The 288,358-nt window shown below is 39.9% G+C and overlaps 3 protein-coding genes and 1 long non-coding RNA gene across 9 annotated transcripts; 2 read left to right on the top strand and 2 right to left on the bottom strand.

Annotated features, from left to right (window-relative positions):
- The first annotated feature begins 21,076 nt into the window (after positions 1 to 21,076).
- On the top strand, positions 21,077 to 22,194 carry LOC131922493 (small ubiquitin-related modifier 1-like). The gene has a single exon (XM_059277301.1). It carries the CDS (start codon positions 21,104 to 21,106, stop codon positions 21,407 to 21,409), a length of 306 nt encoding a protein of 101 aa, XP_059133284.1. The 5' UTR covers positions 21,077 to 21,103; the 3' UTR covers positions 21,410 to 22,194.
- Positions 22,195 to 22,451: 257 nt separating this feature from the next.
- On the bottom strand, positions 22,452 to 40,243 carry LOC131922494 (uncharacterized). Of its 2 annotated transcripts, none has more exons than XR_009382294.1 (3): positions 39,489 to 40,243; positions 27,433 to 27,479; positions 22,452 to 22,767 (listed from the first exon to the last, which is right to left on the bottom strand). It is a non-coding gene; the product is annotated as an uncharacterized LOC131922494 (long non-coding RNA). The 2 variants fall into 2 exon arrangements; XR_009382293.1 differs by lacking the exon at positions 39,489 to 40,243 and adding an exon at positions 28,767 to 28,956.
- A 15,598-nt stretch (positions 40,244 to 55,841) lies between these two features.
- Positions 55,842 to 259,965, top strand: Abi3bp (ABI family member 3 binding protein). 2 transcript variants are annotated; one of them, XM_059277441.1, is made up of 46 exons: positions 55,842 to 56,006; positions 109,702 to 109,881; positions 128,603 to 128,671; positions 133,265 to 133,397; positions 145,045 to 145,226; positions 145,771 to 145,826; positions 154,828 to 154,876; positions 156,001 to 156,072; positions 156,496 to 156,588; positions 160,887 to 160,964; positions 162,730 to 162,804; positions 163,516 to 163,590; positions 164,508 to 164,579; positions 165,052 to 165,126; positions 171,533 to 171,595; positions 172,715 to 172,789; positions 173,339 to 173,413; positions 174,275 to 174,352; positions 179,199 to 179,240; positions 180,868 to 180,951; positions 181,407 to 181,445; positions 182,698 to 182,760; positions 182,877 to 182,945; positions 183,596 to 183,646; positions 185,454 to 185,513; positions 186,367 to 186,456; positions 187,766 to 187,801; positions 188,565 to 188,648; positions 211,025 to 211,102; positions 213,980 to 214,054; positions 217,226 to 217,285; positions 218,661 to 218,741; positions 220,288 to 220,368; positions 224,869 to 224,934; positions 227,587 to 227,649; positions 234,369 to 234,443; positions 235,886 to 235,990; positions 238,767 to 238,895; positions 239,445 to 239,513; positions 242,513 to 242,722; positions 245,411 to 245,519; positions 254,352 to 254,431; positions 255,093 to 255,122; positions 255,568 to 255,729; positions 256,751 to 256,873; positions 257,648 to 259,965. In XM_059277441.1, exons 1-46 carry the CDS (start codon positions 55,928 to 55,930, stop codon positions 257,761 to 257,763), a joined length of 3,909 nt encoding a protein of 1,302 aa, XP_059133424.1. In that variant the 5' UTR covers positions 55,842 to 55,927; the 3' UTR covers positions 257,764 to 259,965. The 2 variants fall into 2 exon arrangements, with proteins under 2 accessions (XP_059133424.1, XP_059133425.1); XM_059277442.1 differs by lacking the exons at positions 179,199 to 179,240; positions 180,868 to 180,951; positions 181,407 to 181,445; ... (5 more) ...; positions 187,766 to 187,801; positions 188,565 to 188,648 and adding an exon at positions 217,837 to 217,884 and having other exon boundaries at positions 257,648 to 259,963.
- On the bottom strand, positions 259,141 to 287,238 carry Tfg (trafficking from ER to golgi regulator). Of its 4 annotated transcripts, none has more exons than XM_059277437.1 (8): positions 287,103 to 287,238; positions 282,410 to 282,638; positions 279,414 to 279,497; positions 275,028 to 275,174; positions 270,662 to 270,829; positions 266,783 to 266,923; positions 263,519 to 263,605; positions 259,141 to 259,953 (listed from the first exon to the last, which is right to left on the bottom strand). In XM_059277437.1, exons 2-8 carry the CDS (start codon positions 282,591 to 282,593, stop codon positions 259,571 to 259,573), a joined length of 1,194 nt encoding a protein of 397 aa, XP_059133420.1. In that variant the 5' UTR covers positions 282,594 to 282,638; positions 287,103 to 287,238; the 3' UTR covers positions 259,141 to 259,570. The 4 variants fall into 4 exon arrangements, with proteins under 4 accessions (XP_059133420.1, XP_059133423.1, XP_059133422.1 ...); XM_059277440.1 differs by having other exon boundaries at positions 266,795 to 266,923; XM_059277439.1 differs by lacking the exon at positions 287,103 to 287,238 and adding an exon at positions 286,444 to 286,827 and having other exon boundaries at positions 282,410 to 282,625.
- Between the last annotated feature and the right edge of the window lie 1,120 nt (positions 287,239 to 288,358).

The raw sequence follows: 288,358 nt of genomic DNA, 5'->3' as shown, positions 1-288,358 counted from the left end.
CTTGTATTCTGTTGGTTATGCTTGCATCTGTAGTTCCTGTTCGTTTACTCAGATTTTCCACTTCCAGCCTTCCCTCAGTTTGTGTCTTCTTTATTGCTTCTATTTCAGTTTTCAAGTCTTGAACTGTTTCCTTCACCTGCTTGATTGTTTTTTTCTTGGCTTTCTTTAAGGGATTTATTGATTTCTCCTAATTTTTTTGTTTGTCTTTTCCACCACTTCTTTAAAAGAATTTTTCATTTCCTCTTTAAGGACCTCTATCATCTTCATAAAATTATTTTTCAGGTCATTTTCTTCTGCTTCTTCTACATTGGGGTGTTCAGGTCTTGCTGTTATAGAACCACTTGTTTCTGGGGGAGCCATATTGCTCTTCACATTGTTGAATATATTCTTGTACTGTTGTCCACTCATGTCTGTTGCTGGAGAATTTCTCTCCAGCTCCCGCCACCAAGTCCCGCCAGTCTCAGAGCCCACTTATAAAATAAACACACAGACTCTTACATTATTTAAACTGCTTGGCCATTAGCTCAGGCCTGTTATTGTCTAGCTCTTACTCTTATATTTAGCCCATTTCTATTAATCTTTACTTTGCCACATGGCTCATGGCTTACTGGTACCTTACATCTTCCTTGTCCTGATGGCGGCTGGCAGTGTCTCTCTCTCAGCCTTCCACTTCCCAGAATTCTTTTCCTTGTCCCGCCTATACTTCCTGCCTAGCCAATGGCCAATCAGTGATTTATTTACTGACCAATCAGCAACACACTTGACATACAGACCATCCCACAGCACTTCCCCTTTTCTTTTCTTAAAAAGGAAGGTTTTAACTTTAACATAGTAAAATTACATATAACAAAACAATTATCAAGCAAGAATTACAGTTACAATATTAAAGAAGAGATCCTATCTATCTTATATTTGTAAGTTTAAGGTTTTATATCTAACTTATCTTTTATTATAACTAAGGAAAATTGTAAGTATCTAGTCTTTAACCACATCAAAGACCTCAGAAGGATATACTACTACCTGAGAAATGGAGAAGGATATAAGCAACTTTTAGGAGTCTTGTAGGGTAGACAGAGACAGCTGAGCCTGGACAGTCATCCAAAGTTTTCTTGTAAAGTTGGGGCATCTGTCTTCAGCCCACAGGCCTAGAGTCTCTTATTCACTTTTCTCTGTGTCCTGTAGAATGTCTGGCAGTTTTCTCTGCAAAGCAGGAACCTGAAGGACCATTTTGTCAAGCAAAGTTCAGTGGTCACCTTTGTATGGGTCCTGCATGTCCAGTTGATCAAGCAGTCCAGGCAAGAACAGTTTCTTGCCCAAATGGCTATTTTTGTCAAGGTGAAGATAAACTCCATATGGAGTGTCTTCGATGCCCATCCTCCTCTCTGAAGTAAATCGGTGCTGTCAGGAGCAGACACGTCTCACTGTCCAAAAAGTCTAAATTTTTAAAACATTTTAAATGCCATATTCTGTAGGTCTTTGAAGTGTTTGAAGACTACCTATCTATCTGAAATATATCTATGTATACCTAGAAGACTTAACTAACATGGCTACAAATATTATCATAGATGAATAATTATTAATCTATTTTTTAATTATCCATTACAATTTTAAATGAGTTACATAAACATAATACCTCAAACAAGAATAGAAATATATATACAGTATAACAAAATTAAGTTTAAATTTGTATCAATAAACTAAAATCTATAGCAATGTAAAACATTTTAAACAAGTTGTTATTCTTTAAAAGTAGGTTCATTAATCTACCCTTTCATCCTATCATATCTAAACTATCCCCCCTTTTTTTTTTTTAGAAAGAGATTGTATTTATAATCAACCTGCTTTAAATAAAAATATTGGTTTTTCTCTGTCTCACACCAGAGGGCTCTTCTGATTTGGGACACAAGAATCTCTTAACCATTATTTTTTTTTGAGCAATATGTCTGGGTTTAGAGGGGGAGTGAGCCAATTTCATCTCTAAAGCCAGCTTGGTATATTTGGGAATTTGGGCGTAGCTTCTCTTACTACTTCCTGCTGGAGGGGGGCGCTGTATCTTATGGGGACACAAAGAAAATTTTAGGATCATGGAGTAGTCCATGAGGCTGTATCATCTGAGCCAGTTGCCTTGAAACCATTCTGGATGTTGAATCATCTGGGCCATGGTGTCACTGGAGACCTTTCAGGGGGTCTTGGCTGGTCAAACTGGATGTATCTTAATCTGGAACAAATCCATAGCCTCTGGCTTTCTGTGGAAACAAAAGAGACTCTTTTCCAAAGCAACATATCCTTATATCCAAATTTTGAAGTCAAGGTACCTTTAAAATATACATTTTGGCATAACTCAACAGCTTTTACAATCAAATGTTTTTCTGTAGTTACGAATATCAAAGAGAACATAATCCAGATTCTCTGTGTGGTAGCCATCTTTACGTGGCTTATTTTTTTATATTAGCTTGAGCCTATTGCTTTAAACTGCAGCCTTTTAAGCCTGAAACGGCGCCGGCGCTATGGCTGCTGGTTCCGCCCACTTCAGTTTCCCAACATGGCGGTAGTCCGCTTTCCGCCAGCTCTGGGAGCCGTAACTCTCAGAAATAGTGGGTCTACACTTTTACCAAAGTAGCGTGTAGCCCAGAAACCTCTTTTTTTGTTTTGTACTAGCAAAGGCTAAATCCACCACACAGTTTAATGTGCTACTTGTAGAGGCCTCATTCCCACCATACTGCAGGTCGAGAGTGCACGCTAGGAACCCGCCAGCAGTAGCTCAAACACGCAGGCTGCCACTAACTTGAAAGAGACAACTAGGAACTGTTTTCAGCTTCGTTTTAGAATCTTTTTACTCAGGTTTTAGGTGGAAACTCTTGCCCCACGTTGGGCGCCATTTGTTGCTGGAGAATTTCTCTCCAGCTCCCGCCACCAAGTCCCGCCAGTCTCAGAGCCCACTTATAAAATAAACACACAGACTCTTACATTATTTAAACTGCTTGGCCATTAGCTCAGGCCTGTTATTGTCTAGCTCTTACTCTTATATTTAGCCCATTTCTATTAATCTTTACTTTGCCACATGGCTCATGGCTTACTGGTACCTTACATCTTCCTTGTCCTGATGGCGGCTGGCAGTGTCTCTCTCTCAGCCTTCCACTTCCCAGAATTCTTTTCCTTGTCCCGCCTATACTTCCTGCCTAGCCAATGGCCAATCAGTGATTTATTTACTGACCAATCAGCAACACACTTGACATACAGACCATCCCACAGCACATGTCTTCCTTCACTTGGTGCAGGTAATGCTGTGTCTCTGGTGATCGCTGATGCGTTGGGGGACGTTTGTGGGTATGTAGAGGCTGCTACCAGGTCTCTGAGACTTTGGGTGGGGGAGAGGCAGGAGATGTGCCCCTGGGGCTAGGGTCTAGTGAGCAGGGCTGTCCAGTCACGAGCCCAGACACTCACCTCCTCCTGTAGGTGCGGGCTGGGCCCTGGTGGTTGCTGATGCAGTGAGGGATGGTTGGAGGCATGGGGGGCTGCTGACAGATCTTTGGGGCTTCGATGGGTGGGGGTGAGGCATGGGCCGTGCCCCTGGGGCTGTCTAGCCAGGAGCCCAGACACCCATGTCCTCCAGCAATGGCTTTCTAAACATAACTCATCATATTATTATTTGTTAGCAATAAAGGGACTAATAATTGATTTAATACATGGGCAAGTTAGATGATAGAAGTGAAAGAGAAAAGATAAAAGAAGCTACCCTTTTAGAAATGACAAACTACAGGTTGTGTTAGGGCAATTGCCTATCATGTGTGAGACCCTAGGTTTAAACATCTGTTTTACACACACACACACACACACACACACACACACAGAGAGAGAGAGAGAGAGAGAGAGAGAGAGAGAGAGAGAGAGAATAAGCAAACTGTAGACAGACTTTCTTTTCTGCCACCAACATGGAGACTTCTTATTAATTAAGAAAGCTTGGCTGTTAGCTTATATTTGTTCTTAAGTAATTCTTATAACTTAAATTAACCCATTTCTATTAATCTACATTCTGTCACTTACCACCCATCCTGCTTCCTCCATGTCTCCTGGTGTCTCTGTTGCATGCCTAGATTCTTCCTCCTCTTCCTTTCTCTTCCCAGAAATCCTGCCTATACCTCCTGCCTAGCTATTGGCCATTCAGCTTTTTATTACACCAATCACAACAATACACCATCACACAGCATACGAATAGCAAACTGTTACACTTTCCTAGGGTAAGATGTGGATGAGCTAGTGAAGACCCTTTTCTTTGGTTGCTCATGGATTCTGCAGTAGACTATGGCTGCCTTCCGATGACACGTTGCCCATCTTGTTACTGTCCTTTATTGGCATCTCCATTTTAATATTCTAGGAATATCCTGTTTCTCTTATCACATGTTTCACAACCAATTATTTAATTTTTTGTGATTATAGTATAACTACATCATTTCCTCCCTTCAACCCTTCCCATTTACCCCTTGCTCTCATTCATATTCATGGCCTCTTTTTCTTCACTTGTTATATTTTTTATATAGACCCTGATCAGCCTATCTAATGTTAATTGTATGTTTGTTTTCAGAGAGGACTATTTGGTATTGGGTAATCAATTGATGTGTTGTTTCCATAGCAAACTATTTCTCCTGCTCTCAGAATTCTTTAGTTGCTGTAGTTCTTTGTGTAGGGTTGAGGCTTCCTGATCCTTCTCCCTTCCACATTAGCATATATATTGGTATCATCCTTGTTCAGGTCATGCTTAGGCAGCCATGTTGGTGAGACTTTGTGTCTCAGTCTTTCCAATGTACATAAGACAGCAACATCCTGTGATACCACTTCTCTGCTTAACTCAGACTTTATTTCCATGTTAGTAGCAGACTATACACAGGAAACCACAAGTCTTCACTCAGTCCCTGGAAAAGAAAACATGGCCGGTTGTAAAGAACTGAGAGTTAAATTGGTATTTTAACGATGTAGATTTTCAACTTCAAGTGGCATTATGGGTGACGGGATATAATTTTGTGTGGTAACTGAGGGGTTCCATGAAGAGTATACTCCCCCGCAAAGATTCTGAAGTGATAATGCTCCTTATTAACTGCTTCTCTTTCAACGTGAAGTTACTTATGTCTTCTCTTACTTGCTTTATAGTCTTGCCTTCTATGGCAGGTCCTGCCTTTTCATATTGCATGGAAAACTCTGGTCCTGACATGGTATCTGGCCATGAGTCGTTGCTGTAGGATTTGTTCAATCAGTGTCCATGGTTCTGCAGTTTCTTAAGGGTTGGAAACAAACAGGTAAAATTAACCCTTAAAGAATGACGCATCTTTGGCAGCTTCTGCTTTGCAGAGAGAGACTCCTTCACTACTGCAAACTCGCCCCTTATGGTTTGATTTCTGAGCCATAATATAGAATACGGGAGGGTTTTCTTAGCATGTACTTGTGAATTCAACTGCAAGATCCTCTGCTGTGGGAAAACTGAAAGCAGGACCTTGCTTTGTTGAGAGATAGATAGATAGATAGATAGATAGATAGATAGATAGAGAGAGAGAGAGAGAGAGAGAGAGAGATGCATGTGAGTACTATAATTGGAATTCAATTTACTTGGAACAAGATGGCTAGCCTTTGGCTCTGGAGGTTAGCTGACCAACTTCTAAATGTCAGAGCCCAAGATATTCTCATAATCAAAGAGGAAAATAACTGAGGAAAACTTTGGCAAATCCAGGTCTCTGTGTTCTTTCCTTTGCCTGTCACAATGCTTGGGGAGGTTGCCTGACTTCTAAGTCTTGTCCATGGCCATGTGTGGTGTCCTGTGAATACTGTAACATGAAAATAAGTCCAGAAGATCAGTTCAGCATTTTGCTTTAGGCAGTCTGGTGATTTGAAGGAGATTTCCCATATGGTCTCCAGCATTTGAATACTCGGTCCTTAGTTGGTGTAATTTGGGCAGGTTTGGGAGGTGCGGCCTTGCTGGAGAAAAGTGTGTCACTGGGGGAAGGCTTGGAGATTTCACAGGCCATTCCCACTTTTCTCTCTCCCTGCTTCTTGCTTGTGGTTCAAGATGCGGGCCCTCAGCCCCCCAGCTTCCGGCTCCAGCCATCATGTATGCTGCCTGCTACCACGCTGTCCTTACCACTATGAACCCTAACTTTCTGAAATGAGGAAGCCCAGATAAACTCTTCTGTAAGTTGCCTCAGCCACCACAGAACTAGAAAAGTAACCAATATTGGTAGGTGTATCACCCTACAGTTGTGAGTAAGGGGTAACTTTCACTAATGCCACGCTTAGATACATGTGATCATTTAACTTCACATAGAATTATATTGAAGTCTGAATCATGGATAAAATTATATTGAAGTTTGAAGCATAGAAGCATAGATGAAATAAATATTAAAAACAGCTTCCTTTTTCCTTGAGGTTCTCTGAAATGGCCAGATTCATAGTCTGGTTATTTAACTCAGAATTTGTATTCTTCCTTGAGATTTGTACTTGGCCATAAACACGGATATTTCCTGTAACTGAGAAGGGACATGAATGAGAAGATCATTAGATATTAAATGCGATGTAACATAGATTTAAAATTTAATATGAAATTAAGGTATACAACGTTCCCCACATGAGCAGCTCCCAGCCAGGGCTACACACAGGAAAGAGCCACAGGAGATCACATGCCCTTTCAGTTATAAAGAACTTGCGGCTTTGGAAGGGAAGATGGACACACACTACCCTATCTGCCAATGAAGCTGAGTTTTTGTTTTTAAGAATAAGGACTACACTTGATCTTAGCCAAAAGGCTGAGAAGCAATCAGAGGCAGGGAGATCTCTGTGAGTTCGAGGCCAGCCTGATATACAGAGTGAGTTCTAGAAAAGGCACAAAGCTACACAGAGAAACCCTGTCTCAAAAAACCAAAAACCAACCAAACAAACAAACAAAAAAAAACAAAAAACAAAAAAAACCAGAACTAAACTGTGTGCAGCCTCTTGTTGACTGGTGGCTATGTTTGACATTAAAAAAACATCTAGCCGGGCGGTGGTGGCGCACGCCTTTAATCCCAGCACTCGGGAGGCAGAGGCAGGTGGATCTCTGTGAGTTCGAGGCCAGCCTGGGCTACCAAGTGAGTTCCAGGAAAGGCACAAAGCTACACAGAGAAACCCTGTCTCAAAAAAAAAAACCAAAAAAAAAAAAAAGAAAAAAAAAATCTGGGTAAGGTCAATAAATCCAAATAAATTTCAGTATGTCAATTACTTGAATCAACTTTGGAATATCTCATTTAGTACACACTTATAATGAACAAGTTGGATTCCAGTGTGGGAGTAAGTTTTTCAGGGACTTCTGGGGGTTATTGTCTACCATGTACTCCAAAGGCTTTCTGCAGCGTTCACAATAGTCTCAGCCTCTAAATAATAAAGATTAAGAGAAATCATATGAAAGACATACAGGTCATAAGCACCCACTGAAAAGCATCAGATTAATGTACTGTCATGTTAAAATTTCTTCCAGGGATTTAAATTGTCTTCACTTCTGTTTGGTTCAATGTCCTAATGCTCCATCAACTAAACTTCCTGCCTTAGTTGCTTTCTATTTTTATCCCTGAATACCACATTTGTAAACAACAGAGGACTGCTTTCTGCTAAAAAGGCAAAATTCCAACAAACTTGGTTTTGCAGATTTTAATGGGCTTTGTTTGAAATTCTGTAGTCATGCAGTAGCCTGAACCAAAAATGGTTGAGAATACTCTTTCCCCCATAGTCAGAGAGAAGGAAGTGATGACCAGAGAATGGGAGAAAGAGGCGGAGTCAGCCTGACTGGCTATCTTACTCTAATGTGGCTTCATCAGTTGGTCATGTATGCTTGGCTGAAACTCTCCTTCCTATTAATAGTAGGTTATAGTCTGTCTATACATTAAATGAGGTTAGAGTTTGATATGCATAAAAGAATCTCTAGGCTAAACTTATAGTCTATATAGAGACAGCTTTAGGTTAAACTTCATTCAATTTAAGTTTCTAGTTTAAAGTCATGGTTCTGGCGGTTGTGAAGACCAGTGTCAAGATGCTGGTACCTGGTGAGGGTCCTGATGCTTCAGTGTAACAGGGTGGAGGGCATCATGCTGAGGTAGGCAAATGTGTTCTCTAAGGGCTCCTGTCCGTTCTTGTAGAGATACTGGTGTGGCTTTAAGAGCTCTGCCCTCCTGAACTCATCTAATCCCAATTTCCTTGAAAAAAAAAATCTTACTTCTAATACCATTTGCATGAAAATGTGGAGATTAAGTTTTCATCCCTTAGGTTTTGAGGACACAGCTAGATCACAGCACCCCCTCTTAAGAAAGTGATTAACTATCAATCTTTTCCCATAGTTCGGTATCCTGTAAGAATAGAAACTCCAGGAAGCCAGAAGCTTGGCTTCATTCATTACTGTACTCTTTATGCTTCTAGAAGAAAGGTCTCAAATATTTGTGAAAAGAATAACTGTTTTGTGCTTTTTAAACTACGTTCTAAGGTGAGCTAGGGATCCTTGGATAGGCTTCAGTGTTGGGAGATGTTTGAGAGAGGAAATGGAGAGTGATGTACAAGGGAGAGAGACTAGGCCATTAGCATGAACTCCGTCCCGTGTTCACTTCAACTACAGTACTATTTTCATTGGGGTGCCCGCGCGCGCGCGCGCGCGCGCGCGTGTGTGTGTGTGTGTGTGTGTGTGTGTGTGTGATGGGGGAACATGTGCAGGTGTGTACAAATGAGTGTACAAGTAGAAGCCAAAGGTTGAGTATTTTCTCTATCACTTTTTATTGTATTTTTTCAAGATACCTACTATCTATAATCATTAAAAATACTTTCATTCAGCAACAATGATACATTTTAGAATTATAACACATGGTGGGAAAAAGCAAGTTTCTCGGTATTTTCAAATTCCTGGCTTGTTACTCTTTGATAATCAAGCACAATAAATCAGTATTCCCAGAAATTTCAAGATTTCACAATAGTGATTATTTTAAATATACTTCCAACACTATTCACACTATTACTTAATTAGCAAAATGTCATGTCTAAAAAATAATATCCACCAAATTTAGTCACACTTACAAAGAAATACAGCCTACAGCAATATTCACACAAGAAAACTGTAATTAAAGATTCAGACTTTCATTTTTAAGACTTGATAATGATCTCCCACCCCTCCTGTGTGTGTGTGTGTGTGTGTGTGTGTGTGTATGTGTATGTGTGTATGTGTGTGTATGCGTGTGTATTGTGTAAATAGTTCAGAGGGTCTGTGTTGGGTGTCTCTTTTGTTCTCCACCTTACTCTTTGAGACAAGGGTGTGAGATAAAGAGAACTCTTTTTAAAAATTATAGCAGTAGGAAATAGATTAAGACAGACACTTTAGATTTGGGGGATGGTCACTTCAGCAAAACCTAGTAGTTCTGACTGTTTATCCAGTTTTGACTGTGTTAGTCTCTCTGAACCTACAATTCATTGATTGGCAGACAGGCTGGCCAGGAAGCTTCAGGGATCCCCCTGTCTTCCCCTCACCTCCAGCGCTAGGACTGGAGGGCATGCCACCATACCAGGCTGTACATAGGTCCTGGGCGTCTGAACTCCAGTTCTCATGCTTGCATGAGATGCTCTCTACTTACTGAGCCATAGTCTCTGCCCCTTGTTGGAGTCACTAGGTTTCCTAGTGGCTGTACCCAGCAGGGCTGCATAAGAGGTTGATTGGACCACGGGCCTGGGTACCAGGTGACTGTAACTAGCAAGGGGGAGGTCTTTTGCTCCACCCCTTGGCATTGTTATAAGTAGACCTTAGGAATAAAGTTCTGGGCCAGTGGATAAGGATCCAGGTCCACCCAAGTCTATCCTGTGTTTTCTCTCTGTTTCTTTACTCTCTAGTTCTAACTAAGTCTCTTATCCCTCATTCCTCAAGAGTTCCTGGAGTAAATAAGTGTGGGACCTGGTCTCCCACACCCCCTATTGCTTTTCTTCAAACTCTTAGTCTACATGAATAAGCTTAGAAATGACAAATGTGTCCATTTCCTCCTGCCAGTTACACTATGCGTCTTGGGTCTGTGTCCTTCCACCTAGTAAAGTCTTCCCACTCCTTCCTTAACAGTGGTGGTTCAAATCCCCCTCAGGGGAAGATCCGGTTGTTAGTGTTCATCTTTGAGTATGCCTCTTCTCTGGAGTCTTTGCCTCTCACTCCCTGATTGTCTTCATTGCTCTCCAATTCCTCCACTGAAGCCTTCACACACCTTTTCTTTGTTTTTATTCAGCTTTAATAATTGTTTTTGGCAAGCATATTGGAAATAGCTAGAGCACAAGATTTTTGCCTTAATTTTACACAGCTTTTTTGGCATCACTCAATTTTAGAGCTTTTTTGATGTTATTCTATTTATTACAGTTTAAATTCAGCACATTTTAGCCTTTATTCTATTTATCACATTTTAAATTCAGCTTGTGTTTCAAACAAGCTCTTTTCTATTAAAAAAGGCAACGTTGATAATTTCTAAAACAAAAATCCTGTCCTTTTTTTTTTGCTGTAAATGATTTTATGTGCATATCTGGTACTTTTAAGGTAGTGCTTCATGTTACTTAATACTGTTTTATTCATCAAAAAAAAAAAAGGAAAGAAATTTGCTGAGGTTTTGTGTTAAGAATTAAGAGAGAAATCCTGTGTTCGCTATATTCTTCAAATAGGGCGTGGAGCAAATCTCTCATCTTTCACACTGGAGGGGGTTGTTTTGGTTGGCCATCTCCTAGCTGGGCTTCAAAGGTCAATGAATCACTGGTTTATAATGGCCCTGCTGGTGTCCTCTTGTCTTCGAGTTGAATCCACTGACTCAGAGGGGGTGTATCCCTGAAAACTTTGAGAACAATTTTAGTTCTCCTTTACCAGAGACAGCCTGGCAGAGCCACAGTCCGAAATCCATCCATTTCTTTGCTTCTTCCTTTCTTGCATTACCTGTGTTTTACAGAGTCTGTAGCCACTTAGATGTTTTTTTTTTTTTATAAGTCCCAACAACTTGAAATTATGGAGGGTTATAGTCAATGGTGTGGCAGGATAGTGGGTCCCAAGGGTGGGATAAGGGAAGAGCTGGTGGTCCTGGGCTTTAACACAGGTGACTGTTTTCAAGCTACTCAAGCCTGGAGGAATGATTGAAACCTTTCTCCTCAAAGATACTGGTATGCCAGTAGTACTGTCCTTAAAGAATTATTGTAAGAAGTCTATTGGCCAGGCTTCTTGGGGCAATCTATGTATCTTATGCATTAAGCAAAATGTTATAAGGTATGGGATTGGATAAAATGGAAAGAATATTGCAAGGAAGAAACAGAAAGGTTGTGTTGCAAAGACTAGCTTTAGACCCTTCTTATCATCAACCTAGGCTGCTGTTGAGTGGGCCATGAACTTCTGTATAGAGTGGGCAAAGCTCCATTACAACCAGCTCTGTAATTCGTCTTCCTTAACTGCAATTGGTATTTTAATTCTGTGATTAAGAGTATAATAAGAGAAACAGAATTGGATTAGGAAACGTGTGTTCTCTTCCTGGGTTGATTATTAGCAAGCTGTGTCATCCTGGGCGCATCATGTCTTCCCTTAGTATGTTGTTTATTCTACCTATAAAAAGATGTTGGAATAGCTGCCCTCGTAGAGTTCAGCAGCTGTATATTGCCTTGTGTAGATTTGTTAGTGACACTATTTTATGGTGGGTTATAAACCAGTTTCCCCTTTCCCACCTTTTACTGTAAGCACCAACCCGATTTAGTGAACATGGTTTCAGAATGAGATCTAATCAGTTCACAGTGTTATAATTTAGACATGTGATCTTGGAAACACGGGTCATCACTATGTACAATGCATGAAAAAGCCTTTAATTAAACACATGAAATGAATTAATCACATGCTCTTGAGAAAACTATGAAAGGACCCATTCCAGGCCCAGATGTGTGCTTGGAAAGAATTAGGCCAGAAAGAGAAGAAGGAATGGAAGTTTCATCCATGATTACTCCCATCTGTTGTCCTAAAAAAAAAAAAAAAAAAAAAAAAGAAAGAAAAAAAAAAAGGAAAACTAACCAAACATAATTTCTGAAATGGACATTAGATGCGGGGGGGGGGGGAATCTAAGAAGTTAGATGAAATACATTGAATTAATATAGGCCATTGGCCTGAATTTTGAAATGGGATTTTAGATTTCGTTTTTTTTTTAGAAGTCTAGACTCCTTATTGCTGTTCTTCTTTGACTTCATTCCTTGACTTTGATGCTTCTAACATGAACCTGGAACCCATCACATATTACAGCAGATAAATCTACTCCATGAAGCTGAAACGAGACTCTTTCCACACACACTTCTGGACACATTTGGTGCACAGTGGTATTGATTTTCTGCGTCATGTAAAGGGCAGAAACCACCCCAGTTTATATGTAGGTAGAACTTAGGAGAGGCTATGCTAACAAACCCGAGTTTAATATTCTGAATCTAACAAAGGTAGTTGCCAGAGGGACTATATGTCGTTAGCTCCTGTACTGCTGTCTTTAGATAGTATTAATTCGTAGTCCAATGAGTCAACTCAGAGTTGGTTAATGAACTATGTAGGCACTCATATCTATAGCTTGTAGAGGTGCTAAAGTGATTTTCATTGTTTGATTTTAATTTCTTCTTTATTGCTGCCCAGCATAACTTGAGATCCTACTGTAACTTTATGTAAGAGGGTGTTTTTATGACTGTGCTTGACCTTTCTGAAGTATTTTCATTTAAGGCAGTTAATGAAAAGTTTCATTTTTTCTACAAAGTTGGAACAAATCATGAAGCTTAAGAGCAAACAATTCTGCTGAGTTGTTCGAGTCCTTCTTAAATGCTGCATCTTTGAATCACTTATCAACATGGCTTTAGATATTTTAAAATTAGCTACTAAGTTTTTTTTTTTTCTTTCTTCATGTGATCACATGAAAAGTGAAGGACCAGAGCACAGAAGGAGTTTCCTCTTCTGGCATTCCCATGAGCAGGCGAATTTGGAGGCTCCCATGGCTCCAGCTGCAGAGAGTCACACTGGAAATCCTGTTGCATCGAGTCACGGGGCACATGAACTATTCCAAGTGCACTGGGGAGTTCTTCCCAAAGCCAGATGGTAGGAAAAGGCAGGACCAGGATTTCACCGCAGAAACGGGTTTACTCTCGTTTCTTTTCTGTTGCTGTTTATAAATCTGATTTAAGTGTTGTACGTCTTCTCTCATGCAAAACTTGTATTTTTATATATATATATATATATATATATATATATATATATATATATATATATATTTAACAGATGAGAAAGTATCTCCCCAGCTCATAATCATAAAATATTTGAGAAAATTGAAATCAATGCTTATTTTACATGAAGACCAAATCAATGTAAATAAATAAATAAATAGAAATCTCCTGAGAGCACACTAAAAGAAAAACAACTTCAAGTGAGAGAAAAGAATAACGTGAAAACCAAATGGCCCCTGGGTGTGCACAGATGAGATGACCCACAAGTCTGGGGTTTCCCGTGGGAGCTGGAGGGATGCTTATGTCCACAGATACTGCGATGGGGGAACTAGAATTGTTCTTCCAGTTTAAAATCAGACTATCTTCCTCCAAATCCTGGTCTTAGAGGAACATGTTCAGGGGATCAGGACATGGGTAACTGCTGTGGCAGCCAGGGAATGTGAAACCGAGCTGTGGCTGGGAGCCCACCACAGTACAGGGACTGTGGTGGTTAATTTGATGGGTCCACTTGACTGGGATGTGGAGGGAATGGATAGTTGTATTTAGTGAAACGTTATTCTGGGTGTGGCTGAATGGTTAACATCTTATTTTGTATGCTGAATAAAACGGATTGTCCTTCCAAAGGTGCACAGGCTTTGTCCAGTGTGTTAACAGCATGGCTATAAAAAAATGGCTAAGAGGGGGTTCATTCTCTTTCCCTTCTCCCCTCTTTCCGTTCACTCTCCCCTTTCTCCTTGCTTCCTTCTCTCCCTGTCTTTGAGCTGGAACAAGACCTCTTCTTGCCTTTCAGCTGTGGCTCTCTAAGTCTGTGTCTTCAGCTTGCCAAGTACAGAGATTGAGACAATCAGGGCCTCTCTACTCATCATATAAGTCAGTTCCTTGTAGTAAACTCTATTATCCTATTGATTAGGATGGACACACACACACACACACACACACACACACACACACACACACACCAGCCTGATGATTTAGTCTATCTGTGGAACTCAGACTAATTCATGAAAGACATGGTCCTCAACTCCATTCTTCTTTCTTCTTTAGAAGGAATCAAAATTTGAATACTTGCAAATGTTACTAGCAGCATGCTTTTAAAGTTGTGGAGAAAAGATTTCTATTCTGGAATTTTAGACTCATTCATCTGTGCAGTGTGAGGCTAAAATGAAATTCGTGGCAGAAAGCTGTCAAATATTATCTCCATCATTGTCTTTCTCATGAAATTACAAGAGAATGAGAAGTCAAAGAATCTCCAGGGGACTCCCTGGAAAAATAAAAGAAATAGACAGGTCTACCCAGGGAGCAAACAGCTTGGCTTTAGAGTGAGGGACATGCAGGTCCTGCCTGAGTTCTCCTGATGAAGATAAATGCAGTGGTAGATGGTTAAATGTGCTAATGGGGTTGCATGGCTCTGGTGAAACTAAGGCATAAAATAATCAGTTGTTGACTCAGGTAGCATCTCTGAAAAAATAATTGTCCCAAAAGGTGAGTTTAAAGATGTTTCTGTGCATCAACGGACATAATCAACAACACCAATGGATCTATTGAACGGTGTAAGTATTTACAGACCATGTATCTGATAGGATGCTAATATCTAAAATGTAGGGAAAACACATTGGCAAAACATAGATAAAATATGACTTGAATGGATATTTTCTCCAAATATTTTATAAATTCCTAACAGATATCTGCAAAGTGCCCATATCACTGGTCATTAGGGAAATGCAAATCAAAATTACAGTAGGATACCACCTCCCACTCACCAGAGGGTCTTGATAAGAATACAGAGAAGGGGAACCTTCATACACTGTGTGTGTGTGTGTGTGTGTGTGTGTGTGTGTGTGTGTGTGTGTGTGTGTGATATTTTTCAGCCATACTAAATAAGGAAAATCAACCATTTCTGATACCATGGATGAACCTGGAGCACACTACTATAAGTGATGTAATCCAGGTTCAGAAAGACAAATGCTAAATGATCTTACTAGTATGTAGACTCTAAAGAAATTGAATTCACAGAAATGATGGTTGTCAGAGTCTAGGGATGGCATTGTATTATTGCTAGTTTTATTATACCTTTAAGAAACAGATACTTTTAGGTTACACTACTTGTATCAGAAAAGATAAAGAAAAAACTTTCTTTTAAGAGTTAGTTTTCTTGTATCCTTGTTCCCTGTGATAGGCAGAGTAATGTCCTCCCAGATACTCTGAATAATTACTGAAACCAATGGTTGTGTTACATGGTGAGAACCTTACAGAGGTAGACAGAATTAAGATTGACAATCCAATTCTCTTTAAGGAAGGAGATAATCTGGGTTGTTCAAGTGGACCCAATGAATCCCAATGTCCTCTAAAAGTGGATGAAGATGGCATCAGAGTGAGGGACATTGTGTAATATGAGCCCTATCAGATAATGTTGACTTTGAAAATGGTCTAGAATTGAGCTAGTAGAGAATGGGTAGCCTCTAGGGGATGGGAAAAGCAAGAAAGTGACTCTCCCCTAGAGACTCTAGAAAGGAATTCAACCTGAAGATGGATTTGTTTATCCACTTCTCCATTCTGGACTCTTGACCCCAGAATCCTCGAAGATAATCAATTTATATTGCTGTAAGCCACTGAATTTGTGATTATCTGTTATAATGACAAAAGGAAACCAATATAATGCTCCAAATGGAGAAAGGGAGGGAGATGGAGGGAGAGAGAGAGACAGACAGAGACACAAACAGAGACAGAGAGAGGGAAAGGATTTAGTATATAAGCATACTAAACCAATACTAGCATAACATACACCTATTGATACCTACTAAGGCTCCACCCAGAAGGTAGAGGTAGCTCTATTTTAGTTTTTACTTATATAAGCACCAAAATAATAGATTTAAGGAAATCTGTAAAATACAATAAAAACTAAAGATACAAAGTTATATGCATATAAAGTGTATAAAGATAAAGTAAGCTATTTCATATCAATAGTATGTTTACAATGCATTATTACTTGCCTATAACATAAAATCTTAGAAAACTAAAAATAATGGGGAGTGTATTTTGCTGCTGGAAGGACCAGCCTTCAGCAGCTCAGGAATTGAAGGGGAGCCATTGAGTCAGTGAACTAATCACACAAATAACCTTTCTATCTGAGGGAGTAAAACTTAATTCTCTGGGGCTAGTGAAAAAGGAAACACACACACACACACACACACACACACACACACACCTACCTTCAGGCTCTCCCTATCATCTCCTTTATTTTTTAAACACCTTTTTAATATTCCCCACACCAAGTTCATTACAAGGAAGATTTTTTTCCCATAACCAAAAATTACATAGTTACTATATAATCACTGTAAAAACATATATTTTTCTGGAACAGGTCAACCCCGTTATATTTCTTAACCGCATCCTTACACATTTTCTTAGAAACCCACACTCATTTAAATATTTATCTTTTAGATTTCTCACAGATCAGGAGCTTTTCAGCCACAACCATTTACATAGTAGTAGTTTTCATAATTGTCAGAAAAATAGGTTACTAGTTTCACTTTTCATATCTTAAAGTCCTGTCCAATTATCTTAACTACTATCCAATTCTTTGTTTTTTTAGTTACATGAAGTCATTATTGAAAGCTTTGTTTTAGCTCTGACGCAGACCAAAACCCACAAACACATTTCCCAACATCACAAAGAACTCGAGCTGACTCCTGGGACTCTATTGTTTTCCTTAATCATTAACCTAAACCACAGTCTATATGGCTTCTCAAGAGAAACTCCTGTAAATCCTAGCAGTGTGACACTGCCTTGTTCCTATTTTCTACCTTTTGCAGCCCCTGATTTATCAGGGGTGGGACCAACACTATATCCTACTTTTACCTATATTAATTTTCCACTAATTCTAACCTCTACAATAATCCCTTACTAAATTTGTTAAAAACCCTCAATCATCAAAATTGTATTTAAACTAACACTATTACTGTATAAAATCATTACTTCAGATAAACAGTACAGCTTAAGAGGAAATCATCTTCATAATAATCCACAGGTAAAAATGCCCAGTAGAAATGGATATTTCCATGAGATAATCACACTACATTAAGGGAAGTGGGGATATCCCCACACCCATTCACACCTTGCCAGATACCAGAGAAAAATGGCAGTGCCAAACATGTAAAGGCACAGTAGTGCCAAGAGAGATTCTGGAACCAAAACCCTCAAGGCCTTGCATTCTGATAGGCTGAACTTCTGAAGCTCAATTGCCACCTGTCGCTCCTCTGACATGGCTACTGGCAATATTTATTCCTGCAATGATCCTTAAAAATGTCATTATATGAACATACATGGACATAAATGGAATGCTTATAAATATGCCTATTAATATGAAAAAGATAAGGATACTCAATTACTCCTTCTAATCAGATGAGTGTATCAAAATATGTAAGGGTTGTAAAGGAGCACACCTTTTGGTATTTGTAAGATGAGTATATATGTGTATATAAATGCAATCTAAAACTTTTTTATAAAAGTGGCTAGAATAACAACTATTGAGATTTCTACATAGCAGCAATAAGTAATTTGAAAAAGAAAACCAACACAAATGAACCTGGGGGACACTAAGTAGTAGAAGCCAGGAGGGTAAGGACAAGCACCACAAGCTCTCAGTGCTATATAGACTCTAAAGAAGTTGAGTTCACAACAATAGTGGTTGTCAGGGCCTAGGCAGGGGATTTCATCAGTGCTTCAATATATCTTAAAGGTGCAAGTTTATTAAATAACTAGCATTAGAAGTATCAAACATTGAGAAATGAATGATGGTGAATAATTTTTTTTTTTCATGAGACAGTTAGTAAAACTCTAGTGTGAAATGAAGTAGCTAAAACCAAGGGACACTCTGCCTATAAAGACTCTGATCTTTCCAATATGTGCATATAAAAGTGTTAAAAAACAAAAACTTGAGTATCTTTGTGAACCCTGGATAGAGAAGTCCTTAAATGAGACATAAAAGCCATAAACCACAAAACAAACTAAGTTTGAATTAAATACCACTTATAAAAGACATCACAAACTTAAAAGTCAAGAGCACTTTGGAAGAAGAGGCTTATAACTGAAGTCAAAGGTTAGGATCCAGATTGTGGTAGGTAACAATACAGGGGGATATGTTTTCCCAACATGGATGAAAGAGGACCCATTTAGAGGCTTTCCTATCTGTGGGGTGCCCTGACTACCTACATCTGCTGTCACCACTGCTTTTGACATTAGTAGAAGACAAGGGTTGGAATTAAACAACCAAAAGGATCCAAAGAGAGTTAATATAGATTATTTGTTCCTGGGGTATGTCCTCAAGTTGCAAGGGTTGGATGCTGTAGCAAACAGCCTTCTAAGGACTTAAGACTGTCAGAATCTGTCAGATTCCCAATGGGAAACTATTGGAACATTCCTATATTCATTGTATAACACAGTCACTAGCAGCCACAGGTAACAATTTAAGCTCAATTCAAGGAAGACTTATCAATCAAAAGTTTGACTATAAAGACGTGATTGGGTTGTTGAGGAATTGTAAGATATTGTGCAGGAAGCCAAGACTTTGAACTATGACCATCGTTCAGTCTGCAAGGGAAAGGAAGCAGAGAAGTTTCTAACATGGTGGAAGAAAAGAACAGAGTGAGGACGTTAAAAATAATCATGACCTTCATGATGGGGCAAGCCTGGGGTGACCTTGAATAGTAGGAACCAGAGGAGTACATACCCAGTTTCACTCTCCTCCATCCCTCTCATCTCCCATCAGGGCTCTGGTGGCTGACCCTAGTAGGAAGCCAGACCCAAGGAGTCCTGGTGATAGGTCTCACACAGGGCAGAATGTAGGGTGGAAAATAGAGAGAAGTGAGTACCATGGGATCCTATTATAAATATTATGTATAGTGAACGGTACTAGGTAGCTTAAAACAAAGCATGAGAGTGTGTGTGTGTGTGTGTGTGTGTGTGTGGTGATACTTTGTACTCTAACAAATAAAGCTTTCCTGGAGATCAGAGTGTGGAGCTAGCTACTAGTTAACCATAGAAGCCAGGCAGTGGTGGCACACACCTTTAATCCCAACACTTGGAATCTCACGCGTTTGATCCCAGTACTTGGGAGGCACATGCCTTTAGTCCTAGCCCTAGGGAGGTGGAGACAGGAAGTGATGTGGCTGGGCAGAGAGAGGAATATAAGGTGGGTGGAGACAGGAGCTCAGACCCTTTTCAGGCTGAGGAGTTGGTGAGGTAAGAGGTGGCTGTGGCTTGCTCTTTTGTCTCTCTGACCTTTCAGCACTTATCCTGATATCTGGCTCCAGGTTTTTATTAAGACCAATTAGAATTTGCACTGTGTGTGTATGTATGTGTGTGTGTGTGTGTGTGTGTGTGTGTGTGTGTGTGTGTGTGGCTGATGAGCGCTGGCTAGAATTTATTTGGATTGCAAATATCAAAAGGTGGGAAAGTATTTTCAAAGGTAGAAAAATGACCTAGTACATGCTAAGAGTGTCAAAGCTCCCCCACCAAGTCTTTTGAGCCTTGCTGATGACAGTGAGGAAGACATTGTCACCCTCATTCAGATAGATTTGGGTTGATCTGGATCTTCTTGCTCCTATACATGGAAAGATGGCTAAAACATGTTTATTGCTGTACTTTTTATTTTACTTTTATTGATTCTTTGTGGATTTCATATCATGCATTCCGATCCCACTTATCTCCCTGTCCCCTCTCATCTTCCCTCTGCCCTTGCAACCTCCCCCTCAAACAAAACCAAATTTAAAAGAAAAAAAAAACAAATCAAATAGAAATAGAACAAAAATAAAACAAAAAAGAAGAATCATCTTATTGTGGAAGCTGTAGTGTGGCATGTTGAGACATACAGTTTACCCTTTAATCCGTTCATCTTACTTGCAAATGTTCATTGCCACGAGTTATTGGTCTGGCTCGAGGCTTCTGGTTTCTGCTACACCACTTCACCAATAATGGGCTCTCACTGGGGCTCCTCTTGGATATTCTGTTGTTGTCCTGTGTCATGGAGATCCTGCTGTTTTGGATCTGTAGTTTGGTCCCCTTCACATGCTCCAGCAGTTCATAGATGAGGTGGATGTTGGGTTGGGCCAACTCATAGCCCTGGTTCTGGGCCTGGATGGTAGCTGGGCTGGTCAGCTCGCTAGCTTTCCCTCATCCTCACTACTTGGATGAGCTCTCAAGCACTGCCTTGGCTAGTTTACACAATGCAGCTACGGCAAAGAGCGAGGCGAGTGCTCCTGAGCAGGGCCCTCAGATCTGCGTCCCCTTCACTCACATTGCCAAGGCCAGCTCTACTGTTTTGCCCAGGCAAGGTACAGGGCCCTCTCTCCTGCTTGCTTTAGGGGACATATGGGGGGTGGCTGTCTGTTGCAGTATTTTTTTATGTAGTAAAAGTTCAAGTAAATAAATATGGAAATGATATGACATGTTTCATTTAGATGCTGGAAAAATCATACACATGTACTCATGTATGTATTTAGAGATATAGCTATCTGTATATGGAGAAATCTCATCAGGAAGGGTGGAAGAGAAAAACTTCAGAATGATTAATGCTACAAGAGCATCATTTTCATAAACTAACCCTGAAGCTATGTAAATTGTTTTTGTACTTATAAATGTAGTAAAAGTATAAAAGCCTGGCTGGAAGGCACAGGGCAGATGCCTTCAGTCTGCCTCTGGCTGGAAAAGGAAGGGCAGGGCATATGCATGAGTAGCATCAAGAATACAATGTCTTGGGGGGAAAGAGACAGATTTGTAAACCTCAGAGTGTGGTTCTGCCTGCCGGAGGCCGCTGTGGTGCGGAGACACCCCCCCCCCCCCCCCCCCGCCCCCGGGTGAAGCCACCGTCACCATGTCTGACCAGGAGGCAAAACCTTCAACTGAGGACTTAGGGGATAAGAAGGAAGGAGAATACATTAAACTCAAAGTTATTGGACAGGATAGCAGTGAGATACATTTCAAAGTGAAAATGACAACACATCTCAAGAAACTCAAAGAGTCGTACTGTCAAAGACAGGGAGTTCCAATGAATTCACTCAGGTTTCTCTTTGAAGGTCAGAGAATTGCTGATAATCATACTCCAAAAGAACTTGGAATGGAGGGAGAAGATGTGATTGAAGTTTATCAGGAACAAATGGGGGCTCATTCGAGGGTTTAGATAATTCTTTTTATTTTTTTTCCTTTTCCCTCAATCTTTTTTTATTTTTGAAAATAGTTCTTTTGTAATGTGGTGTTCAAAATGAAAATTGAATACTGGCACTCCATCTCTTTAGAACATCTGGTAATCTGAATTCTAGTGTTCAATATTCATTATTGGTTGTTTTTGTTGTGCTGATTTTTGGTAATCAGACCTCAGATCCCTTAATATTGCCCTTCTTATTTTAAAAGAATTCATGTGTGCACAGAGAGGCCACTCTTTTCAGGACTGTGCATTTTCAGGTTTGTGACAATAAAAAGAACGACCAGTGGGAGCTTTCCTGTGACCTTCCAATTGGCCCTGAAGTTCTAGCATGCGGTTGCTTCACTCCTGGACTGTGATTTTCAGTGGGAGATGGAAGTCTTTCAGAGAACTGAACTGTGGGAAAATGACCTTTCCTCGGCTTGAAGCTACTTTTAAAATCTGAGGGTCTGGACCAAAAGAAGAATATCCCGTTTGTAGTCAAGATAACAGATACAGTGAGAGTAACAACCACCTCCAAAGATGGCTTCACTGGAGAGAAAGAAAGCGTCCTAAGAGTAAGACAGGCGTCTGAAGAGCCCGAGAAAGCTGCCGTTTCCATCAGCAGTTAGTGATAAAGTTACTCATGCAGAAGTGTATGCAACAGACACTGCTCCTTTTGATTCTGTTTGTACTTTCTGGCCTGGGACATGGGTTTTCAAGGGACATCGTCTGTAGCAGCTTCATTAAAATAAACAATATTTGTAAAAAACAAAAAACAAAAACAACAACAACAAAAAAAGAATACAATGTCTTGGGTTGAAGCTGTTGAATGTCCATTTGTTTATGTTCTTAGTAGGTTTAGACAGGTTCCTTTTACATCCTGAAGCAGTATGAACGTCTTTCCAAGAAATCCAGTGACAGCTGACACTATTGCTTACTATCTGGAGGGTAAGTGGGGATTGTATTCTCAGTGTTATCACTCTGTATCCAGGGCAAGTCAGAGAGTTGCTGATTGGAGTAGCCAGGGCCACCCCTGTAGTCCAGTGGGAAGACTGTGTGTTTTGTTTTGTTGTGGTTGTCTGAGTCTTTGAGAGAGCCTTGCATAGCCTGGCTTGAACTTCCTCTGTAACTAATGATTACCTTCAACTTCTGATCCTCTTGCCTCTACTTCTCCTTCCGGGGCTATAGGCATGTACTCTCATGCCAGGCAGAGCCGAGAACATAGGCAAGTGGAAGAATTTAATCCCCTGCTGATGGAGTATGGAGAAGACGAGTGCGGAAATGAATATAGATAACCGAGAGCAGATTATTTAAAACCGATGAGACTTCTTTTCAACTTTGAAGGTGACAGGCTTCTGCAAAAAGAATAATAGTTGGGAAGATAATTAAACATCTCAAAACCTTACAGTTTGTATTGTTAATTGTGCCGTCATTTGTGTTAACTATATATATATATATATATATATATATATATATATATATATATATCTCATCAAACATAATTATTGCCCCAAAGTAGAAGCCAGACAAATTAACTACAAATGTCCATCACTACTAACTTTCTGTCATCGGCCCTTGTCTCAGTTCTTTATCTGTTTCTCCGTGACAGCCCTGAGCTACATGGTTCTCTTCTAGTTCTGTTGAGTTCTGAGACCTCAGCTTCTAATGAGTCCCTTCCAATCTTTTCTGTTCTGCTCCAGGTGCGCTGAGCACCCGCTGTGTGTGGCTCTGAAGCTTTGTGCGCTGTCTCTTTAGATTGAACTGTCTTATGAAAGTGTTTGACACATTTACCCCACCAGTGTCTCCTCACATGAAAACTTCCTAACCTCCTCCTACTTAAATGATTATCGTCCTTACTACATCCAGGGGCTCAACCACCTGCACACACCTTGCCTGAAGTAATGAACGTTTACCTCAGTTTTCCAAGATCTTCTCTTATGGGGACAGAAGTAGAAAGTCTCTTAACTAAAGACCACGCAACTTGTGCCTTTCCTATAAGCTCGCTGCTCAGCAGACCAGGCATCTTGCAGTATCGCAAGTTCATGTTGAAGTCTACATAGATGAACATCGTTCTCCCAAATGCCTCCTCTTTTCATGTTCATCTTCGTCTACCATGATGCCCAGTTAGACTGTCACCTTGAAACTGGATTCTTTGTTTGTATTTCTCATAACCTCCCCCCGCCAGGGTTTATCAATTTTGATTTTTGAATAACCCACAGTTACTCTAGATTTGAGTCAAATGCCAGCATTGTTCACCTGGACCATTTAAGTAGAGAATTTACTAATCTCGTCGTGTTGACTCAGCATCATTCAGAGTGTATTATACCCTGTGATAAGGGCAGCTTTTCAAAATCAAATTCAATGACCTCATACATCCCTAAATCTTTAATCTCTGTTAGTTTAGAATGCTGTCTCTAGGCTAAACACCCAAATCCCTTTCATGGCTTGGAATGCTTTGTAAGTCTGGTTCATTTCCCCTCACACCCTCTGGGTCAGCCACATTCTTATCTAATACTATTTACCCTTTGTTGATGACCGGATTACCTTCTGCATATAGCTGATCCCTGCTCTCCTTTTGGTTTTCTTTGTCTTTGGCGTTTCCTTAGAGAAAAATCTCTCGACTTTCCAGAATCGCTCAAATCCTCCTACTTTAGCTCCGAGAGCACTAGGCACCTGATGCCCATCCTAGTGCACATCACGACTGTAATAGTGTATTTATTTGATTCAAGTGTCTCTCCCTCTAAGATCTGCACTATCTAATACAGTAACCACTAGCCAGATACAGCAATTGAAACTAAACAAAATGAATTCAGTTTCCTAGACACTAGACATTCAAGTGTTCAGGAGCCACATGTGGGTAGCACCTACTGTGTTGGGCAGCATAGAACAATGGGTGTTTCTATTGCTGTACAGAGTGGTATCAGCGTGCCCAGGCTCTGAGCAGAAATGGCCATTTTCTGTTGTCTTTCTTTTTGTCTTTCCTATTGTGTCCTGAGTGCCAAGAGACATATCTGATGACGATTCAAAGCATTCATTAAACAAATGGACAAAATGAGTTGATGAATGAGCTCCTGAGAGGGTTGTAATGACAATGTAGTGCTGTCAAGAATGTTCTAGACTGTGGAAGCTTTGCAGGTCAGCCTTTGTAGGCACTGGTCAGCTCTATGTCTTCCTCAATTATTTTTATGCCTGCATAATACTTTGTTTGCTGATTCAAACTTGCCTTTGGCAAGATACAATCTGGAGACCCTTCATAAACCTTCTACAAGAGGATGCATTATGGGAATAAAAATTAGCTGAGTCCGCACTGCATGGGATTTGGTAGTGAATCCTTGTGCCTGAGATCTGTTCTTATGTCTGCAATTTTTAAATTTTACTTCACTCTATTGTAGTTTAATTTTAGAGAAGTACTGAATTGGCAGAAGTACAGTCTACAAAGCAATTAAGAGGGACTCTGGTCTCATGAAACTCATGCTGACCATAATAATGTTTCTCCTGTTTTGATTAGGCAGCTGGTCAAGTATGGCCATGGGTTGAATCTAGCCTAGTGCCTTGTTGTGTAATTACTTTTATGAGGAAAAGGCACACTCATTTATTTACTGATGTACAGCTGTTTTTCCCTCAAAAAGCAAGGTTGAGCTGTCAGAACATAGACCATGTAGCACATGAAGACTAAAATATTTACTTCCTGGTTTAATTTAGAAAAAAAAAGTGCCATTCCCTGGCTTTAATCCACAAAGGATCAAATATTTATTATGCTGTTCAAACTTAGTTATCAATTAGTGGATAGCACTGACAAAAATAATCATTTGTTTTCTTAACTGCCCATCCTCCTGTCCTCCTCTGCCTCCAAATACTTATATTTTCTAAAGTTGAAAATTACAAAGAAAAATTAGAAACCTGGCCTATCTTTTTGTGAGAACCCAACAAGTGTTCAGTCATGCCAGGGATGTCACAGATGGCACAGGATGAGGCAAGATGCTCTTTCCACGCTGTGTATGTGTGTTGAGAACCTTCAGATTGTGGTGCCCGAGCATGGTGGTGGGTCTGAGACCCATGTCTAAGAGCAGTGGACCTAGAGAAGGAGGCAGAGGACAAGAGAGTCAAGGAGGCATGACTGATGTACAGCGGGGAAAGGGATTAGTGGGTAGGACTGTGAAGGGGAAAACCGTCAATGGAGTAGGGTGAAGGTGAGAACCGGTTCTGACAGATGCCTAGAGAAAGAGAAACTAAGTCAGGAAAACCATGGAAATTTCCCAAGGAAGTCCAGGCCAGAGTCACAGCGCAGTACAGACACTGGGCTTTAAGGAGAACATGTGTAAAACAATATGGAAAAAGGGGAGAGTGGTGGGATGGCCGGGGAAGGGAGGGGGTGGAGGACAGGATGGTAGGAGGGCAGGGGCAGAGGGCAGGAGAGTGGGAGGTAGGGGGCAGGAGGGTGGGAGGCAGGGGACAGGAGGGCAGGGGGCAGGGGGCTGAGTACTTGGCTTAAGCTTCCCATTTAGAGTAGATTTTTACCTCCAAATGAAGTTTTTATCTGGACAGTCACTAGTGAAACTGTCCGGTTGGAAAGAAGACAATGGAGTTTAAACTTTCCATAAGTATACGTGACCCTGATGACATGTGAGCCCGGCTGACCTTGTTTGGGTTTTGCCTCTGCTGTGTGACCGCGGACAGGTTCGCTCATCTGTAAAATGAGGTTAGTCATCCCAGCGCTCTGTAGGGCTGTTGTGAGCAATAAGTCAGCTGCAGCTGAGACATGTACTCCATGTAGAGTGTCACTGCTGTTCATTAAACTGCAGCGCGCGCTCTCACTCTTGCTCCCTCTCCCTTCCTCTCTGCCTATCTTCCCCCCTCCTCCCTCCCTCTTCTCTCTGTTCTTAGATGCCCAGGCTGGATAATTAGAAGAGAAAGCGGAATAAAACTGGATTTGATCATTAAAGGTAAAGTCGTATAGGAATGTGTCTTCTATTAAAGAATCTGTGTTCTTTAAATAGGTGACCACGTACAGTGAGGTATGTCCTTGCTTTTAGGATATTTTTCTCTTTAAATAGGTCATAAAATAGAGACTCATGTTTCTGGCTAGAATCTTCATCTCATTAGTAACAATTCCTGCTTTTTAGAAGAGCAAATATTAATACTGAGCACAAAGGGAATTGATAGGAGAAGTCAAAGGAAAGAACTCAGGCAGGTTATTAGTTTTGTCTTTAAAGGTGTATGTATATGCATAACTTAAAATAATTGTCCTAATTATTATAAGTGTGTGGTTCAGCAGTATTAAGTATTTTCATACTGGGCACAATTCAAGCTCCAGATCCCCTTTCATCCTGCAGAACTGGAACCCAGTACCATTAGGCAATAACTTCCCATCCATCCCTCCCTGAAGCCCCGGGTACCACTAATTTTGTGCTCCAATAATTTTTTAAAAATATGTTGTAATAGTAATAATAAATAATGTAATTATAAATAAATGAACATACACACACATGCCATGGCACCCATGTGGAGGACAGAGGACCACTTGCAGGAGTTGGTTCTAGGTCTCTAGCATGTGGGTTCCAGGAATCAAACTCAGGTTGGCTAGGCTTGGCAGCAGGGCCTTTCCCTACGGCTGGGCCGTCTCACCAGCCCGTGTTTTTACAACGTGAATGACTCTGGGGACCGTGTAGAAGAAGAGCGATTATACGTGGCTGCCTCCTTTTCCTTGGCATACTATCCTCAAGTTTCATTCCTGTTGTAACACAGGCCAGACTTTTCTTCCTTCCCAAGGTAGAATGATAATCCCTGCATGTAGAGACCACACTTGGTCTGTCAACAGATGCTGAGGTCACTTCTACCTTTTGGCTTTTGTAAGCAGAGCTGCTTGTGACCCTACGTGTGTAATGTGTATAATGTGCATTTGTGGGTTTTTCCTACAACGTGAATCTCTTCCTCCCCAGGAGAGTACCATAAGGTTTGGCTCTGAACCAGAAGACTCAGGGTCCCAACCCGATTTCTCCTCTTATTAAGTGCACACTCACAGGCAAGTTCCTGATGTTCTCTGAGCTGAAATTTCTTGTTTCATTCTCTGTAACAAAGAAAAAGGAGATTGGTATGAGTGATCTGGGGAGTTAAATGAGACTTCATTTTCAAGTGTTAGTGTAATGTAAACATAATGTAAATATAATAAATTTGTCGCGATCATCCCCTGCGACATGCCACTTTTTATACTCTGGTCACTTATGCACATTCTCATCCCTTATTCTTGATTTCTTATAAGGAGAGCCACACATGTCTATGAGGCCTGGGAGTGGCTTGCTCCAATTACCACTTATAAAACCAATTCCTCAGGGTCCCAGTAGAGCTGGTCCAATGTTGCTTAACTAAATAACACTGACTAAGAGATTTAGGACTCTTTTGAAAGAACTTTGACATATCCAATGATCTGTACTTTAAACTGCCTTTCTTAAAGGCAGAGGATAGTATTTATTTTTCCATGTCATTGTCAACTATTTGAATTCTGTTCAACACAAACTTTGAGCGGTGCCAGCTTTGACCAACATAAATTCCCTAGGGCCTTGGTTGGGGCAGTTTCTTGATCTTGAGCACATGGAGGAAATGGGCTTTGCACACGCTTGTGCTGGCAGCAAGCATTTGGTTTCACTTCTGGGGGAGGGTCACTGAAATCAATGCCTCTTTGTGGTATAGTCTGCACCCTAAAGAACACTATAGTTTAATGACTATTCCAGTAATGATACGTTTATTTAAATTCAATTTAGTAATATGAGTGCCTAAAAATATCAGTAAAATATAATTTTAAATATTTAGAAGAATGCATAGCAAATATGTAATTTTAGATCTTGGCAAATTATTTTTTTAAAAAAAATGCCAGCTATACCTTGCTTGAAGAATTAACTTTAATGGTTATTTGTTTTGTAGAGAGAAAAATACTTTAAAGAGAATGGCCTGAACTGGCAAGAAAAATAATCCCAAAACAGTATGGTTTAGTAAAACGTTCATGAAAAATCAACAAGCCAATACAAATGACATTTGTTCTTAAGATTTTGCTTATGAAAGAGTATACAACCTAATTTTTTTTACACTGCAGTTCAACAAGATAGTAGCTCTCACCAGAATTAATAAACTAGAGGCCTTATTTATTTTTTTTATTTTTAAAGAAAAACAAATGACCTCACATAGGTGTGGATCACTGTCACTCTCAGGAATCCCATCTCATTGTACATAATGGTTCAGAGAATGCTTGAACTTTTGGATCAGTAACTGACAGATTAGTCGACACTTCCAGAGAAACTATAGCCCATTTACAATGAGTTGTCACAGCTGTGAGCAACAGTACACATGGAAATAGGCTTACTGTGCAGTGGAAGAAGAGAGAACAATTGTAGTGTCATGCCAGCTAGCTTCAGATGGAGACGACCAGAGTTGCCAGGATACATGTGGGTCTACAACAGTAGCAATGTCCAGCAACCAAAACAAAAAATAATTTATTTTGATACTAATTATAAAATTATAAAAGCATACATATTTATAAAAATACTTGGTTAAATGTTTTAAGGTATGTAGGGAACATAAACACTAAATTAAGAATTGATGATATATTTGGGAAGTTAAAGAAGGCTTAGGGAAGGAATATGTACTGTTTTATTTAAAATTATCTACATGAAAGAAACTGCACAGAAGAATCTTATTTTGACAAACAAGTGATACCAATACTTTAGCCATACTTAAAGTAGTATGAAAAAGGAGAATGGGAATCAATAGTATAATCTGGAGTTGAATAGTAAAAATAGAAACATGTTTTCAGAAAGGTTAGGATCAGATCAAACTCAATGCCTTATGCAATTATGGGTGGGTACACAAACAAGTTTGGGTTTTGGCTGGTTCACAAAGACCTGCCTTGGCTCTCTCTGCCATCACAGGAAGTGTTGAAAACTGTTTACTCTGACTTCCTGGATATGCCCTACTTCAACAGTGCCATCCAATCAGCCTCACTGGCATTTCCACGGGCAGCTGTAACACACGTAGCATGAAATGTAGTGCTAATGCTCCTTTCTGATATTTCTTTCGCCCAATCTTTCAATGCTTTAGTGAGCCTTAATTCGATTCTGTAACTACCTATATTTTATCCCTACACAATTGTCCCTGTCTCCATATTTAAAACTCAAATCCAGATATTTCCTCTGAGCTTCAGACATCAAATAGCCAACTGCTCACCTAAAATTGCCACTGGACCACTGATGGGCAAAGCAAAGTCTCGTATTGAGTTAAAGCCCTTTCCATCGCCTACTTCAAAGAGTTCCTGCTGTGAATAGATTCTTACAGGATGCAGGAACCAATGATATCATCTCTCCATATGTACCTACCTACAGCATGAGCATCTCCCCCCTTATGTTCTATAGTCAACATTAGGATAACCTCTTATCTCACCTTGAAATCATATTCAAATTTTAAAAAATTCATTGCTACTTTTAGATTTCTTTTTTCTTTTTTTTTTAAAATACTGGTCCTTGTATTCTATTACCTTCCTTTCCTCAGCACCACTCCTTCTACTCTATCTGTCATCATTGGACACCTACAGTTCCTCCTCTGTCTAACTAAAATAATAAACACAGCACAATTAGAATTAAAACAACTCCTTCAAGGATTGTGACCATTGTACAAAAGCTCCTTAGGGAAGGGGTAGTTAGATGCACTGTTTCACCTTCATTTCCTGACTTGAGTTTCTTGGTCCTCATAGTGTAAAAGCTGTGGTATCTGGCATAGTAAAACATACACATTTGGTCTCAGCTTCTGGTTCCCATTCTTTATACTATGTCCAATGTGATCCTTCAGAGTGAAAAATCTTAATGTTGTACCCCTCCCTAAAGTATCTTCTTCCCAGTGTTTTTTGTGTCTGTCCCATAATCCTTTACTAGATCTATAGGATCTGGCCTCTTTCTATTTGGAAGCCTTTTGTCATGGCAATTTTGTTAAATTTTTTTTTCTATTTTCCTTTCTTTTTGCTTTTATTTATTTAATATATTTTCATTGAAATAGATTCTCATTGTTTCTTCTTCTCTTTCCTCCCTCCAGTCTCACACCAGATACTCTACCTCCAACCCTTCCCATAAATCCTCACTTTTTCTTTGATTATTAAGAAAAGGGCGATGGATCAGATTCTATTTCCTGAAGCTACAAAGACACCATACAGCATTTGAAAGTAGCTGCTGCTGCTGCTGCTTCTTCTTCTTCTTCTTCTTCTTCTTCTTCTTCTTCTTCTTCTTCTTCTTCTTCTTCTGATATGGGAAAATAGTCTTAAGTGGATATTAAGCTTATCAGAACTAAATATGCAGGTATGTTTTTGTTTTTTCCCACATTTTCCTAATTTGGAAAAGCATTCCCTTTGAAAAATAACCAAATCCCTATTCATGCCAGATATCAGGGTCAAATGTAACAACAACAAGGAGATGGGTGGGTGGTTGTGCATGTATACATTGCAAATATATACATACATACATGGTCTCATGAAAAAGCTTCTGCAAAAGAGGTTGGAATATTGAGATGTTGAGATCAGTGAGCCTGGAGTCCCTTGAGGGACTGTGTTTCTGAACAGAGGTGACAGCAAGCATGAAGATCTCATGCAGCTTGGCGTATCTGAGGAATAGATTGCAAAGGAGCTGGTAAGAGGAGGCGAGGCCAGAGATGTGGCAGGGATCAATAGACAAGTGGAGTGCCATGTATGAGATTTTGGTTTTGAACGTGAGAGATCTGGGAAGCCATGAGAAAGTTTTGGACTTTTTGTTTGTTTGTTTTATTTTATTTTTACCTTTAACAGGATCACCCTGGTTGCCGGGGGCCAATTTTTGGAAGTATGAACAAGGGAAATTGGTTAAGAGGTTATCCCCAGAGTTGAGGTTATAGCTCAGTTGGTAGGATGGTTGCCTTGTAAGTATGTAGACCTGAGTTTCATTCCCAGAACCTGCCTTTAAAAAGCCAGCCATGGTGGCATAGGCTTGTAAACCCAGCACTGGGGGCAGACACAGACAAATCCCTAGGGTAGCTGGCCAGTCTTTAGCTTAGCCTCCTTGGTAAGTTCCCAGTCAAAGAGAGACCTTGCTTCAAAAACTAGGTGGATAAGTCTTGTGGAACCACAATCAAGGTTTGTTCCTGGCCTCCACATAAATCTACACACACGCACACGCACACACACACACACACACACACACACACACACACACACACACAGTGCACATATGTGCCAGTGCATGTTTGCTCCCCATTTTTAGATAAGTGTCTCCCCTCTGAACTATCTGATAATAAAATACACCTTCACATAGCTTCCTTTTTCAAAAGACAAATTCTTTCCACGGTTTACTGTCTACCTCATGAAACACAACCCATTTCTCTTTGCTTATGTGTGTATTTTCCTATATGCATTGTCCCCTAAATGTAAAGGTTTATGATAGGATAGTAATATTAGGAGTGGTGGATGATACTTGCATTCTAGATACATTTTAAGATGAAATGTCTGGGATTTGCTGTTGGACTAGAGTTATGAAAGAAAGAGCAGCTGAGGACAGTACACCCCGGCCTGAGCCACTGGAGAGTTGGAAGCAAAGGCTGAAGGAGATGCAGATGGTGAGGCAGGCATTCAGTGAGGCTGTTCCATCCGCTTAGGTTCTTCCATTCTCCCAGTTTCTGGAAAGAATCCTACCATAGACTCATCAGCCGTCTTCATGTTTGGATGAGTACTAGAAGCTGGCTCTCGGGGGTGGAAGGGAATTTCCTAGCATCAAGGGTATTTGGAAAGAGGGATGAGAAGGGGCACTAAATCCAAAACACATCTATTTGGCCGCTTAGACAAGGGCTAGCCCTGTTTGTTAGGAAACATGACTGGCTCTCTAGAGGCCCAACAGCTGTAGGTGATTCCTGACTTGGCAGAAGCTACAGTGGACCTTAGGACTTAAAACTGAATCACAACTTTTGCTTGGTGAAGGCATAGTGCTCCGTGAAATAATGACTCGAATAAGGTCGGAACTGGAAGCATCTTCGGCTAGAGTCTAAAGCTCAGAGTTGGGAGATTGGAGAAGTGCTGTCGTTTCTACATGGGATATAAAGAGCAGCAAAGACAGGATGAGCATCAGGGCCTCTGGTTCCCAGTCCAGTCTCTTCTTGCTGTACCAGTCTGTGAGCAAATGAAAGTCCCAAGTGTGCCCCAATTTGGAGCAAATTACCTGTTCTCAATCAGTAAGTTCACAAAGCTTTTTACCACATCTAACTTTCATTTCATATTCATGGATCCTGCAGCTTTACCCTGAGAATTAAACAGGTCTTTTGGCTGAATCTAAGCAAACAGGAACTATGATAATAGTCCTTGTTTTCCTGTGGATATGGAATATCACTGTCATATTCAGGAAATGATGGATATTAGTAAAGTGATTGGAACAGGGCTGTAGTTAAGGTGTAGAACAGTTAGCACCATGAATATAGGGATGTTAGTCTACAGATGAAGGCTATAGGAATAGTTCTCTGGAGAAATTGCTTCGTCCTTGTCCTGTCAAACTTGCAGTGGAAGAGAAAAAGGCTTAGCTTCAATTTCAGCAACCGTTAGAGGCTTCTGAAAGAGGCACTAAGGTGTAGTGGAGGAAGCCAACTTCTGGGAAAGAAAGAAAAGCATTGTGCCCACCCTGACAAGTAGAGATTTGTTTGTTCACATTGCACTGTTGTAAACACCCAGGGAGAAGTTTTGGAATAGCCCCATACTGGGTATAGGGTCATTTCTGATCACTGGAGTTATTACATCTGTATATTATTGAGAGTTGTTTTCCTCAACTGGACTCTTGCGTCTCTCTCTTCCTCACTTCCTCTCCCCCCTCCTCTTTTTCTCTCACCTTTGAGCTGTCTGTAAAATCAAGTAGAAAGGGACATTCCAGAGTGTGGGCAAACGTACATTTTGTCTTATATATTATCTATAACATCCAACCATAGTTTTCAATTTGATTCTCAACATCATTGAATCTTGAACTTACTAAGATGCAGAGGCTTGCTTAATTATGTGCCAGTTGGCCAGTAGCTGGTGCTTCTTTATTTTTAAAAGGGAAGTATTCTATATCCCTGTGGATTTCTTACCTCAGTGCAGTACTCAGTGACCTCCAAGGAAATAGAATGCATGTGTGTGATCTGGATCCCGAGGAACTAGGAAAGCCCATGATGTAATTCAGGTAGAGTCTGAAGGCTCTAGAGCCAGTGATGTCCATGGCAGGTCAGGTTGGATGTGCCAGCTCAAATAAACAAGAGTGAACCTGCCCTGCCTTGACCTTTTTAGTATATTTGGGTTCTCACAGGAGTGGGTGATACCCACATGGATAGAAGCAGGCCTTATTTCACAAAACATCCTTACAGACACAGCCGGTGTGAACAATTTACCTGGTATCTGAGTATCCCTTAGCCACATCAAACCGACACATAAGATTAAGTTTCATAAATCTCTCTCTGTTAACTTCTTTAACCACACTTGATGTCCAAAACAAGACAAAGCAAAGTCATAATTCTGCTTGACACACTGTAAGTATCCTGTAACTACCAAAATATACTAATTCCCATCCTCAAAGAAGAGATACTATTGTTAAATGTTTATTTTCTCCCTTGGTATCCTATAACTTGAACAATATAATGTAAAGTTAGTAATACTTAAATATTGATATAAAGTCAATATATCTTATGGTGAAAAAATCAGAAAAGAAAGAAAATAGTTCCATGGAGAAAGTTGCCCCAGCCTTAGCAGGCATGACTCCCTTGCTGGGGCTGTGACTTCCTTCAAGATCTAGTCCGCCATTCCATCAAGCTATCTGTCCCAACGTGGTAGGGAGCATGGGGAGATCTTTGCATTTCATGAGAGAAGGTCCACTGACACACTTCTTTGGTGTGTCAGGGTGGAATATTTCCTTCATTTTACCCAGGCTCGTTGCCCTGAGGTCTACGCATTTGTTTCTATGACATAGATCCCCAAGGACTTAGGAAGTGTTGATCCTTTTTCCTTGGAAGCTCCGTGATAAACCTCTGATAAATGAAGGCATTGAGCTAATTTTCTAGGAAATGGTGTGACTTGTTTCTCTTGTTGATGTGGCAGAATCTATGGGGAGAGTATGGCAAGCCATATAAAAGAGCTCACAGGTTAGGCTCTCAGTCCTCTTCTTGGTTGCCTTCAGCTGGATTCTTTTTCATATAATCTGTTGTGTAATTTGATTTAGCTCCTACCCTTTGCGCAGGAACAGGCAGAGCTCTGGATATGTATGGCGTATTTCCCCCAACGCTCTGGTCTCATTCAAAAGGCATGGTATGTGACTGTGTTGTGATGTGTTGGGGAGAAGTATTGGGTTTTTATGTTCTTAAGGGAGGGTATGTTATCCACATGCAGAAGCAAATACATATTTTGATTTCTTCTTAGTACATTCTATGTAAATTGGGGTTTTTCAGTTAAACTTGGAAGATACTACAAGCGTGCAGTGGGTATTCTAGCTGTGTCCAGGCTTTGATCATGATGCTAGGTCCTTGGGGTGCTTGGGAGAAACAGTTTCAAGACAGCTCTTCCCAGGTTTGCTCACTTGCAGCAGCTTGGATAAGAGAGACAATGGTGCTTAATTTTGTCTGAGGTTTTTTTTTTGTTGTTGTTGTTTGTTTGCTTTTTTTTTTGTTTTCTTTGCATGCCATCTGTTTGCCCATCTGGCCTTGATCTAGCCATTTTTTTGTTCTTCCTTTATGAATAACTAATTACAAAGGGTTTTCCACAGGTTAAATGGACCCTAAGCAGCAGCATGATGGTCCTAAGGCAAGCAACGATGGCATAGACAGAGAATATAAAACCTGATGGGATTCGGAGGGAAGCTGATAGCCAAAGCCACACTCTGTCTCTTAGGTTATTCCATATTAAGTCTCTGTTTCCCAGAGGAGACAGAGGGAAGAGGTTTCCTCATCTCTACTTCTGTACTCTAGTCTATAAGAGCCTCATTACCCATGAGATGGAGATGCTTATGCAGGTGGCAGCTTCTTGGGATCTTTCTTCTGCATCCATTCGGTTTTTTGTTTGTTTGTTTTTGTATCTCCTTTTTTGTACTTGGTTATGAGAAAGGTTTAAATGGCATTGGCATAGACTGGTCCTTCAGTTGTGTGGCAGGATGTGCTATTGTGATGGCCTGTCTTCTTAGTTAGAGACTAGAGTCTAGAGATACTTGATTCATATTCAACCAGGACTGGCTTTTGTTGTGCGTGCATGTGCGTGCATATGTGTGTGTGCATGTGTATGTGTGTGTGTGTGTGTGTGTGTGTGTGTGTGTGTGACACACACATGAGAGACCAACTTTACCTCACAATTCTATCATTTACTTAAGAGATCAAGGTAGGGAAAATTACATTGAGAAAGAAGAAAATCGTATTTCCATCAGAATACTTGTTTGGTCAACAAGATGCTGAGTGAACGGGAGGTTTCAGATTCTTATTCTGTACTGACTTGATGACATACCTGCCCTAACCTGGAGTGTTCCCCTCCCCATGCACACATACATATACACATTCACACACAGAAAGGACTGAATCTGTCTTCCCATCAGGGCACACTGACCTGAGATAGTAATTCTCAATTCTTGTTTTCTCCATTTTGACTGTGAAAGGGTTTCTAGAATGTTTATCAGTTGACACTCAGCCTTTTCTCATTCTCACAAGACTGTCATTTATTTTAGACACATTATACTAACAATTTGTATGCCTAAGGAAGCGACTCATCTTGTCAGAACGTCTTTCATATTTACGCTTTCTATTTACGCTTTCAGTCATTATTTGATATGGTTGTGTAAAATTGTATTCTTTCCCCATAGCAATGATTCCCTTTTCGGATCCTTGGACTACCATAGGAATCCCAGGTTTGGCTTCTCAGCCTTGTTGCTTGTCTAGACTTTTAGCTCCTATTGTGAGCTCTATAGCATCCAGGAAAAAGAACTTCTCTGAAGCACCGTGGAAGGCTGCAGGGTCCTTACTGGTATTACTTCTGATGATTTTGGTATTTGCTTTCTGAACTATGAGGTTATTTTACAATTCTTAGCTCACTGCTTTACACACCCATGTGCATACACATGCATGCGTGCACACATGCACACACAGCTGTCTGGGAAGAACTGGCTTTGTTTTACTTGGTTTGTGAATTTCTCAGTTATAGGAACAGCACCCTCTCTGGTCTATTCCCAAGGGGAAAATATTGTATTTAGGTAGTCATGGAAAGTTTCCCTTCTTCCTGTATCCTGAGATGCTCATCCTGAAATGTGACTACTGACAGTATGAGCAGTACTGAGGCATGTAGACACCCCATGGTTATAGGCATTCATTTTCTTTCTTTTTCTTTCTTTCTTTCTTTCTTTCTTTCTTTCTTTCTTTCTTTCTTTCTTTCTTTCTCTCTCTCTCTCTCTCTCTCTCTCTCTCTCTCTCTTCTCTTTCTTTTTCTTTCTTTCTTGGTTTTTCGAGACAGGGTTTCTCTGTGTAGTTTTGGAGTCTGTCCTGAAACTCACTCTGTAGCCCAGGCTGGCCTCAAACTCACAGAGATCCACCTGCCTCTGCCTCCCGAGTGCTGGGATTAAAGGTGTGTGCCACCACCATCCGGCAGCATTCATTTTCTTTAGTACAATATGCACACACAAAACCTTGATGCTTATTATTTTTTTTCAAAGAACTTATATACTGAATTGGTGTTTTGTGCATCCAACTGGATCTATGTTACTTAGTTGCTGGATTTATCAACAATAGCCATCTAGGGAAATCCTAGCCAGCATTTCCAAAGTCATGGGTCTCTCCAGCCTCTGCATACTTTTATTTTTATAAACAATTTAATGTTAGAAGAAGATTCAACAACAAAGCAACTTCATTTTTTAAGGAATTAGAACAAAATGGCCAAGATTGATTGATTAACTATTTTCCTCACAACAACCACATGCCTTACTGTCCCTAACCATTTCTCATTGCAAATTTTAGCAAGCGCTCAACACTGAAGAGTGATGGGGTCTGTCTCTGCAACTGACAGATTGCATTCAGAGGCTGCTGAATGGGAAGGTTTGTACAGAGGAACAAGAAAGATGTGATTGCCTGCCTTTTCTTACCCCATTCCACCCCAGGCACTCCTCTGAGCCCAGTCTCCAGTCTTTATGCTATCTTGCCAGCAAAATTCATCATCTGTTCCCAGGAAATGCTTTTCCCTGAAGGCTAAATGGACACCCAGAAAACAAGGTCTGAATTATCCCATAATGGAGTTTCTTTTCTGTATTTGAAATAATAGACTAGTAGGAAGCATTTTGTTTGCTGTGGAAGTTTATAATTGTATACATTTTCTGCAGTGTTAGGATTAGGTGAGTAGCCAGGGATTTGAGAGCAGTTTGGAAGCACTTTCTGTAAACAACTAGACAAATATTTGGGGGTTCATGGACTATATGATCTCTCTGTAACTATTTATCTTTTCTGTCAAGCAACCATAGATAAAATGACAATACTTTGATAAACATGCATGGTTATAGTCCAATACAATTTTATAGAATTTGCAAAAGCAGACACTGAATCAGATTTGGCCCTGGTTCAGTTTTTCAGCTTCTCTTTAGAGGCCCTGTTTAGGTTGTCATCATTTTTAATTAGATTATATTAAATTGCATAATCTACGAAGTTTCATTATATTCCCATACATGCGTACAATGTACTTTAATCACATTTACCCTGCCATTGTTCCTTCTTAGCGTCTTTCCCCGTTTCTTTTTCCATACCCCTAATAATCCTCATTTTCCTTTCATGCTCTTTTATTTTTCTTCAGATTCCACACATGAGAGAAAATTGATGTTTGTCTTAGTGAGACTAGCATATCTCACTTAGCACGATGACCTGCAAGCCCATTTTGTGTTCCTATAGACAAGGTAATTCCAATCTTTATGGCTGGATTAGATTCACAATGGATATAGACTGCACATTTCTCACCTGTAGCACTATTGATAACTGGTCTGCTTACTCACTTGTTATGGCCAAGATCAGCCTGTGCCTGGCTCCAGTGACCTTTAGGCTCTACCTTAACCTGAGAAACGCCATTTCACAAGCAGCATTTGACTTCATTTTGGGTGCAAACATAGGATGATTCCATACTTAACTAAGCATATAGATGCCACAATCTGTATGGCTCTACCCAGGAGACAGAGACCAATAAATAACACATTCTTTTTTTTTTTTTGGTTTTTCGAGTCAAGGTTTCTCTGTGTAGCTTTGCGCCTCTCCTGGAACTCACTTGGTAGCCCAGGCTGGCCTCGAACTCACAGAGATCCGCCTGGCTCTGCCTCCCGAGTGCTGGGATTAAAGGCGTGCGCCACCACCGCCCGGCAAATAACACATTCTTAAAACTTAAAAGGACGCCACCTTTCAAACATGCTAAAGTAGATTGAGATGATATAAACACATAGTGATACTAAAAATCTGTCAGAAAAACCAATCCTAAGAACTTATGGAGCCCATCACACCAAAGAAAGGTGAAACACCCTCACCTGGACTCCATGAAGAGAACAGAACATATTGTGGTTGTTGGTTATTATTAAATCCTCATAGGATTCATGTAATGTTGACCAAATCTGCCAGTGGATGATTAGTGCCACAGAGTGAGTCTAAAATGATTAAAGATGAACCTGGGCTTAAAATCCAGTTTGGTTATCTTAAGACTTGGATTTTAGAACCCTTGTTAGGAAAATCACCCGAGGGAATTGTTAGTAAATTGCACGTTTTGCAACTCTGTGGGTTTTGTGTCCCAGGGTTCGGGACCAAAACGTTAGTAAATTGATGGTTAAAACTGCAAGGAGACAGTTCAGCCCTGGAGGGTGAAGTATCCCAGACACCTTGAGCTGCTCAGAACAACAGCTCTACCCTGAAGGTGTCCCAGACACCTGGAGCTGTGTAGCACAGCTCTGACAGCTGGGACTGCAAAGAAACAGCCCAACCATGGAAAGGAAATTTTTCTGACTTCTCAGGAGAGTCATGCTTGGAACTGCTTCAGCAAGGAAGGGTATCCTGACTCTTCCCGAAAGTTGGGGTATACCTGGTGTGATGGAGGATGGTCTCCCTGTAGGATATAGCAATCCTGCTACTCTCCTTCAGAGTCTCTACAGCTGAGCATAAGGGGACTTCTTAGCAGAGCTCTGCTTCCTAAGATGTTGCTTCTTTTGCTTCACTCTGTGAAAGGGGAAACCCCTGCAGAAATGTAGCAATCTCCTCCTGCTCCAGAGAAAAGTGTTACTTATAGTTCTCTCTGTCCACTGAGCGATGTCTTAGCAAAGAACTTCTGTTCAGCTCCTCCTTGCCCTGCTCTTTCAGCTTTCTCTCATCCATCTGGGGACATCTCAGCAAGGATCTTCTCTAAGCCAATGAATGAAGATCTTCACACCCAAAAAGCTCTTTTGAGGAAGAAGTTTATTTGGGAAGGAGGAGTCCAGGAGAGTAGCTGCCTCTACCAGGGGGAGAGAACAGGCTCCCTTTTTAACTGACTAGGCAGGGCGGTTTTTCACAGGAAGTCTAGGGGGTGGAGTCAACCATGGGCCCAGGGTTCTACTATGCTGCTCCGTGATTGGTTGGTTTCACAAGTCAGTTGGACAGGAACAGAGATGGCTCTGATCTGAGCTAAACTGTGTTTCTCTCACTGACTTTACTTAGCTTTTTGACACTACCTCTAAGGCCAGGCCACACTGACTCTGATTCTAGGGGCCAAGAGTGTTCCTTTGGTACAGGTTTCAGAGTCAGGGCATGTTTCCTTGGTTCATCTCTCTGGCTCAGGTCCCAAACACAGGCTGTGTTTCTTTCCCTGGTCCTGGGCCCTAGGGCCAGGATTCTGCTGTCCTGCTCTGTGATTGGTTGGTTTCACAAGTCAGTTGGACAGGGGCAGAGATGGCTCTGATTTGAGCCAAACTGTTTCTCTCACTGGCCTGATCTGAGCCATCTTTTTCTAGCTCTGGCCTCCAGGGTCAGGGTGGGTTTCTTTAGCCAGCCCCTTTTCCCTGCAGGAATGGAAGCATGAGGGTCTACTCAGCTATGACTGCAGAGCCAGAGCAAGGATGCTGCCTGCTATCCAGAGTTGATGTGTTCAACAAGCTATTGTACATAGGAAAATGAATAGGTTGGGTGTGTTGGAGTGATCAAGGATGGACTCTTGAATCAGGAGGAACCTGAAGTTCCAGTATTCATCTAACACACTTACAGTGCCATTTTCAATGAGATTATCACCCCCACTTAAAAAATTATGATTTTGGTTTGCCATCCAAGTACATTCATAACATTTTGTAGACTGCGATTATTAAATATCTCCTTTGTTTCATTATTCTTCTGTATGATGTCAAACATTTGATGTCCTTTCTGAAGACCTGAAATAGGTTCAGTGAAAGAGTTCTCTCTTTCTGGATGGTTTTAGGAATGTGAACAAACTCTCATAATCAAAGTTTCTTTTCTGACACTTTGTCCTTATTTCCTATAAATCCTCATGATTGTTGTATCCAGGTATTTTTATTGTCACCCTGTACTCTTCAGGTACCACAATAGGTAGTAGAGACTCAAGATGAAAGATGCTTTCTGTTCACAAGGTGAAGGAAGGAAGGGATTCAGACACTACCATAACTACTGTGATTGTAATTTACATAATGCAACACCTTCTTTACCAGTACAGAGGGAAGAGGGTGATAATTTCTTACCTAGAGACTGTGTCAAATAGAGCTTTTCCTTGAAGCAAATTGTCCAAGGATACATTTTTTTTTTTTTTTGGTTTTTCGAGACAGGGTTTCTCTGTGTAGCTTTGCGCCTTTCCTGGGACTCACTTGGTAGCCTAGGCTGGCCTCGAACTCACAGAGATCCGCCTGGCTCTGCCTCCCGAGTGCTGGGATTAAAGGTGTGCACCACCACCGCCCGGCCAAGGATACATTTTAAAAAATATCCTTAAACCTTCCTTACCTTTTGTGGCTGGAAGTTGATTACCAACCCACTTCCTTTATGAGTTTCGAGTTGAGTCTGGCTCCATTTCCTCCATTTTGTTTGAGTTCATTTTCTATTGATCTGAGTGTGAACATCACAAGATGGACAAGCCATAGGGAGTCTCAAGGGGTTCACCCAGGAGAACTTGCCCCTTGATCCTTCAACTACCACCAGAAACATGAAAACTGAAGATGCTAGAAAATATGGTCCTGACTTATTATGGAAGAGTTTAATTATTTTTGTTCCTTTTGTAAGTGCTTGACATCACTCACATACTGGTAGTCCAATGGAGTAACCCTGAAGCACATTGTTATACAGCTTCCAGTAAAAGCAATATGCCATACTATAAACTAGGGAGCAGAATTCTGAGTTTGGTTAGTGCTCTCTCTGTTTTGTCAATGTTTCCTCTTTGGCTATCTGTCACAAACTTTATTGACAATAAACTATTTGAACAAAATTTAATAAATTTGCCAAACTTAAGAGAAACTAAGGTGAACATTATGTTAGCCGTTGTATTCTTCACTGCAGGACTATACCATGGCTAGACGCAGGTGAGCATTATGTTAGCCGTTGTATTCTTTACTGCAGGAGTATCCCATGGCTAGATGCAGGTGAGCATTATGTTGCAGCTGTATTCTTTACTGCAGGAACATCCCATGGCTACATGCAGGTCCTCGAAGGCTACAGCAATATCATAACAATTATGCTATAGCTTCAGCACTTCTAGATTTTGTTTTATCTAAGTCTGAAAGCAGGCATTCATCTGCTAGAAGGCAACTGTGTGTCCTCCATAGCAAAGGAGCATGAACTGGAAACATCATTGGTCTTTGTTGTTTCTTCATCTCTAAACAGAAAGCAGTGAGTGCTTGTTGCACCAGGAAAAAGAGTTAATTTTCTTTTCTAGTAGAGAATTCCAGGAAAAGAAAAGAAAAGAAAAGAAAAAAAACTTGTTAAAACACTTAATCCTTCTTTTCTGTGTGACTCATACTTTCCTTTTTGCTGCTGACAAACATAAGTATCTTTGTATTGGGACATCAGGCTGCCTAAGGTCTCATCTTCTCTGTCTCCCAAAGACAGAGCCGTAGGGACATTCTCAAGAGTCAGCTCAGGAGAATGCACGTTCACAGCCCACACCTGCTGACCCCATCCTTACTCACTTATAGACTAAGAACCTTTGTAAAGGAGCCCAGCATAGTTTAACATTTCCTGCTTCATTTGCAAGTCCGAGCCAAAAGTGTAGCTCCAGTTTCTTCCAAGATGTTGTATGAGCAAAGAATCATGTGTTCTGGAATCACTCTAGTATGATGCTTCAGGTTTCACACTTTGGAGATGGAAAAGAGAAGTAAATTTTCTCCCCTGGCTTTAGTTCAGGTAACATACATTCTGAAATGTGTGCTTTCTCAGTGGGATTGCAGTTAACTAAATACCAAGTGGGAGGGAGGCCCCACAAAACACACATATCTTAATTTGGCAAATGACACAATTGTGGGTGTAAGTATGTCTAAAACTAGAGAATTATGAGAAAGATGGTGCCTTCAGTCATGTGACCCACCCTTGCCTCTTGCCCAACACACCCATCATTTTTCTCCCATGCAGATCTGCAGGCTTCCAAGATGTCTTCTTGTATATTTTTGTTTTTTCCTCCTCTTAGAAGTGGGCTATGAACAAAGTGTCAGTGATTCCCTTACGCTGTCTTAAAATAGCTCATAATTTCTCCTTTCCAAAGAACTTCACATTTAAATGGGCCTTACCCCAAAGGTCTGTGTTTCCCAGTAGATCCCATAGATGGAAGACAAGGTCAGAAACCTCCCATTGCAAAACAGGCTATTCTGATCCTAATTATACCTTTTATGGTCATCACTATACTGAGTCCACATGATACATTTTATTTCTTGGATTCTAGCCTTCTTTTCATGAAGTAGAAGGAGACAAAAATCTAAGGAAAAATTCTCCTCATTACTCCAAAAGTGATCGTTATATAAATGTTTATATAGTTATTATGGAAAAGTAATTATGTATAAATGAATAAGGAGGACTTAGAGAGAAAAACTAAACTGGAAGAAGCAGTGGATTCAGAGATCTTTAGCCAGCAAGAGCTAGATCAGGAGAGCAAAGCACAGTCAAAGGCTCTGGGATCCAGCTAAGTGTTACTGAACTGGAGGTGCCAGAGAACAGATAATTGGAAACAAATTAGGAGCCAGCTCAGTGATCCAATAGCAAAAGATGCAGATAGAAGGACACATTCCAGAAATGCCCACACTAAAGCATTTCCTCCTTCTCTCTGTCTCATGGCCACTGGTAACTACTTGCTCCTATTTCCCTACAGTTGGTGTGATGCCCCATAACAACAACAACAGCAACAACGACGATGACGATGAAGTAGTTCAAGGGCCATAACATAGATTACATTTGACTATCTAGATGGACCCAATGTACACACACACACACACACACACACACACACACACACACAGAGAGAGAGAGAGAGAGAGAGAGAGAGAGAGAGAGAGAGAGAGAGATTGAGATGGAAGTAATACCAGAGAGAAGCTCTAAATTTGAAGGTGAGTTGAAAGCAAGAACTCAGGCTATCAAAACTGACAAATCCAGGGAATCAGATGATCTCTAAGAACTTCAGAAAAAGATAGAGTGCTGCTTGCTGTTATGCTGAATTTAGTCTGCTGACACTTTTGTTTCACGTCTGAACTACAGCAACATAAGATATTAACCTAGAAGCTTATGAACCACAATAACAGCCAGCATTGGAATGACAGCCATGGTACACACAGTGGCACACACACCTCGGCAGTAACCACCAGCTCTCTAGTTGGACTTAAGACATGATGAACTGTGGCGATATATTGTGTACCCTAAAAAAGTTTGCCTGAAGATCAGAGGACAGAACAAGCCACTAGATTAAACACAGAAGTCAGGCAGTGGTAGCACACACCTCTAATCCTAGCACTCAGGAGGCAGAGATCCATTTGGATCTCTCTGAGTTCAAAGCCACCCTGGACTACATGAGATTGACTCAGTCTAGGAGAGAAAACAGAGCCAGGCAGTGGTGGCACACACCTTTAATCCCAGCACTGGGAAGCACACACGCCTGCCTTTAATCCCAGGAAGTGGTGGCTGGGCAGAGATAAAGGCGTGAGGACACAGGAACTAAAGGCTGTTCAGCAGAGCATCCCTTTCAGACAGAGGCTTTTTCAGCTGGAGCCTTTCGAATGAGGACTCAGAGGATTTCAGTCAGAGGATTTGTGGAATTGTTAAGGTGAGACGTGGCAGTGGCTTGTTCCTTTCTCTCTCTGATCTTTCAGCATTTACCCTAATATCTGGTACCAGTTTTTTTTTTATTAATAAGACTGTTTAGCATTCAAACAACACTGAACAATAGTGAAACCATGCCTGCTACTGGAAACCTTGTCAACTATCCAGAGCTAATGATGTCACAGATCTTGGAGGAGAATCTATAACTTCCACTTCACTAAACTAGCACAATCCCTAATTGATTTATAAATATTTGTCCTTGTACCAACAGATGAGTGTAACCCTGACCCCTCATCGAAAAACAAATTCTTTAAAACAGACAATGATCATTGAAGAAAACCACAACCCATAAAAATGAAGAGTGTAAAGCCTAGTCCCAACTAATACATCTGCAACACAATCCCTGTAGGTAATGCCTAAGGCTCAGGTATTATCACCAAAGAGGGGACAGAAAGATGGCAAGATCCAGAGGAACTTGGGGTTTGTTGTGAGGCTGTGTCTCCCAGAAATGTCAAAAGTTACACCTGTTAAAGTCCCACCAACATTGCTGCTTAAACGCAGCATAAACAGGGACAAAAACAAGGGACCTGATACTTTGAATGCAGGAAAGCTCACAAGGCCTCAGCCCCACAAAAAGAACTGCAGAACTGCAGGCAACAAAGGAATGTTGAGAGAGAGAAATAGTCTCCTCCAAGGAAGAGTACACCGATTAGTATATAATACCAAATGGTAGGTTCTGGAAAAAATATATGCATACAAGTAACATTATATAGACTGAACAGGTTGGCAGGTTGTATCTATGTATTTAGGAATATGTATACACACACACACATACACACATGTATACTTTGAAACAGAGCATGGGAGTAGTACTTGGGAGGGTTTGAAGGGAGAAAATAGAAGAGGAAAATGACGTAATTATAATCTCAAAAAATCTTTAAAAAAGGTATTTAGCTTGTGTTGTAGTAAGTCACTAGTTTTGTGGCAACTTTTATAGCATAGGAAACAATACACTCTGTCAGGAATTAAACTATATTTCTTTATCACTGTGGTTTCCATTCTTACCAATTTAATTTTATTTTTCATATGTTAATTAGTCAAATTTCAGTTCTTATTTTGTTAAAAACCTCTCTTAGGCCATGTTGTGTTTGAAAGGACCAAACAGACACCATAGTAGACTGCTCAGTCTTCTCTCAGAGATCAGGCCTCAATTTCAGTTTCCTGAGACTGAGAAAGCAGTTCATGGAGGGCCATGAACAAAAGACAGTTAATCACTGATGCCCCTGCCAGAAGGGACAGGGAGATAGGACACACCAAGACTGGGCCACTGAGCCAGCCCCCACGGTCAGTATGTGCTAGACCAGCCCGCGTCCACATCAGCTCAAGAACAAAGTCTGGGACTTGTCCAGGCCTGCCCCAAAATGGATAGCTGTAACTCCCAACTAACCCTACCCAATTAAAAGTTACTAACATGATTGCCACTCGCATAACCCAATCCTGAGTCTGTTCTTACATAGTCTGTAGACCCCCAAACCTCCACCATTGCTTTATCCCTTATAAAAACCCTACCCCATTGCTACTGCGGGTCTTTCCTGCTCTGCTGCAGCATCAGACAGGTGGAGAGGCCTGAGTTAACTCCCAACAATAAAAAGACTCTTTGCTTTTGCATCAGATTTGGTCTCTTAGTGGTCTTTGGGGGACTCTGAGTACAACATTGTTGCCATCACAAAATACCTGAGTATAAAGACAAGAGTTTTATTTGACTTGCTTTTCCACTTGCTGAAAAGTCCAAACAGCAGAATTCTGTCATCTGTCAAAGGCTCCATTTCAACATGGTGGGTGGATCACATGATGAGAACACAGGCAAGAGAGGTCACTTGGTAAGTGAGGAAACAAAAAAGTGGGTAGATGTTGGCTTTAAACTCTCATAACAACCCAACCCTACAGGACCTAAATCATTCTTGGAGTTCTAGCTCCCATGAGATGGCCATTAATCTCTTCTACTGGTCATACCCCCAGTGCCTCATTACCACCTGTATAGATCCCTTTGTCCAATACCTGAATCAAATGATTTCTTTTATTTTTTAAATAATTTATTTAACTTTATTTTATGTGAGTTGGTGTGAGGGTGTCAGATGCCCTAGAACTGGAGTTACAGACAGTTGCAAGCTGCCATGTGGGTGCTGGGAATTGAACCCAGGTCCTCTGGAAGAGCAGCCAGTGCTCTTAAGTGCTGAGCCATCTCTCCAGCCCCTCAAATGATTTCTTAATCAAGTACTTTAGTCTAATGTGACTTTTGATGGAGACAAACCATAGTCAAACATTGAAGGAGAATTAAGTATTTCCAGTATTTCTAATTCTTTCATTGTGTAATCCCAGAAACCAGCATCTTCAGAAAGGTTTTCCATTACTCCACTCTTTCCCAAACTAGGAGGAGCTAAAGACTCTTGAGTTTCTATGTATTCCATGTGGTCTTTATGGATATTAGGCAAATAAATGGAACATGTCAGTCCACCTAGTCTACTAATAGGGAGAATTTTTTTTTTTTTCTGCACAGGAATGAAAAACCGAGTGAGAGGGCTGGGTGATTCTTACTTATCATGTCAGGGAGCTTCAGATTGGGTTAAAGAATTTTATTAATGTTGTGTAAGTTTGCTCTAACATTGAAACATACCATCCTACTGTGAAGCTTCTTAAGTAGGAAGGTAAACAACTCAAAATAGCTTCAGGAAGTCCCTGAAACTGAGCAGATTCACTAGGCCCCTCCTTCCAGAAGTAAGCAATAAAGACTGCTGAAAACTACTCTCAGACAAGCCAAGTTGCTAAGCGACTCTGAGACCAGACCAGCTGCCTGGAAGAGGAAGAAACCAGCTGAGCAGCATGGAAGAGGTTTAGACCAACCAAGTCACTTGGAAGGAACACTCTCCACTTGTTGAGCTGCCTAGCTTCCCAACTTTTTGTGAGCTGTTGCCCATGCTGGAGTGGGTTTTGGTGATACAACGTATCTGAGTCATTTCTGCTCCTGTAAGTGACTCTTCACTAATATTCCAGTAAATAACCCCAATAAAGCCCATGGCTCACCAAGTTGGACTTTGGTGGTCTCTGTCCTTTGGTCTGTCATGGGCTTCTTATCTGTGGTGAGCAGACATGTGGGTTGTGTCTCCCTAGGAAAAGTTTTGTCACACAACAATGAATACAGTGGATACTGTGCTGATAGGTACTTGGGATATTTACTGTAAGAAACACTAGTGCTCTGGGAAGATTTCCGGACCCTACTGATGTCATCTTATGTGATGACCCAAGTGAGCATTATTGCTAGGAAAAGGGCATTTTGTAAGTTAAAGGGTACCAGTTTTTAGTTCAGACAGTGACAGCTGATGATACACCCAGCTACAGAGTTGCCACATCTCATCCCCTGGACTCTCTATCAGACCCTCCCTGTTGCTTTCTACACATTTTTATATTTCAAGCCTTCTTCCTGAAATTAACATCAGATGTTTTGGGTGAATCATGTAATTTCAAGGAAGGCCATGCCCTTTTATTTTAACATGGAAAAGTGGGGGATGGGGGTGAGGGAAGGATTTTCCTGGGATAGTAATTGAGAAGAAATTCTCTAGAGAGGCAACCCTTTCTTCTACCAGGATTCTGTTTGATTGTGGGTAGTTGGCCTATGGCCTGAGTAGAATCATTTTGCCTTGTAGCGTGGAACCAAAGAAAGCTAAAAACAAACAATCAAACCATAAAATTTATGTACATGAATCGGCAATAACTCAGGCTGTTTCTTGTTCTTTAAATTATTGTGTTTTTTTGGGGTGGTACTAGACAAAGAATAAGGAACTAAAAGCGAGGTAAAAAGGGGGATGGACACAAGACTGAGTGGTTAAGAGCACTGACTGCTTGTCTGGGTTTGATTCCCAGCATCCACATGGCGGCTAAAAACCAACCACCTTTAACTCCAGTTCCAGGGAATCCAATGCCTTCTTCCAGCTTCTGTGGGACCAGGCATGCATATGGTATCCAGACATGTGCGGGCAAAACACCCATACAAATATAATAAAGAAAATAAACAAATCTGAAAAAAGAAATAAAAGCAAGCTACAAAGAAGGGATTGTTGGACTTGAAAAGACAAAGACACAAGAAAGTAAGGTCTTCTACAGAATGTCCCCCAGGATGAGTCTAAAGCTGGGTCTCCGTGAAGTCCTCAGGGTGTTCCTGGTTGTAACTTCCTGCATTCTGTTTTCCTCAAACTCCGATCTTTGTCCCAATCTCCAGTCTGTCCTGAGCATCTTCATGGAGTCTAAGGCAGACTTACTGGTGATATCTACCTCTCAGCCTTAAAATAAAGGCCTCTAAATGACTTTTACATTTTATTTATCTGCCAAAAGAATTCTCTAAAATACAGTTTTGGCTATGAAATAGCAAATCAGGAATGCATTTGGTACTGTAGGTCCCAGGAGATTGTGAAACACAAAGCTTGTGAACTATACTGTGCTCACTGGGCAAGTCTCTTAGATTGTTTAAGCCATCACTTCTCCATCAAAAAAACTTTCACGAGGTTGTTAATGAAGATCAGACAATATAATATGAAAGTGTATGAGTTTGGAAACAAAAATAAGCTTGAGTGCTCTGAGGGAAAGGCTAGAGGAATAAGAAGTCATTATTATTATTATTATTTTTTGTCTCTTAGTGGGTTTTACACATGTTGAAGAGAAAGACAAATCCTTCTGGAGAAAAATGAGAGGAAAGATTTTGGAAAACAAGAACAGATGAAAGAGATTTGGAAGCAACTGTGAGGCAGTGGACTCTGTATTTTCTTTAAAGGGTGAATACTTAGGATTGCCTGCTAGGTAATTAGCTTCTTCTCTGTCTCAATAAGAAAACTTCAATAAAATTTACTTATTGGCATGTTTGTGTTCTAGACTGAGAATGGGGGACATCATTTTGAGACCTCACTATTTGACCTTGAGAAACATTGTATGGGCTCCAGTCTCCCCTGTCTCCTCCGCTAAAGTAATGGGGACTTAGGTGATTTGTGGCTTGGGTGAGATAGTCCTATCTGGCTTTGGTGTATTGTTGAGAGACTGTGTAAACAGTGGCTGCTATTCAAAAAGTCACTGTCACCCTCAGATAATTATGACACACAGTGTGATTCTTGACTTTGCAATAGTCCTAAAACAGTCACTGTAGATATCACTATTCTTTTCTTTAACTTCAAGTTGTATTTAAAAATTTGAACCCAGACCCCAGAGCATGATGCATGCTAAGCATGTTCTGTCAAAATAATACTCCACCTCCCACACCCAGACACAATTATTTTTAGGTAGAAAAAAAGAGGAGAAAATTTTGCCTTATAAATTAAAAATACAGAACACCACTAATTAAAGATTCATACCTTTTCTTTCCTTGTTGGTACTAATTACTTTAAATCCTGCATTAATTAACCATCACTTTCTAAGAATAATCTCTTTTTTTTTTCAGTTTAGATTATTCATACTTCCTCTCCTTGGCATCAGGACACACTTTTCAGTTGAATTCAGAGTCTTTTCCTTTGAAATACGGTCCCGTTTTTTCATTGCAGTGTCTTTTTTACTATAGACCACAAGTGCCTATCTTCACAGTTGTGTGAAAATCCTTCCATGGCTAGAACCCTGTTTGCAATCTTCTTAGTTTCACCTAAGAAAGACATATCAGAGTTGGGAAGTTTACAGAGAAAATCATTCAAAAGAATTGGGCGTTGGAGGTGGTGAGGCCGTGGTCATGATTGACTCCATCTTATCCTGGGAAGTAGAGTAGGCCCTCCTACACCTCACAGGTGGTGGTGTTAAAATCAGCTTGAGTAGGAGATGCTCCTATCAAGGCTGGGTCTCCAGAGTCACCACACAACTTTCTGTCCTCTTCTGCCTGCATTCCCTCGGCCTCACATCCCTATGCTGCAGTCTGGCTCTCGAGACCCAGTTTTGATGTACCTACCTGTTCAGATCCCTTCTCTGGTATTATTAGCCTTTATTTCTTACTGGACTCTTGACTCAACCCATTTTACATCCTTTGAAGCTCATAGGAGATAATCTTTTTACCTATATAAGATTAGGTAGGTACTTAGCACCTCGAAGAAAGCAGAATTTGGATACAAAGGAAAATCTATTGCTTGAACGTGTACCTAAAAGTTGATGGGTTGGAAACTTAGTCTTCAATGAGAAATTGTTGAGGGTAGGCCTAATAAGAGATTGAGTATATGGTGTCGATCTGCCATCAGAATGGGTTAATGTCATTGTCAGAGAGTGAAATAATAAGATAACGGAAGTATTATAAACCTGAGTCTATTCCTTTTTCTCACATGATACTGCTCACTATACCAGGATTTGGTTCAAGGGGACTTGCCACATGTAAGCACCAATGGCTTTGGTCATCACCACTTTTATCCGCAGGAAAAATGTCTGTTGTTTACAGATTACCTACTCTCTGGTATTCTGTTGTGTCTATAGACACTAAGCTGGGCCAGAGGCCAACTTCACAACCTAGAGATGGAACATTTAATGGCTGTTTGGTCTTTCCATACCAAAGCAAGAATTCTTCTCATTCTTTTATAAAAGTTGTTAATTACCTCAAGATAGTTAAACCTGAAGCTAGAGGTCAAGATACCTTCAGATAGATTGAAGAAAGACCTGTAAATGTAACTCAAACACTTAAGTACTTTTCTGTGCTCTGTAAAGCATGTGACAGAAAGTTCTATGCTCTGGCCAAGTGTACCCTCACTGGAGCAGGATGCTTGTCCAGTTGGATCATAAGTCTCGTTCAACACAGTAATTATAGACATGAGGTTTGGGCTGAAAGGCAGAATGCTGGGTTTCCCATTTAGACTGAGTCACATTAAAAGTATTTTTATTAGCATCCCTAAAAACCACAGCATACCTTCAGATGGTATTAATTGCAAATGTATATAAGCTTTTAAAAACCCTCTACCACGGTTTCTAACATACTGGAGACTAAAAATAGTGGACTAATAGGTTAAATTGCTGCTAGGAGTTCACTTCCAAGATTTGAAAGATTTATGTAAGTTTCATTTGAAGCCCAGGATCTGGAGCAATTAAAAGACCAGCAGGGAAAGACTGAAGAGCATGACATCTATTTAGACCTGTGTTCTAGATGTCCTCTAGACGCATGCATTTCCTTCCCATCTCCCAAGAGACTTATGTGTGTGTGCTGTTGAGGTGATGTGGCTATTGTAATAAACACCATTAGTGTCTACTGTTTGTAGAAAGGGAAAACAGAACAGGTCCCCAGGTTTCGACTTCACACATGTGTAACACATTCTTCACACAGCTCCTGTGCGTGGGGATAGTTGGCTGTACTTCACCTTGGTCCAGAAGAAATTAAAACAACTTTGAAAGTCACATAAATTAGGACTCTTAGTAAAATAAGCAAGAAATGAGTGTGTGGGTGAAAAATAGAGGCAGGAATGATGTTTTAAAAATGCACATCATAGACCTATACACTCAGTGTGGGTGGAGATAAACTTGGCACTGGTTTTCTAGGAATCTGAACAGAAAGGGAAACATGGTTACAGTGCAGCAGAGAGAAACACAGTTGCTAAAATAACCAGTCAGAACAGTTTTAGAAAGAAAAGCAGTCAGAGACTTTCTGTAGTGTTACAATAAAGAGACTATATCTGGTTTAATAAGCAACATCTAGCAACACAGTGATCACTGAGGGCCGCAGCTAATTCTTACAGTGGACTTCAATGTAGTCATTATAATGGAGTACTCTGCTAAAGCAACGTCTAATCAAATGTTTGAAAGTGGTCCAATTATTGTCAGATCTGCAGAAGTCTAAGATTTTTACCATAAGCACAAGAAAGCACACATTTGCTCACGGATGCTGGCGTGAGGCACAAGATTCCTGGGTCAAAGGCAAAGGCCAGTGTGTTACTCATAGCAACAACAGTAGCTTGAATAGTGTTTTCATCACATCTTGGATTTCCACTCTCTACAGAGCAACACAAATAAATATAGGTGATCGCTGTATGTGGCGTGGATAATATTACAGAACAGGAACAAATCGGGAGACGACCATGTATTCTGTTTGCTCTAGATGGATGTTACATTTATGATAACATAGTTCTGTCTTCCAAGGCTGTTGCAGTGCCCTCTTTTGAGGAGACAGCCTAAAACATCGGGAATGAGCCATAAGAGCTGTAGAAACAGGAGGGGCCTCGGAGAACTGGCTTAGCAGCTGCATTCCAGGTTGTATTCAAGTGTTCTCTGCAGTAATCCAGGACTAACTCTTAGAGAATTCTCGGGAATCTGTGAGTTGTGTTTCCTTTGACACGTGCTTCCCATGTCCCTATTGCATTCTTCTAGACAGCGAAGACAGTGATAATCAAGAAACAGGTGATCTAGATTTTCTTAAAAACAACCGTAATCAGGACATTTGTGTGCTTTTCAAATAGTTCTTCCTAAAGATTCTTTTGTCTTTTCCTAAAGATTCATAATCTTTCACAAATATTAGTGACAACGAATTCAGTAGTCTATCATCCCACAAGAGCTTGGAGTTTGGCATTTCTACATTTTCAAGAAAGACACTGGGCCTTAAAAAGTCATCCAAATAGTGGAGATGGAGAAACCTATTGGAGTCGCACAAATAATCCCAAAGCCATGTCCACTGTGCCCAAGGTCAGGTTCAATTTTTCCTTGTGAATAGCCTAAAACCTTCCTATGATTATGTGACCAAAGCCCTAAGGCTTATTCATGTGAGGAAGGATGTGTTCATCCTGTTTGTGTTGGGACTCTGAAGACAGAATATTTTCTAGTCACTGGGAGCTGAAACGTCCTGTGTGTGAGGTCCATTTCTTCAAGCCACGCCCTGTCCCTGGCCTGAGCTCTCACACTGTCCGTATGTCTGTTGAATGCCTGTTTGTCCTACTGGCTATGGCGGTGCAACCATCTTTTCCTGACAAAATCTTAGAGGCCGGTCTCCATTTCTCCGGTGTCCATTTGGTTCCAAACTGCAAACAATGACTTCTAATGTGGACTGGGCTTCGTCTGCTGGCCAAGCTGAGTCTGATCCCTGAATTCCATTACCTAAGTCAGCATCACACATACTGTTTGGAAGAACGAGTCCCCTTTACAGTATTTCTGCTAGGTTTGTTTCCTTAGGAATCTCTCGTTTCCTTTGACGCTGGCCTCCCTGGCGTAGCCTGGCGGTTATGGGCTATAGACCGCAGAGCCCGCGGGGACCGCTGGGTGAGCGTGAATTTCAGGTTTGAGGGAGCTGCCTGTTCAAGCAGAAAATCAGAGCCGAGAAACATGTTAAATACCCCAGCCCCTTCTGAAGCCGGTGCCAGGACATTGCTATGGTGAGGGCTCAGGCTGTCAGCCACAAATGACCTCAACCTGTGCCTCCTGTCACTGTGTTTGGAGGATGCCACTGTCTCTTTAGGCTTCCTTCTTTCTCTTGGAAAGCCACCCCACCGCACTTCCTTTGATTGATGCCATCCTACATCCCTCAGGCTGATTTTGGTTTAGTCATAGCAACTCCTGAGATAAGCTATTTTCAAAGAATTGGAATGAACATATACACACTCAAAGCATTGAGTGAACCCGGCCGTCCCAGCTTGTGACTGAGGCGACGTGGTGTAGCAGAACAGGACACACCCAAGGACTTTCCAGATAAACACAGCCATTGTGACTCTTCTTCATTAAGGACTTGGCTGCTGTCATTTATGACTGTTCGGCAACCGCTATTGTATATATGCTTTCTGTGTGCCAGACACTACGGTACATACAAAGATGCTGCTAGCGAGTTGATAAAACTGGTACTGCGTGCCCGTCTATGTGTTCGTGTGTATGTGCACTTGTGCATGGATAGGTTTGTGTCTCTCCGGTTACTCTCACCCTTATTTTTTGAGACAAGATTTCACTGACTCTAGAACTCACCCATTCAGTGAGACTGACTGCCCCGTAAGCTCCAGGGCTCCTCCTGTCTGTCTCCCCGTTGCTGGGATTACAGTTGCGTGCTGTGGTATTCGGCTTTTGCTGTGGGTGGTAGGATCTGAACCGAGGGCCTTATGCTTGAGTAGCAGACACTCTACTGATGGAGCCATGTCCCAGCCCTCATCTGTATTTTAGAATTTAAAGCTTAAGAAGGTAGACTAGAAGGCTCTGGCTACATGGTCTGCTTAAATGCCAGCATAACTTACTTGTTCCGTGACACTGAGTCTTTTCCTTCACCTCTATCAAAAATGAGAGTGGTCTCAATGCCTTCATCATACATGCGTCTGAAGAATGAATGCCTTAGCAATGTGTAAACTGATTAGATCAAGGTCAATCATGGAGCAAGCCCTGGAATATAAATAGTGTTGACAACATAGCAAAGAAGTTTGTTCAAAGCGATTAAGGGGGAATCTTCCAAAGCTTGTATGAATTACTATTTAGTAGACTCTGTTTGGTTAGAACACCTTTTCTTTCCATACCTCAGCTTTTCTTACTGTGAATATGGAGATTGATAACACCATAGCTCCTGCCTTGCCACCATGCCAGAGGTTGTTGTGGAGGCTAGCTCAGTGTGGGGATAAGGTAGTGTACTACCTCTCTGTCTCCACATCCACACCTATGGAATATGTGCGTATACCTATATGCACACACAATGTGTGTGTTTCTATGTGTGTATGCTTGTGTACACAGTGTACAACTGTATAGCTTAGGACTCTCTTTTGAAGCTTCTCATGTTAGACCTGCAGAATAGTTCAAAGTATATTTTCATGAATTTACTCCCATTCAGAAGGGAAAAATTGGATTGGTTTCCTGGCTAATTAAAAAGTTTCCTCCTTAATAAAATTCCATTTTATATTTCAATGTTTTGATGGGTTTAAGTATGCCTTTTTATTCTTTAAACTAGTTCATCAAATGTTTCAAAGTGGCCTGGGTAGAAGTTCTTTCCTGAGCAGAGTGGTCATAACTGGTCATAATTTCAATTCTTGTATCAGAGGGAACAGAGGAGGCCGACAGTTACAACGCTGCAGAGGGAAATGTGATGATATGTTTTTGCTGTTGTGCCTACTTTGTTTTTTTTTTTTTGAGTGTGTGGGAAAGGGTGTGATGTCATCCTGTCTCCACCCCCTGTGAGTAAGCCCACAGCGGAGCTCAGTGCAGCCGCCCGCCCGCCTGCCTCTGTCAGTGGAGGACGGTCCACTTAAATGCAGTTCCAGGCTTGCAAGGCACCCAGGAGCTTCACTCCCCGTGTGAGCAGGCAAATGCAACATGCTCTCCAGCCTGGGGTGTCTGCTTCTCTGTGGAAGTATTGCCCTTGCCCTGGGAAATGCACAGAAATTGCCCAAAGGCAAGTAGCTGGCATCTTTTGTCTTTTAAAAGTACGATTGAGAGTTGCTTGTTTTTAACTGTTGATATGAAATATGATCTGCTTTACAATATGGGGGAACTGAATTATTCTGCAGAAAGCCAAAGGCCAGGTGCGTAAAGGGGGTGATTTCAATGCTGTTTTCTCTTGGACCCCTGTTATTAACTTTGTTGGCAGCTCCTCCTGACTCTAATGGAGCATGGTCACACGAGCTGGAGTTCAATCTACAGTGTTTGTCTATCAAATCGGCTTATAAAAACGACTGTTGTAATTTGTTAGAGTTATTGAGTGCTTTCAGCCTCGTCCGCAGAGACGGTTAGCTAAAGCTTTGGGAAAAGCTTGTTCTGAGAGATGGACTCTTTTGCGTAAGTCTCAAGCATACCTGTGGTGTAGGGGCTGAAGGAGTGTCAGACCCAAGTAAAATCCTGAGCTAGCAGGAGTCAGGGCTCTCCAGTGGCCTTTGGAAGAAGGTTTGATTTGCTGGACAGGACACTCCCCCTTCTCCTGCCTAAACTGCTTATTTTAGTGTTGGTATTTTGTTTACAAAAGGCATCAAAAGAGAAGTAATTTTTCTAAATTTAGACCCCACAAGCAATCTTTGAAACCAATGAACAGTAAATCAGGAGGCTCTCGCCTCGTCCCGTCTGTGAACATAAACGCTGAGTACACTTTTGCTTCTTTGCTGAGACACTTCAGGTCTGTGGAGGCTTTTTACGGCTGCAGACTGCTGTAGTCAGCAGGATTATGAAAACCAGGCTGGAATTTACCGTTTAGTTCTGGTGGGTAGAACTAGAGGTGACACACGGGCACAGACTCAATCAAAGTCGAGTCCAAAAGAAAAGCTGGGGGTCAGAGTGGCCGAAAGGCCGAAAGGCCACGTCTGTGTCCTCTCCCTGGAGCTTCAGCTTAGGATCACCTTGTCTCAAATGCAGGGTCCTTTCTTTTGGTTGGTAAAGTGAAACTTGAATCTAGAATGTGAAGGCGGAAGCATTTGGCTAGTTAGAGTCTCACATGAGGATGAGAGCTGCAATTAATGGTGAAGAAAACCTCTGTTTTGAGCAAATGATTATGCAAAGAAAAAGAAATCAAGCACTGCTCGATTTTTCTTCTACCATGAGTTTGGTTCCTTGATCATAATAAAGTGTGACTTAATCCATAATTAATTGTTTACATTGATGTAACTTTTAACAGCATTGCCATTTTAGAGGAGCCTGTGGGTTTTGTTTTGTTTTGTTTTTTTGTTACTGTTTTTAGTAACAAAAACTGTACTTAAGAAGAGCATGGAATTTAAGAGCTAGACATTAATGACCACTGAACACAGTCCATCCCAGATCTTTGCATTTAAAGGCCATAAAACACTTACAGGTGTTTTTATGTTACTCCATATTTACTGTGTAGGGGTGATAAACAAGTTTGGACACTACATAGTTACTTCCAAGTGCCTTAGTTTTCTGGTCACAGCACTTGCTAGAGACCTCTAGGTACAAGTCGCCTCTGCTTGTAATGATAAAGCGTACATATTTGTCAGTAACTGGGACAAAACTTTTGTCAAGTGTATTGCCCATCAGTGCGTTTGCATCCAGGTTTCTTTGGTAATGTTTTAACAATCTGTAGTTTTGGTTACTATCAATGAAACATTAAATTATAATGATTATAAAATAAAATGATAAATTCCTTTGTTTTAATTTTCTTAAAAGGTTTTGAGGCCATTTCTTTAAGCTGGTCACCTTTGTTAAAATGTGTTCTGGAATGTCCTACGATAGTTGTGTGGGGGGGGGCAGATGTTTTCCTTCAATAACTTTGGGAGCTTTTCATGCTTGTTTTTTCTTGTGTGTGTGGGGTGGTCCCCACAATTGTTGTTACCATCCTGGATGATCTAAACATTTCTCAAGAAAAAAAAAAAGTCTAGCCTTTTAACCCATTGTTTACCAAACGCATTTGAATGATAGTCCCCTTTCTAGTCAAAGAGCTATCTGTGACAGATCCCTTTTGAAAAGGTGCTGGGATAACTTATTTCTTACTGCCTTAGAGTTTAAGACCATCTGTACTTAAGAAGAGCATGGAATTTAAGAGCTAGACATTAATGACCACTGAACACAGTCCATCCCAGATCTTTGCATTTAAAGGCCAGCAAAAATGCATGCAGGTTTGACTAGCAGGGTTATATTAATAGGGGTCATACTTCACTTTTGCTTTGTGAGGGTGCTCAAGCAGGGGGAAAAATCTTTCTGTTCAGAAAAGCAAGGCATTTTCATAAGTTTAAAAAATAGATGTGTTTAACTAGACAAACTAGTCCATCTTTTTTTCTCATTTTATTGAAGACTGATTAAAAACTCCATCACAGGTCAATATTTGGAAAATACTGGCTTAATATAAATGAACATACCCACAACAGGGGAGAATTAGTAACTCCACATTAATGGTGGAGCCAGGACCAAATATTAACGTTGCTTCCTGCCAGGTAAACAGGACCTCTGACTTATTTTAGGAATCAGGTCTGCAGCGTACATGGGAATGCTACCTCTCCCTTGAATCATACCCTTCCTCATAAGATAGAGGAAAATAGACTACAACACCCTTAAAATTACCTTGCAGCATATCCCAAGAGCATAACATCATTTTATATATGTACTATAAATAAACATATACGTTTACTTGGTTATTTGTAAGAACTCACTTGTTATATGTCATATGACTGTTTACATATCTAGACACATATCTTATTCTAAAAATAAGTTGTTAGAAAAATTTGTTTTAAAAGTTTAAACTTAAAGACTATTAATAATGTATCCTTCCTTATCTTTATACGTTGATGACTATATGCTTTGGCAATTTGTTGATTTGGATCTCGCATCCAAACTCTAAGAGTTGTGTGCAATAGCAAGTGAGATGGAATGTTCCTGATGGAGAGGTGATAAGATTGGCAAGTGCTGTTCCATATGGTAACATTGGGGATGGCATCCACTGCCTTGTGTCCTGACCATCCTTGGCCCACAGGACAGACCCAAAATATGAATGTAATCACGTGACTGTGGGATGTGGAGTCCTGGGCACATGGCAGAGGTAGTGAGCAACTGGCTCTTTGCCTTGAGTTCTTACTCAAAAGAGTAGGAATCCTTGGCAAGATAGATGTACACAGATGGCTGGAGAGATGTTTCAGCAATTAAGAACACATCCTACTTTTGCAGAGGGACCTGAGTTCAGTTCCCAGCACCTATAGGGAGCTGTTCACAACTGCTATATAAAAGCCCATGGCCCCAGCTTTAGAGGATTCAAAGCCTTCTTTTGGCCCCCATGGGTACCGGCACACATACTCATATCCATAAATAGATTTTCTCTCTCTCTTTGTCAATTAAAAATAAAATCATCTTTTAAAAAGAGTGGACAGATGACTCACAATCATGAGAACTATTAACTGCTACCTATTATTCTTATAGGTAGTATTTTGTGAGTGAGTAATGTGGTAATTTAGTGTTGCATATTTTGGTGCAGGAACTCTAAGCCCTTGTATGAAGCAGGTATCTTATTACTTTCATTGTATAGAGTATGAGATTATGCCTCCGGGTGTTTAAGTCATTTGCTTCAAGTCATTTATCCAGAGAAGTGAAAGTCCCTAGCCTTAACTTCAGCATAGTATTAGCTCCCTGATCCCTCTAAAGATACACTGATTTGTTCTAGTGAAAAGCTGTGTGCCGTGTGCAGACCATGGAGACTGGGGAGACAAAGCATGGCGCTTGTCTTCAGGTAGCTGACTGGTTAGTGGTGGTGATTGGATGGAAGAGGTAATTCCAGTGCAGTGAGATCTTCCTCCTTTTGCACAAAGCCCCTGAGCTTTGAGGACAGCTCAAAGGACTCAAATCAGACCAGAGAACTCAAGCATTCTAAGGACACCAAGGATGGGGCTGAGAGATAGGAGTATTTGGGGCAAGGAAGAGTTTGGCTGGGAGGTGATGGTACCTTCTTTCATAGTCTCCTGTGAACTTGCCAGCTACTCAGCTTGGGGCTAGCTCTTACTTTCCACAAAGCCCTTCTGAATAAAAGAATGTGTCACTCAAAAACCTTGGTCCATCTCTCTAAAGGACAGGTGATATTTGTGAGGAAGTGGGAAGATGAGAAGGTTAACACCCACTGGGTAGAGGGCTTGTTTTGTTTTATTTTTTATTTTTATTTTTTGTTTTCTAGACAGAAGTCTCTCTGTGTAGCCCTAGCTCTCCTGGAACTTGCTTTGTAGACTAGGCTGGCCTACTCGGAGATCCTTCTGCCTCAGCCTCCAGAGTGCTGGGATTAAAGGTGTGCTGCCTCCGCTGGCAAAGGGCTGATTTAACTAGAATAATGTATTTGTGCATTTCTGGGACAGTAATAAAGAGTACATAGGAAGAAATGATTCAACTGAAAAAAGGCTGTAGAAGCACAGGAAATTTATGTTAGTAGTTTTTATAGTTTTAAATATTTATAGTTCTAGTTCTAATGATTTCTTGATGTGTTTGTTTATTCAAGTACTAATCATTGAAATCTAGGTAAGACTGAATGAGACCAACTGTGCTTTAAAAACTGTATATTAGGAAGGATCAAATAATCAAATATAGTTCAGTTGAGGCTAAGTTTAGAAACCAATGTTTTAAATGAAAATTTGTTGATGTTGAGTATATGTTCATTAGTTATACATTCAATAGACTGCTTTGTTGAGCTATGAGATACAAAATATTAAGGAATTTTGGCTGTTTTTCTTCAAGTTAATGAGCCACAAGCAAATGTTTGATAATACAGTTCATCAATGCTATAGCAAAGAAGATGAAATGTTTCTATAGGTTAGTGGTTGACAAAAGGTTTGTCTAGGGTAGTGGTTCCCAACCTTCCTAATGCTGTGACCCTTTAATACAGTTCTTCATGCTGTGGTGACCCAAAATTATTTCTGTACTTCATAACTGTAGTTTTGCTACTATTATGAATCACAATGTAAATATCTGATATGCAGGATATCTGATATGTGACCCCTGTGAAAGAGTCGTTTGACCCCCAAAGGGGTTGTGACCCCAGGTTGAGAACCGCTGGTCTAAGGCAAATGTGGGCCAGCTAATGACGGGAAAGCCACTGAGGTCACATGACCTACCCAGTTGGTTCTAGATGGGTCGCCAGCCTCCAAAAGAATTGTTTTTGTTTGTTCTCTGATTGGCACTGATGAATGCAGGTGCAAAAGAAAGAGATGAACTTGATAAATCTTAAAATAAAGGAAAAATTAAGAAGTAAGATAATTTGAGAGATTACTAGCATAGTAAAAACAAAATCTTGTCTTTTAACAAGCATAATAAACTAAAATAAGTAGCTTCAGCTACAAAAGGAAAGTGCTAAGTATAAAACGGAAAACAATGGTTTAAGTACATAGATTTTATTAAAATAACATTAAATATATAACTAATTTTTTATGTTACCTAGCATGATGATTAATGCCGTGTTTATATAATTGATCCTCTCACCTATGAAATATTTTATTACCTTCAGTAGTATATTATCTGCTGCTGTGTAAAAGTTTCCATGAAATAGGCAGCTCAGAAAAATGGTTTTATTGTTGCAAAGTTTCTGGCTTGCTGGGAATTCTCATTCAAGGTCTTACATGAGGCTGCAGTGAAGGTTCTAGAACGGGGTTTTCCCCAAAAGCTCGGCTGGGAAGGATCTAGTCTAAGATCATATGGTAGAAAAAACTCGGCCCACGGAGGGCCACTGGTGTGAGGGTCTCACTGGCTTTTGGACAGAATCACCTCAGCCCCTGGCTGTATTGGCCTTTCTTCTGTGGCCATGTACCTAGAACGGTCTGCAGTCAGAATGTAAATCACAACCTTACGTAGCATAATTACAGAGGTAAACGCCTGAAATGTTTGCCGTGTGCTTTTGGTTAGAAGCAGCTCAGAGGTTGGAAGTAGTTACATTCCCCCAGGTTAACTTAAAATGAACTCACCATAAACGCACAAAAGGCTGTTTGGTGTCCCGACATCATACAGTGAAACTGTGAACACAAAGAACTTGACTCCAGGGAACACTCTGGGTTGAGCATGAACACTCCAGCAGCTTCCCACAGAATTCAGCCACTAGTGACAGATGCGTCACAGGCCAGGTGCCAGTTAGTGTCCCTCTATGGCTGGAGGGAATTTGGAGCAATCCTGGAGAACTCACGGAAGTGTCTTAGAAAAGCCAATGTCTCCAACGTGAACCTTACTTCCTGTTTGAAAGAGTCCAGTCGATGCCTGGATTCCCTGGTCTACGTGGAGAGACACAGGAAGCATATTTTCCCCAAGGAAAGGCCTCTTTGTGGATGCCACGTTTCTCAAAGGGGAGAACATAAGAAACCATGACCTTCTTCTTTAAAGATGAACAAATATTAAGCAGTCTACATTTACAGACTTGCTACACAGTCCCTGTAACAGGTTTCTGAGGTGTTTGTGGAGTGGCTTGGAGAGGAAACATAGGAATTACCATAAGATTAAGTTACATTTGTGTCTGGCAGAAGAATATGGACCGTATTGCTGGATGTCATGAAGAGAACTTGGATAAACTAAAGGACCTTTGTTCAGAGCCCTTTTATGTTAATAAAACAATTAATAAAAGTTAATAAAACATGCTCTTGGCACACAAAGCAAAATCTAGATTGCACAAAGAAAACATTTTTAGCAAGATACTGGAGCACTTAATATCAGAAAGTATGATGTTTAATAGTAAGAGGTCTGTGGACAGTTGAATGCTAACACACTGTGTGTGACTTTTCTCACCCTTTGTGTTTCTTGTGCTGGAGTGATTCATAGAAGGGACATGGCAGGTAAGGGTGGCCCCTGTGTCCCAGACTAAAGAGTCCCATGGACAGAAAGAGAGTCAGGAATCGTTCCCTAGCTCTTCATGGTTGCTTGCGTTTCCCACCCAAACCCTTCCATTGTTAGACTGCTGACATGTTCTCCACGGTTTTCCCGTCTTATAAAACCCTGGCATGCATTCCTAGTGGTTGGTATGGCACTTTCATATGCTTGGCACTAAGCTCAGATTTGAGGTCCTCTCAGCACATAAACAATGAAGTCCACTAATGTTTGTCCTGTGGAATTCTAAAAATGGAGGTAAAAGACGAGACACATTCATAACAGCTTGTTATCATTTTCCTGTCAAGGAATATACATCTGAGGCCCACCCAGTAAAAAACCAGGGCAAACACACTTATTCCAAGCATCTTCTAGTTGGATTAGAAATTAATTGTAGGGGACTGAAGGGATGGCTCAGAGGTTAAGAGCACTGACTGTTCTTCCAGAGGTCCTGAGTTCAATTCCCAGCAACCACATGGTGGCTCACAACCATCTGTAATGAGATCCAGTGCCCTCTTCTGGCATGTAGGCAAACACGCAGGCAAAATACTGTATATAATAAATAAACTAATCTTAAAAAAAAGAAATTAATTGTAGAGAGAACTGAGACTTAATTCATGCTTTTGCTGTGCAACAGCAACCCCGGCTATCCATGAGAAAAACTGAACATTTTCAACTATATAGGTAAGACTGTGCCGTCTACCCAGTTACTGTTTAATTAGTGTGGCTTGAGAGGTTTTACAAATAATTCTCGGGTGCTTTGGACATGACCGAGGACTACTGACCTCTAGCTTTTGCAAGACTGCCCGTGTAAGAGATTGTTAAGTTAAAAGTTTCAGGTAAATTATTTTATTGGTTAAGTGTTAATTTCTATAGATTTAAAAGAGATTTTTCTTTGCTGTTTTATTTCAGGGTTTTATAACATTGTTTGGGAAAAAAAAGTTCCTACATCCTTATTAGCCATATAAGAAAACTTGAGGCAAACTGTTTTTTTTTCCTTAGTGTGAACACCTAGGTGTGACTCTACATTCATAAATCTCATGTGGTGCCTCGTCAACCTTATGGATAAAACACATGATTCTGTCAGAAAAATCTCAGAAGTCAGGGCAGCGAAGCTGTGATCGTGTTCTTTCTGATTGAACGAATAAATTTGTTTTTATCACCTAGTTAATACTCTACAAATCATATTAGGATTAAAAGTATGAGTAATACATTTCCTGTTTCAGGGACTTTGACACTGGTTCTGTTTAAAACCGTTCTGCTGGAGCAGCAGAGATGCTCGGCAGTGAAGAGTTTTCACTGATCTCGCAGCATGCTTCTTTTCTTTTCCTGCACCTACATGGTGCTTCTCAACTCCCAGAAACTCTTGCTTGAGGAGATCTGACACCCTCCTTTGGCCTCCACAGGCTCCTGTACACCATGTGGAATACTAAATTCACTCAGGTGCACGCACATACACACATGTGCACACGTGCGCACGCGCACACACACACACACACACATACGCAACTAAATTAGTAAATACATCTTTAAAAAACTTGGTCACAAAACTCATATATTCTTATAGGAAGCTGTTGCTAATCCTAATTTGTGGGTCCTCGTGTGTGCTCAAATGTGTGTGTGTGTGTGTGTGTGTGTGTGTGTGTGTGACTGGATTATGTGTGTGGTATCTGCACGTGTGTGCAGGGGCATGCAGAGCCCAGGGGAAGGTGTTGGGTGTCCCTTGAGACAGGTCTCTCATTGACCCTGGGATTAGAGTTCTGGCCAGCAGATCTCAGTCATCCTCCTGTCCCCGTTTCAACTGGGGTGACAGGTGCTTGTACTCCATAATTGTTTTATTTTCATTAAGTAATTGACATTTCTATGGTTAATCCATCCTTAGCTCTGACATGTAGGTGAAAATGACTTCTTGTAGTGTGTTAAGAAATGCAAAGTACCCCACGGACCCAATCAATGTAAAATATGGAGTGAAGCCAGTGTGCAGTGCACCTCCCCGAGTGTGCAGTGCACCTCCCCGAGTGGGCAGTGTACCTCCCCAGTGTGCAGTGCACTTCCCCAGTGTGCAGTGTACCTCCCCTGAGTGTGCAACGTACCTCCCTGAGTGTGCAGCGTACCTCCCCAGTGTGCAGCGCACTTCCCCGAGTGTGCAGCGCACCTCCCTGAGTGTGCAGCATACCTCCCCAAGTGTGCAGTGTGCCTCCCCAGTGTACAGCGCACCTCCCTGAGTGTGCAGTGTACTTCCCTTCTCATCAGGCCAGGTTACATGAGTTAGCTTGTCTTTTAGATTGAGGATGAATTCTCTACCCATAGAATGCCTTATGATCTCAGACATCTTGCACATGCATGTGTCTGGGTCCCACACACAGTGGCAGATCTCCCCTCACCAGGGGAAGGAATCCTGCTAGGACCCCAGAGCTTTGCTTCCAAAGAGCTGCCAGGGTGGTTTCCAATATCCTTTCCCCTTAAATATCAACCTTTGATTTTCCCGTTTTGTTAGCTGATAAGAGATTTTCCCGGTACTCCAGGCTCCTGCTGAGCCTCCACTGTACACGCAGCATGTGGGGCTGGGCGAGGCTTCACAGCCCTCCCTTCTCTGAGAGCGGCGGAGCCTGCCCTTTAAGGAGGGGTTTGGAATGGCTGCCAAAGTCTCGCTGGCAGAAACTCTGGAATTCAGTCCTGTTCCAAATAGGCTGTCAGTGGTGTAGGACGGTCTCCTTCCAGTTTCCTGGATGGAGTCAAGCCATTCCTAGCCAGATTGTTCAGGAGAAAGCATCAGATGGCCTGAACATCAACCCCTGCATTCCTCTCCCGGTTTGTCTTCCCCAGACAGGCTGGTGACTGTGTTGTCACTAAAGTCTTCCCTAAACACTCATATTTCCACTGGCCTTACAATACTGTGCGTGCTGCTCCACTGAGGTTTAATCTGTAGTCCATTATGAACTGGAAGGATAAATGTTGAAAAGTAACAATATAGGTTTGTGGGTAAACAAACAGAAGTAAATAGGAGCCTATGCAAGTTAATCAATCCTCTTTGAATGTCAGATTTTCTCCCCACCTCTGAAAAGAGAGCATAAAAATGTCAGTTACTTTGCTTTTGCAAGTAAATTACATTAGGTGACGTTAATGAAAGGTTTGATAGTTGCTTTCTGTATATGGTCTGCATGTGTGGAGGTGTTTATGGAGGGAGTGCTAGAAGCTGGTATCAGGTGGCTTCCCCATGTTTTTCCGCCTTATTTATTTGAGACAGGGTCTCTCAGTGAACCTGATCTCACTGATTAGCAAAGCTGGCTGGCCAGTGAGCCCCGGGGATCCATCTATTTCTACTTTCCCGCACTGGTATTACACACATGTGCCATCATGCCAGGCCTTTACATGGGTGCTGAGGATCTGAACTCAGGTTCTCATGCTTGTCCACAGCAAGCACTTTACCAACCGAGTCCTCTCCTCAGCCCCTGATAGTTACATTCCTTTCCCCCCTTTGAGACAGGGACTTACTATGTAGCCTTGGATGGTCTGGAACTCATTATGTAGACCAACCATGGAGCTCTGCCTGCCTCAGCCTCCTGAGTGCTGGCTGGGATTAAAGGTGTGTAAACTCCACCATGTAGGAGTTTGATAGTTTCATTCTTAAGTTCAGTATGAAAGTTTTTTTTTCATAGCTGTGACTGAAATCTTTAAGAAAACAACTTTAGAGGGTTTCAGAGGGTTTATTCCATGGTTGCTCTGCCCCATGCGCTTGAATAGAACATCGTGGTGGTAGAAGTATGCATATGATGTCAGTTCTTCACCTGATTGCCAAGAGGAAGCCCAGAGAGGGATACAAGGAAAGAGCCAGAGACAAGATGCCCCCTGGAGTCTACCTCCAGTAACTACAACCTCCAGCTAGTTCCCACCTTCTCAAATTTCTGGAACCTCTCAAAAATACCATTCCCGGCCAGGGACCAAGGCCTGAACACACGGGCCTGCCAGCCAGGGACATTTCATATTCAAAGTAGGTAAGAGCCTTGTATTCAAAGTAGGTAAGAGCCTTGAAACCAGGTACCTTTTGGAAAACTTCACTCCCACCTTGGCAGAGGGAGAGTAACACAAAGGCCATGGCTTAGATCCTTCTTGAAAAGATGCTGATAGAAAAAAAAATCACTGGGCCTGTGGTATAGCAGCCCCGGAGCCAAGATCTGGGGAGTGGACCCAAGGCTCTGCAGAGGCTTTGAACCTAACTTTAGCCATCAGCTTCCCACTGTTTCCCTCATCCATGGTCCTTGGTTAGTTTTTATTTGCTCGTTTGTTTTCTCTCCTGCACATATGCATGGGATATAAGCCAGCATGTTGCCTGGCTTTCCCCTGGGATGCCTGCTACAGCTTATCTGTCTGAGGTACATGGTTGACTTGGCCAGAGCCTGATGAGTTACCTCATGGAATTTCTTTTCTGCCCACCCCTTTTTTTTTTTTTCCTGTTCCTTTTTCCCCTAAACCTTTGGCCTCCATCCTGGCCTGGCCTCTTTCTTTTCCCTCCTTTCCCTCCTCATCCATTGCTACAAGAGTCCTCAGCGCCTTGTCCGGGGCCTCCACTCCAGCCAGGGTCTCTCCTCACAGCTGATTTTCCACCCGTGTGCAATGCACCAAAAGCCATTTCTTTGGAAGACAATGCACACTCTGTCTTGTTGGGGGGGGGAGGCTGTTTCTGTGTCACGCTAAGAGCCCCAATAGGTTGAAAATCCTGTTTCTTGCTCATTCATCTTAGCCTCAGTGAGCTTGCAAAAACAACACATTGACATTCTCTGTGTCTGTCAGACAGCGTAAACCATAACTGTATCTTTACTTCATAGTACATTCTTAAGTGATAGTGAATCTAGATTAAGACATGATGCTCTGTGAAGAAGGAACAGTATATAGACATTATTAGTGCCGATTTGTAAAGTTTTTACAAGGTTTTCTGCTTGTTCTGCTGTAGTTGTTGTAGTTTAATGTTTTGAAAAACTTACAGAGGACTGTTAACGTTTTCTAGTTGCTCGATGGATTACACCTCAAGTTCAAATATCATGTTTCTCTTTATTTGACTTGCAACACATTTCACAAAATGGTGTTTCTCTGTAGAGTGTCCCCAGGAAATGTGATCCTCGCATTGGCAGCCAGACCACAGTTGTAGGTATTTGATTGCATTTCAACATACCAGCTTCCCTTTGTGATCTCCATCTCTGGCTCACAGTTTTCTTGGCCTGCACTCAACAGGTACTCTCCAAATTTTCCTCTTCCTTTGATTACAATGCCGGGTCCTTCTCTTCCTTCCCACTTTTGCAACTTTGAGTGCTTGTCTCTGGAGGATTGCCCATCACGTCTGCCATAGTACCTTCATAGAGTTCATTGGCTGGAAGCTTTGTATTAGTTACTTTTCTTGTTGTTGAGACAAAGATACCTGATGGAAGTACTTAACTGAGGAAGGGCTGATTTTGTCTCCTGGTCCCAGAAGGTACAGTCCATCTTCAAGGAGAAAGTATGGGAGTGTTCCCTGACAATCTAGGATGTGGCTGAGTCTTCATGAATCTCAGTGGATCAGGCAACAGAGAGCTTGGACCTGAAATGGTGAAGGATATAGCCCTGAAGTCCAGCCCTCTAGTGAATCACCTCCTTCAGCCAGACCCTACTTTCCAAAGTTTGCACAGCCTTTTCAGTTAGGGCGATCAGATGGGGACTAAGTGTTCAGACACATGAGCCTGTGCAAGACATTTTATATTTGAACCACTTTTTTTTTCAATCCTTAACCCATATTAAGAACAAATACATTAAAAAAAACCCATATAGTCATCCCTTCATGTTCTACTTCTAAACCATCAACTAATGGTAAATCTGATATATTTGAAAGACAAAGTACATTTGTACTAGTTTCAGCTTTTTTATTGCCACTATTCCCTAGAGCATGCAGTATAATCACTATATGGCAACAGTTGCATGCCATTAGGTATTATAAGTAATACAGGGATGTTTTAAAGTTTACAGAATGATATGAATAGATGATATATAAATGCTACACTATTTTATATTAGGATTTGTGTGTCCATGAATTTTGACATCTGTAAAAGGTCCTAGAACCAGTCCCCTGTGGATACAAAGAGATAACTATGTAAATTGGTTTTCTTGATCCAGATGAGTGTGCAATTGCACATGTCAATCTCATGCTAGGCTAGTCTGGTTTTCCTTATGATAAAAATAAGAAAGTCCAACAAACATTAAAATTTTGACCAACATATTGAGTGTGCTTTAGAATTTTTCCTTTAGTCTTTCACTGAAGAGAGTGATTTAAAAACAAAACATTGTTTAAAGAATAGCAACATCAATTTAAGTATTGACACTGGTACTGAATTATCAGAATGACTAATGCATTAGTTACTTTTTCAGTGACAACATATTTGGCAAAATCAAAATAAGGAAGGAAAGGTTTGTTTTGGCTTATGGCTTGAAACACATTCCATCATGGCAAGGAAGAAATGGTGGCAAGGATAGGTTGAACTGTGGCAACAGGAACATGGGTTGCTGGTCCCATGGTGTCCATAGTCAGGAAGCAGAAAGAGCCAAATGCTGGTGCTCTGCTGGCTTCCACATTTCTCTTCAGTCTGGGACTCTAGTCCATGGAGCGATGCTAACCATCCTCAGGATGGGTCTTCACCTCTTACAGCTCCCTGGAAATGCCCTCACAGACATGCTTGCTAGGTGATTTTAAATTCTGTCAACTTGACAATAAAAATTAACCATCATAGATAATAAAAAGATCATGAGTCACTTAGAGAAGTAATACTATGTCATACTACAAGTTAGCCAACCCTTTTTTTTCACATATTTTGGGCAAGAAATCCATTTTTATAGCTTGTCACCATGTCAGTGCTTTTCTGAATGTTTTCAGGCGCCCCTCTTAACTATTTATGAAAAACATGCATTTAGTTGTATAATCCCCTAGCCTTGTCAGCTGAATTATATTATATAACATTTCTCAGTCAGGCACTCCGTGTCCACATCTGTTTTCACATATGTCAGAAAACCAAGACAAGTATTTACTGTGGTGTTTACCAAAGTCATCACACTCCATGGCTCAAGTGTCCTGTGCAAGGGCTTTGTGGTGTCCCAGAAACATTCGTTTTAAACATTCCTTTTCATAGCCACAAAAGAAACCACAGACATGAGCACTAAATAAACTTCCTGTAAATTATGAAATGATTTAGAAGGCATTAAAAGATAAACATGGGCAGAGCAGAGACATGTTAGGGATGTTCTCTCCAGGGACCTTCCTGTTTTGTGAGTGTCTCATTAAAAACAGAAACCAAACTTCCACCAAAACCAGCAAAAAATATTGACCTCAGTGTGAGCCTACTCTCCAGTTTTTCTCTTACCTACTTTTCATTAATAATATTTGTATCCTACAAGCCCTCAAGGCTTGCTTGTGGAAGATGATTAGATGCAGTAAAAGAACATTATAAGGGGCTAAAGGGGGAGCTTAGTGGTTAAGAGTATGTAGTAGTTTTGCAGAAGACTTGAGCTCACTTCCCAAGCCATATCAAATGGCTCACATTCACCCATAACTCTAGCCCCAGAGGACTCTGACACCTTTAGTCCTAGGCATCTGCACACATATGCATAGCCTACACATATAATTAAAAATAAAATAAATCTTTTTAATTAAAAAAACCTCTATGATTTGTATTATATGCAAATGCAACTGTTTAACCTGTTTCACCCAGTCAGGTCAAATATCCCTAACCCCAAATCCAAAATCCAAAATGCTCCCAAACCTAACGGTTTTATTCTACCAATATGGATGCCATAAGTGAAAAATTCTGCACCTAATTTCAAGTGATAGGTCCCAGTTAAAATGCAGGTGTACTAGAAGTATGGCATAAATGTCACCTGAAGCTTCAGTTTATAAGGTATATATGAAATGTATATGAAATTTATGTTAGACTTTGGTTCCCTCCTCAAGATGTCTCATTAAGTGTGTATAAATATTCCTCCAACCAAAAACAAATTCAATAAATTGAAAACACATTTTTGTCCCTAACATTTCAGATAAAGCATGCTCACAGTATGTTGAGGATAATTAACTCAATCCCATGTGCACAATAAAGCCTAAGGCATGACTACATCCAAACTCTTTGTAACGTGTAGCTAGAAGTTTCTTCAGTCCTGCCTGGGCTCTGTGACCCTGCAGTTCTGAAGCTGCTCAGACCAAAGTAAACACACAGAGGCTTGTATTAATTAAAACTGCTTGGTCATTAGCTTAGGCCTACCACTGACTAGCTCTTACACTTAAACCCATTTTTGTTAATCTATATGTTGCCACATGTTCTGTGGCTTTATCTATGTGCCATTACATGCTGCTCCGTGGACAGCAGGCTGGTGTCTACTGACTCAGTCGTCTTCTTCCCAGAATTCTTCTTGTCTGCTTATCGCGCCTATACTTCCTGCCTGGCTACTGGCCAATCAGCATTTTATTTATCAACCAATCAGAGCAACGCATTCACAGCAAACAGAACATCACACAGCAATGAAGTACATGTAACTGCTTCCATAAAGATGGGGTCTATAGATTAACTACATGTGACATCTTAAAGGTCTCAAGGAGGATCTGGTGTGGTCTCAGTTATACAGATAGTGCAAAGGTCACTAGGCTATTATTAACCACCTCCTCTCCAAGTCCTCTGGATGGAAAACAGGTTATACATCTCTCCTTTTGAAGAGGTAACCCTGTGTGTTTAACATTCCGGATTCTCCTTGTGTTTATCTGTGAGCTCATGTACTTCTGTTCTTCCTATACTAAGTGCCTATGGGTAGCTGGAATTAGCCATGTGCTGAGGGATAACACCAACCTTTAGCTATAATCAGGGTTAAACACTGGGGTACAAATTTGAAAGACAGTGGTTTCTGTGAACTTAGCTAACTTCATGTAGCTCTCTGGATTTGGAGAACCTGTACATCCTGCTGTTTTGTGATACCCTTCTATAGGAGTTCAGCTTGAGACATTGAGAATTCCTGGATCTTATATAAAAATTGCTGGCTGCATTTTTATTTGTAACAATTTTGCCACTGTTATCTGGAGTCCTAGGCAACTATTACTTAATGTAACTTTTACTTAATATAACCTTGTTTGGTGGTGAATAATGTTTCAAACTTGAACTAAAAGGTTCTGGTGACATCACGAACTATTACTGGAAGCCACTGTACTTGTGTATAGATGTTAGAGTTACTCTCTAATATTAGCAAATGTGTGTCAACTGCAGCCCAAACCCAAGGACACCCATTATAAAACATGGACCAGTTACTTCACTAGGTCAACAAAGAGAAATGAAGTTGTCAAATTAAAGATGAATTTAATACTTACATGTTTTCTGTCATTTTGACCTTCATAGATTGTTAGCTAATATTGGAATTTGCCTATTACATTTGTGTTTGAGAGTGAGCTGAAAGCATGGCATGTAGCTTAAAGTTTCTTTCCTTTGCTGAGGAGATCCATAAAATTCTTGAAACTGTGTGTACAGTGGTGAACTTGGGGCTCTGTACATTTTGTTATTGCTTCTCAAAAAGTCTAAAAAACCAATGCAAACTAAGAACTGATTTTTATGTGGAGTATTAGGATGGGTCCCTGACCTTAAAGAGTTCCACATTCAACAGTCAAGCATGGGTGGAGGAGGAGATTGTGGGTCTCACCCCTTGCTGTTAGCTATTTGCTACTGATAGATTCAGGGAGAGGGAGAGTCATTGCCTTCAGTTGTATAGTCAGTGGTGACCCCACTGGACATCAAAGGGTAGTTGCAATCCATTGCTCATACAGATGGCCCTGGTTAAGCTAAATAGATTACAAAACCAAACTGAAAGTCATTAATTTGGGTAGGGACTAGTGGGGAGGAGGTGGGTTGATAGGGATGAGAGTAATCAGAATGCATTATATTCATATATATATAAACATGTATATGAACATTCACACATATATCCTTACCTATGGGTAAAAGATATGTAGAAATAAATTTGGAGGAGAATATTTAGAACAATTACCTTTTCCAAGACGACAAAATACTAAGCATAACTGCTACTCAAGGAGTGAGTTGGAAAAATACACAAGTATCCCTCTTTTAAAATCCATAGAAAAAATATGATAGTTTAGAGAGGCTTAAAGACTGTATCTTCTGATGCTTTCATAAATGGTCTGTCCTGTATCCCAGAGGCCACATCAGGATGGGCCTGAGGCCAAGGGTGTGAATCTGCATTGGTTCTGCTAACATTTGAGAGAGTCAACCTGTGCCCAAGATAGCTTACAGAGAGCCAGATCTAGGATCCACCCTTTAGTTGATCTGTACCCCCTAATACCCTTTGAGGAACAAATATGTCTCCAAAGGATAGATGTGATTCAGGCCCATCTCTCATTTCCTTGACCTTAGCTTTGACTCCATGGTCAAGTTCATTCTCCATGTAATTTTATTTCCAGGATAGGTGCTGAAAATTTCTTAGCTCTTATAAAAGTCACTTTATAAACATAATACGAAGACTACAGATACAATAAAGAAAACCGAGGAGTTCAGGGGATAGCTCATTCAGTAATGTTCTTGCCTTCCAAGCATGAAGACTTGAGCTCAATCTTCATGACCCATGTAAAACAGATGACAATCAGGGTATGTGTTTGTAATCTTAGTGCTGGCGCAGTAGAGATAGGTGGATTCCTGGGTCTTCCTGACCAGTCAGCCTCGCCTACTTAATGAGCTCTAGGCCAGTGAGAAACCCTTCAAGCAAACCAAACCAGCTGAACAACCAGCAACGACAACAATAAAACACAAGGTGGATGGCTCCTGAGGAATGAGATTCTGACCTTTATATATGTGCGTGCTTACCCTTCCTCTCCACACGTGTATCCATACACACATAAACATGCACACACACTCATACACACACAGATGAAAATTAGACACTGTCTCAGTGCAGTTTATATCCTAGTAGAAGGCTGACAAAATATATAGGCTAATGCAATGCTATCAAACTACATCTGAAGAATAAATAAACTAAACTGGGTGCGAAGAAAAAAGGGGCATACTTTGTGTGGGAGAGTTGAAAAGCTTTGCCATTCTGTAATTTTTTAATGACATTTCCACAAAGACTTTGTTTTTAAAAAAGCTTCACCGAGAATATATATGAGCTAGTGAACAAAGTTTTCTGACTCTAAACTAGACTACATAGTAACTATGAATAGGATTTGGAAGACATAGGAAGCATGTCTGTCAATCAGGGCTCTCTCAGAACAGTGCATATGTCCTAATCCTCTACCCACAGCAGGCTTTGTTAATGAATGTCGTTATTGCTTAAGACATCTACAACTGATTCTTTCAAAAAGACTACTTCATAAAATGGTTACAAAGAAGTATCACATTCTTGGCAGTTAATAAGACCTTAACAAAGCAAAGACCTAGTTAATAAAGTTGAGTAGGCAGTTTCTATGCAAAACAAAATCTTAGTCTGGAGCCCAGGGTGTCTTTTACACAAATGTGTGTAGCATCCAGGGAATTTGAAGGCCTCATGTGGCCTTTGGCTTTTGCTCTGATTCAGGGTGTCTTGGATTTGACCTTCCCCAAGGGTCTTATCAGAGTTGCCAAGGAAGGGCTGTGTTAGTAGTGAAAACAGCTCATTTCCTATCGCTCCTTTATCCACTTTCAATAAACAGACTTAATTAAGCAAGCAAAATAGTCAGGCTTTGAAACAGACTCTGTGAAGAATGCCCTGGACAAAGAAAACAGTTGGATAGAGCAAAGGCTTTGAGTCCTATCTCAAAGCTCCGTCCCCCTAGGCAGGTACCACTAGAAAAATTGTAACTGTGATGAGGCCAACTGTTGTATAATCCTTTTCTGTCCCCTTCATTCCAGCAGGCTTATCTTTTTGAAGGCTGCTAGATCCTCCTCTGTCTCCAACCCTTCCCCTGTAATGTCTCCTAAATCTTGGAGCTTTAACTTTGATTGTGTTATCTAAAGTCGAATTTCCTATAACAAAATAGGAAAGGCCTTCAAATGATAGAAACTTTGTATTTACATTTATATGTAAACACTTCAGCTTTTTCAATATCCTTATTTTTTCCAAGACAAGGTAAGTATAACAGCGTTTTAAATGAAATTTCTACATAGTGATACTATTACATGGAATTCTTAAGTAATCTTCAGATTAGAAGATTAAAAATGACTAACATCTTACGTAACAGGTGAATGTCTTTGCCTAGCCTGTGTCTAAATGACTTACCTGTGGTGTTCTAGCAAGCCAAGCTCCCCAAGAGCACCTTGGTCAGATTGGGCTATTCAAACTAGGGCTGTCATCCCATGCTGCACTCTGCAGCTAAACATTCTTCAGTTGGGTGTTTCTCTCAGGGAAGTAGTGAATGCTCAGGTTGCTCATTATTGTGAAAAATAAATGAAAAATGTGACTTACTTCTTCCAAACATTACACAAATGGTTAAAGGTGTCTTGTTTCCTATTTGTCTGCCTGACTGCTTCTTCCAATCTGAACACATTCTTAGCTTGTCGCAGTTAATCAAGATGTAAAACACTTGTATGCCCCCAGAGTATTCCATTGTGTGCTGTGGTCAGTAATTATTCTACACCAAGCCCCTTAGGAAGCACTGCTCTTCCAGAAATATGTAGTAAGTAGCCCTTTTAATCTATATTTTCCTTCTTAGTAGAACTTTTTTTTTTTTCTTAGTAGAACTTTTAATATGCTCATGTAGTCATAGGCTTTTTTAGTTGAGTAGAGTTTCCTTACATATCTGTAGCACAGTGTGCTTACCTCACCCATGATGGATAGATATTTGGGATGTTTCTTGCTTTAAGCAAAAATCAATAAAAGGTCTCTAAATATTTGCTTGTGAGTGTGTGTGCCAAGAAATATTTTCATTTTTCTTGGCTAAATAACAATGGTAGGGAGTGTTTTTTTTGTCATGTATTAAGTAAATGTTCAACCTTAAAGGACATGCCATACTTCCCCCAAGTGGCTGTAGCAGTTTTTAAATAGAAAAAGAAGAAATCTCAATTGAGAAAATGCCTCTAAGAAACCTGGCCGTAGAGCATTTTCTTAATTAGTGACTGATGGGGGAGGGCCCAGCCCATTATGGGTGGGACCATCCCTGGGCTGGCTTGTGGTCCCGGGTTCTATACAAAACGCAGGCTGAGCAAGCCAGGAGAAGAAAGCCAGTAAACAGTACTCCTCTGTGGCCGTTCCTGGCTCCATATTCCTGCCATGTTTGAGTTCCTGCCCTGACTTCCCTCAGCAATGGACTGTTACCTGGAAGTGTAAGCTGAAATAAACCCTTTCCTGTTGTATGATATTTTGTTTGTGTTCTGACAAAGCTTGCCTGGAGATCAGAGGGCAGAGCTAGTCACTAGTTAACCACAGAGGACAGGCAGTGATGGCTCATGGCTTTAATTCCAGCCTTTGGGAGGAGGAAGCAGGAAGATCAGGAGTTCAAGGCCACCCTGGACTACAGAGATTGAACCAGTCTAAAAGAGAAACAGCTGGGTGGTGGTGGCTCACACCTTTGATCCCCGCACTTGGGATCTTATGCCTTTGATCCTGGCACTAGGGAGGTGGAGACAGGAATATAAGGCAGGTAGAGACAGTATCTGCCCAATTTGACAGAGTTAAGTCTCTAATGGCTTGCTGCTCTGCTTCTCTGATCTTTCAACTTTCACCCTAATATCTGACTCTAGGTTTTTATTGTTAAGACTAATTAGGATCTCTATTCACTTTCCTTTCCTCCCATCAAAACAACAACAACAAAACAAAAAACAAAAAAGAAGGGAATCCGTGGCTGTTATGTAGAACTGAATTGTATTGCAAAATAAAATAAAAAAAAGAAGAAAAGTATAAAGAGTCTAGTTGTTCTAGACATTTTCCAGAAATTTATAGTGTCAACATTTTCATTTTTATTCTTTTATTTGTTTTTTTAATCTTGTAATAGGAAAGAATCACATTAGTTTTTAATCTATACCTCTGTTGCTTAGAGAGTTGCTACCCATTTATTAAGCATCTTTTTTTAAACATAAAGACACTTGGTTTAGAAGGTAAATGTCAAGTTAAGTTGCTGAAACCCACATTGATTTCTTATCAGATGAGATGAAATATGGAGACTGACTGTATTTGCTGGCAGGAGGCAACTTCAGTGAAGTTATGTCTTATCTCTTTTGCTTGTAGCTTGTATTCATGCATCATCATGACCCAGACTTCCACAACATGAATGCAGTGGTCTTATAGCTTTTTCTTTTTTGGTTTCAAGATTCAATTTACGCCTGTATTATTTTCTTTTTTAAAAATTCATTCATTTATTTATTTATTTATTTATTTACTTTACATCCTGGCCTCAGTTTCCCCTTTCTCCTCTCCTCCCAGCCCTTCCCTCCATCCTCCCTTCTGTTCCCACCCTCCAATCCACTCCTCTGTTTCCGTTTAGGAAAGGGCCGGTCTCCCATGAATATTAACAAAACACGGCATAACAAGTTGCAGAAAGACTAAGCATCTCCCCCAGTATTGAGGCTGGGCAAGGTGACCAGTATGAGGAGTAGGGTCCTAAAGGCCTGTAAAAGAGTTGGAGACAGACCCAGTTCCCCTTGTTAGGAGCCCCAAAAGAGGACCAAGCTACACAACTGTAACATATGTGCAGAGTGCCTAGGTCAGTCCCATGCAGGTTGATTGTGAACCCAGGTTAGTTGACTTTGTGGGTTTTCTTGTGGTGTCCTTGACCCCTCTGGCTCCTACAATCCTTTCTCCCCCTCTTCTGCAGGATTCCCCAAGCTCTGCCTAGTGTTTGGCTGTGGGTCTGCATCTATTTCCATCAGTTTCTGGATGATGCGTCTGTGATAATAATTGGGCTAGGCACCAATCTGGTCACAGGAGATGTAGGCCTGCCTGCTTTAAACACTTTGAAAGATAATGCTTAATTAATGACAATAATGTTAGTTAAATACAGACAACCTATATTATACAGAAAAGTGAGCCTTCTCCATGTCCATAGTGTGACTGGAAAAGGAGGCAGGAGGCAAAGTGATCACTGGACTTGGGAAAGGACACCTCTGTGGTGGTATTCTCCCCCCTCCCCCCTAGCTGGGTGTGTGACCCTATAGCAATTTATGTATGCATCTTGGTCTTGTGAATTGTGGAACATAATTCTGTTGGTCCTCATTTTAGGGAGTAGTTATGGTCTACAAAGTTGCTGTAAAACCAACTTGTTGAATATTGAACCCTTCTTTCTAGGTGAAACAGCTTCCTATCAGCCTCTGGTAGTATTTTCATCAGTAGACTAGTGTACAATCCAGCTTTATAAGTATTTCTCTTCAAAGACACCTTACTGAGTATACGTTGTTGCTTCATTAATGTTATATTTTTGGCTGATAGATTGTTGCTCGTGCCCAAAGTTTATCTAACTTCACTTTGTTTTATCAGTGGAGATAGTAGACAGCCCAACAGTACTATACTCATCGATCATTTAAAACCACAACAAAGGCAAACAAATTGAGGCAGTATGGCCCTAAGCTCATAATAAAGATACTTGCTTACAGTATAAGGGTTGAAGCAAAGAGGCAGAGCCTTGCCTCATTCAGCATCAGCTGGGGAGAGGAGCACTGAATGGCTCCAATCTTTCACTGATTTGTCCCTTCCACAGAGAACTGTGAAAGTACATTCAGTACATATTTGGATGTTACACATTCATTTTAGAAAGTAGAAACCTTCACAAACATTTAATCTGCTAGTAGTGAGGATTCACTCTATCTGCCACATCTGTCTACAGGGTGGGTCATGCATGTTAGCAATGCCAAATTTACGAGATGATTCTGGTATTATATAGCATGAACACCTTTTTCTATTTAAGAGCTGAGACATCTGACCACTCATTAAGAGAGAAAGAAATTTCAGTATTTAATATTGAACCTCTAGGACCCTAAGCATATGAGGGAAAAGAGAAAGCCTAATAGAAGTGTTTGTTTTTTTTTAAATGTGCGTTAACATAATGATAGCATCAAGATAAAGAACCTTGACTTGGGAAAAGAATAACTCTTTGTTTGATTCTTTAATGTGGTTCAGGGCTTGTTAGAACACAGTTGTTTTGTGCACATTTGTAGATTACTGTAGGGCCATTTGTAACCAGGTGGTTATCTATCATTTCTCTTCTTGACTTAGAGAGTACTTTTAGATCTTAAAAGTGCTTGATAAATATTTGCAGTCACTGGCTTATTTGTAGACTTCTTTCAGCCAAGATAGAGTTTGTTTATATATAAACATATATATTTGTTTATATATAAATATAGTATTTGTATATATATATATATATATATATATATATATATATATATATATATATATATATATATATTTGCTTCTGCTTCTCAGTTTCAAGGAACTTTCACCTCCTTATCACTTTACTTTTCATAGCGCAAGTTTTATTTTTCAGCTACAATGTGGGTGTTTTAATGACAATGGCCTTAGACTTAGGGAAATTCTCCATACATCAGCTCATTGTGCTATGAGATAAAGTTATCAGGAGATAGAAATGTTCTTGTGGGACTCAGGCTAAGGAGGGAGGGATGGCATTCCATTCCTAGTTGCCCTCCTTCCTACCTCTTTTTGGGAGGCACACCCTTCTCAGCCCACATTTCTGTGATATTTTCTGCTGAGAAAGTGCATGTTGATTTAACTGACAAGGACTCTCACCTCTCCTTTCTGTTTAAATTTCCATTCCCAGTTTTAGTTTTGATGACCTTGTTTCTAATCTTTTTTTTTAAACCACGTGGTTTTGTTAGGACAAAGAGAAATGGATAGCTTGATAAGCAAACGAGACATCCATCAACACTTACTCAATTCCAAAGACTGAACTGTACTTGCCAGTTTCTGTCTTATCTGAGGCATAGAGAGAGAAGAACCGGAGTGGATGATGGGTAGAAAATTGGAAGCATATTTTGCTTTCTGGAGGACCTGTACCTCAGTGTCCTTCCCTTGTAGAGCCGAGGCCCCGAGTACCCGAATACTCCTGCTGCCCCTCAGCACTGCCTTTTGCCACAGTACTGTGGCAGCTCCAGACTGTCCATTGCCACACTCCATCCGAATGCCCCAGGTCACTAACCCCCCCCCCCCCCCCCCGTGGCCTGTTCACATATACCAACTGTGCACAATAATGGGGTCCATGTGATAGCCCAATATATTCTCAGCCATAATATGGGTTAATACATGTTAAAAGCTTATGCCTCATTCCCTGGAACAAGTGTCTTCCCTCTGAAGAATCTTTGTGTGGATAAAACATTAACCCCAGTGAACCCGATTTGTCTTCTCTAAGGGGTGATGTCAAACAGCAGGGACACCCAAGAGGGCAGGTTTGCTAACACACAAGAACCGTCTTTATGCCTCTTAAGTCACATCAAGTAAGCGGACACTCTACACATCAGTTGGGTGCTGGGAAAGACATTCAACAACATCTTCACTACAGAAAGTCCCGAAAGACATAAATGTTTGCTTACATGTGGGAGGGAGGTTGTTGTGTGTTGAATCTAGAAAATGGTATTAGCAATCGCCCAAGCTGCCCGAAACCATTATTATTACCAAGAAAGCAGCTTAAAGTTCTCTTTGCTATAGCACGTTTTAAATTAGGATTTAAATAGAAAACTCTTGGCGTGGAATATGTGACCAGAACCCCGTGAGTGGCATCTCCCAATCTTCTCACTGAGATACTGAGATGAGGTAACAGGTACCTACCGACAGGGGGGGCTCGCAGCTCTCCCCATCTCCTCTCTTTAACCCTTGAGGTTTCCATTCCCCCCCCCCCACTCTCTAGGAGAGGGAGAACAAGTCCTGACTATCCAGCAGAAACTTGCAGCTCAAAAGCAAGCGCCTTTCCTCACTACCTGTGCTGAAGAGAGTTAACAAGCCTGAGGCTGTGGCTCCCAGATGTAGGGAGAGTCTGGGAACTTCCCTGAGTAGGTGAGAAGAAGATGTATATTTAAGAGAAGTCACCAGTTTTGAAGTTCTTTGGTTCTGAATAACTGAAAATGGTTCAATCCCAAATGTGGGTTCATACATTTCTACATGTCATTTGCTGTGTCTATTTTATGAACTTCATCAGGCTTTTTTTTTTTTTTTTTTTTTTGTGTGTGTGTGTGTGTGTGTGTTTTGGAAGGGAGAATGGCTTTTCCCCCAGGTGTCCAACCTGGCCTCAAATTCTCATAGGCGCAAAACCCAAGACATTTTGAAGGCAAAGTGATACTCCTGATTTTATCAGTGAGCACTGTTACAGGTCAGAAGCGTAATCCCTGCCTCAAACAAAAGGTCAGTGGTGCATTCATAAATACTTGTGCCTTAGGTAGTCCAGACCCCACAGGAGAGTGGGGATGGATAATGTCCTGTCCTTATCATTGTACAGATATAGCTGCTCATGCATACAGTTGGTCGTCTAATCATGTAGAATGGAATTTGGGCTACAGCCAGACTTTAAAGGCATGGCCAGGATTAGTTTGATCTGTACATATGAAAATACCCCCACAGGAGAATTCTCTTGGAAGCAACATTGTAAATCCTTGTGTAACATAAAAGTGTGCAAACAAGGGCCACTTAATAATGGTTTCCTTTGAGAAAGCTTACAGGGCAGGGTTTTGTTTTGTTTTGTTTTGTTTCTTAGGTTAACTTCACATGAGTGGGAATGAGGTAGAGAAATACACACTCATCCTCAACTAAATCTTAACACCCCACCCCAGCCTTCTCTTTGCTGAGTTTCCTGGGGATTTCCTCTCCTCCAAATCTTGAAAGATGATTTACAAGAATGGGTTAACACCCTCAGATGTGGGCTCTTCCTACTCCACCCTGACTAGTTTCCAGAAAAGTCCATTTCTTCTCACAAAAAAAAGGCATGGTTTTATTTTCTGTTGGTAACACAGGTCTGCCTTTCCATCTGCTCTGAGCTTTGCTCTGAGATTTGGAGGTCCTGGGGGGTTTCCTTCTCTGTCTTTCAAATGCACACTTTTGGAACAAGATGCTGTTCTGAGCAGAGAAGCTAATATTTATGATTAATGGGGGATATTTTCAAGTTTATAATGAAATCCAGAGTCAAGCACTTGCTGCAGGCCATGTGTATCCTGCAAACCTATCTCTCCAGCACTTGGTTCTTGCTTTCTCTGCATGGGGCGGTGGGGTGACTTGTATGGGGTTGGGTCCATGGACAGGATCCCAGGGCTCTGATTTTGGTAATGCCGCTGTTTAGTTACAGAGCCCCACATAAGTCACCTCACCTCATTTGGCTTCAGTTTTCTCAGCTTAAACGCAGATCTTGTGCTGGACTCTTTGAACTCTATCTCTAAAATGCAGGGTGGCGAACTGGATCACTTCGGGCATAGCTTTGGCTCGTTGGAGGCTGTGTGTGTGTGGACGTCTTGGCTTTGGTTCAGGTCTGTGACATTTTTCCCTTCATGACTTGTATCACTTACATCATGCTGTGCCTCCCTGCCCTTTGTATCATGCAACCCAGTCAGTGAGGCACTCCTGACCCCGCTGGAACTAGACCTTTGAAGAAAGTCATCAAGTCCCACAGGATCCATGTTTGTAGGACACACTTGTTTTTTCAAGGCAGTCTGAACTGTTTGGGTTCAACAGGATCTCTGAAGTGGATATATAGGATTCATTTGTTCTTATCATATGATGACTCCAGGCTCCAAAGCTATATATTATACTAATAGAAGGTTGGAAGGCTAGGTCACATTATGACCATATTATTTTGTCTTTTTGAACTTTTCAAGCTGCTTATGGTAGTCTAGCCCTAAAGTTAGAAACTTCTAGATCTCATTCATTTTAGTGATTATTTTTTATTTCGTTTGTTTGGGGCAAAGTCTCACTTTGTAGTGTAGGCTAGACTTGAATTCATTATTTAGCCTACTGGGGCTGGCCTTGAACTTAAAAAACCTTCTACCTCCATCTTCTAAATTCTGTGACTCTTGGTGTGTACCACCATGCTTAGCCTTCATTTTGGCCAATTTTTTAAAAAAAACTGTATGGTTACCAACTTAAATAGATTCTCATATGAATACATATTTTTATGAAGACTAGCGTGAATTTAGTAAAACTATGAGCCAATTGTAGAAAAAAAATTTCCCTCTTGTATAATATTATTAAGAGACTTCTATTCCTAGATTAACTGAGTAAAATTTGAATGGCAAGTGAGTTATAAACATACTTACTGAACTCAGAGGGTCAAGAGACATTAATAAATCACTATAAAATTGGAATTGTTTTTACAGCCTATTCATATATAGATCTTTCTTCACAATGCTGGTTCTTAAAAAGGCTGAGAGGCCAAACATATTCAAGAAGGACCATTAATCTAAAATATTTTATTTAGCAACACCTTACTACAACAGAAACTGGACTGAACCCTTAGAGCTGATGGGATCCAAATGGTATTTACCTTTACTTGTCGAAGTTCAGAGCCCAGAGCTGGAGAGAGCATTTGGTTCCAGCTGGTCCTTTCCAGAATGAGAAAGATGAAGAGAAAGAACATGAAGCTAGTTCTCTATGGTCACATTACTAACCAAGAACAATACTGGGGACAGGGTTGGGGACATGGCTTAGTAGTTAAGAGCACTGGCTGCTCTTCCAGAAGACCTGGGTTTGAGTTCCAGCACCCATACTGGCAGCTCATAACTATCTGGAACTCCAGTCCCGAGTGATATGAAGCCCTCCTCTGGCTTCTGTGGATACCAGGCATGCACATGATGAACAGACATGCATGCAGGCAAAATACCCATACATATAAAGTAAGATAAAAATAATTTTAAAAAATTAAAGCAAACAACACCTCTATCTGACTATTGTTATTTTATAAAAAGCCTCATAGAGTCTTAAAATCCATGAAACATGGGAGTTCTTTAATGTAAAATCCTTTGCTCATCATGGTGGAAGGTGGAGAGATACAGAATACTTTCTCAGACCCAGAGACATTATATAAATACAAAGCCACTACCTACGCATTACTTCTAAAATACTGCCTCATGCCTTAAAAATATAAGAAACATTTTCAGATCACTCTTTTTCATGGGAGATGATGGAGGTACATAAAATCTCATAAAATCCCATCTGTGATATGGTTTCAAAGGTTTAAGTTAGGAAGCTGAGTTTTACTAATCTTCGCAGCTTCTCAATGTGACATCCCCGTATGATGTTGTCTATTTGGCTTTTAAATATCTGGTAGCAAGATTTTTCTGTGAAAGACCTGTCTGTAAACAACAGAGTTGGCTTTTAGAGAGCAGATGGTATGTGTCGTTCTCAACTCGGCCATTTTTTCACTTAAGCAGGTGGTGGACTGGATTTGGCCACTGGCCATAGTTTGCCCTTTATAGCATGAAGCTAAGAGATAATATTGCTTCACCGGCTTCGCTTCAGCAGAGAGAAACTGGCAGTGCTAAGCTGGTGGATAAAGGTCTTACCTAGTCTTCTAACTAATCAAATTCAAGAGAGACTGGGCTTATTGATAACAGATCTCTTGTCTGCACTCATACTCCACACATGAAGTCATGGTCCTCTATTTTCAACACAACAGCTATGCACTATGGAAACAATGTTGTGAATCCAATGTTGGGTACCAGCAACATTTTTAAGAGTAGGATGTCCATCTTGCTTTCATGGGTCTCTCCTGGGATTAAATTAGAAGAAAAACTAAGCTAGTCACAGAACTGGACCTGATCCCCAGACTTTGCTTAGGCCCATTTTTGTCCTATTGTGAAATCTTCCCTTAATCTAGGGATGTGGTAGGTGCATGCATTCCTGCATTTTAGATGCCTCTACAATAATGGTAACTCTTGATGTTTGTAAAAAAATATATATATTAAATTGAATATGCTGAGGACAAATACGTTTTTTAATTCTAGCTATGTTGGCAAAAACATGACATGTTGGCAAAAACATGGAATAATCTAGGCCTCTGTTGAGCTCGTCAGTTATGATTCTCAAGGCATTTCCACTCCTAACACTCCTCCAGAGCACCCGTAGTAATGCCTGGGACACAGGAGTTTCTCAAAAGACTTTAAAAATAATTGCTGTATAAACCCAATCTTTTCCCCACTCAAACCCCATCTTCTGATAGAAAATGAAATGCTTCCTCTGTTGAGAATGAAGGCATTCCAGGTGCTCACTGTATGAATGCTTTGCTTTGGCTCAGCAATAACTAGCCATTTTGACGAGCAATCACTCAAATTGTGGCACTGAGTGTTTATTTCAGCAAATCTTGTTGAAAGATATTAGTGGTGATGATTTGTAGAGCTCAGAGTTTTGAGACAACCATAGGATTTCTAATTTTTCTTTGGCCTTGAAGTAGATAGAATTGAGGGCAAAAGAGATTGGAGATGACTTAGAGTCATAGGCCTCTAAGGCAGATTTAACTTGCACCCACGACTAGGCTAGTTTAGGTGTTTATAGGTTGGCTTTATACTTTTACTTAGGGGTTGGCTTGTGGAAGGAGAGTTAGACATGGTAAGGAAATTGCAAATAATACCCCCAAATTATCTCTGATTTCTGACCTTGAACTTCTAAGAGCTTAGATAATATGAGTGATTTCCTTTACTGACATGAAAAACTTAGCACGAGATTAAAACTTGATTATTTATCAGTCCTTATTTTTTTTTAATTTTTATTTTGCAATACAATTCAATTCTACATATCAGCCACGGATTCCCTTGTTCTCCCCCCTCCCGCCCCCCTCACCTTCCCCCCCACCCAGCCCGCCCCCCATTCCCATCTCCTCCAGGGCAAAGCCTTCCCCACAGACTGAGATCAACCTGGTAGACTCAATCCAGGTAGGTCCAGTCCCCTCCTCCCAGGCCGAGCCAAGCGACTCTGCATAGGCCCCAGGTTTCAAACAGCCAACTCATGCAATGAGCACAGGACCCGGTCCCACTGCCTGGATGCCTCCCAAACAGATCAGGCCAATCAACTGTCTCACCCACTCAGAGGGCCTGATCCAGTTGGTGACCCCTCAGCCATTGGTTCATAGTTCATATGTTTCTGTTGGTTTGGCTATTTGTCCCTGTGCTTTATCCAACCTTGGTCTCAACAATTCTCACTCATATAAACCCTCCTCATTCTCGCTAATTGGACTCCCAGAGATCCACCTGGGGCCTAGTCATGGATCTCTGCATCCAGATCCCTCAGTAGTTGGATGAGGTTTCTAGCACGACAATTAGGGTGTTTGGCCATCCCATCACCAGAGTAGGTCAGTTCGGGCTGTCTCTCGACCATTGCCAGCAGTCTGTTGTGGGGGTATCTTTGTGGATTTCTGTGGGCCTCTCTAGCACTTTGCTTCTTCCTATTCTCATGTGGTTTTCATTTACCATGGTTTCCTATTCCTTGCCTTATCACTGAGTTCTAGAACTAATTAATCTTATCAGTCCTTATTTCTTAAGATTAGTTAGTTCTAGAACTCAGTGATAAGGTCCAGATAATAATTACAAATTTTGTAGTCAGCAATATGTAAGTGGTAGTTGTGTCTATTAGAAATGAATACAACCACAATGAATAGGTTTCAGAATGAGCCCCAAAGACCTCCAATGTTTAATGACCAAGTATCTGAGTTTGAAGTTTGTCTGTGTTTGCTTTCTATTGCTCTGATAAAATACCATGACCAAGCCAGACAGTGGTGGCACATGCCTTTAATCCTAGCACTTGGGAGGGAAAGGCAGGTGGATCTCTGTGAGTTTGAGGACAGCCTGGTCTACAGAGAGAGTTCCAGGACAGCCAAAGCTGTCTGTCTCCAAACAAACAAACAAACAAAAATACTTTGATCAAAAGCAACTCAGGGAAGAAAGGGTTTATTTTAGCTTACAACTCTCAAGTCACATTCTTATTACTGAGGAAAGTCAGGGCAGAAATTCAGGGCAGGAACCTGGAAATGGGAATAAAAGCAGACTGAGTGAGCCACGAGGAACAAGCCAGTAAGCAGTGTTCCTCAATCGCTTCTGCTTCCCTTCCTGCCTCCACGGGCGTCTCTACAAGGCAATCTCATGGAGGAGGCATTTTCTTAATGTAGGTTCCTCTTCTCAGATGACTCTAGCTTGTATCAAGTTGAAAAAATAAAAAGCCAACCAGGACAAGGTGACAGAGTTGAAAAGGACCAACCAGAGAAGCAGGTCTCTGAAGGTGAATATGGCCAACAGGGTCTAGTGCTGTCTAAAGTTCAAGTGAGAAGAATCTTCCAAACCCAGGGCAACGCAGCTCCCACTGACCTTACAGAGCAGATTTGTTTATATAACTAACACAGAAGCAATTTCCTAGTGGGTCACAGACTGAGGACCGAGTGAATCAGAAACAGTGAGGAGACACAGGAGAATTTGGTTGGAGATGGAGAAGAGGCAGGCACGGAACATCAGAGGTCGGTTAAGGATGGTGTTTTATAGCTTTTGTAAGAGGAAGGAAATTTGACTATGAAGGACAGAGAAAAGTAGAACAAAACCGAACAGAGTCATTTTCCTGGAAAAGAGAGAATGAATAAGATGTAGACTGTAGCCAAAGGAAGTCTGTGTATGAACAAAGATAATTCCTGTTATCCAGAGGAAGGGAGGAAGGACACCCATACAGAAAGGCTTACAGTTTGAGAAGTGAGAATCGGAGGGAGTTCTTGTCCAGTGGCTTCAGTTTTCCCATGAGTGGGGGAACAGAAGGTAGATGAGAGGGCTGAAAATTTGACATGGTTGCAAGAAGAAGGGGTAGACAACCTGTCCAGAGTGATGGGGACCCACTCTACATTAGTGGCCGTAAATCTGTGGTGATGTCATCAGTGCTATGCAAACGTTAACAGCTATTGGAGGCAGGTTCAAGGAAGGCTTTATTCAAGATACTGGGCTCATTCAGGGATTCTGGGTGAGACATGGCCAGAAGGTTGTGATGAGGGAATGGGTGGAAAGAATATAATTTTAATGATCAACCATGGGATCAAAGGATATCACTGAATGAGTTATCTGCTGGTTGGTGGGGAAGTGAAGGGGTCATTGAGGCTGTTTTTCCCAGTGATGTTCAAAAGTGACTCCAGTGGGAGATTTAACAAGTGAGGAGACGTCAGTAGAGACAGATTGTTGAACTGGTAATTTTGGACATAGGACAGATTTACTGATGGAAATTTTAAGGCTGATTTGCATGAGAATGTCTCAAATAGAAGGTTATGTTTTTTGGAAGCACTGACATTCTGGGTTTATTCTTTGGTGTCACAATAGTGGTAATAATATCTGGATCTGGGTTTGTCAGTTGTTGTGTTCTAATATTTAGTTAGTTCCCCTTTCCTGTGCTACTAGGTCCACCCTGGTATCCCATCAACTCTTGGTTCCCAGCATCCCTCTTATGCTGTTGTTACTCCTTTCTCAATCCCTTGGATGGTATCTGTTGCTGTCTGTCAACCTCACCCCATGCTACAGTGAAATATCACTTCCTATCACATCTGTGGTTTGCACCTGAGCCCTTATCTTATCCCATGCTCAACTTCTCTCTGGCTTTCTTTTTCTTTTTTAATTAAAAGTTAGCATCCAAAGTGCTATTTCCTTATAGCATCTTCACACACACACACACACACACACACACACACACACACACACACACACACACGTTGTTTACTCATGTACCTGGGTAACTAACACAGGTAACTTCTACCTCTAAGATCACCTCTGACTCACAATGGGGAATCCAGCTGTGATTTTGGTTAATTGGGGGGGGGGGGTGTATTTGGTTGGATATATACTTTCAGTGTCTGAAATCAGACTCTAGATAATTATGTATTTCACGTGTAAGCTGTATGTAACGTGTGTGGGAGCACCACTGTTTTTGAAGCGTGTCTTCAAGTAGCCAAACATAAAGACACTGCAGTAGTTTCCACTGCTGCCCCAACAAGTGACTACGAACTCAGCAGTTTGAAGAGGACCCACGTGTTATCTCACAGTCTGAAGGTCAAGATCGGGGTGGGACTGACTGGTTTTTTCGGCTCCAGCTCTTAGAAAACTGAAACAAGGGTGTCAACAAGTGCGGGAAAGTTCCAGAAGCTCAGAAGGAGACTCAGTTCTGAGCTCATTCATATTTTTCAGAGAATCACACTCCACGCGGTGATAGGAGTGAACACACTATTTTCTCATTGGCCACTGACTGGGTGTCTCTCTGAGCACCTTGAGGCCACCTGCATTTATTGTCATGTGACCCTGTGCTGGTTAACTTTTTGTCAACCTGGCACAAAGCTAGAGTCATTTGGGGAAAAGGAGCCTCAGTTCAGAAAATGTCTCCATAAACAGGCCTATAGGCAACTCTTCACAGTGAGGCTGGTCCAGCGCATGGTGGGCAGTGCTAGCCCCAGACAGGTAGGTGGTCCTGGGTTGTGTAAGAAAGTACACTTGGCAAGCCATGAAAAGCAAGCTAGTAATGAGCATCCCTCAGTGGTCTCTGCTTCAGTTCCTGCCTCCATGTTCAAGATTTGAGATCCTGGCCCCACCCCAATTCATAGCATTTATTATAAGCAAAACTTATTTTAAATTGCTTGAGTGATATTTCCAAACATCTGTGTAATATCAATGTCTGGCTCTATTGTTTGCTTCGATTCTTAGTGGTGTCGGTGTCTTATCTTGCTCCTTTGTGGTATCATTATCTATAAATAGTCTGTGTGTATATGCCTGTGTGTATGCGTGTGTGTGTGTGTGTGTGTGTGTGTGTGTGTGTTTGTGTGTGTGTGTGTGTGTGTATGGGGGTACTTCTGCCACTGTGTGGAGGATAACTTTGTGGAATTTGTTCTTTGCTTCTACCTTTGTGTGGGTTCCAGAGTCCAACCTAGGTCAACAGGCTTGTGGCCAAGTGCCCTCTCACTAGCCCATTTTTTAAAAAGATTTTTTTTTAGCTGGCATCTTATACAGAACTGTACAGGCCAAGGAGAACAGTGCATACTTTCTCTTGTTAGGCTGTGTTGTGGGATGTGTTGAGACAACTAGATTGTCTAGACAACTAGGTTAGTAGTTTGTTGAACTGGGTTTGTAGTTCCTTATTTCCGTGGTTACCCCAGTACATTATTGGCCTCAGTTTCCTTCAGCATTACCTTTAAGGTCAGGGCTGACTTACTGGAGGGTATTTATTTTGTTTTCGTTATTGTTTTTTGAAGCAGAGTTGAAGTTCATTAAGAAAGGCTTTGCGGTGGTGGCGCAAGCCTTTAATCCCAGCACTCGGGAGGCAGAGGCAGGCGGATCTCTGTGAGTTCGAGGCCAGCCTGGGTTACCAAGTGAGTTCCAGGAAAGGCACAAAGCTACACAGAGAAACCCTGTCTCGAAAAACAAACAAAAAAAAAAAAAAAAAAAAAAAAAAAAAAAAAAAAAAAAAAGAAAGAAAAAAGAAAGGCTTTTAATAGAGATATAAGTACAGGCTTTAACAGAAAGAGAGATAGCCAGAGAGACCGAAAGGAAGGAGAGCTGTATCTCTCTGTCTCTCTGTCTCTCTCTGTCTCTGTTTCTGTCTCTGTCTCTGTGTGTGTGTGTATGTGTGTGCACGCGCGCGGTTCCCCACTCTTTCAATTCCTTGATTTTTTGGGAGGGGGTTGGGTTTTGTTCTCAGACTGCGTCTTACCATGTGGCCCAGAGTGGCTTTGAATTCCTATATAGTCAATGATGAACTTAAACTCACAATATTACTGTGAGCCCTGTGTCGGGCCTCTTGTCTATCTTTTCTTCTGAAAACTCCCCCCCCCTCCTTCTCCCGCCCCCTTTGTGTGCGTGTACATGTGTGTGTCTGTGCTTGCCATGTCCACATGCCCATGTAAGTGCTTACAGAGGCCAGAGGAAGAAGCTAAGTGTCTTTCTCTATTGCTGTCTGCCTTATTCTCCTGAGATAGGGACCCTCAGTGAACTGAAGCACGCAGTTTCCTTTCCTGGAATCTGCCTGTCTCTGCCGCCCAGCGTTGGGGTTACAGACAAATGCTGCCATGACTGACTCTCCTTGTATTTTTTTTTCTCTTGGCATTTGCCCTTTCTTTTGACTCTACTTCTCCAGTAAGTTTTCTCTGTGTTCTCCTAATACCAATGGTGGTTACTTGTTAGTCAGTGCTTATTAGTCTGTGGGTGGGGGATGTGCAGGGTCCCTTTGCCTTGTTCTAATTCAGTCTCAGTCTTAAGCAAACGTTGTGTTAAGAAAATGTGGTAAGCGAAGTGATCTCGTCCCTCCTAGATCTCTAGTGGTGTGGGTCCAGAGGGTATTTTTGTCTCTCTCTGAGGGGTAGAGTTTATGTCCCTGTTCCTTTCTCCCAGATGCGGTCCTTGTTCTCCTGTGTTCTGAGGCAAGATTGTCCCTCTGCTGTGGATTAGGGTTGTGTCTGCAGAAAAGGTGGGCAAGAGGCTCTGGGCAGTTGCTTTCTGACTTTGCCTCTCTTAGTCTTGCCCCCCGAAGGAGACTTTCCAGAACTGCTGACCCTTCCAACTGTTCCTGTAACTGTGAGGTTCATGGATGAGTCATGGAAGGTCAAGCCCAAGTCAGCCATGCACCCTTGACTCTTGAGAGGGTTCTTTTAGGAGTTCATTAAAATTATTAACCAAATTCTTTTTATGAGCATTCTCCTGGTATGTTCTTCCCTTTTCTTAGATTTCAGGTCTTTCTATAGCCTCAACTTTTATCAGTTTTAGATATGGTAAGCATTTAGGATTATCTTATGGCCTTTTCTTTTCATTGTTATAGATTTGGAATGATGTTCTCTCCAGCTTGCTAGATACGTGGAAATGAGAAGCTCAGTGTTTTTGAGATGGTTTAGAACTACAGAGACCTTTATTTGATGGTTAAAGTACTCGGGGTGAAAATGATGTATGCAGCTTGTCTCTCCGGTTAAGAACATCCTCAGAGAACATTCTTCCTGATGAAGCGAGGCTACAAGGAACATGTTTGTTTTTCTGGCTGTCATGCTTGCTCACTCTCCTGCTCTTTCCCAGTCTCTCTTTTGTTCTCTGTTTTCTTAGTTGATTTATCCTTGCAGTACAAGCCACATGTTTCCAATTTGGACTAATTTGATGATAAATCCCACCAAAACTACTTTGCATGTATGCTGAGCTCCTGCACAATTTCCCTGCCTCATGAGTCGAACTTCAAGCCATTAGTCCAGGATCAGAGTCCCACTTGAGTCCCCTTGGCAGATGGCTTCACATCTATGGGCTTTTCCTCATTTATCTGCTGTTGCTCCTTGTTCATGGGTTGCTCTTCTATCTTCTTTGCTGATTCACTCTCATCTAAGGAGTTTCTTCAACTGGAGTGTCTCAGGACTGGGACATTGGATCTCTTCTCTCATTTCCTTGTTCTCGTGGTGATCTCATCTAGTCTTATGATTTAAAAAGGTCTAAACACTACAAGCTGAAACTTTCTATTGCCAGCCTACATCAGATCCATTTAACTAAATCCCTACTTAGTTCCTCTGCTTGATTTTCTAACGGACACCTAAGTTTCAGCATTTCTCAAATGAGGCTCCTGTAAGCATTGTACCCCAAACTTTTTTAGGCTATAGTCTTTCCTAACTTCATTAACGACGATGCCACTTTTCTCTTGATCCGGTTAAAAACCTTTGAAGACATCTGTGGCTCCTTTAGTCCTTCTTTCATGTATCACACTGATTCAGCTACAAGACTTTGAAGCTTTCTTTTCAGATTTTAAAAGATTTTGGGGGGTATGTTTTTTCTCAGTCACGTTCTCTGCTATCTCGATTCAAAGTATACACCCGCCTATTACCTAATTGCGGTCACTAAGACAGCCTGCTTTTACCTTTCAGAATAGCCCAACTTAGTACCCAGACTGATTAATAAATGATCGCTGGGACCTAACCATTCTTCATGAGCTCACAGAGTCAAGTCTGTGACCCAGTCTGCCCAGTGGTCTATGAATTGGGTTCAGTTACAACTGATTTTACCTCTTATGATTTCTTCCCACTTGTCTTCTCCAGCCATATTATCCAGGCACATTACTCTCTCTGGACTTCACACCTCATGTTCCTTCAGCCTAAGATGTTCTTCCTCTACCTACCCAAATGATCAGCTTCTTAACTTTGTGTCTTCATCCTAGAGTGAGTTTGTCTCCTTTCTCTAGCAAAGGCTGTGTGTCCACCGGCACTCATCCTTCCTAAGGGTCTTCTGGCTCCACTTCCTTCCTCCATGGCATTTTCCAACATCTGCCGTTGTCAGATTGCTTAGATTATGCCTCGGTAACTATCTCAAACTCCTGGTGGCTTCAAAACAAGAAAAACATACTTATTGCTCAATCACATGTTTATTAATATGACTAACTGTCTGTTCTTTGTAATAACTCAGAACCAAGACTCCCTCTGGTCAGTGTACTCTGGCCAGTGCTGGAGGGAAAGATAGTAAAAGTTCTTAATACTCGCAGTTCTGTGTGCCAACCTAAAAGTTGCTATCTTCCTTTTGTGTATGGCCTGGTACTTTAGTTACATGACCACAACTAATCTCGGGGAGATAAAGACATACTCCTGTTATGTGACAGAGTAAGGAAAGTATCATTTGCTGGGGGGAAGTATTGCATGATGAATGTGTTGCAAGGCAAAAAAGTGGATCAGCACAGTCATTGATCCCATTACTTTAATAGTCTGCCCTATGTAAGGAAGGATAGCTTCTAGGGCTAGCCCACGCCCTTTCCTAATGATGCTGTTATGATATTTCCTTGCTGTGCAGTGGGTCAAGAATTCAAGACTGTGTCAGGGACAGGCCTGTGTTTCCTTGCTTAGCCAAATCTACTGTTTTACTCAGCAAACAACATGCCCTTCATGCTAGAAAGATGCAGTTTGGAGTCTCAGTATATGCACACCACCCTTTCCTTCCTACCAATATACGTGCTGATTGCTCTCTGTGTGGTTATGGAGACAGTCTGTTGACTTGAGGAGAGGAGGCATGTCTTGGTTTCCCTGTTTAACCCTCACCGGCTGAGTTTTATGATTCTCTCAAAACTAAAAGTTAAGAAGTGAAAGGAATGATAAGCATAATACTTTTGCCTGAGCATGGTGGGAACATGCGGTCTCTGACATCAGTGAACCACTAACAGGTATTTCCTGTATGTGCTCCCATGCCTGGTAGAGTCTACAGCTGGCTGGGACTCAGAGTTGTGAGGGGATGTTTTATGTTTCACCTGAAATACTGCAGACACACCTTAGCACCCAAACAACACAACCTTTGAACCAAGATTACCCACCAGGATCTGATAGCAAGATTTCAGGACTGTTTGTTTCACGGCGCATGCTCATTGGAAGCGGGTGGCTGAAATGGGCTGTGACGCACCTATCATGCCTTAGTCGTCCTCAGTTTATTGCGGCTTCCCTTACTTCATTGGATTGCAGTAACAAAGAAGAGAGGAAGGGATTAAACAATGAAGGAGAGGCTGCCAAGGAGCCACCATCCTAACAATAAATGTAGTGACAGGAATTTAGGAAAAGCACAGAAAAGAAAATCATCCTTCCATTGATTTTAAGTGATTCCATGACCAATGGCTGGCCAGCAAAATTCTGTCCAAAGGGCAATTCCAGGACTTTATGATTTCCAGCCCTCTTAATCCTCTTTTATAATTTTGCCCCAAATCCTCCAGAGTTGTTGTTGCCTTTTTGTCTGAAGTTAGCGCTTCCTGTTTGTGTTGCTGATTCCAAGTTTGAGGTTATTATGCCACATTAGCAAATAGCTGTGCGCCTTTCAGATGACCATTGACTTATTTCTAAAGACAAGCCTCTCCTGCCCCTTGCCAGATGCCATGTCTGCAAGGGGAATGTTCTGATGAACACCAGAAATGCTGTGTCTGTGATCAGTGTATCCTGGCCTCTGCTAATCAAACTTGAGTTTAGGATGGAGAATCGTGGTTCACTGTAAAAACTAATCCACAGTCTGGCCTCAGTGTATCTGTCCATTGTCATCACAAGAAAAACAGAGGAGAACACACAAAATTGTTCTCAAGATTCTTCCAACTCCTCAGCTTCCAGTGTTTATGAATACGATCCTTGCATCTCAACCAGACTGGACTATTTGCTTTTTGCAACTGTGTTCAGGGTATTGTTGTTCCACGTGGCCTGTGCCTTGACCATTTTTTAACTGATTGTTCTTCCAAATCCTGGCTTTGATTTGGCACTTATTCTCAAAGCTAAGCCAGAGTTGATTTTCCTGATGAGCATTTCTCTGTAAGATAGTCTCTGCTCTCTCTAAATTCAATAAATCTCAATCATCCCATGGTATTATAATAGTCTCTCGGCTGTCTGGTAATGTCCTCCAGGACGAGAATAGTATTGCTGACTCTAAGAAATGTCTGGAACAGAACTGTCCTGCATGCCTAAGGAAAAAAAAATCCGTTCTTCCGTTGCTAACTTACTGTTCATAGCTGTTATTGTGTATACCAATAAATTTTTAATTTTTTTTTTTAGATTTATGTTATGTGTTTGAAAGTTTGCCTGCATGTATGTATGTGTACTATGTGTGTGTCTGGTCCACAGAGGTCAGAAGTGGGTGTCAGGTCCCCTGAAACTAGAATGAATCATGTTTGTGAGCTCCTATGTGAGTGCTAAGGACTAAACCAGGGTCTTCTGCAGGAGCAACAAGTGCTCTTAACTGATGAGCCGTCTCTCCATCCCTCCAAAGAACTCTGGAAAAGGTTTCCTCTCTTCCTTCCTTTGCCCTGTGCACCCAGCATGGTGCACATCTGGAAGGCAAAGAACACTTTTCAGGAGCCAGTTCTCCTATCTCGTGGGAACTAGGAATTAAATCCAGGTCACCAGACTTGATGGCAAGCACATTTACCTGAGGCACCATTGTGCTGGCCCTCAAATTAACTCGGAAGAGATCAGCATCTCTCTGTACTGGGGTGTGAGGGTACACCATGTTGAAAAGTCACATGCACACTATTTAGCCTATGCCTGCATCCTTATGTTTCCAAAACTAATTTTTTCCTATTTGTAAGCATAGCTTTCTAAGATATCTTTATTCTGTGAGCATTAGGGACTCAGCTACTGGTTTTGTCCCGCCTCAAGGAAGAAAACAATGCTTTGGACTGTTTTGTACTTGACTCACCTGGACTAGACGAGGATGGATGGGAAAGATGTTGAGTACAAAAATGTGTAAGACTAGATAGTCTTTTCAGGCCTTCTGATATTGTGTCAGAGTCTGGGACCTGGAATAGTTCACCCTCCTAAAGAGGAACAGGTGCTCTATATAGGGGCATGATAGTCTATGCAGTATAAGAGAAGTCGAAGATGATATCCAGGGAATACTGGATGAGGATTTGAAGTTTGAAAGGAAAGACAGTGGGGAGAGAAAACAGAATAATTAAGCAAATCAAGGAGCTGAGGAGTTTGCAGATGTAAAATTAAAGTCAGCACGGAAAATGTATCTATACTTTGTAGTGGAGAAACTGGCTATTCAAGCATGAGATGTTTTTATATTCCCAAGGTCTTACATAGGAGCTTGCCTAGGGGCCTCTTCCTAAAAGATATTCAATGATAAAAATAACCATTCCTCTTAATTAAAAAAAAGTCAATCCACCAAATTATAAATTCCATACTATCATTCAAAATTATAATTAGGATGTTTATTTTTTTAATACAAATAATACAGTAAATATATTCATAAAAACAGCCTTTTCTGTTTAATATCTTTTGATTGATAGTTGTTTATGTTTGTGGCATACAATATGATGTTTTGAAACATGTATTATTATAGAATGACTAAATCAAGCTAATTAAAAAGTTAATCACACCTATACATTTTTGTGTGTATGGTCAGAAAATAGTCTATATTTGTCATTTAAAAGTATATAATACACTGTTAAACATTGTAGTCTAAAGCTATAGTTAAAACTGTTCTGTATAATAAATCCCTGGAACTTACAAAATAAAGTTTTTATGTTAATTGAAGTGGAAGGGAGGCAGTTTTGACCAAAACGTAAGAGATTATCCGTGGATTAGAGCTGAAATGTCGTTCTCTATCATCAGGGAGAGGCGAGCGTTCATGAATAGTAACAAGTACAATGGAATAGACTGGAGACCGTAAGCACCGGCTTATCGGGAGGACTAGCAATGAGGGCGAGTGGAAGTCCCAGGTAACACTGGGCCATTTCAACTCAGACAGTACACTGAAGTGATTTGGGGGACGGAGTAGAGTGAGTTTTAAGGAGCAAAGTCTTGGGTTCATGTCAACAGCGACAACTAAATGCCAATGGCTTTATTTTTTCATTTAGCTTTTGGCTAAAAATAGAATTGAGACTAGCCAATTTAAATAGCATATTGGATTCCAGGAGGGACCTGGACTGATGGAGCTTCATTAGGTTGTTGCCTATAAAGTCTTCAGTGCCTTTCATCTGAAGAGTTTTTAAAATATGGCTCTGAACACTTGAACTGCTTATACTAAGGAATCAGGAGACAGTGTTTTTTTTTACCATATGGCTATCTGTAATTACCTAATATTTATATTTTGTTTTATTCATTTCTCAGAAATGTGGTGTGTGCATGTGAGTGCACACACACACACATATGAATTTAGGTCAGGAAAATACTTTTGGTTGACTTCTGTCACAGTGATTGAACTTTTATGTGGCCCACAGGGGCCACACGATCTGACTCTGCTGTTCAGTTCTACACCCCTTGACCCTCTACAGCATGACCTTTCAATACACTGACCACTCTTCCTCAACACCTCTGCTCAGGGGTGTCTTATGGCCAAGAACACTGCTCCTGCCTTTCTTCCCTTTATGCCCTTGGGGTTCAGCTGCCGAGTTGCTAATCATTCACTGATGCACTGTCCCCTCAGGTCACAGCAATTGCTAATTGGTGGGAGACAGGAGCACCTTGGTGGTACAGTCTTGGGTTTTTATCCTGGAATTCACATGTGTCTATTTCCCACTACCAATAAATTGCTTTGTTGGAATCTGTCAGTCTCTCAGCATCATGGTTTCTGATGCCACTAGTCTTCATGATCTCAACTTCAACCTCCTCAGTCTACTGTATCTCCCAGCTTCTCTCCCTGACGATTTTAAAATCAGTTTATGCCATGCTGGGAACTTCCATGATGTGTTCAAAGAACAATCTCTCATGAGTGATTCTTGTAACACCTAAAGGGTAACCTCATTTCTTTATTTCAAATGTAGAATTTTTACTAGAAAGGGGGAAATTTGTTTCAGAACCTGTGTTCTGAGAAAAAGAAAAACACAAACTTCTTCACACTAAAAACCTGAGTCCTAAGGTAACATCCAACTTATTTCTGCAATTTAAGTCAGGAAGATGTTTGCTTTTTCCAACGGGTTCATTGAGTTAGATTTTTGCTAACATTTAAAGAAATGTTATAAAATTCTATTTTAACCAAAGCTTGAGTCATTTCCACCCTGCAAAACTGAGAAATTTCAATAATATGAGACCGGTAGGAAATGATGCCAAGTCTTAGACTTTCTATTTCTTACCTACAAAAATACTAATGCCACATTCACCAAAATTACAGCAGCTGTTAGTAATAAGATATTCACATACCACATTTGTGTGTGACCTGAAATTCTACACTTTATTAATATTTTAAAAATATTTCAGACATTTAAAGTATTTTAATTTTTACTATGAAAAAGAAACAAGAGCAGATGTCAAAATAGCAATAACCCAAATAGGAATTTACTACCATAAGCACAAGAAACTCAACTGTAACATTTGGATACTGAGGGCAAAGTGTAGCTCAAATGCCACTTTAATTGTAATTATACACAACACTAAAATGAATCTTTCTAGATCTGATTAATTAGGGGATGAATAAATACATAATTAATATGGATTAAAATATAGTCTTAAAACTGAAATAACTAGAGAGTACAAAAACAAATCAGTGCTTTAGCTTACACTGACTATAGTTACTGCTAAGAATGCCTTTGCTTAGACTGGTTTTGCAAAAACTCCTATATCCTAAACAAATTGGGGTTATTACATGTTAAGGTAATTATTGAAATAATCTTAGTCAAAAGAAAGTGGTCCCAAATCTTTGTTTTGTGTGCTGTAACAGAATACCACAGACTAAATAAGTTTAGCCCAGAATTCATTATGTTTCTTTCACACCAGTAAGATGGGGCTCCTCTACTGTAGAGTTAATGGACAATGGATTTTCTGAAACTCCCTTAAGTCTCATGGCCCATTAGGCCTTAATATATGAAGTCACTGGTTTATGCCCTTGTGACGTTTTAGACACTTCTACTAGCCCATGGAGGACTTTTTAATGCTGTGAAATGTCAAGATATATGCATCAACGCCGGGTATTTATGAACTAACTATAAATAATTCATGAAGATATGCATGAATGGCTGAAAACCAATGGCACAGGAATCCATTTGTTCTCACTCCACCTCATGTTTTTATTTGATACTTAAAAAAAAAAAGAAACGGTCAGGTTTATTTAAAGCAGTTTTGTGGCTCACTGATGATGGTTTTTGCGTGAATGATGGCAATGTTTCATTGTTATTGAGTATTTCCCATTTACTCCGTACAGCAGTGTTTTCACATTGGTGGTGTTTAGTCTTGCACATGCAGGGTTTCTTGTAATATCAGGGGTGTGTTTTCTGTGCTCTGAGAGCAGGACTTCGATTGTTTCAACTTCTACTTGGTGGAGGGGACTTATTTTATAGCTAAATTGGAGTGACTTGTATATAAAAGAGGAAGGAGCAGCCTACCCTTTGGACAGGTAACCGAATAGAGTGTGTGCACAAAAGGAAGAGAGATGAGTGTTGATAATGTCTGCAGCCTGGTGACATCTTCCTTTAAAAACCAACCAACCAAACCACGGTGTGTTTTTTAGAATTACAATGATCTACAAGTTTTCTAAAGGGTTTTCAACTTTCCTATGTGCTTGGAACTTTGCTAAATGCTGGAAAGAACTCATCTGTGCTTCTAAATCTCTGATTGATTAGTTAGAAGACATTTAACTTAGAAGCTTATTTGATATTCCCAAATTATTGAATATATTAACTTTATTTGTTTCCCAAAATTATAGTTCTAGGAAACCATAATTCTGAGAATTTCAACAAAAGGCCTAGGGGGTAATTATATGTATACACATATGAAATTTTTAAGTATATGTATATATTCCATGATAGGAAATAAAGGGGAGTCGTGGGTAAGGTCTTTTTTTCCCCATATTGCATAAATTATCTACAAATGTTTTTAAAAATGATTTTGGGCTCATCAGCTTTATTTTTTATGCATTCAATTTGTAGAGAATAACAGTTCTCAAGCTTGTGTATGTGTCATAATCGTCCAAACAGTTTCTGATTCAGCTGGTCTAGCATTTCTTACAAGTTCCTAGGTGATGCTGATTCTCTATTTAGAGACTACACTTTCAGAACCCTGGTGTGGAACCCACGCCAGCTAAGAGCAGAACCCACTGCCAGCTTTTGTACTTAAGTAGCAACAGGAGGTAAACAAACCTACACAGGCTTTCATGAAAAGTAAACAAATCTGTTGGGCCCTGGGCGCGAGACCCCCAAAGAGACCACCAGAGACACGAACTCACCAAAATGCAAAAGCAAGGTTTATTGAAGCAGTTCAAGCTGTGGCAGAGACCTCGTCAAGCCATCCAACATAGTAGAGGCTGGAGGAGGTGCCCGTTCCTCTGCAAGCTCAGTTTTTAAAGGCAAAAACCACAAGGTTACATCATTTAGGGGTACTAGTATGGGTACAATTCTGTTTGGCTCAAGTTTTAGGGGCTTTTCAGAATTTCTGTATTATCTTACTTTGTAGTTTTAATCGGTTATTTGTCAAACTTTATAAACTACCTCTGGCATTGGGGCATTCTGTGATTAATCAATTGTTACCAGACAGTCCTTCAAACAATCCTGACTTTGTACTTTGACCATCTCTGGCATTGGGGCATTCTATGGTTAATCAGTTGCTACCCGATGGCTCTTCAAACATCCTGACTTGGTCCTGAGAATTTTGAAACTCAGTCCTGTTTCAAGCTAGGGTGAGGGGCTTGCTTGAAATGGGGGTGCTTTGGTTCTTCAAAATCTACATAGGTTTTCATGAAAAGTAAACAAATCTACATAGGTTTTTATGAAAACCAAGCCGATAAAGGATGAAAGGAAGGTGAATGGATTTTGTTAATTTCTGTTGCCTATTGATGTCTTCCTAAACAGTAACAACAAAACATATATTTTGGAAACTATAAAAGAATCCACAAGTTTTTTAAATGGTACAAAAATGTATCACAAAACTGGCTTTGACATTCTGTCTTTCAGTTTCTCACCTGTGTTTGGTAATTCAATCGATCAAGAAATGTTTTTTTTTTTGTGATTTGCTTACTGAAGGGACTTTTTTGTATATCTTTTCTTTTTGCTGCATTTTAAAAGTCCATCTACTGTGGCTATACTTTTATTGACTGTATTAGTCATGGCACACTCAAATAATTTACCTAGTTCTTGGCACAATATTCTGGAGTCCAGTCATTGCATTCAAAGAAGTCACTAATACCAAGTATCTTGTAGTTAGAGAAAGGGGAAATTGAAAATTGGATCAGAAAATCTACATGTGCCATGCACTTCTTTAACAGAATACTGGAGACTTGGTAAGTAGCAATAATCAGAAATACATCAGCTCCCAGTTCTCAGGTTGGGAAGTTCTGCCTCAAGGCACTGCTGTGTAGACAGGCCTTATTACATTCAATCCACGTGAGTCTATTAAATGGGTACAGAATTTATTAAGATATAAATTGAGGAAATATACTCACAAATACAAAATGGAGTAGACAGCTGAAGTCATCCTCTGATCTGACCATGAGCGAATCCACCTCGCAGGCAGGAGCCAGGAGAAGGGGCATGTGACCCTTCTCCAACTTCTTATAAGAGGTCCAGTACAGAGCTGGGCGGTGGTGGCACACACCTTTAATCCCAGCACTCGGGAGGCAGAGGCAGGTGGATCTCTGTGAGTTCAAGGCCAGCCTGGGCTACCAAGTGAGTTCCAGGAAAGGCGCAAAGCTACACAGAGAAACCCTGTCTCGAAAAACCAAAAAAAAAAAAAAAAAAGAGGTCCAGTACAAAGGCAGAAAGTACCACCTCCTTTGGGCCATATAGCTCAAGGTCATGGGCAGAGCAAATACCACTACAGGGCCTTCTTGCTGTATCGTCACCTGTGAGACTGTGAGAGCGTGCCAGAGAAGGAGATGGCAGAGCTCACCTTTGGATAGTGGCATTATTGCAATCTAATAGGAGTTTATCTCCTACTGGGTCCCACACCCTGCAATGTTTTCATTGGGGCCTAGGTTTCTGCATGTGTTTCAGAGGAGACAAAATTGATCAATCCCTAGCCTTCTTTAAGACAAAGTTAAGCCATTTGAAAACTGCCCTCATGAACACATGAACATATGGCAAATAAATGGTTGTTGATTGCACACATTTACCATTCACCCCTTCTCCAAACTGGCATTGTCCAGACTAAAGAGCAGTTTTAGTAGAGTCAGATCAATGGCTTATGTGCAAGTGCGAAGATATGCATCTCAGCATGGGTGGGCTCCGTTAGAATGATAGGCTGTTGACTTAGGAAGTTGACTATGAAAAGTAATTGTCCTCCCTGCCTCTTAACTGCATTATAGTGTAGCCCATGACACTACTTCTCCCTTGGTAGAACTATTAGCATGGTCCAGTGGTGCTGAGATGGCAGCACTGGATGGTGCAGCCTGTCAATCAATCCTCCAGCATCACCAGATGGTGAAGTCTTGGCCTGAGCAGTCAGTACCCTGGGGATTCTGATCTAGGTGGAAACTGTGGCTATTTTAGCTGAAGTGGGGCCCATTTTCACCATAGCTGGGAAAACATAGAAAGTGTTCCATTAGGAGGAAAACGTTTTCCCCTCAGACTGTGGACATTGCTGGATTCAAACATTATAAATTTAATAGCAAACATCTCCTGGATATCTTCTGGTGTCTTTAATGTCCTAATAAATAGCAGGCTGTCTCATTGGAGTCATGCCCTGTGGGAATCGCTCAGGGATATTTGTGTGAGCAGAGCTATCCAGGTGAACAAGGGTGCGTTCCCTAAATTCTGAGAACTCATGTTGCCTGTGGGAACCCATGCTTCATCTGCCCACTCACCATATGCTGTCCTGGGGAGGGAGTGTGCTATTCTGTCCTGGAACAGGGATCATGAGACACTGTAGCTTGTGATGCTTGCAAACAGATCATCATGGGTGAGTAAATTCAAAATTTGAGTTCATTTAAAGGTCCAGTTTGCTGGCACTGGGGCTGTTCATGAGGCTCATGGGACTTCTATCACAGTTTTTTTCTCCCTAATTTCTACAGTGTCAGTTTTCTTTAGATTTATGAAAATCTTTCTTTACATGTTCGTTGTAGCCAGTATTTTTCTTAGGACTTCAGATTTATGTTTGTAAATCGCGTGTAATGATGCTTTGCGGCTGTCTGTGGAGCCATGTGCTGTTTTTAATTCTTCTCCTGAACACTGTGAACTCTAACTTCACTGCCCTTGTTTATATCTATCTCTGCTTCAACACGTGTTTTATATATGTGGTGAAAGAGTTCCATGGGTAAGTTAGGGTTCACAGTGTCCAAAATGTTTGTCCTGGTCTATACTGTGCCAGGATCCCTGCCACCAGTGTCCCTCAACTTAAAAATTAGAAAGGGTTTGCCTATCAACAATTCTGGGAATGTTTGTAATGACAATTGTGTAGACAGACACACATACACACACAGACATATTCATACACACAGGACACACACACACACACACACACAGACATACTCATGCACACAGAGACACCGACACAGACACTGACACACACACACACACACACACACACACACACACACACACACACACACCATAGAGATAATGTACTTCCTCCCACCCACCCACCTCTTTCTGGTGTAGTCTCAAGCCATAGCAGAACAGACCTTGTCTTCCTCATCTTCCTAACCACTTCAGTTAAATTCTGCTGCTCATGGAAGAAGGTCAGTCGAGAATCTGGCCACTACAGAATGGGTAGAAGCAGTTTAAATGACATTGGATATTATTTAATAGTTACATTAAATCTTCGTACTCCTTAAAGTATTGAATTAAAATTACCCTTTTGTCTTTATGAAAAATTTCTACCAGGGAGTTGGAGAGATGGTTCAGTGGTTAAGAACACGTGCTACTCTTGCAGGGGACCTTATTTCGATTCTCAGCAACCACATGGTGGCTCACAACTGTCTGTTAACTCCAGTTCCAGGAGATCTGACACCCTCTTCTGGCATCTGTGGGCACCAGGTACACATATACATACATGTAGGCAAAACACTCATAAAATAAAAGTGAACAAACCTTTTAAAATTTCCCATTAGTATCCCTGGCCTTTGGGTTGTTGTTATTGGAGGAAGGTCCTGCCCTCTACGACATAGGAGCAGAAACAAGAGAACAATTGTCTCATATCCTTTGCCTTCCTAGCTACTCTGTGGATATTGCAGAATATGGCTAAAACCTTTAACACACATAAAACCAGAACAGGGAGAGTCATTTGAGCACCAAAATTTTATTCCACAATCTGACTTAACACTCCCTAAAAAAATCAAGGCAAATGATAAATTATTGCCAAGGCTTAAGTTAACATTATGGTTTGTACATCTTAGCATAAGAATTTAGTGGAATGCAATCTATGCCTTCAACTATGTTTTTGGAAGCTTTTGGATATGCTGCCACACATTTGCTCAATATAAAAAATTAAGATGGGATGTCTTGATAGCTCCTTAATATGTTATGTAACAGTAAGACATTGGAATGTTTTAACAGAATGCATTTGAAACTTAGTGTTCTCTGAGAAAAACATGATTCTGTGTGTGTGTGTGTGTGTGTGTGTGTGTGTGTGTGTGTGTGTGTGTGTCTGTGCATGCACTGAATGATAAATGATATGAGGACTACTAAAGCTAATTCCACCGGTGCTGTAAAGGCCACACGCTTGAATGTCTTTCTATCAGAAGGAGTCTGTACGATGTGGCTGCAGAGCTCAGGAAGGCGCTCTCCCTTCGTACAGTGGCTCAGTGGCATGCCAGAACAGGGCTTCAGTCTGTCTGCATGTGTAGGTAATTTGTTCTGTTTTACTGCTGAATCATAACCCATTATATGAATGAGCCATGGTTTGTTTGTCCACAGCCACTGATGGATGTTTGGGTTTGTTTCCAGTTGAACGTTGCTTTGAATGTTCTCATACGTGTTTCACACAGACATGTTTTCATCTGTCCTGTGTGCAATGGCTGGGAATGAAGTTTCTAGGTTCTTTGGTGACTTTCCAAGCCTTCTCCAGTTACACGCTTACCACTCACAATCTAGAAGTATGAGACTTCAATTCTGCCTGACATATTATTACTTTACTGTTGTTTTGATTTTAGCCATTCCACATCATTGTGGCTTTAATTTTTGTTTTCCATTGATTAACCGTACTGACCAAAAATTGGTAAATTATAATTTGCACATAATGGAACAATGTGCAGCTCTGTCTGCTTAACTTTTATGATGTCTACAGCCTCTCTCTGTCTGTGTGTGTGTGTGTGTGTGTGTGTGTGTGTGTGCGCGATGTATGCATATGTTGTGTGTAGCACATGCATGAGTGTGGGCGGTACCCATGTTTGTACACATGTCTAAGGTGGAGGATATTATCTATAGCTTCTGTGTGTGTGTGTGTGTGTGTGTGTGTGTGTGTGTGTGTGTGTGTGTGTCTGTGTGTCTCTCTCTGTCTGTCTGTGTGGTGTATGCATATGTGCATGTGTGTGTGCGGTAACCATGTGTGTACACATATCTAGGCTAGAGGATGATATCTACAGCTTCTGTGTGTGTATGTCTGTCTGTCTATGTGTGTGGTGTACGTGTAAGTGTGGTATATGCGTGTGTATGTGTGCAGTACCCATGTATATACACATGTCTAGGTTGGGGGATGATATCTACAGCTTCTCTCTCTCTCTCTCTCTCTCTCTCTCTCTCTCGTGTGTGTGTGTGTGTGTGTGTGTGTGTGTGTGTGTGTGTGTGTGTATCTGTCTCTGTGGTGTATGCATAAATGTGGTATATTCATGTGTGTGTGAGGTACCCATGTGTGTGCACATGTCTAGGTATGCCGAGGCTGGAGGATGATTGATGTCTGTTGTCTGTCTCTACCATTTTCTGCCTTCCTCCTTTGAAGCAGGGTCTCTCCCTGGGTCTACAGTTTGCTTGGTTTTGGCTAGGCTGTCTGGCCAGTGAGCTCCAGTGATCTTCCTGTCTTTGTCCCCTGATCTCCTGCCAGCCCTGGGGTCCCGGTCACACCCAGCCATACCTGGATTTTTACGAGAGTGCTGGGAATCTGAACTCCTGCTTGAGCAGTTAACAGCACTCACTGTGCTGGTAATCAATGGTACCACACCACTGAGCAATCCGATCTTCAAAGCCTAAAATAGTTTGGCCTCTGGAGGAGGAGACTCAATAACCCCAGAGATTAACACATTTTTACATGCTTCTTGCCCACTATTCATCTCTTTTGCTAAAGAATCCATTTGTGTTGGTTAGCTTTTGCCAATTTGGCACGTGCTGAGTCACATGGGAGAAGGAAACCTTAACTGACGGATTGCCTTCATCAGATTGGCCTGTGGGCATGACTGTGGTGCTATTTTCTTGATTAACGATTTATGTGGGAGGACCCAGCTCACTCTGGGTGGTGCCACTCCTGGGTGGGTGGTCCTGGGTTATAAAAGCAAGCTCAGCAAGCCAGAGAGAGCAAGACAGTAAATAGCGTTCCCCTGTGGTTTCTGCTTCAGTTCTGGTCCCCAGGTCCCTGCCCTGACTTCCCTCAGTGAGGGACTGTTATCTGGAAATGTAAGATGAAATAAACCATTTTCACCCCAAGTTTCTTTTGACCAGTGTTTTATCATAGCAACAGAGAAACAAATCAGGATAACTATTCAAATATGTTTAAATTGCTTGCCTTTTATTTTCTTTTTAATTGACTATAAAGAATATTTAAGAATTTTGGATACAAATTCTTCATGGGACTTTCATTTATCTTTCTAGCTTTTTAAAATTTTATAGCTTTAAAATTTTGATCAAGAGGTAGGGGAGGATCTGGGAGTTGGGTGAGGGGAAGGAATATGATAAAAATATATTGGTGTGAAATTCTCAAAGAATAAATAAAAGCACTGTTAAAAATAAATCAGGAAAAATTGATCAAGTCCAATTAGCTATGATTTTAAATCTATGTTTTCTATGCCATATCTGAACTTATAGGAAATGATTTAATTAGTTAAATATTTTATAAAGTGTGAGTTTTTCATAGCAAGGTAGATGGCAGAGCACATATAGAGACTATACTGTAGGTATACTGTGCAGTATAAGATGAATACCGTAAGAGCGCAAGTGGGGGCGTGTTCTCAGTCCTTGAATGAGTTTATTTTATTGGTGTAAGAATTACAATTATTCTTTACTTAGGCCCTGAGAAAATTTAGAATATTTATCATCACTTTACAGGGTATTGTAACATTGCGATCATATAAGCTAAGGCAATTCCTGTTGCTACACTAATACGTATATTTTACCTTTAGAAGATTTTTAATACGATGTATTTTTTCTGTCTTAAGAATCTTGTCATCTTGACCAACATGATATCAACGACTTTGACTATATTATATAATACTTTGGAAAGTATAAAATGGATTAATGAGAGATTAGGTATGAAAAAAATTCTGTTGACTATATTTTAATGGTGATTCCTTTCTCTGAGGTCCACGACTAGACAGCTGTAATGGCTTCGCTAGTTTTACCAAAGAATGGGTTCGGTGGTGGTGTTGATGGTATTGCTTTTGTTGGTGGTGGTTTGGGCTTGTTGCTGCTGTTCTGTTTGGGTGCTGCCTGAACTCTGGCACGTCCTCAGTGATTGAGCTGCATCCCAGGCCACACTGTTCCTTTAAAGAAGTGGAACTCTCCATGGCCCCCAGCGGCCGGCAGCCTCCCTCCTTTGGTTGGTCTGATGACCCAGAGTTCTTTGAACTGACCATGTTGTCCCCTCCTTCTGTCTGGTTTTCCAATCTCACCCCTGGTTTTTAATGCTGGAAGGCATGTGTTTACCTTTAAAATTTAAAAAAAAAATGAGCTAATTCTAATTTTGCTTTGTAAGACATTTGATTTATTTATTTACTTTTAGAATTTCACAACACTTTGAAATATTTAGAGATACTGTAGGGTGTTACAGATAGAGGACTAGAAACCACTGTCATGAATCCAAGAATGTACTTTGCCAATATGCAGCTTTTCCCAAAGCAGTCTATTATTGTTTCCCTAATTTTTAAAATTTTCTCTCACATGCAATAAAATGTTCTTCTAGTATTCTTTTTTGCTCCCCTCCATACTTCTGAACAAAAAAATTTTGGGTAACATATTTGTTGTTTATTTATGTGTTGTTATGGTTAAGGTTATATTGTAGTGTGTTATTTTCTATTATATCTACATTACTTGCCAGAAATCTAACTATGACTAAATGTTAAAAGATAACTTCTATTACATAAATTGGGCCCCAAATCATCAGGCGTGTCTAACTGTGGCCTTATGGCCACATGGAGCCAAAGACAGCTATGAATACAGACCAACCCAAAATCATAAACTCACTTACTAGAGCATTATGCATTTTTTTTGTAACTTGATGGCACAGTTTTTGAGCGAATACTTTGTAAATGACAATATTAGATTTCAGTGTCAAAAGGTTGAACCTCCATGATGGAATCAAACCTTAATAATTCATCATAAAGATGAGTTATCATTAAATATTAAAATTAATGTGTGATGCACGGAGATATGGGCCCCAAATACTAGAGCATTTATTGTCCAGAAGTATAAAGTGTCATTGAATACTAACATAAACAATAATTTAGAGGAAATGTTGACACGTCTATTTTGAATGAAGGGAAAAAGGCTGTTTTACCTTTTTGCTAGACACTGAGGATCAATGAAGTGATAACTGGATGAGTAAAGGATGTGGAGAAGGTCAAGCAAAGGTTGAGGGATTGTAGAGTGGTCAATCAACAAAGGTGATGGAGTCAGGACAAACTACCTGTTCTAGAATGTGGGGTGACTAACCTGGCCAAATAAAATGCGGTATGTTGAGAATTAATAGCAGAAGAAACATATAGTAACTTCTATATGCACAGGGGTTATCATTCTTTTTTTTTTTTTTTTTTTTCCAGAGCTGAGGACCGAACCCAGGGCCTTGCGCTTGCTAGGCAAGCGCTCTACCACTGAGCTAAATCCCCAACCCCGGGGTTATCATTCTTAATACTCAGTGGTTCTCAACCTTCCTAATGCTGAGACCCTTTAATACAGTTCCTATGTTGGGGTGACCCCCAGCCATAAAATTATTTCCATTGCTACTTCATAACTGTACTTTTGCTATGATTATGAATTGTAATGTAAATATCTGATGTACAGGGCATCTGAGATATTTCAAGGTACAGTGATTAAATTTTACCAACAAGAACCTTCATTCCTTTGCACCATATCTTGGTAATGTGTATAAAGTGAAGATTCTGAGCCACTTTGGATAGAAAAATGAAACTCCCCAAAACTCCACTTACCCCCTCAGTAACAAACCACCAAAATTTGGACCCCTCTATTTTGCTTTGCTTTGTACAGTAGTAAGTACATTTTCCTTGATTTTAATGTTATTCATGGTTTGGTCAGCTTTGCATCTGCACTATGATCCCAAGAAGTGAAAGAGGTAGCATTTGTTCTAAGGATAATGCTTCTAACAGGCAAGGTTTTCTGGCGGGGCGGGGGGTGTTGAGGGATGAAAAGGGATGATGTATTGGACACTCACCTTGTATTTTCATCCTCAGGTAAGAGACCAAACCTGAAAGTGCACATCAACACCACCAGCGACTCCATCCTCTTGAAGTTCCTGCGTCCAAATCCAAATGTAAAGCTGGAAGGCTTTCTCCTGGGATATGGCAGCAATGTGTCCCCAAACCAATACTTCCCTCTTCCCACAGAAGGGAAAGTCACCGAGGCTGTAGTAGGTAAGCAAGCTCAGAGAGAGGGGTGGGTGGTAAGAAACACCAACTGTAACAAGATGCCCTAAATGGGGAAGATGAGAGACATTTAATCTACATCTTTGGCTGAGCCCAATGTGGCAATACAAATCACCTTTGTAATCACTGTAACCCAAAGCATATTTCTTTATATTGAAGTTTTTTATTGTATGAAGAAATAATTGTCTTAACCGCCATTGAACCTATAATCCCTACCCACATAACTGAATACATAAGGAAAAAAACAGCTGAAATACTGGGCTTAGCCCTTGTGGCATTATTTATGTGAACTAATTTTTCTTCTTGTTGTCTTTCCTTTTTTCCGTTAGAAGATGGCCACTGTAGATTTTTGGATGTTATCTTTGGAAAGAGATATTATCTTTGGAAAGAAAAGAAAACATACTGCATTTAAAAAATTTTAAGTAATTCAGACAAGACGGTTAAGGTTTATGAATTATGAAATAATGCATTTCATTGAAAATGTTTTAATGATATAAAATTAGAGTTTCAGGATGTGAGCCATCTTCTTGCTCTCTCTGTGGGGGAAAATATAAATAAAATCCACTTAACGGATTAAATGCTTTGATAAGGATGATTCATTGTGAAAACTTTGAAAGTCTAGGGTGAGATTCAATTCTTTACACCCTGCTAAGATCTTGCTTACTAGGCAGTCTTCTAACTTTAGAATTTTAATCCCCTGTGTTCCAATACTTCCTATTGGTTCTTGCATTTTCGAGTGTGTAGCGAGAATACCAAGATGAGTTGATTTTGCTCTGTCTTTTGCTTTTCCCAGAGAAATTGCTGTTGCTCCTTAATGTCAGCCAAGGGGTAATATTGTTAATTAATGAGTAACTAGAGATAGTATTATTAAGTAGTGAGTAACTCAGTAGTACAAAAACCACTTTAAGCAAACCCAGGAGTTGATTACCCCCCCCCCCAATACTCTGAGAATTAGGCAGTGTTGACAAGTATAATAACCAATTCCATGAGTAATTTGAGTTTGGATGTTTATAAATATTCCCTGGTATCTATCCAGTCTTCAATGTGGGAAGTGACCAGAACCACAAGCTCACCTTCACATTGATAGCAGAAGTACACACCACCACCCCCTTTTCACGGAGTGTTAGAATTAACGTTTCATTTTTTATGGACTTTTCTGTTATTTAAATGGAGAACCTGGTCACCTGTTAGCTTCTTTGATAGCAGATGAAAGCATTAAATATTAAGACGGCCGAAGTCAAATTACTAATGAAAGGTACGTGCAAAAATCCAAAGAAAATGTCCAGCTTAAACACTCCAGCTTTCCATTGTTTTAATAATGAACGTTGATAAAATGGACTGGGAACCCTTTTATTTATTATTTTCATGCCTGGCTTTTTATTGTGTAAATTTCCAAAATTAAAAGGAATAATGTTGATGAATGTCTTACAGTACAGCTTGAATACATATCACTGTGCTAATGTTGGTTTATGTGTCTGTGCATAGTGCTTCCTGGAGTATTTTAAAGCATAAAGAGATACACTTTATCAAGTATGCGTCTATAACAGATAAATGTTTTAATAATTCCATACTTTTATTATATCATTGCACTTAATCCTACAATATCACTCTATACCTGGCTCATACTTAAAATTTCTCATGTGGTCTTAAAACTGTTTTTAGTACTGGTCTATTTGAATCACTATATAAATAAAGTCCACACATTACATTAGATTATGGATCTTAAATCTCTGCCTTTCCTTTTAGAATATCATTGGTATGTAGAGAAATTGGAACACCTTTTGGGTGGGCTGTCCACAGCCTGTATTTAACTGGCTACTTCCCTTATGTGTTTTTCTTTGTAGTACAGAAGATAGCATTTTGAAGAGTGGAGACAATCAACATTTTAGGCAGGATTTATACTATTCTAAATTCTCTAGAACAGCTTCTCTTCAAGGGTATTCACATGTCCATCCAGAAGGAGGAGACAAGAGTTTATCCTTGCTATTTGTCAGCAAGCCTTTGGCCAGATAATAATCTTACAAGATTTAGACAGTTATCTATTCATGAACTTCCATGAAGTTCAGAACCCACCCAGGCCAGAGATATGATTTAGATTCTATTCTTTTGACAAGGAAATCAAGAACCTAGTAGTGTAGGGTTTTAAAAACTGCTGATTATGAGGTAGGGGTCTATTCTCAATGAACTCTGTGCCTACTATCACACAACTGACTATCCAGTATTCTCCTCTTAAGAGTTAGGAGCCTAAAATAGTTGTGGAATATTAGTTGAAGATGTGTTACATTTGTTCATGCTGTGGAATATTTGTTTAATGATGCAAAAATGCGTTGCATTCTTTTTTGTTGCATTTGTTTAACTCTATGAAGCTGTGTTAGTTTGCCTGCCTAAAACACCTGATTTGTTTAATAAAGAACTGAATGGCCAATAGCTAGGCAGGAGAGGGATAGGCCGGGCTACCAGGCAGAGAGAATAAATAGAAGGAAAAAAGGAGGTGGGTGGCCCACAGAGGCTATCTAATGAGACTTTACTCAGGGTCAGAGAATCTAGGCTTGCTTTACCCAGCAGGGCTGCATAATAAGATGATTTTGTCACGGGTGTGTAGCTAGAGTTTTCCTGCCTGGCCCACAGTCAGGGCAAATCTCTCTCACCTGCCAGTCCCACAGCCACTCAGACCCGACCAAGTAAACACAGAGACTTATATTGGTTACAAACTGTATGGCCGTGGCAGGCTTCTTGCTAACTGTTCTTACAGCTTAAATTAATTCATTTCCATAAATCTATCCCTTGCCACATGGCTCGTGGCTTACCAGGATCTTCACATGCAGCTTGTCATGGTGGCGGCTGGCAGTGTCTCTCTGACTCAGCCTTCCACTTCCCAGCTTTATTCTCCTCCTTGCCCCGCCTATACTTCCTGCCTAGCCAACGGCCAATCAGTGTTTTATTGATTAATCAGCAACACATTTGCCATACATCCCACAGCACGGGTGTGTTTACCAGGTGTTTGGAAGGGTCTACACTTGTCTGTATGGTGTGCTTTGATCTTGCAAAGGGGAGATCTTTTGCCTCTCCCCTTGGCATATTATAAAAAGCCCCTTTGAATAAAGCTCTGGGCAGCACCCGGGCCCTCCTAAAGCTATCCTGTGTCTCTGTCTTTCTTATCTCTTTCTATCTTTTGTGGGAGCCCATTTTCAGGTTCCTTGTAGCTTTACCCAGCAGGTCCACATAGAGAGGATGATTAGACCACGGGCCTGAGTGCAGGTGTCTGAGATGGTCTGCACTTGGCTGTGCTGGGGAGGAGGTCTTTTGCTCCACCCCTTGGCATCTCTATAAATACCCTGGGGCAGAGACAGTCGGGGCCCGTTGGACTAGGTTCCAGGCCCTCTTGAGGCTACCCTTTATTGTCTATCTGTTTATCTCTACACTCTAAATCCTAATCTAAATATCTAATATTTCCTGCTGCTTGCACTCAAGAAAACTCTGGGGAACTGTGGGTTTGGTGGGTAAACGCCCCGCAATCTTTCTATCATTTCCTCATCCCTCTCTCTTCCACCCAAGAACCCTCTAAAAGGTGGGAGCAGGTCTGAGCTGGACTCCCACAGACTCCCTCAAGGAGGAAGAAGGAGGAGCAAGAAAAGGAGGAGAGGATGACACCAGGGGCCAGCCACCCAGCTAGCTACAGAGTAAGAAGTAAAGAAAGGTATATAGAATAGAGAAAGGTAAAAAGCCCAGAGATACAATGTAGAAGAAGAGAAATGGTATAATTTAAGAAAGCTGGCTAGAAACAAGCCAACCTAAGGTCAGGCACTCATAAGAAAAGGTTAAGTCTCCGTGTATTTATTTGGAAGCTGGGTGGTGGGCCCCCAAAGAGTAAAGAATAAAAACAACCAGATACATAAAATAATTTGGGAGATGAGCATTGAGTCGGTTTGGCTATTTATGGCTAAAATGGAGTGTAGAATGGTTAGCTCCCTAGTCTTGCTACTTTCAGGCCTTAGTGGATGATCAATAGAATTCAAATACATGGAGTTAAACTGACACAGGACCCTTTGAAGTTGAAGCAACTGTAAAGAAGAGGAGAGAAAATCAGGGCTGAAGTTAGGTATATAAGCTCCAAAGACTAATAGTGGCTCTAAGAAAGTAATCACACCCATTTCCACCATGAGAATCCAGTGACTCAATTTCAAATCTGTTTGCAGAAAATGATGGGAGTGTTTGACATATTTTTTTCAACATTTTTATTTTAAAATGTAATTACATCATTTCTCCCTTCTTTTTCCTCACTCTACCTCTCCCATGTGCCCCTCCTCCTGCTCTTTCTCAAACCATGACCTCTTTCTCTTCACTTGTTATATATGTGCATAACTATCGTAGTCTACTGAATCTGCTCAGTTTCACTTGCAGTATATGATTTCAGGGCTGGCCGTTTCGAACGGGACAATTAAGCAAGGGCCTCATCCCCAGGGAAGAATAATTGTCCTTCTATGCTGTCAGCATTCCATGGTTCTCTGCAGTTCTTTGTTGAGGGGTGGCCACTGTGAGATTTCTCACTTCCATATTAGAAAGTCTGTTGGTATTGTCCTTGTTTAGGCAGCCAAACTTTGAATCTGATTTTAGAGAGCATGTAAAGGAGATGGGACATTAGTACAATTATCAGAACCATATGCACAGCATTTAACCTTGATATTAGAAAAATGCCCTCTGAGCAGCAATGAGGATATCCAAATTCATATGGTTTTGTATAATTGCTTTTCTCGTTATTTAGACCACAGAATGAAGAACAGACGTTCCTTTCAAATTTAAATGGCTGTGCTATTTAAAGCATTCTAAGTATATTTATTAGGAGTTTCAATATATCAAATGATGTTCTCTAGTACCATAAATGGTTTAAAAATGGAAGCTAGATAGTCATATCAAGGGAAAACACTCCAGGTCTAGAGATGCTGTTACATATTAGCAGAGTTATCTAGTGTTTTCAACCTGACACTTTTCAAGGAAATTCTAGTATATTTTGTCAGTCCATCCCAGAAGTAACTACAGCTGCAGAGCCATTGGGTACCCTTACGAGATGCCCAACATCTTCCTAGCCTTGTGATCCACACAGCAACAAAAGGGCTTAGGCTGAGATCTGTATGAAAGCTTACACAAACTCTTAAGGAGGGCCATTTGGTAAGGAGGAATATTATCCTCTAGGCAAGCTGCATCTGCTTGTAAAGCTTTCTTTAACTGTTAATATGATGAACACATTCCACCTCAGAGGATCAAGGTTTCCAAGAATAAGGAAGATAAAAATCTAGTTCCCAGAGATTTTGCTGCAGGCTGTGTGACCTAGGAAATGCGTTATCATTTTGAAGAAATCTCAGGATAATTGTAATGGCCAGTATTGGGGTATTACCTGGTGCCTAGGAGGGAGACAAATGACCAGAATGGAGGAATTTAGTGACCAGGGATTGAAGTCTCTTGGCTTCAGGGTGTAGAAAATATTGTTTACAGTCAGGGAAAGCATGTGAGTTCTTTAATCTGATTACATCTGGGGTGTTTGTTGTTGCTCTATCTGGCATGTCAGTGATCCTGCTTGGGGTTTCACGGGAAGGCTAAAGAGAACTGAATCATTGTCCCGTTCCAAAACCTGGCCTAGTTTGTTTTGCTTTGGATTATCAATTGTTTCATTCTTTATGCTTGTGCAACACAGAAAACCAAAAATTCACTTAAAAATAATTAAGGTCAGCTGATGGTCATTAGAGGTGACCTTTAGGGACCAAGGAGGAATCTTTGCCTGTGTGTGTGTGTGTGTGTGTGTGTGTGTGTGTGTGTGTGTGTGTGTGTGTTTCCTCCGTGTTAGTCTTGCCTTTGCTGGGTTGCACCAAGGTCTTGCTAACCACTGGAAACACTAAGGGCATTTTCTATGCCATGATCCCTCTTTGAAAAATGTTCATTGGTTAGAGTCCAATGGCTGGATTCTGCGTTTTCTCTCTAATTGGTTATGTCAGAATGAGTTGCATTGAATGGACACCACCAAATATTTGTGGTATAGGATCTGATGGACTCAAAAAAGCTGTGGAGAATATTCAGGTTTCCAGAGGTCATGTAAATTGTTTAAGTCCTGTTACCAGGCAAGTCAGCACCTGCTCGTTCAGGGCAGATCATGGACAAATCCCTGTGCTTTGAGGAACCTTAGGGACAAAGATGCCGGAACTCCTAGGAGGCTGTTCCATGTGGCATTCTTCAAGCTCTTCCTTGTCCTTTAGATGAATGTGTTCTTTTTTATTAATCCTTTTTATTTTCTAATATTCTAGTAAAAGCAGAAAAATAATCCTACAATTTTTCTTTAATAGTTCTTGCTTTTAAAATCTAATAGAATTATATCATGTCCCCCTTTTTTTCTCCACCAGATCCTCCTAGTTCCTTTCCCTCAAACCCCTCCCATACCTTCCTACTCTCAAGTTGATAGCCTTTCTTTCCTTGATTATATTTGTTGTGTGTGTGTGTGTGTGTGTGTGTGTGTGTGTGTGTGTATGTGTGCGTGCATACAGATGTATGTAAATAGAACCTGCTGAGTCTGCTTTTATTGTTTGTGTGTATATGGTTCCAAGGCTGATCACTCTGTATTGGACAACCAATAAGGGGCTTTTTAAAAATTTTTTTAGTCCTTTGAGTATTTTTATATGTTTTGATCATATTCACTCCCCCTCCCCCAACCATCCCCAAATCCAACTCCGTTCCCTATCCATCCAACTTTATTTTTTATTTTTTTTTAAAATTTCTTCAAGGCCAATTTTTGCTGTCCAAATATTCTTGGCCGTGTGGTCGTCTTCTGGAGAGTGGTCAACTTGCCAGGGGCTCCATTCTCAGAGAAAATTCTCTCTCCCTCTCCCCGCAGCTAAAATTGCCAACACCCCCACAGCTAGGGGTGGGTGTGTGCCCAACGCCTTGGTTCACACCGGGATTGGGTTTGGCTTGAGCTCCTACAGGTTTTATGTATGCGATTGCAACTACTGTGAGTGAGTTCCTGTTTCCTGCTGTGTCCAAAAGACAACGTTCCCTTGGCCTCATCCCTACCTGTGGCATTTATTCTTTCCAGCCCATTTCATGTTTCTTTTTTAAAGGTTTATTGTATTTTTTTTTTTTTTTTTTTTTTTTTTTTTTTTGGTTTTTCGAGACAGGGTTTCTCTGTGTAGCTTTGTGCCTTTCCTGGGACTCACTTGGTAGCCCAGGCCGGCCTTGAACTCACAGAGATCCGCCTGGCTCTGCCTCCCGAGTGCTGGGATTAAAGGCGTGCGCCACCACCGCCCGGCCTTATTGTATTTTTAATTGCATGCTTGCACATATGTATGTGCCTGTGTGTGTGTGTGTGTGTGTGTGTGTGTGTGTGTGTGTGTGTATGCGTATGGGTGTAGGTTTCTGCAGAGGCCAGAAGAGAGTTTCAGGTAGTTGTGAGCCACACCTAACTTGTTAGGAACTGAACTCCTTCAGTCCTCTGTAATAGCAGCTAGTGTTCTCAATGGCTGAACCATCTCTCTAGCTCTGTTTGGTCATATTTTTTTATACTAAGAAATCTGTGTGCTTTTGTTTTTATTACTTCAGAGTACATTCATGTTCTAAGTTAAATGTTCTTTTCCAGCTCATCAGATTGATTGCTTAGCGTTTTGCCTGACTGTATGAGCATCAATTGTTCCTGACTCATTAGCCACCATTTATCAGATGTAGCAAGTTAACATAAACTTGGAGGCTTAAAACATAAATTTATCATCTTATAGTGGTGGGTCAGAAGTTCAACTGGGTTGTAGTGGGCTACACTTTCACAGGGGTCACATATCAGATATCCCAAATATCAGATATTTACATTACAGTTCATAATAATGGCAAAATTATAGTTAAGAAGTACCAACGAAAATAATTTTATGGTCAGGGTTATTGCTACATGTGACATGTGGTCACAGCATTGGGAAGGTTGAGAACCACTGCTCTTACCCATAAGGAAATCTAAGCTTAAGTGAATGCCAAGGCTTTACAGTGCTGTTCGCCTGGGCTTGAACATCTGCACTCAAGGGGTCCTTCTGCTTCAGCCTCCTGGGTAGCTGCTGCCATCTCCTACAGGCACCAAGAGCTTGGCACCTGCTTGTGGCATTACTGTTAATGTTAGTAATTGTGCATGTGTGCACGTTTGTGTGCCCTGTGCGTGCACGTGTGTGTGCATGTATGTACATGTACACATGTGTGACTTGTCTTCCCTCGTAATCCACCTAAATAAAAAAGTTCCACCAGCCGAAGATCCTAGGGGCCTTACATTTCCTTTTTCTTTCATGTTGAATTGAACTTAGAAATGTTATAATGAATGGGAAAGAGTTAAATTTGAGACTCACAAAGTCTGAGAGAACTGTGAGTACCACTTTAGAGTTTTTTTTTCTCTTTTTTTAAAAATCACTTTCTGAGTTAGTTATTTTATTGGAAATATATTCACTATGTGGCAAGTATTTGGCTTTAAATCTTCAAGATAAATCCAAATTTTTTTCATTAAAAACAAGATATCCTAGAATCATTTGATTTCTTCCAAGGCATATAATTTAGCAGATTTAAGTAAGACTCATGAAAGGGTGTTTAAAGCTATTGGCGTAGAAGGCATCAAGTTCTTAATAAATGCGTACCATCTTTAACCAGTTCACCATGAGTTTTCACCAGAAAGTCCTGTCCTGAAAATAGACACCTGTTTCCCCATGTACTGCTCAAGATAAATCTTTTTAATATTCTATTTTTTTCTGCTGGATTCAATTGTACTTTAACTGGATTTTACTCATCTTCCTGATATATCATCTCCAAGTCTATCTTTTCTTAGAAGTTCACTAAAATAAATTTGTATTATCTCAGAATTTTAATTTTCAGCCATATTGTATCAGGTACTGAAATCAAAATCTAACTTTCAAAAATTCATGATTGGTTATACATTTAAAATGTCCCCTATTGCCATGGGCTAAAAGGATGTTTTACTCTGGATATAGTACTCCAGAATCATTGCAAGAGTCTGGCTATTAGGAAGGAGGTTTTTTAATGGAAAGCTAGCTAATGCTGAAAGGTTAAACTGGAGGGTCTGAGGGTTATCCAGAAAGTGAAAATAGAAGAAAAGGATTAGGTGGTAGAATTTCCTTTGCTTTTAGGGATATCTCAAAACCAAGGATGATAGTCTTTATCAGCTTTTACAATTGTCTGTCACGTTTTTTTCTCTTGGAGTGGGTTACTTGCCCAGCACACTCAGTGTTCTTTGGCTTATGTGAGTCATACCACGTGCTGGGCTGTGACGAGCTGCATTTGGCTTTATTGTTTTATGTTGTGGTCAGATTGTGGGGTTTCGTGCATGTTTTCCCCTGTGTCTTATTTCACCAGCCTAATGAGGCCTCCCAGAGGCAGAGCTGGGCCTTATCATTCCCATGTGTTTGATAACCAGACTCAGTGAATATGAACTATTCTCAGTTCTCATCAAACCTCATTGTCAACAAAAGAAAGCATCTCTCATGGCCTGGAGTAGTAGTCTCTGGGAGAAACAGTTCTCTGAGTTTAGGGGTGATTGTACTTTTGGTGAATGCCTGGCTTGCCTGGCATGTCAAGATTTACACCTCTTGCCTGGTGTAATTATTAAGTGTGCCCCATTTTCTCAGTAATTGGAAAGATGCCTGCTTGATCTATTTGCAAGGGAAAGCCTAGAGTTTTCAACATGACCCTCAGATCTTTCAAAGTCTGATCATTAAGTGACAGCCCAAACTTCACTCTGTCATTGATGGTGCCCTGTTAGGAGAGAAATAAAGGGAAGATGTTGTCTCTGAGTTCTCTACTGTGTCCACTCATCAAATGGGGTGCACAGTAGCTAATTAGCCTATGCTGGGATGGAGATTTTCATCAACCAATGATTTTTGATTTTGAGTTCTCTCAGTGTCCTAGGCCAAGGAATTGGTCAGTTGTTCCTGGGAGTTGCCCTGTAGAACAGACACTGTAAACAGCATCTTCATTCCAGGGAAGACACAGGATCCCTGGAGGTTTCGGGATATGCCAGCAGCAGGCTGACTCCAGATCTGTCTTGGCCTTGAGCCACCACAGCACGCTGCTTTTCCGCCCCGTGCCTTACACGTATTCTGGTTCTTTCCAACTTTGGGAAAACTCCTTTTAGAGAACAGTTCTTGGCACTGTACCTCTATCTGGTAATGCCCACTAGAGCATTTTTAAAGGGTTGGGGGAAACGACACTCTGCTGGCTTGAAGTCTTTAACTTTGGACACTATTCTTTGGAGAAAACATGTCCAAATGAAGTCCTGATCATGCCCTAGATCTTTCTAGAATGATATGTTGAACATTGCAGAGTTCATGGGTAAATGTATGTGTACTGGAATAGGCTCTACTTCAAAACTCTAGCCCCAGCCAAACATTAAAACAGCTAATGGACAACAAATACCCCATGCTAAGCTTCTCTGTTGAGGACACACATGAGCAAAGACAAGGAAAATATTACAGGCAAGAAAGCCAGCAATTTAGTATCTGACAGGTTTGGTAAGGTTTGGAAAGGATGTGTACTGGCCCTTAGGGCAGATGGGTCAGAGAAATATGGTACCAAGTATTTGTGATGTCAGGGAGAGAATCTATCACAGGGAAAGTGAAGGAGGGTTAGGTTGGGACAGTGGGTGGATGAGATGTACCAGACTCTGTACCAGACCATGGGAAACAAGACGGGGTAGCAGATGTACCCAGTATGCAGGGACAGGGAGTAGAGGGTCAGATCAGTGCTGGCTTCATGAGCAGGTGGCAAGTGCCCTTGGAGGACCTTGGGTTCGGAGTGAAATGAGCTGTTGTCACTCTTCTCAATTCTTGGTTTCCTTTACATTTCATTTAGTGACCGATGTCCGATGGACCCATGCCCTCCCCCCGGGGGGTGGTGGTGGTGGTGTAGGGGGTGGAGCCTGAGCTTTTGTGCTTTGGCCTTCCACACCCCTCACCTTCTTAGTTCAGTTTGCAATTGTCCTGTCTCCAAGACTTGCCTGCCCTTGCTCACTGTGTCCATCATGGCTTGGTCTTGGAAACCTGACTGAGGCAACAAGGAAATAAAAAATTACAGACACACACACACACACACACACACACCCTCACACACATACTCACACACATACTCACACACATACTCACACACAAACACACACACACACACACACACTCTCACTCACTCCCTGACACACACAGAAGCTGTGGTCAGATGGGCTGGAGAGGGCACCCACTACACAATCAGGAACCTCAGCACACTTGTCATGTATAGCACGGGAGGAGGGATTACCAATTTTGGTCGATGGCCTCTATAGGGGAGCAGAATCGGGTTGCAGTCATCAGGAGGAGGAAGTTTCAGTTGCTGGTTTTTTTACACACTGCCAACATCTGTACACCCAATCAGAGGGAGGCGTTGTCACTTCCCGGAGTCTGGCCTGGGGAAGGCTCTGCCAATTCTCAGGGGTCTGAGACACTGTGTCATTGACATGGACACAGCCGTTCACTCAAGACTTCATCTGCTCCCCACGCATTCGCTCAGAGCCACCTCCATCCCTGCATATGCTGTCTATCTCTTTCTCTCAATTAGCTATTTCAGCTGGCTTCCATCTCCAGCAGACCCTTGGGTGTGAACTCGGGAAGAGCTAGGGTAGGTACATACATACTGTGGTGCCATGTGGCCAGATGTGGTGGCAGTTGTGCTTGCCCAAGCTGGAGGTATCACTATACATTCCTTAGAGCATTTGGATGAAGCAAGTACCATTCTGCCCCTACTCAGGTACGTGACAGTCCCAGGGCATGGACTGCAGTCATATGGGGTGTACAGGTTGGAGTGACAGATTTGTGGGAAAGAGTTTGTGTTTTCTGTCCTGAGAGTGCAGACAGAGAAGAAACTTTGATAATGGGGTAGACCCTAATGGGACACATTTTTGTCTTTGTCTATTTTCTGTTGCTATGACAGAACACCTGAGACTAGGCATTTTTATTAAATGTATTTACTTTATTAAAACAAGAGAGATATCTGGGCCCACGATTGTGGAGGCTTTGAAGTTCAGGACTAGGCAGGCACATCTGGAAAAGGCCTTATGCTGCACCACAGCGTGGCAAATGGGGTCGTGTGGCTGGCGCATATGTGAGGGTGGGAAGTTGGCATGTGCTCGAGAGAGCATAGAGCATGTATGTGAGAGAGCAAGCGACAGTGCTGGCCTGCTTTCTAAAAACCCACTAGGGTTTGCAGCTGAGTCTACCCTCCAACATACCCCCTGGAGAAACTGAACCTCATACTGGAACACAGGAGAGTCCAAAGTTGTTGGGAGTCAGAGTGAGGAGGAGTGCTTAGCAGATGAGTGGAGCCCATCTCCAGTGTCACCTTAAATGGTAAGTCAACACCATAACCGGTGGAGGCGGAGATAGTGGAAAAAGGAAACGGCCTGTTTTCTTTTCTTTTCTTTTTTAAATGCCTTTAATAATTCGTTTTCTCTACCTTTAAAGAAGGGTTTCATTCATCACTTGTGTTTTCTGCATTGGACCCACAATTAATACAGCTAGTCCTGGGTGAAATATGTCTTTAATAGTATTGCCTCCCCAAATCTCATCAAATGAAAGTGGAACTCTGAGCCAAACTCCATGGATGTCTCCTTCTTTGGGATGTGCTTTGAAGTGGTGGTGCTGTTTTGGAAACACCATTTAAGTGTTTTCTTCCAAACACTTTAGTAGACTGTGAGGAGTGACCGAGTATAGCAGGGCTCTGGCAACACTGGGTTTGGAAAGAAAAGCCCCTTTGCTTACCTCTTCATCCATCAGAGCTGAGTTTCCCTTCTATGTTTCGAGACCCCGCCCATTCCACTGCATGGAGAGCAGGGGTTGCTTCTCACTGGAATCATCAACTGTGCAGGGGTTGCTTCTCACTGGAATCATCAACTGTGCAGACTTGTCCTGTGACAAACGCCCACCTAAGCTGTGAGCTCCCTCGGATGAGGTGTGTAAATATCTGGACCCCCTTCTGTGGCTGACATCCGAGTCTTTTCTGCATGGCTGGTGGTTCCATGATGGGGCTGGCTACACTTCTGTGGATCTTTTATACTTTGGTGTTATTCCAGTCAGTCCTGGAGGCCGAGGGAGCCAGAATTTTCTTTGAACTGAGGGGCATAGCACAATGTTCTGTCAAACTGGGCACAGGTTCATCATTTAAAAGATTTTGTAATATTTCATGGAAATAGTTACCAAATGGCCCAGGGTTTGTCAAATTGGCTCCAATTATTTTTCAGGCAGAAAGGAAAAGGTTTATTGATCCATGCTAAAACACATACTTGGTATAAATAATTTTGTTAAGTAAAAGAACAGTTCTGTAAATAGATTTATTAATTCTCTGCTGAAGAATTATGGAGTGTGTGAAAACAATGGTTTATGTTTATGGACTGTGCTGGTTTACAGTCCCTAACAGTTTTCTTCATTCTTCATGCAAAGCTCCATTGATTCCTTCTTTCAGAATATGCTAATTGAATAATTACTGCTTTTCAGGCTTAAGGATGCATAAATGAACAAAGCCTGAACTCAAAGTGTGGCCAGGGCTAGCCTGAGCTCAGTTCACCAAGTCTTTCTATAGAGACTTGGAAATATTCTAAAAGGTGGGCTCACTTAGTTTCTGATAGTTACAGTTCCATAGATATTCTTTTTCTGCACAACTAATAAAAAGCTAGTAATCTAAATGACTTACTAAAATTACTAAACTGTGTTCATAACTTAGTAACCATTGTGAAGTTAGCATATCGCTAACACCTCTGCTCAGTCTTCCTCATGAATTCTTGACTACCGTGATCCTTTGCCACTGGATAACTGAGTGTTGGCCCCAGTGAGCAGCAAGCACCCTCAAATGTCTAGAAAAATGTCCCATTAGTGTTTCCCCAAAAGAGGACCCCCATCTTTCTTAAAATAGGTTTTGCATTTTGTCAATTGTGTGTTCAGGGCCTATGGATGCAGTCTTCCAAATCCATCTTATGTTTGTTCACAGTAGTAAACCACACCTAACTAGATTGTAGCATTAGCGTCTGTTGGACAATATATTCTGAAGATTTTTACAGTGATATTTGTGAATGAAGGTGGTGTATAATTTTCTTGGAAATATTTGTATTTTGGAATCTGTGATGCTTGTCTGTATTTATCTTTATTTCCTCCCTTATAGTCTGTCCTCCAATCTTCTAGAGCACATCCATTTTGGAATTAAGAAAATTGATAATGTTGCTAACATATGATTAGTACAATACAAATTAGTTACTAGCATATAATCTGTACAATTACAAATAAATTTAAGCAGCATGAAGTGCTCTGTGAATATAGCCACTGTGGTTTGCCTCTACCTAGTAAATGGGAAAAAAATGAAAAGTCCCTGGAGAAGTGTTTGCTTTGTCCCACTAATAGCCAGGCAAGATTGAATGTCAGCCTCCTAGAGAGGGACATTTGATTCAACATAAAACCAAGTTGTTAGAATAACAGGGAGGACAGAGGGAAAAAAAAGGAGGATGGGCAGGAAGAGATGAGAGATGAATGCATGAATGAATGAATGAATGAATGAATGTGTTTAAGCTCTTGACATGTTTTTTGAAGATCACCCTGGCTTACCTAGTGTTTGTGTAGACATACACACGGTAGAAGCTTTGCAGGACAGGAATACCTGCCACTGTGACAACATTCTGAGCAGGGCCTCTTGCAAGACTGGAGTTCTCTACTAGAAAGAGATCCAAATTTGAAAGTTAGAATTTAAATTGGGCAAATATAGTAGGATCATATCCTTTACTAAAAATAAGACAATATATGTCCATATATGTCTTCAATATTTGACTTCTTTAAATAGTAAATTCTCTTATCCTTTACCCTAGGGCATTTACAATATTAAGCAAATTAAATTAAACTGGGCTGTACCCATTTATAGGATTTACCACCAGAATTACAAATTTAAAGTAACTGTATCCTATATAAATTATTGTGCATTGAGATTTTAATTGTATACGCTCCCTAAATAATGAAATAATTACTTTTGGTAGAACATCTGCGAAGACCACAATGAGTGTATTCTCAGTCTGCTACAAATCCAAAATACAGACTGGAACGGAAATTGTGACTTTAGTGCTCTATCTTCCCATGTCTGTATCACCAACAGAGCATGAGCAATCTTGAAACACTGCAAGTTGGGAGTATTTAATGAGCAGTAAGAACGAATACACACACCTAGTGTTCCACTTCTGTTCCAGGTGTTGACACACTACCACAGCCTGTGCAAAACGACTGTGAACATAACCAAAACAAAACAAACAAAAAAAAACTGATTTTTAAATTGTTCCCATGACCATGTTGGATCCCGGACACTGTCCTTGGTGTATGTATTGCTCTAGTATTTCAAGTCCTTTTCAAAAAGCTACTAACCCGTAATTAGTCTGTCTTAAGGGAGTAATTAAATGTTAGCTCTAACTCTACCATGACGAGCAATTTAGTAAAGCTCATGTTTAGTAAACATGACCTCTGTGTTCTAGAAGGGCATTATTGAGACTTATTAAAGAGACATTTGAAGACTAGATTAAGATATTTATATAATTGTAGGGCCACATGTGAAACTAACATTGAGGGCCCTTGTTTCAAAAAAAAGGATTATCAATAGTGAGTAAACCTCCTCCTCCCACAGTCTCCGACATGATTTTGTCATGTGTTATTTGCTAATTAATGTAATTCTAAAGAATGAAAACTATAAATTATAGTACATGGGCCTTTGACCTCAGTGACAGTGCATGATGCCCATTTTTAGTGTGAATTCCAGAACCTTTACATCTCAACAGCAGGGCTGGAAGTGTGTTTTCTAAGCAAAATTAAGGAAAAGCTGCACAAAATGTCTCCACTTTTATTCACCTTTGACACAGGCTTGCATATTCTGTGGATGCTCTTTTTAACTTATGAATGAGGGGGTACTTAAAGAGAATGGAATTGTCCTGTCTTTCCCTTTTCTTCCGTGTTGGCTAGCACAGCAAAAACGGGCAGAAAGAGGTTCCCTGCTGGTTTGTGTTTCTTTAACCCCCCACCTATTTCTCAAGGAAGCAAGCTCTGGCTTGAGTGGCCAATGTGTCATGTTGGGGCTCTCAGTGACTCCCTCTACATCATCTTTCTTAGTGGTAAGATTTGCTTGCCCTCTTCTATTGTGTGTGTGGTGTATGTCCACATGTGTACGCAGGCATGCTGGCCTGTGCATGTTCATGTGGAAGCCAGAACTCTGTCTGGTACCTTCTACTATTTTACCCCTTAGTTTTTGAGACAGCGTCTCACGGAACCTGGAGCTTGCTGCACTTGGAATGCTTTATGTAAAGAGGGAGGCAGAAACCCATAGACAATTGTTATTATTTCTGGCTCCATTTGTTCTCAAGCATGCCCCATCATCCCATGAGACTTAATTTTACAAAATGAAGTTCAAAGATCAAAGTGATAAAACTTTCAGGGGTTTGGTGAGATGACTCAGGAGGTTAATGTGATTTTTCCTTAAGCCCTATGACCTGAGTTTGATCCCTGGAACCCACATGGTGGAGAGAATTGACTTCCACAAGTTGTCCTTTGTCTTCCACACACATGTGTATGCACCCACCCACATACACATACACAAAAGAAGTAAAAAAAAAATAAGAATTTCCAGATGGTGATAGGAACCAAACATGGGATCCCTGTGAAGGGTGCAACTGTTGCATACCCGTGAAGCTGACCATGACTCAGTGATCTCACTATTATGTGACATAATTGCACAGAATATGCAGGATCAGCATGACATGTCATTAGTGTATACATTTATTAACAGTTATTTTACACACAGAAAGCATGTATTATATAGTTGGACATCTATATTGTCCTACTACCCTAATAAACTCACCCAATGGTGGTTATACTCCTATTATTGAATCTGGGTTGAGCATTTCTTATGGGAGTTTTAAATAAGCAAGATACACTTTCCAACCCATAGGGCTCTGGGAAGCTTGAGCACACCTTATCTGTGTTCATGAGGTCATATGGCCATGTATTCATCTGGTCATGAGGCAGCTGTGCACCAGACACAGCCCTGAGGTGAGTTCCAAAGATTGCCGGGGTTCCTTACCTCAGTAACTAAGCAGATTATAGCACACGGGGAAACGCCAGCCATGTAAACGAAGTTAGCTCCTTAAAACCTTGGGTAAGAAGGCCTCTTCTATAGCCACAAAGGGGAAATGTAAATACAGAATAAAAATAAAAATGTCTACCTGAGCAAGTAGTGCTGAACTCTGGTTGACTTAGCAGCTAAGTCAAATTTGATGACTAAGAACCCCCAGGTCTCAAAGCTTCTGAAGAAATATTGGGATAATAACTCATCAACCAGTTCAATACAATCTATTGGTAGAATACTACTTTTCAAGTGTTTTTTTTTTTGTTTGTTTATATATGTTTTACCAATCAATCATCTTGGATATACTAGTTTTTAAAAAGGCTATTTCATTAATTACTCAGTCCTTATTGAATAAGCTCACATCTCTTAGCTTTAATATTGCTTCTCAGCCTTTTATCTAAGTATAGTATCTTATATGGTTTAACATAATTTTACTTACATAATTTAAGATCTAAATATTTTTAAGGATTGTTTCTTCTATTTCACTGATACATTGCAGTGGCTGGCACCATACTTATGCATCTAGGGCAGCAAAATAGGACTCAGTAGAGTATAAGAAAAGATGTGAAATTGGGGATGGACATAGGCTGAATCCAGGAGTTGTTGGTGGAAGAAGTAGGGGCTAAATATTATTAAAATAAATTGTACACATGTTTGAATTTTTCAAAGAATTAATAAATATATCTGACTGATGTGATGACTTGGAGGTTAAGAGCACTTGCTACTCTTACAGAGGACTGGGGTTTGGTTCCCAGCATCCATATGGTAACTCACAACCACCTGTAACTACAGTTCTAGGAGATGAGATGCCTTCTTTTGACCTCTGAGGACCCTAGGAAAGCATGTGGTGTATATACTTACATGCAGGTGTGTGTGTAAATGAGTGTGTGGGTATAGTATAAAATTTAGAAAGGCTTTCAAGAGGGTAACAGTAGATGATGTGGAAAGAAGAGGTACAGGCAGAAGGACACAGGAGTCATGAGAGATGATAGAAAGCTATTTTTTTTCCCTAGTTTCAACTTGCAGATTTTTTTCCATCTTTAGTGCTGTATAAGAATGTACTGGATAGCGAAAGTGTAAAACCCTAAGCAAAGCCACATAGTTTCAGAATGGACATTCTGATGGTATAGACATTCATTGGGACGCATAGGGTTTGGGACTGGGCAGGGATTTTGAGTGGTTTTTTTTAAACTAGCTGTGTGATGTTTTCATTTGTGAGTTAATAAGAATAAAGTGATTTTACTTAAAAAACAAAGTCTGTGTAGCGTGTGCTTTTTAAAGACCTCTTCCCCACCCATGCCCATTTGGGTTTGAAAATATGGATCTAATTTCCATTTCTAAAACTTAATGGGCTTTTTAGAAAGTATTAATTTTCCAGCTCTTGAGTCTTCTTATTCACTGATACCGGGGTCAGGGAGAGTTTAACACCAGGAAATGTTCATTTAGGACATGGGTGCACTAACTCCCAAGCTGGTTCTGAGAGGATGTTGCTGAAAGATAATGTGGTGTTTTGTTTGTTTTTTTTTTTCAGATGCAGAGCCGAAGTATCTGATAGTCGTGCGACCCGCTCCTCCTCCCAGCCAGAAGAAGTCATGTTCAGGTACAGTCGTTGCACTGCATTTTCTTGAAGTTAACTATGCTCTATGCAACTTCATCTTCCACTACACGCCAGAGACGAAATGCCTTGGGAATATCTTAGCAATGTAGGAATAGATGGTTTCAGTCCTGAGTCTGCAGCTTTCCCTGCTGGACAAGCAGCATAGCCTGGTCTTAGACACTACTCTCAGCATAAGGTGGCATTGCTACTTCTTGTGACTGTCTAAGCTGAAGTTTAGACAGTTAACACACTCTCTTTGCCTTGGTTAATGGGAGGGGTAAGTGAATTAACACAGCTTCTGGCCTGTGATAAGTGTCATTTTGGCTAATTCCTGCTAGCCTGTTTCTATTGTGTAAGGGTGACCTCTTGCCCACTCTTGGCCTTTCAGATTTTAAAGACAAAGCTTTATAACTAACTTTGGCTTAAGGAAGCCATTTATGTTTGGAAAGGATAACTCATTTGTGTATATACTGAAGGGATTGGCACTTTAGTTTTATTTACTCTGTGTCTCTCCTTTCTGGACTTCCCTCCGACCAGGAAGGCTGGAGACAGAAAATGGATAACTTACATATCAATAAGAGTAAAACTTCAACATGACTGCGATACTGTTGCCAACTTGACAGGAGCTTAAATTGCCTTGGAAACATCTCTTGGCACACCTGTTAGAGATTACTTAGCCTCTGGGTGTGTCTGTGAGGGCGTATGTCAGTTAGGTTAATTGAGAATGGAAAGACCTAACAGTGGGCAGTATGGTCCCCTGAGCTTCTGTCCTGGACCACATAAAAGGAAGAGAGTGCATGAATCCATCGCTCTGCCTCTTGGTTGTGGATGTGCCCCAATCAGCAATCAGCTATTTCAAGCTCATGCTGCCTCAGCTTCTCTGCTATGAATGGTTACCCTTGAATCGTGAGCCAAAATAAACCCTTTCTCCTTTAAGATGCTCTTACTGGGGTATTTAACCACAGCAACAGGAGAAAAATACTAAAGACAAAAGACTAAAAGCTTGCCATGTCTAATTAGTAAGACTTCATCTGAGTATTGCTCTGAAGGAAAATGTTGTGTCCTCTAACGGAGCGTTCATATTCCTTCCTGTGGACAGTATTGACCACAGAGTTCTACTTTGCTTTTTTTCTGGTATGAACTCTTCTCCACTCAATGATTCCCTAACCACTTTCATCTTTTGAGTAACCCTGGATGCCACACAGAAAAGCATCTTTGTGTTTGTTTTGCTTCTCTGGAGGGATAAGAGGGGAGGAATAGCATTTGATACTTCTGTCACACTGAGCATAGGTGCCTTGGTCACTCTGAATTTGTACTCAATGAATTAGCACAGGGCTGGTCACCAGAACTCAGCTTCCAGTACCCTTCTCTCCTTTTCTTACACTTCCGTTATTTCTTTTACAAGTAGCATTGAATGATCAAGCATTCTGAGAAATAAAAAAAATACACATTCCATCCCCCCTTCCGCCTCTTACCTGAAACAAAGGGGAAAACTCAGTATCAAGACAGTGCTTGAAACTTTTGAACAACAAGGTCAAACGTGACTGTGGTGTCCTAGAATGTGATTTCATTTGGCTAGTCACTGACCTGTTTGTTCATGTAACCCTGATCATATAAATAAAAATTTATAAGGAAAATCAGACCACTGGGGCTTTTGTGGCTCAAGTAATAATTCCTACCTTCATTTTATTTCAAGGTTGCTGACGCTGGCCTTGGAGATTATTTCTCACTTCCTCATTCCTAGCTCAGGAAGTTGTATCATCCTGCTCAGCATGAGATAGTTCCACCTTTCCTCTCGGGCAGTGGATATAGTTTCTGGTTTTGTTTTCTGCATCTGGGAGAGATGTGGTGACTAATGGAATCACTTCCATTTGTTTTACATTTGCATCTGCCACATAGAGTCTAATTAGCTAATCTTTTTCATATTAAAATCGCCAAGTTAGTGACATAATTGTTTGATTATGCAACCTTAGCATCTCTTGGGGAATGAAATATACATTTTTCATCTCTAAAGCTGCATTTCATCTCCTCATACACTGTGAGTTGAGCCAAGGATTCACTACAAAGGAAACTAGAAAATAATCAAGGAAATCCAAATATGAGTTTTTACCTTGCATTCTATGTAATGTTGTATTACATTCATGACAGTCAACTCAGAAACAGAAAGATTAGTGTAATCACCTCAGTGTTTGTTTCCAAGCTGTATGTGCCCCCTACTTTCAATCAAGAGTCTCCTATCTATTTCTTGGAGGCCAAATGTAGACCACTCAAATCACCATCTGCAAGACATGATGGCAGGCGCATCTGAAAAGGTTTATAGAGAGGAGTACATGCCTGTCTGCAGCCAACAACTATTATGATATTCATAAATTACTTTAGACATCATTAAGAGGTCAATTTTCCTAGTTAACTTTCTAATGTTATGTTACTATGTCAAACACCCAAGATAATCTTAGTTTTAGAAGGTTGATTCTGTAACCATGGACCCCATTCTTTAGGGTTATGGTGAGACATCATGGCAGGAAGGCATTAATGCTCATCTTATCAGAATTCAAAAAGTGAGAAAGAAGAGGAGACTGGGATTCCATAATCCCCCTTTCAGGGTATACCCCAGAGATCTTAAACCCTTCCCATTATGGCTTATTTCTTGTAGTAACTCCCAGTAAGAGCATGGGATGAAAACCAGGCCTTTAGCATTGTGACACTCATTCAAATCATAGAACCATATGTAGTAAAAAATTTTACTATATATTTTCTAAAAGTTGAAGAGGGTGTTTGTTACTTTACCATAAGTAAATGCCAGATGCTTAAGGATATAGATTTACTCTGCTTTGAATATTACACAATGTATGCAGATATTGAAAGATATGGCACCCCATAAATAAGCCAGCTGCATTAGGATGAGGCCTTTTTATACCACTGGGTTGTATAAATCCTGGGTTCAGAGGCTTTCTTCCTGGAGTTATAATTGACAGGCCTTAAAGGAACAGACATGACAGTTTTCAAGAGCGTTTGTGTCAAATAGTCACCATCACACTCACTTATGGGGTCCTGTCTTACACACTTTACTAAAGGTCCTAGGCGCTGTGCTGTATTGTTCCAAGCCCACTAGACTGAGAATACAGAAGTCCTTCCTGTAATAGACACAATATGCCCAGTCTCATGAAGCAAAGAGGAAACTCAGTAGGGATGCAGTTTTATGAGACTTATTTTTTCTTTTGAATTTTGATTTTATTTCCCTGGTTGAACCTGTATCCAAGGTTCTTCCTTTTCCTGTCTTCTCATTTCTATAGTTTCAAATAATTTTTAAAATTGAAATGCCTACCCCACACCCTTATGCCCTTGTGCTTGAAAAGACTCTATACTCATTCACTAGCATAACTTGTGGTATTCCCCAAATTCTATTAGTACTTGCAGAACAACTGTGCTTCCTGTATTATTCCCACCTTACCAGTGTTATTTCAAATGTGTGTGTATCTCCATTTGTGTGCTTACTGTAAGCATAGGCCTATTACAATATCATATCAAGGGAGTTTACACTGTAAGGTAAGATTTTTTTTAAAATATGACATACAACTTCCATAATAATGTCATGTTCTCTTTGGGGGGTGTTAATTCAGTCTAGAACAGTGGTTCTCGACCTTCCTAATGCTGCAACCCTTTAATACAGTTCCACAAGATGTAATGACCCCCAATCATAAAGATATTTTGTTGTTACATCAGAACTGTAATTTTGCTACTGTTATAAATTGTAATGTAAATATCTGATATGCAGGATATCTGATTTGTGACCCCCAAAGGGCTCATGACCCACAGGTTGAGAACCACTGGTCTAAAAGGCACATTTTAAATTTGTCTGTGAAAGAAATAAAGCAAATGGAATGTGTATATACACAGAGATGTAAGTATGTGTCTGGGTGTTTACTTCACTAATCATAGCCAACACCTGCATAACTACGTGACTCACAGGAAAACTAAAGCCTGGGTATCATCACATATGGTTTATATATGTGTGTGTGTGTGTGTGTGTGTGTGTGTGTGCACATATATATACACAAAAACATGTACATACACACACATGTACATATATAAACATGCACACCCAAGATCAATAAAGCATTTCCTTTGATGTTTAAATTCATGGAATAAAAATCAGTCTTGTGGGCTATATGAAAAGGCATGAAATTCTCGAAGAATTTATAAAAATTATGATTTTACAAAGCACTCTCATGAAGCCCAGAAATGACTCAGAAAAATATCTTGACATGATAAAAGCTAAAACAAAAAGGAAAGGGATATTGTTTTACCAAGTCTTCTTTGTGTGTGCATTTTACTCAAAACATCAATTAAAAGGTACTGCGTCCTCACCGCAGCTCCCAATGACACTAAGATGAATGAAGAGGTGTTGGAGAGGCAGGAAAGATGGAAGAGTGAAGTGGGTTTTTTTGTTTGTTTGTTTTTAATTTTCTTTTTTTGGGGAGATGCTATGGAGGGACTAGGATTGGGTTGCATGATGTGAAATTGCCAAAGAATCAATAAAAAAATTATGCTACAATAAAGATACTGTGTCTGGAGCTAACTGTGCTGTCTCCCCAGGCAAATCTCGCTCTCGAAAACCTCTCCAGCTCGTGGTTGGTACATTGTCGCCAAGCTCAGTCTTCCTGTCCTGGGGTTTCCTCATCAATCCGCACCACGACTGGACGTTGCCAAGTCACTGTCCCAATGACAGGTAATTCCCCATAATGGAAATTATTTTTCACTACTTTTGATAGTATTGACACATGCTTAGAAAAACGTACAAACTTTTGGACCCTTAGCATTTACTTAACACCTATTGGCCATATAATTGTTCTAGGTATTTGGGGTACATAGATATCTAGTACAGGGACCCTGCCATTGACAGAGCTGGGATCTATCTGAGTAGAAAACATGTTTGTATGAGCAAACACTAAGGGAAGGAGCAAATACCAAATGGGCAGTGTCATGCAGAATGGGCAGTATCAATTATGCAGAGGGCACGGAGGCATGAACTAAAAATCATATCTATCTATATATCTATATCTATATAATATATATAATATTATAAATAATATATATAATATTTATATAGATATAAATATATAAAGATCATAAAGATATACTGTGTGTGTTTGTGTGTGTGCATGCATGTGTATGTATCCTTTCAAATAATTAGAAATATTCCTTATTTTACTCACTACTAAGCCCATGTCTTATTTTGCTTGATTGATTCTTGAAAGTACTTATTTTTAATAATAATTGCAATTGCTATAGATGCCATTTCTAAAAAAAATAAATAAACACATTGAGATAGGCTCCTACTCTGAGACTCAGGTGACCTTGAGCTCACTGATCTTCCTGTCTCCACCTCTCAAGTATTGATCTTTGATCTGATAACTCAGGAGTGTTTGAAGTAGAAGTCCTTGAAGCGTGGTCTCAAATCAAACTGCATCACTGTTGCCATCACTGGGGAACATGTAACATGCAAACTGAAGGTTCCTCCATCCCCAGACTTCACTGGGTCAGAAATTGAACGTGGGTCTCAACCATTTGTGTTTCAACAAGAATTCTCGATGATTCTGCTGTCCACTGATGTTGAGGAAAACTGGCTTAGGAAACTAGATGTGCACACATGGGAGAATCAAGCAGAGGTGGAGCAGAGAGGTTGTGTTTGGCAGAACAATTAACAGTCATGTTTTCAGATAACTGCAGTTCATTTATCCTTCAACCCAACACAATCTTTGGCTCTGTCTGAAATGAGCAGTGAGTTAAACACTGAACCATGATCCTAAATGGCTTATGCAGGGTTTTTGCTTCTCATAAATATTTACTACATAAGTATCGAAATTCAAAAGTTATAACTGCATAAGTTTGCAAAAATCTCAAGCTTCGAGACATTTAAAAAGGGCGTTTGGTAGTTCTTGTTTCAAATACACTAGAAATTATTTCAAATTTGAGAAAAGTTGCATTCCTACTTTAAAATAAAAATGTGAGGTATAATTTAAACGTAGTAAAATCTATAAAACTTGTACAGTTTGAGGTATAACTTTTGATATATTTTATAACATTAAGAAATAGAAAAGAGTATCTTATTCTCTGTACCTTGGGCAGTTGTTGGCATCTGTGTTAATCACCTACTGCAAATAGATGTTTCTTTGAGGGTTGAGAGATGCACTCATCTATGGGTATAAGGATACATCATTAGGAGTCTGTTACTACTATGTCCATTTAGCAACATTCTAGTAATAGGCTCTTGCTGAGGGCCTATGACCTATCTAGCCCAAAGTTCTTGGCCTAGCAATGGTACCAGGTATGGGTTTCATCCTGTGGTATGAGACTTAAGTCCATCAGAAAGTGGTTGGTTATTTCCATGATGTTCATTTCACAATTTCACTGGTGAGTGTATTTTGCAAGGCTAGTCATTGTTGTAGCTCTCAAGGATCACAGCTGGGTAAGATGATGATTTTTTTTCCCCTCTGGTAGAATGCACAGCACCTTCAAGCACTATGAAAGCTAGCCAGTAGGGATGAAACTTCCAGATCAGGAATGGTTTGATTTCTCTTTGGTCTATGACTCTTATTGTCAAGTTCTGAAGGGTAACAAAGACCAATGGCAATAGCCTAGAGTGTTTGGGTGTCTATGGGAGCTCATTGGCCAACATCCAAAAGAAGAAATTCTTTCCTTGCACTGGGATTTTTATCTATTAGCTTGTGATGTCTAGTAACGTTGTTGGCCTGTAGGTAGGAAGTGAGGACCTATTGGAGGAGGGAGTGAGTATGATCAAAACATAGCGTATGAAATTCTAAAAGAAGAAGAAGGAGAAGAAGGAGAAGAAGGAGAAGAAGGAGAAGAAGAAGAAGGAGAAGAAGAAGAAGAAGAAGAAGAAGAAGAAGAAGAAGAAGAAGAAGAAGAAACAAAGAAATAGAATTCCAGAAAGTACCCTCTCCCAGAAACATCCCTCGATTGGATTTTTATCACTATAGATTAATTTTGCCTCCTATAAAATCTGTATAAATGGAGTCACATTGCGTGGGAGAGGTGGTCTGTCTTCATTCCTTCAGCATGTTTTTAAATTTCATTTCTAACATTTCAGGTGTCAAAAGTCTACTTTTTTTTTTATTTCTGAGTAGCATTCCAGTATGTAAATATTCTAGTTTATTATATATTCTGCTGGTAGGTACAAGAATTGTATTGATGAGGCTGTAGAGATGGCTCAATGGTTAAGAGCTCACTGGCCACTCTTCCAGAGGACCAGCTTTCAACTCCCAGTACCCACATGGCAGTTGACAACCATCTTGCCTCCAGTTCTACAGGATATACCAACTTTTTTTGTCCTTTGAGGGCACTGCACACATAGACCCACATATGTACATACAGGCAAAATACCAATGCACATAAAAAAATAAAATAAAATAAAACTGTGTTGTGATTGTTTTTATGTCTATTGCTTCTATAAACATTTTCATACAAGACTTTGAGTATAATACCTAGTCTCTTGGGAGGAACGTGCCTCCAATGGGAGTTGCTGCATTGCAGGAGTGCATGCAGGATGTATAGGAGTGCATGCAGGATGTATATTGAACTGTCTCTCTGGCTTCATCTACATACCCTTAAGCAGGCTGTGAGAGCTCTGCTTGCTGTAAACCCCCTTCAGTGTTTTGTGTTGTGACATGTTTTTTAAATTTTTTTTTATTTTATAATTTAATTTAATTTTACATATCAGCCACGGATTCCCCTGTCCTCCCCCCTCCCCCCATTCCCATCTCCTCCAGGGCAAGGACTCCCCTGGGGAATTCAGCTCCACCTGGTAGGTCCAGTCCCCTCCTCCCAGGCTGAGCCAAGTGTCCCTGCATAGGCCCCAGGTTCCAAACAGCCAGCTCATGCACTGAGGACAGGTCCCGGTCCCACTGCCTGGATGCCTCCCAAACAGATCAAGCTAATCAACTGTCTCACTTATCCAGAGGGTCTGATCCAGTTGGGGGCTCCTCAGCTATTGGTTCATAGTTCATGTGTTTCCACTAGTTTGGCTATTTTTCCCTGTGCTTTCTCCAATCTTGGTCTCAACAATTCTCGCTCATACAATCCCTCCTCTTTCTCGCCAACTGGACTCCTGGAGCTCCACCTGGGGCCTGGCCGTGGATCTCGGCATCTGCTTCCATCAGTCATTGGATGAGGTTTCTAGCATGACAGTTAGGGTGTTTGGCCATCCTATCACAAGAGTAGGTCAGTTTGGGCTTTCTCTCGACCATTGCCAGTAGTCTATTGTGGAGGTATCTTTGTGGATTTCTGTATACAATTGTGACATGTTTTAATTGTAGCTCTTCTAGAGTAGTGTTGACCCATTACACTTAACACACACTTCCCTTGCTCTGAGGATAGCTGAGATTTTGGGCTGTGAGAATATTTTTGTAGGGTTTTATTCTTGTTTAAACTGAATTGGAATGAAAAGCCTTTTAAAGTCTTTGCAAGTTCTCAAAAGTACCTTTTAAATTACTTTGATTGGGAAATCTAAGCTGAAAAGGAATGAAATCAAATTTTCCTTCCTGTGTCCATGGTCCTCAAGGAATAAAATACTTGGAAGAAAGCATGTGGATGATTATTTCCCAAACTTTTTTTAAATTAATTTTTAAATGTTTCAAAAAATCTGAAATATTTCTTATTTCACCCACCACTAAGTCCATGACTTATTTTACTTGGAAAATACTCTTGAAAGTGCATATTTGTTTTATGATAATTCCAGGTTTTTAGTGGAGTAGTTCAGTATGCCAACACTGGGAAAATAATGTGCTGGTTGAGTTGCCCACACCCCCCAAAAAACCCCAAACCAAAACAACAAAAAAAAAGGAAGAGAATAGGAGGAATGAGGGGAGAATCAGAAAAAGAGGAAGGGAATGTGATAGTCTTAGAGCAAAATGCAGTTTGATTTTAATGGTTGCTCAGCTGGCCTGATGAATCCTTGAGGGGGGATGTGTTCCACCAAGGTCAATAGCAGCCAGGGGAATTCTTGGAGCATGTGTAGTAAGTACCTTCCAGTGCCTTGTGACTTTCCTTTATTTATGCTTGAGTAATGCTGACCTTTTCATGAAGAATTTATCTACTCTTGGCTCTGATGGACACGGGTTGCCATTGTTGGCAGCACAGATGGACAGAGCATTTAGAGGATGTCGGAGCACATGGCTGAGAGCTAGGTCATAGACGCTGAGACTTCTGACTCAGATCATAAATACATCTCGGCCTTACCCTGGCTCACCAGTTCTGGCCCTGCCCATTACCTTAAATAGATGTAGTCATGTATATCAAATTACAGTATTAAAATTCTGCTTTGAGTAAAGTGTTCAAAGGATTCAGTATCATCTCAAAATGATTGTATCTTTTCAAGTCTGAGTTGGAAAAATAGGGACCTGTTAAGATAGGACTTGGAGAAGAATTAGAGAGTCGTGGCTGAAAAGGACCATTTTAAGTACTTGTAGATTCTGCTTTTCTAGGCAACTCTGCTCCCAAGTCGGCACAGTTAGTAATGAGCTGACATTCTAAAGCTTTTGTCATGTTTGAGAAAAACGAGCAGTGCTGATTTAAAAGCACCAAAAATACTGTACCCATTGTAAACACCCAAATGCCTCTACCAGAACTGCACATAATTAGAAACAGGCCTGGAGAAATCTACCCTCATATAGTCTTGCTGCTTTTTTTTTTTATGAGGTTAGACCAATCCAATGGGTTAGAATAAGCAATAACAGCTAAAGGGAATGATTAGGTCTTGAAAATTAGAAGACTAACATAGCTGAGATTTTCTTTCAGCCATTCCTTCTTGAAAAACCACTGGAATCTGGCTGCCCTTGGATTGCCACAGAAACAAAAATGGGGTTGCTTTAAACCAATGAACCTTCTGTAAAGACTGATTTATAAAAACCGTTTCACACTGGTTTCTAGAAACCTCCATTATTAACCTACTGGACAAGTTGCTTCCTTGACTTTGGGCTTTCCATACCAAAGCTTTGACTTAGTAAGTTTCCGGTGAGGACCTCGTGTTCTGCTGTGCACTTGGATGTATTCATGGGCTGTTGCTCTGGCTTTGCGGCCCATTTCTAGCCCTGCTTTCACACACAGTTTGTCTAGGTCTTCCAAGATTTCGGGTCCTTCCCCCGTTGGAAAATAGATGTGTTTCGTTTATGGTTGTGTGCACAGTGTTCTTTGAATGGAAGAAGGGAACATTTGTTGTCAGTCTAAGACCAAAAGAGAACTTTCCAAGCTGACATAGAGGAAGGATATGTTTTTTTTTTTTTTAGCCAAAATTTGATTTAATATTGATTGCTGCTTTGTCCTTGCCATTCTCTTAGCTTGTCAAGGTTTTCAAGATTGCTTCTTCAGCTTTATAATTTATTTGTCTAACATTTTCATGTTCTTTTTGTTTAGTATAGAATTAGCATTCTAGTTTTTGATTATTCAAGAGGGATGTTTACTTTTATTATTATAATTTTTTTCTTCTAGACTTCCTAAGAAGTAGGCTTTTCCCCGTCTGTGAATTCTCACTTATTAAACCTGGAGCCTTGTTACTCTCTTGCTTTGAAATATAGTGCTTTGTGAGAGTAGGGATTATGTCCCCAGGCTGGTAGTAAACCGGAACTAAATGGTTAAGCAGGGAACTGTCCTCATTTTCTGGTATGTTATTATTACCTCAGAATCAACCTGACAAAATTGAACTGATACCCTTTTTCTGGAAATCTCACTTCCCTTATTACTTTGGAATATATTGAAATTCTCCTTACACCCTAACTTCATTTACTTTTTGTATTTCATTTTCTCTAGTGTCTAAAGGTCCCAAATCTTACTGGTTTTGCTTGGGAGAAGTACTCAATATTTATGTCCTTATCTTTTTCTTCTCTATTCCCAACTAAAGCACTTCTTTGTACTCCACATTGTGATAGTAGCACATTGGCCATGTTCCCTGGATCTGTTCATGCCTTACTCCACCTACACACCTACAGTAATGCTAAGGAAATCTAGACTGATCACTGTCAGCTTACTCCTGCACCCCAATTTCATCGTTACCTCTGTTCACATCTCTCTCCTCCCAGGATCACATTTCTGACTTCTGCACTCCTGATTCCATTTCTTCCCACATCCTTTAAGCCTTTGGCTCCTTGATGGTCCGTCTCTTCTCTTTCGACCACCCTTTCAATGCAGCTGGTATCCTGCCTCCTGTGTGCAAACAGACTCAAGGTTTCCATAGCCACATCATCCCTAAGAAAACTTCTCTTGATCCTGTTCTGTCTTCCACACTTCTTTTTGATCTCTTTCCTTAATCTTCAAGGCGATTCCTATGTTCTTGATTTTTACAGCATCTCCATCCATTTTTTACTGGCTCACAATCCCCTTCCCTCTGTTTCACTGAGATGTGTTTGTCATCAATGATCTAATAATTACTAACTAAACCAGTAGAATTTTCTAAATTATTATCTTCTCTATAGAGTTATTGGCCAGATGATCAGCTTAAAAATTACCACAAGCATTCAAAGATAATATACTAAATGCTTTGTAAGAACAGAAAAGATTGGATTGCCACAGAAACACAAATGGGGTTGCTTTAAACCAATGAACCTTCTGTAAAGACTGATTTATAAAAACCGTTTCACATTGGTTTCTAGAAACCTCCATTATCCCATACAGAGAACCTACTGGACAAGTTGCTTCCTTGACTTTGGGCTTTCCATACCAAAGCTTTGACTTAGTAAGTTTCCGGTGAGGACCTCGTGTTCTGCTGTGCACTTGGATGTATTCATGGGCTGTTGCTCTGGCTTTGCGGCCCATTTCTAGCCCTGCTTTCACACACAGTTTGTCTAGGTCTTCCAAGATTTCGGGTCCTTCCCCCGTTGGAAAATAGATGTGTTTCGTTTATGGTTGTGTGCACAGTGTTCTTTGAATGGAAGAAGGGAACATTTGTTGTCAGTCTAAGACCAAAAGAGAACTCTTTTGGTCATGAGAAATAATGTGAGGAAGAATACATGGGTCTGAAAAAAGATTAGACATGAAGGAGTAAGGGACTCAGAAGAAGGAGGCTTAGTTCATTCATTGTATTTTATCATTAGAAGATTCAGTCTGTTAAAGATGGCACACAACAGAGTATAATGGTACATGGATATTTTTATTATTAAGAAGGTGGAAAAAAGTAGATTATGCTTGTAGTGAAACACATTGACAGGGTTCAGAGAGCATTCATTTTATTGTTGCTTTGGTAGATCTCAAAACACCTGCACAGCTTCCTTGGGAGATCAAAGGAAAGGTTGATGTGCTTACAAAGTAAGAATGTGGTATAAATTACGAGGAAGTCTACTCTCCTGACATTAGAGTAAAGGAAGGTGAGATACTGAGAGGATGGAGTGACTCTCAGTGGCTCCAGTCACTAGGAAGCAAGGACATTAACAAATGGGGTGCTGGGAAAAATCTTTTGGTACAAGGATGGGGAAAATATACAGTGCCCATGTTTGGGGGAATACAGTTGTGTCAAATGCAAGTCTTCCTGAAAAAGTGTAAGTCCATAAAGTGGCCAATGATGGGAGAGTTTGAGAGGAATAAACTAATTATGATGTTCTTCCCTTTCCTTCTAATTATAGTTCACTGCCCGCCACTACATCACAAATTTAGTTTTTGCCTTAGGGAGAGTTTTAGAATAGAATATCTAATCTGTTGCTGAAGTAAACTTCTATAAACAGAGTCTCAAAAGGTGTTTAGTACAAAACCTCTTGAGAAAGTTTATTTGTACAAAGGAACAGCTTCCCTGAGGTCATGCTGTTGTTGGTAGTGGACTAATGGTCAAGCCACTACCTACTCTTTAAGGCACTATTTTTTTTTAAAGAGGCTTTCACTGTGTAGCCCAGGATAGCCTTGCATTCACGATCTTCCCAGGTTAGTGCTTTGATTGCAAGTGAGCATCACCATGCTCCAGCTCGCGCTCTCTATTTTAAAAAGACCCAGAGCCTCTCTATATGGTTGTGCTCAAAATTACTAGCAAAAACTCACACAATCAACATTTGATCCTGAACATTCTCAGACAATGAGGAGAATGTTCACTATGTATAGAATATGGTGAATATACAGTAAAAACAAGTTTAAAAGACTTAAACAATACTAAATTGACTACTCTCTGATTATGGGTCATTTTATGTTTATTTTCATTTACTTTTGCCAAGCACCACAGCAGAAAGAGAATTCAGGGTAGACCAGAAGTATAGCTTGGGACTCAGAAAAGAGGATGAAGGGTTTGATTATCCAGCCCTAGCTGCTCTGGGGCCTCTTCTGACTCTGTAAGGTCTTGCTTTACTAAGATTTTATCAACAGACTAGCTGGAGTCAACAAGTAAGAATCACAGATCTTCTGTAATACAAGCAAGTTTTTATTGTATTTTGCCTTAACGTGTGACAATTTTAGGGAAATGGTTTATTTTGTTGAGTGACCCTAAGGAAAAATTGCAAAATAGAATTGTAGACCCAATAGCTTAAATTGGTCTTTGCTGATGGTTGAAATACTGCATTGAGCGCACTCTAATTTTAAAATGACCTAAAGGAAAAACTAGACATCGATTCTGCTCATTGCACAATCTGTGTATACTGAGTGTCAGATTATAAAGCAGTATCCAGTCTCACGAGACCCATAGTTCGTTTTAAACTCAAGAAGAATTCAATTCACTGCTTTCAGTATAACACCTACTCGTTTCTTTAAGACTTAGAAGCCTCCCACCTTATGTAATTATCAACTTAGATGTGTTGAGGAAGGCCAGTTAGACTGTTGTAGAGGTAGAAAGCATGGTAGCTTGTATACATGAAAAATCTGGTATGAGAGAGGATATTGTAATTAAAATAGAAGAACTTTACAGGCTGTTTTTTGTTTTTTGTTTTTTAAATGTGAAGTTAAGAATCTTTGAAAACCATGGAGCATTCTGTCCCATGTTCTTTGTTGGAAGGCTATATAAAATCAAGCTGATTAGAAAGCCTTGCTTGGATCTGACCCTTGGCAGCTCAGCTAGCAGTGGGATCCTGACTCATGCCTGGAGTTAAATCCTCAGGAATACATCTGTACTAGAAAGGCAGAGTTGGGAGGGGGTGGGGCATCTGCTCTGATTTTAGCTTCTCAGCATTTCTCTAAGGTCCTTTAAGAGCCAGGACATGGTGGAAAGGGGGAGGGCAACAAGAATTCCATGTAGCATTCTTGTCAAGCAATGCATTTCATGAATCACTGTTGAGATTTTGACTTACAAGACACAGAGGACTCTATCGTTGAACATTTGTTACTGGTAGCAATGAGTGTTCTGGCTGGAACAGTCCCTTTCACTCATTGGGCTTTCTGTTATTTTGAAATGGGGGATTCGAGCCCAAGAGTAGCTTTTACTGGTAAAAAGCAAGCTAAATGACTGGCTGCAAGCATTTTCAGGCTCTGCAACTACTAAGAAAGTAGGCTATCTATACAAAGGCTCTCCCCTAAGTTACTAAACTCCAAGGCCCCTGCTGACTTTATGTACGTTGGAGTTGGACACAGATTCTCCCCTACATACACTTAGAAGTGCTGAATTTTGGCTTAATACTCTGCCATTGCTATCTGAAAATTCTCAGATACTTTTCAACAAATTTTCTGCCTTTTTATTTTACAAAGCTCACACTTTATCTTCAGTCCTGGCCCCCACTTCCTAAGATTAAAAGCAACTGACTCTATTTGTATCTTCAAGAAAGTGTGCCTAGAAAAACCGAAGAACATTCAAGTAAGCTTAATCATTAGGGGTGTCTGGTAATGTTTTTTAGCCTGAATGAGTGACGTTAAAATCCATAAATAAAACCAGTTAACTTGGGTATTAATTTAGCTTTGATAGGTGTGGAGTAGGGGGAATCATTCTAAGTTTGAGAAAAAATATATAAAAGCCCTAAAGTAGTATATAGTTACTGTGTTTCCATCATCATATGTATAGTTATTATGTTGCTCTCTTGGTTAAAAATTTTTATTTAAAAATAAAGAGGAATTACTTACCTGTCAATACCACATCTGATACTATTCATTTCCTAGCCTGCTCACCAGACATCGAAGTTCTATTATAAATATGACATTCTCCCACTTTTTGTTGCCTCCTTATATTGTTAAGAATGACAATATGGAAAAATTTCATGTTCATAGTTCTTTAAATGATTTGAAAGCATACAGTTCATTTTGCGGTTTGCTAATTTATCCAGTACAGCATTTGTGTATACCTGTGTTAGTACCTGCTCTGTCAGTGTGTTCTCGTCCGTCTGTACAGTAGTGTGAAACTTGCTCTCCAGGCCTGCAACCTGGTTAGTGGGGCTGTTCAAACCATAGCCAGTGGAGCTTTCTTTGGACTTTAATTCTTCCATTGCCGGAGGTAAAGACACTAACTGGCCATACTGGGAAAGGCAGGTGATGGTCCTGAAAGCCAGTGTTTACATTCATAAAACAGAATTAATAATTTCTGCCATTCAAGATATTTTTGTGATAGTTGAATGCGACAGCCAAACCTACCATACACTACACATGCAAAGCCTAGTACTGGCGACTCTTTTACTGTGACGTCCAAGTTGTAGGATTATGTAGCCTGGAGCAAATAGGAAGCAGTGATCTTAAATGTATGTTCTATAGTCTTACTGTACCTCTATTAACTTTGCTTTTTTAATATAACAATAATTATGTTTTCCTCCTAGAAAGCAGTCCTATATATTACATCCTCAGGTTTGTCTTTTACAAATTGAAAAGTATTACTTTTGATACACCCTCCCGGCATGAGAAGGCTTGTCTTCTTAAAATTATGAAATGACTATACCATTCATAACACCTAGCTTCTGTTCTCTATGCAACTGGAAAGGGATGACTATCTAGAATTTTCTCTTTCATTTCTGTAAGTAGCTAATGATTGTGCTGAGACTTCTGAAATTCTGCTGGCACCTGACTTGAAGTTTAAAATTTAGAATGAAAACACACATGCTCTCTTAAGCTTAAAAAAAAATCTGAGCAGTCCAACATTTAATGGAGTCTTCTGGTTGAAGTCTCTTGTGTGTTAATAAACTTGAGGGAGCTGGCTAGATGATTCAGCAATTAAGAGTTCTTAACTGCTATTCATGAGGACCAGAGTACAGATCCCAGCACCTATGTGGGAAGCCATGCATCCCGCAAATGCCTGTAACCTTAGTCCTGAGCGATCCAGCAGTGCTTCCTGGGTTCAGACACACATGCGCCTGCATACACATGTGCACATCTAATCATAATTGAGATGCATGTACACATAAGTAAAACAGATCTTAGAAACTTGGAATTACATTTTGCATAGCCCGGTGTTTTTCAAACATCATATTTTCATTATTCAACAGATTTTATACAATTCGATATAGAGAAAAAGATAAAGAAAAGAAATGGATTTTTCAACTCTGTCCAGCTACTGAAACAATTGTGGACAATCTCAAGCCCAACACGGTTTATGAATTTGGTGTGAAAGACAACATGGACGGTGGAATTTGGAGCAAGGTTTTCAACCATAAGACTGTTGTTGGAAGTGAGTATCCTCTTGACCCAATAAAGCTTTTTATTCTTTTCTAATTGTCCACTTTAAGTCACTTCACTAGCTGCATAATATGAAATAAGTTCATTTCCAGCTATTTCTAATATTTAACACGTTCTAGTGTTTAAGAAAATACAAATGAATAGAATTTAAATATTGATATTTCAGAAATTTTTATAATGTGATTTTATAAATAGATAAAGAACAACTTGATGTTTCCAGTGATGTCATTATAGTATTCTAAAATATATCTTTGACCTATGAACAGCAGCTGAGCTGAACAAATAAAATGCCAATATGTGTAACCAATCACAAGGGGTGGTAGGTCTGTGGAAGTGGACACAGCCCATCACAGGGAGCCCTGCACTTCTCTTCCTTACCTTGTACACACACATCATTGGGATCAATGTTTGAAATGGCACTAAATGAAGGTACATGCCAAAATTGAGAGTGTGACTTGGAATTGTCCCTACGATGAGCTAGACTTCATTTAGGAGCAAGAAGAATAAAAATAATTCCATTTCCTCCTTGTTTTCAGGTAAAAATAAAGTAAATGGGAAAATCCAAAGCACTTATGACCAGGTCCACACAGTGGTAGGTGCCAATTTATTTTTAAGATTGTTCTTTAAAAATAATTATATCTGCACTGTGTTTCTACTTAGATGAGAGAGACAACCGTATCGTGAGGTACTGAGGTTATCTATTGGTCACTGGGTGAAATGCTTAATGATTTAGGAATTAGCTGCTTTTTGTTTTGAAAATTGTATATATAATATATATATGATTATATAAATACAACTATATTAATATATAATTATATAAATGTATATATTATATATATATATGCTTCCAAACCCTTTCTAGTTTGTTTGAAGTGCTACAATTCAGAGATTCAGTGCATTTATTCTAGTATTTGAATATTTTAAAGTATTCAAGATTTTGTTCATTCCTTTGATAGTTCTGTGTCTGATACAGGCAGCGCAGGTCAGAACAGGACAAAGGATGTGAAGGAGAGTTTGAGCCTCCTAGTTAGATATGACTCAGGTGGAGTGAAGTCTTGTGGACATGGGGCTGGGTTGGTGTGCAGGATGTGCATCCCGGTCCAACCTGGAGTTTATGACATTATTTTCTATTGCATAATCTAAATTACATGATTATTGTTTTACTCAGTTTCCAGGTTATAGGCATTTTAATTAATTCTAAATGATTTTTAATTTGATATAATTAAATTCCTATTAAAAGTTCGGTTTTTTTTTTTTTTTGAGACAGAGTTTCTTTGTGTAGTTTTGGTGCCTGTTCTAGATCTCGCTGTATAGACCAGGCTGGCCTCGAACTCACAGAGATCCACCTGGCTCTGCCTTTCAAGTGCTGGGATTAAAGGCATGGCACCACCGCCGCCAGGCTAGCTTTTTAAGGCTCTTTAGTATTGATGGACAAATTTCTTTCTAAGAAGGTTATCCTAGCTTATGATCTTTCAAGTAGTTAACAAGAGTTTATCCTGCTTCTCAATAGTGTGTATTTCTATGGCTAACATTTTGGCTAATAGTTTAAACGTTATATTAATTTTTATTTCTGTGAATGCTGATAGAGTAGTACTGTCTTTGCTTTTGTTTTCCATTTAGTGATCTTTAGTTGTGGCTCTTGGTTAACTGGGAATTGTGTGAACTTTTTTCCCAACCAGTTTAAGACTTTGTAGACTAAAGAATCCTTTGCAATGCCATCTAGAAATATTTTCCTTACATTTGCTATCAACTTGGTTGGTGGGAATTGTTAAAAGAATCACATCTTGAAATGTGCTTCACCCAAAGACTAGACTTTCATCGGATCCTCAGCTATGTTATAGTTTTCAAAGCCATTTTCTCTCCAGACAACAGATAAATACACGTCTCCCTTTTTAATTTCAGTTTTTACAACAATGAAACTCTAAAATCTGTGGGGTTTGCTTCGCTGTGGTGTACAGTAAGGCTCTGCCATTATTTTTTCTAAATTGTCAGTTGGTCTAGTAGCACGGATTGAATAACGATACTGTCTAAGGTCTCTTTGACTTTGTTTCTCTGGAGTTCAGTCAGTATTATAAAAGAAAAACCTGCTACGTTGCACAGAAGGAACAGCAAGGTACAGTTCCTGTTTCATCCTCTTGTAGAACGTTCTTCATTCTTTGTTGTAAATGGTTTCCTAAGGAGCAAATCTTATCCCCTTCTCTCTTGTCTGTCTTGCATAATCTTGATGTGACTTGCTGATGTCATTTCTCTCATTCTTTCTTTTTCAACTCCACATGTCAATCATTTTTATTTATTTTGGTCAGAATGCCTCATGTAGGATGCATCACTCAGTGAGATTGGGAAAGATGGTTGGTACTTCCACCACAGCAGCATTTAATATCTTTTTTCCTTTTCATAAACAGCTGTGATAGGGCTGGAGCGGAGGTTCGTACATCTGTGATACAGAGCCAAAGTTGTATCACTTCCATGTGTGAGGTGGAGCACCCCCAAATCCAGCCAGCTGTGATGAGCTGTACTTTAAAACTCTCGGTTATTTCCAAAGGAAAACCCAAGTTCATTGAAAAGATGCTTCAAAGCTCTTCTGTGACACTCTTTATGAGCATCCTTTGAATAGCAGAAAAGTGTCTCATGAAGTGAATTCTGTGCTCTCAGGAAGCCCTGAGACATGGGGAAGTTGCAAAGGAACCACACAGGATAGCTATTGGCCATGTGATGTGGTCCCACAGAATCCATTATGAAGCTGTTTTGATATTTCAGATTGTATACATTTCAGTCCAAATCAAGTCTTTGTCCAAGTATTTACCCATATCTTCTCTGAAACTGATCTTAAAAGGCAGTATTTCAAGAGGAATGCAATGTCTTTCTTTTAAGTTTTAAGCAAAATACTTGAAGACTGCTTTCATTCAATATTCTCATGTCTAAACCTTTGAAACCACAAAATATCCTTATACCCTACTAAAAGAAGTATTTGATACAGGGAAAGTATTTTAACACTAGGCTATCCTTTTAAAAAGATAATAATTAAGCTAAAAGTTTGTGCATTAAACCACCCCATCTTATGCCCCTGGTCACATTACATACTATAATTTATATATCCAGGCATACATTCCTCTGGCAGGCCCCACACAAATTATTCAGGGATATGTGGCAGGGTCTCTTCTGACTGATTGGTTAGTATCTTTGCTTTACCAGTTGTTAAATACCTTCAATGATGTTACTCCTATCTTCACCTCTAAAATAGTGAAGAATGAGCATAAAAATGCTCTAATTTTTCATATATAACATAAATGCATCATTTGAAATGCATATAAGAAAGAAAATGTTTATCATACTATTTGTGTTTTTATTTTTTCAGAGTCTATTATATTTATTTTTTCTTTTTCATTTCTCATATATTATATTCTAACCACAGTTTCCCCACCCTCTTCTCCTCCCAGCCCCTCCCCTGGCATCCCCTCTTCCCCAGATTCACTCCTCTTTCCCGTCAGAAAATGCAGGTTTCTCGGGGATATGAACCAAACGTGCATATCAAGTTATAATAAGACTAGGCACATCCCCTCATATTAAGGCTGGATGAGGCAACTCAGTAGGAGAAAAAGGGTCCTAAAAGCAGGAAAAAGAGTCAAAGACAGTCGCTGTTCCCACTGTTAGTGGTCCCACAAGGACATGATGTTACACAACCATAACATATATGCAGATGACTTAGGTCAGACCATGTAGACTCCCTGATTGTCACTTCAGTTTGTGAGCCCATATGAGCCCAGGTTAGTTGATTCTGTGGGCTGTGTTCCTTGATTATATTCCACCCCTCTTTTTATTATATCCCTTTTTGGTGTTATATTTTTATTTATTCCTTGAACACAATAGATTACACTCTTTTTACGAAAATAAGTGTCTATTACCTAAATGCTTGTTACTAGGTTTTGTTCAAAAATCAAATGGCTTAAATTTAAACACATTTTCTCTTTAAAAATTCTTAAATCTAATTTATTCAATAAACAACACTAGTTATTGAAGTATGTACTACATTTTAGTATATTTTGAAATGTAAAGTTATTTGATGCAACTTTCCTGAGAATCTGTGTTCCTTTAAACTACGATGCTATTTCTACCCTTTCATTTTCCATTCAAAATCAACTCACTTTAAGAAAGTTACTCCCACAAAATGGAGGAGCCCTCATAGTCTCCTCTTAAAATTCCCACTTTTCAACATGGTTGCCCTGGAGGTTTCTATCACATGTTCTTGAAGGGCATATTCAAACCATAGCACCATGCCAGCCCACACTGTGTGATGACCTGAGGTCTTATCAGGACCACGTACTCCACATCCCACAGCAGGTCTGATGGGGTCCATATCTGTTCCTCCAATACACATTCATGGGTTTTCACTAAAGTGGTATGAATGTGTGAAGTATAAGACTGATCAGATAAGTCAACAAAGAGAATGACCTTGTGGCTCACTTACACCTTAAAATTATATAGCATGAACATAACAAGCACCCTTCATTGTTCTCTTAACAGCTGTTCCCTTAAGCAGAAGCTTAAATATGCATGCACACATTTACACACCACAACACACACATACAACCACCAGAGGTTTATGTCTTATTTCAGCTAACCAGAAACTTGAAGACTTTCAAAGAGAGGGAGCATGTTAGAGTCAATTTTAGCCAGATTTTAGACTGAAACAGTATGTTTTGTAACTTTCATTAGAACATCCTAAAATGAATTAAAAGCAGAACTTAAAATGACTAAGTTCTTCTCATGTGGTTTAGCTCTTGAGTCCTTGAAATTATATTTTGAAAACCCTTAGCTCCTCCCCAAGTGGACAGTTGCAACATCCCAGGCCCTGAAAATAAAATTAAATCCTCAATGGGCACTTTGATACCATAAAAATGCCAAATGTACAAACCTGATACTAAACTCCTTGATTAGCACTGATAGTAATTAAAGGTAACTTTCAATATAGTACCTATCAGGAGGGAGTTGGTATAGTGCAGAAGGTGAATTTAACACTCTGTATGTGTGGCTGCTTCTGCTGTATTTGTTTCTACATAGTCAAACACCTTCTCTGGTCATGACAATAATACAACAGAATGACAGAAACCCCTCCCCCCCCAGTATATCTCCACTGGTTTTCTCTTTCTACCTTAGTGTTATTTACACACTGAACAGCACCAGCTTCATACTCTGTGATTGCCCTGATCTAGGTATAGCACAATGGTTATAGCCCCCTGTTCAAGGCTAGTACAACCGAAGATGTCTTTAAAGAGACAGGATTTTTTGAGAAAAAAGGTGATTTCTCTCTTACAGAGCCATGAGGGTTATATTTATCTCCTGATGTGTTGTAAACATTCAGAAAACATTTACTAAATGAGGAGGATAGAAATTGCAGAAAGACATAGTGATGAATGTTGCCACAAGACTGGGGATCAACAAGTTGAGGAGCCAAGATAGAGAGCAGAGAGACTGCCTATAAGCAGCGCTATTGGCAGACAGCAGTATTGCACCTGTAGATGTCTTATTTAGTTGTTTTGCATGGCTATAAGAAGAGGCCACAGACTTGGGTAATTCATAACGGCCACAGATGTATGCTTTATATAATTCTAAAGGCTGAGAAGTCTAAGATCAAGGAGCTGGCACCTGATAAAAGACTTCATGACACATTATCCTGTGGCAGGAAGTGAAAGGAAAAGAGGGAGATGTTGGCAAACTTGGCTCTTTTATTGGTGTCTTAGTTGGGTTTCTATTGCTGTGGTTAACACTATGTCTGAAAGCAATTTGAGAAGGAAAGTGTTTATTTCGCTTCACAGATTACAGTTCATCGCCAAGGGAAGTTAGGCAGTAGCTCAAGGAGAAACCTAGAGGCAGAAACTGAAGCAGAAGCCATTGAGGAAGGCTTGCCCCCCACGGCTTGCTCAGTCGGCTTTCTTATACAATTCAACGCTACTTGCCCAGGAGTGGTATGGTACCCATGGCTGGGGCCCACCCACATCAATCATTAATCAAGAAAATGACCCCACAGACTTGCCTACAGGCAATCTGATGGAGACATTTTCTCAATTGAGGTTCCTATTCCCAGATAATTCTAGGTTGTGTCGAATTGACAAGAAACCAAAAAAGAATAATCTGGAAGCCCATGGTGTTGTTGGCTAATCCACTCCCCAGCAACAGAGATCTCTCATGATCTAGTCACCTATTTTAGTTTATGCCTGCTAATACTGTTGTATTGAAGGTTAAATTTCTAATATGTGTACTTTGCGGGACATATTCAAACTATAGTTCAACACCAGTCCACACTGCATGGCAGCCTGAAAGCCTGTTGCTACTCCACTTCCCTAACCCTAGTTCCATAGGTCTATACCCACAGCTCTAGCATATATTCATCAATGTCCATAGGAACCAGCCTATGAGAACAAGGGAAGGGTAGTGGTATCTTTTTTTTTTTTAAGCATTGAACATAAAACTCAAATGAAATTGGGCTATAATTGATTAAATCTTGGTACCTTAAGAATTATCATATTTTGTTTCCTGATGATTTAAAGTGACAGCTGTTTTCTTCTGCTTCATAAGCAGACACAGAGGATAGACTCACAGTGTGGAATTCTTGGTTGGACCTTTAGTCTTTGGTGGATATACTGAATAGTATTTCTTAATATCCTTTCAAAAGAAACCTATCTGCTGAGATGTAGATGTCTGTTCACTGGTCTAGTCTTTGTCTTTGGATTACAGATTGGGAAAGAGAGCAATTACAGGTTTAGAAAGAAATGCATTCTGCAGCTAAATCATTTCCTTATTTTTGGCAGCACAACCTGTACCTATATTCTTGTCATCAGCATAATAAAACATCGGTCAGTTCTCAAGCAAGAACTCAGAACAGAAACTTTTTTCCATTCATGTGATGAGTGGAATAGTTTCCATTTGTCCAAAAAAAAAAAAAAGGTTGTGCGAGACAAATCACTGTAGCATAAGAACTATAAATTGGTGTGATTCAGTTCAAAGGCGATCAACACAGCCGTGTGTAGACATTTCTGCTATAGTGTGTTGACAGCCTTTGAGAAACCTCACATTCTACAAAATACTATAATAGGACGCCTAGTGCAAATGAGCAGGGTGTTCAGATGCCTTTGTTACTGTAGCCATAGACCTGACCTATTAGCACTAGAAAGATAATTGGGCTTCCTACACAGGAGAGGCTCTCCTGTAACTGAAGCTTGCTCCACTAGACATGTAGAGTTCTCAGAAGTCTTGATCTCATGAATGTAGAGAATTCAGTGGTGGCTAAGGGTGGGAAGAACAACACTGAGGAAGGGTGGAATGTTAAAGTTTCAGTTAGACAGGAGGAAGTTGTTTTTTTTTTTTTTGAGAATGATCATACACTAGAAAGCAACAATCAAATTTACTGAAATACATTTAAAATGTCTCACCGCAAGAATGACGGGTCACGTGGTATGACTTCATCAAGACATCACATTGTATGTCATAAGCATTACATACTTATAAACAAATGAAAAACTATGAATTGCAAGAAAACCAAATGTGAACTGTTTGGATGTAAAAACAGCATTCTTAGAAGTGGTAGGTGGAGACTATGCTGGGAGTGCTTTCACAGCCCAAGCAGAATTGTGTTGGGGCTGCTATTAAGGTGGGTGTGGGGGGCAGTATAGAGTGGCAGGGACCTATCTGTCCTCAGTGGGAACTGTGTACACATGCCACAGTGATGAAGCCAGAAGGGATCTTTCTGCCAGTGTGAGCTCACAACTGACAATTGTTTTTGCTATGAATGTTTGTTTCTCTTGTGCTCCTATTCATATAGTTGCCCTGCTCTTGCCTTGGGAAAAATCATGGTAAAGTTATTTTTCAATCATTGCCCTGTCCACCAGTGGTAGATAACTTAAATTCCAGTCTGGAAGCATGGGTGACATGAAAGTAACATGAAAACAGTTTTCACTTGTTTAAGGAACTTGAGCCGGGCGGTGGTGGCGCACGCCTTTAATCCCAGCACTCGGGAGGCAGAGCCAGGCGGATCTCTGTGAGTTCGAGGCCAGCCTGGTCTACAAAGTGAGTCCCAGGAAAGGCGCAAAGCTACACAGAGAAACCCTGTCTCGAAAAACCAAAAAACAAAAAACAAAAAACAAAACTTGTTTAAGGAACTTGGAAAGTAACTTGCACAAAAATTAATGAGTTTGTAATAATTGCTGCTCAGATTATGATGTGTTTCCTTCCAGTCTGTTTTATGTATGCATGTATGTATGTATGTGTATAGATGTGTGTGTTATAAAATTGGGTTATAGTGAGTGAGTCTATATATGTAGTCTTCCTATTTTTTCAGGCTATTGCATAGAAGTAAACCATTTGAACTACAGCTTATTGAGTAGAACCTGAACTTTGGGTAATGAAGTTGTTTTCAATTGTACTAATACATGTGATCACACATGATTATCTGTACCTGATTGAGTAGTTAGGCTGGCATGGTAAGAGAAATCACTGGGTCAATGATTAGAGATTATCCTTTAAAAACAAATATCTGGTGGTGATAGCAAATTATTTTTACAGTTTTTAAACATAATACAGGAAGATAAATAGCCAAGAGTAATAGTGTTAGGACCCCTCTTTACCATGTCTTATTAGATCACCCTGAAAAATAACGTTACCACACTTTTTATTCCCAACCATGAATGCCTATCTTATTAATGTCTCACATTCAGTCACATTCAAAACAGGCAGATCAGCACATGCTGTGTGTCTACTCTCTGTATTTGAGTTAAACCAAGTGCCAAAAATTAGCCATTCTTACTCTTTCAACAACTGAACTCTAATCCCCTATTTGAACTTCCTGCCATTCTCCTCCCCTCTCAACTCTCTCCTCACCCCTTTCCTCACCTCTCTCATTACCTCTCTCCTCCCCTCTCTCCTCCCCTCTCTCCTCTGCCCCACCTTTGGTCATGGAATTGTGTATGGCAACGACTCCACTTTAAAGTCTAAGCCCATCCCCGGGCACTGTATGATGTCAAAATATCCCAAAGGACTTCAGAGACAGTTTGGGTGAAGGAAAGACATGTAATCCATACCAGCTTCAATTTTAAGAGCTATCTAGTTCTGAGTACTTATTCTTCCCTCTTGGGTAATAAAGGGCGATGCTAAGAGTTCCTGGGGATTGTAGTATCTGCAATAACAGCAGCACCAGTAGGTCATGCTCAAATAGTCAGACTTGATTGGTTTTAAAAGATCATATGTAGTTCAGCATCTTTTTGAGAGAAAGTATGAAGACAGTGTTTGGCTGGGCCACATATCAAACAAAATGAAAATGAACTCTCTCTCTATATCAAGGATTTAGTTTCTTTCCACTGCAATTTCTAAGTAAACGATAGTTCTGAAGACTTGCTTCTGTGAGGTTTTGGCTCCTTATGGGGTAAGCAAATGAGTTCAGTACAATGGAGACATATGTGCTAAATATCTATCCAGTGACTGCTAAATCCCTGTCACGGATGACTTCATTGAAGACAAGGGCTCCTCTTAGGATTCTGATTTTTTTTTTAAATTAACACTGATGTAGAAGCTGACCTTTTCTCCCTCTCTCTCTCCCTTTCTAGCCAGCATATGTCCCAAGGAAGCTAATCCCAATAACAATCATCAAGCAAGGTAATTAGTTTGCTGTATTCAGGAACTATTATAGTCAACTGTTCAACTAATATAGTTGAACATACAGTGTATGTGTTCTCAATTTTTCTTATAAACACATTAAAACAACGGTGTTTAGAAACATTTGAAGAAACTAGTGTAACTTAGTAAACTTGTGGCTAATACATAATTTTGGCTGTGATACCTTGGACAAATCTTACCAGTTGGGCAACAAAGCAGTTATAGCATGTGTCACATTAAAAATAATCAGTTAAACATGTGGAGCTTTACTTTGGAGCTTTACTTAAGATTAAGTTAGCATACATGAGAAAAACAATTAGACCATTTAGGATATTGAGAATGAAACTATGATTTAGCGGTCACTTAGGGGAAGTAAAGATGTCTATGTTTTAAGAATTACAATGCTGTATTTCATTTCAGTGTCCAGTTGTTTTTGTTTTGGCTTCCAGTTTTCAAATTATTAAAATGAATCCATTATTTCCAGAAAAAATCTCTTGGTAGAAGAGCTAAAGCCTTAAAATAGTTCTCCATTTTAAGAAAACACAGTGTGCTAAGTATATGCTAAAGGCATGGCCACTTACTGCTGGAAACACTGAAAGATTCTTTGATTTGAAGATATATGTTTTTGAATCTATTTTTCAAGACAGGGTTTCTCTGTGTATCCCTGCCTGTCCTAGAACTGGCTCTGTAGACCAGGCTGGCCTCGAACTCACAGAGGTCCGCCTGCCTCAGTCTCCTGAGTGCTAGGATTTAAGGCATGTGCCACCACAGCCTGGCTTATGTTTTCTAATTTTATATTGTCTTGTTATTACAACATTGTATGCTAGTTCTTAACTGCTTTGTGTAAAGGGCAGGATGCACAGTGAGTAGAGACAGAAGGGATTTTCCACTACTTAGAATGGGATACTTTGTGAGAGAGTTTTAAGGATATGCGTTGTTACCTCCAAAGCATGGATGGTAAGGTAAGACATATATCAAATTCTTCTGTTGACTCTGTAGCCAATCCACTGAGTTGCTTCTGTTAATTGATAAATTTAGATTAAGACTGTAGCTTTACACCATTAGCTTCTTTCTTCTTCCTGTGTTCACCCTCATCACACTATTGTCTTTTCATATCTCACTAGTGATTCAGAATGTTACCCACAGGGCTTCAACTAAAGCCCCAGACAAGACTCCTTTTGGAGGAACAATACTAGGTAAGTCAGTCATGCAGTGTATATCTAGACGAAGCAATCTAGGCTATCTTTTGATAAGAGGGTTCTTATGGGGACGTGTACTGTGAGCAAGTGCTAAATTAGTGTGAGTCTATTTCATTTCCCTTTCATTTCTTGGCTTGTGCCCAGTCTAAGCTACCAGCCAAGACACACTGCCTTTATCTTGGCTACTTTGAGTCTATGAATGTAAACTCAGGGGATTTCTGGTGGTAAGTTCTAGATAAGGAAAATACCCATTTTAAAAGGTGCAGTCATATTCCCCTCCTCATATTTTCTATGTGGAGTTAAAGTTAATCAAAGGAAGGGAAGGGTCAACCTTTGAATTCTACTTTATAATTCTCCATTCTCCACTTTTGTCTGATAGGTTTTCTTCCTGTTCTTACATTTATATCTATTTCCTTGCAGTTCATCTTATTATTCCGGGACTTAATGATTCCATGGTAAAACTTCCCACATCCATAATGCTTGAGATTTCGGATGCTCTCAAGGCACAATTAGGTAAGCAGGGGCTCTTGAATGAACAGTAGCACTGGATGATACAGCACTGAGATTATGTAAGGAATTTTGCAGATGAGACGTCTGAGGACTAAATAATGAGTGTGGAGGAGGAGGCTGGAGGGTCAGAGATATTACTACCAATCATTCTGTATGGAAAGCTATTATATACATATGCATGCAATATATGAAAGAAAAATAGGAGTCGTATCTGAAATGTACTCATTTGAACAGGTATAATTTTCAAGCAGAGAACTTTTCCTAAATTATGCTCAATGAACTTTGTTATAAAGGGCCATTAGGAATTTTCTTTCTTTTTTTTTTTTTGGTTTTTCGAGACAGGGTTTCTCTGTGTAGCTTTGCGCCTTTCCTGGAACTCACTTGGTAGTCCAGGCTGGCCTCGAACTCACAGAGATCCGCCTGCTTCTGCCTCCCGAGTGCTGGGATTAAAGGCGTGCGCCACCACCGCCCGGCCTAGGAATTTTCAATGAGACCTGATATAAAGGGACATTAGAATGAGTATGTGCTTCATGCTGGTATTGTTGCCTTCTTCTAGAAAGAATTGGGAAACGTTTGTATCATTAAGAAAACATCAACAAAATCTCCTTCAAAGGGACCCAGAGAACAATTCTGGTTGCTATATTTGACTATCAAATTGGGCTCAAGGTTGTCTCTCTGGCAGTACATCTGAAACTTAGATGATGGCCATTCTGACTGAAGTGAGATAGAATCTTAGGATAGTTTTGATAGTGCATCCCTGATGACTAATGTTGTTGAGTATTCTTCCACTTCTATGCATATGTACATAGTGTGCATGTGTTTATGTATACATGTTTGCATGTGTAGGTGCATGTGTGGAGGCCCGAGGTTGATATGGAAATCATCCTGGATTACTCTTCCAGTGTGTTTACTGAGACAGGATTTTTTTTTTAAATAAAATCTTATTGTTATGGTTAGTCTTGTGTGCCAACTTGTTCTGGGGATCCTGTGGTTTTGCCTTCTGAGGCTAGAATGATAGATGGGCCGCCGTGCATGCCCACATGGAATTCAGTGGGTTCCAGGGCTCAGAAGCCTCAAGTCTTTTAAGCACTGAGCCATCTCCTCAGTTTTTTTGAACACCTTTTAAACTGGTTGTGAAACACTTTACCAAGAACACCTGCATCTCCCCTTTTGAGAACTCTATTTAGCCCATTTTTACTTGGATTTTTTTTTAATGTTTAGTTTTGTTGTTGTGGTGGTTTTCGAGTTCCTCATGTGTTCTAGATACCAATTCTCTATCAGATGTGTAACTTGAAAATATGAGAATTTTCTCATATTCTGTGAGCTGCCTCTTCATAGGGTTATGGTTTTGTTTGCTGTACAAAAGTGTTTGGGTTTCCTGAGACCCCACTTGCTGGCTTTATTTATCATGCAGTCCTATTCAAAACCTCCTTGTGTATGCCTTGATGTTGAAGTGTACTCCCTTCTTTATCTTCTAGTAGTTTCAGAATATCAGGTGTCACTTTGGTTTTAGTTGATGGTGGTTCTATATACTTAGGAGTTATAGTTCAATACAGATATGCAAAGTGTAATGATGAGTTCAGGATAATTGGCACACGTATCACTTCAGACATATGCAATGTCTTTGCATTGGGAGTATTAGAACTCCTATCAGCTATTTTGAAATGTCACATTAATTGCTGTCAGTCAGAATCATCTTATTGTGCTATAGAGTGTTAACAAGTTATGGGTGTTCTTTATATATTTTAGACATTGAGTCTATATGTGAACCATGGCTTCTGGATATTTTCTTCCAATCCGTAGGCTAGTTTTTATTTTGTTGATGGATTATTTTGCTGTGCAGAAACCTTTTTTTTCCCACAAAAATTGCGTGGGCATAAACACTTTTTCTATTACCAAGGGAGAAATAAACGTTCCAAAGTTAATTATCACTGCTGCAATTCAGAAAAGTCATATTTTTTGAGGGAGTAAATCCTAAAAATAATAACCCCCTTCCAACAGAGCCCATCATGGGCCATCAAGAGATGCAATAGCTTTTGTTCTAAGAACACATGGTGTGAATAAATGAACAAGAAAGCTAGTATTACACACACTCATCTCCAAGGGACTTAAAAGGGCTTGCCAAAGCTAAGACACACCCTGCCAAAAGTTAAGAGAATCAACAGTGTTGGAAAACAGTATGAAAGAAAAAATGGAGGAAAAAGAACTTACTGAGGTCTAGGCCATAGCTGGATGGTGTTTTACTCTGTCAAGATAGCAGGTGTGTGAGTGTAGATAAGTGTTCATAGGTTGCAAAGTGATGCCAGAACTCTCATTGAAATATATTCCCCATCTTCTAACTACTCTGACATCTGCTGTGTTATATGTAGAAATACTATATACCTTTATAAGAAATTAGTGTTGTATGAAGAATACACATATCTCTTAAGAAGGCTTGCCATGTTTTCCCATTTGTAATTGAATTTTAGGTTAATGTGATTGCCAATTAAAGGCAGCTACTGACTCTTAGAACCTGGAGCAATCCAGTTTGTTGTCCCTGACTGAGAGTCTAAGATCTTGGGGGAGGGAAGTGCATGGGAGATACACACACACACACACACACACACACACACACACACACACACAGAGGGGGGTGGAGACAGAAAGAAAGAAAGAGACACAGACAGATGGAGACAAAGTTCTAAAGTGTGAGAGGTTTCCTAGCCAGGTAGAGGTTACCCAAACCAAGACTGTAGGATATTATTAAGCAAAAGGGAAAGATTAGCAAAACTACTCTAATGGAGTTGGGAGCACTATGTGATGGGGACCCTGCAATTGACATTTGAAGAGCTCATCTTCCTGTGGTGTACACTGAAAATAACAGGTCCAGAGCTCAGGAGAAGCTTGTGAGCTGAATGATTCTTCACTTGCTAGCAAGCACAATGGTTCTAAGTGAAAGCTGGAGCTCTGAAAGATGTCCAGAAAGAAAATCTTGGTCAATTTTAGAAATCGTAGAAAAGATTTCCATAAGACACTAGGTGTGTCTGGCTGGTCATTACAGAAAGAGTTCTTACTCTTCGTGCCCTTGTAACTAGATCTGAGCAGTGTTGTTGACTGTCTCTGTCATAAGCATGTTGGGCAGCCATAGATGCTGGCTTGACAGTGGTGGTCAGCACACTGCACCTTGTCCCCAGAAATGTGTACACCCTAAGTTGATATCTGCCTGCTTTCTAATTGCTTTTAAGTCTGTAAGAGGTAAGCAGAGTTTGTGTCCACACTAAGTGGAAAGAAGGGTATGGCCTCTACCAGAGTGATGCCAGCTGTAGCTGGTTATAAAATTTACATTCTCAACAAGATTTGAGAACAGGCTGGCTCAGTGTTCAGCGGGGGATAAGTATGTACCAGGGAATTTTGGGAAAGGGCTGAGATATTTCCAGTTTAAAATTGAGAGACTCTTTCCCAGAGGTTGGGCAATTCTGATTGAGAGGTGTTCTTTATGAAAACCACCTGAGTTTTAGAAGAAAGGTTTCCCAAAAATTGTGTAAAGAGGAAAAAAAGTCCATTTTTACACCAGATTCCCAGAGACAAAAAGAGAAGATATGTGCTAACATGTGTCTCTAATAAAATTTATTGATTGTCAGTTTGCTCTGCTACAAACTTATCCAAAAGCTTACTTTCCTGTGTCTCTTATTTGTGTGTTTCAAAATTTTCAGAGTCATAACCCGCTAGATTTTTTTAACCATCTGTAATAATGGAAAATCCCTATTGAATTTTATAAAATTAGCTTGAATAAAAATCAAGGAACAACTGCAGTCCAACTACGCCTTACAGAAACTTTAAATTGAATCATGAGATTTATTCAAGTATTCTGTTGTGATTTTGTCATTCCTGTACCAACTAAGATCTTAAAGAATTTCCATGATTAATAGGGAAGAATTTCAAAGTCTGTCTTGTATTCATACCAGCCCTCGGGAGGAATGTACAGTAAAGTTGCCTGGCTGGCAGGAAAAGATGCGTGTAGATATTTTGTTGTTGTTGAGGGACTGGAGAGTTGGCTCAGTGGTTAAGAGCCCTTGTTGCTACTCACAGAAGACCATGGTTTGGTTCCCAGCACCCAGCTCACAACCATCTCCAGTCTTTTTTCAGACCTCAGTGGGCACCAGACACACATGGTGCACATGTATACAGGCAGGCAAATACTCATACATATAAAATAACACAATAAATCTTTTAAAAAAATTGTGGTGGACTATGTTTGAAATAAGTAATTTTGGACACTGTACTACAAAGAAATAAAGTTTTTATTTTATTTTATTTTTTAGCTAAGAATGAAACATTGGCATTACCAGCAGAATCTAAAACACCAGAGGCTGAAAAAGTTGCACCCCAGCCAGCAACAGGTAATGAGATCCCTAGGATGCTGTTGAGAAAGCAAGTCACATTGTTTCAAATAGTGAATGAGCTACAAACCTGTTTTTTTAAAGCAAATAACAAGAAATTCATTCTGATCATAAGCATAAAACAATAGGAGATTCTAAGGCTTTATCCTTGGGAAAAGAACAGATGAAAATCGAGTGACTGGATGATGGACATGCTATGTAGCATGGAAAAAAGGTGTGTGTTTTGACTATGACTGAAGGTGTGCCGTTAACACTGAGGCCATTTCCAGTAAGGGTAATGGCATGTTTCATAGCCTTTCCTTTTGGATGAACAGTGCAGACCATTTTTCATCGCCCAGTTGCCTTCACAGTGATTGGCATAGCAAAACGTCTTATAGTCCTCATAAATCCATAACTTGATGGTGATGAAAATGCTTTGAAATGTCCCTGCAGATTACTACTCCTAAGATGGAGACTATGTAGTAATTTGGTTCAAAAATATCCCTGAAGAAACATGTGGTAAGCAGTGTCTCCATAGCGTATTATTGTTACTACCAAACACACAACATCTGTTCTCCAATTAAATCTACCCAGCCTAATTCTCTGGGGAGACATCAGTCTTGGAAGTACTGAATTTTTGCCAGTGTGGTACCACCTTATCCAGGCCTGGATGAAACAGACAAGGGGCAAGTATTCCCTGCAGCTCACCATCAGTTAAAACACTCCCATCAAAAGTGAACTTTTTACTTCATAAAATTTCTGTAACTTGAGGTGTTTGTGGTGTTCTATTTGTGCTGAATTTGAGGACTCGTGTTTGGTCAAGAGGGGATAGGGTTGGTGCAGTAACAAAACAACTTGAAGAGGCAGACTGAGCTAGACCATATTGACATAGTATTATCATGCCTTAACAAAGAATGGGCCTTTAGAAGACAGACAGACAGATACCATTTGAGCCACTAGCAGCATCCAGTTGAGTGAATTTTTTTTTAAATTTGATGTGATCAGTTAATATAGAGAAAAGTGCGAGCATGTCCAGTGGCCACATGAGTCCATTTCTGTGTCAAACGTTCAACCCAGCTTTCCAAGTGACACTTTCTTCTCTCGGCACAATGTCTGGTGTGAGTCTACGGATTGCCCAACTTTCTGCCAAGATCGCCTCAGGATTTTCCACTTCAGAAATGCTTGGGCCATCCCCACCACATATTATTCAGTCTTGTTAGTATGTGTCATTGCTGCAAAATTCTAGGGTTTTGTAGAATTGTTTAAATCTCGGTCATCATAGTTTATATTTCTCCAAATCTTCTACCCAAAGTCTTCACTGCCTTTAATGGAGCAGCTGACACAACCCACCCTGTGGCTGAACGTTTGAATACCGATCACAATTTCAGCCTGGATCTAAGCTCTGCTGGTAATTTGTGGTGTTTAGAGGAAATCTAGTAATAGGGTAGTTGTTTGACCCTGTCCCCCCCACACACTTTTTTTCCTGCTTGCTCATTAACTCACATATCACTGTAAGCTGGAGATACCGAAAAGGGAAGGTGAAACATTCGGATTGCCGTGAAAAATGGTTTCATAGAGAGGAGTTGGGTATGCTTCTGTGGGACACTTAGAAAGTAACCCAAAGTGGAAAAGGATCAGGGAGGAGAGGCATCTGGGGCAAGTAGGTAGCTTCACCCTAGGAACCTGAAAAACAGAGGCTGCCAACCGAAGGGGTCTCATGCCTGCGTTGCTTCCTTATTTTATCATCTCCCAGCTCATAAAGTTGTTTGTATGTTTTACTTTGCAGTGACTCCAGAAACAGTTTCAAGAAGCATTAAACCCATGGCGTCTAGTGCAATAGATACCTCAGAGCCAGCACTGGGTAATACTGAAATCAGTTTTCCCCCTTAAAATAACAGAACAGCCATAGTGACAACTCCCAACATTCACAGGTTAAAGACCCACTTTATCCCGCCATGCGCCTCCCCCCTTCTTCTCCGTTCTTTTCTTTTTCTGGGAATTCACCTTCCTGTTTCTGGGACAAGTTCTCCTGAAGAGTCAGCAGCATGCCTTGATACTGGGTGACCAACCAGACAGGCAGCTGTGGATGACACACTAACTGCATGTCCCCTTTGTCCCCTCTTGTGGGTTGGGTGTCAAAGCTGCTGGAAATCTTGACTCTCTCTGGGATTTCTGTTCAGGTCAGCTATGGGAAGTCTTGTGCCAACTAAATTCCGGAAGAGTCGCCAAGAGACATGCTGTTTAATGAGAATTTCAGTTGCTCATGTTAACTGCTGTTTCTAACTGCTATTTCACCCAAAAGAATGTATCATGCTTTTCTTGTTTGTTCTCTTTCCTTGAAGAAAAGGAACAGCATGTGTCTTGTTGTGCATGTGTGATGATGACCTAAAAAGCACCTTCCATTTTAACAGCTATGTTACTTTTCCTGGGAGAGCCAGCTGTCTCCCAGGCTGGATGCTGGAAAAGGCATGGATTGCTCATCATTGCATGCGAGCCTGTTATGAAGCATTCTGGGCCAGGAGAGGGTTATGCCAAACCATCCTGTTGCTAACCGTGTTCTTCTTTATTATAGCCCTCAATGAGAAGACCCCAGAAACAGCCCGTTCTGTTCTAATGCCTGAGTTTGAATTGCCTTTGAGCACTCTAGGTAAAAGTCACTGAACACTGAAGGAAGCGTCAATGAATGCTACTTTGGGAGTGTTATGCATGGCTAATAGAAATCCTTAGTGGCGACTTTATTCAAATCAAAATCCTTATAAGAAACGAGTGACAGATAATGCAGAAAAATGAACTCTAAACACCCCCAAACTCTTAAATGTGATTTTAAAACAATGGTCATCATTTAGGGCCCTAAAGAGGCCTTCCCTGTAACAATGCCACTAGTAGTTTTTCTTGGTGGTGGTCATGATTTGTTGTTGTTATATTTTATTCTTTTCACTCATGATCATATGTGACTGAACACATTGGTCTCTTCTGTTTTTCTTCCATGTTTTTATTCACTTGCAGCTTTATCTTGATAGATAGGACATATTAGCTATTTCTATAGATTCCTAGGATTGTTGGAATTTATGAATGAAGTATCAAAAACTGGAGGAACATATGCATAGAGTTATATAGTTGCCCTATGATTTTTTAAAGTTCTTGTGCAGACAACTTTCTAATTCAATTAAAATGAAATATACCTAAAAACCACAATAATGAATGTAGTTAGAAAATTCAAGAAGCTAGTAAGTATAGATGGAAAAGACTAAATAATACCTCGCTTAGTGGCTTGATTATAAAATGCCAAAAAGGGAATTTTATACTGGGCATGGTGGCCCATGCTGTAATAAGTGAATATAAAAAACACAGAGAGTATTGTGAAATCCAAGACAATCTGGGCTACATGATGTCACAAAAAAAACAATTACCTTTCATTGAAATAGAACTAAAAAATACCACTGAGTATTTTCTTGACATGCAGTGATTTTTATCTTGTATTTGTTGTTTCCACAACTTTGAACATTTTAAAACCTTTTTTGTCCTATTCCATGCACTTGTCCTAACCTGTGTGTTTTACTCCAGCTCCAAAAAGGTTTCCAGAGCTTCCCGAGGCAGAAGCAGCCTTCCCTTTGGAGAAACCAGGGGGTACCTTGGGTAAATAAAAGTACTTTGTATTTGGTGTGAAGAATATGCATGGTGGGCTGAGGATGTAACCCAGTGACAGAACCCTTGCCTGGCATGTATGAGGGCATGGAATTGATCACCAGCATCACACAAAGTGGGTGCTGACTGTGCAGTTCTGTAGAACACAGGTACAGAGTCCCTTCTCTGTGAAGCTGAATGCAATAATGCACTTGGTCAACACAGGGAAATCAGTAGTTGGTTGGTTGAAAGTGAAAATAAAAATATTACTTGGTTAGATTCCTACAGCTTCATTGAAAATCATTCCTGCTAGTTCTACATAATCTAGCTGGTTGGTTGCTGTCTAGATGGATGCACATTGACTTCTAAGTATATGATGACTCTTGATTGGGTCCATATGAGCTTTGCTGTACAAGTGTTTTTCTAGCCACTTACCCATCTCTGCCATGAAACATTCAGCACCTTCTGTTTCTCTCTAATATAGTTTCACGTGACGATCAGTGGGTGGCACCTGGAGTTAAAACATCTGGAGATTCTAAATTTGTACAGCCTCCAACTGGTAACTGCATTCCATTAAAAAAAGTATTAACATCTTCTGCCTTTACTTATATAGGATCTATTACTAACCATCAGTGTACTTGATGGCAACTCGTGATACGTTTCTGCTAATGTGCAAGAATGCATCTTTCTAAGGATTAGTTTAAATATTCCATTGGACCATCCCAATTTATGTTAAATTTCAAATTAAAATTAAAAAATAGGTTATTTGTGATCTCAAGTGTTTATACATTCAGGAGCTGACATATTTGTATTCTTCAGTAGTTGATATGTTCATGCTTCCATTCACTTGCACCTTTCCTATTTTTAAATTTGGGGTATATTTGTGCATGTACTAAGCTGCGTTCTATTTAGTTTTAATATATACCATTGTTTCCCAGTTACGTGGGTAGCTAGCTCCCTTGTTTAGTTATTACAAACATGGAGAACACAGACTGAGGAAGAGAGGATCTCTTAGAAGATGCTAGAAAGGGATCAGTTTCTGTCTCGTGTTAAATGATTGTCACGGGGGTCCTAGGAAGTGAAGTGTTGCTTCTCCTGGTTGAATACATTCAGAAAGTGAGTCCATCTGTGAATGCGTATCTTCACAGCTTTTAACTAGATGGTGAGATGCGCAGAATGGAGATGAAGCTCTAATTGTAAAGATGCACAGACTGCATCAACTAGCATCTGGGGAGGGTAAAGTTGGTTGTGTTTTGCCTGTATTCTATGTGAATACAGGATAATTTTGATTGTCTTGATCTGTTTTCATGGCAAAACAGCCTCATTTAATATTACTATCCTTTGAGATGATTGACATTCAGCAGGGGAAAGCCACATGCCAACTCCTAGATGGCCAGGGCTGCTTAATTAATCACTAAATGTGATATAATGTTTCTTTTTGTAAGATTTATTTTGCTTTGGAATTTACTGGAAATTTTGACACCTTTACACTTTGTATCAAAACTGCAGAATGAATATTCTCGTAAAGACTTCTATACCAGTTTTTGAGATATAAAGGACAATTGAGAATTCTAGCTTGCCTAGTTATGGAAACTCTAGTTATTTCAACAGTTTTTGGTAATGAAGGAACAGGATATTTGAGGTTTGGAGCATTGCGAGAAACATGAGATTCATAGTCATTTAATATACTCTTCCCCCTTCTCAGCCTGTTTGCCCTAATCTTTCACCAGTGCTGTCTGTTGTGATTTTATTGTCTGGAATTGCATTTTATATAGCCTTCTGTAAAGTATGCTAACTAGGGTTGATTGAGCTTGATTTCCTTGGCAAATTTAATTTTCCATAAAGTATATAAAAGGAAATCATAAAAATGTGCTCTATAATCGCATTCCAGGATGTAAAATTACTCATAAATTCTGTGTTTAAAGGAAACTGGCCAGATCTTAGAAATACTTTAGGGCTTGTGACAGTTACTCAGGGTGAAACTTATCTTTCTAGTGATGCAAGAGAGTTAGTCCTTTGTTCTGTTGGATATTGACCAGTCTACTATAACCCCAATGTTATCACAGCAGGGGTTCTAGGGAAGCTCGAGGTAACTTGTACCACCAGATAGACTGGGCATTTGTGTTCATGGGATCCACATGCTGTTGGAACCTTTCTCCCTTAGAACTACATAATTTCTGCATCAACTTTCTCTACACAACTCAAAGGCCTATGAACCTAATGCCGTATGCACATTTCTCAAGTCCTTTGGCATGATTAGTTCCTTTTGTAGGAAGGAGATGCATGAAGGACTTACATGTGGGATGGGTAGACAAGCAAATAGTTAGACTCACCAATTTCTTTCACACTCACTCCAGTGAATCACTGCAATTGAAAAGTGAAACAATGGCCATACAGCATGCTTTGTAATTGGGGGAACAGGGTTTCACAACAGAGAATTACATGGTCTTCTCTATTCAGTGAATGTGGTAACCTGAATTACTCTTTAAGTATGCCCCGAGGACTTGCATAGACTCAGTAAATAAAATTATGTCCAGGTCAAGCTTCCATGTTTTCCATGGGCAACAGAGATGGGAACGCAGCATAAACCCCACAAACAGGCATGTGCATAATGTCGAACATCCTAACATGATGCAAAGTTCATAGATAGGAACTTTCTGTTTCTTGCTCGATGGTGCCTCGGTATGAAGCCTCTTTAATTTATGTTAAATAATTAATGTTCCATAAAAGACTATTATTTAGAGCCATGAAGGTTCAGAATCAAAGTAAGAAAATGGACACAAACCCAGAATGAGTCAATGCATTTGAGTTCAGCAGTAGAAAAACCCTCTGCTTGTTCTTGCCCAAGATGTTCAAACAACTGAACCCTTTACCCCCAATATATTGAGACTTATTACAAAGACCTCATTGTCTTTTACAGACTTGCCTTAACAGTGTCAGGATGGAGTACTGTCAGCCTTGATCTTTTCATTGTACTCCCTCCACTCTGGAACTTTCTTTAAGAAGTCAGCCCTCACCATTTTCAGTGTTGAATTCTTTCAGTACTTTGTAGAATTATAGCATCTTGTGTCACATGGTTAGGCTCTGTGAACTACATAGTTCAGCTTGCACAAGGAGGGGTGTATCAGTTGGAATGTTTATACCATAGTTGATTGGCTTAGAGATCCTTGTTGAAAAGAGATAAACTCTGTCTTTGGACCTTACTGCCTGCGCTGCGAGGTGTTGATTAGCCCAGATCTGGCTCACTCAACCTAATTAAACCCTAGAGAGGATGAAAAGTAGGAACAAGTAGTGTTGATGCTTCAAAGGCAAGAAAATAGATTCAAGCATAGCAGATGATTTTCATTTTCACTGTGGCCTCTTAGAGGATTATGGGCTCAAAACTTTCATTTTTATTTCACAAATTTCAGGGTCAACCAGAGTGGTGGTTTATTTTTCCATTAACTGAAGAAAGTATTATTTGTATTTAAATAGTACAGAGACTCTGTGGTGCTTGCCTAGCTGTATGCCATCTCCCTTCACTGCTTCTGCATATGGCTGTTAGAATTCTGTTGCATGATCTTACAAACCAGTAGCAAGACTGCGTAGTAGATATTTAGGTGCACACATTTCTGTATTATTAAATGAGAAAAGGGCATGTTTCCCCTCCCACTCCTGCATCTAAGCTAGGAAGTTGTTATTCTTTTTAAGACTTTAAACTACCCATCTTCCAAATTAGTCTGTTGATGTAGGCATTTTTAGATTAATTCTACTGTGGATCTACCATGTACTAGGATCTAGAGCATATAAACCTTGTAGGACAAGATAGCTGCAACAGAATCTCTCCCTAATAAAATCTGTTATCCAGGAAATTATGTTTTAAAAGGAAAATCTTTCATATTGCTACTGATATTCAAGAAATCTGAGCAAAGTAAAATGTTGCTTATTTGAAGTTCTTTGTATACTATCACATGACTCGACCAGGGCATTTTTATGTTGGTATTTGTATATAATTAGTTTTTCAAAGTAAAAACATAGAGTAATAAAATATAACTAACAAATGGTCTTACAAGTATAGATATATTTTCTGGAATATCTGAAGGTAAAATTTTGTATAATTCCTACTCATTATTTTTGCTTCTTAAAGCTCTGAATTGTGCTACCCATTTTACCTGTCAAATTAATTTTCTCCTTCGACTCAGGTCTCATGTAGACTCTATGAATTAAAGACCAAAGCTACTGCCTAGTTTCAAATAGCGTTAGCATTTTATCCACTAAAGATGGTGATTAGCAGCAAGGCCTGGTGGCATACAGACAGTCTGAAAAACAGTAGCACTCACACCCAACTCTTGGGGCTGTTTGTCAATTTCATACCTAGAATAGTTTGTTAGAAACAGGCTGAACAATTAGTGAAATCTACTCAGACTTAAACACAAAGTTTTTGTAAAGAACTTGTAGATGCCCAAGTTTTTGTAAGGCAATCAAGAACTCTCGGTGATTTTAAGAGTTTTTCAGGGAACTCCCCTTCAGTGCCGTCCCCTCCTCTGACCTCTGTCACTCCAGAGTCAAAAGACTGACATTTGCAGCAAGTTGAGGTGGTCCCCTATCAAAGCTTTCCAAACAGCATAAAACTTCTAGTGATTTTTTTAAGTTTTTTTTAGCATTCAACTTTTAAAAAGTATGGAAATAGAAATATAGGGACCAACTATGTGACAAAGGTGTTATTTGAATCCCAAGGATTTCAAGAAAAGTATTTGCAAGTAAGAGATTCCTAATGGGAATTTACAGACATGAACCATAATTGCCGGAGGATGCTAAAGCATTCTATTCCCTATGAATGCCTGTAGTAATAACTTAGGGAAGGTGTCAGCCTAGCTTTGAACCTCAAAATGTAAATATGAGAAATAGGGTTAATTAATAAATGCCAGTTGGAACAAAAATACAGACTGCAGAAAAAAATGATGTCACATTACTAGATAGGAAGGAGATTTGGGAGTTAACATAAATGCAGCCATGGCATTTTTCAGAGGCATGAATAAAAAGTCAAGATATTAATTCATGATTTCATATGAAGAGAGGAATACAAAAAAGTCGATAACCTCTCCTGACTTACTTAGAGGTAGACAGAGCTGGTATTGCTAGATCCGTGACAGGCTAAGGGTTAGAAACTGGCAGGATTTTTGTTCTTTAAAAGATCAGTCATTCCCACCTGACTCTTTAAAATCACAACTAGGCTAACTTTACATTAAAAACTAGATCTTTATATAAGAAGATTCTCACAATATGTTCCTATTTTAGCACAGGATATCCTATTTTTGAGAACTTTGTATTTATACCTTCACAAGTGACATGCGTCCCCTGTCTCTTGTGGCCGTTCTCTTCTTTGAGACTGTCTCACCATCCAATACCATGTTATGGCTTCAGCTAGCACTGGTTCCATGTCATGAATTTGTCATCGGGTTATTCATAACCAAATGAGTAATCCTCCTGCATGCTACCTCCATTTTATTATATTTTCTGTAAACCAATTTGAATGCCAAAAATAAGCAGTGTCCACCTCTAGTTTCTGCTTTCTCTACCTCTTACTCCTACAGCGACAGTTCTTTGTGCTCGAAGAGAAGATTTTTAGTACCATTTTTACTTGAAAGTTCATCTTTTATGGAAACGTGAAATTTATCCCTACATTGAAAGTTACGTTTGAGTTCATCCCACTTTCTTCCTTTTATACTGAATACAAAAATCTACCTTCAAATCTACCTACCTACCTGGTAGAAGGGGTCATGGCTCTATGGAGGAACACAGAAAGTTGTCGCTAAATAAAACCAAGAGGGGTGGTGCCAAGAGTGCCCTGGTCTTAGTCCTGCCGTCCTTAACCAGGATATTAAGGTGAAGAATGCACTAAGTCAACAGTCCCCCCCATATGAGCACTGGCAGTTGTCCTTACTGCTGTAAACCTCAACTTTGCTACCATAACCAGCCTATTTAATAATAATAATAATAATAATAATAATAATAATAATAGTAAAACCCTCAACTTCATTATCTAGAAAATCTACAGAGTGGTGGCAATGCCTATCTCACCTGTATCTCGGGGATGGTAACAAGGTTAAAGAAGTTAATTCACGAGACTGTGTGAATCCTTAAGTACCATTTGCTCCTTAGGTACTGTGCCAGCACCGTCTACTAAGCAGAAAGAGGAAGCAATGGATTCTACAAGTAGCTTCAATGTGCCTTCTCTTTCTTCCTCTAGAAGCTTCTTCTGCCCTAGCTGCCATATGACTAGTAGATTTGTGTTTGTGTTTGTTGAAGCCCTTTGATTTAGAGCTGGTATGATTTCATTATAAATAAATGGCATGACTTTCACAGAACTCTGGGGACCAGGGCCATAGCATGATGTGTGTCTTAGTTAGGGTTTCTATTACTGCAATGAAACACCATGACCAAAAAGTAAGTTGGGGAGGAAAGAGTTTATTTGGCTTACACTTCCAGATCATAGTCCATTGTTGGAGGAAATCAGAACAGGAACCACAAACAGGACAGGAACCTGGAGGCTGGAGCTGATGCAGAGGCTATGGAGGGGTGCTGCTTACTGGCTTGCTTCCCATGGCTTGCTCAGCCTGCTTTCTGATGGAACCTGGAACCACCAGCTTAGGGATGGCACCACCCACAATGGACTGGGGCCCTCCCCTATCATCATTAATTGAGAAAATATCTTACAGCTGGATCTCATGGAAGCATTTCCTCAACTGAGGCTCCTTCCTCTCTGATGACTCCAGCTTGACACACAAAACCAATTAGTCAGTATGTTAAAGTCCCACAGCTAAGACAGCAGTGTTGACTGGCAATTCAGTAGTGAGGAAGCCAACAGCTCCAAACTCTAGTACCTTCATAAAACTGCTGTACTTCAGCCACCACTGAAATAGGTCAGGAAATCCTGTACAGTATAGCAAAATTAACCTGTCTTTTCTCTTACCTTTATTTTTAAGCAACTCATGATGTTATCTCAAGCTCAACAACTTCAGATGAGACTGAAATAGAGCCCCGTGCAGGTATACCCAACCTTTCAATGATGCCTTTGGATCCTAGGTGTCCTGAAACCTAGTGGTTGCATTTTAGTTTTTGCGAAATGAAGAAGTGTGCTCTCTAGGGTTTCATAGTGGGTAGTGGCTATCTCCATCTGTGTCAGGGAGATATTCCTGTCCATACTTCCCACTTTGGGATTATTTCTTTATTTTTATCAGTAAATAAACTCTGTCACACAAGGGAAGGGTACACATAGACAAGGTCACCACTAGGGGAAAGTAATGTAGTGGTATCTTACTCTTTGGTCCAGAATCATTCTAAAAAACGATTTTGTATTCATAGAGGGTGTTCTGTAGGGTAGTGATTCTCAAATGAGGATACTTTAGGATCTCTCCTCTGTATAGGAGCATTTGGCATTCCTTAGAGACACATCTGGTCTTAACTACTGGGGGAGGTGCATCTCCATCTAGAGCACAAACTGGGGGGTATACTGCTGTGCACACAGCAGCCTCCCGAACCTAAGACTTCTTGGGCCCTAAGTGCTGTACTGCTGATATGAGAACCCCATGCTAAAACAGGCACAGCATTTGTTTGTCACAGCAGTTGTGTCTAAGTTTGACATTTACTTACCAATGCATCTTCAGTGGGTTTACTTGAGTCCAGCAACTCCTTTTAGCAAATGTTTATCAAGCATCTACTAAGCCAGGCACTGCAGAATTCAAAGTCAGACTGGTATCTGTTAAACATAGATAGGTGTCTGCAATTATTTTTTGGTATGTGTAGTCTTATATCAGCATTATTTGTATGGTAAGTAAAGATAAGTAGAAAGTAAGAAAAGTAATAAAACTGGATCATCATAGTAGGCTCAATTAATAGTTATGAAACAAGGGAAGAATCTAGAAGAAAAGGAATTGAAAATAAGCTGAATGTGCAAAGCTGTTTTATGGGTTCTGATATTCCAGTGATGGGTGTTTTGCAGAGTGAGGTCATCTTCAATTCCTATTGAGTCACTGGCTTAAACCTTGGCTAGGAATCCCTCAAGTGTCCCTGATATTTTCCTTTTTGGGAGACATTACTTCTTTACTTTATATTTTATCCCTATGAACTTCTATTGCTTTTATAAATGTTGACATTTATTCCAACAGCAACAAGTGATCCTATCCTGGACTCTGTCCCACCTAAAACTTCTAGAACTCCTGAACAGCCAAGGGCAACACTGGGTAATATTTTTAACAAAAAAATCTGTGCTTTGTTTTCCATTAAAAAAAACTCTATAACCCATGTGGATGCCATTCTTCCAAAATGACCATTCCATCCCATTCCATCTAATCATTTACCTCTTTTCTATTTCTGAACATAGATGAACAATATATTTTTATGCAGGCATCTCTTATATTCCATTTTATGTATCTCTCACTTTCTCTCATATTGAAATAACTACCAAAAAATGAATTTCCGATCTTAGTGTTGTGAAAATATTCAGAAACTGCATGGACATATTTGTCATCTGCATCATCTCATACCATGTGCTTATGGCTTGCATCGTCTCGTTTTCACGGACCGAGTCTGCCTGTACTGAGCAATTATCATTCTTCTAACTTCCTTCCTGCTCTGCGTCACAGTGTCATCCACTAGCTGCAGGACAATGTGCATCTGTTTTTCATCCCTGTAGCATGCCCATTATGCCATCTTGAAAGCATGTTGAAATTCCTAAAATACCTCATTTTTAACTGAAATTGTTCGGTGGGATGGGGTGTTTGTGTTTCCAGCTCCAAGTGAAGCATCATTTGACCCTCACAAGGTGGAAATCTTCACCAGTCCTGAAATGCAGCCTACAACCGCTGGTAACTGATGTCATTGGTGTAGTTGTATGCTCTGAAATATGGGTAAAGTGACAGGAAAGAATCAGTCACACTGGCCTTTGAGCATGTTTTTATTAATAAATATTTCCCTTCCTTCTCTACCATGAGATTCTACCTTTACCAATGAGCTGAGTTATTCATAGTTAGCCTTATGATAGACCTCAAGGAATTTGTACAATCTTGATATTTTGAAGAGGAATTTTCTTAATTGCTTTCAACTTTGTCAACTAGGAAAGTATAGCAGAAGCACAGGTGATCATTAGTTCAAGTATATTCCTTTCTAGTGAGCTCAGTAATACTGTTTAATCCATAGTAGATCAAATAGATTATCAAGTAGTACCTGAAATCCTGGATATGCTGAAGAAAGATGTGTGGAAGAGCTCATGTCTTATAAATTATTTAAATAATGAAGTTCATTAGTGTCTGGTAAAGGTACGCATGAACTATAAGATAAGATATTCTGAAATTCCTATTCTATAAATCCAAAATATCTCATTGACTTCTTCCCTGCTGTTAATGTTAATGTTATTCTTTGGGTTCTTATCTTATCTGGAAGGACTCCAGGGTGTTCAGTTGCTAGGCCATTTACTCGAATAGTATTTCTTCTCAAGTATGGCCTTAAGTTCTCCTCTATAAAAATGTAGTTCTTCTGGGCCCAGCGAATACTTAAATTTATTGAGTATGTACTCTGTAGAAAGCATTCCTGTGTGGGCACCCAGGAATCCAAGGCAAGCATGCAGTCATTCTTGCATTCCATAGGGTCATGTGTTTATGTTTACAGGCACAATGTGGCTGACCTTTGAGAAATATCACTCACCAATGCTCTATTAACTCTTCTTTCAGCTCCCCAGCAAACTACGTCTATCCCCACCACACCTAAACGACGCTTCAGACCTAAGCCACCGCCAGTAATCAAACCTGGTAAATAAACATCTCTTTAACTTTTCAGGTTACTTAAATCCAAATAGATCATGGTCACCTCTCTATAGTAAAAAGAAAATTATATTTTTCTGTAGGACAGTTTCTTTATAAAACTTGAAATAGCTAACAGGGGTCTCCAATAGAATGTTCTTGGATTTGGGGATAGGCTGGGGAACAGGTCCTGCCCCAACAGGTCACAATATAAGCTAACTATCATACGCTGGGTACGCATCCACTTGGAAGTTTCTGATGGACCAGTACCTACAACCCTTTCCGTTTTGCCATTGGGCAAGCTGATATAAAGAGGACGTGTTTCTGGTCTTCAAGTTTCTTATATCCCAGAGAGTAATAAGAATGAAAGTAAAGCATAGGATCATAAAACTCCAGCCTGTAGTGCTTGTGTAGAAGCTCCAAGAAAGACTGAGTTGAAGCCATGAGTCTTAAAATACTTGTAGTATTCAGATGGAGAAAATGGCAGGGGGAACAGCTATTACAGCCTGAGGGGGTTCGTGTAATTTATCAACTTGGGGGGGGGTGGTTCCATTGGCTAATAGTGTGCCCAAGTGCTTGCTCAGCAAAGGGACTTACTGCACTTACATTTGTGAGGTAAATGTTTTTCTATCCTATATTTTTGTGATGGTGTAGATATTCTTTCCTTCAGCTTTTGCTCAGTGCATACTTTGAGAGCAACTACTAAATATGGCAGGATTTTGAAAGGTCACTCTGTTCCTTCTTGGAAGATTATTTTACTATCTCTAACATTGAATCAAAGTGTTTTCCTTCCCATCACCAGAAAGAACTACAAGTCCGAGGACAAATACTGTGAAAGTTCTTAAAGTCCTGAACCTACTCAACACCATTTGTGTTACTTCATGTCACTGCGGGGAAGCCAGGGCTCTGGCTCTGTTGCAAACTGTCAGTACCTGTTTGTTCTGATTGCTCATTTGGAAAATGCCAAGTATCCCACAGACTGCGTGAGTTCTGTGGCTATTTTGGTTGTGAGTAGCTGGCCCTTGAGTTAGTAGATGTGAGCTCAGATTAAGATGCCATCTAGGGCCAGCACTTGGGATATGCGGCTACTGTTGGTTGGTTGATTGCATACACAGTTCTCAGGGTTTTTTGGAAAAAGGTCCTCAAGCTCAACTTAGGAGTTCTTTGAAAAAGTGACGTTCAATTTGGTGTTACTGGATTTTCCTTGTGTTTCAGATCATAGTATTATGCCTATCAATCATTGATTACTAACACTAAAATATACTCCCATTACCTAATAAATATGAAGTAGGGGGGTGAAAAATAATTAGACCAACTTAAAAGTAAAGATTAAAATCAGTCTTTGAGTAGTTACCAGAAAGCACCAAAGCTCTCTTCCATAAGTAATTCTCTGTGCCTGGAGCATGAAATATTCTTTTAATGGAATATTTCCAAGATCCTCCAAGATGATAGATTTATCCCACTTAATTAATGTTAGATTTTCCTTTTGTGGTTTTATATACCAAAATAGAAATTTGTTGATTATTTCATTTCTTTTTAACTCAGTAAAACACAACTAATTTCTTTGAAACTTAAAATATCTCTCATTCTAGAAGTGACACCAAATGTGATAATTTCTCTGATCCTCATTTGTAGTGTTCTAAAAATAATGCTGGAAAATTGATTTATGCAGCTCTTTGGTTCAAGAAGTTCTGATTTCTATGTTAGTGTCTAATGCAATCTTTCCATGGAAAGTACGAAAACACAACCAGATGACCTCAGTACAACTGGGCCCTTTGGTATTATGGTAGCCTTGCCCTGAGCTGTGTGGTGGATACTATGTTCATGACCATCACACGGAAAACAGAATTAGAGCCATGGGAGGGAGTGAGGGTCCCTTGTCTGTATTACAACATACTTTCCAATACCAAAGTTGAGTGAAATCCTAATGCCCTGAATAGCAGCCTTTCAGCGGAAGGCAACAATGGGTTCTATCTTCTAAGAACCCTGCTTGTTTGGAGCGTCTCAGTTCTTGGGTTGCAAGACCAGAAAGAGCTTTCTTCAATGTGCCAAGCATTCCTAGTTGGGGGGCGGTTTTTGGACACTGACTTCTGTTTGCTTCTCGGGAGACTTTATGGTGTTTTTTCTAAAGAATAGGAGGCTCTTTGGTAGGAGGAGTCTTCTCTCTGTTTCACTAAAATCGAAGTGGTTCCCTATGTAAGGATGATGGCGCATACTGAAAGATCCAATACTCTCCTTTTACAGTTAATCTGGAACTTACACAGCAGTCTTGGACACTGACTTACAAAATGAGCTGTGGAGAGCTTTGTCAGTTCTTGCTGTCATTGCCATATAAATTTTAAACCTTTAGCTCTGGGGAGAATGCATTCCACACTCTGCTATGTAGAGGAGTCTCAACTTGGATTTCCATCACGAGTGTGTTTACACAATGGAGTTATTAAAGCAAGAGCTTTTCTGCTCGAGTGGTCATGATTTATTTTTAAGATGGCATAAGGCAGCAGAAGCAGTTGCTCAGAGAATGAATTTGTGTAGCACGTTCTGACAAGGCAGCTGGATCCAGATGTAGGTGTTACCCCAACAGAAATAGAGCAGCAGTTATCAACCTGGAGGTTGAACAATCATTTCACAAGGGTGGCCTAAGACCATCATGAAATATCAGATATTTACGTTATGATTCATAACAAAAGCAAAACTATAGGTGTGAAGTAGCAACAAAAAATAATTTTGTGGTTGGGGGTCACCACAACATGAGGAACTGTGTTAATGGGTCGTAGCATTAGAAAGGTTGAGACCCACTGAAATAGAGGCTTAGACAAGTATGTAAGTGACCCTGGCTGAGGGCACCAAGTGAGAAGCACAGTGTATAAAACTCAAATGTCCTAGTAGTTTAAATAAAGAACTCTGCCAGCTGTAGTGGGAAGGGATTAATGAGGTAGATGTGTTTTAAAAATCATTCTTAGGGAGGTTTGGAATGAGAAAGTGACTTTTATATTTATGCTGAGTTTCAGTGGAGGCTGCTACCAGGCAGATGGAGAAAGGTGCTGTGTGTTTTGGTTAGAAAATTAAATATTTCTCCTCAGTAATTATGTCTGTTAATTTCATGATAAAATTGGAAAGCATAAAAAACTGCCTTATAAATATTGGTTGACATTTATGCATGATAAGTCACAAATTTTAGAAATGAATTTAAGATATTCAATTAGAGGGTGTGTTATTACTCTTCATAATGTCTGAATAGACACTTCTTAATTGGACATTTTATTTATTATTTTTTTGCCAGAATTTTTATTTGGGAGTTGGTGTAGTTTCAATCCTTTGATTTCTAAACATTCTCATAACCCCGGGGTCCTCACCTTCTCTGGGTCTGACCACCTGAGGGAGTTAACATCCAAACCTCACAATAGAGGGATGTTGAGTGGCCCAAGACAGCACAGAGTACGGACTGAATCTCTATAGAGCATTTCTTTAGCTACAGATCTTTCGTGTTGTTTGAGCTCAGCAGAAAGGTCGTCTCTATTTCCAGCTGAAGTTCACAAGAGCATGCAAACCACCAGAAGCTCCCCAGTGTGAAGACTCCCCAACTTTCCCAGCTCTCGGCTGTTGCCCGTTCTTCTATCTCACTTTCCACGCGAGATGCTTTTCCTCAGTGGTTTAGTCAAGGAAGCTTCACATTTATTTTTGGCTTGTTTTATATGCACAACCCAATGCATTTCTGGAAAACCAGAGCTGCCTCCTCTCTCTTAACTTGTCCCTCCCACACAATGAGAACTGTTACCCTCCTGTGTTAATCCACAAGATGGTATTACATAGCCCTGAATTGCTATATTTTTTTGAATTATGAAAGCAAGTCATTTAGTTCCTAGAAAGTTGCTCTATAAAAACTTCTGTTGTCACTTCCCCCCACCCCCAAGTCAATCCTTGCCTTTTCCAAACCTACTACTTTCCCTATTCAGATTATCCGAGTTAACTCTAGAGGAAGTACTATCTGAGCTGTAAAAGAGAAGGGTTTACATTGTAATGAAAGCCAATGAATGCCAAATCAATTCCTTTCTTTCTGTAAGAAATAAAAGCTCTCATTTTTCCCCTAGGCTTGAAAAATACAGTTAATTTTAATTTGCTTCTTGAAAGAAAATTCCTTTGAGTAGAATAGCACAAAAACTACTAGAAATAGCCTGTTGTTTTTTTCCTCCCAAACATAACAGATGGAACCAAATAGCCAGCATGAAATAAAATAGTTTGTTCACATCCGATTTGACCATCGGAGGGTTTGTTTATCATACCATCATCATATGTTATTTAATTTATTAAGCAGTTCATGAAACCTGAGACTACACTTGGATACGCATTGATATGCTAACCAAAATGGATCTTGTTTATTAGCAATATGTACTCGTAACCACAGGGTACACCATAAGAACACTTGTGACCCTTTTTACACTTGAGTTTCTTATCTTTAGTGAAAGAACATGAGGTCCAGTCAAGCCAGATACCATTCAACACTAACAGAACACAACACGGGAGAAGGCATGTTACCTGCTTCTCACTTCCTGGGGTGAACGTGGTTGCTTTGTAAGAAACAAAATGGCAGGTGGCAAGATATTCAGAACACCTTCACGAGGATGTGCTAGGGACAGCCATCAGATATTTGTAGTGAGAGCCACAGCAAAGGTGAACGGCACAAATGACAATCCTCAACTCTTGCTGGGCTTTATGTGATGGGTGTGAGATGAGCAAGCCTCGGCACCATAATCCAGAGGAGCCTAGACCTTCATCAAGGAGTGAGCTTGTCTTGTGGTAAAGGATGTTTAATTCCTGCCCTTCAGCACTGCTTTGACATTACTTGCTTTCCTTGCAGCCCCAGAACCTGAGACTCTACCATCGTCACAGTCAACAAAGGGTAAAGCTGCTTCCTTGAATCACACTGAAGAAATGGCCTGTGTCACTTTCTGTGTTCAACTTCTGTCCTTAGATATGCATTACTTTCAAAATACTTAACTGTCCTTCAGCTTTTTTTTTTTTTTTTTTTTTTTTTTTTTTTTTTTTTTTTTTTTTTTGCAGCTGCTTTTTGCAACATTATCTGCCCTGTGCCTGGGCTTGGCTGAATAGAGGCTCTGGGACACCCATGACAGCCACACTGCCTTGGATGTGACTCATTCTTTATTGTCCTGTCTTACATTCAAGGAGATTTTTCCTTAGCTTCTTCTAACTTGTTATTTCCAGTGGAGACTTCTGGCTCCCCTCTGGGAGTTTTTTCCCCCTCACTTTTCAAAACTCTAACATTTGCAGACTTTCTTGAAAAGCGCAATGATCATTCCAGATCTGAAAACTCGGATGTGTCACTAGATAATCCATTAGGAGGTAGAAAAGAAAGAAACAACAAAGCCAACCCTTATAGCTTTTTATTTTTCTTCAAAAGAGAAAAAAAATGAAACCAAACTAAAAGCAAACCAAGCAAAGAACCCCATTCCGGTGCCCTTCTAGCCAATTACGCACATTTTCCTTCACAAGAGGTCCTGGTTAGAGTATTGCATCCACAGCTTCCAAAGATCCATGCCTCTGCCCTTTTTCCATTTCTTTTTCCAAACTTTAGCTGGCTACATTTTTATTCATTTTGTCTAAAACCACAGGAATTGATTTCAGTAGAAGAGGTTACTTCTCATGTGGATACAATTTCACCACTTTTAATTTGCTCAAGCTAGAAGTTGAGAATTGAGCATATCCCACATTTAAGTTGATTTTACTTTCTCCTTTGAGTTGATTCCTTCTTGATAATTTTGTGTGTGGTTTAGGGTCCCGGAGCCCTGGGAAAGTGTCCATAACAATGTTATCTGGACACACAGTTACTCCTTCTTTCCTTAATGGCTGGTGTCACTGTTGGCAGATTCACATTCATGGAATGATACATCAATGTCCATTTCTCTATGTGTTCTTGGTTATCCTTACAAATTTTAAATCCTATACCTCTAGCCTATAAGTATATCTCATTTTAAAAATGCTTCCCTTGATATAGTTTCTAAACTCATTTTTCCCTATTGTTTACACGTGGACTTTTTTAACAACAAGCAGAAAAAAAATCTCCTGCTTTGGAATATTAAGCCAAATTTTAATTTTTTATTCTTACTGTGTCAGTAAAACAGCCTTTCTCATGTTCTTCCTGATGGTATAGGTTTGAAACTTTTGTGTGACCATCTCATCTAAACTATATACTAATTTTGAGATTTTCTAAAATCTATTTCAAAGTGAAAGAATAAAGAGATCTCTTGGGAAATGTACAAATCTTTGACCAAAAACTGTGAAGAGAAAGGGAAAGATGGAGGGAGGTGAAAGAGAGAGAACAAAACATTAAAAAAACAAAACCCACCCTAAATTCTACATTTCATGTAAGTGGGTGATGACAGAAAGTGGCCAAACAGAATGTGTCCAGATTGAATCAGAAGGATTAAATATGTGACTAAATTACATGTAACATTTACTCTGTTTGTAGCACTACTTTCTCTGCTAACTAGACATTTTCCTTTCTTTAGCTCCACAAAAGACCAAACAACCAGGCCGCCGCCGCCCCCGTCCTAAAACCACACGTAGTCCAGAAGTACCTGAGTCCAAACCCGGTAAATGTGGTATTTAGAGTTCCAATGACCAGGGATTCAGTGCGGTGGCTTCTAGTCTCTTAGCTGCCACCCTCCAAACAGCTGGGCTTTAGGGAACAATATGGTTGGTTTGCATAGTTGAGCATCTGTATACTCTTTACATTCATATCATGTATGATGCATCCATATCTTTATTTGTGATTAGTAAGTGTACAGTGTGAAAAGTGGCCCACTTGGTGGATTATTAAAGCAATTAGAGTTATTAAATCCTTAGAGTCTTAGAGCTGATACCTATCCAGGACAGCTGAGGTACAGAAAAGCAACAGGGAAAAGGGGGTAAATGGGAAAAGCCAAAGTGGAATCACCTTCAGAAAAAAGCACAGTTTGGTATAGTTTCAACCTTAAGGCACAGTGTTACCTTCCTTGGGATGCCACACCATGGTATAACAAGTCTTCTTGGCATTTTGCTTCCACAGCTCAGGAACCTGCCACTGTACCGCTGGTACCCACAATTGGTAATTCTACATCCTCTATTGCTTTCTTGCCATTTTTTTTTTTCTCTTCATGGTCTCCAAGCCAGGCATGACTGAAGTTTTGTGACTCCATCACACTGTCAACCATGCTTCCCTTCATTTCTTGTGTGGGTGGGAAGAGCCTGAGCACCAGAGAATTCTTCCAGTACATTCTGCTACAGTAACTCAGGGAAGGTCTGTGGTCTTGAGCACAGCTTCCCCGTTCCCTGCTGACCCTCTGTCTTTTAACGGCATGTCCTGGTGTTCCTACTCACAGATGTCTGTAGTCTTCTGGACTAAACAAATGGCATACATTTTTCCAGTGTTGTGGCTTTCATTGCTTTATTCATTAAGCCTGTAAGACTCTGAAAAGCTACACATTCCTATTAGAGAATGTTTTTAGCATGTTTGGATACCGTAGACTGATTCTGATCTGGGGCCCAGTATAAAACTGGTAGTTGTCTTTGCAACTTGAGAATATTAAAAGTTCCAAGATGGTTTTTATTCTTTTTAGTGGTAATGTCATGCCTATGATTGTTTCATTGTAACTTCTCAGAATTCAGTTTGTCTCTGATCATTTTAAGAAATTCCCCCAGGTCAGTAGCCATGTGTCATTATTTCTTATGTTAATAGCAGATGTTTATGGGTAATTTTTCAGGTTTCTTCTTAAGCAACTTTAAAATACTCGATCTTACTGGTTTGTGCTAAGAAAAAAAAAGTTGTCAGCAAACAGTAAAACTGATATATTTAATCCTTCTCAAATACATCATTTAAGAAGGAAGTTGTATGATAGTTAGTACTTTTGCTCAAAGACACGTTTTAAGCATTTCCTTAAGACTATTCTTCTGGGGGCTGGAGAAGTGGCTCAGAGGTTAGGAATACTGGCTGCTCTTCCAGAGGTCCTGAGTTCAATTCCCAGCAACTACATGATGGCTCATAGCCATCTATAATGAGATCTGGTGTTCTCTTCTGGTGTGTAGGCATGTATGCCAGCAGAACATTGTATACATAAATAAATAAATAAATAAATAAATAAATAAACAAACAAACAAACAAACAAATCTTTTAAAAAAGATTGTTCTTCCGTGAAAAACTAATGGTGCAAATGAATGGCTAAAATGAGCATTTCCACCCTTCCTGGAACTATTTTTATATTTGCAATGAGTCTTCACAGAGTGTTTCTCAGCTTACACATCCTTAACTTTGACAGTCACAACCATGCCCATTATGCTAATTTTAATACCTTTTCTTTTAGTTCCCAAACTGTCCCAGAGACCCAAAGCAACACGCAGGCCAGAAGTACCCCAAATCCAGCCTGGTAATCAACACTTTCAATGCCTTAGCATGTAAATGGGAAAAGGGTCTACAAGTGACATTGTTTTCCACACCAACAGCTTAGCTGTGACACTAATTACGGTCCTTTTTCTTCTTCAGATTTAAAACCACCAAAGCAATTGCTTCCTAAGCCCAAAGCCACACCTGACATGCCACCAACTAAATTCGGTAAACGTAATTCCCATCGTCCTAGCTTAAGACGCTTTTATCAGTGGAAATGACATTGAAAGAGTTTATATATTAGACTAATTAAAGAACCGAGTATCCTAATTTTGTTCATTATCTTCTGAAAGTATTCACGCTAGGTGTAAGAAATAAGAACATTTAATACCTGATAGTCTTATAAATCCCACACTTTAAAAAAGCATTTTTATGCCTTTCTGAGTTTATAATAAATAGAAGTTAGACTTTTCTGTCCCTGGGACAATTTAAAGTGACTTTGCTAGCTGTTTATGGGTAGTATACACAGGAGGGGACATGGGTTCCTCCCTCATGGGCACAACCAAAGAAAGACTTGCCACATAGGGATTGGCTTTCCTCTGAAATAACTTGTTGGCATCTTAAATAGTAGTTATTAACTGGGTTGTTTTCTACTATATTAAAAAAAAATAATAGTTTTGAGAATTCTGTTTACAACTGAAAATTTCTCCTAAGATTCCAATTAGTATACAACTAAGAAAGCTTCTCATTATAAATAAGCCCATCAGTTAGCAATCTACATCGACCTAGATTAAACTGCGCTCAACGTCTCTGAATTAAATATTATGAATACTTGAGGTTGTTTTTTCTTCATCTATGTTTTATGTTTAATGATGCAGCCTATGAGCAACCTGCTACCCTTGGAACTGAAGGCCCTGCCCTAGCCATAGGTAACAAATGTTTTCTTAACTGACGTTTCCTGGGGATTTCTCCACTGATCCCTCTCATCATCTGTGGTTTCAATTTAATCATCATTCACTTATTTGTTTCTGAGAAGTACTGGCTGTTTTTGGCAGAGGCCATTTTAACGTCCTGACGGGCATCCCTGCATCTGCTCTGCTAACAGCACCTGGATGGTACACTCCCTTTGATATTCAGAGTCAGATTGCTTGCAGCACTTGCTGCTGCCAGAAGTCAGAAGGCTCTGTCCATCAGTCTTTCCAAGCAGCGACTTTCTGCAGCCTCTACTTGTGCATGTGTGGGAACAAAGAGAGCTGGTTGGAGCTTGCAATGATGAGCCATCCTTTCTGATAATGGTCCTTTCTCCTCGATGCCATACTATTCAAATGCAAGCGGACCTTTCTGTTGAGAATTCATCTTGTGAAAAGACGTTCTGACAGTGTCTTCCTCATCTTGTCCCAGTTTCTTTCCATCTCTGTGTGCCATTAACTTGGATGCTGGTCTCTGGTGCATTTTAATCTAGCTTCATTCTTTGGTTTCCTGAACCATCTGGGAAAGTCAGTCTCTATACCAATGCTTAGAGGACATTAGATAATAAGAAATTTGAATCTTACATGGAATCTCCTAGATTTAACAGAGAAAAAAAATACAAGGAGATACTAATTTAATGCCAGAGTTGTAATTTTTTATTTCTGATCTATGAAGACTTATTTATAGAAATCATATATACTGAGATTAAAAAGCTGCATTATTTCCTTTTCATTCTGAATTATCTTTATTCTTTCAGTGTATGTGTGGTGGTTTCTACGAGTTGAAACTAGGTCTTATTTGTACTACACAAGTGATTCATTACTGAGCAGTTTCCTCAGCACCCCCGTATCTATTCATATACTGGGTAATTGCATGCAAATTATCCATTTGCGATAAGTACAGAAACATAATAAGCACCACATATACCGTGAAGAGAAGGCAGGCATTTACATCTATCTGTATGATTGTCACAGATCTTCAGAAAACAAGACAGTTAGCAATACTTTTCCTATTCTTACAACCACCACTCCTCCCAAAAATAACGGTGGTGAATGTCTTTGAGATACAACAGAAGATTCTGTAGCCATTTTCAGAATAATTTAGTATAACACATCCTAAAGCTGTAGAGCCAGAGTGCCATCATAGGTAGGTAGACTCAGACAGTCCAATATAGGAAAATAACTTTTTAGTAACTTCATAGACATTCTAGGTGAAATGGTGTGTGTGTGTGCCAGATAGGTGGGCATAGACTCTGGCCAGATCCAGGCAATAATAGTATTCCCAGACGTCACAAATACTTTTAAACATAACAATCTTACAGTCCACCTCTGTGTCAGAACTAACATCTTCTAATTTAATAGGTAGAAAACTTTTGGAGTCTGTTAACTTAGCAGGCCACTAGCTTTCACCAATCCAGAAACTAAGAATGTCATCAGAGAGCATCTTGGGCCTACAGAATAGCTTCCCCATCTTGCTGTACCTGCCTCTCTGATGTATCCACCAAAGTATTTTAAATTTGCCTTGGTTGATGACTTTCTTTGTTCTTTAAAAACAATAAAAGCTTTAGGAAACTGTTTCCACATTGGAATGTGGAATTTGGGGTAATCTAAATCTGTGTTTCTGGGCCATGGTCATTCAAAATATCTGTCTGTAGAGTAAACTATCTTTATTCCTTTAAGAAAAAAATAACAGGCTTAAAATGTTTCACCTTTAAGATAAATCACTGTGTACATTTCTTAATTTCTGTCACGTATTGCTTTTGGTCAGTTACTACCACAGACACTGAACCTGTAATTACGAGAACCAAGGCTCCAGTGACAACATTAGGTAATGACCTCTTAGTCTTTATACACAGTCTCTGCTTACTGTTGTATCCATTTCTGTCTGGATTGAGGGGATTTTTCTTCCACAAAAATGTCTTATCATTAACGGTATTTCTCATTTCAAATATATCAAGAATTCTTAAAGGATGTTACTTAGTTATAAGCCTCTATTCAACTCCTTAGCTACCCGCCCCCCCCCCATTATCTGTCTCTGCAAATGTTTCACAGAACCCATGAATCTATTCAGTACTCAGTAGGAGTCTACATTAAAAATAAATTTCTGGGGTGGGCTGGGGGGAAGGTGAGGGGGGCGGGAGGGGGAAGAACAAGGGAATCCGTGGCTGATATGTAGAACTGAATTGTATTGCAAAATAAAAATTTAAAAAAATAAAAAAATAAAAAAAAGTAAATTTCTGATCTACTTCAGAATGCCTACCCCTTAAGATATTCTTGAGTTATTCTTTTTTGAAGATATGAAAGACCATGGTTATATGCAGGTGATTTTAGGAAGTGTTACATACATATAGTAATACTAATTTTAATGGCTGTATCCCTAAACTGAGTCTTTTTAAGGACAGTTACCCAGAAGCAGGTTAGCTGAAGTCTCCCTGATGTAATATCAACATGCCATGTTTCAAACTCCTTTTGGGTCTGGAACCTCTTTGAGGCTAGCAATTGACAATAAAAATTTCAGAATAATTAAAAACAATGTCAAGCGGTCTGTCTCCACTGTCAAGAGACCAAATTGTTTTACATATATATTACCAAGAAACAATTCCAAATCAAAGAGACATTCATGTGTCATTTTTCTTTAGTTCTGAAGTCACACAATCACAATAACTACTTTGCTTCTCCAGCCCCCAAAACACCACGACCAAGAACTCGCCGTCCACGTCCTCCTATTCATAAAGCCACCCCACGCCCAAAGATACCTCAGCCTAAACCAGGTAAATGTGGTTCTTGGCTCCTGTAGCTCTTCATTGGATGTGACAGAAGTTATGGAAGTTCCACTTGCTACTAAGGGTGAAGGCTTAAGCCATAAGACACAGTTGCTACCAGCATGGTTGCTGTGGCCAATCTCTATGGCTCCTTCATGCTGCTTTCATGAGGAAGTCCTTGATGCCTGAGGACTTTTTTTTTCTACCACATTTAAGTATACTTTGCTCTTTGATTATAAATTGGAAAAATATCTACTTAGTATATTTAAGAGCCACATACTTTATTAAATGCCACACTAGCATCTGTGGGCTATGCATTAGAGGTAGCAAGTGACTTAGTTGAACAATGAAGCAACTCTTATTCAGACATTATAAATATAAATAAAGAATAGGAGCAACATTGGGTAGTCACTGTTTCACCAACTGTTAGATACATAATTCATTCTTAAGTAAAAATTTACATATATATATATGCTAATATGTTTAAGGTGAACCTGAAATTTTTAGCCTTTATAGATTTGCCGGCAAGAATGGGCCTGACTCCTACAAACAGAGAGAGGAAGGTGCCATGTATGGGAGTAACAATAGGAAGATCAGGGCTAGAAGTGTAGCCTGACTGAGAAGGGCAATGAACAATGATGTTATTTTTGGAAAGTCCACAAAGAAGATCAGTGATTGCTCTGAGCCCATTGGCATGTCCTGCTACCCTTTGGAGTCAGGTCTTTTCTGTATAATGAAGAGATGTAGTAACAAGTTCTGTGGACTAAGGACCTTCAGGTCTAGCTCTTTGTTTGCCTTTGCTCAAACATAGGTCTTCACCTTTTCCCAAAGTGAACTCTCAACAAAATCAAGCCTTGTCTATTTTGGTTATTTTTCACTGTATCCAATTAAATGTATCAACAATTGTGTTTATCATGATTCCAGGATTTGTTTTCTAATATATAGTCTTATAAATTATGCTTTTACATTAATTTCTTATAATTGTTAAATAAGATGTTATGACATACATAACATTTTTCTAAGTTTTCTATCACATTATTTTTTAATGAAAATGCAATCAAAGCCTATAGTTAACTGTAGAAAAGCAAGCAAAATCGCCATTAACGATATAGAAATGCTAAGGATAGGACTGTGTTGTACAAACATCTGTGGACTACTATGTAGAAACTTCAAAGGTTTTGGGTTTTTTTTGTTGCTGTTGTTTTTGACTATAGAACCAATGCTAGACTGGTAAAGCTCATATTTAGGAGAATTTGATGGATTTTCTAATGTGTTTAACACTGCCTTGTTTTAAGTTGCTTTTGATCATTTCTCACAGCAGACTTGGGACCTATCACTCCTGAGCCATCTTTAGGTAATGATTCTTGGTATTCTTCTGTGAGTGCTTTTGTCTGTTCACTGTTCAGCATCACTGTGGTTGCTAAGGAGATTATGGTGACATGCCCTGTTTCATCCTGCCATAGAACTCATCTCAGAGTACTGAAAGTTTTCTTACCATTTAACAGAAAGGTACCTTGGCTTAATTCAAGATAGGCATCTGATCCATGCCCTGCCTTGAAATTGTGTCAGGCTGAATCTTTGATCAGGCATAACACCTGGCCCTCTTTAGGCCTCCAATGCAACAGCAGTGATGGTATACTCAAAGTTGTCTGAGAAGTTTCCTTGCTACATTTCAAGTTCTGTGGAACTGTTTTTGGCTCTGCTGATGTTTTGGTGGCTTTTAAAAGACTTACTCTAGTAAACCACCAAGAACTTCCCCAGGCACAGTCATAATAAATTAAAAGCATCACTGTGAGGTTGGTTCAAATTCACACTTCTAGAGTTGAATGTGGACTTATAACCAATTTTGGGTTAGATATATATTCAAGGAAATAGTGATGGCTCCTAACTTACATTTCTTAAATGTAATTCTATCTAATATTTTTTTTTATCTCTGAAGGATTCTCGAGTATTAAAGAAATCTATTAATATACTAGAGGAAAAGCTTCAAACCCTAGTGACAGGATTTCTTGGCTCAAACTATTAATTATTTTTTTAAGCTTAGAGAGGATACATCATCCTTGGCATAGCTTTTGGGCTCATCAACACCATGTTAATACTAAGTTCTCTTCCATCAGCTTCAACAACAACAAAAAAAGCCCGCCGCCCACGTCCCAAACATAAAACCACACCCCATCCAGAAGTACCTCAGACTATATTGGGTAAATATGTGATTTGTGATTTATTCTGTATTAGAAGGTATCCAACATATCTCTTTAGGGTCAAGTATCTCCTGGTTTGCAAGTAGAGCATCACATGCCTAAACATCTTATGCTTCTTTAAGAATGTTGACTCTCAATGACCATTATGTTTATTTTTCTTACTCTCTGATTATAGTCGCATCTCAAAGATGAGACTGCTGGGTGTAGTACTGAGCTGAAACAATCTGATCAAAGCTACTGCATTCACTAAGCTTGCCCTCACTCTCCTTAGCCACCTCAGCCCTTGGCTCTGAAGTAGAAGCTGTCTTATTTACCACTTAGTTGACGAGACACCAGAAAAGAAAAGCTGCTCCTGCATAAACAAAGTAATGAAAGGCAGCATGTTCATGCAAGCATAAAATAATCTGAGCAACCCAAATGCTACCTATTGTGAGCTTTGTGAAAATTTAGATTAAAAATCCAAGATAATAAAAATTAGCACAAGATTTGAAGATTGGAAGGATGAAGGCTTACACATGGAGAACATGGAGCACTTGACTTCCCAGACAGAGGATAAAGTATCAATGGTCTCCTCTCCTGTCACAGAATGAATTAAAGAGACTTGGGGGCTGAAATCTTCAAATTGATCCTATGGGATTTAGGTTCTCACTTCTGCACAAGATCACGTTCTTTCTATTCATAGAACTAAAGAAAACCCAACTCAATGATGACAAAAACTACGAAGTGGTTCTTCATCTTGTTAAGTAATAGTGTGTGCTCCAAGGATGTCACCTCTTAATGGGTGTGGTTCCAGCTTCCTTACAGCTATGAACACCCATCATTGATAAACCATAGTGTGACCTCAATACTTCCTACTTTTTCCTCCTCCTCATTCTACATCCCTGTTTCTCTGTGTCAGCTGTTAGCAAGTCATGGGTCTAGCACATACTCAAGGGACAGTATAAATACAAACTATATCTGTAGTGACAAATAGTGTTGATCACAGGGACAGAATCACTGGAAATCACCATAGATTCTGTAAACTGCATTATGTTAATAGTCAACTATCTAAACTGCCCATTGCATCTGGCATTGATTGCTATTTAGAGTGGATGTGTTTTTCTGATTTTGCCTTTTGTAAAGGTTCTGAGTGTCTTGCTGTCTTTTTCTGATGGTGAGTCAGATTTTCAATATAGGTTCTCATGTTAGTTAAAATTGGATAATTATCAGCAGTGGGATTCCAGAGTCAATCTCAAGGAGATGCACAACAGACCCTAAAGGCTGTGACTAACCTCTGAATCAAATGAGGATATAGTGATTCTTTGAAGAAGTATTTAAAGAAAAAGCAATATTCATTTTCTCCAGTTAAGAATATTTAAAAAAAATGTTGCAACTTAAGAAACCTTGTTTTTACTGGTAAGATGAATTTTCTAACATTCCATGTATTCATAAGATCTTTTTGATATCTTTTCTTCTTTCAATCAGTTCCTGCTACAACCCTTGAACCAGTTATTAGAACTGAGACTCCAGGAATGACCTTAGGTAACGACATACCATGTCCTTCCACATCTGCATTTCTTCCTCATTTTATCACCTTCATAATCACTGCTTCTGGGATATCACAAAGCTTCTGCATCTTCTGGTCCGTCAACTGCTTACCATGTTTGAGTGTTCAAAGGATGTCTTGTCTTTGACATCTTTTATGTTTTGTTTTTATGACATCTTGTTTTTATGAGAGCCAATTTATTGAAAAAGAATGTATACAGATATAGGCTCACTGTCACACCTTCGATTTTTTTTCTATCTCTGCTTCCGTGTATCATGTTAACCACATGCACATTTTTGTTATGGGATATCCATCTCTGTCCGTGTCTACAGGGGAATCTATGTATCGTCTCGGCTGAGTTAATTTGTGCAGTTCTTGTGATGTGATAGTTTTTGTGAAGCTGTCAATTTCTGTATTTTGACCATTTTCGTGCTTTGTCTGATTTTTCCACTTTAGGGAATGATAGTACTTTGTTTTGATGAGGATGAAAATAGAAAATAGACTCAAGGCTGGTCAGTTGAAGTTATTATGGCTTTTGTTAGCATGAAACCACCCCCAGTACTCCTATGCACACCGTAACTCTGTGTTTTGGAACATTTCTTCATTCAGGAACCCTTATGAGAAGCTATAGAAAGTATTCTTGATATATAGATTCATATTTCTTCAGGAGTTTTGTTTCTCAAAGAAATGCAAGTGTTACAAAAGAGTACAATATCAAAACAGAGACAAATATTACAAAGCTCGAAAGGGAAATTTCTTGAAGCTCAAGAAATCATAAGAAATGTATTCCTAGTCAACATTTCTAAAATCCAAAATACTATATTAACCTGAGATTTCCTTCCTTCAGCTCCCAAACTGCCTCAACAACCAAGCCATCCACATCCAAAACCTAAAACTACAAGGAGTCCGACAGCACCTCAGACAGAACTGGGTAAATGTGTAGGGCCTGTGTTAAGAATCCCGGCAGTCCATCCAAGCAGGTCTTACAGGAAGTATAATGACAGCTGAGGGTCAATAGCTCAGGCAGGGGAGAAGGAGAGAGAATTCAATGGCTGAAGTCCTTATGTTCTGTGTGCTAGGATTTTCTCCACGGTGGTTGTTTTTCTGGCAGTGCTAGTCATTATCAAGTGTCCATGGTAAATATGTACGCACATGAAACAAAAGAGAACGAGTATATGTTTGCACCAGTGGGGAGTGATTTATCAGTTATTGGTAAGTCTTGTGAGTCATAATAGGCATTCAAGTCAGACAACAATAAACACTTCTGTATGGTGCTAGAGAACAGATACTTCCGGCTTCATAGAGCATATGGTCTCTGCAGCATGCTTTTGTGCTTTGTTTCCCCCATCTGCTTGTAAATATAAAAGTAATTATTACAGGGATGATAACCTGGGGTGGGGGGAGGATAAGGGGGAAGTTCCAAAGGGCAGAAAATGTTTGACAGCCAGTGAAAGGAAGCAAATGTCCTCTTATGAAAAAGATAAGGCTTCCAGGAATTGAATGGTTTTACTGAGGCTCCTGCAACTAATGGCCTATAGGACAAGTTGAAAAGTTCTAAATGTTAAACTTGGGAGCTTAGAGTACACCAGATAATTGATTTATGGCCACATTGTCTTTGAGTATTGGACAAGGCTGCCTTGACATGCCACAGATAGAGCGGTTGCCCCTTGTAATGTTCTCTTGTGTACTCAAGTTGGATATCTTCTCAGTAAGGCGAATTTGGTCTAGATGTTAGTGAGCTTTGTTTGTTATAACAGAACGACTAGCACCGGCTTCTTACAAGCGAGAAGTTTGTCTGGTTCAAATACTTGAATGTTTGTATTTTAGAGGTACATCACAGACTCTGTGGTAATGGCTGTTCCCTGCTTGTATCACCTCATGGCATGGTGCTGTGGTGGGTGCATGTACAACATCTAGAAAATGATCATATTTCAAACCAGAAGCAGAGATGACTGGAAGAGCCAGGTTTTTGCTTTTATAATCACTCTGGAGAGCTCAAAGGGTCACACAGAACTACCAAGGGGTTGTGAAAGCTGTCTCATGCCCTCAATGACCTAAGATCTTCTCACTAGATCCTACTATCCAAAGGTACCATTACCTTGTAACCATATTTGTGGACCTCAGAGGACGCAAGCCATATTCAATGATCTATTTGGTTACATTAAGTAATCTCAGATCATTAGAAAGTGAGGACAACTCAAAGGTACTTTATACAAACTTTGTAGGCCCATACCTACAAAGGTTTTGGTTCCACTCCTAAGAGATGAGTTGGCATCTAAGAGCAGAGACACTATATTCTTTTAGTTCGGAGAGTTAGCCAGATGGCTTAGTGTTTCAGACTTGTTTCTATTTGGCTAGAATTCTTTTTGAATGAATACGGTAGGTTTTTATAAGTTTTAATGTTTGGAGTGGACCTTTGGCTTATTTTGTATTTGTTATTTTTGGCTAGTTTCTACTCCAGTCTTTGAACCAGTTACTCCTTTCAAAGAGGATCCAGTGACCACAATAGGTAATGATACACCTAACTCTCAGCAAACACTTTTCTCTGCTCATTGTCAGATTCATCCCATGTTGCCACCCAATTACATTCATCATTTTGTTTGAATTCAATGTTCAGCAGCACTTGCCTCTTGTTTATTGGGTGCCTAGGAAGCCGTGGAATGCATGGATCTAGTTTGGGTTATCAGTCTGCCTCATAACTTGTTTTACAATATTTACATGTTGCTTTAAGGTTTTGGTTTAACCAAATTCTTGGTTAAGACCAGTTTCATATATCTTTGATGTGTCTATCTCTAATTTGTGCAAACCAAGCTATGGCGGGGAAATTTCTTTTGTTAGTATGTGAGCAATGTGATTTAGCAGATTGAATAGCATAGAATATCGTCAGGTTACTAGCTTTAAATAGTAAACTCCATCCTTAATATGAGTTGAAGTCCTCTCCCTCTTCACCATAGTTTTAATGATTCTCAGCCATTTTAGCCCAATCAGATAATTGTAGAAGAATTTTTTGAAAATACTGATCTTGACTTTCTGAATTAATAATTTCAATTGATATGTCGGTATTTTCCCCCAAGGGTACTTTCAATAACAAAAGATGCAATAACATATTATGGGGTACTGCTTTCATATATTGCTTGAAACCCAAGAAAAATTTGCCAAGCTTTGTAATACTAAAGTTTTTTTTTAATTTTGTAATATGCTAAACCATAACTTTAAAACAACTCAATCTTTTTAGCTCCCCAAAATATCTGAAAGAACACAAACTCAAAGCCATCATAGTCTAGATGTACTGGGTCTTTTAGATAAACAACGGGTTCTTGGTTCAAGGAACCTGAGCACCAGGCAATGGTTGTAAACGTCACCTTGTTACGGGTTCTCCCTTGAGAGGGGACTCTCAGAAGCCTATTAACAGCTGGCAAGGCCTTTACCATTGGAAGAGGCACATAGAATCCTTTTAACTAGGAGTAGTATGAAAATTGTTTTACTTCTCAGTCTGGAGGCTAACGAAATCATGAGAAGCTATTTTTGGAATGGCTGCCTGTGTATTTCTTAACTTCAGAACTGTTTATGCAATCATATTTTCATAAACCTAATAGTTACTTTCTTCTTTTAGTGTTCAAAGAAAATACAAGTTAGCTTTCTATATACTTCTTACAAAACATTAGAAACCTATGTAAGGGCATGGGTAAAATGTCCTGAAGTTTTCCCTGTTAGAGTCAGATAAGCATTGTAACATGAGGAATTGCATGCTGAGGCATTGCAAAATGATAGCAATGGTGGTGGCTGTCTGGAAGGTGGATGCTGCCTACAGTTCGGCTAGTCTGGATAGAAGGACTGGTATTTGCCGTGAGCTATAGGCAAATAGGGCAGCCATTCCACAGTGTTACATATTGAGTACTTCATCAACAGGGATCTGTTCTTACAGTTCTGGAGGCTACAAGTCAAAGACCAAGGTGTCTTCAGGTCTTGCTTCCTCTGAGGCCTCTCCCTGGCTCACAAATGGCTGCCCTGCTATGTTCTCACATGGCCTTTTCTCTATGTATACACATACCGACTGTCTCTTCTAATAAGGACATTTGACAAACTGGAGCACTGACCTTATGATTCCTTAATTACATCTTTAAATATTGTGTCTTCAAATATAGCTCCCTTGGACTTACCCTTCAGTATATGAATTGCGAGGACACAATTCAGTCCATAATACTTTTCAACCAGAAAATTAATATATACATGTATATATACACATACACACACATATTCTAGATTCAGTGTTATGCTCACAGAGTCATTTTGAAGTAATGTTGTGTCTGTTTATACATGGTTTTAAAAAGCTCATCTTGGCTTATTCAGTTCCTATTACAGACCTTGAACCTGTTACAGACCTTGAAACGCCTGTTGCTTTTAGAACTGAGGCCCCTGGGACAACACTAGGTAACAACCTTACTTGCCAAGCACTTCTATTGCTTACTGTAGACCTAGTCCTCTAAGTCTCCATCCCCCTGGCCTTTCCATCCCTCTGAGAAAACATTCATCCTCTTCTGCTGTCTGCTGCAGAGTTCAGAGCATCTTACAGACACTCTTCCTGTTGTGTTTATGAGAGCTAAGCATGAACTTAGTTTAAACATTAAAGGCCACGAGGAACATTTGGAAGTGTTGTTTTGTGCTTCACAGAACAGTGTTCTATATTACAGCCAAGTTTTAACCACAGTGGAATGGCTGCCCATCAATAATAGCTTCTCTTATGCTCCTTGGTACATCCAAGTTTCTAGATCTCTTTCTGAAAACTATTGTACGGTATGTTTGTTTCTTTGGTGATGTAATTTAAGTAGTGATATACATAATGATGTATATAAGTAATGATACACTGTACTATAAATTTGACAAATTGGAGATGACCCATATGAAATGTCAAATTATAGACCTCCACCTAAATATGATCCAAATCTCCCCAACCCTTTATTAAATGATTCCTTCCCAGTCATTTTCCCCAAAGTAGGGCTCTATGATTTTCTTGCAATGAGTGTTAATCTCCTTGCCTTGAATGAGCAACTCAACTGTGAACGGGAATTTACTTCAAATCATCATCAATGACAAAAAGAAGGCATGCTTGTTTAAAAAGAGTGAAAAAGACAAACTAAAGGACCAATCTCCCGCACTTTTAGGAAATCTGAGATCTGTAGAAGGTTCTCTAGTATCCAGGACCATAAGATCCAAAGTAACACGAGGCTTTTCTTTCTTCAGCTAGCAAAATGTCACAAAGAACCCGCCGTCCACGACCCAGACCTAAAACCACAATGAGCCCTCAAGCACCTCAGACAAAACCTGGTAAATTGGGAGTTAGATGGCTTCTGGGTGAGCCTCAGTGGTCTGTCCCATCAGGGACTCAAAGCAATGCTCATGGTAGGAAGTAGCAGCCCTTACACTCCCTGAGTGTGAGAATAGGAGGCAACATCAATAACTTCTCTGTGGGTGTTTGAAAAAAAATACGGGTAGGTGAGACCCATTCTCGTGGGAGCTAGAATACCTTATTCTTTCCATGTAAGACCCCTTATTGCAACTTTATATTTAGTACAAATTTTACACTATACATTTATATTCAAATCTTAGTAGTGAAACTACACTAGCAAACCGTTCAAGTGAACAAATCCTAAGCCCTTTACATATTCCCAGGCTCACATTGGCAATTGTAAATAATAGACCCATTGTAGAAGGGTTTTTTTTTAAAAAAACTTATACAGCAACACCGAGGCTACGCTGCACAATAAACCCACAAAGTGACAATCTAGAATCTAGAAAAAAAATGTTATGGTTGTCTGAGCTTGGACCTTGGATATACTATAAGATTTTGATCAACGGAGAAAAGAGAAAATAGAGGGACCAGACATATGTGCAGGTCAGCCAGAAATATAGTAGCGTCCAGATGGACTGCATTTGGAAGGGTCCATCAGGGCAGTAGAAGGAGGATTTTGAGGACTTGATTCAGAGTTTAGGTAGGATAGATTACAGAGACCCTGTATCATACACAGCCTCTTTGATTCCCACCTTTTATTCTTATGGGGACACAGATGCTCCATTGGGTGTCAGACTAGTGGCTGCCTTTTATGCTCCTCTTTTATGGTTTGTGCAGAGGTCGCAAATTCCACAAGATTGGCAAGATCGACACAAGCCATGTGAACGATTATTTTTTTTAGTATGTGTTTCAAACTTCTATTTTCTCAAACATAGTGACTCACATTAGGCTTTTAACTTACTTTTCTAAGAATATATTAAGTAAATGCTTTACAATATTTTCCATTGTGGTGTTTTATATATTGACTAGAACTCATTTATTAAAAACCTTGCAGGATGTCACACTAACTTCTTTACTTAGGGTAGTTAAAAAGCTAAGCTCAACAGCTATCAGGACAAAAGTTTAGCAGTTGCTTAAACAACGTTCTTTCAGATAAAAATTTAATTATATATTTCCCTTGGGACAATTGATATTGTAATCATATATGTAGGTTATGTAAATGTTCTAACATAAATATGCACTTTGAAATCTCTTTGGCTTATTGTGTTGTTTTTGGCCACTTCTTCCTGTAGCCCCAGAACCTGTCACTGCTAGACCTGAGGCCCCAGTAACACTAGGTAATGTTGTTAAGCTATTTTTGTAACAGGTCTTCTTATTGTCACACCAAGAGTTTAATGTCACTTCATGTGGCAACTGGGTCATTCTTTGTGGCCATTCAGTTATATTCATCTAAAAATTATGAAGACTTTATAATTATTCTGATTTTAAGATGTCATACATGAATTCTTTGGGTCATTTATCTGCCACATTGCCTGCTTGAAGTATGTCCTGTTTTGTGTTTTGTTTTATGGGGTGCTTCACTACAGCTGTGTTTCAAACATATCAGAAGTCTCAGCTACACAGAGAGGCCATTAACAACTTCATGGGGCCCAAAGGGCCCATGGCACATTTACATTTCACTTTTTCTGCTGGCATAAATCTTGTTGTTTTGTTTCTATTCAATAAGGTTTATTTTGATGATTATATAGAGAACATATCACAGATTTGAAAGATTAAATTATAAATCACAAATCATAGATAGTGGAAATGTCCACTATCCATTCAAATTTAGTGATGGTTCCTACCCATTTTATTTCTAGCCATGTCCCCTTATGACACTTAGAGAACAATTACCAGCCCTTATCTCTATAACTAAATGGTAACTTTTTTCTTCATAGAATTTATTATTGAAAAAAAAACCCAAAATGATGTATATGTAAAAACCAGCACGCTATCATCATTTCACCTTCCATGGCTTCCTGATTCATAAATAATGAAAATATATAGTAACCCAATAATTTCTTCCTTTAGCTCCCAAAACATCAAAACAAAAACAACATTCACATCCCCAACAAAAGCCTATAACAAGACCTGAAGTATCCGAGTCCAAGCTAGGTAAAGCATATGCACCCTGTTTAAACAAGCTCAGCAGTGTGACCTAGCAGGGCTTTGGAAGTTATCTGAAAGATTGAGACCCTGCAGGGTATCCCCATGAGAGCAAAGATGAACATCAGGGGCGGGGTGGGGGGCACAGTAACTCTACTGTACAGCTGTTAAGCAAACAAGGCTGAGTGAGGGAAGTCTGTATGCATCTGGATACCCACTGCTTCCTGTGTACAGTCTTCTCAATCACCACGAGTTTTTATAACTCCCTCTTACCTCTTAAAAATCCAATTTCTTCAGGATAATTAGGTCCAGTTCAAATAAAAAGCATTATTAAGTACTTCCTATCTCTTCCTAACTAATTCTACTAACACTTTTGAGTGAAACAGATGTAGGAGATATATCTTGATTTTCAAACTTGTAAGAAGAGTGGAAACCCTTTTTTTTTTATATATATAAATATGGTTGACGATGGCATAGGAAGAATCTATGCAAGTGTAAGTTTAATTTGTGAGGTGTAAACAAAATGTGTTAGGTACATAAACGTTTGGAGCCAGGAAATAAAGACTAAGAAGGAGTCTTGAAATCACATTAGAACATGGCCGACGAGAAGAAAGGAGGGAATGGAGTGAGGAGGGGGAGATATAAATGAGGATAGTGAAAGGAGTCTATGGATATTGCTGTGGAGTTCTCCCTTCTAGGTTGTAGGAAAGTTCCTTCACACCTCAACCAGTCTTTGGACATGCATAGTCAAGGCTGTAGGAATGTGATAGGGTAGCAGAGGATTGGTCTGGCAGACATCAGCAGCCTCCTCTCTCTCATAAAGGCATACTCCTTCTCTGTCTGTGATGGAGGTGTCCTACCAATTCATCATGCTGATGCCTCAGTCTCTTTCCAAATATGAGCTCTAAGTAATGCTTTCATAGTCCATTTTGGATCATTAAATTAATTATTAATATCAATTAATCATTTATATTATTAATAATTAATTCTCAACATCAATAAATTGTTTGGATCATTAATTAGAAATTAATTGTTAATAATATCTGTTGTTGTTCTTACTCTCTTTTGGGGGCCCACCATCCAGCTCCCAAATAAATCACACATGGAGGCTTATTCTTAATTATCAATGCTCAGCCTTAGCTTGGCTTATTTTTTGCCGGCTTTCCTTATATTACCCCCTCTATCTTTTGCCTCTGAGCTTTTTCCATTCTCTTACTTCTGTAAATCTTACTCTTCTTACTCCATGGCTTGCTGTATAGCTGGGCCGCTGGCCCCTGGAGTTCTCCTCCTTCTCTGGCTCCTAGATCTTCTACCGCCTCCCAGATTTCTTCCTCTATATATTCTTTCTGCCCGCCAGCCCCGCCTAGCCTTTCTCCTGCCTATCTATTGGCCATTCAAATCTTTATTAGACCACAGGTGTTTTAGACAGGCACAGTAACACAGCTTCACAGAGTTAAACAAAGGCAACATAAACAAAAGTAACACACCTTAAAATAATACTCTACTACAAATATCAATTAATTATTTATATTATTAATTAATACTTAATTAGATTCTTATTAAGAATGACAAATGAGAAAGTAGGTGCCTGACTTAGGTATGATAGATTTTTAGGAAGTCAACTGCTTGCTTTTCCATTTTAATGGTTTTTAAAGGTGTTACGTTGTTATAGAAACTATATTATGCTAGGAAGATTCATAATGAAGAGATTTTACTGCTCAACTATATAAAGCAATCATTTTGTTTATTTGAATACCTTTGCTCAATTCATACAACAGAACTTGAACCTGTGACACTCAGAACTGAGACTTGGGTGACAACAAAAGGTAATATCACATTGTGGTCCTGGCTACGTCCTCTCTCTTGTCATTGCCAAACTCATGACATCAGTGTCATAGTTACACATTCTGCTTTCTGTGGTGACACCATCACCCTCTTTGCCATTCTGTGAAAGTCTTCATTCTGAAAGGATTGAAGACTATGACTCTTCAAAGAGCTCACCTCTTGTGAGACCCACCATAAACCTAACTCCTACCATCTGTCAAGCTTGTAACCATGCGACATCATTTTGTCATTGTGTGTGCTTTGGAGAATGCAACTCTCAAAAGCTGTTTTCATAATTTTAACAATCTCTGTATACTGAGAGATTTCCTTAAAGATCTGAAATTCTCCTCTTTAACTATTGATCCATTCGCTTTTACCATGTGACATTTGTTCTTTGATTGACATGCCGGCTAATTATATGTGCAGTATTACTTTAACAAATGATCAAAGAATTCCTGCTCCGTCATCACTTACCACCACCATGTTATAGCAGTGATTCTGTAGTTCAAAAGCTATGGGGGGAAAAGGTGCTAAATTTAGTAAAACTTACCAGATTTTCTTAAGTTTTCACCAGTTATAGCAGTGTAGTAGAATATTATTTTAAGGTGTGTTACTTTTGTTTATGTTGCCTTTGTTTAACTCTTTGTGTGAGACTGGTTCTCCCTACGTAGTCCAGGCTCAGATTTTCTAAGTATCTCAGGTGGGTTGTCCTCGAGCTAATGTTCTTCCTGTCTCAGCCTCCTACGTGCTGAGATTACGGTGTGTTCTACTGTTCCTGGATCCTCAACCTGTTTATTCTATAAAAGTTCGATTGTTTGCTCTTCACTTCTTGACCATTTTACACATGACTCCCCTTCCAATAGGCCTTTAATTATGAAGGGAAACAAGAAAATATGAGTGAAAGTTATAACTAAAAAGTTGAAAAATTAGTCGAATTTTAGTCGAATTGCCTAAATTATGAGAAAATCTGGTAAGTTTTACTAAATTTAGCACCACTTCCCCCCCCCCATAGCTTTTGAACTACAGACATTGTAATAACTGAAGATTTTCTTTCCTCAGCTCCTAAAACATCAAAATGGCCCCGCCGTCCACGCCTCAAACCTAAAACCACACAAGCTCCTGAGGCACCTCTAACTAAACCTGGTAAATCGAGTTTCTGATCACAGGGGGACTTATAGCAGCTCTGGGGGAGCCAGGAGGTGGTAGAAGTGTTAGCTCATGTGGCTGAAGGCACTTGGACCTGCTTCTTCCACCACTGCCGTGTATATAGGGGGAAACATGGGGTCCTGTGTGGCAGCTGAATTGCTTGTGCTCTCTGCATATAAATGTCATCTCTATTACCACATACCTGATTTGTTACTACTAATTTAATTTAATTACATTCTTCTCTTAAAGACAAAATGTCAGTGTTGTACATTATGCTGTGATGGGAAAATTCCCTAAGAACAGTTAAAGGAAGTTCTTGAAGGAGTGATTCAAAAGTTTGGATCTGACCCAGAAAGCATCCATGATCTTCCTATCCATCTAGAACACTCTATTTCCACAAGGAGAGTAGAAAGCTGTTCCACTCAGTACCACACTTATGAGATGTCTCCGGTCCTGGTTTGTTGAGCACCTTTATTACAAATGAGATCTCAGCCCAACCCTACACAGGGCTTCTCAGGATGCATGTGACTCACTTGCTTTATCCTTGGCTGTATCTTATACAGAAAAACCGTTGGCTCTATCTGCACATTTAGAAATGTTATTTTCTTAAAGCTTTCATACAAAAGCTCATGATCACAGAAGTTATATCTGTGCAGCTTTGGTAAATATTTAAATTTAAAACGTTTATCACAAAGTATAGGCAGCAACTGAGTACTTCTTAAAGAAATGTTTACCGCGGTACAAGGTGGCCAAATCATCAAGTAACAAGTACTAAAATGCGGACAGTTTCTTAACCTTGCTCTCCGCTTATTCCAGGAAGAGGGTATGGTTGTTTTACTGACTTTTCACATGTTTATTTCATTGCCTTTAATTAGTTGCTGCTACAGATCTTGAACCCAGTGCTCTTAGAACTGAAGCTCCTGCGACTGTGGGTAATGAGAATGTGTGTCTCTTCCAACAGCGATGCTTTTCTGTGTCATATCATCCACCATGTCACCAGTTCTGCATCTTAGTACCATCCCATCATCATCCTCTGTTGTCACTCCATTACAGTCTTTATCTTGAAATTGTCCTCCGTTCTCTACCACATTATGAGTTGAATTTATGAGCACCATTGCATGTACTAACTTTAGGACATCAAACTGCCATGTAACTCACTGCTCAATACCGTGTCGTGATCATGTGCATTTTTAAACAGTGTGTCGTGATCATGTGCATTTTTAAACAGCACGGACTAAGGCCATGTTTCCATCTGTCATATTCATGCTCTCTATCCTTTGACAACTGTGAAAATATGCTTTTTTTCAGAATGATTTGGTATACTGGAACCTTTATGATGCATTGGAGCAATAGTTTTAAGGAATGATGATTTTAGGAATTTGTCAAACTTAGAGATGCATGCTCTTGAAATGTTTAAACCCTAAGTTTCCATGATAGAGACTCCTTTCCCTAGCAGGTTCAATGGTCTTTTTAAATCAAGCATCACTTAGAGATTTTGATGAACACATTTCATCAGTTTGTCTTCATATTTTCTCACAAGTGAACTTTTAATTATAGAGTTATTTAAATAGTAGACCAAGAAATGCTATAGGTAGCCATCTCGGGTTCTGTAGAAGGTCAAGAAGACTAATAAAGCTTTCTTTAGTCTAGTTAGAAAGGCATCAATATCATGTAAATATATAAAGACCTGATCAACAGAATTCCACAGTCCTCATGAGGTGGCAGGCAATCACATGTCTAGAAGAACATCTCGTGCACTGTGACACACAGCTAGCTGTGTACCATGCCATCTTTCTTTTTTTTTTTTTTCTTTTTTTTCTTTTTTTTTTTTTTGGTTTTTTGAGACAGGGTTTCTCTGTGTAGCTTTGCGCCTTTCCTGGAACTCACTCTGTAGCCCAGGCTGGCCTTGAACTCACAGAAATCTGCCTGGCTCTGCCTCCTGAGTGCTGGGATTAAAGGCGTGCGCCACCACCGCCCGGCCCATGCCATCTTTCAAGTCTATGTCGTGAAATAGTGGGCACCTAGCCATAGTTTAGCCAAAGATGGAAAAAGCAGTTATCTCTTTTCTGTTAGTCTTGAGACTAAAGATATTCTCAAAATTAGCCTTAAAAGTGAATTTTAATTTGTCTTTGGTTTATTTTACTCCTTTCTATCTAGTTCTTGCTACAGCCCTTGAACCTGTCACTCTTAGAACCAAGCGTCCTGAAACAACGTTAGGTAATGGCACTGTGTTCTGGAATGTTCTTTCTTTCTTCTTTTCACATGCATTCCATCGCCATCCTAATTCATTTGTCATGTGCTTCATTAGATGGTCTTGCCATCCGCCATCCTTCAACTTCATATCCTACTGCTTTTTGAGAACACTAAAGCCTCTTAAAGTTACCTCTTTTAAAAGCTACCATGGACCTAGAATATTGCCATACTTGTTATCTTATTTGAACTTATTTGAATTTGTAGTGTATTTTTGTCTAAATGGTGCTGAATTTCATCTAAAGCTGAATTTCAAATTCAGCTAGTAGTGTTTGTATTTTATCTAGACAGGGTAAACTATAGCGATATCATAGTGCAATGAATTCTTGGGAAGGCTGAAAATTTTCAGTGTCAACCCAAGATCCTAATAACACCTGGAGTTTAACCATCATTTTGTTTGAGGTTAGAGATCTATGGCTCTCTTCATTCATTGACTTAATTTTATATTTTAGGTTTCTTTCTTAAGAATCTTTGGTGATTAAAAATAAATAGAAAATATTTTAACCCCAAGACATTCATGCCCCAGACTTCAAGGAAATGTAGTTTAACCCCAATCTTTGTTTTCAAAAGCAATAGCATGAAATTAATACAAAGTTTCTTCCTTCAGCTCCTAAAGTACAGCGGACACGCCGTCCACGTCCCAGACCTAAAACCACAGCAAGTACTGATATGTCTGAGTCCAAGTCGGGTAAATGTGGAATGCCTGCTTTGAGGGCTGCTAGCAGTCTGTCCTGGATGAGTCCCAAAGTCATACCAGCAATGGGAAGCTGATGTTCTCATGCTATTTAAGAAAACGAAGGCATTGGGTCCAGTTAATAGCTGCCCCTAAAGAGTTTCTCATACAAGCATGACTTGGGGAAATATGTCTCTAATTCCCCAAGTAACTTGGTTTGGATCAAGTTCTTCTCTTTAAAGATGAGTTCATAGCAAGATTAGCATTATTCACTTGATGTATTAGCATTGAAACATAAGATCTGTTGCTCTAGCCTTGGTTACATAAGCTTGGATACTTTTTTTCAACTTCCAAGAACTACAACACAGTTTCCATATATACTTTTATACACGTTGCCTAAGAAAATTTCCAAAGCCGTCTTCCATATTAACTATAACCAGAAAACCATGTACCTAGGAATCTCTTATGTGGACAGAACTAAGAAATACGCAGCCAAGGTCAAAGTTGTTGACTGTTTTCCACGTTTTTGGCTACTGTGACCAACTTTGCAGAAAGCAACTGTTAGTTCTTTGCTTCCCGTTAGTTCTAAAATTTAAAAACATGTTTGTCATTTGAAACTTGGGTTTTGAAAGAAAATTTAAGGCATTTTGTGGCTGTTAAATTTTCTCATGTTCATCTTGTTCTGAGCTTTGAACTTGATATTCATAGTACTGGGTCTCCAGAAACAACATTGGATAATGATTTTTGTGACATTCAGTGAATGTTTTTTTTTTTTCTTGCTGTTATGCCAACATTGTTCATGCTTTGTAAGATTGTGGTTAGAATGCCATTTCATACTCTATAGTCAGTCATCATGGAAACTCAAGTGTCACCGGCCTGTCATTTATCAACCATCCTTGGAACCATTGCAAGATATCATTCAGAGGTCCATATTACTGCTCCTCTCTTTGGTAGTTAGATCCATAAAGCTACAATAATTAAAAAACATAGCCTCCTTCTGAGCAACTTACTTGCCATAAAATTAGTGTGCTATGCTTATTACTCTCGTTTTAAGCCATGAGGTATCCCTATTGTCAATAAGATAAGCTGTGCAGGGAAGCTCCAGGCTCCTACATCACTGATAAGCTCCTCCATGGTTTACTGATGGCTCTTGCTCTTTACTAAGTAGAGACCTTGCTGCGTATCCATGAGTATTAATATTCATTACTTTAGTTAACAGATGAATGCTGTGGCTTAGGTTTCTGAGGGAGCCCCTAGTGATGCTGAGTAACAAATGAATAATTTCTTTCCAAGGAGGATGCTTCAAATCAGGAGTCAGCGATTTTAGTCTGAGAAGGGTTAGATAGTAAAAGTTTCAGACTTTGCAGGCCATTCAGTCTTCATCACAACTGTTTACTTCTGCTGTTATAGGTAAGAGGCAACAAGGTTAGTATGTGGAAAGGCCCTGGATCACTCTGGCTTATGCCGTGTCCATGTTCCAATAAGTCTTTGAGTTTCTTGCCATTTTCATATTTTACATGGCATATAATATTGGTCATTTTTTTCCAACACTTAAAATTTTCTTAAAAAAAGAGATTCACAGGCTAACTTAAATTCTCTTTTTCCAGCTCCCACTGAACTGCAAACTCTTGTTTTGAAACCAGTGACTTCACCAAGCCTAGAAATGACACAAAGTCAATCTGGTAAATTGCTTGATTTATCTATTGGGCTGCAGGAAGACTTTCAGAAACCTACTACAACACCCTCTGTGTTGTATGCTCAGATATAAAAACTCCTTTTCCCATGGTTACACATGGATATTAAATTAGTAATACTTTATCTTCTATTATTCCATTATACACAAAATATCTACCTTTGTTTCATGGAGTTTGCTCTATATCTTTTGGAGAACAATCACGTAACTGTTAGCAGTCAGTAAAACCTCTGCGGACTGGTTATATGTCTTCTTAATTTTATCCACAGTTATAAAGTGTGGTTCTATGAAGCAGAAAGCTAAATGTGGGCTCAGCCACTAAAAGAGTGCTGGTTCATTTGTAACCAATGAAGAACCAAAACACCATTTTAGTAAAGATTCTTCTTGAGTTCCTTAAAAATAGAGAATCTTAAAACATACCGTTTTTCAAGTCACAAACAAACTTTGCATGTCAGTATTAGGAATAATGCTGCTGTCCTCTAAAGCTTAGTTTTGAAAAATTGGATTCCATTTTTTCAAAGCATAGGATTATACTTTCTTTATTCTATCTTTTAGTTAGATGAGATGACAGTTTGGTACGCCTACTGAAGATTTAAGGTGTGTTTACTGACAATAGCCAAAATAGTGATGTTGTAGATTCAACTCACAGTTGTTAGGGTTTCCTTTAGTGCTTATGCTAATGTGGTGGTTTTATCAGAACCAGGCAACTTGTTCACTTACCAGGTACCCAGCACTCTCCTTAACAGTTAGTCTGTGAATATTAGGTAAATTAGACAACAGCACATCCTTGACCAGCTGTACCATTGTTTCATTTACTAGTTTCTGATGACCGGGAATTGGTTGCGTTTAGTACTGAGTCACCACAGAAGACAATAGGTAAAAATGTTCCCAATGGGAAAGTCAAGAATATGTGCTTTTCCATCTCATTGCAAAATGCTTCACTGGATGTTGTCAAGCTTTGTGACATCTCAAAGCCACCTGCTTCTCATGTCTTCTCTGTGCCTATCCAATAGGTCTTTAGAGCTATCATGAATAAAGTAACTCATGCTAGCTAGTATCTGCTATACGGCAGTTCAGATTTCAGAGTTTCCATTCAGTTAATGAAATTCATAATTTTAAAATTCTGATTATTCTTTGTATGTGTACATATGAATCTGTACATATGTTTACATGTATTTTATCATTTTCATATCATTTTAACACTTCATTTTCATGCTTCCAAAGGACTCATCCTATAGCTTTTTCCCTTACTAAAATAGTTATGCAAAAATACATAAGGAAGTAAAATTACCTACACTAACTACTCTGAGTAATAATTGCTGTAATGGACTCTGATAGTCGTGTGTGTGTGCATACATCTGTCTATCTTTGTTCCTCATACGGCAAGCATCACTTCATTTTTACCTTACTAAATTGCAGCAGTTTTCATAATCTAGATAACTAAACCTGTATTTTCAATTAAATTCAGGGTTCCGTGACAGCCTGCTTTTCACTGCCCACCACTAACCAGTCATTTCGTGTTTCTCCCCCAGCACCAGCTGAAACAGATTATGTAGATACCACTATCAAAGAACCTCTTAGGCCAGAGGAGCCAAGGACAGAAGGTGGTAAAGGTTTTCATGCTACGATTCACTTATTCTGCTATGTAAACTCTGATACTTGATGAACAGAATTGAATAGCTACACTTCCATTCCACCTACCAATCCACCTACCCCCCATTCCTGCTCCTTACTAGGGATCACTCTAGGGATTCACATGTATTCTGCATCTGCTTTAGCAATGAACTACACACATCAGCTGCTCTTTGATTCTTAGAATTAACATGATGGTTGATGCTCTCTGAAAAAAATAATGTCCTATTTGTTAGTATCTGAAGATCAAGGCATAGTCACATTTGAAAGTCAGTTGTTGATAAAATATGACTATTAGAGGTTAAATACTATGAAATACGACTTTCCTCCTTTTGCCCTATCTAAAACACAATCTAAAATTGTCCTGTCTGTAAATGATGACACAAATTCTTAAGAATGAGGTTGCGAATATTCAAACACTTGTGGAGCTGAACATCTCACCATTTTTAAACTCATTCTCCTTTGTTTTGATGCAGTTGTGGACTCTCTTACACATGTGTCTGAGCTTCCTGAGACCATGCTAGGTAATGACATCCTCAGCAGCACATGTCTGTGTTCTCTGTCTTCATTGCGTCATCACCCAAGAGTCTCAAGATCACCCTCATTGTGAATTCATGTGGCACCTGCTTTCTCTGTCATTGAATTTTCTTTCTAGCTGTTCCTATTCATAATCATCGTCCAAAGTGTCTCTTCATTTACCATCATGATCTTGGTCTCATACTGTTCTCATGCCAGCCAGACTGTGGAATATAAAATGTAGCATTTTCCCTAATATCGTACTCACTGTCAGCTCGGTACTGTTTGACTGAGGATCATAACCTATTCATGAAATTTAGCCATTTTCTTATTTTTGACGTCTGTTTGTCTCCATCCTGACTGTTGTCTGTAATCTGAGTGTGTCTAGCATTGTAGTAACCCCACTATAATTTCCTTCAATTACCATAGAAACATCACCTCTGCCCTCCCAAACTATAGTCCTACCCAGACCAGAGGAGCCTCAGACGGAACCTGGTAAATACACTATTTTGCATTTCATATATGAGGTGAGTGTTTGCAAAACGACAACATGACCCGTCCGTCCGAAGACCTGGCTATCATTCACCTCAGCCTTTGATGGGTGAGCCTGCCTTTCTGACATAACATCTGCCGTCAGCAATCGCTCTCAAACAGCAGTGTGTAAACCTTTAACATAATGATGAAACTTACCTCTCACCAGGCAGTGGTAGCATACGCCTTTAATCCCAGCACGTGGGAGACAGAGGCAGGTGGATCTCTGTGAGATTGAGGCCAGCCTGGGCTACAGAGTGAGTTCCAGGAAAGGCACAAAGCTACACAGAAAAATCCTGTCTCAAAAAAACAAAACAAAACAAAAAAAATTACCTCTCCACTACTCTTCAAGTTTTTAGTTTAGTAAATAGGAATATTTAGGAGAAAGACATGCATATTCTATTATATATAGAGAATGTATATATAGTATATATATAATATACATATATAGAATGTGTGTGTGTGTGTGTGTGTGTGTTGCTTTGTCATCTTGACTAGCTTTATAACAGTAAAGGTAAAGTATCTGGAGATAGCTTACTCATGTTTGAAATTATACAATACTGTCAGGAACAGATTTTGCTGTATAATCCACATAAACGAGTATCGACAGATCCTCTTGTTATTCAGAGGCCTCACTACTGTCCATTCCTTCTTTCAATAGTCCGGCCTGTTGCTGTACCCTCCCCCCTGGTATTAGAGAAACTGTTATCAAACCATTAATCATAAAGTCTTCCTTGATGGTGGATTTTGATGTGAATGAAAGCAAATCACCTTCATGAATAATAAAATGTCTTCAGTACCTCCAGTGTCCCATGGAATAGGAGTTCACCATAAATAGGCCCAGGCTTCTGTTCTGGTTGTCACTGAATTATTTTTAAGCCAGGTGTGGAGTTCACATCTGTAACTCCAGCATTCTGTGAGGCTCAAACAGGAATATTTCTATGAATTCAAATCCAACCTCAGCTAAATAGTAAGATACTGTCTCATGCCCACTTCCCAAAAAATACTCTATATGTTTCTATTCCCAAGGGAGGCAAGATATTAATTTTCATCACTTATTAAATAATGTTGCCTAATAAATGGTCCAGTCTAACTTTTTACTCAAATTCTACATCGCCTACATGAATGGGATATATCTCATATCAGTTATAACTATCACTGCCAAAAATTCTTTCTGTAACCTATTAACATATTATTGAGTGTCTAATTCTATATACTACCTGTGATTTTTTTTAATTTTGGTTTTGTTTTATGAGAACAAACACTTGCCATGTAGCCCAGGCTGGCCCAGATCTCAAGATGCTCTTGCCTCAAACCCCCTAGTACTGGACTCATGGGCATATACCCCATGTCTGCCTACCAGTCAAGGATGACATTTGGAATTGCTTCTCAACAAGCCTTTGTCTTCACATGGCCTTTTGTGCCCTGGGAAAGCAAATAGCACATTAGTTGCGACCTTAGCAAGAAAGGGGCCTGCAACTATAACATCACCAATATGCTCTGTAACATGAATCTTAATAAAAACAAACCCGGAGCCAGGTACTGGGGTGAACGCTGAAAGATCAGATAAACAGAACAAACCATAGCCAAACTCACCTCAACAACTTCTCAGCTGATCCTATTTCCTCAAACTGAAAGCTGCTGAGTCCTCACCCGAATGAATCTCAACTGAACTGCTCGAAAACCTAAAAAATTAAAAAGCCTAAAAAGCCTCTAGTTCCTGGTCTTCATGCCTTATGTACCTTTCTGTTTTCTGGGATTAAAGGCATGTGTCTTTCCTAAGCAAGACATGAGATCTCAAGTGCTGAGATTAAAGGTGTGTGCCATCATGCCTGGCTCTGTTTCCAGTGTGGCTTTGAACTCACAGAGATCCGGATGGATCTCTGCCTCCAGAATGCTAGGATTAAAGGTGTGTATGCCACCATTTTCTGGCCTCTGTGTCTATCCAGTGGCTGTTCTGTTCTCTGACCCCAGATAAGTTTATTAGGGCGCACAATATATTGGGGAACACGATACCACCACAATGCTCAAATAATTAATTTTAGGATTAGAACACTTCTTAACCATCGTGTCAGTTTTGGTAGAGAATGTGTTCATTGACCCTGATTAGCAAATCATGCTCTAAACCACTAGGTTAGTAAAAATAAAATAACCTCTTTTGTATCTTGGTCTTTATCTCTACAGGCTCGAGAAGTTCACCGAAACCACCGTGTACCTTGTGTGTTCCCATTTATTATCAGGAAGAGGCCCACCCTGCAGAGTCTCACACAAACGTCCAGTGTCTAACAACTTGTCTTTAGTGAATATTTCTTAAAGGGGCTGAAACTACATAATATTAACACCACTTTGTTTCTTCTCATTAAACTCCAGTGCCAAATGATTCTTATTTTCAGCAGTTTTTTTTTTTTCTTAAGGTGTCTAAAACTGTATGACACTGTGGACACCATTTTGTGTGTTCTGATCTTTCTTATCTCCCACACATTTTAGTTCCACTGAAGGTGGTGGTCTCAGAAGCTGCAGCCCCAGACCTGATAACTCTTCACTGTTGGGATATACCTTTAATTTTCTCACTGAAGAAAACAAATGATTTTTATACCAATTTCTCTAGAGCCTGCCTTAAGCCTCTCCAGTGAAGGAATACTGCTCAGCAGCAAGTCTCTTCGGTGTTCGGTTTTTCTTCCCCAGAATAACCACTAAAATTGTGCTTTGTTTAGTAAGATTAATTTGTCTATCGGACTTGCTACTTAAATCTTGCTTGAATTTTTATCATGGTGATTTCTTTGTTTAGAAAAGGTGTGTTTGTATTTAAAGAACACAGTTGAGTATCCACGATGACATGTGGATTAGTAATGAGATGACTTTGTCACTGTGCGCTTCATTTTTAACCTATTTAAAAAGAATTTGAAGTAGGCATTTCTAAAATACCAGCAGTTCTCTGCTGTGGGCTGAATATTTGAGGTATGTTTAATCTGTCTGTTTATCCTGTATCCATAATCTTCCTCCTCTTTGCAGCTCTCTGGAGATCTGGGCAGCAATTATTGGCTTTATTTATCTTTGGTCACTCAGCAAATACCTTTGAGCTTCTAGAAAATACTGAAGTTCTTGAAAGGGTCAAGGGCTCCAAATCTGTGAATCTGTGTCTTTCTTTTAGCTCCCAGGCAGACACCCGGTACTCCTCCCAAGCTCAAAACAACACCACGCCCCCCAAGAATCCCACCACAACCGCCAGGTAACGACCACGTTTATGCTTTAACTTCTAAGACAGTGAGTTTCTCGGTTACAGCAAACTGAATTTTTTAGCCACTGTCAAAGAAGGCTTCCTTTCCTTGGTAACCTAAAGTATTTATTGTTATTTCTGGACTTCATCAGAAAGCACATCACCGGGAGAGCTTAATCCACGAAGCTTTCCTAACCTCTTCTGGTTTTGGATAGGAATGACCAAGAACAGGTTTTCTTAGAAGAGCTGCTTGCTCCCTTTTCCCTACAATTTCTATCTTCCTGATCTTTCTGGGGTTCCAGGATGTACTCCCACCGCCTTGCCAATCACCCAACTTAAATGAGCACTAATCTGAGTCCTGCTTTCAAAAATTATCTGAGGTCCACCTAGCCACTAAATCAGGAAAGGTTTACTAATGGTCCACAAGTAGGAAAAGACAATTTATCAGTATCAATATTAGTCTTGATCCAGGTGCTAATTCTTGAATCCTACCAGGAATAATTTAAATAATTTCAGGATCTCTGTTATTGTTTTAGGTATGACCTCTAAGAGTTGATTCTGTTTATTTTTTTTTAGAAAAACTGATTCAAAGACTATTCTATATTTTATATCTCACTAATAATTAAAAATCTGCCCTGCTTTGAGTATTTCTAAATCTGTTCATATTAATTACCAAATTTTACTGTGACAATATTTTTGAGATGTAAATATATGAAGGTACAAATGCAACATTCCTCCAAAGAATTACAAATTTTAAATCACAATGAATACTTAGACTATCCCACTGAGATATGTGAAGTCCTGGTAAAATGCTTAATGATTAATTAAAAAATAATAATTAGTGAATAAAACAGGGCTAAATATGTCAAAAAATTTTAACTCTTGTTAAATTGGGTATGTTAAATTTGTTGGTGTAAAATTTATATCCTAGTTATAAAATTGAATAGGTGTTAAAATTACATGGCAAACAGCTCTCAGAATTTTATTGAACATACAGCATAGGACAGGAGTAATAGATAAGGATACATGGAAATTTTAAAAACAAGAAAATGATAAAGTAAGAAACACTAGGCATTCAGACTTCCAGACTATAAGTTAAGTGAGGGGACATAAACTACAAGGAAAACCTATTCATGATTTTATCTTTTTGAGGAATATTTTGTACTTAATAAATTTCAGTACAGTAAATTAGGATCCTGCTATGATTTCCTATTATTAAACCATAAAATTTAAATTTGTTTAATTTTAAATTAGCTCTTTAACCAACACGAGATATATAAGCTCAGAATGATTAGAACTAACCCCATTCGCTCCACGCTCACTCTGGAATGCTGGAGGGGTTCCTGAACTATCTGGAAAGAGGCTCTTGGTTTTGTTCCAACCGAGGCAGCTTCTAGTCCATCAGCCTTTTCAGTGGACAGCAGCTGCAACCAAAATGTTTCTGATCTTTGCAGTGGTATTTAACATAAGGGTAAACTAACAATGAAAATCAAAATGTGTTATAATGATGTTTTTAAGTGATAGAAGTTAAATCTCTCCCTATCAACATGTGAATATGATTCTTAAAAAACAGATCCAAATAATTTATTAAGTTTTTATAGGCTTTCAAGGACGTGTGCATATGCACATAAGTACCATAAAATATTGTTGTTTTACATTTGTATTTATTTACTCTGTGTGTGTGTGTGTGTGTGTGTGTGTGTGTGTGTGTGTGTGTGTGTGTTTGCGCGCGCGTGCGCACACACCACTGCACAAGTATGAAAGTCAGAGGAAATGTTAGGAATTTGTTTATTTCAACCATGTCAGTTTTGAATATCAAACTCAGGTCATGAGGTTTGGTGGCAAGATCCTTTACTCACCAAGTTATCTTGCCAGCCCCATAAAATGTATGAAAAATAAATATTTGAGAACTTCATTTTTCATCTGTTGCCTTTGAATATCTGAGGACACCTGCATGAATGAATACTGCATAATCAGCTGACCATATGTTAACAATGCACAGCACAATGTTGTTTACCCACCACTTTTTTCATTATTAAATTTTGTAATAGGTAGATTATCATTCTAACTATTCCATAATATATCCACAAATTAAATTACAAATTTCATATTTGTATTTGGTTCTTCAAGATAAAACAGGACTTAAACTTTAGAACAAATCATTACTATTTTATAAGCCAGTAAAGCAAATAAAGTTCTGTGTTCATAGGTAATAATGACCCTAAATTAATTTCGTACTTAGAGATCTTATAACCATCAAAATTATGAGTATTATTAGTTCTGTAGAAGTAAGGTAAAGTGAAAAACAAGCTACAGTTAGCTTCTTCGGTGCCAAATTGATAAAGGTCCCAGGGAAGTTGAAGAAACTTTGGGACAGCACAGCTGTCATGTCATTTTGACATTTCACATTTGGTTCTCACGCTCAGCCTGCCGGACAGGTGTTTTATTTCCAGCTAACGATAAGGAGCAAAGCAAAGTCTGACCCAAAGAACTAGGGTTTCGAAAGCCTGTGGTCTGGGCATAGTGATCATGTCTGGCCCTTGGAGTCCGTTGCAACTCTCAGCCCTAGAACTTAATGTGACCCCAGGCAAGCAAGCGTATCCAGAAAGAAAAAAAAAAAAAAAAAAACTTCTTTGTCCTGATGATTTGCCAAATGTTGTGATTTCTCAGATTTCATTTTCCAAAATCAAGGAATTTTCATTGGATTTCTACCTCATCTATTTCTAAAGCTTAGATTCACTTTTCTGTCTGACTCTGTATTGCTACTCCCTTGGGTTGGTTGGTTTGTTTGTATCACAGTTGAAGCTTATGCCCCATCAGGACTGACGTGTTAGCATAACTAAGAAACAAGGAACCCTAATGACTCATGATCTGAGTTCTGTCTTTCAGTTCCTAAGGGGTCCCAGCGTACTACTTCAAAACCAAAAACGCCACCAAGTCCTCAAGGGGCAGACACTACATCTGGTAAATATCTTCGTTTGTGTTTAAGCTAAATGCACCCTGCTGTCCCACGCAGAGGCACTGCACCAGCTGGGCCACATGAGACTAATTCAATTGTATGATTCTATCGTGCAGTCTGGTGGGTTTTTATTTTTATAGGGGTCTCAAGAATTCTAGTTGCACGTGCAGTAAAACTATGATTACAATGAAAAGGTAGAGAATTATGCCAAGAACAGAATGTTTTTCCTAGAACCAATGTCTGTTGTTTGTTTTGCTGTTGGTGGGTTTTGTCAGGGTTGCTGGGACATTTGAATAATTTTATAGGGGGAGGGGAAGGAACTCATGGAAAGAGAAATATGAACTAATGATGAAAATATAGGATACAATGGTTGAGGATATCTCAGCAGTAGAGCATTTGTCTGACATGCCCATGGCCCTAGGTTCAGTCCCCAGTACTGAAAAGAAAGTTACATACTTTTGACTGGATATGATACAGTCGCAGCACTTGGGAGCTGGAGCCAAAGGATCAGGAATTCAAAGTCAGCCTCAACTACTTGGCAAGTTGAGACCAGCCAGGACTACATGGAACCCTGTGTCAAAATACACCAAAACAACCTAGGATAGGCGTAAATAACAGATGCTAACATGCCTTTAAAGAGATGGATGTGGGTAGCCCAGTAGCACAGGGAAGTGTCCTCCAAAGGGGTGAGAGTCCTGGCCCCTCTCATGCTAGATGTGAAGCCATGATGCTAGAACACAGAAATAGGGAGTCTTGAGGTGAAAAGCCCACAGTGTCTGCATGTTTTACGTTTCTAAGAGGGGTGATCTGGTTGCAGCCTGTGGGCAGGGTAAACCCTCTTACAAACCATACTCCGTCAGCTTTCTCGGACAGTAGTGTTTTGATTTTCTCACTGAATTCTAGTGAAGTATTCATGCGCATGCATTTTACATTTGTCCCCACTTGACATTACCTCCTCAGAAGTGCATTTTGGTGGTTAAATTTTCTTTAAGGAGATCCAATTTATCTAAAAAGATGGTTAACATAATTGACTAGACAGTTGATATTAAAGATAAATTGGTTAATGTAACTATATATAGAAATGATATACTAATAGAAACACAAGGAAATCAAAGCTGCCATCTCAAACAACTTATGGTCATCATTTATGTTGATGAGATGCCCTCAGCATGCAGGACAGGTTTTAGGGATTCTAATCTGATTTGATTTAATGTAGTGATGAAAGGCAGAAAGAGGGAGATGTTGACTTGGTCAGACTTGCAGTGGATCAGGTAGGAACATGATTGATGGGCCTTTCCTGGGAGTCGTTCAGCTGTTTTCCGTTCCACTGATTTCACCTGCATTAGCAAGTTTGCTCTGCAGTTTATTAAATCACTGCTTCACGCGGAAAAGGAAAGTGCCAACCTTAGCAGCTGGAATCCACATCAGCCTCTTCGAAAGGCTTTAGTGAGCTGAGGCAGCAGCGGCTAATGTGTTTACAGTATGGTGGGTTTGTTAGGAGCACATCTTTCCTGACTTCCTTAATCCCAGCTCTCCTGTGTCCGGCCTAGTACTGTAATTAATAGGTATTTATTGCAGTCTTAGCATCTTCATGGCCTTTGCAGAGCTAAATCAAAGCGCCTCATCCCTTCAGCCTCCAAGGAAACGTTGAGTTTGATTTAAAGTTGGAAATGTATTCCCCCAAAACACCAAGTGGAGAAGGGGAAAAGTTTGATGTTGTGGTGGATTTTCTTTAACTTTATGAACTACTGATTCTTTCCTATAGTATATAAATAAATAAAAGCATTAGACTTTCAGGTCGCCCTGGATTTTTTTTTTCCTTTAAACTTATGAAAGTTCTGATCAGGCTAGCCTGGAACTCATAGAGGTCTTGTTACCTCTGCTCCCAGGTACTGAGTGCCACCATGCTTAGTTTGAGTAAAGTCTTTTTTAATTTTTCAGTGTACCAAATTCTATAACTGTAATAGAGTCAGTACTAGCCTGGAGGAAGAACAGATGTGGCCTGTTAGCTGAACTATCCCTTTCTCCCCAATCAAAACAGGATGCCCATTCTAGACAACCTAGTATAAATTGTGCTTAGCTGTCTCAAGGTGTGAAGGTTTCTTCATCATCATCCTGCCTAAATCCTAATTTTTAAAGCTTCCAATAAGATACAAGACAAATCACATTGCCTTCCCCAGAGACATTGATGTTTTGTAAATCCTCGGTGTGGGAAGACGCTTTGCTTTAAGAGAGTAGGCCTAGGCAGGGCCTCCTTTTAGGGAACTGAGTTCAAGAAGTACCCTGCCCTTGGGTAAAGTTTTGGATTAGAGATCTGAGATGAGCAATAGGAGGACATCATTCTGGCATTTCCCCTAATAAGACAGTCAGTGGCCAGCCAATATGCTCCATATTGGAGAATATGAACAGAACACAAACATTCACACTCTGCTGTGTGTCACAGACTGATGTGAGCTGGTCTACTATTTAGCTGAACTGATCGATATTCTCATATGTCAGGTGTGCATAATACCCAGTACACAAGAAGCCATGCCGCTAGGGAAGGCAGAAGTTGGCAGTAGTGTGTGTGTGTGTGTGTGTGTGTGTGTGTCCAGCAACTGACCGTCGTCATGAATGTCACATGCAACTTGTCTAATGGCTAGCCATTAGTTCCATTGGCTCTTGCTTTCCACAACAATGTCGGAGTGTCACTTGCAATGAAATGTCGTCCCTTTCGTAGGCACTTGAGAGTTTTGTCTTTTGTTGCAGTGAGTCCGCGAACCGTTTATTCATTCACCTAAGATAACGTATTTTTCTATCACTATCTGAATTTTAGTGAGTGTCAAATGGCAGCTACCACGTGTGCTCAAAAACTTTCTCTTTGAAAGTTAAAAACAACCTAAGGGGAACCTACCTCCCTGTGTCTAGATTATCCACTTTTCTTCTGCTTTTCTTTCTTTTTCCTTTTTCTTATTTTTTTGAAGGATGCTTCAACATGAGCCATGACCAACTTTATATCTGTCCACTGTGACCAGCCCTTCCTCCAGAAAGTCATAGTTTCCATTTTGAAAAAATGGTCATTCCTTCTAAAGCTTGCCTCTTTAGCCTTTTGCATCCTTCATGTTTTGCAGATTTTTACATAAGACGATTATGTTCACTCCAATACTATGCAGTGTTTTATTATTTTTTTCTTTCAGTTCCAAAGGATGAACAACTTTCCCATGAAACAGACCCTGAGGTCTCTCACACTGAAACTGGTAAAAACCTTTATTTTCCTACTTATAAAGTATATTTATATTTCCAAAATCCTAATGTTTATAAATATATATATATTTATATATGTATATATGCCATGATAAAGAAAGTATGGTTATGAAATATATGTTTTCTTGGAGGAAGTTTGATCATATAATCCTGTTTAAAGGTTTTCCCTGGTTAAATAGAGGAAAACTTACATCATAGTTTTATTTGCTTTGGAAATGTTTTCACTGAAGAAGAGATCATGCTGAAATTACACAACTTAATTATTAGCTGAGATAATTTTTATAGTCTTTTATGGGTTTATGGCTTTTAAGCAAAAAACAAATAGTTGCCTGCTCATTCATGTTTTCCTCCAAATGATGGTTGGTGAATGAGATAAAGATTCAGTTAACTAAGTTCCTTGAATAGAATCCAGTAGAGCTTTCTCATATTTATTATGGTTCTTAGAGGATATCCAAGTTTTAAAATAACTGTATCTAGAAAAGAAATAATTTGACTTTGTTGTAGTAATTTTCATAAATGTATCTTTGGTTTGCTCTTGGCACAGTTCTGTCTCCTGTCACCTTTAGAGCTGAGCCACTGAAGACAACAATAGGTAATGCTTTTTTCACATTAACCAACCAGCTTGCTTGCTCCGTTACCATTAAGATCGCAGGCCTTTCTCGAATGATCATTCACCCCTTCCGAGTTCGTTTCACGACGGCTTTCTCACTGTGACCACTGTTTCCAATAAAGAAAAGCATGGTTTCGGTGTTGAACGGTTTTGCTCTGGAGAGAGCCCAGAAAGGCTCATTACGGAGCTTGCCCTTATCTACCTCATTTATCTCCATGATTCCACTTTCCCTGTTCCCTGTCTAGTTGATGGTCCTGTTAGTTTAATGGTTCTCAGCTGAGATGCTATAACACAGTACCATATGTCAGAGCTTGAAAGATGATGCAAGAAGCTAATAATTTGGTCAAAATAAGAAAGCTACTATTGATTTACTTGTCCAACTAAACCAGAGCAGATTCAGAACATTCATCCCAACAGTTCTGTAACCTCTCTGCTTTGGGGTGGAGGGTAGAGAGACAGAGCTACAACCCGAAGATCAGGAAGGTGTCATAACCACACTCCATCTTGGCCAGGTCTCCTATGCAGTGGGCCAAACACAGAATATTATTTATTGTGCCTCCTGGTAGAAAACAATTAACCATTATGCTAACATTCCATTGTCTTTCTCCTGAGAGTCCTATATACGTTAACTTTCTTCTTCACCACGCATGAGATGTTTTCCTTTTTATATTTCAAATGAAGGTGTCTCTTGCATAGCATTCTGGCTTATTGCTGGCTTTGACTTAAAAGTTTACCAACTTAGTACTTTTCTTTTGCAGCACCTTTAGAGACACGGAACATTCCTTTCATACCTGTGATTTCACCACGACCTAGTCAAGAAGAACTACAAACCACCCTGGGTAACTTGTGTTATTTTACTCCACCAGGGACTTATCCTTTAAGGACTGCCCTTAAAGTAACATGCTCACTTTATTCAACTTCTACATTGCATGGTTTTCCATATAAATAAGAATGGCTACACGCATTTTGGCAGTCAAGTTTCAAGTATAGTCAGCTCTCCTGAATCAAAACTACCTTTTGAAAAAGTGTAATGAAAGTGATCAGGTGTTTTTCTTGCCATTGTCCCTCAAGTGGTATAACACAGCACAGCAGCGATTTCCATCTGCTTATACTACAAGTGATCTAGAGAGGATTTAAGATACAATAGGCTACCTGCAGAGCACATAGGCTGCCTGCAGAAAGACGATGGATGAGACAAGAAAGCGGTTGGTATGATCTGGACCTCTCTTTGAGGATTTTAATGTAAATATGGCCACAGTTGTGGAAATACATTTGCTGAGTAATGACAGAAAATGATAGGAAAGTTCTCCAGCTCCTGTTTGTCCTCTCCTTCCTGCATGCCGAAGAGTCCTTTCATTCAGTACTCTTATTTTCCTCTCTTTATGCCCTTTAAGTAAATCCATCGTGTGTGTGTGTGTGTGTTGAAGTAGCTGACTATATTTTTACATAAAGTCCATCTGAAAGAAAAAAATTTAAATGGAATGAGCAAATATACCCCAGTGATTACCAATATATATCTTCTGGCCTATGACTGCACAGTTATGAAATGGTCAAGTTTAAAGTACTTTACACAAGTTACCGCTGGATATACTAATCACCTAATTTCTACTTCCCTTATTTTTGAAAAATGTTTCTTGGTTTATTGATGAATGAGCCATCATCTGCGAGCTAGCACAAATCTCTTTCCCAAAAATTGAACCAAGAGAATAAACTGGGGCAGAGGAAAAAGAGGGCAACGTTACTGCCATCAGCTATTCCCTTGATCTTTAAAGTGGCAGAGTAAACAATATTCTTTGCCATTATGATGTAATATGTTCAGGATAAAAGACAAATATGTCTGAATGTCAGTAAACATAATTCTCATTTTGACACTAGAAACTAAAACAATATTTCTTCTTCTATGATTGAAATCAGCATCTTTTCATGTGATCTGATTTTTTTTGTACATATAACCTGTGGAGTTTGTGGAGCAGGGAAGAGATAAAAAGACAAACACATAGGCATTTAAGGTATTTTCAAACTTTGGCTACACCCAAGGATAGCAACCTCATCAAACAGCTATCTTGGGCTTTTAGCTCTGTGGTAGGACACTTGCCTAGCTAGCGTTCATGATGCCCTGGGTTCAATCCCTAGTGTAGTAAAACCCAAAATCAAAGCAAATTAACCCTGCCCCAAAGCTGCCTTGTCAGTCCAATGATAATCACTAAAGTAATAGGACAACCAAGATAGCAAGTCATTAAAATATGTATTAGCTTTAAGTTACTACAAAAAAGGTAGAGAATAGCTTGAGTTGTTATTTATTTATTTATTTATTTTACTTTGCTCTTTGTTATGTTCATGGTGATGGTTCTTAAAAACGAGACATCCTACTATGTTTTTCCCTAGAAGAAACAGACCGGTCTACCCAGGAGCTCTTCACAACTAAGATTCCACGAACAACCACCGAATGGGCAAAGACAACTCAGGGTAATGCTGTTTCTCCACCCTTGGAGAGAAATTTTTCCTTATTTTCCTTGAATTTTGCTTTCAGACGGCATTTGCTCACCACAGTGACTACTTGGCTGTCTTCACGTTCAAGAGGAAGGACCTCAGGCAAACTGAGTACCACTTGTACACATAGTCGACTTCTTTGGTCTGGGCTTCGAATGTCTTGTTGGCTGCAGGATGCTGATAACTAATCTTAAAAGCCCCTAGGTTTTTTTCCCCTTGCTGAACCTTCACAAACCTGACTCTCATCTCTGGTAAATAAGGAAGACCATCTCCATCTTCCTACTTGTCCCTTCCTCTCCCCTCTCCTGTCTTCCCCTTCTCTCATCTCCCAAACTGGAATAAAACCCATTGATCTTAGGAGCTGAGAAAAGCTATTAATGAGAAAAGCCATTTAAGTATTGAGAGGGGTTAGACATTTAGGAACGTGTTCCCTATAATGCCCTGTCTCTGGAAAAAGGAACTCACCTGCAGGCTTAATTTTTATAGTCGCTTCTGTTACAGCTTCTCACCTACTTGAGCTATAAGCATTTGCTGGTTTTCTGATGCTGTAGTGTTACTGTTGCTGCTGTTTGGATGATCCTTTTTGCTCATTTGTATTAAATGGTAGAAAGCCAAATCAAATAAAACAAAACAAAAGCAAACTTTAAAGGAACCAGAAGACAGGTAACTATTCTGTCCATTATCAATGCTAACTTGAGGGAGAACATGGATGGATGAAGTCTGAAATCAACAAGAGCCTCGTGTGGTGACACATGCTCATAATCCGAGCCTTTGAGAGTAAGGACAGAGGATGGGGAGTTTAAGTCTAGCCTGGGAAAATTTTTAAAAAGCAAAATTCGAAGGAAGGAAGGGTGTAAGGGTAATAAGTAACAGCAAGAAAAATGATAGCTTCAAAATAAATGTAATTTTAAGGCAGGTCCTTTGTCATCAGAGTGAGAGTCTGAGCAAACATGAGTAGGGTGGGTGTGGTACCACACTTAGAGCCTCTAACTCTAGACCTTGTTTATTTGGAACTTTTTGATTTTAAAATTTCTAATTCAATTATAAAATTTGAATTGATTCGCTTCTTATTTGTGTAGAGATACACAGAGAAATAAGAAGCAACAGAGCAGCTTTCTCACGCCCCCTTCACCAGCTTCATCCATTCAAACACTCGGTCAGCTGTGGTCAGCTGTGTGCAGTCACAACCCTCCCTGGCTTTTGTATCTTATTTTCTCTCTTTTTGCAAATCACTTTGCTGTCTTAAATGACGGCATCATTCTAGTGCTCAAACAGTGCAGCTCTTCAACAACAAAAAAAATATTTATAACGAGGACAGATAAAGATGTTCTTTCAGCTCTGCTTTTGCTTTTCCAAGTGAGAAAAAAGTTTTCAACTTTCAGAGGCTTCATGGATTCCAGATTAAGGGTCAAAACGATAGATCTGATAGGTTTGAGCTTTCTTTATTTTTTTATAGAAATGCCAACATTGGGTTAAAGATTTTTTAAATTCCTTCTGAAACAATTTACTAGATAGGAATTTTATGGTTATACTGAGTTTCACAAAGGATCTTATATCATGATCTGAATTGTCTTAGTACAATTGTATAATGTAGTATAATTTTTTTCTTGTGTCCAGAGAATTCTTAGTTTGAGGCTCTGCTCTGCTATCCTAGGATTTATGTTCTCCTGGTTTTGTCCCAAATCTTTTGTTTAGGCTCAGCAGGGATGCAGTTGTATGAGATATCAAATAATAACCAGGAAGGAACCATCTTCAGAAGATCTTCAGAAGAGGAGGAGCACCCACAAACTGGTGCCTTCCAATAACACTGATTAGAAGCCGAGGGGGGGGGGCAGCTTAGATGAAGACAAGCTGGGTATTACAGGGCCCTCCTCTTAAGCTGTCCTGAGCTCTGAGGTACTTCAGGTCCATCTGGGACACTGGGTTTGTTTAATGCCAGTCGTCATATATAGTACATACCAACTGAGGGACTAGAGGCAGAGATGAAACAATTCCTCCTGATGTTGTGCTCTAACTGTATGTGTACCATTGATGCATGAGACTGTGGGATCTCAACCCCTCAGCAGTGGTACCCCTAGGACCACAATAGAACCCCACTACTAGACTCTCCCACCTATTTTTTCTGTGGCAGCCTTGCCCCCACGTCTACTGAGACAATTCCCACGCAAAGCACTGTCACTTACGCTCATTTCTCTCTGCCATCTACTTTTGCTTCTCCAAGTATTTTTTTTTGTACGAACACGGGCATAATAAGAGGGCATTTGTGGCCATGCCGTGGCATGTGTATGGCAGTCAGAGGACACCTTAATGGAGTTGGTCGTCTCCTTCCATCACGTGGATTCTGGAGATCATTTTGAGCTTGTCGGGCTTGGCAGCAAGCATTTTTCCCCACTGAATCATCTCTAAGTGCCCAGTGTTTTAGGACATGGTAGTAATGTACTTACCCAAAGGCACTTCAGGGAGTCCTACTTGTTTGACTTTCAACACATGATTGCTTCTCCATCTGGACCTGAGCAGGGCACAGTGCTTCCATTGCCACTGTCTATTTATTTTGGATGTTGTTTTTATATTCTTTATTTGTAATATTTTAGAAGGTCCTTTTTTAAATAGATATGAAGTGTCTTCGCAGTTTTGTATTATTGACCACCTCAAACCAAAACAAAGCATGTGGCAGTGATGTTTACATGGTTACATTGTCACCAAGCTCCTGTGTCTTTCTCTTTGGGGTGTAAAGTTAGAGCAGGTTTCCCAAGGCCACATGCTGTTGGGTGAGGGCTGTCTGAGTGCCTCACAGCCTAAAGTGAAATTTTACTCCAGCTCTTGAAGTTCTTCCTAGGAAAACGGGAACAAAAGCTCCTGTGCCCCAGTGTTAAAGCTGACACAACTGCTGGGTATTTCTGAGCCCTGCTCTCATCTCCTTCCCATGCAAAGTTAGAAGATCCCTGTGTTTTCTACAGTGAGGAAAATATGAACCATGATCCCATCACTTCTCTTCAGCAAAAGCGATCAAATGTTCAGAGGGATCTAGAGAAGAAGCAGAAATGGGCTAAAATGACTGGCACTTACACCATTCTCAAAGAGAATCAAAGGGAACCATTTGCAAATCATCATGAGACTTTTTTGGCTCTGTGGACATTAATGCTTTATAACAACAGCTCTTCTGTTCACTATGGTTAGTACCCGTGGGATGGCCCCAGACAGGCCCCTGGAGGATGTCAGTCTGCCTCTGTTGTTGGCCTGCTGTATGGCAAAATCCTGCTCATCAAAGCCTTCACATTGGAAGCGTCTAAGTGAGAGCTACACTGTAAGCTATTTCACAGGTGTTATTTTTTTTAAATCTGCCAAGCAAGACATTGCTGATTTATGGTTAATAAATATCCACTCAAGATGTGAGCAAAACTATTAAATGATGTAACATTTGTATAGTTTACAAGAAAAAAAAATCTGGCTGTAGGTAAAGCATTACCAAGAGACTTGGTGGCAGGAATCCATGTGCGCTATGCGGTGTACAAAGAGCAGCAGTTGGTAGACTCCAGGAGGAGCACATACTTCAATACCTTAGGAAGCAAAAATAGTTCTGTATTGTTTCCTAAAATTTTAAGCAATGCTTGTTCATGTATCAGCTCAGCAAAGCTTCATTACTACTCCTCCATGGGCAGGCCCCATATAACAAGAGGTAGCATGCTGGTTTTAGCGTTCCTTGCTCACTTTTCTTTGACAGGTTAAGTATCTGGTGTCATTTTCTTTCACTCTTCTGTATAGCAATCACAGACAGTGAAGATTTATTAATTTCAGAGTTTATAAGCAAAGACAATTTGATAGAGACCACATGTTACTATTATTTTTCTTAGCGATCTAATTTTTTCCTTTTTCTTTTTTTTAACCCTTGAGATTGCTTTCTTTGAAAAATAATGTTCCAATGTACAGTAGTTTCTTATTGAGAAGGATGGGTGGCTGGGTAGATGGCTGGATGGATAGATGGATAGATGGCTAGCTGCTGGCTGGTTAGATGGAAGGATGGATAGATGGCAGTGGATGACTGGCTGGGTAGATGGAAGGATGATAGATGGCTGACTATGTAGGTGGATGGCTGGGTAGATGGCTGGCTGGGTAGATGGAAGGATGGATAGATGGCTGACTATGTAGGTGGATGGCTGGGTAGATGAATGGCTAGATTATTTATGTATCATGTTAAGTAACCATCTGATAAAATTAATACAAACATGGACTAATTGATTCTTAATATTACAAATGACCTACCTCATCCTGTGTGTATCTTTGCTTTTCAGCCACAAGTATTTTCACTTGTTTTATGTCCCTTTTGCATGAAGTAGGTAATGAATAACTTGGCGATTTCAGGACCTTCTTTCTACCTCTATGTGAAGTGTATGGGTTATTGGTCCCTAGGGTAACAAAGGTCAAGTGGCTGGTCTTTGGAGACTAGTTATTGAGTATAAAGTATGTCTTCTATTTCAGCACCACACAGATTGCACACGACTCCTGTGAGGCCCAGAATACCAGACAGACCACATGCCAGGCCTGGTAAGGGAGCTTTGCTTTCTCTAATGACCTACACGGGCTGGGGAAGCTACAGAGAAGTGCCAAAATGGCCAGAATAGCCCAAGATTGGAGGGTTGGGAGAGGACAGATCCAGAACAATGTACCCTTAAGTTGAAATCAAGGGAACACAAAATTTCTGATCCTTTTGGATAATAGAAGAGCTAATTCATTGAAGTGTTGAGACTTAAAGGTTTTATGGATGTTTAGAATCAGAGACCTCTGTGGAACTTAACAAATATAAAAATATTTTAATGAGTTTTATTCGTAAGTCTCACACACTCTAAATTTTTTATGACAATTTCAACTTTTTTTTTCTTGCCTCAGGAAAATAAATGGACTTGTCCTAGCAAGAGAGTGCTTTTGGTGTCAAAGAGAATTGTTTTACTTGATACCTGCTGTCATCAAAAGAAATATTTCTCATTTCAAAAGAATAAAAGACATAGTTTATTCTGGAGCCAAAATTATGAGTGACCATGACCTGGGAATATATAATCTGGTCTTCCCAAGCAATGTTCCAATGAGGAAGACATTTTTAAAACCAACCGGTAGAAACGTCTGAGAGGCAGAGTACGGAAAGATGGAGAATCTCTCTTACAAGCCTCAGATGCTACCCAATAACAACATTCTTAGCTTTTGGTTTGGTAGAAGCTAGAGGTCTTCTTAGCTAATACATTCCTATGGGTTTACCTGTTAGTTACAGGATGCCCACGAGGTGGACAAGGAATAACTACTTGGGGGGCTAATGGTAGTGCAAAACTAATTATAATTAAGCTCTGGACTTGCAACATTCCAACCTTTCCACATCACTGCAGTTCTCATCCATCAGTCGTTGCTGACACAGGTTCCTTCATGGAAGTTTTATATACACTTCAAAGGATAAAGCTATTTATAAACAACAAAAAGTATAGTTCAGCAAAGAATCATAACTCTGCCCACTTTGGGATTTAAAGAATGACTAATTGTTCAATGTCAGTTGTTCTTATGTTAAAGCACAAGCATTTTAGCACCAGCTAAAGCCTTTCTGGTGTTTTCCTGTCCTTTTCTGTTGTGATTCTAAGTATTCTTAAGGTACTAAATGAGGAAAGTCACTCACAAAGGTATGGTCTATGTGAATGTATCTCCAGGTAGGTGAGAGGAAAGAGACAATGTTTTTATACTCTTTGAATATTATATATGTAATATCCAATTATATATAACATATAAAATATATATGTATGTATGCATATGTACACTATATAAAAATATAGGCATATAATATATAAATATATGTTACTTACACACACACACACACACACACACACACACACACACGCAGTGTTGAGTGTAGTCATCTAAGGGTTCAGGAATGGTTTCTTTTTCAACACTATCTTGAAGAATAAAAGGCAGGAAAGCAAGGTCTCATCACTCAGCCAGATCTTGTTCAGAGCAGAAACACAAAGGCAATCAAGGACACAGAGGCAGAGTCCCCAGACGGGAAAATAACCCAGAGTTGGAATCTGAGGAGGGGCTTGTGTGGGAATGGAATGAATTCCCTTCTTCCTGGGAACTGGCTGGTTTGTGCTATTCCAGGATGTTGGATAATCTGAACAAAGAAAGGAAAGTAGACTGTTTCTTTCCACATTAGTGCTCCCCAATAGTCCCTTGGTGGGAGTAGTTAAACTCCCACCAACTGTTTCTCTTGGGGAGGGAAAACAGAAAGTTAGCTACCTTAAATGTCTATGAGAAAAATATATTAATCTACCTAGAGCTTTTGTTCAATGCCTGCCTGGTGGGGATCTGTTTGACTCCTAGTCCTTTATATAGAGAGCCAACATTTGGGCTATAATCTCTATCCCTTAAAGGTAACTAGGTAGAAAAATCTATACAAGAGAAGGTATTTTCATGTGTCTTTGTGTTACAAAGAAAGTGCTTAATATGTGACTGATTAAACATTTCTGTAAAATAGTTATGTTTGACAATGGCTGAGTGCTTACAATGTCTCACACTATGAGGTATCTTTAAGGAACCTGAGGTGCTGAAGGATATAAAGACAGGCAATCTGACTCAAGAGCTTATGCATGTAAGCACATTCAGTGTTTGGTTTTCTAGAGAACAGTAAAGAGGTTTACATCACGGTATCATGGCTCAGTGTTCAACAGTGGATGTGTACAAAGAGTATTGTCATTAAACAGTATTTAGAGACTTCTACCAACAGACCACCATTTATGACGTATGCATGGGTCTTGACATTAAATACATTTTAAGTTTCAATTCTTCATTCAACATAACGTAATCCTGATATTCCTTCAGTTCTATTTTGAAATGTATCTAATGGTATACACAGGAAGCAGGGTAAAATATCTCCCACTCAGAATTAGAAATTCCCTTGCTACTTACTTTTTTCAGGAACAAGTATTGGAGCTTAGTGACCACCTCAGTACAGATGCAGATTTTCATTCTCACCCATGAAACTGTATGACTTTCATAAGAGAATGTAGTTTCTCTATTCTGGACCATATTTGCATGCGTGTGTGAGTTGTCTTTACTTTATTGCCTAGTTAAATGATTTTCAGTTCTCTGAGAAGTTTTGTTCTCCTTGGCTGCAGACTTTTAATAAAGAAGTGTCTAAACTGTTTAATCCCTACTTTGTTGCAGTTCTGAACAAAACAACCACAAGACCTGGTAAAACCAAACCCAAAGGAAATGGAGTGGGAACAGGTAATAATCACAGATGTTATTTCTCTTTGGTTGCATCCAAATTAAATGCTCTCTGTGGTGGTTTGAAAGAAAGTGGCCCCCAAAGGGAGTGGCACCATGAGGAGGTGTGGCTTTGTTGAGTAGGTGTGGTCTTGTTGGAGGAAGTGTGTCACTGTGTAGGTGGGCTTTGAAGTCTCATATATGCTCAAGCCATGCCCAGTGAGACAGAGCACTTCCTGTTGCCTATGGGATCAAGTTGTAAGAACTCTCAGCTCCTTCTCCAGCACCATCTTTGCCTGCATGCTGCCTTGCTTCCCACCATGATGATTATAACTAAACCTCTGAACTGTGAGCTAGCCACCACAATTAAATGTTTTCCTTTATAAGAGTTGCCGTAGTCATGGTGTCTCTTTACACCAATAGAAACCCTAACTAAGTCACTGTCCATCTCATATAATTTTGTTAAATTCACACATCGATTTCTTTTGTATAAGTTTTGGAAAGTATTTGTAGAATTAAAATTTTTAAAGTTTTAACTCATCTCAAAGTCAACTTCAAATATCCCTAAAGATGTTGGAAAAGAATTTTCCAACTTTTCTAAACTTAGTCTACTAAATTAGCTACCATATATCGTCTTAGTTCTCAAAAACAATTCCTATTAAATATTAGTTACAGGATGAAAATAGGAAAAAATATCATTGTTTTCCCTTTTTTCCAACCACTTCCCATGCTCAGGCTGGTCTGTGTATTGACTTGGTTTCCCCCTTTATACACTCCCACGGGGGCCATCTCAGCTTTCTGAAAGGCCTTTATTGGCTAGCAGTCTGCAACATGGAATTTAAACAAGAAGAAGCAGACTTAATTCAAACCAATTAACAACTGGCGGCTGTGGCTATAGTAAACCTTCTGATCAAATGGCACAGCCCCAACTTCCTTAGAGCTATGGAAGTAGCTCTAATAAATATTCAAATACCCAACTTATTTACTCCATGGGCAATTGGGACTGCATTGTTCCCTTGAGATATTTTTAGTAACATAAATCATCTATTGACATATGTAAAATGCATAAAAATTAGAATGTATTTAATGCATATATGCTATGCTTAATCCGCTCCTGGTAAGAAAGAGATATAATACTTGAGGTTAGTCTAAAAATCATTTACATTCATTTAGAATGTGTTTCCTGTACTTTACTTGAGTATCATGGTATCTGACATTCTGGAAATTTCATTATTTTCAGACCAAATGAAAGAGGCCAGTCTATGGATTTCTGAGACATTGCAGTACCTATTTGTGCTGAGTTATTTCATTCATTATTCATGCCTGGAGTTTTAGCAGTGCATAATTTCTCAGATTGGCATAGATGGGTTCTAACAAGAGCTATCTTTTCTCAGATCCTCTTGGAAGGAATTTAAGTACACATGTCTAATACTCAAATGATTCCTTGGAGGTTGCATAAATAATATATGTTGCTATGGTCCTATTGGAGAGCTGTTGGCCTCCAGTATAATCAAACATGATTCTTTCTAGGACAACGAGAATCATCAAAAGAGGGAAAATAGTATTATTATACTTTAACTTAGCAACAGTCCAAATTTTTTTCAAAACCCACTTTTGAACCAATTATCTCTCATTCTCATCTTGCATACATTAGTCATTTTTGTAACATCTTGTCCAAAACCAGTTTGGGGCAGACAAGTGCTTCTGTAATGTAACTACTGGACACCAGCAGGACAAATGGGCTGCCTTTCCCCCCATTCCTCGTTTCTCTCTCAGTGTCCAATCAAAATTTATGTGCTTGTTCTGCACTGTCCATCTATTGGGGCCTTCTGTCAAGGATCATCTTTTTGTTTATCTCTCAGGTGGTAAGGTCAGCAGACAGCATCCAGCCATCATCACCTTCAGGGTCAGTCCTAGCTGGACGCTGCCTTGAATATTTCTTATTTTTAACACATTATAGATGCTTGTTTTGCATTGTATGGGTTGATTTTCCTTTATTTTAAGGTTAGAAAGTAGCCTACAGAGGCTAAGATTTTCTTTTGTTACATTTATTTATCTGTATGTATGTGGGTTGGGGAGAGGAGTATGCAGAAGTTCATGCCCCTGTTCATATTTAGACATCAGAGAATCAGGAGAATCTGCAGACATCAGTCCTCTCTTTCTATAATGTGGTTCCTAGATATGGAGCTGAGGTCATGCATGACCTAGGCATCGTGTGCCTTTACCCACTGAGCCATCTTGCTAGCCCAAGGCTCATCATTTGGATGGGCCATTTTCTCGCTACTCTGCCTTTTTATGGTTTCCACACATAGACATCACAGTTTAGTTAGGGTGTTCCACACATTAGAAATTTCTAAGTTGAGAAGTTGTGAGGAATGGCACAGTTGATTTCCTGACTCTTTAGAGAAGAAACTTGTCCACCCTAGCCCAGGGAGTCTGACTTTGCTTCGAAGATGACAACTACTGGGCTGGTTAGTAATTTCACTGTCACATTTTGAAGGTTCCTTACATGCCAGGCAAAGTATTCTCCTGAAGCTCTCTTGGAGCATGCGATCTGGCAGACTCTGTTACACAGCTGAGTCTCAGACTCTTCTCTCTCTATCCTAATGGGGAAACCACACCTTACTGCCCCCACATGGAGAGTGCCTCCCAAGGGGAAACCAGACTTCTCAGGGTGAGGTATGTGTTTTTCTAGGCTGTGGCTGAATCTTCCAGGCAACTGGCTCATTGCTCATGAAATCTTAGCTAGGTGCTAAGATTTGGAGGCAAAAGCACAGAGACCAATCCTACATAAATATCACCCCTTTTAGTTACTGATTCACTGAGAATTGATTTCCACTGATACCGTCGGAAATCAGCATGTTTGTTTGCAAAGGTTTTGTTGCTATGGTCAGAAATATCCAAAATCATTATTTCATCTTGGACAAGAAATCACTAAGTGTGATGAATTACGTAAATCCGTAGCCTTCTGGAAAACTCCCATATGGCAGTGGTGGGCCATACTGAGGTTCCAGTCTTGGTGCCTTCAGAACCAACTGCCCTTTAAGCATTTGTGTTGATTAATCCTGTCTGAGAGAAAAGAATTCTCTCAATAGATTGCCTAAGTGGATGCTAGTTCCATACCATCCATTCTCTACAGTGTCTCTCATAATGGCTTCCCTTTTAAATTTTTTCCTCATTCTGATTCTGTGCTGCCTTTAACTTTAAATTGCTCCCTTATTACTTAGGGCAGTGCAAGTTCACTGGTTTACCAAGGCTGGGGCTTCATTGTCTGTCTCCAACTCGCCCCACTGACTCCCAAAGTTACTGTTTGCAGGGCCCTTTCCAATGCTTCCAAACAGTCTATCTTTTTTCAAGGGCTGGTGTGCTGTTGATTTGCTGATTTATATCTAGAAATCATAATGGCATGCTGCCTCTGTCTCCATCTGTATAGAAAGCAACTGGGAAATTTCTAGTTAGCTCTGATGTATTCTTCCTCCCTTTCCTCTCCCCTCTTCTCACCTCCCCCCTTGCTGACCCATGTCCCTCCCTCCCCCTTTTCCTTGATCTCCAACTCACTTCTGCCTTCAGGCACTTACCTCTACTCATGTGGGATTAGTGGATCTGCATTGGCCCTAAAGGAACTGCTGAAATCCTGCAACTAGTTTTGTGAGCGCCACAAGATGGTGGCATGGTTACAGGACAGATGCTTGCCTGCCAAGGTTAATACCTCTCATGTAGGGAGCACTTCAGCCATCTCAGGAGACGACATATTAGGACTATAGTCACTTAGTGTCATTGTGAGGGGTACAAGGAGAAGGAGCCAATAGAAGACTTAGTGCTTGAGAAAGGCTTCGGGGTTGAGAGCATGTGATTCTGAGTCCCAGCATTTCCTAGCTGTGACACCTTGAGCAGCTTGTTTAATCTGGCCCTGGATTTCCTCATTTGTGCATCCCCGATGCTATATCCCATGCAGAAGCTTTGTAAAGCTCAAACCAAGTAATAAATATGCAGAGTGCTTCGACAGTATTAGAAATAAATACTTTGTATTTGAAAGACAAAAATATCTGGAGAAGGGCTAATAAGATCTACTCAAAAGATGGGCAGTAGTGGCACATGGTTTTAATTCCAGTACTCAGGAGGCAGAGGCAGGTAGATCTCTGTGAGTTTGAGGCCAGCCTGGGCTACAGAGTGAGTTGCAAGACAGGCTCCAAAACTACACAGAGAAAACCTGTCTTGAAAAAATAAAAAAACAGAAAAAAAAAGATTTACTCAAAGAACACCCAGCCTATTGGTATTCTAGTTACCAAACCAAGTCATCTTAGTGGCACAGTGGAAATCTTTTTCTGTGCCTGAATGTCATTGACAGAATAGTCAGTCACATGATCCATCTCTCTGGCCCCAGAGTACTAAGAACACCCAGGGCACAGGAACAGCTTTTTTAGAAGAAATTTTCAAAGTCTTCCACATTCCTCCAGAAATCAGCAGGGTTGGGTTCTTTACAGCAACAACTCCACTCTATGGTACCAGCTTCTGTATTAATTACTTTTAGTTCCTGTGCCAAAACACCATGACCAAAAGCAAATTAAGAAATTGTTTATTTGCACGTACAGTTCTAGAGGGCTGGATGTCCAGAGAGGTGGGGGAGCCATGGAGACAGGAGCAGGAAGCTGAGAGATCACATCTCAACCATACACAGTAAACACAGAACACAGGGAGTCGGGCAAGGCTATCAACTCTCAAAACTCACCCTCCCAAGTAATGTCCTTCTTCCATCAAAGCTCTACTGCTTAAAGGTTCCATAACCTCCCCCAAGAGCACCACCAACAGGGGACCAAGTGTTCAAACACATGAGCCGATGGGGAGACATTCAAACTTCAACAAGCAAAATTTTTATATTTGATCAGTATATCTGCCTGCACACTTAAATGAGTTTAAGTAATATCCTTTTACTTTTTCTGGGACATAACTATAAAACCAGAGTTGTTGACACTTAGTTACTATAGTTGGTCATGTTAATATACTAACTGGCTGTTAAATATGTTTTCTTATCTTTAATATGCAAACTACAGTCAGGCCATTAGCATATGGATTCTTCTTTAGGATGATCATTTTTGAAGTTATATTTCCTACTTAGATTCTAAAACTGTTTCTGTTCTTTCTTAATAAAAACTGTCAGAGCCAGGCATGGTGGCACAAGCCTTTAATCCCTGTACCCAGGAGCCAGAGGCAGGTAAACGTCTATGAGTTTGAGACCAGCGTGGTCTATATAGTGAGTTCTAGGCCAGCCAAAGCTGCATAGTGAGACTCTGTTGAGAGAGAGAGAGAGAGAGAGAGAGAGAGAGAGAGAGAGAGAGAGAGAGAGAGAGAGAGAGAAGAGTCAGACTTATTAGGAAAGATTATTTTGTAATATAGTTATAGAAAAGGGGAAAGAAAAACTGTAAGAGCCAGAGGAATAGGATGTCTGCTGTGAGACTGCATCTCCTAGAAATAACTGGGAAAGCTGCACCCATAAAGTCCCATCAGCATGGCTGCCTAAACAAGACCTGAACAAGGACAACACTAAGAGACATGCCAACATGGAAATCTCACAGGGCTCCAACCCTAGAAAAAAGAACTACAAGCACCTAAGAAATATTGAAAGAGAAAAATAGTCTTCCCTGGGGAAGAGCTGCTCCTTAATTGGCTACCTAATACCAAATCATCATCCCTGTCTGAAATCATATACATACATATAACATGTAACATTAGACTGGGCAGGTTGTATCTATATATTTAGGAATGTATCTATATATCTCTTTATATATGCACATATACATATATTTAGGAGTGTGTGTGTGTGTGTGTGTGTGTGTGTGTATAACAACAATTATAGAAGAAAGAGGCCAGAGGTCATGAATTTGAGAGAGATCAAGGTAGGTGTAGAATACATAGGAGGAGTTGGAGGGAAGAAATGGAAAATGATATATTTTAATTTCAAACAATAAAACAAAATTGTGTAAAAAAAGCAAGCATTATTTTAAAAAAAAATAACAGTATTACAAAGCTAAGGTGAGATATACTGATTACCTATGTCCTAGGGAAGCTTTCCAAAACCTATCCCAGGTGCTTAGATGAAAGGTCAGATAACCACCATATTTGAGGGAGACAGAAGAGAAAAATATCACACAAAGCAATATTGAATTAGTTGCTTCCAAACAACAACTTGGGGTTCTCGGCCAACCCAGGACTATTTTATAAACCTCAAAAGTAAAGATCCAGTTTGTAGCCTCAACAATCTAATAGACAAGGCTAGCACAGGGGTATTTTTTTAAGCCAATTCAGTAAGTATAAACCCAACCACATTGGATTCTGAGGTTTTTTTATGAGCATTGGTGAGTTGGAGGAAAATTATCCTTTTAACCACAAAATGTACCCATGAAGACTGGCAGAAGGTGACACTTCACCCTTGGTAAAAATCTGTCTGGTGAAGCAATACCTCCCAGGCAGCCAGGGCAGGATGAATGCCATGGAAAATTCTGACAAAACCAAAAACTGCAGCCCAGCGCCAACTCTAGAGAAAAAAACAAAACCAACGAATGTAAGATTTTTAGTATTTTTTTCTGGATAGTAGAAGACAATTAAAATGGACACAAGAGCACTGGTGTTTATGTAAGAAATGCACATTTCCCTGACAACTCCATCAGGTGCCCGTGACAGAGAATGTTTAGCAAATTTTTATTATACAGTTAGTTATTCTGGTTGCTTGTCTCTGCTCCTAGGAACAAAGCAAGCACCTAAGCCACCAAGTACTGGGAGAAATGTGTCAGTGGACCCACATGCCACAAAAAAGCCAGGTAAGGAGATGCGGCCTCTCCGGCACCTCAGCTCCGAAATTTGTACAGTAACAGCAGTGGTGGATGGTGAACAACACCTGCGTGGCCCCTGTGTGTGTGTGAGAACCAAATTAGCAGTAGATGGAAGCTGCTAGAGAAACATTCCAAAGGCCATCTCTGGGGAAAGAAATGCAAGTTAAGTTCTTTTAAAACCCTTTGGGGATACTGATTTAATGGTTGCTTCCTATAATACCCTGAGGAGTCACCATGGACAAGTGGTACAAAGCCACCGGGTTTTAGAATTTTTTCCCAAGTTTTGCTCTTCTGTGATTTATTATGATATATTTGGCCTGAAATGATTTACGTAAAAGACATCTGAAACTCATAATCCAGTCAGTCTCTTTGCTTTTTAAAAAGATGCCACGAGAGCAGTTCATGTATTAGTGTTTATATTATCGTCCTCACCTGAGCAAGCACGTGGGCAGGCTCTCCTCCCCATCTCCTACCTTTCTCTACCTCTTTCTTCTTTGTCTCTCCTCCTAATAGCCTTGAAAACACTTAAAGCAATAAGGTATTTTTCTGGGTGGAGAATTCTTCTTGGTTATTTTTAAATCAACATAAATAATGCAAAGAAAGAAATACACTTTTCGACTCTAACAGGTTAAAGTTTGAGCTAAGGTGAGTTGCTCCAGGCATGTTCAGCTTTTCCAACCACCCCACAAAGTAGACTTGATTATGCACACTATAAAAAGCATGCCACTCTCCTTTGCCCATTGGGCAGACAAGGTTTAAAATGGTACAAGTTCTTGGGCTGGTAGCCCTGCAGCAGAAGTTGTGGGCGAGAGAGCAAAGTGAGTGAGAAAATTGGCTCCTAGCCATGCCCGCCCCCCACCTTGCACAGTGCCCTACACATTTGCTTCACACTGACCCTGCTCTCCAGTCACCGAATGCCCATTCCTGCCACAAGTACTACCTTGATATAATTATTTGAAAAGTTCCAATGTTGTTCAGTTATAATCACATATTAGAGTTAGGGGTTAACGTGAACCACCCACAAAAAGGGAAATTATATATATGCTCAACAATTCAAAGTCGAACTGGTAGACGGAATTGTAGGCTCACATCCAAAGGTGATTGGAAATGATAAAGTTTATCAATGCTTCTGGCGCCTCTCTAGGGGAAAGATGTTCAATTCTCTATATATGACCTTCCAAAACATCCATGCCTATGTATTTTATCTAAAATTACAGGAGGTGATTTACATATGCTAATGTGATTCATTATCCATGAATGTGGGAACAGCATAAATTTAGAGGAATCCCACTATGTATTACCCGTAGGCACTTTTCTGTAGACTATAAAAGTATCTTACCATTCAACAGCTACTCTGCTGTTTCTGAAAGCTTGTTTATTTTCAAACTGATTTTTTGTGGTAAATTCTGACTTTATGATATCTCCCTTAGCCACAATTCCAGGAACCCGTCGCCCACCCATGCCCCCTAGACCTCTATCTCCCCAGAGAAAACCTTTACCACCGAACAACGTCACCGGAAAGCCAGGAAGTGCAGGTATGTCCGTTGCTTACCTCTCCTCTCTCTCCATGGTTGCATTTTCCTGGCCAACCCAACCCCTCTTGGTCTGCTGGCTTAGGCAAGAGGCGAGGAGGCACTGGCATGTGTGACAGACACATGCTGTTCAGTACAGCTCGGAGGACTGAAATACTCACTCTGAGTGGGCTGAGTAAAAGAAAGCATTCCTCCATATCTGGGCCAGTCTGCTTCGGAGATAACTGCATCCTTGGAGCCTAGAGAGGAGCTGCCTTGGTTTTCAGCAGCAGCGGATGACTTCAGAGTAGAAGTAGGAGATGCTGCTGTACATTGCCAGCCCCTCGGGGAGAGTGGAAAATAATGCCCTGACTCTGCCTTCAGGCCGCTGCGAGTGTTACAGTGTTTGGGGAGGAATCTGAGCAGTCAAGCTGTGTCTTACTTCCGTGTCTGGGTCCATGCCGTCATATGTGCCCGACCTGGATAGGCACATACTTTATCTCTCTTCCAGCTTCACAAAGAAGTCTTATATTGCCACTCTATTCTATGTGACCCTCGGTATGCATCTCTGGTACAACAAAAAACAAATGGCTTTGTGTGGATTTGTTTGTATTCTTATCTTCCTCTCATAGCTTGTGCGTTTTGTCGTAACAGTCCTTAGTCTATTCTCTCTGAAACTCCAGAGCCTCATTGAGTGCTTAGAATGTGGAGGAAATCTGATAGTAATAACTAAATGAATACATGAATGACATGAAGACCTAGTGAAAACTGATCCAGTTCAAAACAAAGCTTTACTTTGCAAATTGTGAATCCCTTGTCATTCCTTCCTTTCCACATCTCAACTTCCTAGACATTAGGTAGGAGGAAACTGGATAAAAGTATTAAAAACAGCTGTAAAAGATGAAAGTGTAGAGGGTTTCTGTGAAGGGAGCTGGTGCCTTTCCTTTTTGCAAGATAAAAGGCGGGCATGATAATGGCTTTTATGATGTTTCATGATTCTGGGTCAGTGGGTTGAGACCCCTTTGGGGGTTGAATGAACCTTCACAGAATTCACATTATCAGATAATCCTGCATAGCAGATATTTATATTATGATTCAAAACAGTAGCAAAAATTACAGTTATGAAGTAGCAACAAAATAATGTTACGGTGGGGGGGGGTCACCACCACATGAGGACCTGTACTAAAGAGTCACAGGGAAGGTTGAGAACCACTGCTCTAGGTCGGGTTTTCTCCCGATGTCTAGGGGAGGATTCAGCCCCTGACTTGTGCTTTGTGCCTTGCTGGGTCAAGGCTCAGTGAGTGCCTCATGAGGAGACCAGGTTTTTCTCATTAACTGTAACGTGAAGAAGCTGTGGCATGCGTGGCCCCAGCCTCCAGGTCTGACTGATGAGTCACTGTGGTGCCAGAGTGTGCCATGAGAACCCCGGGGACCACCCCTGCGGGAGTTCCCCGGGTGAGGCTGTGTCGGCAGCCACACTTCATGGGTCTTGGGTTTGGGCTTAGGATATCCTGTTCTGTCAGAAAGTATAGCTTTGGCACAACCTCTCTGCCCCTGAGCCCGAGGAGGAGCCACAGGCACATCCTATTTCTGGGATTAGCTCAGCTCACTGCTCTCCGTGCCCCACTGTCCACCTCTGAGAGAAAACAGCTCCACTTCAAAGCCTACAGCCTGGTGACTATAGTTGTATAGTTCTGATGATTTGGGAATCCACTGGATGTCTGGACCTACTCTGAGGGTCTCTCACAAGTGCTTGTGAATGGTCTTGGCTCCCATGTGACATCTACCAATTGTTGCCTATCTCTAAATCTACTGAAGCCTCCCAGTCCTGCTTTTCTGGCCAGGGTGAAAATGTTCCCACCACTTTTTGCTGACTCCGCCAATTCTGGAAAGCACAACGTCTCTTGTTTTTGCTTGCCATTTTATTGTGGCCCACTCCCTCTAGGACCAAGGGCCTGCCTGAGTCTGTAGGGGAAAAGGAGAAAACCTCCATCTACCTGACTCAGCCATGACTGCACACTGAGCTAAAATCCTGAAGTCCCCTAGTATCCCTTGACTAGTAGCATAAGAAGGACTCCTTTTTCTAGGAGGAATATAAAACCCACCCTATTCTCCTCTTACTGTACTAAACACTCAGTCTTGCTTGGACCTTAAATCCAGTTTTGGAGACCGATAAGTGACTTCAGCATAAAGGAATTGAACATAGCAACTCAGAGGAGCGCTGTGCAGAATCACAGGTTGCTCCAGGGATCGCTGTCCTCCTAGTATGGTTTTCTTCCACATCTGCCATTCCATCTCCTTAACTTCCTTCACAGTGGACTAAATGGTTAGGGGGAAAGTCTCATCATTCCTCGTCACTTCCCTATTGGAAATCTTTTCATGGTCCTTTTACCTTAAAATAGCCTCCCCAGCCGTGATATTCACGTTCTTCTGTGGTCTGCCCTTCCTTGCCCCTCCACATTTAGCGGGGACTGGGCCTTCTCTTCCCTCGACTGTCCTGTGTTCCTGATCTGATTCATAGACTGAAGCTCTTGCACACTTCCTCACTGACACCCCCTTCCCCCATAGACAGCCTCTCCCTCCCTTGGTCCCCTCTGTGACTTGACGTAGTTCTTTCACAATCTCTGTGATGTTTCGGTACCCTTGGCTCAGTCACCTGTCCCTATGAGGAACCAGGTCTTGTTTTCTCTCCAAGCCTGCCTGATAGTGTCAAGCCTCATGGTAAGTGCTTAGTAAACGTTTACTGAATAAATAAACGGGAAGCTTGGCATGCTCCCACTGCTTTGGTTCTGCGTTACAGGAATCATTTCCTCGAGCCGAGTGACTTCCCCACCCCTGAAGGCAACACTCAAACCTACTGGAACAGCTGCAGAGAGGCCAGAGGCAGAAAAAAAGCACCCGACCACTCCTGCTTCCGAAGAAGAAATTGGTTAGTGTGTCGGTTCTCACTAGACTCTGTGCTACAAGATGCTCAAATATTTCAAATTAGGGCAAACAAAAAGCACGGGGTCTTCAGTTTTCATTAATTTTAGGATTATTTGTCTTTTCAATTTTCAAGTAAGATTTATGGTCAAACTTCTGTTATGGAATATACTTCTTTCCTTGACAGACATAGAAATGCCACGTTGTGTTGTGTTTTACAAAATGTAGATTATCTAATCACCAAGTAAAAAAATTAGATTACTAAATCACCCATTACTATGAACTATAGATATTTTAATTTAGGAATGAGTGTTAGCTTATTGGTTAGAATTTTTAATCCACTGTTGTTACACTCCAGGACACTTTGCTGCAGGACACAATTAAAGGTATTTTTATTTTGGATAAAAGTGTATTATAAGACTGGTAAAGGAAATCAAATCACAAGCAATCTGTCTAGGAGAAATAGTGGTTATCTTTCATCTGTACTGCTTTTGTCAATGTAGTGTGAATTTTTCTTCATCCTTCACCAAACTTTTCATTATGTTTTCATCCTCAGGTAATACGACTGATTTTAGTTCAAGCCCAACAAAAGAAACTGATCATCTTGGGAAGCCCAGATTCACAGGTATGTCTGGCTCTGCATTTTGACTTTAGGAAGGACTGCTCTGGTAGGTAGATTTGTCAGGTATTTACTGTGTAAATATTGTAGGAGCTTGCTACAACGTGAATTTTCATGTTCATGCAAGTCAGCTGGGCAGCAGATGCAGCGGGTGCAGCAGGTGCCGCAGGCTTCTGATAGGCTAGCCTCAGGTCCACGCTGCATGCATGCATTTTGCTGCCCAGGACAAAGAGTAGCAGTGCCCCAGGAGAAGCTATTCTCACTGTAATACAAAGTAAAGAGAGGAGATCCAAAAAGTCACATTTTGAGATCCTTTTTATGTTATATCTGCATAAGACCAAACCAAACATTGGGAGAACACAACTCTTCTCATGGATGCAGAGATTGTTTGAAGATACTGTTTTCCAAAGCAGTTGTATCTTTTTACACTTCTGATCAGGGCTCTGGTTTCTCCTCCTCACCAGTGCTTGGTATAGGGAGTTTCAAAAGGCCTTTGCCATCGTTTTTTTTGTTTGTTTGTTTGTTTTTTGAGACAGGGTTTCTCTGTGTAGCTTTGCACCTTCCCTGGATCTCTCTCTGTAGACCAGGCTGGCCTCAAACTCATAAAGATCCACCTGCCTCTGCCTCCAGAGTGCTGGGATTAAAGGCATGCACCACCACCGCCTGGCCGGTCTTTGCCATCTTAACAGGTGTAGAGTGGTACATTATTGTGGTTTTAATTGACGCTTCTGGCCCACCCTAACAAAATTCCACAGAAATTTCCATTGGCCTCTTTTTCTCACAATTGTGAAGGCAAGGATTCTGAAATTGGCCTCTCCCCTTGCCTTACAGATGGCTTCCTTTTCATATGAGTGGTCATGTGACCTGTGCACTGTGCCTGTGAGTCCCTTCTGTCTCCCCAGGCTGATTAGGATAAGGCTTCACAGCGTTCAACCTCATTTATCTCCAAGCTCTTACTTACAACTTTATCAGTTTCTTTCTATATTTAAGTCTGTTGAGGCTACAGACTTAAATTATTTATGACTATAATAAATTACTGAGTGACTGATCCTTGCATTTATTATGCAAGGTGTTTTCTATTTCTGATGGACATCTTCGCTCTGAAATCTAATTTGTTGATATTTACATATCCAGGCATGCTATCTCTGGACTGCATCATTTGTCCACCTTTTACTTTTAACCAAAATTTAATCTCTTTATATTTATTTATACTGTGCATTTTTTTAGACATCATAGCATCGAGTCTTACTTTTCCTACACACTCTTAACAATCTCTGTGTTTGGTGTTAATCTGAGAGTTGGAAACTCTCAGATTATTAGTGATAGTAGTATCACTAATATATGATAAAGGTGTGTTAGTGATACCTTTAGGGGTAAATGTTCATCTTGTTATTTGTTTTCTATCTAGCTATTCTTTGCTCCCTCTTTCTTCTTTTTTGGCCTTCCTTTAGTTTATAATTCCACTGCGTGTGTCTTGTTCCTTTTGACCCCTTGTCTCAGTTGTTCTGTGGGGACCGACAGTGTGCTTCCTTAACTTACCACTGTCCACTGTCCAGTGACAATGAGAACCACACCCAGCACTCATGCCCTCTGTAGCTTCTTCCTTCCTCTTGACTTCGTCAACATCCACTGCACAGATTGGTTTCCATTTGTATTTGTTTGTTTGTTTTTTCCGAGACAGGGTTTCTCTGTGTAGTTTTGGTGCCTTTCCTGGAACTCACTCTGTAGCCCAGGCTGGCCTCAAATTCAGAGATCCGCCTGCCTCTGCCTCTGCTTCCCGAGTGCTGGGATTAAAGGTGTGTGCCACCACCGCCCAGCTGGTTTTCATTTTTAAAAGTAAATTAACTTTTAGCCTTGGACTAAAATATTGTGTATAGGCATGTACACTGTTTCTACCACCTTCTGTCCTTTTGTGGGGGGCCACACTTTCAGCCAGGTTTGCTGGAAGTATTTTGTCATTTTTCACTGGCTATTGATTCTGCATTGAAGAGGTCACCCTGTTGTCTTTGATTTGCTCTCTTCCTGATGAGAGACCTACTGTAATCCTCATCTTCATCATTCTGTACATTTCCTCCCTCTCCTTTAAGTATTGTCTGTTTTTCATTGGTTTTAGGGAACTTAATCATGATTGATAGAGTTCTCTTCATATTTCTTGTTATTAAAGGTTTTTGATTTTTAGCTTTTTTTACTTGTGATTTAGAAGTTTGGGACACTTGAAGTCATTATCTTTTAAAATACTTTTGTGCTCATGTAACCCCTCCTCCACCTCGGGTACTTGAATTATGTCCATGTGAGAACTCTTCAGTTTCCAGAAACACGCAATGTCCATTGTCCATTATCTTCCCCATCCCCTACGCCATTAGTTACGTGCTGTGTCTGTAAATCTTCTATTTTGGGGTATCTTGTGTATTAGTTCTACCTCATGTAGTTTACACCTTATATAAAGTTTTCCTCTCTAGAAATTTGATTGGAGTCATTTTTCTCTCTGCCTCTTCCTTGTATAATAATTCTAGCCTCTGTGCACATTCTGAGCTGGTCTCAAAGGACTGGTTTCTGTCACTATGAACAGTATTTCCTATGAATTTGACCTTGTTGTATATTTCATTCCTAAAATATTCTTGAGTTTTGTTCTGAGCTACAGTTGACTATTCAGAACTGATTGGTCCTGTGAATCTCACTTTGTTCACAATGTTGGTTAGGGTGGTGCTCATTCCTACTGCCTGAGACTCCCTACCTATAAATTAGGAGGTAGGAACTGACTCTGAAGAGACCAAACAGCAACCCTAGGTGTATCTATAAATACAGCATCTCTATCATATATCCCAGAGATAGAGTTTAGAGTTGGAAGGCTAAGGTATCCTCAACACTATTTTCAAATGTCTGCTCAGAATGTGACACCGAAGTCCTCCAATAGATGATCACATTGACTAGTTTGCCTCCTCCATCTTCTTCACAAGTTTCCTGTGTGCTAACTGTCAAGAGTCCCCTCTCTTTCCCACTCTTAGGCCCCCATGTGCGATATATCCCGAAGCCTGACAACAGGCCCTGTTCCATCACGGACTCCGTCAGACGGTTCCCTACAGAGGAAGCCACAGAGGGGAATGCCACCAGCCCACCACAGAACCCACCCACCAACCTCACTGTGGTCACTGTGGAAGGCTGTCCTTCATTTGTCATCTTGGACTGGGAAAAGCCACTAAATGACACGGTCACTGGTAAGGGCATGGCAGTAGGATGTGACACTATGGTGGGAAGCTTTGAAAGCACAGGACTTCCAAACTGGGCAGCCTGGGTCAAACTGTGCTACAAAAATTGCATCTAAGGCGGAGCAAAGTTCTGTTGTCCAAAGTGTCATAGGTAGAAAAAAGATACTGGGTTTTGTTATGGGCTCCTAGTTAATCGAGAACTTTAAAGCTGTATTCCTGCCATCCCTCTCAGAATTCCCTTCCACAGTTTGAAAACACAGGGTTATGATTTTACCAAGAAAATCACAAAAAGTGTATGAAGACTTGACACCTCTGATAACATTTAAAATAGCTTTCTTTTCACCAACCCAGTTTCTAAACTGGCTGATAACTTCCAAACAGGCTAAAAATGATTTCAACTAACTTTGGAGAAATTGAAAATAAAATAAAAGTAAATAAGAACTCCCTCACTCCCAGGCCATTTGCTCCTTATCTGAGGAAACACCGACCTAATTCCTCTATAAATGGTCGTGGAAAATGAGAAACCTAGAATCAGTTTTTGAATTTGTTACAATTGGTTTGGCACACTTTGACTGTAATATAGAAACAGACTGACTAGCATCCTGGATTGCTGGGGGATGGTACCTAGTCAGCGGGAGTCCATGTGACTCCTGTTGGCAGGGCCCTGTTGCAGGGTAGAAGCATAGACTTCAGCAGCTGTCTGAAGTAGACAGGAGCACTGTGGAGGGCAAGGGTGTGGGCAAGGAGACTCAGAATCTTCCAGAAATATTTTCTACTGTGGGTAAAGGGGAACTAAGCAATTGTCTCTCCTTCTCCAAAACCATGTGACCTGAGCAACTTCCCATACAAACGTTCTCTCGGCTGAACTGTCATATGCCATCAGTTTCCTTTCTCATGAAGGGGCAGCCTCCGTTCTGAGAGAGTCTGTCACCACCAGTGTTTCTAGGAACCTGCCGAGTCCTGCTGACTCCTTTAGGGATGAGCCAGTAGATGCTGCTCTCTTAACTCCTAAAAGTCAATCAACTTTCAGTATTGATTATCCACATCATGTATTCAAACATCCAAAACTCTTGATTACCCACTTTACTAATAAGAGTTCTAGTTTCCTGAAACCAAATGATAAACCAAATTTTGTTTGCTCTAAGGTGTTGGACTATCAAGTTGGAATTATTTAATCTGATATACCTAATTTCTAATACATCTCCATTTGGATAATATGTTGTTTTGAGACATGGTTTGTCTGTGTAGCCCTGGCTGTCCTGGAACTCACTACATAGATCAGGCTGGCCTCAAACTCAGATTTCTGTCTGCCTCTGCCTCCTGAGTGCTGGGATTTAAAGGCATGCACCACCACCGCCACCACCTGGCAAAGTTATATAAATTTCAATTGTAACAAGTCATGAGGAGAGTATACTTTATGTACCTAACCCACTGTCTTCATAATTATTTTCTTACTAGATGCTAATGAGCTGCTTGGAGTCTTTCACAATTAAAATTTCATGGCCAAGGATTACATTTAGCTCTTTAGCTACAATTCCACATTTAGCCATTGTTCTCTTAGTCTATCTTTAAACATCAGACCGTCTCTCCTAATGATCCTCATAGATTCCATTTCTTGTTTTGGTGTTACATGAAATACCATTTGATTTCAAATGGGACTATCTCCCAGCCAGCAGATAACCCTTACTGATGGCAAATGTTCTAATTCCCAAGTGAGAAGTAGGGAAACAAGTTAACACGTCTGTCAGATTCTCTTCTTCTGAAGGCCTTTCCCTGTTGATGGGTGAGTCTGCAAGTTCAGAGACTCCTGCCTTGAAGGGAAATTTATGCAGACATTAAGGTTGCAGTTTTTATTTAATACAAAACTATCCAGGAAACATAAATAAGCAAGCATTAGGTTAAAAAATCCAATTCTACAACTCCAAACAACAAAGAGGTTTTAATATTTGGTTAACTGCTAACACACAGTTTTAGGGTCAGATTTGTTGTAGCAGGACACCCGCCCCCCAAGAAGATAGCAAGAAACATGGTTTCCATTCAAGCTCTGTCCCTCATACAGTGCTTTCCCTAAACTGGCCTTTCTACCAAACTAAGCTATGTATCCAAAGCAATGGCTGAGCAGTCTTCACCAGTTATTAGGTCTTCTTCCACTCTAATAAAGCAAGATTAGTTAATATTCATTCCCCAAATGCAGTGCTCTGCCATCTGGTGACTGAAAATTGCTCAAAGATGGGATCATGGTGTCTTGGGGCTGGAGAGTGCCTCAGCTATTAAGAGCACTTCCTGTTTCTTTCAGAGCACTTGGTGACTTTGATTTCCAGCAGCCATGTTGGGCAGCTCACAGTCACCCTATAACTTCAGCTCCAGGAATCCAACACCCTCTCCTGGACTTCACAGGGAACTGCACTCACACGTACATACTCCCCCCCCCCCCCCCCCCCCGCCCAACACACATACACATACATATACATATAATTAAAAATAAATCTATTTTTTAAAGATCATCACATGTACATACTCCCCCCCCTGCCCAACACACATACATATACACATAATTAAAAATTAATCTATTTTTTAAAGATCATGTTTCTAGAACTCCAGTCAACCTGTCAGCTCTATGAGAGTGTCTTTAGCCTCAGGAACAATTAAGTCAACGGAGACATAACACAAGTGTCTACTGTGTACTTTCATTTTCAGAATATGAAGTCATATCCAGAGAAAATGGGTCATTCAGTGGGAAGAACAAGTCCATTCAAATCACAAATCAGACCTTTTCTACAGTAGAAAATCTGAAACCAGATACAAGGTAAGGCCCAGTGCTATTCCAGGTGAATTCTGAGCGTTGCAGAAACTACAGCCATAACAAAGGACAGAATGATACCTTCTCTGCTTTAAAGAAGGATCTTGTTTGAATTCTGGGTTCCTTTAACTCGATTTTGAATACCTTGTATCCCATTTTCAAAGTATTCTTGTTATTAGGGATAAAAAGAGCTAATAGGATAGCCTTGTAAGTTAACAGTATAAATGACAACATAAAAAAATAGGCCATTAGCAAATACTGATTTTTGTTTTGGTTTCTTCCGAGACAAGGTTTCTCTGTGCAACAGTCCTGGCTGTCCTGGAACTCGGTTTGTAGCCCAGGCTGGCCTCAGACTCACTGAGATCCACCTGCTTCTGCCTCCCAAGTGCTGGGATTAAAGGTGTGTGCCACCACTGCCCGGCTATGCAAATATTGACTTTAAAATATCAAAATGTAGAGAAATCTGTGAGCTAGAGATAAATGGAGTGTGTGTGGTATCAACTGGACTGGAGGACTTGAGTCTAATGCTGGAATGGAGAAAGCAAGGAATGCAAACTACTTGATAGAACGCCAAGATTGTATTTAAACCAGCTACCTATTGGCCCCACACTGGAGTAGTTACTCTTCGGTTACAGGGATGAGAAAGCAGGACCAGGGCAACTTACAAAAGGAAAGCACTAATCGAGGGCTTACATACAGTTTCGGAGGCTAAGTCCATGATCACCATGGCGGGAAGTATGGCAACAGGCAGGCATGACACTGGAGCAGTAGCTGAGAGCTCACATCTTAGAAAGATGGAGGTAGAAAGAGCCAAAGACTGTCTCTGGCTTCTAGCATGAGCTTTGGAAACCTCAAAGCCCACCCCCAGTGACGCCAAGGCCACGCCTCTCCCACAAGGCCACGCCTCTCCCACAAGGCCACGCCTCTCCCACAAGGCCACGCCTCTCCCACAAGGCCAAGCCTCTCCCACAAGGCCACGCCTCTCCCACAAGGCCACGCCTCTCCCACAAGGCCACGCCTCTCCCACAAAGCCACGCCTCTCCCACAAGGCCACACTTCCTAATCCTTTCCAAGCCGGCCCACTATCTAGGGTCCAAACATGCAAATGCATGAGCAAATAGGGGCCATTCTCATTCAAACCACCACACAGGGGCAGCAGCCCTTTGCTTTGGGGACCTTTTACACTGAAAAGGAGAATAGAATTTTGGGGATCAGTTGCATATTTTACTGTTTATACATTAACATGAGGTCATTCATATTTCAGTATAGTTTTATGATGTCTTTTCAGTCAAAAACATCTTATCAGTTCATTTTATTACTGAAAGAAAAATAAGGCCCCCAGATATTTCTAATTAGCTGTAGAGAAGTTCCTAGAAGAGATTTCATTTCTTTCCTAAGTTTCCTTTGGTATAACCGTCTCTGGGTTGAGTAGTACTAGGGTATTGATACCGACATAAGAACAAGCTCCCTTTAACTTTGGCAGTAAGAACATCTTCCTGATCATTTTAGAGGAAAAGAAACAACTAATTGAGGTTAACTATGTATAAACGTCAATCCTTTACTGCAGAAAAAAAATGCATTTCTTATGTAAAGTGATTTTCTAAAGTGCCCTGTTTTGAGCTGCAACATGGAAAACATTTCAACTTTTAATTTTCACGAAAGGTTTAAGTTAGCCAAAATAAGCATATTTTTCAGTTAAAGCCCAATTGATCTTGATTCTGCTTCCTTAGAAAGATTGAAAGAAAGAAAACCCATTTTTTCACTGTAATAGATTTTAAGAAAAGAATTAAAAAAAAACAATTTCATTGGACCTTTTTAATAGGTAGATTTATGCTTGCAAAACTTAAGTTTTTCTCTTGAGTTGCCTTTTTATTCCATTTAATAGCATGAGCGGTGCTGTGCATTATATCCATGGAAAGGCATCTGCTTTGTAAATGTACACAGTGTTCCTTTTCTGAATCAAGCTGGCCCCACAGCTTCTCACAGTGCACCTATTAGCTTGTGCCATAAATGTAGAACACTCTTTCCAGGCACATTTGAAGCCAAATTTGTTTGTTGAAACATCTCATTTCCATTTAACTAATGCTTATTAAGTGCTGCTGGGGCTAAAAATGGCAAAGGATGTGGTGTCTGCCTTTGAGCTCAAGTCTAGCAGGAAGGTTAATTAGTAAGTGTTCTACACAGCGCAGCAAGAGTTCTGGAAGTGGCCTGTGGGAGTGCTCGAGGAGGTTGGGGAACTGCACTTGCCAGAGTCTGGGAAAGGGAAAAGTTGAGAGTTGGGCTGGGGCTTGAAGGATAAATGGAAAAGCACTACATGGTGATGGTGGTGGATAAGTGAGTGTCCAAGAGAATAGAGAACAGAACATGACAGTCAGTGCACAGAAGCCAACTGGATCATAATTTAGAGTTCCCTCCAGGGTTCCATGTTTGAATATCTGAAAGAAAGTTGCTTTGGAATGATTTACTATAGTTGTGTTATATGACAAGGAGACATGTGTGAATACTGTATGTGAGTGATTTTTCTGTTACTTGACCTGATTTTTTAAAATCTGAAATCTGAAAAGTGGGATTATCCAGCATTGAATCTCCACACATCCCAGGGATGGTTGTCAAGGTTAGTGTTGATCAGTGGACCAGAGAGAAAGAAATATAGAAGCAGAGGTTAAAGATTCACAGACTGGCTTGGGTTAGACATTGTATTCTAGAAGCTAAGGAACATTGGATCACACACTCCTTTCACAGCCAGCTCTCCCCCACTGGGTCATAATGACTTCGCCAGGCGTCAATCTTGCGATGCAGGAAGCTCAATTTCTTGCTTTTTCTACAGGGCCACCCAGCAGCTATTTGCTGATGGGAGGGCTTAACTCCATACCTGGTGTCAACTGTTCCTGTCTCTGAGCTGGTGCCTCCTAGCCACAGCCTGCTACTGCAAGGGACTGTGGTCTCAAATGTGCACAGGGGTAGGGAGCCATCACTTCAAGTAAGGGAGGCAAAAGAAGTCTAGAGATCGAAGACAAGTGCTCTCTCTTCTCTTGGACAGAACCTGTCTCCCTTACTACCTCTAAAACAAAAAGAATTGTGGGAATGTTGGTATCAGTTGAATCAGTGTCATAGTTTAGTTCTCTATTGCTGTGAAGAGATATTATGACCAAGGCAATTTATAGAACAGCTTTATTGGAGGCACGCTTACAGTTTCAGAGGGCTAGAGTCCATGACCATCATGGCAAGGGGCATGGTAGCAGGCAAGCAGGCACGGTGATGGAACAGAAGCTAAGAGCTGGCATCTTTATCCACAAGTAGGAGGTAAAGAGAGCTGACCAGGAGTCTTTTAAATCCTCAAAGCCCAATGCCAGTGACACACCTCCTCTAACAAGGCTACACTCCCTAATCCTTCCCAACCAGTTCCATCAACTAAGGACAGAGGATTTTTCTTAGTTAGGATTTACTGTTGTTCTGAAGAGACACCATGACCATGGTAACTCTTAGCCCACCCCCTCAGTGACACACTTCCAACAGAAGGTGTGGCCCAGATTAAAGGTGTGCCCTCCAGCCTCAAGGTCTGGATTAAAGGCGTGTGTCATCCAGCCTCCTCGAATAAGACCACACTTCCTCCAACAAGGCCACATCTCCTAATAGTGCCGCTCCCTATGAGCTTATGGGGGTCAAATACATTCAAACCACTACAGGATTCAAATATATGAGCCTATAGGGGCCATTCTCATTCAACCACCACTATCAATACTCCAGCCCACTCCTCAATACTACCTATTTATTTCTTCCCCACCAAATCTCCTTTCCTATAATTGGCCAGGAACAACACAGTCCTTTCTCTTCTAGCAGCGTGTAGCTCTTGAACTCTGAAAGTAAAAGTGTAGAAAGAGCCTCTCTTATCTGAGAGCAAGCCACCAACTATACTTAATTCTACAAACAGGGGAGCTGATAAAGAGTACCTCAAACCATCAATCTGGCACCAGTGCTGATAGGGCCAGTGTGGCTTAGCCGATCCTTGGGGTCTTCTGGCACATAGTCCTGGGATAGGCAAAACCATGCAGAGTCAGAATAAATCAAGATGCAGATCAGCCCATAGTGAATGGTCTCAGTCAGCAGCTTGACTTTGAGTCTGCCTTGAGATGAACTGGAAAGTGCTTTGTTTGGTAACATTGATGGTACAGGCTCTTCCTGATGAACTGGTTGGCAATGCAGATGGACACACATGATCACTCTGGCTGAAAAGACTCTTTAATAGCTCAGGTCTGTTCCAGAAAGCTTACTCTACTGAAAAACCAAAGAATCTGTTGTCTATGCCAGAATTACATGTGGTCCAACAATTTCCTATGGAAAATGGACTCTGGTAATTAAGATAAATCAAATTCACTTCATCTATTCAAGTACTTTTATTGACAACTATGGTCTCAGGAGGATTCTGGGGAACAGTTCTTCCTCTAAGACTAAAACCTACCAAAGTTTGAGACTCTTGTTTACACTGAGTTGATAAAACATTGGCACTGATGGTTAGCTGCTACACAGACAGTGACTTCTTATAAACTGAATCTGGCTCCAAGAAACAGATGTGTGGAATAGCCATTATGCCTGGATCACGGGGTTTATGTGAAATTCAGGTCTCTGCAAATTCTTTATTTACTTTTCAACACCATCTATGGATTTGTTATAAAGTAAAATAAGGTGCCAAAGCATCGGGCATTTTACTTAAGTTTTATTGTAGGTGTGGGCAACAGGCAAGTAATTGCTTCCTTGTTAAAGAAAGAAATGGAGGCGGTTGCTTGGCTAGTAACTCTTCACCAGGCAAAAGGACAGTTCTCCAAGCATGGATCTCTACTTGTCTGTAAAGACAACAGTTCTGAGCTCATCACTGTATGCCTTGTTATTATAGTTTCTTTGAATTCCTTGTATCTAGAAAGGTGGAGGGAAGTCACACAGCACCAGAGTTAGAAGTGAAGCCCAACCCTAGAATGTCTAGTTTCTGACCCCTGACCCCCAGAATGGAAGACACAAGAAACTTCTCTTGGGGCATAGTGGGCAGCCAGGTTGTGACCTCCGTGATTTCTGCATCGGTTTTCCCTTCTGTCACTTCTGTTCCTTCTTCCCCCATCCCCCCGCCCCTTTACTTTCTCTTCTCTTCCCTTCCTTTTGAGACAAGCTGATATGTTGCCCAGGCTGGCCTCAATTTTGTGATTCTCCCTCAGCTACGTAAGAGGCTGAGATTACAGGTATGTGCCACCATGCAGGTTCTGTCCCTAATTGAGGTGTCCTACCCCACTCTGTCACCAGCTCTTTACCTGTATTCCCAACGTTGAACAATGAATGACATTACATGTTGTTAAGTGTCATGAAATGCTGTAGCCCTCTACTGTCCTTGAGATGAGGTCACACAAACTGTCTCCTTATTGCTTTTTATTCTTTCTTATTCCACGTTTCCTGATTCTTTTCCTCCAACAGTAGACCTCACTGGCACTTCAAGATTGCAACAGGAGTAAATGAGCTAATACTCACACAGTCCAAACCAACAGACAGCCACTGAGTGTTTTTTTTTATAAAAACAAGTTTTATAAGAGGCAGTTTACTTGAGGCTTGAGACTCTTGTTAACCTAACTTTTGTAACCAGTAGGGAGTTATGTAACTAACAGTACATTAAACAGTGCAAGCTGTAACTTGGCTCTAAGTTTATGCCAAAGCTGAAGGCTATAAAGGAGGAGTGAGGGAGTAATGGAGGTATCCATCCCACCGGGGCCTGCAGCTTTACTCTGTAGAGGGTAGCTCCTAGAGGTTGACATTCTGCTTTTGGCGGATTACCTCAGTAATTAAGGACCATACTTTCTGGAAACATTTTTTCACTTTGTTCCAGTAATTGATAAAGTTTTAATTTGCATGCCAATTTTTACAGCTGTTCTCAAAACTATTGGTCTCAAATTTCACCCTTCATTATCCTTTCCCGTTAGGATAATTCGTAGTTTTTTCTTAAACTCTTCTACGTATCAAAATCTTGCCACTGCCCATCATTTTGTGGCTTCCTAAGAATCAAATACTGGGAAAACAGTATAAGTCTTTACATATCTTCCTCTCTGTTTCTTTTCAGCTGCATGTGGATTTTATGATAAAATGACCTTTTGAAAGTTCTTTGACTTTCCCTTAACTTCCAGTCCCGCTGTGCAGTTAAAACACTGTTCTGATTCTGGTTCTGGTGCCTCAAATAGGCCCATTATTTCACTCAGTTTGGGGTCTTTTTGTCACTCTACCTCAGTACTCTGAAAATCTGTCATTTGTATACTCTCATTCTTTTCTCATCTTCCTGGGCATCAAGTAAGTCTTTTTAATGTTGAAAACTTACATCTTTAAGTTCAGGGCAATTTCTCACAGTCTCTAGGACTGAAGTCTATAGTTTCTGCCAGTTGAGTATTCAAGAACAATCTAATTTTCTTATTTTGTAACTTTGACTTTAGTTCTAGTTATCTGTAGACTGTCCACTTTATCTTCAAACTTCTATTTAGTCTCTGTTTATTCAAATAACTGATAAAATTTTGAGGCAGCACCCTCTATTTATGTAAATCATTATTCTTTGAGACTTTACTCTTAGAGGCATATGTTGTCACTCATGTGACAAAAGGTGCTTTCTGGGAAAGCGTTTGCCACCACAAATATTTTTTGTTTATATTTTTACATTTTTTGTTAATCAGCCAAAACATGTCCTCATGTTGTTGAACATAGTTTAAAATTATTTCTTTCAAACTTGTATCATAAAACATTGGAAAGAACCTTCAGAAAAAGTAAGTTATGAAAACCTGTGGCCATGCTAGAAGTAGAGATCAAGTGTAAGTAGCTAAAATAAAGTGACAAGAAAGGAGTCCAGTGGTCAGATCTGGCCAAGGCCTGGGTTGGCCGGCAATGGCCTAGAACAGATGTGACATGCTCTCCCATTCGAATCAAACTGCAGATGCCTGTGAATTTGTGTGCCCACTCCCATATTCAGCTTGCCAGTTTCGTGAGGTTTTGTTATCATTGGGTCTGTTTGAGGCCACTAGGCTTAGGAAGACTATAACCTTGGAAATACCCCATGTATGTGACTTAAGTAAATGGCATAGGTGTTTTCAGATCAGCCTTGTTTATATGGCTGTGATCATGTGTGTGCAAGTGCAGTCCCATGTGTGCATGCCATGACTATGCACTGTGGAGGGCAGAGAGCAGCTCTGAGTCTTAGGCCTGGCTTTATACTTTAAGAGGTCTCTTGTTTGCGGCTATGTGGCTATGCAAGCTGGCCTGTGAGTTTCTGGAGATACTTGTCTTCACCTCCATCATGCTACAGGAGCACTGAATTTGGGATTACAGATCGTATGTGCTGCCCTCCATCCCCCAGCCCTGCTTGGTATGGGTCCCAGGGATTGGCACGCTGGTTCTTACACTTGCATGGTGGCACTCTCTTTAACCAGTCATCTCCCCAGCCCGGCATTTTCTTATGGTAAATGGCACATCATCTTACATCAGTTCTTTAGCTTTAAAAATGCTTTTACTTGTATGTAAGAATTAAAGGGGAAATTTAACTCTATTTCACAACTATTTCAAGTTTGGAAAAGTAAAAGTGTTGCTACAGTTCTACACTTCACTGTCCTGAGGTAAGACTTTGGGAGAGAGTACTTCATGGGGTTTGTGTACTGGATTATTTTACAGACGCAGAATGATTATGTATAGTAAAGACTTTAAAAAGTGGTTCCTATCACGTGACCACTAGACTCTGTCCTGCTAGACTCCAGGATTGATCTATAAATAAGGAAACTCACTCTAAGGACCCCCTCCTCCTCCACTTTGTTTTTAGTACCAAACCATCATCCTGTTTCTCACTTGCTTATAAAATACTTACCTTGTGTGGTTTACATTTTTACTTTGTAGCAAACTTCTCAAAGATGACATTTATCTTCCAAAAACCTTGCAAAGATCATGAAACACTATATGCTGACTCAGGCTGTTTAAGCATGCGTGTAAAGGCAGCTGAGTCCTCTGCTGAAGGAAGTCAATTTCAGACAAATGCTACACTGCTTTCTTGCTCTGGGTTTCTCAAGAGGATTTGCAGTTTATATAGCTTGTGAAAAAGATCTGCCAATTATGCAAAATTTTATGACTCACTTTTAAGGATGGAGCCCAAGCAATCCCCACCCCCCACCTTTTTTTAAGAACCTGACTTACTGAGGGGAGGGAGAACGTCTCAGCTTTGTGTTCACACTCTTTGGATGCTAGCGGGCCCCTTTTCTGGACACCCTGGTTTCCTGTGATCTCTATCAGACCTAAGTTCCAGGAGACGCAACCAGCACTGCAAAGAAACATTCTCATGTGTATCCATTCTTGCAGCTAGTATCTCTCAAAACCAGTGGCCACAGAACTCACCCCAGTAACTCACTCAGCCCTCATTTTCAGTCGCAGAGGTGGGACAAATAACCTGCATTTAAAGCAACTTTCCCCACTGCCACCCTTTCCTGTGACTCAGATGTCACAATGAAGGACACTGGGGTGACAGGGAAGAACAAGGAAGAACGCCCCATGTGACATCAAGCAAAGGGAGGTTCCTTGTTGCTGGAATTAAGTAGGTCACCACATGTCTATACATCCATGGTAAACCTGCCTGGTTATTTTTACTAATTTGTTGTTTTTAAGACAGCTAACTTTTCATTAATGTTTTTCTCATATGAAATGTTAGACAAGATGTTGAGAAAGTAAAACCTGAAATTGTCATGATTTTAAAAAGAAATACGAGTTAGTATAGCAAGAAACTGTTGTTCCTTGAACCAAACCCTCAAAAAGGTGTTACTATTATTTTTATTTCTCCTCACGCAGCTATGAATTCCAGGTGAAACCCAAAAATCCACTTGGTGAAGGCCCCGCCAGCAACACGGTGGCATTCAGTACTGAATCAGGTAATCATGTCAGCAGTAATCTACAGAGGTGTGGAGGGACATAATCACAGTGTTTGCATAGGAGCTCATTTGAAACCCAGTGTCTTGGGTCCCAAAAAGTCCATGAGAAGAAGCTAATAGATGAAGGTACTTACAGTTATCACTGCTTTTCTTCATTTAGGTTTATGTCAGGAAAGAAATTAAAATGAAAAACTGTAATCTATACCCCAAAATGTAGTACACCAATGCTTCCTTGCATGCTCAGAACAATGTCCATTAAGTACATCAGAGAAGGGAAGTCATGAGTTCTGTGAAACTATCTGCACATTCCAAGCTTCAATTCCTCAGTAAAAATCTGTATGTACAGACAAATTTGAAACTACATATCTTGGTAACTTTACAATTAATAGTTTTTGTAGAAAACTAAATGAGAAAGCTTTTGAAAAAAGCTAGAGTAACAACCTATGGTCAAATCTACTCAAATCATGTGTAAAAGATACAGCTGAGTACCTTTGGAAATGGTTGTTGATCATCCTATAACAAAACTTTCAGATTCAGTCTTTAGCAAGATTGTACATTCTACAAACAAGAGCTAAGTGTACACGCCCATCTTCTTTACCATAACATTGCAATATTAGAACTTTACCTAAAAGGTTCTTTTGTGTGTGTTATTTCTCCTCAGCTGACCCAAGAGTGAGTGAGCCAATTTCTGGTAAGTACCAGTCTCAATGGGGACTACATACATTTCTAAATTAGGTAAGTACTGCAAAACTTGAGCTGAGCATCTTTCTATCTAGGAGACAGAAGAGGTGTCAATCGTAAACACATCAACATTTGGAACCCATTGGGGAGGTGTTGAAATTTGCTTTCACTCATATACTAGTTCACTCAAAATTTAATTTGTTCACATTAAATTTTATACTATTGTTACAAAAAAAGAGCCCTAAGATATGCTCTGAGATTTACTTCACTAGTGACAGAAACTTACATTGGGGTTTTTAAACCCTTTCAAATATTTTCAGCCTCCAATAGTCACAATATTAAAGAAATGAGGTATCAGGAAGTTGGCAATGAATTCTGCAGGCTGCTTTTGTTGTAACACTTTTAGTCCTTCAGAGTTAAATACTGAACCCAAATCCTGTGTTTTCCTCATGCAGCAGGAAGAGACGCCATCTGGACTGAAAGACCCTTTAATTCAGACTCCTATTCAGAATGTAAAGGCAAACAATATGTTAAAAGGACATGGTATAAAAAATTTGTTGGAGTACAGCTATGCAACTCTCTCAGATACAAGATTTACTTAAGTGACTCCCTCACAGGTATGTTCCAATACCCTAGCCTTTCCTGTAGAGTTTCAGACTCAGCACTTTATACAAGTTTCCTTCATAAAAAGATGTTACAGAGATAGTTAAAACAATCTTAGAAATGAAGACTTATAGATCTGCAACTTGGAGGCAGATAACAAAAATGTAACATAAAATAGTGACACCACGACCAACTTAAATGCACAGGCAGGCACTTGCACAGCAAATCTCGGTACTGTCACAACCATCCAAGAATGAAAATTCCTACTAAGCATGAAAGGAATATGACATACTGAAAATGTCAGAAGGGCTCAAACCCTTTGCACGACATTCATTTAAAATGTTTTCTTCTATATCCATATGGTGGAGATTTTGGTCGCTCACACGCTCATCAGGTACTATTCTGGGTTTGGTGGGTGACAAAGCACCAAATGCCATATTCCTGCTCTCATATAGTGTACCTCTCCTCCTTTCCTATAGGAAGGAGAGGCACAATACATAAATATGTAAACTAAGAGTGTCACAAAGGGTTAGAAAGAGTGGCTCAGCAGAAACAGAAGCTCCTTTAGGGGAACAGTTTTAGGGAAGGTCTGTCTGCAAAGGTATCCTGTCTGCTTAGAATAAATTTTGAGACAAAATCAACTACGGAAAAGTCTAGGAACAAAGGACCTCTGGAAAGGTACAGGAAATAGAAAGTGCAAAGGCCTGAGGCAAGACATACTGGTCAGTCCTACTAGTTTAGGCTGAGATTTAGTACAGGAGAAGTTGTATTCCGAGTATGATGGGAGACTGCTGGAGAGAATCATGGAGGGAGTAATAACATGACTTGCATTTTTAAAATCACTGTGATCTCAAGGGGAGAAGGAGAACATTAGGAGGTAAGAGTACAAGCAAGGACATCAGCTAGGAAACCTTTCCTAGTTCAAGAGATGCTAGTGTCTTACTCTGGGAAGTAAGAGAAAAGCAAAACTATCCTTTGAAGTAATTAAGGAATTGCCATATACTAAAGAACCCTGTTTCATTTCTGGTTCTTCAGGCAAATTTTACAACATAGGAGATCAGAGGGGCCATGGAGAAGATCACTGCCAATTTGTGGATTCATTTTTAGATGGTCGCACAGGACAGCAACTCACCTCTGACCAGTTACCCACCAAAGAAGGTATGCTTTCTGACCACCCTCTACCGAAGTAGAGGGCTTTGCAGATTAGCACAGACAGCAATGGCTGCCAGGAAAGGCTACAGACCTGCTACTCTATCTCTAGGGAAAGAAGAAACTTAACTCTCAAGTCAAGCTCAGCTCTAGAAAAATTAGATATATAAATCTTTTCCAAGTTTACATCACTCATGCTGTCCCAATCACAGTTGTCTCTCACAGCTTTAGTCATATGGAACATATCTGATCATCATTTTTTGCTCTCAAAAATTGTTAAGAAAATTTAATTTCTCCTATACAACAAAAACATAGTATTTCCCTTAAAAATACCTATATAAAGCAAAATAAATCTGAAAAGTAAATAGTCAGCAATTTGCTAAATACATATTAACAGCAGGTTTTGAAATGAGAACTGAAAATTTAATCTTTGCCTGAGCAGAGCAGAAAGGTGTAAATTGCCCAGATCACTCCAGAAACACCTAATTTGAGGTTTCCATGGACACAAAAATACAAGCTTCTTAAAGGATACCTCTACAAGATACTTGGACATAAGAGGCTACTGAAACTACTTATAGTACTGACTTGCTAAGACAAATGTCAAGACTTAGAGTCCTGGGGCCATCGCATTTCTGGATAAACATCAGATCCTCTATAACTACTAGTTTTCTAAATTGCTTTCCTTCACTCAAAATACCCGTCAGGCACCGAACAGCCTATATCTAAGAATGGTGTGGCCAAAGATAGGAAAGCGCTGCTAAACTCCACTCTTCTTCCTCTTAGGCTATTTCAGAGCCGTTCGTCAGGAACCTGTCCAATTTGGAGAGATAGGTGGTCATACCCAAATCAATTATGTCCAGTGGTATGAGTGTGGCACCACAATACCTGGAAAATGGTAGACGCAGCAAAGTACTTCTGGTTCATTATCACAAAAAGGAAAGCAAACAGGAAGGAACCCGCCGGATATACTGTGGTATCTGTCACACCCATTCAAAGCTGTTTTGTTTACTATGGATCAAAGTTTGCAGTCTAACTGAGAGCAGTACTAGAGGTTTATTATTAGAAAAGATTACTGAGAATATTTATCAGGTTTTACAAAGTCATTTTAAGAAAGCAAGATATTAACATTAATAGAATAACATTTTTAGGGAAGCTGGCTCCCTATTCATGATATTTTAAGAGATCATTTGTATATTATTTATCACACTGTTGTAATGTTTTCAGATACTTTTATAACAAAATTAATGTCAAAATCTTTAATATGCTTTATAAAAAGTATTTACTTTATTGATGTGTACGTGTTGTTGGTGAGTTAAATCCATAAATCTCTACTTGGTTTAACTTATTGGATCAAATAATCTTCAGCATATACATGTGAGAAAAAGTGGTTCTAATATTTACATTTATGTAAACTTCAATTTTTTAGCATCAGATGAACAGATTTTGGGTTTAAATAGTTATATATTCATGCTAACTTTTCTGTAAGCTACCAGCAAATTACTAAAAAGAAAAATCTGAATCTGTATCATTTTATTTCAGCCAGAAGCAGCTGATAACCTGATATGTCAAATGATAAATTTTGGTGGTTTTTTTTTTCTGTACCCATAATATATATCTAAAAATACTTTCTCAAACTCTTCCTTTAAGCATTTCTTTTAAACGGCTCTATGGTTCTAATTCAAGCTGTATGTAGAGACTGAGTGTGAAGTCAGCATGAAAAGATATTGCATGGTGAGATGCTATTGTTTTATAGGATATATTATATATTTATATGTTAAGGCCATGAATGAATGTATCACGGGTTGTTTTTGTGAAACTGTTTGCTCAAGCTGTAACAAAACTGACTCATTTTCATGGGGAAAAAAAAAAGGTATTGCTTTCCTTCATATGGGGGAGGGAGCAAGAATATTATTGCCTGTCCTGAAAAGATGTTTCTGTGTGTATCTTTCAATATGCTTCAGTTTCATCAATGCTACATTTTGTATTTTTCAAGCAAATATAAACTCTGCAATAAAAAGATGTAGGTTTTTAAAAAATGATTTTTAAAATGTTCTTAATAGTTCGCCAATATGTATGTACACCTTTATCTCTGTAAGGAAAATCAGAAAATTAAGGGCTACCAAACCTGTATTGATTGACTTAGAATGTAAACACAAGTTTGTTATATACATTTCTTTCCCTGAATGGAAATCAATTTCATAAATTTTACTTGAAGACCATATACCAATAAGATGACTGTTTTCCTTGTCTGAAATAATTAAAAGACAAGACCACTATTGGATTCAATCACCTTTATTAGCCTATCAATGTTACACTTTATACATAATGTTGTCTAGTCATCTTCTCAAAGGACTCTATTTTTAGTACATCATGTTAATAGTAAATAGCCAAGTGTGATGGCTAAACCTTAGCCTAGCTTTTTAAGATCCTCTGGGAACTAGAAAGCCAATCATTTTACACGCATGAGTAGTGTTCCAAAATAACTAGGAAGCTGCTACAATTTTAAGCAGGGGCAGAAACAATATTCATTTTGGTCTTTTTGTGTTTATATTCCAGCAAATTATATTTTCAATTAACAGCAACAATGATATCATAAAAAATGCTCTGCTTTTTAAATTTTTGAACTTCAATACAGTACAAATTGAAACAAAATAGTATTGTAGTCTTTTGGGGGTAACTAGCCATCATTAGTGAGGCTGAACCTCCTTACCGATAACCTGGTCCAGGTTGGGTATAGCCCTGACCAAAAGGAGGACGGTTACGTGCATAAGGGTTAGGCCCACTGGAAGGAGGGGTCATGGTACTTGCAGGAGATGGCGTAAAACCTGGTCTTGCTTGGTAAGCACCAGGTTGGCTTGGAGCTATTCCAGGCTGAGCGCCAGGGGGAACAGTGTAATTAGCAGGTTGAGATGTCTGGGTAGTGTAAGTTTGTGGAGGGTAAGTGCTCGCCTGGTACTGCTGTGGTGGTTGAGCAGGCAGTTGTTGTGGCTGAGCAGAAAAGGCAGTGGCCGGTGCCTGGGAAGTTGGTTGTTGGCCATATCCCTGGAACTGTTGAGGTTGTTGGGGTCCAGTCTGCTGGCTGTAACTAGCTGAAAAAGCAAAATAAATAACATATATGTCTTGGTTCTTTTGGTGAAAGTTTTCCAGAGAATTAGTCTTACTGCTATGGACCAAAAATGATTAAAAATTTAATAAATGTATTCAAACATTTATGTAATGAGTCCAGCATAAAATATCTCAAGGCCAAGCAGTTATAAAAATTTTCCGGACAATTTTTAAATCCTATATTCTAAAATTCAAGTTACTATACACATGTCTTTTCATTATAATTGTTTTGAAACTAAATAACCCTTGACCAAATTCCCATTTGCACATAATTCCTAGAGTAGATGCTCAAATAATAAGTGAAAGAAATATGATTTCAGGAAGATGAAAATCATAAAAGTAGTCACTAATCGGGTTTGGAGGGAAGTCCTATTTAACAGTACCAAATGAGAACACATTACAGACAACAAGTGCTTTAGAAATGAAACAATGCTACAAATACTCTTCATATAAATGAAGTGTTTTAAAGTTTATTTACTGTAATATCTAAGAATAAGTTAATAATTACTAAGTACCATTAAATCTTTTATATTTGGTATCTGATACTTTGCCTTTCAACTCAAATTTTGACTTAGATGGCATAACAAACAAAAAACAGCACATTGTCCCACAAAAGCAACATCTATATTCATTATTTACTAGGATATAATTAAAAATAAAATCTGCTTCACTGAAAACTTTTATCTCTACCATGAAACACACCTGCAGCTACTTGCAATGAAAACTCTCCATTGACTGGAATCCTGTCAGCATTAAATACCAGATACATAAGACAATTATTAAAATATGTACAACCCTGCATTTAGGAAAAAAAAAAAAGGATTGAATGAATTTGAGTATATTCTGAACTCACCTTGAACCTGGTTCAAAATTTACTTATGAAAGAAACCTTTATGATATAGTCCATGAACACAACTGGAAAGGTCAGAGGGAAACTGGCAAACCAGAAGTGTGAGAGATTGGTCAATGTCACTACCACCAGCACCACTAAGAAGTCTCCATGCAGAGAAATTAGTTGACTATTTCCATAGTTCTCAAAATCAAGGAAATAGGACTAGCGGATCAGAAATACCAGAAGAAATTTGTAAATTTGTACTACATTTTACTCAGTGAAGACCCTGACTAAAATTTCTAAGAGAAAGCTTAGGCATCAACTATCTAACACATTTTATTCATGGTAGCACCTGAATGGTGAACAAAAATAATTTATGGTAAGATCTTAGATGTCATGTAATTTCTCCTTCTATGCAAAGCTTAAAATTGTGTGTGTACGAGTACACCCACCCATGGAGGTCAGAAGAGGGCACAGAACTTGCTGGAATTTCTGGTGGTTATAAGCTGCCATCAACATGGGTGCTAGAAAATGAACTGTTATTGTGAAAGACAGCAAGTGCTTTCAACCTTGAACCAACTCTCCAGCCTCCACAAAAACTTTCAGTGTAATTTTTTCCTGTAAGTTTTTGGGGAACACCTTTACACTGAAAATGACTACCCCATTTGAAAGGAAACAACAAAACCAACTGTCTTTTCATTCCACAACTGGAATCCAAATTTTTTTTTAACTGAACTGGGAAGCACTTGGAGTCTTAATTATTGCTCAGAAGAGGCAACAGCAGTAAGTGGTAACAACGCTGTTTCAGTAGCCGGTCCATCAATCATAATTTTAACATACTTCTTTATTACATCTACTCGTCTCTACTGCTACACACCCAAAATGAATAACATCAGGTTATTCATAATAAGACCATCACAAACTGCAAGAAATAGCTATTTTTTTAAAATCAATAAATATCTACAACTAAGCCAAAAGCATTGACCACTCTGCTCTAAATTGGAGAGTATAAAATGGTATAAGTCAAGAGAACAAGGTTCTGTTCCACCTCCCTTACTGAGTATCTGCAGGTCTTGAGTGTGTAGGACAAGATCAGTGGTCCTCACCCTGGCTATACAATGACCTGTGATGCTATTTAAGATATCAAAGCCAAGTCCCACCTCCAAGCAAACCGAAGTCAAAAGGAATAGGGCCTGGATGAAGAAGCTGCTCAGGAGGTCCTGAAGCACAATGAGGGTTGAGAGCATCTCCTAGATCAGATGATGACACTATCTCTTCGGCTCTGGATGCCTATTAGTTCTATACATTATATAATCTGTACCACAGACTTTTTTAATTTAAAAGGACATTTCCTTTAAATTCACTCCATCTGCATTTTACAATAAGATCTAGCATCTCTAAGGTAAAATCACTCTACAGCAAATACAATCCCAACAAAATTACTGTAGGTGTAAAAATATACCAAATTTAATTACTGACAAAATTTTGTAGTCTAGGTCAGCAATCAGCAACTGTCCGCACCAATAAAAGATGAAAGTTGAGCCTCTTTTCCTATAAAGGGCCAGATAGTAACTATTTTAGGTGTTGTGGGCCATACTGCTCTCTCACTGCTCCAACTACTCACTCACTCTACTTTGTGAGTATAGTGCCAAAGTACAGCAGTGACACCAAGGACACCCGAGAAACATGTAGGGTTAAAGTGTCCTAATAAAGCTTCCTTTACAAACTAGGCAGTAGGAGACTCTCACTGTAGCTCAATCTGCTCTATCTGTCTGTCTGTCTATCTATCTACCTACCTACCTGTCTGTCTGTCTACCTATCTATCATATCTATCTATCGTTATACATCTATAACTGTTGAGCTATACTTATACTCTAGTTAATAACACACAATTCTCAAAACAGAACTTTAAGATTTAATTTATAGAAGTTATTTTAATCTTTGACTATACAACAAGGTGGACAGACACTCTGATGTAACTGGAAAAAGTACCTAAATTATAACCAAAGCTATACCAAAGAAATTCATCATATCAAATGCAGACAGTCTTCAGTGGGACAGATGGTAAAACTAAAACAAAATATTCAAAGTCTCTGGAATAGGACCCAGCTACAAAAAAAGCACTCCGATGATTCGGACATGCCAGGTGCTGAAACTCTGGGTCAGATGACAACTGTGTCCCCTCGCCTGACAGCACAGTCCAAACATCTAAATATTCTTCCTTGCCTGAATTCCATTGTAATCCTTCATTTGTATGTTTTATTTTATTCTAGCATATTTTCAACAGGCTTAAATAAGTAATTTATTTTAGTTTTCTATTAAGTTCACTTCTCCATGTGTGGATAAATTGTTAATATATCTACAAATACTAAGAGTACCCTACAATTATAAGTGATACAGATAAAGAAGAAAATCTTATTTTTTTCTCAATTTGAAGTTATCTAAGAGGTTGGATTTTTAATGTTATTAAAACATTTTTTATACTACAGATTATTGCAGAATCATCTCTCTACATCATAAATTTGCTCACTGGAAAAATGAAACGCTGATTTGATAAAACATGACAATTTAAATGTAAATAAGTATTGCTTCCCCTAACCTCTATTATGACAATGTAAGTATTATAAATCAAGTACTTAGGAGGAATAACTTAAAATTTAGTGAATATAGAAACAGATCAAAAGCTGCAAATTAACTCCCTTTTAACACCCGCTCACCTGAATACTGAATACCGTACTGCTGAGGAGCTTGAGGCTGCTGCGCCCCGTAGCCAGCCTGCTGCTGGTATTGTTGGTACATCTGACCTATGGAAGAAGATACAGACAGAAGAGGAAGGTTTAACTTGGCAGAGAAATATTTTTAGGGCACCTTTATATTCCCTCCCAATTTAATATACAAGCACATTGAATAATAATATACAATATATTTGTTATACTTTAAATGTCTATGAAGACAAGAATGAATAAGAAGGGTGACTGCTCATTCTGCTATAGATAAACTGCTAAGAATGTTAGCTGGAAGCAAGTATTTATATGATGTCACTCTAGTGGTTATCACTTCATAAACTGCAGAAAATACATTTTTAAAACTCTATGCCATCAGGTAAGTAATCAGAGATAAGGGACAAATACATTGCCCTTTCACATACCCTTATATGTTAGCAATACCTCTCTGATGATCCACAGCACTTTTCTCATTTAAACAAGTTGTTTAGTTTTTAGCATTTATCAAATTATACACAAGAAAGGCACTGATTTTAGAGTAACACTGTCCTTTTATTTTCTTCAGTTATTTTCAACATGGTCACTCACTTTGCAATACACGATACTGTATCACCTAGTGATGTTGGAGCCACCTTAGTTTTATATAAACATGTTCTATGGCAGTATTTCTCAACTTGTGGTTTGCAACCCCCAAGGACCGTAGGAAAACACGGATATTTACATTACAATTTATAACAGTAGCAAAATTACAGTTATAAAGCAGCAACAAAAATAATTTACCAGTGGGGGTCACTACAACATGAGGAATTGTATTAAATGGTCGCATTAGGAAGGTTGAGAAGCACCGCTCTATAGTGTTTATATTAAGGCCAAAGTTATCTATTGACACATTTCTCAGACAGTACTCCACCATTAACTGAAATAGAACTATCTTCTCAAGACCTCTTAATTTTATTATTTATTTATTTATTTTTGAGGCAAGAGTCTCACTATGCAGCCCTGGCTGGCCTGGAACTAACTATGTAGACCAGACCAGGTTGAACTCAAACATAAAAGATTGGCTTGCCTCTAGATTTTCACTTTTCAAATTAAACCTAGGGTCTCACATAAGCTAGGTATATGCTTGGTCACTGAGCCTGAGCCTGAGCCTTCCAACTGAAGAAGATATTAAAATTACAATCAATAATAAAAAATGCTTTTGGAGAAAATATGGTATTTATAGTATCAATAACTTGAAATTCCTAATCTCTTATGAAATTAATGATTTGAAATAAAATTATGTTAACCAATTAAGTCATGCTCTGTTGGTGATTCTGCTCAAAATACAACTGGAACTTGATCTAAATAAACGGCAATGTCTAAAATATATACATTACATATCCAAAAGTATTCACTAAAGTAGCTTCATCGCTTATCTTTAGCTATATATTTAACACAACAGCCCAAACATGTGGCAACTGAGCTACTGAAACTGCAACTAGTCTGAACTGGGACATACTGAATGCTGTTTAAAATGTTCCAATCTGTCACATTTTTAACATACAAAAACAAAACAAAACAAAACAAACAAAAACCCAAACAACCCCTTCCTAAATCAGTGCTTCTATATTGATATATTAGACTTACTTGGCTAAATAAATTAAAATTGATGGTACCGTTAAGAAAATGTTCTAATGTATCTAATAACAGACTTTAAATTATATGACTTTAGTATAATTCATAACACTGATCTAGAACTAGACTACTTATTAATCTTTTTGCTTATGACTATACTACATCCTTAAATGTAAGATAAGCAACAGCTGTAGCAAGGCATATAATTAGTACCACTCCAAAGTAAATCCATAAATGGTATTAATCTGATGCTGCTGGAGAGGGTATGTGTTGTGAGAGAACACAGGTGGAAGACGATTTTCATTATAAACTTTCATACTCCTAAACATTTATTGATTTTAAATTTTGGCAATTAAAAAAAAACCCTCAAAAGGCAATGTGAAATTCTACTAAGCAAGCATTACATCTCATTCCTGCTCACTCACCTTACTTTTCACTTACTTACAATTCTTCTCAATAATAACCTACACCAGTGCTTCAACGGTTTTTAGTTCACCTGACACACTGTTACACTCTTTGTCCATCCAAACTCTGCATCCTGCTTCTACCTCCCACTTGAACCCATAGCCACTTCAGTTCTAGTTGGTTTTAGTTCTGGCTGTTGTATTTTTGATGCAGAGGAAGAAAAACTAAAGTTGGTGGAGAAAAGACTTAACATAGGATTCTTATACCACTCGCTAGTTCCCAGTGATTCATATTAATTCAATGAGCAAGCATGAAAAGTATCACCATGGGACGAAAGGATTCTAGTCACAGCTCATCTTATGCTACAGTTTTAGTTTTAATGTAAATGTTAACTTCAATCAGGTGCTTTAGGTGCTAAGAACTTATTTATTATGATTTATATTATTATTATACACCATTATTACCAACTGACCCTTTGCTACAAATTTTTAGAGCCCCACCTGGTGTTTACTTCTTTAAAGTAAAATGTACACTTTTACAGGTCCTAACATGCACAGCAGTTAACAGAAATAATAATATCATAATGTCAAGGGGGTACACTAAAGCTCAGTAAGGTACTTAGCCATGTTCTGCAGAACTGTGTTTTTCAACGAGGCTCCTCATTTGCTGATCTGAGATCCTTCAAACATACCAACCAGCCCTTTTAAATATTGAACTTTCAATTTCATGATTAATGAGCTATTTTTGAAACTAATGGTCTAGTCCAATTTTCACATCTTTTTGATCAGTAAAAAAATATCAAAACCCAGAGATTAAATTACTTACAGAAGATACATAATTTGGAAAGAAAAGAAATTAACTTAAAAATGCACTGCTAACCTAATAAGCAATCAACATTATTTAACTAAAATTATGCTTCATCTCTATTTAAAATCTTTTTAAGTAACAGAAAACATATAGTTTTTGGAGGGGAGAGAATAAAATCATTTCCCCCTAATCTTTCATTTTGTGCTTATATTAACATTTTTTTCATCTCTTTTTTTAAATTTTCAATAATCAGAAACATACTCAATATATTATTTGGCTCTATGACACCAAATCCCAACATGTCAATAAATAAAGCTATTTTACGTTAGACAGTGAGATTACCTATGTAAATGGATTGTATTACCAATAACGCCTCAATAAATACTTCTGTACATATCCCTTCTCACACACGGGCTCTGAACATTATTTTACCTTCAATCTGACCTGCTTGTGTCTGAGCTCCTGTATATGGAGGTTGCTGTGGCTGAACTGCTGCTGGGTGCGCTGCTGAGGAGGAAGAAGCAATACTGTCAGGAGTTCCTGAACGGTCTTCTGTAGGAGCACTGGGTGGCCCTGGATGGTCATGAAAAGTCAGTTAATTACCCTGTCCAAAGCCTTTCCCTAACAAGCACAACTAAAAGTCCAGGTTAGTAACATTAAAAGAAAATGGCTATGCAACAACCACATCACCAAAAATACACTAAGCTCATGTACTCTGTATTCTCACAGTTGCTCCACTCTTTAGGACCCAAACTCAAAACTGGAAATCATTCCCTACAATGTGTGAAATGTTAAATTCCTGAGTCCTATCCTCCCATGTCAAAATCAAAACTCCTATCTACAGTCAACCAAAACCAGTGCTGCCTTCTTAAGCGGGTCTCTACTGTCTATAAATTCAATGTAATCATCCTGGTTATATTCAGGGTTGTAAGCATTTTTCACTTGTCTTCTCACATGTTCCTCTTTTAGTTAAACTGATCCACTCCATAGTTTCATAGGGTAGCTTTCTGACCTCTACTAATCACCATTCCTCCACTCTCCGATTAATCTCAACAGTCACATACAATTCTTTAAAACCTACTTACAATTCTAATAAGTGTTTTGACTTATACTGTAGTCCCTAGAGAATTTCTCTATGGCTTACTTTTATTATGAGCCATACGGATTTCTACTAGGTATTTCCACACTGGCCCCAGTTTCCTTAAGACTTTAAGAACTTTGGCCATGCTCAGGTTCTTTTCTGCTTCCATAATGTCTAGGACTCTACTTACATCTGTTGTCAATCAAATTCTGCCTGGATAAGGAACACAGAATTGAGTACAGAAAATCTAGATTCTCTGTACAGCTCTAATACTGTGACAGTCAGTAAGTACATTATTCTGAAGAACTACAGATGGCTTACTCCTTTAAGTTATTTTAGCAACACAGAGGAGTGGTTTAAAGAGTTTTTGGAGTTCAATTATTTAGGGGGCATTGCCAGAGCTAACAGTGACTGCTGATTTTGGGCAGGTTACTGAATCTCTCTGTGCCACAGCCTTTTCATTATGTAAAAAGCACACTAATTCTGACTTCAAGGTTACTTGGAAGAGTTATGAATTAAAGGGAGCTTATAGCAAAAGCTTCTAAAAGCAATTACCACTTTAAAAGCTTGAATTAAATAATATTATTAACAGGCTTTCCCTGAAAGTAGTCTCCAACTGCTCTAGTGGTATGTCCTCAGAACTTACCATGATTTAAATCTAAAATGCCACCAAAGACCAAGTACTGAGGCTGATGGACTTTTGAGAAGTGTCTGAAACAAAAAGTGCCTGGACCTCATAACTGGATTATCCCACTAATAAACTGATAGTGGGGTGGGCTATTAGAAGGTAAAAAGGGGAGTGGGTTCTTGAGAGCAATACTTTAAGAATCTATCTTGTCTCTAGCCCCTTTAACTTGCTCATTTGCTTCCTGACCACCATCAAGTACAAAGCCTTCTCTTACACATTCAGCCCCTGGGGTACTGTGCCTCGATTCAGGGCCAAGCTAATGGAGTCAATGGATCATGAACTGAGATTTCTGGGAGAACAAACCAAAATACATCCCTTTCCTCTACATCAGTGGTTTTCAACCTTCCTAATACTATGATCTTTTAAAACAGTTCCTCAGGCTGTGGTGACTCCAACCATAAAATTATTTCATTGCTACGGTTATGAATCATAATGTAAACATCTGATATGCAGCCCCCAAAGGGGTCATGACCCATGGATTAAGAACCAGTGTCTCAAGTTATTTTCTCAGGCATTTTATCACTACAAGACAAAGCTGGTACACCACCATTTTAGGCAAATGGTTTGCCCTTTAACAGTCATGTACTAATGAGAATCTACGCTGGGTTATAGTAATGGGAAAGCTGATTACCAGGTTAAAATGTATGACTGACTGGTTTACCACTACTTTACTTGTACACACACACACACACTTACTTTCCCTAAATGAATCCTAAACATACTCAGTGCTTGGCTCTTCTTTTCTCTCTTGGATGGAGCTTATGACTGGTGTTCATCCTGTTCTAACACTTCATTCTCTTCACTTCTACATTACTGTGTAGCTATTTCCTCCCCTTACCAGATCACACATGGAGAATTAAAAAAGTACTCTGGTTGTTGTCTATGTGAAGACAACTAAGTGTACAAATCCACATGAAAATGGTCTTCATATAATAGAAATCATAGTCATAATATTCTGGTCTGATATATGACATCCAATTCAAGTTTTAAGGCTGGCTTTTATATAGCGCATTTCCTAACATTTGAAGTAGCTGAAACAGTAGTTCATATTTCAGCCCTTGACATGGTTTTCATATGTATCATTTGTTTATCTTTTGCCAAGAACAGGTAACATATTCAACTGTCTCCTCAAAATCTAACACAATTCTCTTCAGTGAATAATCCCACAAAAATTTTTAAGAAGATGAAAATGAACAGACCAAATAAATTCTCTATCTTCAACTGCTGAAAATGGCAAAGTAAATGATTGAGGTAAACCCTTCCCCGGGTAGCAAAAATTTGAACAAAGCAGAAGAAAACAATTATTTAAGATAACTACTAGTCAATCAAATCTCACAGAAACCAGAAAAAAGTTTCTCCCAGGAGAAACACAGTGAATTAAGAGTTTCAAGACGACTCTGTAGCTTCAATGGCAGAAAACCATCATATTAACAGCTTCATGGTTGGACAAGGAGCTGGAGATGAAGGTGAAACTCCCTGTCACTGAAGGGCTAATTACTTGAAATCATAAACTCCGCCCAATCTTTAGCCATGCCTCTGTTTCGGAAATGGAGGTAACTCCAAGCGGGCTGAGAAGAAACATGAAAAAGAAAGGAAGAAAGCAGAATCCACTGCTGGAAAACGAGACAAAGCTACTGGCTGCAGGAGTTTATTAAGTCTGGAAGGGCAATAACAAAGCTCTTAGAAAAAAAACAAAAAAACAATAACAACATCAAAAATCACAAGTCAGAAAGATACACTAATGAAAATGCCCACCTACAATGAAGAACTGCAAGGCAGATAGAAACAAGAAAATCTGACACATATTATAAAACAGGAAAGCAGCCAATAAAAACATGAAGCATTCAGCAATGATGTGTGATAAGGATCCCCAAAGAAAAACAGGAATAATGCTGGCAAAATGATAACCAAAAACTAAGAAGAAAGAATAAATCACAATACAAGGGCTGCTTTAAAGCTAAAACTTATTTGCATACAAGCAATTAACCAGAAATCTGTTTAATTTTAATTTCCTAAGATCAGAAGAGATAGCAATTTAAAATCCAATTTAAGTCCTACAAAAAAATCTGTAAAGTTTTTTTAATCAAACAGTTGTTTTTTTTTTTCTTTCTCTTTTTTTAAAAAAGAATCTGCCCGCTGGGCAGTGGTGGCGCACGCCTTTAATCCCAGCACTTGGGAGGCAGAGGCAGGCGGATCTCTGTGAGTTCGAGGCCAGCCTGGGCTACCAAGTGAGTTCCAGGAAAGGCACAAAGCTACACAGGGAAACTTTGTCTCGAAAAACCAAAAAAAAAAAAAAAGAATCTGAAAATCCTGCTTTTAATAAAATTTAGCTGAAACAAACAGCAGTCATTCCTTAAGATGGAAAGAGTGCTACGGACTGGAAAGGGCAAAGAGTCTCTTTGGGGTGCCGAAATCATGCATTTCCCTGTTTTATAGGAACTTAAATGTGTAAAAAGTAACTGGCTGAACCCTAAGACATGGTATTTCTCTGTATCCATGAAAGAGGGGAGATAAGGATAGAGAGAAAAAGGAACTGACCTACCTGAAACCTGGTCATCTGTTAATCCAAATGCTGACATGACATTTTTGTTGATTTCATCTTGGTTTTTCAGAGGATCAAAAGCTGACATACTTGCTGCCATAACCTGAGTAGACTGTTTTCCAGAAGAATCAGAGGCAGCAGGCTTCTCTTCCCTACCATCCACAGTATCTGTAAGAATAAAGGAATAAACAAGTTTATTTCATGTATACTCAAAAAGGCATAAAAAAAGTAAGACAAGAAAATATACATGTGTATAAATATTGTCAGGAATGCTAGAATAAGAATTTGTGAATACAAAACTATAGAATGTTTTACTTTCTTCATGTGTGTTTATGCTTCAAGAAAAATGGGTAAAAGGAAATACAAGATAAAGAGCAGTTTTCCAGAAAGAACTACTGTCTCTCCCCATTCTTCCATTTAGAATTACTAGATTAATCTGAGCACAGAGAATGGTGCCTGCCTATAATCCTGGCACTCAGGAGGCTAAGACAGGAGGATCAAGAGTTCTAGGTCAGCCTGAGCTACACAGCAAGACTGTCTCAATAGCAAAAGAAAAGAAAAATGAGAAAAGGAGAAAAAAACATCATTATTATTTTAAAGCTTCTTTAAAAACACAATTGTTTTACATTTTACTTTTTTTGGAGCCTGAGCTGGCTAGTTTTTATGTCAACTTGACACACACGCTATAGTCATCTGAGAAGAGGGAGCCTCAACTGAGAAATTGCCTCCCTAAGATTGGTTTGAACACAAGTCTGAGGGGCATTTTCTTTAATCAGTGATTGGTGTGGGAGGGCCCAGCCTACTGTGGGTGAGGCCACTCCTGGGCTGGTGGTCCTGAGTTCCATAAGAACGCAGGCTGAGCAAGCCATAAGCAGTAAGTCAGTAAGCCGCACTCTTCCATGGCCTCTTAATCAGCTCCTGCTTCCAGATTCCTGCCTGGTTTGAGTATCCTACCTTGGATTCCAACAATGGGCTATGATTCAGGATATGTAATCCAAATAAATCCTTTCCTCCTCAAGTTGCTTTTAGTTATGGTGTTTCATCACAATAATAACACCAACTTGCACGTGTGTGTGTGTGTGTGTGTGTGTGTGTGTGTGTGTTTTCACTCAGGTGCATATGGATATGGAGGTCAGAAGACAATCTCCAGGGACATTTCTCAAGAGCTGTCCAGTTTGCTTTTTGAGATAGGGTCTCTCAATGGCCTGGAATTCATCAAGTAGACTATCTGGTCTCTCCCTGGCTAGCCAGTGAGCCCTAGACAACTGCCTGTTTCTACCTCTACAGTGCTGGGTTTACAAACACACACCACCATACCAGGAAGGTTTTGTTTGTTTGTTTTTAACACAGGTTCTGGGGACTGAACACAGACAGACACTATACCAAGAACTTTACCAACTGAGCTGTTTTTCCAGCCCACACCCCAGTGACCTGCACATACATATATGATACCCAGGAGAGCCGGGCAGTGGTGGCGCATGTCTTTAATCTCAGCACTCAGGAGGCAGAGCCAGGTGGATTTCTGTGAGTTCGAGGCCAGCTTGGTCTACAGATCAAGATCCAGGACCGGCACTAAAACAACACGGAGAAACCCTGTCTCAAAAATACCAAACCAAACCAAAAACCAAACCAACGCCGCCATCCCCGCAAAAAACCCAGATACCCAGGAAACAGAGTAACAAATGTTTTGTTTTGCAAAAGAACAGAAATCTTGCCTTAATTTAGGATCTCAACTCTTATGTTTTGTCTATTCCTCTACTATTAACATAAAAACCAAACCAGCCAAAAATTCCTTCTCATCTATAAAATAACAGTTTTGCTATGTATTTTAAACATGCATTACTTATTAAATTAGTTATTAAAATACTTGTAGAAAAATGTGTTTAGAATGTTCTTCAAATTAATACACAAGGTGACAAAGTATAAATGACACGATCCTGACTTAAGGTAATCCTTGAAAGTGATTTGGGTTCACTAGTGTTAGGTCTACTTTGATAGATGCATTTGTACTATGTATGCCCTTGTATCTTAGTCACTGGTCTACTGCTGTGAAGAGACACATCACAACCAAAGCCACTCTTAAAGAAGAAACTGTTCCACTGGGGGCTTGCTTACAGTTTCAGAGGATTAGTCCATGATCTTCAACAGCAGGAAGCAGACAGGCATGGCACTAGAGCAGTAGCTGAGAGCTTTTGAAACCTCAAAGCTCACTCACTGTGACATACTTCCTCCAACAAGGCCACACCTTCTAATCCTTCTCAAACAGTTCCACTAACTGGTGACTAAGCATTCAAGTACATGAGCCTAGGGGGCCTTTCTCATTCAAACCAGAATAACCTGAATTTCACAAATTAAGAAACAATATGGTAACAACAGCAAAGTTTCAAAAAAGCAATAATCCTAACCATTTACTCAATTAATAAAAATTATCATTTTTTGTTATCAAGCAAGCAACTTGATAATACTGTAAATGGATACAAAGCTTACCTAAAGTTAAATCTTTTCAACTGCATGGAATCACTATCTTATCTTCCTCACCAATTTCCTTCCTCTAATCCCAAGAGCACTCCACACTAACCTCACAAATGAATCCCCTTCATGCTACTACTGCCTCTACTAATCTAGGCTTCTAAAATAAACCAAGCCCTCAGGAAATACTATATAACAGAGTTCTAGTCCTTAAAGAGGAATGAGGGCCACTTAGGCAACTGCTGCATGGTAATGGCTATGTTGGTTGAATTTTGGTCTGTCCCTCATAATCTTTGACATGGTTATATAATGTAAACATGCATTAATTCTTCTGGGAGAATGGTCTAGAAAGTTCTCATTTCATCCTTGATGTAAAACTGGGATTTTAGTTTAGAAAGGCAAAGTTCACGACTGGAGACAGCTCCAGAAGCAGTACTCGCTTTATATTGAAGAGGACCTGAGTTTGCAAACCCCAGAATCCAAGTAACAAGCTGGCTAGGTAGTACCATCCTGTAATCCCAGCACTGGCAAGCCAGGAGGCAGCAACAAGCAGATTCCTGCAAGTTCACTGGCCAGCTAGACTAGCCCACTTGGTGAAGTTCCAGGCCAATCAGAGATCCTGTCATAAAGCAACAGGTGGAAGGTCCTTGGAGAAAGATAGCCAAGGTTGTCTTCTGACCTCCAAATGCACATGCACACATATGCGCCAAACAAACAAACCAACAAACAAACAAGGGCGAGGATCAGAAGAAGTAAACTGCTTTACTTTGAAACATAGAAGCCTTCATCATAAGTGTCCAAGATCACAAAGTATTTTAGTAAATTTCATCATATTTTGAAATAAGGGTGAGATTCGAAATTACTAATTCATCAGTAAATATTTATTGAGCGTTTACCAACAACACAATTCCAAATGGCTAAAAAAAGACAAGAAGGAAATTATAGAAAAATGGTTTTATTTAAAATATAACCAAATTTTTAAAAGTAAATCAATCAAGGGACTGGGTCTATAACTCAGTATAGATCCAGACCCTGGATCTGTTCTTCAAAGGAAGAGGAGACAAGGGCACAGAGAAGCATGAAGAAATGAAGGGAAATGGGGAGGAGGATGAAGAGAGAAAAGCAAACTTCCAAAATTATCTAGGAGCAAAAAATACAATACCCCAGTCTAAGGGTTTCAAGAGATTAGACAATGCCACCTTTCCAAAGAATTCTCTGTATGACCTTACATACAGCTAGCCTGGATCGCTAAAAAGTTGCCACTTCGTATTTTAAACATTTAAAAACTAAGAGCAGTCATTTACAAATCCATTTTAACTGAAATAGTTAAGAAACAAAAGTTGAAGAAAATAGTTGGTTTTTAAAAGAAATTCTTTAAATCTATAAAAACAGTTCTAATCTCAGGCCATATTTTAAAATACATTTTGGTGCTGAAACTACATCAGCTCCAAATATGTCAATAAGCCTTAAATTCTCTTTACTATTTATAATAAACATAAAAGTGTATTGTAATAGTACATGCCACCAGTAAAATTTTAAAGTACTAATCTAAAACTATTTTGCACCGGAAACTTAGTTTTTACTACATAAAATCATAATAAAATCATCTGCAATCCTAAGATTCATTAGTTCTCACACTAATAACAGCTCATGAATCAAAGGGTTTGAAAACTGACCTTACTGCATAAACTCTGGAGTTTGAGACTAACTGTAAAGAAAAAACTCATCACAACAGCACTGCTGACTTATGCTCTCACCTGTGCATTTATTTATTATTGTTCATCACACACACACACACACACACACACACACACACACACACACACACACGCGCTCCCTCTCTCCACAAAAATGGTGGAAGAATTCATTAGAATAGAATAAAATAAATTCAGTTTACCGTTTTCAGGAATACTGGTAGAAGGTCCTGGTTCTCCAGGCGGCTCTAAGCTATCCAATAAGCGATTCACTTTATTTCGAAGTTCTATCAGTTCTCGACGAAGATATTTCACCTGACTTGATTCAAGGGGTCTTGGTTGGCCATTAACTAAAACAGAATCATTAATTTGCTTCAATTTAGGAGATGAAATTAGAGTAAGTATGCTACTAAAATAACACACACTGAAGAAAAATAAGCAGCAGAAATCAGAAGTAGTTTTACTTTCATTCATTTATTTTAACTTGTCTGTGTACATGAAGTATGAAAGCGAGGCTGAGTATTTTCCTTTATGGTTTTTAACTTTACTTTTGGAGACAGGTCTCTCACTACATCTGCTTCTCACCAGCTGCTAGATTGGGCTGGCCAGCAATGTTCTTCCTACCCCAGTGCTGGAGTTACAGACATGTCACCATGCCCAACTTTTTACCTCAGTGTTTGTGGATCGGAACTCAGGTCCTGGGGTTGTACAGCAAGAACCTTACCCACTGAGCCATCTCCCTAGCCCCTAAAAGTATTTTTAGAATGTTAAAAATTAAAAGTATTAAAATATATACTTTTAAAAGGTAACAAAAAAAGATACAAGACATGCAGTTGATGTCGCCATTTAAATAATTCCTTTTTTCCTTTTTTTTTTTGAGACAGAGTCTCACTCAGCCCTCGCTAGCCTGGAACTTTGTTGCTATGTTGACTAGGCTGACCTCAAACTCTGTCTGCTTCTGCCTCTCAGGTACTGGGATGAAGGGCCATGTCACCACACCAGGCCTTTGGGTAATCTCCCCCCCCCTCCGCCCCCAAGGAAAAGACAATTGCTTATAGCTTACTTTCTAGAAGCAGAAACACTGTCATCAGTCTTGATACTAGCAAAAATGTTTACTACAAGAATTATAAGCCGGGCGGTGGTGGTGCACGCCTTTAATCCCAGCACTTGGGAGGCAGAGGCAGGCGATCTCTGTGAGTTCGAGGCCAGCCTGGGCTACAGAGTGAGTTCCAGGAAAGGCGCAAAGCTACACAGAGAAACCCTGTCTTGAAAAACCAAAAAAAAAAACCAAACAAAAAAAAGAACTATAATAAAATACACCAACACTGTAGAAAGCTCCATTTTCATGAAAATTACCAAACTGAAGTTATTTTAATAGAAAATTATGTAACTTCCAAATTATATTTTGTACTATGTAATATTCTTGAAATAATACAGAAACACATTACTCTATATATAATTATCAAGACAAAATATGACTAACAGATGTTATCCAGCTTGCCCATATTTGACTTAAACAGTTGCTCCCAAAAGTAATCAAGCCAGGTGTGGCGATGCATTTGGGCATTTGTTTAATCCCTAATTGGATGTAGAGACAGGTGGAATCTCGGAGTTCTAGACCAGCATGGTTTACACAGGACTCTCAGGCCAGTCAAGCCTACATATTGAGACTCTGTCTCAAAAACAACAAAAGTAATCCATTAACTAATTATGCAGAGCTTATGAATCAACACCGTCCTACAAATCCACGGCTTCTACAGGCACTAGGGAAAGCCACAGTCATTACTTAACAATCAGCAGGGCTTTTTTTTCTTTTTTTTTTTTTTTAAGGAAGGCACATTATCTTATTTAATTACTCATTCTCTAAAAATAGTGTCACAGCTTAGAAAACACAAACGAAACTGTATTGCTTCCTCATTTCTAGATGTCCAAGATTCACCCTCTAAAGCTTCATTTATTTTATATAATCTTGAAAACTCCCTTAGCTATGTTTTAATATATTTACACTCCATTTTACCCTGAAAATTCTTAATATTTCATTCTCATCATCTCCTAGTCTCTGAGTCTGTAGGGTTATATTGTATGTACACTTCATTCTTTCAATTTTATTTTTCATTTCTAAAAAATTACCAAGCCCTTTTTAAAGTTTAATACTTTTGCATAGTGCCCTATGCTTATACTATTATTCCTTCTTTGAAGTTCTTATAATTTTTGACACACATTTTGGAGACTATCAATTCTGCAACCAGCTATGCTCACTGCTTCTTGCATACATGGTCAATGTTGTGTATCTTATGGATCGGACCACCAGTAGTAGAAGTCTGTAAGAAACCACTATGACTTAGATTGAGATCCAAATTTTTTTATCTTTCTTATACTTTTTTCTGTTTTATGCTATAAAGACTCAAAACTACACAGAAACTTTAAATTTAAACAAAGTCCATCTAAGGACCATAGTAATAAATTCTCGGCCAGGTGGTGGTGGCTGCGGCGGCGGCAGCGCACGCCTTTAATCCCAGCACTCAGGAGGCAGAGCCAGGCGGATCTCTGTAAGTTCGAGGCCAGCCTGGGCTACCAGGTGAGTTCCAGGAGAGGCGCAAAGCTACACAGAGAAACCCTGTCTCGGAAAAAAAATAAATTCTCAATGAACTATTCCCAAACCTCCAAGATCCCAGTGTACCCTTGATCTTTCCTGTATCAAGGGCAAGAGTTTTTTCTACATTATTCCTTTTTCTGAAAACAGAGACTATTGAAAGATCTAGGATCCTGGACTTACACTGCCACAGAGACATGAAATGGTAGTTCTTACACAATGCAAAGTAAAAGCTTCACCACAGCCACCAAGAATACTCCGGGTTTCAGCTTGTTATTCAAGTCTTTCTCAGTCTCTCCCTCTCTTTGCCTGCCCCACCCCAGTTGCACCTATTTTCTTCTACCTGTTTATTTTATGTATGTGTGTCTGTATGCGACCTGTATGCCTTCTGGTACCCGCGCAGACCACGTTGGATCCCCCAGAGCTGGAATTACAGGTGACTGTGAGCTGCCCAACATGAGTGCTAGGTCTTCTGGAAGAGCAGCAAGCTCCCTTAACTGCTGAGCCAACAATCCAGAACCACATCTGTTTTTATTTTGGTATGGTTCTGTTTCCTAGGCAAGATGAATAACGTGCACACACACACACACACACACACACACACACACACACACACACACACAGAGGGGTGGGGGTGGGAGTGGGGACACACACACATACCCCTTTGGAAAGAAGGAAGAGCTCAGAGTATCTAGTCTTCCTTACCTCTGGCCAAGAGACATTGTAAAAAGGTATCCTCTATTAAAACGTTTAAACAATTTTTGTTAACATTAAAAAAGGACAGAAAACAAACAAACAACATCAACAACAAAAAAAAAAACCCTGATTCATATTTGCCTTTCCTGAATGGAGAAAAAAATACATAAAATTAAATCAACAGAATATGGTTGCATTTCCTAAAACACTAAGGTTCAGAATAATATAATTTCCAAAAAATTAAACAAAAGGAAAAAAAAGTAAAGAAAGTAAATATTTTAGTTCTTATTTTTCACATAATCACAACTAAGCAACTACTTTAACTCTGCAATTATTTCTATTACACCCTATAAGCATTCTACCTGGCAATCTATTAGACCTAAAACAAAATAAAATCTAAGATTAAATTTATCTTACATCTTTTTATCAGCATTATCTTTAGCTTATTTTTCTTCAATGTTGAAAATAGAACCTGGGTCCCTCTGCATGCCAAGCAAATATACTACTACTGAGCTATATCTAAGACCCATCACTGTTAGCCTTTACTCCTTGAAAAATAATATCCAAAGTAGCAGACTTATATGCTAAGCCCTAAAAAAAAGTAAAAACGTATTCTAGAGAAAAATAACATAAATAGCCTAACAATGCCAAAATTCTGACATTACAAAATTAAAACTTTTACCAGAGATTCCTAAGTTATATCTTATTTCAAAAATAAAGGAATCTTGTGCTGTGGATATCGCTCTGTATGCTGTGAATGTGTTGCTCTGATTTGGTTGATAAATAAAAGTGCTGACTGGCCAGTAGCCAGGCAGGAAGTATAGGCAGGACAAAGAGAGAAGAGAATTCTGGGAAGAAGGCTGAGTCAGGAGACACTGCCAGCTGCCGCCATGAGAAGCAAGATGTAAAGATACCGGTAAGCCACGAACCATGTGGCAAGGTATAGATTTATAGAAATGGGTTAATTTAAGATGTAAGATCTAGCTAGCAAGATGCCTGAGCCATTAGGCCATAGAGTTTTAATTAATATAAGCCTCTGTGTGTTTACTTGGGGAACACTAGTGGGAGAGATTTGTCCCACAGTCCAGGACACAGGAAAACTACAATCTTGTTTTGCCTGAATTAAACTTCTACCACTTTTAATACATTGTTTCAAGTAATTTAAAGTGTGTGTGGGGGGGGTGCAAATATTTTAAGTATTTTAAAGTGTTATTATGTAACTCTGAGCCATTAAAAGTAAAAAGCCAAAGCAAATAAAAAAACATCAGGAAGTAAATTCATTATAAAGTTTGCCACTCACCAAATAATGTCAGTTTCAGTATTCTACTACACTGAATTGCAAAGGAAAGGTCAGAACTATCAAAAATTGTTATAAGATCTCCATCTGAAATTCAAAAGAAAAATAAATTCAGATTTGCAACAGTACTCAAGCAGGTCATACAAACGAAAACGTAAACTACAGACTACAATTAGAATCTCCCATAAGAACCAAGTATCATCTAAGATAGATTTTTAAAAAAATACTAAATCAACTTTGCCTACCAATCTTACACATATTTATCATATACTTGTGAGAAAATGTAGCTAAAGTTAAGCAGGGTGGGTGGTGTGCACCTTTAATCCCAGCACTAGGGACTAGCGAGGCAGAGCAGGTGAATCTCTTAGTTAAAGATAGCCTGCCTGGTCTACACAGAGAAACCCTGTCTCAAAAATGAATCATTCAAATTAGCTTTTAGTCTTAAGAGATATAACAATATCACAAATTACTAGATTAGATTGAAAAATCTTTCCATTCTAAAACACTTAAATATATTTACCAATTATAAAAACAAGGATTTCTCATGGTTCAAATCCTTACTTTTAATAAAATGCACTACCACAAATCAAGGGAGAGTTACATAAATTAATAGCATAGAGCTGCAAAAAGGGTTACAAGACCACCTTAGTAAACCAGAGTGAGACCTTTAGATCACTGACCGACCATACTGAGGACGATTTTCTCCAGAAATGCATTCCTATGTAAATATATATAAAATAATGCATGCTGAAGAGAGAGATACCCTAGGACCCTAACAATGAAAATACTGTATCTACTGAATGTTTCAAAAGCATTCACAAAGCTGAGGAAAGGTGTGGGGTGGGGAAACCAGCCACAAGAGTCAGTCAAGGGTGTCTTCAAAAACCTGGGCGAGGAATTTTGTCCTGGGGCACTCTACTAAACCCATTTTAAAACTTGTTAGACATATTTACTTTGAACAAATGTGTCAAAAACTAGGCATGAACTAGGTACTTTGTAATTGTTTTTAGATCTTTATAAGCAGACCCATACGTATACATATAGTGCTCAATTCTCAGAAATTTTGCTCATAAAACACATTTCAAAGAAAATAACATACAAAAGCAAAAATGGAGAGACTTTCAGTACTCAGTCTTAGTCTTTTTCTTTCCTTGAATCCTGTAACAGTAACCGAATGAGTATCTCTGTTGGGATGTTATCTAAGTTGCTATCTCATGTAGTGGCTAATAGACTACAAAAAAACAATGTGAGCAAATTATACAATTTTTTAAAAAAACACCACAACAAAGGAAGGAAGGACAGAGAGAGATAAAAGTGGTAACTGAATATGGGGGACAGATTTCAATACGGAAGATATCCCCAAGTGGGAGCCACAAACCACAACCCAACAGAACCACTCCTGCTTTAACAGGATAATGAACTAGGAATGTCTTCTACATTTTAAGTTGTCAAAAATGAAGGTAGTATGACAGAGGTGTTCTGTGATATGCAAAGCTACAGTATTTAGTATCTGACCTGTACAGTTTGCCATCATGAGAGGGAGAAAAGAGAGAGCCAGTCAGTTGTAAAGTCAGTTTAAGATATGCTAAGTGTGAGGAAAGAATAAAGTGTCTCAGGTTAAAATTATTATTAATATATTGAGTTGTGTTGGGTGTGTGGTTCATTGGTAAAGTGCTTGCCTAGAAGTCCTAGATTTAGTCCCCAGCCCACTAAAAAAAATATACAATTTAAAAAACAAATTAAGTTGTAAATTCAAGAGAAGAAAAGAAATTCACTCAACTAAGGAATATATTTGAATGGTATAGAAGTGAAACTATGTATTTATAAACACGAGATTGCTCAAAAAAGTAAGAAGAATATGGTGACTCTCAAACATTAGTTTGGGTACCCTTAGATCATATGTCAACAGAAAAGGAGAATTTACACATGTTGGTAGATGACCAACTTAGCTGATGACCAGTCCATTTACAATTGTAAGTTGTACAAAATAGGTGCAAAAGGATGAACAATTTCCATCTGTAGCTCAGCAAAGCCATGTGACCAGGCTCTGATCAACACTATGTGTACAGATGTACATCATCTCAAACCCTAGGAAGTGAAATCTCTTCCTATTCTGTCCATCTGCATGCTGGATGTTAATGCTCAGGGTAATCATGGGATGCTAGATAACCCTTCTTGATTTCTTCAATGTTGAACCACCAAGAACGTAAGGTTTCTATAATAATAACTGTCATGACTTAAGGCAGTCCTCACAGAAAAGTAACTGTTAGTGATAAAAAGAAAATCAGGAAAAGCAGTGTTAGAGGTATTAGGGGATGACACTGTTTCAGCAAGGACAGTATAAGCAACAATGCTAAATGACATTGGTAAACACCCAAGAAAATATCAATAGTGATGTTAACAAAGAAGCCTGATCAAAGAGTTAAATAATTCTACCATGTTTGATGATGTATCTGTCAAGCAAAATTTATCTCTGTAAAAAATAGTTGTGTCCAATGAGCCCATGAGCACTGCCTACAATCAACTGACAATGCATACCAGCACAATGCATACTGAAAACTCCTGCAACAAAGAAGCACAGCTAGCCAGGAGCAGCAAGCCTCAAGGCCATGGCAGTCTTGGACTACATAGTTAAGACTCTGCCAAAGGAGAAGAGAAAAAACAAAGACGTACAACAGAGACACCTGCCTCTGTTTAAGCCAGCTTTCCTATATCTGGTTGCTAAAGAAATCCTTTTTCATCCAATACACAGTGAGAATCCCTTCACCTTTGAACATACATGTGGAAATTTGGGCAGGAAGAGAAAAAGTATTTTTTGTGAAAATGTCAGACTATCCCTTTTAATAATAATTACATTTTTAGTGAACTTGTATAAACTATGCAAACTGTAAATAAAAGAAAGTGGCCATTTAAGATTGGGGGGACAAGGAGATAGCATACTAAAAAAAAAAATGGGCAAAAGAGCACTTATAATACTTAGATCTTAAAAATGTTCTTACCTTCATCCTTATACTTTATTGTAACTTCATCATTACTCAGAAGTTTTCCTCTGAATACTCTCTGCATCATTAGCACTAATTCATCGTAAGTAATATCTTCATTATGAATGGGAATTCGGCGGATATCTTCCCCAAGCTGAGCTTTGATAATTAGCTTCCCACTTAGGTCCAACTGTCCGTTCATGGTGGACTCCAGGATGCTCTATATATTCAACTCTAGGAAAAAAAACTGATGAAAATAGTTTTGATGACTAAACACATTAAAAGTAGAAAGCAGTAGAATGTTAACCCTTAAGAAAGTGCCTAACAACCAGCGGTGGTGGCCCAGGCAGGAGGCAGGAGGCAGAGGCAGAGGCAGAGGCAGGTGGATTTCTGAGTTGGAGGCCAGCCTGGTCTACAAAGCGAGATCCAGGACAACCAGAGTTACATAGAGAAACCCTGTTTGAAGGTATGGAGGGGGAGTGCCTGTCTTGTTGTTAACATATATTCTAAATGGTCTGGAAGCATTTTATTACTAATGTAATGTCTATTATATATAGTATCCTTTTACTCATATACTCAACTACTTAACTGACAATACCAATACTATCTGTCTAAAAGTAAATTCCTGATCTTCTACTCCCCAAAATTGCCTCTCCTGAAGTTTTTATATCTGTTAGTGGCAACTCTTTTCTTCAAGTAACACAAGACAAAAAAGACCTTGCAGCTCCCTTAATCCAATTCAATATTTTGTCTGATTTATTTTAAAATGTCTCAAATGGTCTGCTTATTTACTTTCATCCACATTCATTGTATTGTCAACAAATCAGAAGTTTGTTCTTAAATAAAATCTAAAGGCATTATGCTTGGAACCTTCCAATGAATTCCCATAGAAACAGAAAACCTCGGCATGACCCAGCCTCTGGCCTAGTATTTAACCCACATTTCCTACTTCTTTCCCTTATTCACATCGGCTACACCAATGTTTAAGATTCCCCTCCCAACTCAAGGCTTCGTGTCTACTGTCCTCCTTTGCCTTCAACTCTTCACACCCCTCATGGAACCAGACTGCTAATTACATGTCATCTGTTAAGAGTTTCCCCTAACAATCTAACTTAAAATGGCTCCTCATCACTATCTTCTTCTCACCTGCTTTATTTTTCTTCAAAACACTGAACACTATGAGACATTACTTAATTTTTACTGTCCTCTTCCTTATACAGAAGTTCCTGTTTTGTTTGCTACCTTCCTAGAGTCTAGAAGAGGTCTTGTACATAACAGTTAGTCAAACAACTCTAATGTTAACCTGGGAGAGGAGGCATGTATGAACATGAAATTAGAACCTCCTATTTTTCCTAAATAAGATCTCCAGAGTACTTTTTCTAATTTCCTATTTTGGAAACTCAAAGAGAAAGGACAAATGAGTAATATTCTCATGAGCTTTCTAACAAAACTATCCACGAACAAGCTACACAACTCTATTAACCTGCCGACCCACATTACCTCCAATCAGAGTGGGTGTGTATGATTAGACTGTATTCCTTCATATTTTTTTAAAATTTATTTTTAATTGTGTGCAGGTGCTGCAGGAGGCCAGAGTGTTGGATCACCAGGAGCTGGAGCCATAGGTGGTTGTGAGCCCCCGGTACGGGTGCTGGAAACTGAACTCAGGTCCTCTGCGAGAGTAGTGCAGGCTCCTAAGGGCTGAGCCATCCATCTCTCCAGGTGTGCACTCCTCAGTGTACAAAGAAGAAAAACTACGTGTAGGGGGGCAGGATCAGGAGCTCAAGGACGCCTCAACTACAAACCAAGTTCAAGATCAGTCCAGGCTACTGGTGATTCTCTCAAAAGAAAGAAAAAGGGATAAGGATATAGATCAATGGTAAAGTGCTTGCTTAGCATGCATAATTTTGAACTTTGGGTTCAATAAATACTTGGCACCACATAAAATAACTCTAAAAAGTGACAGAAGTAGTTACTTAATATTTATTTGCTATAGAATTTTCCTGTCTTGGGTTTTATTTTCCTCCTACTATCTTATTTCAGGTTATTCAGTAGGACTGTCTTATGTCTTTATAATCTTAAATTCTAAACACTAAGACCTTTATAATTCAAATTACTACTGTAAAAATGCATATTTAGGATCAAATAATGGGTTAATATCTTTTTCTCAGGGCCAAGTAATTCCTGAACATGCTTATCTATCGACACAGAATGTTCTTACCATCAACTCTTTCATCTGATCCAAGTAAATGGCCACCGAGAGCCAGTTAAGCAGTCATAGCCTCCTACTGGCCATTTTGCTTTCAATCTTGAACTTCCACTAGTGGCAGCTGTTTCCTTCTCTAAAACTGACTGAATTTCTACCATTGCACTTCTCTTGCAATTATTCTGCCCTCTTCCTTTGGTGTGGAAAAGTCCTCACTCAGCAAAAAACCAAACTATTCAACTTGGGAAGTTTTTAATCAATCCTAAATTATGTCATGATTATTAAATATAAATTCCCCAATATTCCTCCCATAAATACTCCAGTTTTTCCATCTAACTATCCCCTAAATGAATAAACCCCTTCACATCCTGTGGGAAGACTACATTTTTACTAGCAGCTCTTTAATGAAATGGGGTAGTAAACCTAAACACAACACTACAAGGTCAAGGTAGAACAAAGTGAACTATGTTCCACAATCTGGATGCCATGCTTATCTTAATACAAAGAGCACATAGTGTTTTGTTTTGTTTTTTTTTAGTCAGTCTCACAATGGACTTCTCATAACGACTGTGATAACTTAAACCTCTATAGAACCAACTCTTCACTTGCTGGCCAAATTTGTTCTCTGCCTTTAAGAAATATTTACAGAACACCTACTATAGCCCAGGTCCTAAAGTATAGTAACTTTAACAAGATGGTAAATACCCCATGCTTTCATTGACAACACGACAGGAAAGATCTTCAATGAATCTGCATTTACTGCCTTCTATCTATAGGCTATATAAACTAGCAATATATAAAGGACCAGTGCTTAGTTTCAGTAAAACGTTATTCTATATTCCCAGAAGCACCCAGAATAGTACCTGACATACAAAAGCTACTTAAGGAGCTTTGTTTCCTGCACAAAGGGGCCAATGAGCAAAGGCACTTGGAGAAGAAAGCTGGAATATTAAGTCAGTTCCAGATCCATCTTCTTTATGTGGTCAAAGAGGGCGCCTCATATCAAGATATACTCCCAAGTAAGACCAAGTTCCAGTACAAACGTACTTGCTAATATACCCTCTGATGGGACTGGGAAGCACTGAGTTCCAATGGACCTAAAAACTACATATCATTACCGTCTGCCAGGGGTGGCCCAGACTCACTCCTAGTGTTTCCTAGTGACTGTAAACTCCTGCAGTCTTTGCAAAAAGCTGCCCCCTACTGTTGTAGTGATCTCAGGTAAACACACAAGCTTCACAGTTATTTCCTCATCCACACAGGTTTTCAAGTGCGGTCCTCTTTTTCTCTAACAAGGTAGAGACTAACACGAATTAGTTCCTAGAACTGCTGGTGAGATAGATCCCTAGGACATTTTTCGACCTATATCTAGTTGCTGTCTTCCCACTCCTAAGTCCAGAAGTGACTCAACCACTAACGTGCCCTCCGCCCTCCATCTAGTACATTTTCTGATTACTGGGATAAACCGATGTGCCCAAGGACATAAAGCGTGCCCCCTACACTGGGAAGTATGACCAACAGGGAAGCCTCAGGCTCCTCTTGCTTACCCTGAGGGTAAGTCCCTCATAAAATTCAGAACTTCAAATACACACCCTCACTAAGCTTCCTTAAAAAGGACAGACAGACAGAAAGAAAGAAAAACAAAAAACTTGATTATTCTAAAACTGCCAAGGGGCCTCAAAATCTGTCCGACATGCCTGTAAGCAAGAATGGTAACCATTTTCACCGGTTGTTATGGGACGGTGCACTCTTTTCACAGGATAAAGGACAGTAATGGCTAAATTTGTACAACCTTTGAGATCAGGTATCTACAATCCTTCCAACCGTGCCCAGAGACAAAACTTACAAAAGTTAGGAACTGTCATCAGTAAAACTGGGTAAGGCCTCACGAGGACACCAAGCCTGACAGCGCAGGACCGACTGGGGGTTCCCTCTTGTGACCCCCATCTATGTATTTCCTTTGGGGGTCCACGCTCCGCCACCCAAACCACTCTAGGGCTTGGGCCCCACACGCTCCGAGCCTCCTCAAAGCCCCTCTTTCTTCTCTCCCTGGAAGGCTTCAACTCTCCACCTTCCAAGCCACTCTCGAGTCAGGGTGAGGGAGACACCCAACGCCCCGGGGCCCTCCTCAATCCCCTTTCCTCAAATCGGGATAATTCCACCCTTTGGGTGGGTGGGGGGACCCTGGAGGGAACAGAACCCGGGTATCAGCCGGTCCAAACGCCCTCCAGACCAGACCAGACCAGACCAGACCGGGCCGGGCCGGGCCGGGCGCCCTCCCCTCCCCCTCCCGGCCGCCCCTCCCCCGCGCAGGGCCGCCCGGCGGCCTCCCCGGGGCCCCTCACTCCCAGCCCCTTCCCACGGTGCCCGGCCCCAGCCGCCGGGCGCTGGGAGGTTCCAGAAGCCCTCCAGCCCGCCCGGGTCTCCCCCCCACCCCACCCCACCCCACCCCCGCCCCGGGGTTTCCTCCGAGGGCGGCGGCACGCGGGGCTCCGGCGGCCGTACCCGCTGGCCGAGGCCGCTGTCTCCCGCCGACCCGGCCGCTTGCGAGGCCGCCGCCGCCGCCGCCGCCGCCGCAGTGTTGCAGCAGGGGAGGCTCCGGCCGCCGCTCGCTGGGCCGCCCTCCGCCGAAGAAGAAGCCGAAGCCGAAGCCGAAGCCGAAGCCGAAGCCGAAGCCTCGCCGCCGAGCTGGGAGCTAGCTGCGCAGGCCTGGCCAATCGCACACACCCAACAAGCCTAGCGAGAGCCGCGGGCCCGTACGTGGCAGGTGGGAAGAGCAGGGGCGGGAGCCAAAGAAAATGAAATCTAGAGAAAAAAAAAAAATTAAAAAAAAAAAACCCTGTCCCGTCGCCCCGCCTCTAAAGCGGACGGGCCCGCCCAGAACGCATGCGCGATGGAGTGAGGCGCCCGGGGGGGGGGCGGGGCCAAGACCCGGCTGCGTGGGGTGAGCGGCCCCGCTTCCTCGCTGGATGACCGGGTGTAGGAAGTGCCAGCCGGTCCAGGCGGGCACGCATGCGCGGGGCGGGGGCGGGGATGCGGGGGCGGGAGGATTACCAGCACTTCCGGTTTTCCGGACAGCCCGTAGTTCCTCACTCCTCGCCGGTGGGCGGGGCGCCGTCGGCTGTGCTGGTGCTTGTTGGGAGGAGAGCCTGGTTGGCGGTGGGCGGCTGCCCCACGAAACGGTGTGGTGCTTGTTGTCGGTGTGTGGCTGTACGCATCTCGGAGGAAAAAAAAAAAAAAACAACGAAACGAACCCCTTTCCCGCCTTCTTTCTACGAATCCGTTCATTCATTCACCGTTGGGCGCCTACGCTGTGCCGAAAGAGTGTTAGGGATGCTGATGAGTCAGTTGGCGAGCTGGGAGGTACCCAAACATTTAGGAAGGCCGCGGTGTTCAGGGGGGACACCTGTGGGTGAGAAGGACAAAAACGTGGAAATTAAAACCAAGGATCCCAGAAGGTTTTGAGGGGATAAAGATTTGAACATGCCCTACAGTCGCTTAAGTTCATTTTTACAAGGTGTTTGCTTTGGGTGGGATCAACCACAGACTGATCCCTGAAGTTTGTAGCGTTTACCTAAAAGTGTTTTGTCACTATAAATGTTTTTTTACGGTTGCATGGAACGCTGTTTCAGCAGCTACTTACAGGGATTGGGAAGCAGGGGCCTACTGGTGGAATAAAAGGTTCCCCTGTTTTCTCTGGGAACTCAATGCTTCCCACTTAAATCGAATAGTACAGATTCAGAGAAAGTTGATGTTGTCAG

Source organism: Peromyscus eremicus, chromosome 12 (assembly GCF_949786415.1).
Source record: "Peromyscus eremicus chromosome 12, PerEre_H2_v1, whole genome shotgun sequence".
NCBI lineage: Eukaryota > Metazoa > Chordata > Mammalia > Rodentia > Cricetidae > Peromyscus > Peromyscus eremicus.
The sequence above is the reverse complement of the archived record's forward strand: the minus strand, read 5'-3'. Positions and strand labels throughout refer to the sequence as shown.

Bases quoted from the DNA above. Each gene is read 5' to 3' on its own strand.
- LOC131922493 (XM_059277301.1), top strand. From the start codon at position 21,104: ATGTCTGACCAGGAGGCAAAACCTTCAACTGAGGACTTAGGGGATAAG.
- Abi3bp (XM_059277441.1), top strand. From the start codon at position 55,928: ATGCTCTCCAGCCTGGGGTGTCTGCTTCTCTGTGGAAGTATTGCCCTT. The intron at 224,935-227,586 runs GTAAGGGAGCTT...ACTTTGTTGCAG, and splicing joins CAGACCACATGCCAGGCCTG to TTCTGAACAAAACAACCACA. The intron at 256,874-257,647 runs GTATGCTTTCTG...TCTTCCTCTTAG, and splicing joins CCAGTTACCCACCAAAGAAG to GCTATTTCAGAGCCGTTCGT.
- Tfg (XM_059277437.1), bottom strand. From the start codon at position 282,593: ATGAACGGACAGTTGGACCTAAGTGGGAAGCTAATTATCAAAGCTCAG. The intron at 275,175-279,413 runs GTGAGTGGCAAA...ATTCTGTTTTAG, and splicing joins ACTGAAACTGACATTATTTG to TTAATGGCCAACCAAGACCC. The intron at 259,954-263,518 runs GTGAGCGGGTGT...TTGCTTTTTCAG, and splicing joins GTACGGTATTCAGTATTCAG to CTAGTTACAGCCAGCAGACT.